Consider the following 284,457-nt stretch of genomic DNA (forward strand, 5'->3'; position numbering starts at 1 on the left):
AACAAAGATGTTGTGTCCGCCAAAAAACTAAAAAATAAATATTAAAAAAAAATTTTTTAAAAATCTGTTCAATGACTGCATTATTTTTTTATTTTTATTTTTTTTTAAAGAGAGAGAGAGAGAATATTTATTTCTTAGTTTTCGGCGGACACAACATCTTTGTTTGTATGTGGTGCTGAGGATCTAACCCGGGCCGCACGCATGCCAGGCGAGCACGCTACTGCTTGAGCCACATCCCCACCCCCAATGACTGCATTATTGATTATTGCCCTGGAACAAATTTTGTGGAAATGTAGGGACTTGAACCAGGCATAGTGGCACAGGAAGATCAAAAATTAAGGTCAGCCTCAGCAATTTAGCAAGACCCTGTCTCAAAATAAAAAACACAAAGGGCTGGGGAAGTAACACAATGGTAGAGTGCCCCCAGAGTTCAATCCCCAGCACCAAAAACAAACAAGACCAAAGTAGGGACTTTAAAAAATAAACATTTATTGGGGCCCTTTGGTGGCACAGGCCTTTAATCCCAGCAGCTAGGGAGGCTGAGATGGGAGGATCAGCATCACTAGTTTAAAGCCAGCCTCAACAAGGGCGAGGCACTAGGAGCCACTCAGTGAGACCCTATCTCTAAATAAAATATAAAATCGAGCTGGGGATGTGGCTCAGTGGTTGAGCGCCTCTGTCATTCGAGGACACCCTAAGCAATTTAGTGAGATCCTCTCTCAAAATAAAAATAAAAAGGGCTGGGGATGTGACTTAGTGATCAAGACTCCTGGGTTCCATCCCTGGTACCCAAACAAATAAAATAAATAAACATTTATTATGTCTTATAGTTTTTGTAGATCAGGAGTTCAGGAGCAACCTGGCTGGGCAGTTCTGGTTTAGGGTCTCTCATGAGGATTTAGTCAAGTGTCATCTGGGGCTGAGTTTATCCTTTGACTTGGGCTGACTGATCCCCTTCTTAGATGGCTCACACATGTCTGGCAAGTATTCATTGGCTTATTCTTTTTTTTTTTCTTGGTACTGGGGAATTCAACCTAGGGGCACTTTACCATTGAACCACATCCTTAGCCCTTTTAATTTTTTTATTTTGAGAAAGGGTCTTGCTGAATTGGTGAGGCTGACTTCAGACTTGCAATCCTCCTGCCTTGGCCTCTCTAGTGGATGGGATTACAGGCCTTTGATGACAATTTTGACCATAAGAACATGACAGAGAGACATTACTTAAATTCTGAGCTCAGTCATCAAAGTGGAAATTCACTTCCACCTGCTGTGGAAACTCTTGAGTTTGACCCTAAGTTGCCAGAGAAGCAGTCCAACTGCCCTGCTGCCATGGTGAAGGGAGAAGCCAGCCTGAACACAGATAGATGCCTACCCAGCCCCCAATTCTTCAACCATCCGCAATTTTTTTTCTAGACATGTGTTCTGCAACCCCATGAGATGTCCTATGCCAGAACCAGCCAGCTGAGCCCTTCCTGAATTTCTGGCCCACAGGTACTGTGAGGGATATTAAAATAATCGTTGTTATTCCAAGCCACTAGGTTTCAGGATAGTTTTCTTTTGAACACACATAAAATGTACCATCTTAATCATTTCTAAGTGCACAGTTGAGTACTGTTAAGGATATTCACATCCATCATTGTGCAACTAATCTCCAGAATCTTTTCATCTTGCTAAAAATGAAATTTTTTGAATTGCCAAAAGACAGAATAACAACAAATTTAATTTAAAGATCTAGCTCGGTGCAGTGATACACACCTATAATATCAGCAAATCAGAGAAGTGAGAGAAGGATTGCGAGTTCAAGGCCAGGCTCAGCAACTTAGGGAGACCCTGTCTCAAAATAAAACATAAAAAACATCCCTGGTAGTGCCCCACACACACACAAATAAATAAATAAATGAAACATAAAAAGGGCTGGGGCTTGGGCTGGGGTTGTAGCTCATTGGTAGAGCACTTGCCTAGCATGTGTGAGGTACTGGGTTCAATTCTCTGCACCACACACAAATGAATAAAAATAGAGTTTTTTAAATATTTATTTTTTAGGTGTAGATGGACACAATACAATGCTTTTTATTTTTTATGTGGTGCTGAGGATCAAACCTGGGTCCTGCCCGTGCTAGGCGAGCGCTCCACCACTGAGCCACAATCCCAGCCCTAGAGTTCTTTCAACAACTTAAAAAAAAAAAAAAAAAAGGATGGGGATGTGGCTCAGTGGTTAAACTTCCCTGGGTTCAATTACCAGTAATACACACACACACACACACACACACACACACACACACAAATTGGTTACCATTAGGTTATTTAGATTCCTATCCTTGTAAATAGTAAAGCAGAAGGATGTCTTTTAGTTTATTTTATTGGTACCAGGGATTGAACCCAGGGCTCTTAACCACAGAGTCTGGGATTACAGGCCTGCACCATAATGCCTAGCGCAGAGGATGTCTTTACCATGCCAGCCAAACTGCACTGGGAATTAAACACTTGGTTTCCATCTGGTGACATGAAACTTTAGCATGAGTAACTCCATTCTGGTTTGTTCTTTTAGGGTCTTAAGCAGGAACTTAGCTCAGATCAATGGACTTCTATACATTTTATTTAATACCCAACAAGTCCACATCTGTCCCTGCTCCCTGCCCAGGCTCTGGTGACCACAAAATTATTTTCTATTTTGAATTCAATTATTCTAAATATCTCATCTGAAGTGAAGTCAAACAGTATTTATCTTTGTGGGGGGGAGTGGGTACTGGGATTGTGCCCAAGGGTCCTTTATCACAGAGCTACATACCCAGCCCTTTTTATTTTTTATTTTAAGACAGACTCACCAAGTTTACTGAGGGTCTCACTATGTTGTTGAGGCTGGCTTTACATTTGCCACCCTCCTGCCTCAGGCTCCCGTCCTCTTGGTATTACAGGCATGTGTCACCATGCCCAGTGTCTTTCTTTTTTGTTGTTCTTGTTCTTGGTGATGCCAAGGGATTGAACCCAGGGCCTAGTGTCTGCAAGTATATACTGTACCACTGAACTATTCCCAGTCTTTGTCTTTTTCTGTTTGGTCTCCTTCATTTAGCATAATGTCCTAAAAATTCATCCCTATCTAGATGTAGACACCACATACTGTTATCCTAGCTACTCAGGAAGCTGAGGCTAGAGGATTGCAAGTTGGAGCCCAGCCTAGCTTTTTTTTTTTTTTAATAGTGTTGGTGATGAAACCTAGAGTGGACCTTGGGCATGTGTTGCACACCAACCCTTCCTTTTGAAGGCTAAATAACTAAATAATATCCCATTGTATTTACATAACATTTTGTATGTCCATTCACCCACTGATGGTGATTTAGGTTACTTCAATTTTTTTTTAAATGATCTTTTTTTTAAAAATTTTTTAATATTTATTTTTTAGTTTTCGGTGGACACAACATCTTTGTTTGTATGTGGTGCTGAGGATCGAACCCAGGCCGCACGCATGCCAGGCGAGCGCGCTACCACTTGAGCCACATCCCCAGCCCTCAATTTTTTTTTTAATTGGGAGTTTAACTCAGGGGTGTGTCAGCACTGAGCATATCCCCAGCCCTTTTTTTCATTTTGAGACTGGGTCTCCCTAAGTTGCTAAGGCTGGCTTTAAACTTGTGATCCTCCTGCTTCAGCCTTCCTAGACACTGGGATCACAGGCATGTACCACCGTGCCTGGCCCATCTTTTGACTATTGTGAATAAATAGTTATGAACTTGGTGCACAGATATTTTTTAAAAATATTTTTGTAGTTGTAGATGGACAGAATGCCTTTATTTTATTTGTTTATTTTTATGTGGTTTTGAGGATTGAACCCACGGCCTCACACATGCTAGGCAAGCGCTCTGCCACTGAGCTACAGCCTCAGCCCTGCGCAGATATTTTTGAGACCCCTTTTTCAGTTCTTTTGGATTGACACCCTTGGGACAGCTTGTTTTTTAGCAATAGCTAATCAGAATGGTTGTCAAGGGGTGGGGGTATAGCTCAGTTGGTAAAGTGCGTGCCTCACATGCACAAGGACCTGGGTTCAATCCCCAGCACCAAAAAAAAAAAGGAAGAAGAAGAACAGTTGTCAACTTCAGGTTCCAAAACTTGCAAAGGGTAGACAGCAGTTATCCAGCACTGCTGGATTCCTGGGTTTGAGGAGTACATAATTACCTCCACCCAGGTGACTGCTCACCACTAACCAAGGCAGGGACTCTCAGTCCCACCTGCACATTAGCATCACCTAGGGAGCTTTGCAGCAAATGCAGTGCCCAGAGCCTTCCTGCAGAGACTCGCTAATTGGTCTGGGGTGGAGCTGAGACATTGGGATTTTTGTAAAATGCTCCTCAGATGATTCTAAAATGCATTCAGGGTGAACCACGGAACAAGTCCCACATACTGCTTCATTCTGGTATAGATTCTTTTCTTCTTGTGAGAACCAAATTACACTTTGGGCTGGTAGAGTGCTTGCCCAAGCAAGGCCCTGGGTTAGGTCCCCAGCACCATAAAGTGAAAAACAAGAGAGCAGTAGTTTATTTACGTGTGGGTGAAACTGTTTTCTGCCTCCTGTCTTTTTTGTTGTTGTTGCTGTTAACTACATTGGCCAGACTGGTCCTGAATTCCTAGACTCAAAGAGACTCTCCTGACTCAGCCTCCCTGGTTATTGGGACTACATGTGTGCAGCACCATGTGCAACCACTTTTTCTTTTCTAAAAAATTTTCTCATGCTGGGGACCAAACCAATGGAATTGCACATGCTACTGACGTGCTCTATGACTGAGTTACACCCCCAAACCCAACTCTATTTCTAAATAAGTTCAAGTTCTAAGGTTCCAGTAGAGATGTGAGTTTGGGAAAAAATGCTAACCTAGTACAAGTATAAATGCATATTTTCAAACACATAATGGCATATGTAGAAATAACTGTAGCTGCATATATGTGGATATATATATACACACACAGATATATACATATTCATATATATATATATATATACGTATAAACATACATATATGATATTAAGTCTGGGATTTGATTAAATAATTCAGCAGGTTTGGAGGTGTTCTGAGGATGGGAGTAAAGAAAAAATGAGGGCTGGGGTGTAGCTCAGTGGCAGTCCCTGTTACGCGTTCAGCACCACAAACAAACAAACCCCCAAAACAAAGTGCCTTGGTGCGCACCTGTAATCCTCAGGAGACTGAGGGTGGAGGATCATAAGACCAGGCCAGCCTCAGCCATTTAGTGAGACTCTGACTCAAAATTAAAAAAAAGGCTGGGATGTGGTAGAGCATCCCTGGGTTCAATCCTCAGTACCAAAGGGGAAAGAAGAACTGGAGATATACCTCAGGTGGTAGAGTGCGTGCCTCACATGCACAAGGCTATGGATTCAATCTCCAGCACCATATAAAAGGGGGGAAAAAAAGCAAAGAGAAAAGAAAAAGTTGAAGGAAAGAAAAAAAAAAAGAAAAGGACTGTGGTTGTTTTGAGTTGAAGATTACTGAACTTGGGTAGTGTGTACATTATTTTATTTATTCTTAATTTTATTCATTTTATTTTATTCCTCCTACAATTTTTGTATATGTTTGAATTTCTCAATAAGAATAATCTCTTTTCTATCCTCCTCTTAAGCTTCTGACTCTAAAGCTCTTGCCCTTTGGTTTGTTTTTCCTTGAGATTGAAAAATTGCCAATTCCAAGATCAAATAACCTCTTCCTGCAGGAAAAGACATTTAGAAGTCACAGAATCACCAAGTAGCAGAGGGTTGTATCATGTGTCTTTTGGATAAGTCTCTGGAAATAAACATTTCCACTCATTACATTATTAAAGTGAAATGCACATGTATCATAAAAAGAAAAATAAAGGAAGTTAGAGCTATTTCAAGGAACAACAACAACAACAACAAAAATCCTTAGTTTTAAATGGTTTAGGAGTTAATATATCAACTTTGAAAATGATCCCAAAGATCCATGGCCTGTAGTTATTTGTAATTGGTCAGGGAGTGACTAACCTGAGCCATTCCATTGTGTATGCAGTAATTCTTATAAAATGATTACTCTGTGAAAAATAGTGCTGAAAATACAGCTAATTGCTCTCTATATTATTTTTTCTTGTATGTATAGACCTACTAAAGATTTTAAAGGATTCGCCTTTTTGCCTTTGCTCTCCTCCCTTACATTTTTTGAGTTTATGGGGAAAATGAAATAAAATGGTATAGCTTTTACTTTTTTTTTTTTTTTCCCTTTTTTTAATGTGGTTTTGAGGATCAAACCCAGGGCCTTGTACATTCATGGCAAGCACTCTACCAGCCAAGCTATATATATCCCTAGCCCTGAGGTAGAATGCTTGCCTAGCATGCATGAGGCACTGAATTCGATCCTCAGTACCACATAAAAATAAAATATATTGTGTCCATCTACAACAAAAATAAAAAATAAAAAAAGATATAAAAATTTGTATTGATTAAAAGAGAAATAATAAATAAAAATTTAAAAACTTTCATGTTAAGGTGATCTGATCATGGCCTGTAATCCCAGCAACTAAGGAGCCTGAGGCAGGAGGATCTGAAGTTCAAAGACAGCCTGGGCAAGTTAGCCAGACTCTGTGTCAAAATAAAATATTTTTAAAAAGGGCTGATCACAGTGGTACATGCCTGTAATATTAGCAGCTGGAGAGGATAAGGCAGGAGGATTATGAGTTCAAAGCCAGCTTCAGCAATTTAGCAAGACCCTGTCTCTAAATAAAATATAAAAAAGGGCTGGGGATGAGTCTTGGGGTTAAGTGCCCCTTCGTTCCCCATACCAAATAAAATAAAATGAAAAGGGATGGGAATGATGTAGTTCAGGGGTAGAGCGCTTGCCTAACATACTTAAGACCCTGGGTTTGATTTTTTTAAAGAGGGGCAGTAGTGGCTGAGAATATAGTTTAGTGGTAGAACATCAGTGGGTACAATCTTCAGTACAGAGGGAAAAAAAATTTGAGATGAAATTTGCATGATTTAAAATTAGCCCAAAGTGCACAATCTGATATTTCATTTCCCAAAAGTGATGATATGTATATCTCACAAACTGCCAAGAATCTATCATGACTTTGTTAGGAACAGGTGGTGTGAGGCCCTGGGATTCCCAGCACTTCAAAAAACAAAAAAAGATTTCAATGTAACATATTAATTTATTATTATTATTATTATTATTATTATTATTATTAGCAGTAGTAGTAGTAGTAGTAGTAGTAGTAGTACCAGGGATTGAATTCAGGGGTACTCAAATCCTGAGCCACATCCCCAGCCCTTTTTAGTTTTTTTTGTTTGTTTGTTTGTTTTTTTAATTTTGAGACAGGGTCTTGCCTAGTCGTTTAGGGCCTCTCTAAATTGCTGAGGCTGGCTTTGAACTTGTTATCCTCCTATCTCAGCCTCCTGATTTGCTGGGATCTCAGGCATGCCCCACTTTGACAAGTACCAGTCCTATTATTTTACGGGCTTTGTTCACTAGGTGAACATTCATTGTTAGACTGTGGAACTCTAACTATCCCTGGAAACAAATCCTTATCATTATCATTAATGCCCCCCCAAAGGGCAAATTTCCAAAATTTCCCAAGGGAGCAATACTTTCCCTTGCCAATCAGTTGACTACCTAAAACGACTCATTAATTTCCCTTAATAATTCCCAATGTGTCCTCGAGGGGGCGACATCATCCCCTTGAGAACCAGGTAGACCAATAATTTCTCTCCCAGACTAGATACCTCCCCCAATAAATCCAGGGTTGGATTCTCAAGGAAGAAAGGGAAATAACTATTGGTTGGTTGTCATTAGGGTCCAAAAGGATATAATGCCTCTCTTTTGACCAGTGGTTTCCTTTCTTCTGCAAGTGACTCCTGAGTTGATGGTGGTGTTTCTTCTACACTATGTTGGATATCTTCTCTGTAAAGAGCTTCCTTCCTTTCTTTTTTGCACTGAGGATTGAACCCAAGCCTCAAGCATTCTAGTAAGTGCTACACCACTAAACTACTTACCCAGCCCTTTTCCCCCAACTCTTGCCTCCCTTTCCTCACACTTTTTAATTATATTTTGAGACAGGTTCTCACTAAGTGGCTCAGGCTGATCTCCAATTTGCCATTCTCCTGCCTCAGGCTCCCAAGTCTGTAGGATCACAGGCGCTTGCTCTATACCCAGCTGAAGATCTTTTTATCTACAGTGCAAAGAACCCACCCTAAGGTTATTCCTGGAACTAGAAAGAAAAGTCATTCATCAGAATAATGTACCAAGAGTAGAAAGACATATGTCATAGAAATATTAGTTAGACTTACAGGAATTTGAGAAAATTCTATCATAAAATTCAAAAAATATATGCAGAGAAGTGTTGTCTCAGAGACATTTTGGAAGTATAGGGGAATAGGTATGTTGGAATTTTTGTTTTTCCTAAATGGAAAGTTGCTGAAATTTGATACCCCCTTCCCGTCTACACACGCGCACACAGGCACACACACGCACACTCAGAGAGAAAGAGAAAGAGAGAGAGAAAGGGAGAGAGAGAGAGAGAGAGAGAGAGAGAGAGAGAGAGAGAGATCTACCTTTGGCTCCTGGAGTTTTGGAGGCAACTTGGATCATGGTTGGGAGACCTTACTTATCAGCAAAGAGCTGTAAAGCTGGTGGGCCCCTGGGCAGAAGGAGGTTCTCTAGTTGTTCTGGGATATTGTGCAAATGATTTTGCCTTTTGGGTCTCATACCCAGCAGATCCAGTTCTCAAAAAATATATAGCAAATTGCTGAGAGCCATAGCCAAGTAGGAATGATGCATGGCAATTTCCTTGTCAGCCTACCCAATGTTGCTTAGAGGGAGGACTCTCCATTGTGGAAATGGGCTTGCCTTGGACCCAGGTCATTTGCAGCGACATTGCATGAAGTTTGAGAAAGGTGACGCTGCTCAAGGACCAGGGTGGATCCGGGTTTAGGGTGGATCTGGGTTTAGTGTGGATCCTGCTGGGAATAGGGCGTATCCTGCTGCCTCAGGCGCCCGCTCCTTGAGTTCCTGTTGAGTTCTCCTGGGATTCAGAGGGTATTTGGTATGCAGAGCCCAGTGGAGAGTGTGGATTTTCCCAGAACGTGCGTGTAGAGTGCCGGTGACAGTTCGGGAATAAAGAATTGCTGTTTGTATCTACAAGGCGGTGTGGTGGCTCGGTGATTTTGTGCCCAGCCAGACTGCGGCAGCAAATGAAGATAGTAAATACACTACAACACATTCATCTATTCTATGAATGGACACTTGGAAGTTTTCTGGGACTCTTTCAATTAGTGTGGTCATAAACCTTCTTGTTCATGCCTTTTGGTTGATTTTTGTTTTGTATGTATTTCTATTGCCATGTACTTTTTTTCTTTTTTGACCCAGGGGCACATTAATCACCATGCCACATCCCTAGCCCTTTTAAAATTATTTTTATTTTGAGACAGGGTCTCCCTAAGTTGCTTAGGTCCTTGCTAAGTTGCTGAGGCTGGCTTTGAACTTGCAATCCTCCTCAGCCTCTTGTGCTGTATTCTTTTGGGTGGAACTATTGAAGTATAGTATGGCAATACCTACTAACCCAATTTCCAAAGTGGTACAGTCCCACAAGCAATGTAGGAGCGTTTCAGTTGATTTGCATCATCATTAATATCTGATTTACTCACATTGGGTTTTGTTTGTTCAGTTTTGGTGCTGAGGATTGAACTCAAAGCCTCACACATGCTAAGCACATGCTCTAACACAGAGATCCACCCTAGCCCTACACTGAGGAATATTAGACAGAAATGAGCATGAGCTGATTATTACTGTATGCCACAAATATTCTGAAGCACGGGCTGGGGTTGTGGCTCAGTGGTAGAGCGCTTGCCTCACATGCATGGGGCACTGGATTTGATTCTCAGCCCACATAAATAAGTAAAATAAAGGTGTTGTGTTCATCTACAACTAAACATTAAAAAAAGGAAAAAACCTTGCATTAAAAAAAAAAAATGTTGCCACATGTTAAGCAAGTGCTCCACCATTGAGCTACGTCCCAGTCCTTTTCAAATTTTATTTTGAGACAGGTTCTTATTGTGTTACCCAGGCTGAACTAGAACTTGCAATCCTCCTGAGTTTCCCCAGTAGCTGGGATTATAGGAGTAGTTGGGATTACAGGTGTGTACTTCTGGACCCAGCTGGCTCCATAGTCAAAGTAAATTCAATATAAACAATTGATGAGGGGCTTGGGATGTGGCTCAGTGATAGAAGTACTTGCCTAGCATGTGTGAGGCTTTATGTTCAATCCCAAGCACTGTTGAAAAAAAGAAAAGAATTATGATTTCTTCTTCTTTTTGGTATTTGGGATTGAACCCAGGGGGACTTAATCACTGAGCCACATTCCCAGACATTTTTATTTCTTTTTTTTCAATATTTTTTAGTTGTAGGTGGACATAATACCTGTATTTTATTTGTTTATATGTGGTGCTAAGGATCAAACCCAGGACCTCTCATGGCTACAACCCCAGCCCACCTTTTTCTTTCTTATTTTGAGACAGGATCTTGCTAAGTTGTTTAGGGCCTCACTAAGTTGCTGAGGCTAGCTTTGAACTCAAGATCTTCCTGCCTCAGACTCTTAATCTGCTGGGATTACAGGAGTGCACCACTGTGCCCTGGAACAATTATGGTTTCTTTCTCCAAATTGTCATTATAAAAGTGTTATGGGGCTAGGGCTGGGGCTCAGTGGCAGAGCACCCGCCTTGCACATGTGAGGCACTGGGTTCAATCCTCAGCACCACACAAAAATAAATAAACAAAATAAAGATATTGCGTCCATCTATAACAAAAAAATATTTTTTAAAAAAGTGTTATGGGCACTTAACTCTGGCAGAAATTTTCAGCAGCTTTCTAGCCTTGATGCTGGCAGGTGCAGAACATAGAACTTGTCCCAGGAAATGGTCTTTTTTTAAATATTTTTTTTAGTTTTAGGTGGACATAATATCTTTATTTTCATGTGGTGCTGAGGATCGAACCCAGTGCCCCACGCATGCCAGGCGAGCGTGCTACCATTTGAGCCACATCTCCAGCCCCAGGAAATGGTCTTTTGGGGCTCAAGCATTTTGGTCAATCATGAGATTTGCTGACCTATTTGCATTTCCCATTACCTAAAAGACGATAGCCCTGGAAAGGTGTGGAATGGTCTGTTGAACTTCCATGATGACCTAGCTGGGTACCATACCTTGAAATATAGGTGTTGTCCTCTCAGATATGGTGTATGTTTTCAACTGGTGCTGTATTATCCATAAGTAGAATACAGGGCATCTATAAAAATTGAGGCACCTAGAGGGAAGAATGGCACCTTTCCCAATAACACATAATGACCCATTGCAGTATCCTCCTCCTCCTCCTTTTTTTTTTTTTCCCCCTCTCTCTGTACCGGGCATTGAACCCAAGGCCCCTCATGTGCCAGGCAAGCACGCTAATAATGAGCTACATCCCTGGCCCTGTATTCTTTCTTTTCACTCCCACAACCCTGCACTATTAGTTCTTGGCATTTTAACAGACTTTTTGGGAGAACTTATTTATGAGCAGGTGGCAAATTTCATTACAATCTTGAATTCAAGGAAAAGGTTCCCTTGTACCTTGTACAAAAAAAAATTAAAAGATTTGCTCTTGTAAGGACATTTTATAGGAGTAGGGAATAAAGATAACCATCATTAGATTAGGGACTGGATGCAGAAAAAACACTGTGGTTAGAGGTCAGAAGACTGGCTGGCTGTCAGCCATCGGGTGGTGGGCCATCAGTTTCTTAGAACAAGTATCATCCCTTAAAAGTTTAAGCATTTTATCAAGAATGCTACTTTTATCCCTGAAGGAGGTTGTAAATGACAGCTCCCAAAAGCTTGAGACCCAGAACAGATTTGGGAATTTTCTTTCTTTTATATCAGAATCTATATACCAGGGAGTCACATGGCGCCTCTGTCTTCATACTTATCAATCATGCCACAACGGTTTTCTCTGTTCCTGGAAGTTGATCCTTGCCTCCTCAAGGCCTGGAATAAGCAGTTTTCTTGGCCTGAAACCTTCTCCACTCTTTCATGTTCCAGCGTAAACAGTCATCCTGAGGGTTCCCTGACACCACTCCCTTTATTATTTGGTGACCAGTTCCTTCCCCTGGGACATTATCGGTTAGTTACTAAGTTCCATAAAGAAACCATTGCCCAGCACAGCGGCTGGCACTGTAGAAAGAGCTGATAGATACTGAACGAAAATCCCTGTATGGAAATAGGACTGAACACTTTTGCAGGAGGCAACGGAATCTAGCCCTGACTTGCTGTGTTCTTATGACATTGAGCCAATTTAGCCTTCATCTACAAAATGGGGATAATAGCAGTTCTCCTTACGACAGTTGGGAAGATCAAAAGATTGTGTTTATACATGGCTTATCTACTAGTTCAAGGTTTCAATTTTGAAGGCACTTCCAAGCATCGTCCCCACCCAAGGATGACGTCATCGATCGAGTTAGCCAGTGATGTCATCTCCGGGCCGGCTTTGCACCCGCCCTTTCTCCGGAAACCTCCGACTCCAGGGACAGGCCTCCAGCTTTCGGTTATTTTTTTTTCCTTCAATTTTTCTCACCTAAAAACTTTCGACTCTTCATGCCTTCCTTTAATCTAACAATTTTCGATTCTTCCCGCTTGCTCCGGGGCGAGTTCCTCAAAATCATTTACTCTCAATTAATCTCCTCTCCAGTCCTACTCCTGTCAATTCTCTTAACCCCATTACCCCGCTCGGTCTCTTTCGGCTATTTCCGTCTCCCATCGCCTATCCTTACACTGTCTTCGGCCCTTTCCGGATTCTCTCAGTTCCTGGCACTTCCCGAGTCTCGATCCTGTTCGGCAATTTCCGGTTCCCCGTTTTCTCTCAAGTCCCACCGCCATCCTCACATTCGGCTCTTTCCGTCTCGCCTCGATTTCACGTGCTTTGGTAGCAGAGACTACTTTCGGCTTTTTCTGGCTCATCACAGCCCCCTGTTTCTTTCTCATATGCTTTCGGCTTTTTCCGCCTCCCCTCGGCCTCGCCCTTTCCCTTCGACTCTTTCCGGCGGCCTTCGGGCCAGCAGTCTCTGCCCCCTACTCCGCGTGACGCGGCCTGGGCCTCCGCCTCTCAGTTCCCCCTCCCTCCTCGCCCTTCCTCCCGCCTCAGTCTCTGGGCTCGTCCCGGCCGTATCGCCATTTTGTGTGAATTCCTGACTGCGGCGGGGGCCGGGAAGCCGGGGAACCTAGGGCGGGCAGGCAGACAGTCGGCCGGTCTCCGCGGCCCGTTCCCTCTCTCCCTAAAATCCCCCCCTTTTTTTTAACCTCACCTCGCTCGCTCTCCTCTTCTCCCCTTCCCCCTCGCTTGCTCCATTGCGCGCGGCCTGCGCTAATTACACCCAACACCCACCAGTGTCCGTGTCTCCCGGGTCTCCCGCCCCCGGGCCCGCAAGCGTGTGTGTGGGGGCTCTCGCCCCGATGAGGGCCCCGCGCCCGTGAGCGAGTTACCGCAGGGCGGGCTGCAGAGAAAGCAGGCGGCGGGCGGACGCCCGGGCCTAGGCCGCGCGGCCTACGCGGAGGTCGGCGCAGAGGTGATTCCGAAACCGAAAAAATATATACCTAATTCCCATCAGGAGCCCAGAGAGCTGAAGTGTGCCCCTCCCGCCACGCCCAAGCAGTCCTTTTTCGTGCATTAACATCCCCTCCCCCCCAAAGGAACTATGGAGGCCGCGCCCGGGACCCCCCCGCCGCCGCCATCAGAGTCGCCGCCGCCGCCATCGCCACCACCGCCATCAACGCCTTCGTCTCCTCCGTGTTCCCCCGATGCCCGCCCGGCCACCCCGCACCTCCTCCACCACCGCCTCCCGCTCCCTGACGACAGGTCAGGCCCCCGGCCGGGCCGGGGCAGCGTCCCCGGGGGGAGGAAGAGGAGGAGGAGGAAGGGGGGCGGCCGCCATGTTGGGCCGGGCCGCGGAGGAGGAGGAGGAGGAGGAGGAAGGGCGGGGTCGGTGGGTGTCTCTCGCTCGCTCGCTCTTTCTCGCTTGCTTTCTCTCCCGGCCTCATGCGTTTCCCCCCCCTCGCGGCGCTCGCCCGCTCTCCCTCGCTCTCGCTCTGTCTTTTTTGGGCGCCATGCTGAGGGGAAGGTGAGGAGGCGCCCCCCGGGCCCCCCGCGCCCGCCCTGGGGAGGGGGCGCCGGGGGGCGCTGCGGAGGCCCACCGGGGTCTTGGCTGCACCAGCGCCGGGAGCTGGCAGCCAGCGGCCCGCCTGCCCGTCGCCTGGCTTCGGGAAAGGGGATGGGGGAGGGGCTCCCGTCCCTTTTTGGGGGGCTCTTGAGCAACAGCCCCCCTTTAGGTGTTTGGAGTTGGGGGTCTCCCAGCCCCTGGCAGTATCCTTTCTCCTGAGGGAGGTGTGCCTTGCTGTACTTGGATAGGTACCCGAGCTTTCTTAGGAGGCAGAAAGTGGGGGTTCGTGCAGTCTTGTCTCCATCCTAATGGGGGGTCATTTGGACGGGGCCTGTTTTGCACCTTGTAATTTTTTTTTTTTTTTTTGGCGGGAGGTGTTTTTTAGCTACTCCCCAGAAGACAGATTAGGGGGTGCATCCAGCCTTTTGACAAAAGCCCCCCTTGGGAAAAGCAACTTCCCCATATTTCTCCTTGGGGGGGGGGTCCTCGCTCTTCGTAGGTAGGTGACCTGGGGGAGGATTCTCAGTCTTATTTTGGGGGGTGAGGTTTGTTTTTTGGCCAGGGAGGGGAGAGGAAGTTGTTCCCCCACTTTCTTCTCACCCCTCTTTCCGAGTAAAACGGGGCGCCATCTCTTCCGGGAGAGAAATAGAGGATTCTTAGTGCTTTGGCAGGGGGTGGAAGGGGACGCCCCCTACCCTTTATTGAGTGCGAAATGGGATCCCCCACGCCCTTCTCTTCTCTAGCGATGATAATGGGGCCAGCCCCGCGCCTTTCTGGGCGAGGTGGGGGCCCGTTTCCCCCGCTCGAGCTGGAGGCTTTGGGGTGCAGGGTTCGCTCTTACCCATTCCTGGTGGGGAAGGGGAGAAGTGGCTGGATAGTGGGTTTGAAAATGGAAGGTGGGTTTCAGCCGGCAGGAAAGCGAGTCTTGGAGGGAGTGGGGGTGGGGAGGGAAAGAGAATGCGCTGGACAGATGGCTTCCCGGACGCAGCTCGGTCTCCGAGCCGCGCAGACCCTCTCTTAGATCGGTGTCTCAGCCAGGGCTTCCTTGCCAGGCTCCACGGCCCCTTCTCCCCACTCCCACCTCTCCTTTTTCCCTTTCTCCTTCACAGACCATACTTTGCCTTTTAAAAGAAATGCCACCCACATTCAGAGACACAAGTGCAGCAGTTTGGTGAGCTTTTACAAAAAAATTTTTTTTCTGTTTTGTTCTAATTAAATGTATCGTCCTGGGAATCGCAGCCATTCGCAGCCCGACTCCAGTTCAAGGAAATAAACAGATTAGCAAAGGTCTGTTGGCTAAGCCCATGTTGGGCTTCCGGGGGCCCCCTCTCCAGGGGCAGGTGCATTACTCAAAGGTGCTTACACGCTTTATTCGACCTCTAAGGAGTTCTCTTATGTCAGAAGTGTATGTCTTACAATGGGTTGGGATGGTAAGTAGCCTCTTTTATTGAGTAATTCAATTATCTCCCTCTTTTTGTCCCTTTCCTGCCTGCCTTCTCCTCACCTTTAGACCAAAGTGATGCTTGAGAGAATGAATTTATATGTTCAAATCAGGATTCTAACCCTGTTGAGCCCTTTTAGACTTGCACATCCTTTCAATGTTTAATTTTTAAAAATTGACGTACACAGTTTTCTCAAAAAAAAAAAAAAAGTATTACTGTAACATGACAAAAATCTATGTTAAGTTTTCAGACCCTTGGCATCTCTCTTTCCATATCAGCCCATTGTTTTGTCTCCAGCCTTCATCCTTGAGGAAAGTGGATACTTCAAGTCCATGTGTAGGAGACAAGCTTACTGAATTTGGTTTATGATATTTGAATTCAAGTTAAAGTCTCCCCCCCCTCAAAAAAAAAAAAAGATTGTGGTTCAAGTAGATCCAATTTCCTTGTTTTACTCCAATGTCTCTTACGGTGATGGACGTTTAAATTGAGCAAGTCATTTGTAAAGTACTGTTTAAGCACAAAATCTGTAAACTGTGTCAAGCCCCAGTCTCTGCCTGTCTCCACTGCTCTTTGTTCAGAAAGCACATGTCTGACCGTGAAAAGTTGATGCAAACGTGTTACACGCCCAGTCATGTTGGAGAGAACACCTCCAGCCCCCAGTTCCCCATCCTACACTTACAAGGAAAAAAACAACAAAAATGACTTGCAGAACCAAACACTGTACTTCTGATGTGTTTTACAAGCATAAGTTTTTCTGTTAAAAGACAAAACACGTTGAAGTTCCATCTTCCCTTGGCCCACTTTGATCCCCGACATTTTGCTAGAGAAATCTTTCTAACACACAGCCTATCACCTAATCCCCTCCAAGAGACTCAGTTTCCTTTTTTCCATTCTTAGGAGAAACAGTGTTCACTCATATTTAGTTGAGGAAACACAGTAAACTGCATTTTGCAGGCCACTTGTTTTGTTCTTCCTGGTAATATGTTGCCAACTTAACCCCCGTGCAGTGGTGGTCTTAGGTGTATAAAGTCAGTTATGGGAGGAAGAAGACTCTAAATGTACAGTGTCCTGAAAAAACGTCTGAAGCACGAATCGAACACACTATCCAGTGCACTGTGTCAGCCAAAAGGAAATTGCTCGAAGTTTCCCATGCTTTGTAAAGTTCCTCCTGCAGGGGCTAAGAAAAGAAACTGGATATTAACTGAGGACCCAAGTTTTAGAATTACTAAATTATGGAATAATGCTTACTTAGATTTACTTTTATAAGGAAATAAGAATTTCATTTGTAAGTGAAAGTTTTAGCAGTCATTAGCTGAATTTGAAAAACATTTAAAAAGCTCTCAGACATATCACAATGATTTATTGTTTTGTTTTTTCCCCCCTCAAAGGAATCTCATTCATCCAGTCCAAGAAGCCCCAGTTATTAAGTCAAACTGCATTTTGGTAATCCTTGTTTTTGAAATGTCACAGTACTACCTTTTTTTTTTTTTTAACTCCCCCAAACTGATGTACCAGTATTAGTGAAAATGATGAAATTAATGGATGTTGCAAAAGAAAAAGAAGGGTGTCACTCAGAATCCCTGATTTAACAGCAATTCTTAAACATTTGTAACTTTGAATTCTTTTGTTTTCTCTGGGTGAGAGATTTAATTTGAAAGCAAATCAAAATCCCAGTGGAAACAAACTAATTTGTGATCATGAAAATATGGAGATTCTGTACCTCAAACCCCTTTTTTATTCCTTTCCAGTTTGCTTTTCCAAAGAAAAGGATTCCCCAGAAGGGCTTTCCAATTCCCAGTCTGTCCTCTCTTCCTGTAGGGTTTCGATTTGCTCTGAAGGTTTAAATTTTTGATTCTTGACAAGCCAGAATTTTCTTTACATAGAGCTAGTTATTTTAGAAAGCCACTATTGTGGTTTTGCCTTAGTCAGGAAGGCTGATCCCAAAGGAAAGTTGTTTTGCACCTGTGACTTTCCTGGAGTGCGTCACGTGTCAGAGGTGAACATTTGACTCTTCAGTGTTTATTTTCTTGCAGTTGAACATATAACAATTTCATGTTGGCCCTCGTTAGCAATTCTTCACTTGATAATGCCTCTACCTCTGCTCCTTAGGATCTGAGATCTCTTACCTACCCTGATGGGAAAGAATGGCTGTCTCAGGGTTGCTTGAAGTCGTTCACTTTTGTAATATTTTTTGTGGCTATTGAGTCCTTAGAAACATCTCTCCATGTAGGCCAGATCCAGTTACAATAATACTTCTATGGCTAAAATTGCTTAATGATACTGTTTCCAAGTCTCTGGATAGCTTTAAATCAAACCTTATTCAGACAACCTAATTTTGGTCCCTTTGGATGCTATCTTCTAGTGCCATAGCAACTGGTTCTGACCTGCTTTTGGGAGTTTGAGTGACAGCAAGAGAGAATTGAAATAGTCTGGTTGAGCAAGGCATTTAACCTGTAGCTTGGCAGCATAGCTGTTGATGCAATAGGAGAAAAAGGGAAGGTTCCAGAGCTTTCTGGCAATTGGTATTTATTAAGCCAACCTAAGGACCTGTAGCAGCAGTCTGCTCATTGGTGGAGTGAATTCTGTCTGAATGAATGGTTTGAGGCCAGTTTCATAATTAAAACCTAATAGAATGGAAAAGCTGCCAGTTTGAGTGGCACATAAAGTTCACTGGGATGAGTTAAGATAAAAATGAGATTGTTGGGTCTGGGGTTATAGCTCACTGGCAGAACACTTGCCTCGCACGTGTGGGGCACTGGGTTCCATCCTCAGCACCACATAAAAATAAATAAAATAAAGATATTGTGCCCCCCCCCTCCCCAAATGAGATTGTTCCAGGGGAATCAGACTTTGTGAACTCGGCTTTCCAAATTTCTTGGCCTAGTCTTCGCTATGGAGTGTTTTTGCTTTTGGTAGTAATATAGATGAAGTCTTGATGACATTGTGCAGAGCTTATTTTGTTTTTAGTAGTGATGTGGGATGAGGTGGGCAGTTTTAAAATAGGTTACTGGTACATCACCATCTGGGGTGATTCTTTTTTTTAAATACCTTTAATTAATTAATTAATTTTTTAATGTGGTGCTGAAGATCAAACCCAGGGCCTCGCACATGCTAGGCGAACACTCTACCGCTGAGCCACAAACCAGCCACATGGGGTGATTCTTAATCAGTTGGCAAAAATGAAGACCTGGCTTATTGGTTTTTTTTTTTTTTTTTTTTTTTTTTAAGCAGAAACAGGATATTTATTAGGAGTGTGATTTATTTCTCTGGCCGAAAATGCTCTGAATAGAGGGTCTGTCTTGTAATTTTTTGCCATGTTGCATCTGGGTGAATCGGTGACTCAGCGCCCTGTTTTCAAGCAAGTGGTGACATCTTTTTGAACATTGGAGGTGGTGACAGGATGTGAAGGAAGAATGTGGTCTTTGGAGTCAGATAAAACCATTCAGGCCTGGTCCCTCCCCGGCAGTGTGCCATGGGCCCTGAGCATAATGCTCACTTCTCAGGGTCATTGTGGTCAAATGGATACTGCTAGACACCCACACAATACCCACATTCAGTGACTCCCTCCTAGGGGGAAATTCTAAATAGAACTTTTACAGTCTGGTGTGTAAACAGAAGTAAGACTAACATCTGTGTTTCTGAAGAAAGTCAGTTTATCTTTCACCTTGCAGGGTTCCTGTCACTTATTTAGTTGCAAGTTGCTGATTGGGGTTGAAAGAAAGTGGAAGCCATTTTAAGGCATTTCTTCTTAGGTGTGTCTTGAGCCAGAGCTCACCGTATCATTAGTGTTCATGTTTTGCGACTGGAATCTGAGTCAGTGTCGTACCCTGGTAGGCCTCTGAGATCTGGGAAGTCAGGGACCTAGAACCTGGCACCACTGGTAACTAGTCCTGTCGCCTTAGGCCAAGCCTTTACCCTTACAGAGTCTCTGAGAACAAGGTCTGTCCTAAATCCAGGATCCTGCAATCCCTGTGGAATTTGGCCAAGTCAGCCAAGGTTTTGTTCTTTTAGCATCCAGCTTGTCCTGTGCTTTTCTTAAATGTTTTGGAGTGTGCCAAGGATCCCTTTCCTGAGAATTTCATGGAGAGCTGGGCTAAGATTGTTCCTCCCTTTACCAGGCCTCCAGTTTCTTTCTTCTCTGTCTGTCGTACCTTCTGCAGTTTCTGGCATTCATGAAGGGTACTGTAGCTCCTGCTGCTGCAGCTCCTGCAGCCTGCTAATCCCCAACTGCGAAGTAGGTGTCTTGAAAATTAATAAGGTTAGGCTCAGTGGCCAGCTCACAGGCAGATTCCTCAGGAGACCCCTTGGCTTAACAGTTAGCTAAGTACCTGGCTTCCTTGTTCCAGTCGTGCCAGATTGGATAGCGTTTCCTCCTCAGCCATCAAGCTTGATGCAGCAGGGCCCCTTCCACATGGGGTTGACCCTCTGCTGGTGGAGAGTGATGGGCAGCTGGAAAATGGGCTTTGACTCCTACATTATTAAGCTCCTAAGTCAATTTCCTTTGTCTTCCCAAAGGGGCAACAGTAGCACTTCCACCTGTGCATTGTTGATGGGAAGGTCAAAGGCTGTCCGCTAGAGTCCTGCTGACTGCTTCTTGTATTAGCTCATTTAACCTCAGCATTAACTGAAAAGTTAACATCCCTTGTTCTGGGTACACGGAGTTAGTATGCTAGAGGCACCACTGGAATCTGGCAGCCTGTACCCTGACTCCACCGCTGTACTCACTCTGCTGTCCTAGACCTGCAGTGTAAGTCATCATTGGGATATGAAGTCCATTTATTGATTCGTCTCTGCATTTGAAAAACAAAGCAACTGAAGAGGATGGAAAAAGCAGAATGTAGTTAGTAGTTTTCTGAAACTTGAGAGGAATGTAGAGGAGGAGACTTGAGTCAGGTTCAGAAAGTTTGAAGCCACTGCATTTAGGATACTGGTAGGTGTTACCCACAGCCGTTTTTGTAGGTGAAGTTTGTGGTCACACAACTATACTCATTTGTGTCTTCAGTGGCAGATGGCAGAGTTGAGTAGTTGGGACAAAGACCACCCTATAGCTTGCATTGCTAACTGTTTACTCGTCAGTCCTTGAAAGTTTTCAGGCCCCTGCCCTTGTGTGGTGGGCATGGTGGCTGGTGTTCCTACACAGCAGCTGGCATCATTATTCTTTGGTGGGAGGGAATGGAAGGAATGAATACAGGTATTCCATTTAGAGTGGGCCCCAGAGGATGGGGGTGTGCTACACTCTCCTGTCCCCCAGTCTGCAGCAGCTCTATCATCCCTGTTTCCTGCTCATCCTGGCGAATGTAGAGGCACAAGCCCTGGCTTTGAACTCCTAAATGAAAGGGATTTTCATTCATTAGAAGTAACTGGAGACTTCTTGAGGCCCAGAGTGGATGGAGATCACTGCTAACACATCCCTGCTATGGCCTGACCCAAGGGAGCTGGGCCCAGACATTAGTGTCACTTGGCTGAATGACCATTGCAGGTGGCTTGGATTATTGCCCTCCTCATTTTCCTAACAGACACCAGGGCTTAGGTTTCCTTGGGATTCCAGGCAGGCCCTGCTGCAGCACGGGACAGGAGCAGTCACAGTAACCGAAGCCAATATGCAACACAGGAGGGCTGTGTTCCTGGGAACGCCACATTTGTCTTGATCCACACACCATCACACTCGGGCCAATTTGGAAGCCCTTGAAACACAGGGAGAATGAGTTTGTGACTAAAGACATAATGACTCCATCAGAGTTTTAAGTGGTTAGGTTGCTGAAGGAGGTTCCTGGGAAATTTTCTATCCTTTGTGTTAAAGGAACTGACAAAAAGGGTGTGAATGGCCGCCACGGAGGCCTCATGCGCCTGGACTACTGCGAGTGCCAGCCCAGGCTAGGTACCCCCGCCCCTGCTGAGTCCTTGGAAACCCAGGTACTGAGATGTTGCCCACAAGGAACCCACAGGTGACTGGAAGTTAATAATTGTATTTTGCAGCTCTTAATGAGAAATTCTTTTTTTGTAATATTTAGTTTTTGGTTGTAGTTGGACACAATACCTTTATTTTATTTCTTTATGTGTGCTGAGGATTGAACCCAGGGTCTCGCATGTGCTAGGTGAGTGCTCTACTGTTCAGCTACTGCCCCAGCCCTCATGAGAAGTGGTGTCTAAATAAGAAATTTCATGATTCCTTGGCCAAGAACTCTTTTTAGAGGAAGGTAGCAAAACTTTGTCTTGGTTGAATGTATGTCGAATGGAACCAGATGAATTCCCCTAAAAAGTTATAAACAAGGTCAAGCCTTCGTCCCCAAGTTAAATAATTTGACTTTACTCTCCGGAGTATAAAAAGTGGGCTGCTTGCATGTGACCCAGCGCCTGTGCGACTTTAAGCCATCTAAAATTGGGTTGGTGTGAAAGGTGGTTAGAAAACTTTCCTTTACTACTAAGAAGCAAATTCTGGAAGTTCATCTGCCAGGAGGAACTTGGATCTGAGAGTCACGCTGGTGAACAAGAGCATTTTCAGAGGTTGGGCCAGTGAAGAACGGCTAGTTGGGGAAGGAAATGGCAACTGTGTTTTGGCAGACAAGGCTGCTCTAGCAGGCTGGGTTTCTTGGTTGGACTGTTTGAGTTCTACATGGACTGTCCACTTGCGAGGATTGTGTGCTTGGTTGACCTCAGTGTGGCTGCTGTGCATTTGAGGGTGAGGTGTTCCATTTCCCATTACAGGACTTCGGAACCTCCCTCCCTTGGATTTGCATTGCTTTCTGTCTTGGGATGAGTCCTATTTGTTTTTTCACTAAGATTGTTTAGATCTTCCTGTCCTCTTAGCTCCTGAACTATTCAAGTGTTCTCAGATTTTTGAATGCCACCATTCCCTTCGTTCAATATTGGAGGGACTGTATTGGCCTCATGTGTTTGCATTTCTAAACATTTAACATAAGCTAGGGTTATACCCATTGCTTTATTTATGTGGGCTCATGGGATTCTCCCCAGACCCCATCCTGGAGGCTCCATTGTTGCCTTGGGATGCAGAGTGTTTAAGAAGGGCTGGGGTTCTGACTCAGTGGTAGAGCACTTGCCTAGCATGTGTGAGGCACTGGGTTCGGTTCTCAGCACCACATATAAATAAGTAAAATAAAGGTCCGTCAACAACTAATAAAAATATTAAAAGAAAGAAACTTGCACCCCGAGCATGGTAGCATACTCCTGGTGGCTACTCCTATAATCACAGCAACTCAGGAGGCTGAGATAGGAGGATTTCAGATTCCAGGCCAGCCTCAGCAATTTAGCAAAGCCCTAAGCAACTTAGTGAGACTCTGTCCTACAAGATTAGGAAGAAAAAAAAAAAAAAAAAAAAAAGAGGACTGGGGTTGTAACTCAGCAGCCCTGGGCTCAATCCCCAATACCAGGGAGGGAAAAAAAGAAACTTGCTCCTTTGGGCACAGTGGTGCACACCTGTAATCCCAGCAGCTCAGGAGGCTAAGACAGGAGGATTGCAAGTTCAAATCTAGCCTCAGCAAAAAGTGAGGCGTAAACAACTCAGTGAGACCCTGTCTCTAAATAAAATACAAAAAATAAGACTGGGGATGCGGCTTGGTGGTTGAGTGCCCCCGAATTCAATCCCTGGTCCCCCTCCAGAAAAAAAAAAAAAAAAAACTTGCTTCACAATGTCTTAGTGCCTCATTCTGCCATTTCTTGGAATATGGATTTAGTCTGTTTTCTGTTCATATGTCTTATTTTCTGTTATAAATTTTAGAGTGAGTTTTGTCAGTTGGCCTTTTTAAAATAAATTATTCTTTTACAGATAATTTCTGTTTAGAGCTGGGCATTGTTGCCGGTGATGGTGTTGCACGCCTGTAATCCCAGTGACTTGGGGGCCAACCTCAGCAAAAGCAAGGCACCAAGCAACTTAGTGAGACTCTGTCTCTAAATAAAATACAAAAAATAGGGCTAGGGATATGGCTCAGTAGTTTAGTGCCCCTGAGTTCAATCCCTGGTACAGGAAAAAAAAAAAAGACAGCACTGGGGTCAAATCTTTGTTCTAATCCTGCTGCTTCCTGCTGTGATCCTATGGGCAGATTTTTTTCCATCTGAGTCTTTTTGCTGGTCCTTTAAATGGGATGAAGTACTGCCTCGTGGGTTTGCTGATGTTTGCAGTCAGAGGAATACAAGCATGGTGCTGTAGAATATTAGCATTGACTTCTACCTGCTGCTTTGGGACTTCACAGCTCCCTTCAGGTACTCAGGCAGGCTTGGGAGTTCAGGAAAGCTGGGCAGATGGGGTGTGGTCTTGGTGAGTGACATGGAGATCCCACACCCTACACTTTGGTTCTTTGCTGGGAAATTAACATTGTCTTTCCCTCACAGTCTTCTCACATTGCTGAGGTGGTCCCACTCTAAGCTTTATTCATTCATTAAAAAAATATATATTATTTTAGTTGTGGATAGACACAGTGCCTTTATTTAAAATAACTTATCTATTTTTATGTGGTGCTGAGGATTGAAACCACTGCCTCATAAATGCTAGGCAAGCGCTCTGCCACTGAACCATAACCCCAGCCCCTAAGCTTTATTTTTTATTATGTATTTTCTGGTACCAGGGACTAAACACAGGGGTGCTGTACCACTGAGCTGTATCCCCAACCCTTTCAGGGTCTCACTAAGTTGCTGAGGGTCTCACTGAATTGCTGAGGCTGGCTTCAAACTTGAGATTCTCTTACCTCAGCCCCTCAAGTCACTGGGATTACAGGTGTATGCCACTGCACCTGGCCTACTTTGAGCTTTAACTTTTTTGGTATCAGGGCTTGTACCCAGGGGTGCTTAACCACTGAGCACATCCCCAGCCCTTTTTAAATATTTTATTTAGAGACAGGGTCTCACTAAGTTACTTAGGGTCTTATTAAATTGCTGAGGCTGGCTTTGAACTTGCAGTCCTCCTGCCTCAGCCTCCTGAGCCATTGGGATTACAGGCATGAGCCACTGCACCTAGCTTTAACTTTTTATCATGAAAATTTTTACCACACAAGTAAAGAAAAAATGGTATAATAAGCCACCATATACTCATCACCCAGTTTCAATAATTATCTGTATTTTGCCAATTTTGGCTTATTCCATTATCTTGTCCCCCCATATCTGGTGCCATATTATGGGCAGGTTTCCATGGAAATGTTGTGACATCACAGAGCAGGTTATGACTACACTTAAGAATTCTGAAGAGGGGAAGGGAAAGCGCCCATTTGCTCTTGGTTTCTGATTGATGAACTAGGTAGTAAGGATACTGAAAAACAAGTGCAAGACCCAGAGGTTTATTTCAAGAATTTCTTGGTTCTGAAACGCACTCAGTTTCCCCGCGGGGCTGCTCTACCACTTCCTAAATCAGGGAAGGTCGTGGGCGCAGCCCCTGAGCCAGTCTTCTCATGGAAAGGCCTGTGCCTTCGCTCTAGTGAGCGGCCGTCTGCAGGGTCAGATTGCGATCCTCGGCTCCTGCACTTAGGCTGGTCGTTAAACATTTGAAGAGGTGGAGCCTCCTTGTAATTTTTGTGATTTTGTCCCTAGTTAATGGGTCATTCAGAGCCTACCCAGGCAATTTGTTGAGAGTCTGGGCAGTTAATGGTCATAACCCTGACCTTCACATTAACCTAGCCGCCTCATGATCTTCAGGTAACAGCCACTGTTCCCATGAGCTTCCATCTTTCTGTGTTTGCCTCTTTTCTCCCTTGTAACCCAGGTAGAGCCGCAGGCCCCTGGCCCCTCCCAGCTTCTTCCAACCCTGTTGTTGCCATGTTGCAAGCTTTCTTCTCACAGGGGCCTTTGTCCCTTCTTCCTGGGTCTCAGCTCTCCCGTGTCTTGTCTTCTTGGGTAGTCACTAGGTTGCCTTCCAGTACTACATAGATTAGAGCTAAGGAAGGGGAGATGTTGATTTTTTTTCAGTTTGACCAGCAGGATTGGTTGGGAGAGAATGGTTGGGCACAGTTGGGCCAAGTGAGTGGGAGCTTGTTGGCTAGCAGGTAGCAGTGTCCCCTCAGAAAGGTGATGTGTGCTTCCCGGGCAGCATTCCAGCCATTGTAGGGTTGTCTACGTGAGGCATGCTGATTGTAACTGGGTTGCTTTTTTTTTTTTTTGATGCTGAGGATTGAACCCAGAAATGCTTAACCACTGGCCATATCTCCAGCCCCTTTTTTTATTTTTTATTTTGAGACAGGGTCTCTCTAAGTTGCTTGGGGCCTTGCTAAGTTGCTGAGGCTGACTTTGAACTTGAGATCCTCAGCCTCCTGGGCCGTTGGGATTATAGGTGTACACCATCTCGCCTGTGTACACCTACTGGTTCTTAAAACCAGTAAGTAACTAATATTTAACTTGTGTGTCTGCCCCATGACCAGGGCTTTATCCATATTATCTCATTTAGCCTTCACAGCCCTTGAGGTAGGTACTGCTGTTATCCCGTTCTTCAGACTAGAAAACCAAGGGTTGGGTCACATAGCAGGAGCACATGTTAGGGTAGAGGCCAAACTGGTGGAGCTTCTTGGGTCTGTAGGAAGAAACATGTGTGTCCCTTCCACCAGCCTGCTGTGGAAATGAGATCTCATTTCCAAGTACTGTTTTTGCCAAGTCTGTGGTATGTGATGAACCCTGCATGCTTCCGGGCCCTGTGGAGTTGGCTCAGTTGGTATTGGCCAGGCCAGGCGTCTAGATCTATTTTTTGACCCAAGAGGAGGAGCAGCCAGCTCTCAAAATGGAAACTTGGATGCCATGGAAGCTTTGTCCAGGAAGTTGGAGGCAGAGCTACCTCTTGGCCTCTTTTTATTTCTTCCTGGGGGCCAGTTCCAAGAGTTTCCCAGTGCAACTAATTTCTTGTCCCTGATGGCTCTGACAGTGGAGCCAGCTGTGGCCGTGTAGGGGCATTGCCAGTCTGGGCTGTGGGAATGAAGCGGTCTCTGTGCAGGCCGCCACTGCAGGCTTTCTCCCGTGTGCTTGTCTCAAGAGGGTTTGGCAGGTCTAGATTGAAATGATTAGCGCAGTGGGGCTTCTCCCACTTTTCTTGGGGGATTATGTCACAGTCTATTAAGCGTGCTCCCTTGGTATTTAATCCCACTCTGACATGGATTTTGCTGGCAGCCTGTTAAGTGGCACTGCTTAAACCTGGTTGCTGTTTTGTGAAGGCTGGCTTTGTGCAGTGGTGTGGATGGCCCTCAGGATTTCCCCAGCTCTCCCAGTGGGCTTGATTTCTTTTCTTTCTTTCTTTTTTTTTTTTTTTGTTGTTTCTGTTGAACAGAGTCTGAAGGAAATAACCAGACCTAATAACCTAATATTCATGCAGGGAGGGTGTCTCCTATGTAACTACCTGCAGAGGTTATCCTGGGACTCTGGGGGCTGAAGGCATGACAAGACTAGATGGCACTGGGAATGCCTAGCAGCCCATCCAATGTCACCATCCCAATGCCCCTTTATAAATCAGCAGTGATTTTTTTTTTTCTTTAATTCCTGTTTCTTTTTCAGCTTTTCTCAATTCTAGAAAAAAAAAAAAGTTCCAGGTTCTCCCTGCCTGCTTTGTGCAGAATGTGGTTGATTCGTGCCAAGCCTGGATGTGCCCATGACTGTTAGTTTAGGTAGGGCAAGGACTCTCTCCTTGGCTGAATGCTCCGTAGGCTGGAGCTGTGTGCTGTCCTCCCAGTCTTGATGAGGCCTTCGTAATGGACAGGCTTTCTTCTAGAATCATTCTGGATAGTGGTTAGGGCTTTTGAGTTCCACAGATTGTCTTTTGTCACGTCCCTCACCCTCCTATTCCTGTGTGTTAGATGTCGAGCAGCTGGCCCCTGCACCCTGGCATGTGGGCCTAGAGTGCAGGCCTCAGCGGACCCTAGGTAGGATCTTCCGCCTGTATCATGGAGACTGCTTTGTGGACGTCCCTCTCAGGCTGTCCCTTTCCACACTACAGTGAGGAGGGCCGTCTTCTCTTCAGCATTTTTGCATGGACTTGCAGCCTATGCAGTCTGTCCCCTGTTTCTCCAAGGTGTGGCTCTGGCCCGCCCACAGTATTCCCATCAGGGACACGCCAGTCAGTTGCTCTGCTCCAGGCGCCATCTCGCAGTGATTGCAGAGCAGGAAGTTTGCTGTGTCACTGAGTTTCTCTCTCAGGACCCAACCAGTTTCCCCAGTCAAGTGGGGTGTGTGTGGTGCTGGGGATGGAACCCAGGGTCTTGCACATGCAGACATACGCTGTGCCTCTGGCATGTGCTCATCCTCAGGTGGTGCTTTCAACGTGGGCGAGGCCACCCTGGCTGGTGTTGTGGGAAGCTGCCTCACTTGTCAGGAATGCTGCCCTCTGCCCCACCCTGATCCCACCTTTGATCAGCGTCTTCCTGTAGGGGCAGCTGGGGACAACATGGTGGTTCAGGAGGGAACAACATGAGCTGCACTTGGTCACTTCTCTTTGTTGTTTACTTTGAAATAGAAGAAAGAGCTTTGTGTCCTATAATCTGTTTCAGAAGTGGCCCTTGACCTCTGCCTCTGGGTATGTGCAGGGCTGGGCCACTTGGCATTGAAGCGAGACCTGTCCACTTTAAAATGGCTTGAGATTAACACAGAAGCCCCTCTTGAGGGCCTTCTTGGTGTTTGGGAGCATCCCTGAGGTGGGCCAAGGGAACAGTGCTGGTGAAAGGGCTGTGGAGAGTCCTCAGGAAGTGGCAGTTTGTTGCTTTTCCAGAGCTCACCTTAGAGCCTTTGGGGCTCCTGACTGGCTGATCTCCCTAAGCTACAGCCTCCCTACTGAGGTCCATTCCCCTTGGATTATCGCATTGGATCCTTGGCCCATTCCATTGCTCTTTTTTTTTTTTAATTGTAAATGGATCTTTATTTTTATTTATTTAGTATGTGGTGCTGAGTATCTAACCTAGGGCCTCATGCTGTGAGGCAAGCTCGCTCTGTCACTGAGCTATAATCCCAGCCCTCATTCTGTTACTCTTGACCTCACCTTCGTCTCTTTTTGTGCCCTAATCAATTGAGATGGAAGAGATTTTCATGCTCACAGTGGACCTTGCGGTGGTGGTCATTCATGAGGAATTTGGGGAGCTTTAAAAATTTTACTTTTTTTTTTCCTTTACCAACTTCTGTAGTTGTGAGAACTGTCTGTGGATTTGGCTTGAACGTTGGACTGCTTTTCTTCCTGCTCCCTCCTTAACCCTATTTCTCCCTCCCTCACCCCACCCATACATCCAGTGTCCTGCGGGTGGTGTCTTCATGTTTGGAGACCACTTTTACTTTTTAAAGTAGTGGGCCATCGGGGGATTGACAAAGCCAGGAACACTGTAGGAGGGGTCCAGAAGGGAAATGTGGAGGCCAGGCATGTCAGGAGGGAGAAGGCAGGGTCACCTACCAGGTGAGGACCTCATTAGGGGCTTGAGACATTTCCCCTCTGTGGTGTCCCTGTCCATCTGTGACCCCCAACCCCAGACCAGTAGTGGAGGCCAGAGCCTCTTCACCAGTGGTGATTGTGGGCCTTCTGTAGGCTGCATTGGTGTTCTGAGGCCTGTTTGTGGGCAACCAGAAAGCTGAGGGGTAGTCTTGGTTGAGAACCATGGCCCTCTCACCCTTGTTCAGAGGTAGAGCAGATGCTCAGCTGGCTGGGCGGCTCCCTGGGCCAGCAGGTCATTTTGCTGTGGGAGGATACAGTCGGGGTTCCCTGCGATCTGGAACTTCTGTGATCAGGGGAGTTTTGTAAATGCTCCAGAGCAGAGCTGAGTGGGTGCTGCATGGCAGGGCTTCTGGGAACCCTCTGACAGTACCCAGGGTGAGACTTTGAATTCACATGACCACAGAACCTGCCACTTTTCTTGTTTAAAACTCAACCTATGGAAAATCCCGGTGTGGGTTTGTCCCTGTTAGTGGCATAGCTTTCTCTTTGTGTCTCTCTCTGCTGGGAATGGAGCACCCACAAGGTCTCTGAGCTACGCTAGTGGTGGGGCCTTTAAATTCTAGGAGTTCTCTATGTGCACCCCTCCCAGCCAAGTTAGAATCCTAAGCACAGCCCTTCTAGAGAGGAAGGGTCTGTCTGGGGCTTGCAGCTCTTGTCCCATGGCTTTTGGGCCTCCTCCAGCCCAGAGTCCTTGGGTTCTGTCCCACCCACCGGTTCACGCTGACTTTGGGGTTGGTTTGTAGGGAAGATGGTGAGTTGGAGGAAGGTGAACTGGAAGATGATGGGGCTGAGGAGACCCAAGACACCCCCGGAGGGCCTGAGAGGAGTCGGAAAGAAAAGGGGGAAAAGCACCATAGTGACTCGGATGAGGAGAAGTCTCACCGGAGACTGAAGCGGAAACGGAAGAAAGAGCGGGAGAAGGAGAAGCGGAGGTCTAAGAAGAGGAGGAAATCCAAGCACAAAGTAGGTCCAGGAAGGCTCCTGCACCGGCCTGCCTGAGGGCACTCTCAATAATGATGTTTTTTTCCTGCCCTGAAGTGGGTAAAGACTTTTCTTTTAAAGAGCTTATGCTTCATTGCCACTGAGTGCCCCAGGTGAGGTCTTTTGGTTGGAGCACAGGGCCCTCTGGCACATTCCAGCCTTGCCTGTCCTGGGGCTGGCTGTGCCAGTGGCAGCCGGTAGCACATTGCTAACTCCACTTCCCTTGTCCTTGCAGCGCCATGCTTCTTCCAGTGATGATTTCTCTGACTTCTCAGATGACTCGGATTTCAGCCCCAGCGAGAAGGGGCACCGCAAGTACCGGGAATACAGCCCCCCATATGCTCCTGTGAGTGGCACTGCTCAGGGCCCCGCTGAGCTACCTCTGAGCTGCACCCCTAGTCCGCCTTTAAATTCTAGCAGTTCTGCCTATACTCCTCCCAGCCAAGATAGAAAAGACAGTGCTGGGGACTCTAAAAGAGGAAGAGGGGTGGCCTCCAGCCTCCCAGGGGTTATCCTGGGGCTCATAGCTCCAGTAGTCTACAGCTACCCACATTTATATGGATTTTAATTCTGTGATGTTAGGTATTGTTTCATCCTATGTTATAGATGAGGAAACTGAGTCTTTAGAAAATTTTAGGAAGGCTACCCAGTTGTCAGTAGAGGAGCTAGGATTTGAACCCAGGCAGTGGTTGATTTCCATAAGGCTCGCTCATGAGCCTTCTCGGCACATGACTCCCAGGGCTTCATCAGGATTCAGTGTGTTTCACTGCCTCAGGTCACAGCTGACTGCTTTTTGACATTCATAAGTGATCTTTTGTGAGAAGTTGGCAAGAGAATGAAATGGCCAGGAGAGTAAATTATCTCAAGGTTTGCGTAGTGGGAAGTTAAATACCCCATTACATCTCTGAGCTTAAGAACAAATTTGTGTTATTTGTTCAGAGTGTGTACATTTTTTCCACCAGAAAAACCCATAAGAAAGAAATCTATGTGAATTTTCAGATTCTGATAAGAAATGTTGAAAAGTTAGTAGCTCTTTTTAAAGCTGGAGAGACAGTATCATCCTATGACTCAGCGTCATCTATCATAGTGGAAGATTGTCCAATGGCATAGCTGAGAAGATTCAGATCTGAGAGAGGCCAGGAATGGAGGGCGTGGGCTTGAATTGTGAATGAGAGTTTTGAGGCCTTTTGAGATATGCTCAAGAATTTCTGAGCATGTCTATATATCTGTATTTTGAGTTTTACTATGACTATTGTAGATATTTTAGATCAATAGACTTTATTTTGTAGAATAGTTTCAGGTTTACAGAAAACTGAGCAAGCAGTGCAGGGTTCCCTTTGCTTGTCTTTCTCTTCAGTTTCCTGTTATTAACATATTGCATTGGTGTGATAAGTTGTTGTAATTCATGAACCTGCGTAGATACATTTGTATCCATCAGGGTCCAATCTGTTAGGGTCCTGTAGCTCTTTGGATTTTGTTACAGTTTCACAATAGTTTCACTGCCCAAAAAACTTTGCTGCAGACCACTGATCTTTTTACTGTCTCTATAGTTTTGGCTCTTTCAGAATGTCATAGCTGGAATCCTCTATAGCATTTTTGGAGTACCTTCTTTCCCTTAGCAATATGTTTGGGTTTTTGCTGTTGTTTTTGAAATGGGGTCTGCCTGTATTGCCAGCCTGGCCTCAAACCATCTTCTTGCCTCAACCTCCCAAGCAGCTGGAACTCTGCTTGTGCACCCTGTGCCTGGCCTTAGCACTATGCACTTACGGTTTCTGTGTTACTTCTCATTGCTCTGTAGTTCATTTCTTTTCATTGCTAAATGATGCACCATTGTCTGGGTAAACCACACTTTCTTAGTATAACTATTGAAGGACTTTTTTTTTAAGGATATCTTGGTTGCTTCCATTTGTATGTATGTTTGTTTGTTCTTCATCCAGCACTTTTTGGCACTAGGACACCTTTGTAAAACATCAATTGAAACAGCTGTCTAGTTTGACTAAAAAAAGCAGATCATTAAATTAAGTTCCCAGGCCATACAGGGAAAAACAAAATTTTTTTTGTACTAGGTATTGAACCTAGGGGCACTTTTAACACTGGGCTAGACCCCCAGCCCTTTTGACTTTTGTTTTGAGAGTGGGTCTCACTAGGTTGCTTCAGTTCTCACTGAGTTACACAGGCAGGCCTCAAACTTGAGGTCCTCCTGAATTGCTGGGATTGTAGGCTGTGTGCCATGGGCTCTAAAAAAAATTTTGACCGAGGAGCACTCTTCCTACCTATAGGCCCCTCCCCAAATGTTCTTGCTCTGCATTCTTGGAAAATACTGCCTCTTGCCCTTGGCTTTTCAGGGATCATGGGGTCTGAATCTCAGTTTTCTTTCAAGCGTTTTAGCTCTTTCTGAAAGACAGAAATATGTGGGCCCCCTGATAGATTGGTCTCCAGAGTGGTTGAGGCCCAGCAGTGGTCTCTACCCAGGGATAGTAGAGACTCTCAGATAAGTCAGTTCAGGAATCCTTGGGAACCTTGGTGGTTCTGACCCCAGTCCATGAGGGCTGACTCACCCTCTCTTCTTGATTCTCTCCTGGGCCCAGTCCCACCAGCAATACCCCCCATCGCACAACACGCCCCTGCCCAAAAAGGCCTACTCCAAGATGGACAGCAAGGGCTACGGCATGTATGAAGACTATGAGAATGAGCAGTATGGGGAGTATGAGGGGGATGAGGAGGAGGACATGGGCAAGGAAGACTACGACGACTTCACCAAAGAGCTGAACCAGTACCGGCGTGCCAAGGAGGGCAGCAGCCGGGGCCGAGGTGAGCCCTTCCAGCAGATTCTTCTCTAGGGCTAAGTGGTTGCTGGGCAGGGGCCACGAAGAGCCAGGCTGACCACAGGCCCTGCTCATGGAGCTCCTCATGTCCAGGAGGAGACGCAGGCAGCTGTTTAGGGGTGAGAGAAATAAATAAAGAAGTGCTGGGAACTACTCAGGGCACAGGGGCCAAGGTTAGCCACAGAGGAGTGTGGGAAGAGGATCCCCAGCTAGGCAGTGGCAGGGAGGAGGCGGGGAGGAGGCCAGCATGGCTGAGGGTGTTTTCTTTTTTAAATTCACTTTCTGGTCAGCTGTGAGGAAAGTGAGAAGGGACAGTTTAATGTCTCTGTCACCTGGACTACGGTAATAACAACTGGCTGTTGAAACCCTCAGTGGCACTGCCCATCCCCAGCCCTCCCTGCTCCCATTACCTGACAGTGCAGCTGCAGTCTGTGCAGCTGCCACCACCTCTGAACCTTGAACCTGTGGCCAGGAAGATAGGGAAGGGCTGAGCACTAAGACAGCAGCCCAGCCTAATCTCTTAGAACTGTCTCCTGCCAGAAGGGTAACCAGCCCAAGGGGCTTCCAGAATCTTACAGCTCAGAGGTTCTTAGCCTTGTGACCCTGCCTGAGGCCCAGCTTTTTGTTAGAGCGGCCTTCATTTGTGTCCCTGGGGCAGGCTCTGTGATTTGGGGAAATCCTCCGCTGGTGCTGTCCAGTGGCATTGGAATGTGAGCCACTCATCAGTTCTCATATTCTAGTGTCCACGTTGACAAAGTGACAGGAAACAGGTTAACAACCAGTTTGATCAACCTGTGTATTCAGAGTGTATTTCAGTATGAACTCAAAGCAGACACGTGGGATATTATACACTCTATCTCTTTTTCCCCCCACTAAGTCTTTGGAAACCAGTGTTTGGTTTGTGCTCTGTGCCTCTCTTAGCTTGGACTAGCCTGTTCCAGGTGCTTGTTGGCCATGTGTGGCTGGTGGCTGCTGTGTTGAACAGCTAAGTGGCCGGTACCCATGAAGTAGGGTTGTCAGTGCTGTAGTAGCTGTATGTCAGGAGTGCTGAGGAACCAGGGGACTTTTAATCTTCCCAGGGAAGCTGGGAGGATTCCTGAAGAAGCAGGAAGATGCAGTGATTGAGCGGCAGGAGATGAGTTATCTTCTTTCTTGCTGATGGGATCTGCTCTGATATCAGGCTCTCTATTCTAATCCCTGTGCAGGCAGCCGAGGCCGGGGCAGAGGCTACAGGGGCCGAGGAAGCCGTGGAGGATCCCGAGGCCGAGGCATGGGCAGGGGCAGCCGAGGCCGGGGAAGAGGCTCTGTGGGAGACCACCCTGAGGACGAAGAGGACTTCTACGAGGAGGAGATGGAAGTAAGGTTTTCTGTAGCCCTGGAGTGACAAGAATGTGGCTGGTGGGCTCTCTGGCTAAGGTGGAAGGACACAGGAACATTCTGAAGGAAAGGAAGGCCTTGAGTAGCTGGTTAATGTGGTTTAAAATGTTCACTTTGCATTAGATAAAACCTTCATATGGATAGAAATGGCAAAAGTATCTAATGGATACTTTTGAAGTATGAAGCAACCTTGTCCTTGGAGACAAGTTTCATTTATTCTTTCCTCTTTCTTTGTTTTTCTTTCTTTCCTGGGGCTTGAACCCAGGGCCTCACATATCTAGGCAAATGCTATATCATTGAGCTACATCCCTAGGCCCAGGAATATGTGTTTAGGCTCCTCGACCCTCAGAAGACATGCAGTGTTCTGTTCCTGCCTTCCAAGGTCACCATTCTGTGGCCTTTCTGAGCCAGGACACAATGAGCCGCCACTTTTTTTATAGCCAGACAGCTGTCCATAGTGTGCCTTACTGTTTCTGCCCAGTGGCTGGGAGGCAGGAGTCTCCCCAATGAGGGCTGCACAGGAAGGACCAGGACCACCCACTGTTGAGGCAGCCACACTCCAGTGCCTAGGAGGCAGGGTGTGTAGGGAATGTTCCTTGTTCCTCTGTGACACTCTTGCCATTTCTGTCTTTCTGGAATTCCAGTATGGAGAAAGCGAGGAGCCAATGGGCGATGATGACTATGATGAGTACTCCAAGGAGCTGAACCAGTACCGCAGGTCCAAGGACGGCCGAGGCCGAGGTGGGCAGGGGCCTCAGGTGCCCTGTGCTGCTGGGGGCTGGTAGCAGCTGCTGGACTCAGGCCCTGGGAAGGGGAGCAGGCTAACCCACTCTCATTCTGCAGGGTTGAGTCGAGGCCGGGGCCGGGGTTCCCGAGGCCGAGGGAAAGGCATGGGCCGGGGTCGTGGTCGAGGTGGAAGTCGTGGAGGGATGAATAAGAGCGGAATGAACGATGACGAGGACTTCTATGACGACGACATGGGCGTGAGTTGATCCTTGTTCTGAGCTGATGGTTTTGGCCAGAGCCCCTTCTGGGATTTCCGCGCTCCCTTTGATAGGGGTAATTGAACTCAAGAGATATTCTACCATCAAACCACATCCCCAGCCCCATTTATTTATTTTTTTATTTTGATATAGAGACTCACTAAATTGTTGAGGTGAGTCTGGCTTTGAATTTGTGATCCTCCTGTGCTAGCCTCTGGAGGTGCTGGGATTATAGGCATGCATCACCAGGCTCAGCCTTTTTTTTTTTTTAACCCCCTTTAATGAGTCATTCCTTGAGGCTGATCCTGCCCTCCTACTCCCATTGGCCCTCACCCCTGGGGCTGATGGTGTCTGTCCTGGGGACTCAGTGCTGGTAGACCCTTTGTATTTAAAACCATGTCTTCAGCTGGGAAAGTGGTACTGGCACAGACCTATAATCCCAGCAGTTTGTGAGGCCGAGTTCAAAACCAGCCTCAGCAATTTAGCAGTGCCCTCTAAGCAACTTAGCAAGACCCTGTCTCTAAATAAAACACAGAAAGGTGTAGGGATGTGGCTTAGTGGTTAAGAGCCCCTGGGTTCATTCCCTAGTACCTAGTACCAAAAAAAAAAAATGTCTTCAGCAGTATCTGCAGCGTCTCAGTGAGTCTGTGACGTTGGTGACCCATTCAGCTAGTCCACCAGGGTCTTAGAGGCTGGCCCATGCCTCCTCCTCTAGGAGTTGACATGTTCCCACACAGCTGTATAGAACTCAAGAGCCCAGCTGCCTGCAGCTCTGAATGCCAGAGCTTTCTCCTGTGTGCACCAGTACTCCCCACATGGGTTCAAACTCTGCACTCCCTTCAGGGTGGGTCAGAAGTGCTTGTCTGTGCTCTTGTGAACACCCTTCCCTTTGCATGCTCTTCCCATCTGCCCAGAGCTGCTCTTTTCACCCCCTTCACTTATTCTGCATTCTTCACAGGATGGTGGTGGGGGAAGCTACCGCAGAGGTGACCATGACAAGCCCCACCAGCAGTCTGATAAGAAAGGCAAAGTCATCTGCAAATACTTTGTGGAAGGGCGGTGCACATGGGTAAGAAGCAGGCTGTGTTGCCTCTGTGAATAACCTGGAGGTCATACTAACTGTTGTGGTGGGTGGACGAGATCGTGTGATGCTCTTTGTTCTTGGTGTTGATACCCAGAGACACCTGGGCAGGCCTGGAAGATTCGACTGACTTCTCAGAGTGAGGAGGACATAGAGCAGGGGAACATATTTTCAGTTTTAGGGATATTTTTTGGCCAAAGCTTTGATCCATCTGTATGGCTTCAGATGCATTTATAAGGGTCAGTGCTAATGTAAAGACGTGACGGGTCCTGATGGGCATTCAGGGATGCTGCTCCCATGCACGTGTCTTGGGAAGAAATAGGTACCTCAGAATAATGTGTAGCATATAAAACATTCTGTATTACAGTCACGGTTCATATTCTTTTTAGAAACTTGAATACATATATATATATACAAAGAAAATGGAGTAGCTATTCCTAAGTATAGAGGAAGCAGGTACAGAACAGCTTCTTTCTTTATTTTTTTATTTTATTTTTTTTCATGGGCACGATATCTTTGTTTATTTATTTTTATGTGGTGCTGAGGATTGAACCCAGTGCCTCACAGATGTGCGAGGCAAGCACTTTACCCCTGAGCCACAACTGCAGCCCCTCTTTATTTTTTTATTGGTGCATTATATTGTACATATGGTGGGATCTGTTGTTCCATGTTTGTACGTGCATACAGTATAACAACATAGGGGCTGGGGTTGTGGCTCAGTGGCAGAGCACTTGCCTAGCACAGGTAAGGCCCTGGGTTCAAAGCTTAGCACCACATAAAAATAAATAAGGTTAAGTTCTTAAAAAAAACCAACAACAACATAACAATATAATTTGGCCAATATCCCTCCCTAGCACCTCCCCACTCCCTGCTTTCATCTCAAACTCCTTGTCCCCTTCCTCTGTTCTACTGCTGTCCCTTTGTTTTTCATACAGTCACCTCTTTTTCCTCTGTAGTTTCCACATGAGAGAAAACGTACTACTCTTGACCTCCTGGGTTTGGCTTATTTTGCTTTACATAATGGTCTCAATTCCATCTGTTTTCCTGCAAATGACATGATTTCATCATTCTTCTTTATGTCTGAGTAAAGCTTCATTATGTATACATACCACATTTTCTTTATCCATTCACCTGTTGATGGACACCTAGGCTGGTTCCATAGTTTGGCTATTAACCTGGGTATGCATTTGTCACTGTAGTATGATGACTTTGTTTAGAATAATATTGAGGAATGGTATAGCTGGGTCACAGTGGTTCCATGCCTAATCTTTTGGGGACCCTCCATACTGGTGTCTATTGGTTGTAAGAACAGCTGCTTTCTTTATGTCAGTGATAGTAAGTGATTCCTGTAAGGGACTGAAGGCTGAGGAACAGAACAAGAACCTTGATTCCTTTTGTTTGAATTATGTTCAACGCCAAGTAAAGGAAAACCTAATTCTACTGGTTTCGACACAGTAGACATTTGTCTCTCAGAACAAGGAGTCTTGGGGGAATGGGCAGTAGAAGATGCTGTAGTGGTCATTGATATCCTGGGGACCTAGGTTCCTTCCTACTTTCTATTCTACCTTTTTAGAGCATGTGGCATTTATTCTCATGTTTGCATAATGGCTGCTGTGCCTCTGGGCATCGCATCCAAGGTCTAGGAGGAAGAAAGATGAGCGAAAGAAAAAATTTTTTTTTTTATTTAGGAAGTATTCTTTCTGGGAACTTTTGCCTATATTTTATTGCAAAGGAGGCTGGGAAATGAAGTATTTTTAGCTAGGCACATTTGTCCCCAAACAAAATTAGGGTTCTGTTAGGAAGGAAGAAGTGTGGTACTGGGTTGCAGGTAGGTGACTAGCCCTCATTGCCACGCAGCCAACAGTGAAAAATAGATGAAAACTGGGGGAAGACGGAGAAAAAGAAGAGAGTTGGAGAGAAGCAGCAGAGACAGTGGCATGGGGATGGGGCAAGGGCAGGTTTTAGCCTGCTGTTCCTTGGCTGTCCTTTCCAAGGGGCAAGCAAGGCCTTGCTGCCGCCACCTTACCTTTTTAGTGCTTCTCTTCCAGGGAGACCACTGTAATTTCAGCCACGACATTGAACTGCCAAAGAAGCGAGAACTGTGCAAGTTCTACATCACTGGATTCTGCGCCAGAGCCGAGAACTGCCCCTACATGCACGATATCCTTTGCCATCTGCGTCTGTTGCGTAGAGCAGCCGTGGCGCCCTTCATTATGCTTGGCCTTGTGCTGAGAGCTTTTTGGGGTCTTCATCTCACCTAACCCCACTTCTGCCCACGCCGGGTCAGCCAGGACACACGTGCCGTGTCCTCTCTCACATAAACTCGCAAGACCGGCCTGTGCCCAGTGCGTCTTTCTGAAAATTTTCCAACTGGCTTTGTAAACTTGAGCAAGTCATTTTACTTCCCACTCCCATTGAAGATCTGAGGACACAACTCCAAGGCCACCTTGGAGGGGCAGAAATTGCTCTGCAACAGGAGTCTGTAGAACCATGTCTTGTTTTGAGTAGCTGCCAACCACTGTGCAACCCTGAGCAAGTCACTTGACCTCTCTGGGTTTCTGTTTACTCATCTCCAAAACAAAGGGCATGGATTCTGTCTTTGGGTGGGTTTCATGAGTTGAAGTATTTGCCTTAATTTGTCATGAACGTGATTTTCCATGTAAGTTATACCACACCACTGGGAACTGCATCAATGGTGATGACTGCATGTTCTCCCATGACCCCCTCACTGAAGAGACGAGAGAGCTCCTGGATAAGGTAATGTCTGGGGGCCCAAAGCTAACAGGAACCAGGAAGCACCCCTTCCATTGCCTTGGCGCTGCAGCTTGCCCATCTGGCCTATGCAGGTCCAGAATTCCCAGTTGCATTGATGAGCTGCTGGGTCATTTTCAGAAGGCAACAGCGACTGCTTTCCTTTCTGCAGGGGAGTTGGCGTGGCCGTGTGTGGATATCTTGTTTCTGGCCACAGCAGGCTGTTGCTATATTCACTAGGGATAGCTGTGTAAAAGGAGTACCGCTTGGTGTATCTCCAGATACGGGTTGTGATCTCAGGATCACCTAGAGAGCAAGCCTACGATGTGCAGTAGCGCACGCCTTGGGTTCCAGCAACGGGAGAGACTCAGGCAGGAGAATCACAAGTTTGAGGCAGCGAAGTAAGGCCCTCAACAACTTAGATCCTGATGCAAAATGAAAAGAAAATTGAAAGGACTAGAGATGTGGCTCAGTGGTAAAGCACCTCTGCTTCAATCTCCGGTACTGGCAAGAAAAAAAGGAAAACAGCCCACGACACAAAGGAGGCAGTGGAAATGTCAGTGTTTGCTTGCAGCTTGTAGGGACCCTCATGCAGAGAGGGAGGGGGCAATGGGAGGTCTCTGGAGGAGGAAACTCCTCAGTCAGATGCCAGGATCCACAAGCCAAGTGACATCTGAAGCTGCTGGTGTCTGTAGTTTTCTGCCCGAGGAGTCAGTACTAGGGCCTGGGGTACTATGAACTCTTCTCTGACACACAGCATGTCCAGAGGGTGGAAGGAGATGGACCAGGATCCCTCGTCGCCTCCTAGTACACAACAGTCTTAGGAGATTGGCTGTTTTTGAAAAAGGGAAGGACTTAGACCATCAGTCCATGAGCCAGCTCAGGGAGCCCCTCCTTCTGCAGCTGCCTGACAAGCGGGCAGGTGCTTGGAGGCACTCATGCTGGTGGTCCTGTGTCCTGGGAACGCACGCACACACTCCTACATTTGCCTTCAGAGAGCCCCTTACCCTCGGGTTATGTGACAAATAATTACCTTAAGTCCAGTCATTTCACCACAGGAGGAGTGGGACCAGAAATGGTGGCGCCATTTCCCCTTTGAAAGGCTAAATGATGCCTGACTGAAGACTGCCCCCTGCAGGAGGCTCCAAGTTTGTACTCCAGCAGAAACAACCAAGCAGTATCTTGTTTTATTTTTTTTCTAGTAGTACATTTTTATTTGTAATTTTTATCCCCCAACGTTCCCCCCCGCCATACACAAAAGCCAGGCACCATGGCACAGGCCTGTAGTCCCAGCACTTCAAGAGGCTGAGGCAGGAGGATTGCAAGTTCAAGGCTAGCCTCAGCAACTTAGCAAGATTCTGTTTGAAAATAAAAAGGGCTGGGTTGTGGCTCACAAGTGGAGCACGCCTGGGTTCAAGCCCAATTCCAAAATAAAGAAAAAAATAAGCAAATGAGATTCATTTTAATAATATATCTTATTTAACCCCAGTACTGTTTGGCAAGTAACAGATTATAAGGAGAAAGTTGAGACTTTTGTTTTCTACTTACAGTCCTCTTGATTTGGAACAGCCCTGTTTCCTGCACTTGTTGGTCACGTATGGCCAGTGGTCACCGTATTGGACAGCTCTATGCTAGACACTCTAGTCAGAAACCAAAGGGGCATGTTTTAGCTTTTCTGTCCACAAACCTTCTAAAGCATCAGTATCAGTCCCTATTTCAAGTCAAGTATGTAGATTAAAAATGAGTGGCAACCCAGGAAAAACAATACTAGAGATGAGGTGGGATGGTTAAAAAGTAAAATGTAAATTGGGTGCAGTGGCACAGGCCTATAATCCCAGGGACTCAGGAGGCTGAGGTAGGAGGATCATGCAAGTTCAAGGCTGGCCTCAGCAACTTAATAAGTCCCTAAGCGACTTAGACTCTGTCTCAAAAAATACAAAGGGCTGCGAACTTAACTTAGTGGTAAAGCACCCCTTGGTTCATTCCCTCGTACCAAAAAGAGAAAAATGTGCACAGGCCAGAGCAATGCCAGAGTAAGATTGCAAGTTTGAGGCCAACCTGGGCAACTTAGATCCAGTCACCAAATAAAATGTAAAAAGGGCTGGGTTGTAGCTCAGTGACAGAGCTCTTCCCCAGCATGTTGGAGGCCTTGGATTCCAGCCCCATTCTGGGGGCAGGGGGCCTGTATAATAATTTTCAGAATTAGAGAAACAATCCATGTGAAGCCTGTGCAGACTCCGTGGACTGTGGGGACGGTAGCCGTTCTGCGCTCTCCTTCTCACTCCTGTGGAGGCATGTTGAGGTCTCTTGCTATTGGTGCTAACTCCCTCTCCGTTGCATGGATGGCTAAGTGGGTCCCATCAATAGCTGAAGGATGGTTTTATTTCCAGTTTGAGGAAGAAGCTTAGAGTTTTGGACAGACTGCCTTTAGCTCATTTACTTGGCCCAGTGAACTTGGTCCACATATCTTTTTTGTGGGGGTGGTGGTACTGGGGATTGAACTCAGGGGAATTCGACCACTGAGCCATATCCCCAGCCCTATTTTGTATTTTATTTAGCGTCAGGATCTCACTGAGTTGCTTGGCACCTCACTTTTGCTGAGGCTGGCTTTGAACTGGCAATCTTCTGCCTCAGCCTCCCAAGCCACTGGAATTACAGGTGTGCGCAACAGCACCCGACTTGGTCCATATATCTTTGCATTGTACAGATATGACTCCCATTTTTGTGCTGAAAAGGTGACTTTGACTTTTGGAATCCCTTTGGTTCGCTGAACATCAGTCTTGGTGTGAAAGGCTTTTCTGAGAGCAGGGTGTTTGGTGGTTGTGTCTGTTGAGGTGTGCCTGTGAGCACTGGTCCTGCTACTGGGAGTGTTCAGGGTTAGATGTACCTCAGCTCAGTGTCTGTGCTAGAAGGACTAATGGTTAGTTTGGGTCTGACCCTTCTGGTTGTGTTCTCTTGCGTCTTTTATAGTCTGTGTCTAGGCTTAAATGCAGAGCCTGTCTGTATCTTTTTATTTTTATCTGGTGGTGAGGATTGAACCCAGTGCCTTACACGTGCTAGGCCAGCGCTCCACCACTGAGCCACAGCCACAGCCCCTTACGTCTGTATCTTGAGCTGGCCTCTTTTCCCGATGTTAGGGGCCTGTGCGAGGTGAGGGAGGCCTTGTCTGGGGCCGAGTCCTGGAAGGCTCAATGTCAACAGCCTAGAGAGGAGGCAGAGGCCCTGAGTACTGGGCCCAGTCGAGACTCCTCTGTGTAGAGTGCAGCTGGGTCCCAAGGAGCAGGAGGCCTTTCTCTCTGGACACTGGGGACCCTCTCACAGAGGAAGTTGTTAGAGCCTCTGTCCGATTAGCCATCCAGGAGTGACACAGGTGCCTGCTGCGTGTGAGCATTGTGCTCACCCTTCCCAGAGGCTCTTGTCCCTGGAGCTGGCAACTTGTGGAGAAGGGGATGTCGCCCTGTTTTCACGCCTGCTCAGTGGTACAGAGATTGGCAGCATGTTCTGCAGATTCAGAAGAGCGAGCCTATTTTGTGGGTGTTGGGAGGCCTCTGGGAGAGCTGATGTCTGAAGAAACCTGGAAATGAGAGCAGGTGCCAGGTGTTGCCAGAGAAAATGGTGTTAACCAAGAGGGGATGAGCCGAGTGTGGTGGTGCACGGCTGTAATCCTGGTGGCTTGGGAGGCTGAAGAAGGAGGATCACAAGTTCAAAGCCAGCCTCAGCAACTTAGGGAGGCCCTAAGAAAGTTAGTAAGATCCTGTCTTAAAATAAAAAAAATAAAGGGGCCGAGGTTGTGGCTCAGTGGCGAACACTTGCCTAACGCGTGTGAGGCGCTGGGTTCGTCCCTCAGCATCACATAAAAATAAATGAATAAGAGAATAATGTCCATCTACAGCTAAAAGGAATACTTTAAGAAATCGGGGCTGGGGATGTGGCTCAAGCGGTAGCGCACTTGCCTGGTATGTGTGCGGCCCGGGTTCGATCCCCAGCACCACATACAAACAAAGATGTTGTGTCCGCCAAAAACTAAGAAAATAAATATTAAAATTAAAAAAAAAAAGAAAGAAATAAAAAACAGGCTGGGGCTGGGGCTCAGTGGTTTGGCACCCCTGGGTTCAATCCTTAGTACAAAAAGAAGAGCCGAAGAGGGAACAAGGCATCATGGTGGGAGCCAGGGAGGCAGACCAGACGGGGAAGGCCTGGGGGGGGCAGGGAGCGGAAGCAGAGGTCAGGTTTGTTCCTGTTTAATGAGGTAAAACCTTTACTTTTATCTTTTTCCTGAAGGCATTGTGCCCATGTTAGTAGCCCTGAAGTTTGTTCTGCCGGTACACAGAGGATGGTATAGGGTTGGTGGGTGGTGTTTTGAGGGTGTTCAGGCTACCATGTTTATTCTTCTGCACATAGTTGTTGAGATATTCTGGCCCAGTCCATATGTCCACAATTTTTTTTTTTTTTTTTTTTTTGGTTCTAGGGATTGAACTCAGGGGCAACTCGACCACTGAGCCCCATCCCCAGCCCTTTTTATATTTTATTTAGAGACAGGGTCTTGCTGAGTTGCTTAGCGCCTTGCTAAATTGCTGAGACTGGCTTGAAACTCTCGATCCTCTTGCCTCAGTCTCCTAAGCCCCTGGGATTACAGGCGATCGCCACCACGCCTGGCCAGATGTCCACATGTTTTGACACCTCACCTGCATCTCTCCTATATCAGGGCCAGTGGCATGCGCGGGTGGTGCAGCAGGGCAGGAGACGGTCTTGCCTTCATGGGGTTGGCAGGATGGGCACACCAGGAGTCAGCACAGGAATAGCTTGGCACCAGACCTTGTCGGGAGTGCACTGAGGGAACTCATGGTGCTGCAGTAGTAAACAGAGGAGCCCCGGGTGTTGAGGGTTAATAAGGCTCCCTCAGGGCTGGGTGGATACCTCTTCCTACTATGTATGAGGCCCTGGATTCAGTCCCAGCACTGCAAAAAATAAAGAAGAAGAAAGAGAGAAAGAAAGAACGCACTGATGTATGGTATCCATCCATCATAAGAATTAGGGCCTCAGCAGATTAGCAAGGCCCTGACAACTTAGTGCGACCTTGTCTCTAAACAAAAAATAAAAGGGGCTATGCCTCAGTGGTAGAGTGTCCCTGGGTTGAAAAAAAAGGAACCATAGTCACGGAACCCATGCTCTGCTTTAGATTTTCCTTTCAAAATTGAGCTCTCAAGGTGGGGAGGTCTGATCCGCCTGACTGCCCGAGCCTTCTCTGACCTTTACTCCCTGGTTCCCTCTCACCTACAGATGCTGGCTGACGACGCAGAAGCTGGTGCCGAGGATGAGAAAGAAGTGGAGGAGCTGAAGAAGCAGGGCATCAACCCGCTGCCTAAACCGCCCCCTGGGGTGGGCCTCCTGCCCACCCCGCCCCGGCCCCCTGGTCCCCAGGCCCCAACCTCTCCCAATGGCAGGCCCATGCAGGGTGGACCCCCTCCCCCTCCCCCACCTCCTCCACCCCCTCCCGGGCCCCCTCAGATGCCCATGCCAGTGCACGAGCCGCTGTCCCCGCAGCAGCTGCAGCAGCAGCAGGACATGTACAACAAGAAGATCCCTTCCTTATTTGAGATTGTGGTGCGGCCCACAGGACAGCTAGCTGAGAAGCTGGGCGTGAGGTGAGTGCCCGCCCACATCAGCCCACAGGAACCGGGTGCATGGGCAGGGTCTTGCCCTGGAACCTGTTGGGGTCCCCTGAGCCCTCCACATCTTTTGGGGGTAGGGTGCCACCTCCTTTCCTCAGCAGCTGCTTTCATAGTAACTGTTTTCTCTCCTAGGTTTCCTGGACCTGGAGGACCCCCAGGGCCAATGGGTCCTGGTCCCAACATGGGGCCCTCAGGGCCAATGGGGGGCCCCATGCATCCTGACATGCACCCCGACATGCACCCGGACATGCACCCCGACATGCACCCCGACATGCACCCGGATATGCCGATGGGCCCTGGCATGAACCCTGGCCCACCCATGGGTCCTGGAGGTCCCCCGATGATGCCATATGGTCCTGGAGACTCCCCTCATTCTGGAATGATGCCCCCCATCCCACCAGCCCAGAACTTCTATGAAAACTTCTACCAACAGCAGGAAGGCATGGAGATGGAGCCCGGGCTGCTCGGAGACACAGGTACGCACACTCCTGCAGGGATCCCTGGGGTGCTGGGCTGGCTGAATGGAGTCGGAAGGTGTGACTTTTTTCTTCCTTGGTCTGCATCTTTTTGAAATCAGGACTCCAACTCTTACCTCTGTTCCATCGATGGTTGAATATTTTCAGTGACAAGGGACTTATTATCTTATTGAGACCAAAAGGAATATTATGTTTATTATCAATGTGTCAGAAATAAGTCAGGTACCCTGGTTGGAGCTCCTCTCTCCAGGTAGTTCTGGGCTTGGAGCTGTCAGTGTCGACCCTGTGACTCCGTTTGTCCTGTCTCCATGACTGGCCATTTTCCTTCCTTCTGTCTTCTCTTTGTGTTGGTAACAACCCCAGTGTCTGACAGCCAGTCAGGACAAGATGATGTACTCTGCTGGCCGGGAGATGTGTGCTCAGCCCCCAGAAAAGGGAAGGAGATTGGCTCCTGGCCTCAGGGCCCCGAGCGGGTAGCTGCAGTCTTTGCCTAGCGCATTTCTCTGGAGGGAAGGAGATAGCTTATAAATAAGTGATTCAGCTCATTTCAGCCTTAGCCACTCTTAGAAGATAATATGGGCAGTGTTGGGGCAGGGCAAGGTGGGGACAGACATTAAAGGCCAATTCTCAGTCACTGAGAATTGAAGTGACTGAGACAGGAGTAAGGTCTGCATCGAAGCACAGCAGGTGCCGTGGCCACAGTGCACCTGCAGAGGAAGGGGGAAAGAGGCCTCCCAACATGTGGGACTGAGCCCTGGCAGGAGTGGACTTGCTGTGAAGGGTGGGGGCTAAACAAGGGTGATGGGTGGGAACGGGAAACCCGCCACACCACTGTGGAACAGGTGGTGGTGAGAGGTGGCCAAGAGCAGCAGGGTCAGGCTTCAGGGTTTAGACATGGTGCTTTAGGGCCAGGGTGACCCCTGTAAGCGTGGAGCAGGAGCAGTGTGGACGATGGGGAGCTGGGTCAGGGCCACCACCTGATGCGGCCAGGCCTCCTGGAGCTGAGGCGGGTGGCAGCAGCACCTTGTCTTGGCGGCAGAAAACAGTAGATGCCTGTTCATCAGCCACACAGTAGTTTTGAGGGAGTGGCTGGAGGGGCATCATGGCGGTTTCCAGTCTGGAGATGGAAATGTGAGCCTCGAGTGTGGGTGTTGGGCAAGGAGCAGGGCCTTCAGAAAGATGAGTGGGAAGCAGGCTTTGAGGTCATGGGGCTCGTGGTCCCTGAGAGCTTCGGTGCCCTGCTAGGAACTCTAAAGGCCTGTTGGCAGCAGGCCTCTCGCAGCATGCCTTTCTCCTACGCAGTCCAGGCCACAGACCACCTTGGCGAGCACACAGTGGGTGCTTTCTGCTGTACTCAGAGTTGCGCAGCCATCATTCACTCCCAGCTCTGGTCTGTGGCGGGGCCTCGACTATCTTGTTCCCTTGAGTGTCCCCAGCTCCTGGTGGGTGTGCACTAGAGCAGGCTCCCGTCATTCACACAGCCACGCTCAGGTCCCAGCAGCAGGCATGGCCTGTCATTTTTTGCTTCATATACTTTTGTGTATAAAATACTTACCAATTTCATAATCTGTAATCCTGTTAATTTAAGATAAACAATAGTTCCACTTTCTGGGTAGCACCGGCCATGTTTCCAATGCTCACTGGACCCATGAAGGTAGAGGTGGTCCTGTCCCATGTGGAGGGACAAGGTAGACAGTCCTGGGTCTTTGGTGCCCTCCTGCACCCCCACTGCTCGTGTGGACTGCCCACTCCCTCCCTGGGAGTGGCGAGTGGGCTGCAGCCTGCCCCTCTCTGCAGCTCTGGGCTCCACATGGTGAGGGAGGGAAGGCTGACACCCCAGCCTTGAGAGAAACCGCCCACCCTGCCCTTCTTGCAAGGCCAGGGGCCTGTGAGGAGAAGTGGGAGGAAGAAGCACCCCTAGACTTCCAGGCTGGCAGGTGGCACACTGGTGCAGTTCATTCTCTTCCTTTCCTGATTTCTCTGTTGGTGAACGTGATTGGGCTCATGCTGTGAGCTGTTTTCTTTATTATCACAAAGAACCAGAGACCAGTGCTCATTGCAGATAACTATGACTAGCCAGAGCACGTGGGAGGGCGCCCCGTCTCTCCTGGGGACTGCTGCTGTCTCTCTTTTCAAACCCCACCCACGTCTCACCAGCACACCTGCAGTGTCCATCCTGTTGTCATCCACCAGCATTTCCGCGCATGACCAGACCCCTTTTGTGAGCTTCATCCTTCCCAGCTGCCTTGCAGATGGGATGCCCCGCCAGGCTGCCCCGTAACCCACTGTTTGGCTCCCCGTGAGCACCAGGCCTGGGCCAGGCAGGAAAGGGATGGGCTGGACATCCTCACCCATCACCATCAGGAATTGGCTTTTCCAGTGAAGGGCAGGGGGTGGAGTTGGCACCTCCAGGACCTTCCCAACATGAACCCTCGGTTCTTCCCTGCCACAGAGGACTACGGGCACTACGAAGAGCTGCCGGGGCAGCCTGGGGAGCCCCTCTTCCCCGAGCACCCTCTGGAGCCTGACAGCTTCTCTGAGGGAGGGCCCCCAGGTCGGCCGAAGCCGGGCGCCGGTGTCCCCGACTTCCTGCCCTCGGCCCAGCGGGCCCTGTACCTGAGGATCCAGCAGAAGCAGCAGGAGGAGGAGGAGAGAGCAAGGAGGCTGGCTGAGAGCAGCAAGCAGGACCGGGAGAATGAGGAAGGCAGGTGTCCCCAGGGCAGGGGCTTGGCCCCCGGGCCACTGTGCAGGGGAGAGGTGGGGACCTCTAGGTCGGGTTTCCTGCCAGGAAGGAGACTGCAGCCAGGGAGGACCCTTGCCGAGGCTAAGAAGCCAGGCCGGGCTGGTGCATGTGCCTGAGCCAGCTGGAGGTCAGGGCAGCCCCACTGTGTCTTGGGGTTCCTGAGAGACTTGATCCCCAGGAGGGGGGAGGTGGGCTGGTCCCTGGCGAGGCAGTGGTGGCAGGGCTGACCACCTGCACCTCTCCAGATCAGGCTTTAGGAGGGCTCTCGCCTGTCCCCAGAGCAGGCTTCTGGGGAGCCTGTGGGACAGCAAGTTGTTGCAGTAAACTGATAACAATTACAGTCATGGGCGCTACGTGGGCGCCTGGTTGCATCCACCTCGGGGTGAGTGGACAAGTGGTGTCTGGGACCTGAAGCCAGAGGCCACAAGCCCCCAAGACAGGAGCCTGGGAACCACAGGGACGGCAGGAGGAGGGGAAGGGAGTGGCAGCTCCTGCCCTGGGGTGCAGGTGTCCCTGCCTAGGTTTTGCTTGCGCCAGTTTCAGTGGTTGGTTAGACCGCCCTCCCCTGGGTCAGGTCAGGTGTGAAGGGCCCGAGGGCAAGTGCCAGTGCCTCGGCCCAGAGTCAGTGATGGCTGCTGTCAGGGCCTCCAGAGATAGGTGCCCAGAGCCCGGTGACCACGATGCCGAACCAGCCTGGAGGATGGGGAGGAGGCAGCAGAGCCCTGGGCCAGGAGTCCCAGCTCAGTCCCATCCCTGACCCCAATTAAATGGCACCGAGCCTCCATGTTCTCGTCTGTCCAGTGGGCATGTCAGTCGACCTCCTGGGTGGTTGGTGAGTCATCTAAATGAGACAGGTCACTTAGAACGTGGTGGACGGGAGGACAGCTGCCCAGACGTGAGCACCAACCTACAGGCCTCTCGCTCTGCACCAGGCTCCCTAGGCTCCCTGGGTCTCCTTGGCAGCCACGCACGAGGTCTCGGGAGATGCTGAGGCGTTCCTGAGAGCCAAGAGCAGAGCGCCATTCACCCAGGGGGTGTCGGGGTCCATAGGGCTGGTGGTGGATGTGGTGGTCACTCACACCTCCCTGCTCCTCTGTTCTTTCTCAGGTGACACTGGAAACTGGTACTCGAGTGATGAGGACGAGGGTGGGAGCAGTGTCACCTCCATCCTCAAGACCCTGAGGCAGCAGACATCCAGCCGACCCCAGGCTTCAGTTGGGGAACTGAGCAGCAGTGGGCTGGGGGACCCCCGCCTCCAGAAGGGACACTCCTCAGGAGGCCGGTTGGCTGACCCCCGCCTTAGCCGGGACCCCAGACTCTCTCGCCATGCTGAGGCTTCTAGTGGGTCAGGCACAGGGGACTCGGGGCCCTCTGATCCTCGTCTGGCTCGCTCCCTGCCCACCTCCAAGCCCGAAGGCAGCCTTCATTCCAGCCCAGCCGGCCCCAGTAGCTCCAAGGGGTCCGGGCCAACTGCTACCGAAGAAGAGGAAGGGGAGCGAGCCCTGCGGGAGAAGGCTGTGAACATTCCCCTGGACCCCCTCCCCGGGCACCCACTGCGGGACCCACGATCGCAGCTGCAGCAGTTCAGCCACATCAAGAAGGACGTGACCCTGAGCAAGCCCAGCTTTGCCCGCACTGTGCTTTGGAACCCTGAGGACCTGATCCCTCTGCCCATCCCCAAGCAGGACGTGGTGCCCCCTGTGCCCGCTGCCCTGCAGTCCATGCCTGCCCTGGACCCCAGGCTGCACCGTTCTACCCCTGCAGGGCCCCCCAATGCCCGGCAGCGCTCAGGCACCTCCACGGACCCCAGCACGTCTGGCTCTAACCTGCCCGACTTTGAACTCCTCTCTCGAATTCTCAAGACTGTCAATGCTACTGGCCCTTCGACAGCCCCCAGCCCGAGTGACAAGCCCAGTGACCCCAGGGTGCGGAAGGCTCCCAGCGACCCCCGGCTGCAGAAAACAGCAGATTCTGCAGCCCCCTCCCGTGCTGCCAAGCTCAGCCCCACAGAAGCTCCCTCTCCGGCCGGCAGTCCCAGTGGGGAGTCCTCCCCACCTGCCACAGCTCCGTATGACCCCCGCGTACTGGCAGCTGGCGGGTTGGGCCAGGGCAGCAGCAGCGGCCAGAGCAGTGTGCTGAGTGGCATCAGCCTCTATGACCCGAGGACTCCCAACGCGGGTGGCAAACTCACAGAGCCGGCCACTGACGCAGGTGCCCAGCCCAAGGGCCCCGAGGGCAACGGCAAGAGTGCAGCCTCCAAGGCTAAGGAGCCCCCATTTGTCCGCAAGTCTGCCCTGGAGCAGCCGGAAATGGGGAAAGCTGGTGCAGATGGGGCTGCCGCAGCCACGGACAGATACAACAGCTACAACCGGCCCCGGCCCAAGGCCGCCTCGGCCCCCACCACCGCCACGGTCACCCCACCACCAGAGGGCACCCCACCTCAGCCCGGGGTGCACAACCTACCCGTGCCTACCCTCTTTGGGACTGTGAAGCCGGCCCCCAAGACAGGCTCGGGAAGTCCATTTGCTGGTAACAGCCCAGCCCGTGAGGGTGAGCAGGACGCAGGGTCCCTGAAAGATGTTTTTAAAGGCTTCGACCCCACTGCCTCCCCCTTCTGCCAGTAGTGTTAAGCTGGAGCCAGTGTTCCCTCCACTTCACCCTCCTTGGGGTGATATTTAAGGGCAGCAGCCGGAGTTGGGATGGGGGTGGGATCTGGGTGTTTTTTATTTTTTCTTTTTCCTTTTTTTTCTAATGTAGTACCTTCTTTGAGACATAAATTGTATATAACCATCTTCAGTTCTGGTCAGTGCTGCAGGGCTCCTGGGCTCCCCTAAGGACACTGGCTCACAAGGGGAGCAGCTGGCAGTGTGCCGGGCCTGTGCCCCACGGGGCTGGGTCTCGGAGGCAGGGGCTGTCTGCTGCAGGGGGGCCAGTGGGTCTCCTGGGGAAAGCTTGATGCTCCCCAGGACAGAGGGCACCGGAGGTGTCTAGAAGGCACTGAAAGCCACACACACCACACTCCTGGGCAAGAAGAGTGGAACCGGGCCTGTGAGCAGACAGGTCGGGGTGCCTCCAAAGTCCCAGCACTGGCTGCCGTGTCCCTCCAGCCTGCATCCCGAGACAGCCCGCCTCAGGAGAGGACGAAAAGCACCAAGGAGAGAAGGGGTCTCGGTGGCACCCTGAGTGTCCTGGCTGTGGCCCACTCCTGTCTCTCTGAATTCATACTCGGGGTCCCCTCTTCACCCTCCGTCCAAAATTCTGAAAATCTACACCCTCCAGTCTGTGCAGGAAACTCCAGGGGAAGAGACGGACCTGGAGGCAGCAGGGGCTGGTGGGGGGCAGTACCCACCGAAGAGCTGCCCCCAGGAGGAAGCCCCCCTTGGAGTGTCTTTTCTGTCAGTATTACCTGCCTGTCCCCCTAACCAGGGTCTGCCCTGATCCTCAGAAGCCACAGCACCCAGTGTGCCTGCACTGCCAGCCCTGCCCCTTGGAGACAGCTCAAGGATCCGTGGTATGGCCGCTCTGCCAGGCTCCCAGTGAGGGAGTCCTGGGGTGGCTCTTTGGCCAAGTGTTTGTGTCTCTGCTCTCTTCGCTCCTCCTCAAGCTGTGTTACCTGTAGGATGAGGTGCTGGTGTATTTGATTTTCCTCTCCCAAGCTGACAGAAGTGCTCATTCAGAGGCTGTCACACAGTGTTGGATTTATGGGCACTTCCCAAAGAGGGCCTGAGGGAAGGGCAGGAGGCTATAGCTGGGGTGGAAAGGGGTACGCTGGGCCCTGTCCATGAGAGGGACCAGGACCCCACTGTGGGGGGACCAAGGCATCCGGCTGAGCCGGGACAGCAAAGACGTCTGCACTGGCCTCTTCCCCCAGCTGCCCTGCCCTGGCCTGGCCTGTCCTCAGAACCCAGGGTGCCCACCCTGAGTTCTAGGAGGCTGGCTCAGGGAATGGCAGACCTGCAGGTCCTGCCTGTCAGGCTCACTCCGAGACTGCAGGAGGTCTGGTGGCTGTGGCTCCCGCTCATCTTTACTCCTGGTGCCACCACCACAGCTGCCCTGCTGTTAATGAGGCCCAGTCACCCAGCCCTAGAGCGGGAGGCAGGCAGGTCCCATCCCATACCACCACCCCAAAGGTGAAAAATGAATTGCTAATTTGGGGCCATTAGCCAGTGTGGGAGAGACCGTGGCCCTGTGGTCAGGTTGGTTGGTTCCATCCTTTTGTCTTTCTGTTTTGTTTTTTAAAACAATCATTAATGAGATTTGTCTTCAGCTACCAGTGTTGGCCACGAAGACAGGGCTGTGGCCAGGTGTGTGTGGGAGAAGTAAGGATGCAGACAGTGTGGCAGTATTTTTTGGTTTTTGTGGTTTTTTTTTCCTCCTTTGAGAATTTTCTTTTGTAAAGAAAAAGTAAATGCTTTTTAAAACCGAAATCTGTGGATGAAATAGAAGCTGGAACCCTCCTCTTGGAATATGCAGCCTAAGACCCTCCTGGGCTGTAAATTCACCCGGAACTTCCACTGGCCGACAGGCCGAGCTTTTAAAGAAAGATTGTTCTCTAACCAGGATTGTAACAAAAGTGTAAATACTATTTCAGAGTTGAAAGTCGATGGTGCAAATATGTATATAATGTACTGTATTTTTACAATGATCATCGCATGACTTTATCCTGCCCCCTTTTGTACTCCGTATCTGTCTTCCAGAAACCTCACCTGCCTTTTCTCCTGTGGTCTCTTAATCCAATAATTGTATTACTGCCATTAAAGGATGCAGTTATTTTAAAAAGCCTGTGGGTCTTGTCTCTGTGCTGCTCAGACTTTCCCTTTTCCTGGAAATGAAAAGAGGTGGGTGGAGGCTGCAGTGGAGCCTGCCTTTGGTTTACAATGTTGGGATCACACCCAGGACCTCAGGCTGTGCTCTGCCACTGAGCCACACCTAGCCCTGTTGTGTTGGTTTTGTTTGGGTGCTGGAGAGGGGACCCAGGCCTCCTGAGTGCCAGGCAAGCACTCCTACATATCCGCTGAATCAGTGAGGGTCTCCAGCGAGCCAGGATCAGGAGGAGGGAGATGGGTGTGATCTGTATCTGTGCTTCTACCCCACTTACAATGGTTCGACTTAGGATTCTTTGGTGTTACGATGGTCAGAACGGATATGCATTCAGTAGAACTGCACTTTGAGTCTGGATCTTTGGTCTCATCCCAGGCTAGTGACAGGTGCTGTGAAGACTCTTGGATTGTGAGGAAGCAGCAGCTGTAGCTCCCAATCAGCCCTGAGATGACTTGAGATGGTCAAGATCTTGTTATTTAAATAGGCTTTGAGTTAGCTGATGGGTGCTCAGCTGCAGGCTGATGTCAGTGTTCTGGGCACATTTAAAGGAGCTGGGCTGGAGGGTGTTGTTCAGTGGATGAGGTGTGTTAAATGCAAGTCAATGCACAGCAGGTTTATGGGGAGGTGACTCCACCGGAGAGAGGGAGGGGGAAAGGTTTGTGTTGCACTTTGGAGGCTGGTGAGTCAGGACTGGCAGGGTAGGCCATTCTTCCTACTAAGACCTTCAACTGATTGGATGAGGCTCACTCACATTCTGAAGGGTAACGTTTACAGAAAATCTGCTGACTACCTCATCTGTGCTGCCACAGGCTTGGGGTGTGGTTCTGTGGTAAAGTGCTTGCCTCAGAGGCACTGGGCCCTGGGTTTGATCCTCAGCCCCCAAACAACAAAACAACCAGAAGTTTAGCACAACTATCTGACACGTTTGGCCAGTCACCTGGGTTCCCGTGGCCGCGCCACACTGGCACAAACCACCACGGAGTGGGAGACCCCATGCGCTCCTTTGCTCGTGGAGTAGTCCACGGTCACTGCCAGGCCAGAGATGAAGTGCTGAGGCGCAAACTCCGGGCAGGCGCCCGCTCATGGAAGGGGCCTGTCCTTGCAGATGCCTTGCCACCCTGCCTGGTCCTGGCCTACACCGTGAAGCAGGTACACACACCCCGAGAGTTTCACTTGAGAGCACCTGGAGGCAGAGGAGGATTTGGGGATCAGGGAGTGAGGCTGCAAACAGAGGCTAGGCCTTTGCAAGAACCCCTGCCCTGGGGTGCTGTTCCACTGCAGCCCGGTGACAAATTGCCATGGCCTGGGTGGCTTAAACAACAGACACTAATTCTCTCAAAGTTCTAGGTGCTGGAAGTCCAATATGAAGGTGGATCTTTGCCCAGCTTGTAGATGGCCCCCTTCTGTGTTCTCAGCTGGCTTTGCCTAGGTGCATGCAGTGAGGGGACAGAGGCAGAGAGAAATCACTCTTTGGCCAGCGCAGTAGCACACACACCTGTAATCCCAGCAGCTCAGGAGGCTGAGACAGGATCCCAAGTTCAAAGCCAGCCTCAGCAACTTAGCGAGTCCCTCAACAACTTAAGTGAGATCCACTTTCAAAAAATAAAGGGGGGGGGGGGTTTCCCAGGCCCCGTGTCCTCTGTTATTTGTCAACTTTGAAGACAAGCAAAAGCTTTTTTTTTTTTTTTTGTCCGACATCTTGACGAGGCTCCAGTGGCTGTTGCTCTCCAAGCTTAGCGATGCCGCCCAAGGATGACAAGAAGAAGAAAGACGCCGGAAAGTCGGCTAAGAAAGACAAGGACCCAGTGAACAAATCTGGGGGCAAAGCCAAAAAGAAGAAGTGGTCCAAAGGCAAAGTTCAGGACAAGCTCAACAATCTAGTCTTGTTTGACAAAGCTACTTATGACAAACTCTAAGGAAGTTCCCAACTATAAGCTTATTACCCCAGCTGTGGTCTCTGAGAGACTGAAGATTCGAGGTTCCCTGGCCAGGGCAGCCCTTCAGGAGCTCCTCAGTAAAGGACTTATCAAACTGGTTTCAAAGCATAGAGCTCAAGTAATTTATACCAGAAATACCAAGGGTGGAGATGCCCCAGCTGCTGGTGAAGATGCATGAACAGGTCCAATCAACTGTACATTTGAAAAAATAAAACTTTATTAAAAAAAAAAAAAAAGACAAGCAAAGGCTCACACTGCTGAATTTTCTCTCTTTTTTTGTCCTGGGGATTTAATCTGGTGGTGCTCTACCACTGAGCCACATCCCCAGTCCTTTTTATTTTTTATTTGGATACAGGGACTTACTGAGTTTCTTAGGGTCTTACTAAGGTGCTGAGGGTGGCCTCAAACTTATGATCCTCCAGCCTCAGCCTCCCAAGTCTCTGGGACTACAGGTGTACACCACCACGTCTGACTGAAAAACCCTTTAAATGTGAAAAATATGGTAAATCATCCCATTTTCCCAGTTGTCTTCAAAGCCATTTCACTCACACTGGAAAACAAACCCCCTGAATGTTTGATGTTCCATTTTCCTTCTCATATACCAAAATACTCAGGAGAGAAGCTCTGGGAATGTGAGAAATGTGGGAAACGTTCCAGTTTATCCCATTTCTTCTATGGACTGGGAAGATTCTCTTTGAAAGATTTATGCCAAAATAAATCCTATGCAAGTAAGAAAATAAACAAATAAAAGGGTGACCAGGGTTATGGCTCAGTGGCAGAGCGCTTGCCTAGCATATGTGAGGCATCGGGTTCCATCCCTGGCACCACATATAAATAAGTAAAATAAAGGTATTGTGTCCATCTACAAGTAAGGAAAATTTAAAATAAATAAATAAAAGGGGATGGGGGTGTAGCTCAGTTTTAAGCACCCCAGGGTTCAATCCCTGGTACAAAAAAAAAAAAAAATCCAAATAACTTTTTGGCATGTGTTATAAAGACATCCTCGTGGATGGGGGTCTACCCCACATTACCTCCTGCAGCCTCTACCCACACACTGCCTGGGGGGTTAGGTTAGGGCTTCAATTTGTGAACAGGCAGGCAGGGTGGGGTGGCTGGTGCACAATTTAGTCGCAGCTCCCACTCAGCCCCGTTCCGCTGGGTCTCCAGTTATCCACTGAAGAGGCAAAAGCATTTCCACATTTTATAAATTTTCTTCTAGTGGTTGCTGCAGTAGTCTCGGAGCCTGTCATTTTTAGACAATCTGTCTCTGCCTGTTCACTTTCCCCTACTTACCAGCTAGCTGCCCATGTGATTTTAAAGACCTCATCCTCGGGGCTGGGGATGTGGCTCAAGTAGTAGCACACTCACCTGGCATGTGTGGGGCACTGGGTTCGATCCTCAGCACCACATAAAAATAAAATAAAGATATTGTGTCCACCTAAAGCTAAAAAAATAAATATTAAAAAAAAAAAAAACAACTCATCCTCTGTACTGCAGCCTCTCCACTGGTGCTGTCCACTGGAATGTCCCAAGGTGATGCAAGTGTCCTCTGTGTTGTCCCATGCAGTTGGCACCAGCCATGTGTGGCTATAGAGCACTTGCAGTGTGGCAGGTCGAGGAGGCGCTGAATTTTTGGGGGGGGTCAAGGGAGGCGGGTCTTGGAGATGGAACCCAGGGGTCTTGACCACCGAGCCACATCCCCAGACCTTTTGGGGTTTCTCTGGGTGTCTTGTCTTGTTTTTTTAGACCTGGTCTTGCTAAATTGCCCAGGCTGGCCTTGAACTTGCAATCCTGCCTCAGCCTCCTGAGTAACTGGGATTACAGGTGTGTGCCACTAGGCCGGGCTCTGGATTTCTATTCTGAATGAATTTGACCACCACACTGCAACACAGCTGTGACGCCCAGGACCCTTGACCTCCCGGTGGTCAGAACCATTACAACAGAACCGACATTGACTGTCCTCTCTAACCCTCCTCCCTCCTGGCAACTGTACTTATTGTCAAGCTTGCTAACTGCAATTGGGTCCTTGTATTGTTTGTTGTCGTTTCTAGATATACATAACAGTAGGGTGTATTTTGACATATTAAACATACATAGAATAAGTATAACTGGTTCCAATTAGGTTGTATGTGATGTAGAGTTACATTGGTCATGTATTCTTTCTCCCAAAATATTTTTTAGTTGTCAATGGACCTTTTATTTATTTATATGTGGTGCTGAGGATCGAACCCACGTGCTGGGCAAGTGCTCCACCATTAAGCCACAGCCCCCCGCCCCCCGCCCCATGTATTCTTTTTTTTTAAATATTTATTTTTCAATTGTAGATGGATATAATACCTTTATTTTATTTATTTATTTATTTTAGTGTGGTGCTGAGAGTCGAACCCAGGGCCTCGAACGTGCTGGGCGAGCGCTCTACCGCTGAGCCCCAGCCCCAGCCCCCAACCCCATTTATTCATTTCTTTTTAAATATTTTTTTTAGTTGTAGATAGACACAATCTTTTTCTTTTAATACTTTATTTAGTTGTTAGTGGACCTTTATTTATTTACTTGTGGTGCTGAGAATCGAACCCAGTGCCTCACACATGCTAGGCAAGCGCTCTACCACTGAGCTACAGCCCAGGCCCCATTTATTCTTATTTAATTTATTCTTATTTAATTACCATAAACTTAGTAGCTTAAAACAATGTACGCGTGTTCTACTATATTCCTAGAGATCCGAGGGTGTTCAGAAGACTGTGCTGGTTGAGTTCCTTCTGGGGGGCCAAGGGAAGCGTTTGTTCATTTGCCTTTTAGGGTCCATCTGCAGCGCTTGGCTTGTGGCCTCTTCCTTCCTTGTCGCATCTCCTGCCATTACCTCTAACCCTCTTCTTGTTTTCCCTGTTTTTCTTTTTTGTACCAGGGGTTGAATCCAGGGAACGTAGCCACTGAGCCACATTCCCAGCCCTTTTTATTTATCCTTTTTATTTGAGACAAGGCCTCACTAAGTTGCTGAGATGGCCTCAAACTCGCCGGCCTCCTACCTCAGCTTCTCGAGTTGCTGGGATCACAGGCCTGCGCCATGACGCCTGGCTCTACTTAGGTTTCTGTAGAAGATGTGACAGCAGATGTGCATCCCAGGATGGAGCGATACCATGAGGGGCCACCAGCCACAGGCTGCAGATGCCTCTGGAAGCTGACAAAGGCCAGGAATGGACTCTTCCTTAGAGCTCCCAGAAGGACCCCAATCCTGATGCCTGATTTTACACTTCTGACCTGTAGACCTCGGACCTCTGTAAAAGAATAGATATGTGTTAACAGAAGTCACTACGGGTGCTCATTCATTACCACGGCCACGGGAAGCTCATGCACAAGCAGAACTGTAGTATTAGAGGCCAAGGAGGGGCTCAAGCAGGCTCCAGGGGATCCCAGAGCACACCTCATGTTTGTTTCTCCATCTGGGGACTGGTGATGGGTGTGACCTTTTAAACATTCATCAAGCTCTATGCCATGATTGGTGCCCTTTCCTGAATTCATGTGGCTCTTAAAAGTTAAAGCTAGGTGCAGACTGGGGTTGTGGCTCAGTGGTAGAACATTTGCCTAGCATGTGTGAGGCATGGGTTTGATTCTCAGCACCACATACAAATAAATAAAGTCCATTGACAACTTAAAAAAAAAAAAAAGTCAAAGCTAGGTGCAATGGTGCATGACTGTAATCCCAGCTATTCAGGAGGCTGAGGCAGGAGGATCACAAGTTCAAGGCCAGCTTGAGCAATTTAGAGTGAAGCCCTAAGCCACTTAGTTGAGACCTGTGGGAGGCGGCCTCGCTGAATGATTCTCCTTCCCCTGAGCAGAGAGGCTCTGACCCTCACTCTCTAGTGACCTGGACATTGCCCCAGTCCTGGAGGTAGAGAACCCGTCTTCAGGCACAGGCATGCCGTCCGGCAGCCCTTGGGACACTCACCTGTCCCGGTAACCCTGCCCCTCCTGACCTTTTTTGAATGGAACTTTCTACGAGGAGAGTCCCCCAATAAAAGCCCACTTCGGAGCGTGCTGTCTCTCGCCAGCCTCTCGAGACTTTCTTTGCTCTCCCATTTGGAGATCTTGAGGCCGAGAGCAGAGGAGCCGTCCTGAAGCTTGGTTTAAAGGTAAAGTGTGTGTCTGTGTTTTATTTGGTGTCCCTGGAAATTCACACGAGCAACCTGAAGTTCAGCTGCCTGCGCTAGTCGGGGGTGGCAGAGACCCCATCTCAAAATCTTACAAAGATCTGGAGATGTGGCTCAGTGGATAAGTGACAGGACCCTACCCTCCCAAAAAAAGGAGGAAAAAAAAGCTAAATAAAGCTGGGCGTGGTGATGCCCACCTGTAATCCCAGCTGCCTTAGGAGGCTAAGACAGGAGGATCACAAGTTCAAGGCCAGCCTCAGCAACTCACTGAGACCTTGTCTCAAAAAATAAAAAGGGCTGGGGATGTGGCTTAGTGGGAAAGTGTCTCTGGACTCACCATCACCCCCAAAATATTAAATTCCAGCCCTCCCAGAGCCCCCCATTCTGGAAGGCCCCTGGGGGCTACAGGATGGGCCCCATCTCTAATATTCCTGTCTGGTCCTGGGACAGCCCCCCACGGATGCTGAGGGACAATGGTAGCAGTTTCAGTGAGTTTTATACGTCCTATAGAATCAGTGAACCTCACAGAGCTCTTGGGGACCTCCGACTGGCAGATGGTGTCAGTAAGGGTGATCCTGTGGTCTGGTCCCTCCAACTTGGCCTTTGTCTTCACTTTCACGCCCTCTGTAGGCCAGCCCCCAGTGACTTCCAGCTTGTGCCCACTGTCAGAGTCCCGAGACCGCCCTGTTTTGGTGTTGGGAATGGAGCCCTGTGTGGGCCAGGGAAGCGCTCCCCACCAAGCCACCTCTCCAGTCCTGACACCATGTACTTTCTCTTCTGCATAGAGATGGTAGTCAGCGATGACCTCCCCAAGACTATTTTTTCTTTGTTTCAAGATGATTTTTCTGACTCTTTTGGATGGTTTCATCTGTGACATCCGAATGGCCACTTTTTTTTTTAAAGTTGGTGTCCCCATTGTCCAGGCTGGTGCCAAATGCCTGGCTAGACCATCCTTCCTCCTGCCTCAGCCTCCCAAGCAGACAGGACTACTGGTGCCCCACCTCGTCTGCCCCAGACCCTCCACCTTTAGGGAACACGGTCAGAGCTGGTACACGGGGACCTGGGAGCCGTGAGCGCGGGATGGTGTGCTTGTGGGCCTTATCTCCCCCGACCCTCGGGTTCCAGACTTTCTGCTGCTGAGCGAGTTGGGAATTCTGGAAGCCCAAAGGAGGAGGCGGAGAAGCCAGCCCCGGGGAGGAGAAGGATGCTGAGAGGGTGCAGGGTTCCCTGCGGGAACGAGGGGCCCACCTGGGGCAGTGGGGGCTTCCTGGCACCATCAGCATCTGGACCAAAGGTGCTTCCGACACCTTCTTCAGGATGAAATAAAACAATAGAGTCCTCAGTTGAAGGAATGGAAATCTCTTAACAGAAGAGCAGATTATGAACACAGAAAGCTGTGGGAGAGTTCTCTCCTGCCCTTCTGGGTATATCACAGGCGAAAGGAGGAGACCAGAGAGGGAAATCACCTTTCCTGAGGCCACCCAGGAAGATCTGGGACAGGCAGCCAAAGCCATCTGAAGGCGTCACACACAGGATCACGAGGAGCATTAGCGGCAGCCCAGCGCGGAGGATGGTGCTTTGACTGGGCGTGATGTTCATGGTCCCATGACCCAGGGGCCAGCAGGTTCCCCATTTCACTGATGAAGGGATTGAGGCACAGGGAGTCTTAAGTAGCTCACTGTAGATCAGCAGCCTCTGAGTGGCTTCAAACACAGTCTGGCTCCAGGGTCATCTTACTGGGACAGGGACACCTTACCAAGGCCCTCCCTGCCTTCTCCCAGAGCTGCCGTGGCCCCAGGTCCCCGTTTTCCTCTTGGCTTAATCAGCATCTGACCAGGAAAACAGAAACTGCGAGGCCCAGAGGGAGTGGAGCGCAGCCACGGGACGCTGCGGGAGGTCAGGAGGGCTGTGAGAAGCTGCTAGAATCCCCAAGTCCTGGGGGACCTGAGACCCTGAGCTGTTGAAGGAGGAACCAGCCACAGGAGCCCTGCACAGGTGGCCATGGCTTCTGGGTCTTTATTACCTTCCAGTTGCCAAAACCCATTGAGAAACCAGCCGGGCTTCGAGCCTCAGCTGCAGAGAATGAAGTTTGGGGAGTCACCCTCACAGGAGACCCAAAAGTCACCCCTTAGTGTCCTCAGAGTCACAGTCCAGCAGACAGGAGGGCGCACAGGAAGAGGAGGGGGTGCCGCAGGTGGGGGGGAGGAGGGGAGGAGGGGAGGAGGGGAGGAGGGGCGGAGGGGCGGAGGGGCGGAGGGGCGGAGGGGAGGAGGGGAGGAGGGGAGGAGGGGAGGAGGGGAGGCAGCCTCCCCAGGGGCCCTGCTCCAGGGCATCCCAGGGGCGGGAAGAGCAGGGTCTGAGTCACCTCCTGAAGGGGATCTCCTCACCCCCTTGTCCCCCACAGGCCTCTTACCCAGCCTCTGACCACCCTTCTCCCAGCCAGGGCAGGAGAGCTAAGGGGTGTCCTGGGAAGCCTCTCAAGGGCTCCTCACCTAAGTGCCAAACCACTACCGAATCTCATGAGAGAGAAAAACGGATTCAAAGCCGATTATTTACCCCTCTTATCTTCTTTTTCACTTTCCACAGTTTTAGTTACTGCTGCTGCAACCACAGTCCAAAAGTATTAAATGAAAATAATAAAAATAGCTGGGCGCGGTGGTGCACGCCTGTAATCCCAGTGGCTCAGGAGGCTGACGCAGGAGGATGGCGAGTTCAAAGCCAGCCTCAGCAACTTAGCAAGGCCTTGTCTCAAAATAAAAAATAAAAATTGGGGCTGGGAATGTGTTCAGTGGTTAGGCACCCTGGGTTCAATTCGAGGTACCCCCCCAAAAATCTCTATCGGTCATAACCAACTAAGAAATACAACAGAATATCAGATTCCAATAAAAACTATAACATGCCTAGGATTTACCCTAGTGACGAATGCACAAGAACTTTATGGAAATGTCGAACATACATCTGTTCCCAGAAGAGGGGCACAGCTCAGGGGCCGAGCACCTGCCTGGCACACTCCAGGGCCTGGGCTGTATCCCCATCACTGCAAACAATAAAATAAAGATGCATATGACCTCAGTGTGGCTAGGGGGGGGCCTAAGGAGCAAGCCTTGAGTTTAAAGGAAAATCCTGGGAATAAAGAGAGAGAGAGAGAGAGAGAGAGAGAGAGAGACTTGTAATTCCCCTCCCCCTCTCAAATGTGGGACCAGGAAGCTGGTTATTTACCCCTTGGGTTAGCTGTTGTGACCACAATGCCTCCAAAGGAACTGCCACCTAGCCAGGTCTTTTTTTTTTTTAAACCAGGGATTGAACCCAGGATCTCTTAACCACTGAGCCACATCCCCAGCCCTTTTGTGAGACAGGGTCTTTCTAAATTGCTTAGGGCCTCAACTCTAAGTTGCTGAGGCTGGCTTTGAACTCATGATCCTCCTGCCTCAGCCTCCTGAGCTGCTGGGATTACAGGTGTGTGCCACAGTGCCTGGCTATTTTTTAAAATTTTGAAACAGGGTCTTACTAAGTTGCTTAGTCTCTCAGTAAGTTGCTGAGGCTGGTTTTGATCCTCCTGTCTCAGCCTTCCCAGCCACTGGGATTCCAGGTGTGTGCCATAGTGCCCAGCACCTAGCCAGCTCTTGACAAAAATATATTCATTGTAAAAACAAAAACCCCAACACCTACCACCCCCTCTACTCCGCAGATACTGGCCACGGTGCCGTGGAGCGGTGCTGGCACTTTGATGTATTTTCAAAGCTTTCCAGATAATTCCCCTGAGAACCACCATCTAATCACCGATGCGGATGCAGCCAGCCGTGTTAAGATCTCTTTATGGAGGGTTTGTTTTTCTGCCCTGACCCTTTCTGGCATTCAGCGTATTTCCCTCCCTCTTTTTTCTCATCAACAGAAACCATTTAACTAGCCAAGAATGTGAAAAATGAGTCTCAAATATTTTTAGTTCTCAACCCCATTGAATGTGTAGCATTCCACAAGTGCACATGCGCGGTCCATTCCCCGTCCATCCCCAGGTTTAACCCCACACCTCCCAACCTGCCCTCTCCACACAATCCTACTCTTTCTCAGCAGGAGATGAAGGAGCAGATTTCAAGAGCAGCCTGGCCCAGCAGGCCTTGTCACCAAGGTTCTGGGACAATGGAGGGCAATGGGAGGTCCCAGTTTGAAGTAGGGAGACACATAAGCAGATGCTCATTTAAAACGTCCTGTACCTGCTAAGTGAGGTCCACCCATCAGTCAGCACAAGCTTCTAGGGTGACTCCTCAACTCACAATGTCCCACTGGCTTCCATCACACATAAAACAGAAAGTCCCCATGAAGGTCCACAAGACCCTGGTAAGGTCATCTCCCCTCCCCATCCCCCTCTGGCTTCCTCTCTCCTTCCTCTCTCCTCATCACTCTCTATGCTGCAGTCACGGTGGCCTCTGTGCCATTTCTCTAACCAACCCCAGGACCTTTGCAGTTACTTGTCTCCTCTGCCTGGAGCTCTCCTCGAGTCATGGCTGATTCCTCCTTGCTACTCACATCACATCCTCAAAATTTAGCAGCTTAAACCAATTATAAGCACAGTTTCTGATGATTCCTTCAGTGGCCAAACAGGGTGGTTCTGGCTCAAACTCTCATATGTGTTCAGGCTGCAGTTATCCAGAACTCTGGCCGGGCCAGTGGATCCACACGAGGGAGGCTCACCTGTGGCTGGCAGGTGGGCGCTGGCCATTGGCTGGGGGACCTTGGTTCCTGGGGCCCCTCCACAAGGCTGCTGGAGGGTCTTTGCAGCACGGTGGCTAGATTTCCATAGAGAATGTGACCCAGGACAGGGAGGGGGATGCCATCTTTTAAGACCACGCCTCGGAAGCCACCCCAGTCCCTTGTGCTGTGTGGTAAGTGGGAGAAGACCTCGTCCCTGGGCCATGAGGGTCTCTGGGGCCATCTCGGTGGCTGACTGTCCTATTCTCTTATCATCCGTCCCCTCATCTGATTGATTTTCTTCAAGGGATCACATCCAGTTTTCCTTTTTACCTGCAGCTCTGAGGAGTGTCACTGCCACAGGGGCAGGGACGAGGATCATTTCCCCGCGTCCTTAGTGCTACAGCCTCAGTGCCTAGAACTAAATGTGAGACGTAGTGCATACAGATGGTCCCCAGCTTCAGATGGTCTGACATATGACTTTTTGTGAGCATGTCTCTGGTTCCACGGATTGAGCCCAGGGCCTTGCCCATAATAGGCAAGTGCTCCCCACTGAGTGCTCCCCATAACACCAGGTGACGATGGTGCTTTCAGCTCTGCGTGTGGAGGATGAGCACCCACACGGTCATCCTGTTTCTCCCTTATGGTACGCTACTCATCAGAGTACCTGAGACGTTCAGCTCTTCATTATTAAAACAGACTTTGTGCCAGCATGGTGGTGGGACACTCCTGTAATCCCGGGACTCGGCGGGGGCTGAGGCAGGAGGATTACAAATTCAAGGCCAGCCTCAGCAACTGTGCAAGGTTCTGTCTCAAAATCAAAAATAAAAAGGGCTGGAGATGTGGCTCCGTGGTAGAGCACCTGGATTCAGTCTCCGATACTGAAAAATGAATGGATGAATGAAGAAGGAATAAATAAATAGGCTTTATGTAAAATGGTTTTGCCCACCTGGGTGTTGATTTGTGTTCTGAGCATTTTTGAGGTACATGAGCCTGAGCTGTGGTGTTCACAGGCAAGATTAAACACATTTTTTTAATTAAATTTTTTTTTTAAATTTCTATGTGTTGCTGGGAATCGAACCCAGTGCCTCACACATGCTAGGCACTGAGCCCCAGCCCCAGCCCTTTAATCGCATTTTCAACTTCTGACAGGTTTGTTGGGATGGAATCCCATCATAAGTTCAGGATCATTTGTACTCAATAAATATTTGATGAAATAATAAATGAAGAGGCCACTGAGCAGGCAGGTTTCCATGTCCAGGTGAAAGATGATAAGGGTTTGGATAGGGAAAGAGTGGAGGGAAATGGATAGCTGCCGACAGGGTCACCAGCCCGCTCCTGTTTCTGGTCCCTCCCTCCCATAACCATCCTCCACAGGATGGCAGAGGACCTTCTCAACACATAAGTTCTCTGTTCTCCGCATGAATCCTCCATGGCTCCCCAGTGCACAGGATCAGGGGTTTAGAGGTAAACGAAACAGGGTGACCTGGGAAGGCCAAGATTACCCATTCCTCCCTCTGGGCAGGATTAGGAGTGGGAAGAGAGGAGTAGACACCATTCTAGCTTCAAAAGACCTCCATATACTCTAGGGCATCTCAGAAAAATGCTGTCACAGCTGCCTGTGTGTGTGTTATCCAAGAAACCATCTTGTGATGGTAAATAAGTGGAATTTATTTTATTGGTTATGTTCCTGTCTACACTCAGTTGTATTCCACAGATTCTTTCTGCAAGGCTCTGATCTCTCTCTACTTGGTCTGTGCCTACTAACACTTCAAATTTCATCTCAAATATCTCCTTGCCGATCCTACATCCAGGCTAGGTCAGATGCCCTCTCTGAAATTCTACAATTTACTTATTTGGCATGCTAATTGCTTATTTTCTGCCTACCCCTCGGGACTGTGAGTTTCATCAAGGAAAATAGTTTTCCCATCTATGAACATGGTACATCTCTCCATTGATTTAGACCTTCTTTAATGTGTCTACTATGTATTTTGTGGATTTTGGTATAGGAATCTTACCTTATTTATTAAAATTATTCCTAAGTATTTTTTTTTTTTTTTGTACTGAGGATTGAACTCAGGGGCACTCGACCCCTGAGCCACATCCCCAGCCCTATTTTGTATTTTATATAGAGACAGGGTCTCACTGAGTTGCTTAGCACCTCACTTTTGCTGAGTGATATACACTTTTTTGTATATCAACCTTGATTTCTGCAACCTAGCTGAATTCGCCTGTTAGTTTTAAATTTGTTTAGTTAATTTCTTAGGAATATCTAAATAATCACATCATGCATAAATAGAGACAGTTTTACTTTTTCCTGATTTTTACATCTTTTATTTATTTTTCTTGACTTGTTGCACTATTTATCACCTCCAATACAATGTTGATCAGAAGTGGAAATAATGGAATTCTTTTCTTTTTTAAATCTTAGGGCAAAGCAGTCAATATTTCACCATTATTGGCTGATGGACTGAGGAGGTGCTCAGTGGTACAGCACTTGCTAGCATGCACTGAGCTCTGGTTCACTTCACAGCTCTGGGGTGGGGTTGGGGAGGGGACTAGTACCTCCTTCCTTCATCCCTCCTTCCCTCCCTCCCTCCCTTCCTTCCTTCCTCTTTCTCCTTTTTCTTTTTCTTTTTATACCAGTAATTAGACCAAGGGGTGCCTAACCACGAGCAACAACCTTAGCCCTATTTATTATTATTTTTGGGGGGTGTAGTGGGGATTAAACCTAGAGTTGCTTTACCACTGAGCCACATCCCCAGCCCTTTTAATTTTGAGACAGGGTCTTGCTGGGATTTTACAGGTGTTCATCACCACACCCAGCTTGTTTTTTTTATTTTGAATCAGTGTCCCACTAAGTTGCTCAAGGCCTCCTCAAGTTCCTGGGGCTGGCTTTGAACTTGCCATCCTCCTGCTTCAGCCTCCAGAGTGCTGGATCACAGGCCAGCACACTGTGCCTGGCTTAGTTGTAGCTGTTTTGTAGATGCCTTTTATCAGAATGAGGAAATTCAGAGCAGAAAATTTTGTCTGTTTTGTTTACTGACTTATGCCACATGTGCTCAGTAAATACTTAAACATGTGTGTGTGTGTGTGCGGTATGTGTATGTTTGTGTGTGTGTTTATTTGTTGGTTGGTTGGTTTGATGCTGGTGATTTAGCCTAGGGGCACTTTACCAATGAGGTACATCCCCAGCCATTTTTATGTTTTTATTTTGAGACAGGGTCTCCCTAAGTGTCTGAGGCTGGCCTCAAACTTGTGGTCCTCCTATCTTAGTCTCCTGAGTCACTAGGATTATAGGCATGAGCTCCTATGTTCAGCTGCTCAGTAAATACTTGTTGAATGAATGAATGCATGAATGCATATAAGTGGTATGGCACAGTGGCTAGTAATTTGGCATTGAACATGTTTAATTAGCTATGTGATTAAGGGTAGTGATTAACCTCTATCTCCTCTGAAAAATGGGAATAATAATGGTATTACATGAAGCTATTTTGAAGATTTAACAGGGTCCTCTATACAAGGCAGTGGAACAGTGATTGACACATTGAGCTCAATTAACATTAGCTTCTATTATCCCAGTCCTCTGAGCTTTGCTGTTTCCCTCTGTAAAACCGGGAACATTCCAGTTTCTCTTAGGGTTGCAGTGAGGACTAAACAACCATTATATACATAATGTGCCTAGCACAATTGCTGGCACAGAGAAAGCCATCAGTACGTGTTTGCTATTATGGACTTAGTCCCTCCCCTGTGTTGGGTGGGGGACATGGAGATGGGTCAGTTAAGTACCCCATCCACTGGAAGCTCACAGCCAGAGAAGTATTAAGATAATGATGTCATGGTGTAGTGAGTGTACAAAAAGCCAAGAGAGCAACTAGTGGCAGAAGCACGATGCTAAAGTTTGCCAGTGGGATGTTTTTGAACGTTTTATCTGCCTCGTTCTTTTTTTCCTTTAAGTACATGGACCTGACATGGGCTGGGATGTAGCTCAGCAGCAAAGCGTTGGCCTAGCTGAGGAACCAACCCAGTGCCTCATACAAGCTAGTCAAGCGCTCCACTACAACCCGAGCCCCCCAGTGGAATCCTGTCCCTCCTAAAACCAGAGTCTTAGAACTTAAAGGAAACTACATAATGTCTATAGCAGGGAAAAAATGGAAACAACCTTGGTATCCAACAGTGGCGTCCGGATCAATCACTTCTGGTATGTTCTTATAATGTGTCCATAGGAACATTAAATATGATGGTGTTAAACAGGGTATGGAAACTGGTTAGGGGACTGGTTGGGGTTTACTTTTCATTGAACCCTGCATTTAGCACCATGTTCAAAAATAAACAATGTTTTTAAGATTATAAATTTAAATGTTATGGGAAAAAATTGTGATACCACAATTCAAAGTTCACAGTAAAGTTATCTGGAAAAAAAAATTGTCAAACAGCATCTTACTTTACATCTACATAAAAAGACTAGAGAGGAATACAAAATAGTAGTAGTATAATCGCTCGGTGGTCAGCTTACTGAGGAGTTTTACTCTACTCTCTGGACTCCCTAGTGTATTGCAAAGATTCTACATTAAGCTCCTGGATGTTTGTTTTCGCCTTTGTGATTATGTTTAAAACCACAAGTCCCAGCAGACACCGCGCCGCCGGCTTCTGGAGAGAGGCCCTCCCCCGACGCAATGATCGCTGGGATTCGTAGTCGAGTGGTAAAAGCAAGGTGGGACGCACACTACCGGCATAGATGACAGAGGAGGAATCATCACCATTCTGACCAATGGACAATGGTTACCGGACCTGAGTGGCGGGCGAAAACCTAATGGGAGGGCCGCTGCTCCTGAGTGACGTGCCTTGCAGCCTACAGGCGGCTCTTGGGGCGGGGCGGCGCGCGGCGGCTGTAGTGCGAACCATGGGAGGCGGCTGGTGGTGGGCTCGGGTCGCCCGCCTGGCCCGAGTCCGCTTCCGGGGGGCGCAGCTGCCGCCTCAGCGGCCCCGGAGTGGGGGCGCCCGAGGGTCCTTCGCCCCCGGCCACGGTCCCCGCGCCGGAGCTTCTCCGCCCCCAGTGTCCGAACTGGACCGCGCGGACGCCTGGCTCCTCCGAAAGGCTCACGAGACAGGTCTGTGGTAGGGAATGGGGTCAGCTCGGGTGAGAGACGGGGGTCCGTGTGGCTGAGCGGTGGGCGTCTGTGTGCGGGCGACGAGGGTGCGTGCGGTTCCTGCTGGAAACAGGGCCTGGGCTCGGCAGGGAGAAGGGCTTCCGTATAAGCGCAAAGAAACCCTGGTCGAGGAGCGCAGGAGGTCCGCATAGGGCAAGGACTTGCGGTAGGAGGAGTGCTCGGGTTAATGAGGTGCAGGAGGGATCGGAAGCGGTGGTCCGACGAGGAGAGGCAGCTTGATAGAATTGCGCCTTTCTGGATGAAAGAGGTTTGCAGAGGCAGCCTAAGAGTGAGGGAGTTATTTGCAAGAGGGGTCCATTCGAATTGCAGAGGCGACCACTCGGTATAAAGCGGGAGTGTGGCTCCCCGCAGAAGATGGGGAAGCTCCGGATTGGAGGAGGGCACAACCAATAGAAGAAAAGTTCTGGTCTGATTGGAGGGAGAGGTGATCTATGCTGCAGGGGGAGGGAACTCAACAAGGGGTGGGGGTGGCAGTTTGGAGATATAGTGGGATACTGTGGGGTCTTGTAATGGGACCAGCCTGCCAACACCACGCAGGAATTTGAGCGGGGGTGGTGGGGAGATGTGGATGCATTGAGGACGACCATACCCGGTAGGAGAGGGTGGCATTTGGAGGAAGGTGAAGAGGGAAGCTGGAGAAAGGCTTGGGTGGGAGGAGCCTATTCCAGGTGTCTGAGAAAGAAGTGAGAGGGAGGGTCATGGAGCTACCATGTGGGCAGGAGGGTGACCAGGACCACCTTTTGGGGTTTTCCTGCCTTCAGATGGAGATTCTTCACTTTGGGCTCTAAAGTGCCCTCCAGGTTCTGCAGGCTGTCTTGAATCTCGGGTGTTGCAGAATTTGGGGGAGAGGGGCTCAGTGATGGGGTGAGAGATTGAGGTGACAGGGTTTGGTGGGGGGCTGGATGGGGTGGAAGTGGGATGAGGGGAAGGCCCAGGGTTTGACTCTCTGGGTGGGGGTGGGGGTGGGGGTCAGGTTGGGCTGACATTGAGCTTCCATCTCCCCCTCTCTCCAGCCTTCCTCTCCTGGTTCCGCAATGGCCTTCTGGCATCTGGCATTGGGGTCATCTCCTTCATGCAGAGTGACATGGGTCGGGAAGCAGCCTATGGTGAGTGTAGACCCCTGCTCTCACTCTCAAGGGAGTGAGGGTGCTCCCTCTCAACATGGACTCCCTCCTGCCCCTCCTCCAATTATAAGTGTAGAGCCTCTCTTCCACGGATGCACTGGTGAGTGTGGGCCTCCCCCCCACCCCTATTCATGGGCACAGATCCCTCAAGTGGTGGCCCAGGGCATGGCTATGGGGCTTCCTCTTCCAATCTGATTTCTTAGAGATGAAGGGCCTTTGTCCAGCCCTCCTGCATGGCTTGCCTCTGCCCCTCCAGCATTCTCTTTGCTCCCAGACCAGCCCTCACTCTCCTGGACTCCACTTCCAACCATGGACACCCCGATCCCCGTTTATGCGCAGCCACCTTGGTCCTGGCCCTGAACTGCTCCAGCCCCCTAATCCACCCTTGGGTTTGCTCCAGTCCCTTCCTAGCCCAGCCTCTGTCCCTGATCTCCCCCAGCCCCTCAAGGGGGCAGCACCAGGCTGGTGCTCCAGGCCCTGCCCTCCATTGACCATGGTCTTGTCTTCCACAGGCTTCTTCCTGCTGGGCGGCCTGTGTGTAGTGTGGGGCGGCGCCTCCTATGCTGTGGGCCTGGCGTCGCTGCGGGGACCCATGCAGCTCTCTCTGGGGGGCGCGGCGGCGGGCGTTGGGGCCGTGCTGGCCGCTAGTCTGCTCTGGGCTTGTGCCGTGGGCCTCTACATGGGCCAGCTAGAGCTTGATGTGGAACTGGTACCCGAGGACGATGGGGCGGCCAGCGCCGAAGGCCCAGATGAAGCAGGCCGGCCACCGCCCGAGTAAGCAAGGCTGTGCCGACCGGCTGGTGCTGGGCGGCCGGGCCCCAGGACTGGGACATTAAAACCTGACCCTTCCCTCGCTCCAGAGTGGTGGTTCCTGTTGCTTGGGGAAGGCTGGGCCTGGAGGAGGTGGGGCCGAGGGAGGAGGGCAGTGGGGGCGGCGGGGCAGGCAGGTGGAGCTCATCCAGGAGACGAGATGGAGGTGGAGCCGGTGCCCAGCCCCGCCCGGCGGGCGTTTAATTCTCAAGAGGGCTGACAGCTTGGCCCCGCCACGCCCTCCCCAGGTCCACTGCCCCGCGGTCCTCAGTCCCCCTTCCGCGACACCCTGGTGCCCGGAGGCCCGGGGTAGGGCAGGCCCAGGCTGGGGTAGAAGGCCTCCGGGAGCGCGGGGCCGGGGCCCAGCCGCGGCAGGTGCGGGTACACGAGGCCCAGCTCAGCGGGGCCGTAGCGGATGGCGCCGGGCGTGCACAGGCTCCGCACCACGGGCGGCAGGAAGCCTGCGTGGAGCAGGGCGGGTGGGGGGTCCCCGGGCGGTGCCAGGCCCCACGGCCGCACGGGATCCTGCTTCAGCGCCCCGGCCCGGATGACAGACGTGAACTCCCGTCGCGGTGGGGCCGGCCGTTCCGAGGGCTCCTCGTCCCCACTGTCCTCGCGGGCTTGCCTTTCCCTGGGAGCCGGTTCCACCTTGATGCGTTTGCCGCGCGTCTGCGGGGCCTCGTCCTTGTCGGCGGCGGGGACGACCTGCTTCCTCTCCACCGGGGGCTCCCGCTCTGGAAGGGGCCGATTCTGAAGCCCTCAGCCTTCCCACGTGGGCTGGGGGCTCGCCCTGCCCTTCTCAGCTAGGGAACACTTGCTGAGGTTGTCACACTGGGAGGGGGGGCCACTGCATGTAGTGGGCAGAGGCCAGAAGTGCTGCTAAACATCCTCCAATGCAGAGGACAGCAAAGGACCGTCCAGCTCGAAAACAGCAGTAGAGCTGAGGTTGAGAAGTCCCAATCTAGACCTGTGCTGATCCATGGAACTTTCCAGAATACAACGTTCCACTTACTGGAAATGTTTTAGATCTGCACTGTCCCATGTGGTGAGTATGATCAAGATGTGGATTCCTTTTTCTTTCTTTTATTCTTTTTTGGTAGCAGGGATTGAACCCAGGGACTCTTAACCACTGAGCCCTGTCTCCAACCCTTTTTCTTTTGAGACAGGGCCTCCTTAGTTGCTTAGGGCATCGCTAAGTTGCTGAGGCTGGCTTCAAACTTGGGATCCTTCTGCCTGGTTAGTTGCTGGATTACAGGCATGTGCCAGTGGATTTTTAATTTTAATGTTAATAGCCACATGTGGCTTCCAGACTGGATACTGCAGGACTCAGCAATCCTGAGGGGCTTACCTGTGTGCTCTGGCCCTGGGCTGGATGTGTCCTCACAGGGCACACTGGCTGGAAGCTGGAAGGCATCCAGAGGTGTTTGGCCACACTCCGCTTGGCTGGGGACAAGAGGATGGCATTGGGAGCCAGGGGTCCCTGGCTGCCCAGCCTCTGGCAAGGGAAGGTGCCCTCCTGCCCCACACCACCTGCAGCAGTAAGTGAAGTCCCCCCCTACACTGTGAGTGCAGGTGACCGCACCAGGGAATATGGAGCCTCCACCCCAAAGTACTGAAAGGACTCTTCTCCAGACCCCCAAACTTCAAGTTGGCTTCTAGCCCAACCACACAGATCCATACAGCCATTGGCCAGCCTGCTGGTACTGTCAGGTGCCCCTGGGCACCCTGTGCTCCTGCTGTTACTGTCTGGGTATGCCCAGGTACCCTGTGCTCCTGCTGTTTCTGTCTGGGTGCCCCTGCTGTTTCTGTCTGGGTGCCCCTGGGCACCCTGTGCTCATGTGATCTCAGCATCTCCCTTCCAGACCTGCGGCTCCCCTCCAGAGCCCAAATCTGAGCAGAAGACTGATTTCTCTCCCTTCTCCAGCCTTAGAGTCTGGCATTTTCCAAACCTGCCCCAGCCTCCTTTGGTCCCCCAGCACCCGTTTTGTTTCTCAGACCCTCATCTTCACAGTAGCAAGAGTTTTTCCCCAAAAGCAGATTTGACTATGACCCTCCTCAGATCTAAAGCCTCCTATGGCTCCCCAGTGCCCAGAGGCAATTTCAGGCCCTCAAGCCTGAAATTGACCAGAAGCCACCATGAACCTGTCCCTCCCTCCCAACTCTTCTCTGTGTCCTGCCAGTGAGGCCGTCCCCTCCAGGCCCTCCCTCTCCTGGTCTCCTTTCCCCTTCAGGTTTTCAGACCCCTCAGGGCTTGTCCTGTTCCCGAGGCTCTCCCTGAAGACCCCCACCCGAGCTGCGGACAGGTGGCAGAATCCTTGGGAGGAGTTCTCAGGGGCTGGGCTCTGTGCCCACAGGAGGGGCAGCAGCTCTCACCTGAGCACATGGCTGACCCAGAGCACGTGATGCTCCCCAGGGCTCTTCCCGCTGCCAGCCACGGTGGCCACAGACTGCAGCCACACGAAGCCCCCAGCACGCTGCAGCCAACGGTAGTAACCGGTCATCACCTGGCCCTTGTCCAGCACTGGACCCAGCCCAGAGTCAGAAGAGACCCAAGGGACAGGGCAGGGTGGGGAGGGGGAGGGGGTCAGAAATGGTGGACAGGAGGAGGGGGCAGAGAGGGAAAGACCAGCAGAGAGAGGGAGACAGAGAGCCAGAGTCAGAGCCCCAGAGGTGGCCCAGTACGAAGCCTGCTGCGTTTCAAGGGTGGGTCAGAGACCCCACAGCCCCTTTAGCCCTCCGCCCACACCCTGAGTCCTTGCTGAGTCTCCTGCTGCCCTCTTCGTGTGACAAATTGAGCCCTTGGAACCACGGGTGCACCGTGGCCAGCCCTGAAGGAGGACTTCAGGGAACAGTGAGGGTACTCAGGTCTGGTTTGTGTTTGGGGGGGGGGGTGTCTGTGGTGTGTCTCACGGTCCAGGTGGCTTTGGCGGATCCTGGTTGCATCCTGTCCATGGACAAACTGGTAGCAGCTGCGGCCCACAAGCTCTGAGGGCCCCAGGTCCATATGGTCGCTGACTCTGGGATGACAGAAGAGGGGAGGAGTCCAAGACCATGGTGGGGGGGGAAACAGAGTTGGCTCCAGAGTGACCCGGGGTCCAAGCCCTTGCCCTGAGGGCTCCGGGCTTCTGTTCAGCTGTGAAGTGGGCATGATAATAACAGTGTCCCTCGCAGGGTGGCTGCGAGCATGTGGCAGAGCAGGGCTTTGATGGTGCTCTCAGCACGGGGACTGTTTCACTGTGAATCTTCCCCACCGCCCAGTGCAGGAGAGGAGGGAGGAGAGGCCCCAGAGGAAAGGGCTGGGGAGGGGCGGAGCTCCGTTGGCCCCGCCCTCCTCCAGCCCCAAGGGTCCCTCCCAGGCCGAAGGGGGAAGGGAGGGTCCCTTCTGCCTGTCACCCTGCCCCTCCGCTGCTCTTCCTCCTCCCGAGGTCCCCGATGCCCCAGTCCGCAGACCCAGCAGTCCCTTTGACTTCCACAGAACCCCAGTTCTCCTGTGCGCCCCATCCACGCGCCCCAGTCCCCGACCCCGGTACCTGCTCTCACAAGCAAGGATGGTGAGACCCAGGCTGAGGCGGAAGACGATCATGTGTCCATGCAGAGGCAGCTCAGCCAGTGGGGCTGGGGGCAAGGTGTGACCCAGAGCCACCAGGCCCAACGCCCGGGCCCGTAGGCGCCCTGTCACGTGGATGACCTGCTGGTGGTGGGTGTAGTTGGGGACAAGCAAGGCGGTACCAGTGGATAGTGGGCATGGTCGGGGCGGGGCAAGGCCAGTGGCAGGAAGACCATAACCAGGCCATCCCACCAGGTTCCACCTGTCACCCAGAGGCCCTGGGGCACGGAGGGAACGAAGGGGCCCCCAGATCCTAGACCTGGTTCCCTAAACCATCTATAGCTAGAGAAGCCTCCACCAGGGTTCCCTGGGTCACCCTCGCACCAGGGACATCGCTGGCAGGGATGCACAAGCTCTGCCCCAGACCACAGGATGTGCCTCAGAGGCTGGGACCAGATGCCCACACCCACCTTGTACCCCGAGGCCTTGACGTGCAGCCCCCGCTTGGTGAGGGTGGATTTCATGCGGATGAAGAAGGAGCGCTCCTGCACCCGGGGGGAGGCGGGCCCCTCCGCAGGGCTGGTCTCTGGGGAGGACAGCAGGGCAGTTAGGGGGTCCTCCAGAGGTCACACAGCCCCACCCACCGCAGAGCCAGCGAGACGCGGGACCCTGATAGGCTCAGAGTACACCTGATCATGCAGCTCGCTGCCACCTGCCCATCTCCCCTCTGCTGCAGCCAGGCGGGTCTTCAAGCTCCCATCAGACCCTGTCCCTCCTGCTCTAACCACCACAGCTCCCCAGGGTCCTGTAGCCTCTCCCTCCAGGTCTCGGCTCACACATCTCCTCCAGGAAGCCCCTCTCTGATCCCCAGGCTGGGCCAGCTGTTCCTTCTGGGGTCCCCTATCTGGGCTCTGTCCAGTTTCAACTGTCAGTCTGTCAGGACCAGGTCAGTCTTCCCCACTGGACTGTGAACTCCAGGAGGATGGAACTGTCCCTACTGTGTCCCCAGCATAGGACCTGGCACAGAGGGAGGCTCGGGAATAGAAACTAATGAAACTCACAAATCCAGATTATCCTGTGAGCCCTGATATGGTCTTACAAAAATGCTCACATAAAGTACTCTGTGCCTCAAGTTCAGGTGCAGACAGCCACACTTCATCCTCGTGTGTAATAGACGTCCCCCCAAGCTGGCAGTCCCTGCTGATGTACCAGGTGTTTTTGGTGTTAAGCAAACCCAATATAGGAAAATCCAATTTACGGGAGAGTTAACCTCATAGGCCCCCAACATTTTAGAGCTAAAAGTAGCTTTCAGGATCTAATCTCCAACACTTTCTCTCTGCACCACAAGAATGGAAATTTCCACTGGAGGAAAGCGAGACAAGCCTGGGCTAGAGTCCAATTCAATCACTTATAGCTGTGTGACCCGGGGCAATTAACTTAACCTCTCTGTGCTGTGTCTCCGTGTTCTGCTGTGTAATATGGAGATAATAGTTCCTGCTTTTAGTTAGAATCCAATGCAATTATGTACTTAAAGGCACAGCACAATGCGAATGTCCCCCTACGCGTGCCTGCCTGCCAGATTATTTTCCGAAGTCACTCCCACCTTTATTCAGCAGGCAGAGAGGTCTTTCTGAAACTCAAATCTTGGGGAGCCTGGCCATTCTAGGGAGTTTGGCAGTTTTAGCGAGCCGAGCCTCACCGCTCAGGCTGATTCGTTCTACAGACTTGCTTTGCGCAACTCGAGGGAGAGTGGGTTTCGTTTAAAGGAGACAGAGCAGAACAGGCGCCCCCTGGTTCACCTGGGCTTCCTTCTTTTGGGGGGTCCTTGGAATTACCGATCTCCGGGGCATCCGCCAGCGAGGAGGAAGAGGAGGAGGAGGAAGAGGACGAGACGGAGGGCGGGGTGGGGGGCCCGGGGGTCGGGGTCCGCAGCCCCAGTTGTTCCAGAACCTCCGAGTGGTCCCCGGGGTGGATGTAGTCGAAGACGCTGCTGCCAGTCAGCTCCACCTGCCGGCGGCCGAGGGGAGTGCAGGGGCGCGTCAGGTGCGCGCGCAGCCTCTCGCCCCAGGGCTGGGGCCCGCGCGCAAGTGTGCCCCGTGCCAATCCTGGGCTTTTTAGCAGAAATAACGTTCACCTGTTTAATGGAGGCCACAAACAGGTTCTTCCTGCGCCCTCCCAGGGGAGAGTCGTGCCCAGGGATTAATAAAGTTTTTCTAACTCTGACCACTCTAGGAAGAAGGGACCCTGGGCTGACACCGGGTTGTCACAGCCGCGGTTTTCTAGCTCCTCTCCGCTCCCACCCTACAGCAGGCAGCCTGCACCGGCGGGGATCGCAGGGAACTCGGAAGGCGAGCGCTGGGGTAGCTTCCCAGCCCTGGAAAGCGTGAGAGCCCTCAAGGCAGCTCCTCTACATTCACGTCGACCTCCAAAATCTCTCGCAGGGGTCCTTCTCTCCCCGCCGCCCCCAGCCCGGACCCCCATCTCTTCTCCACTGCACTCCTGCCCCGAGTCCTCAGGAACCTCTGGCCTTCAGTCCCCACTCAAGCCCCCTCCCCACATTGCTAATTGACCACAGCTCTCCATTCATCGCCCCTCTACCGGGGTCACGGGTCTCCCACTAGTCCTCATCCCTCTGGACTGCTGCTCCCCCTCATTGACTCTGATCTCACTTCTTTTTTTTGCACCTGAGATTGAACCCAGGAGCACTGAGTCACATCCCCAGTCCTTTTTTATATTTTGAGACCAAGTCTTGCTAAGTTGCTGAGGCTGGCTTTGAACTTGCAATCCTCTTGCCTCAGCCTACTGAGTCACAGGGGTTACAGGCGTGCACCACCTGGCTTTGAGTCCCCCTTTTTTGCGGGGGTACTGGGGAGTGAACTCAGGGGCACTCAACCACCGAGCCACATCCCCAGCCCTATTTTATTTAGAGACAGGGTCTCACTAAGTTGCTTAGCGCCTGCCTTGCTTTGGCTGAGCCTGGCTTTGACATCTCAATCCTTCTGCCTCAGCCTGCTGAGCCACTGGATTATAGGCTTGAACCATCCCCCCAGCTTTGACCCCCCCCTTTTTAAGCCTTTCTTCCACTCTTCCTGTGTGTCCCCTTCCTCTTGTCCAAATTCCTTTTCTTTCTCTTCCCACTCCAGGAATTTCTAACAACTTGATGACCAACTGAGCACAAAAACCAGCTAGCCAATGAACCGAAGTTCCCCAATTTCCCATTTGCCAACAGATTTGTAGAAATGATAAAAGTTGACAGCAATTTGCATTGAATGGACTGGCTAGGCCTAGAAGCTGCAAGAGGCCAGGGCTCCTGAGCCAGGGACTTCGAGTCTCCCTGCCCTCCTTTTATTTTGCAGGAGCTGGGGCAGAAACAGCAGGTTGAGTTAAGGACATAATGAGAGTCAATCAACTAAAACAGCAAGGTGGTGTACACCTGTGTAATCCTCGTGAGCCAGGAGGCTGAGGCAGGAGGGTCACACGTCCCAGGCCAGCCTCTTGGCCCTGTCCCAAAGAGGACTGAGAATGTAGCTTAGTGGTAAATTGCCCCACGGTTCAATCCCCAGTTCAGGAGTGGGGACATACTCATTCCCCAAGGCCGGGGAGCCTCAAACCCTTCCAACATGAATTGCTACAAACTGTAAAATGATTAAGAAGGAATGTGCTGGCAAACACTGTGCACCTGGCTAACCAGTTACTGACAAACGGATCTTTCAGCTCATTTGCTTTCCTCAAATTGACCTGTTATTTTAATGACTCTTCCCCCAACCACCACCATGAAGATGAGCTGGGGGGTGCCACGTGGGGTTCCAAGGAGCACACTTTGGGGACTGTGGATTCAGTCCACTTCTTTTATGGGTGGGGGTCTGGAGAGAGCAAAAGCAAGCACGGGCCAGGCGGTGGAGATGGTGGCCCCCTGGTGGTCCTTACCTGTGAGAGGCCCAGATAGATGGAAACTGTTTCTGAGATGTAGAGGAATTTTCCTTCCTGGTTCAAGGCGAACACAAAGCCGTCCAGGGACTAGAGTCGGGAGAAACGGAGGCAGGAGTAGGGGGGATTTCCAGCCAGCAAGCGGGAAGGCAAGCTCTGAAATCTGGGTCTCTGCCTGGGGGTGGTGGGCTTCGGTGACCCTCGAAAGGGGCAGGCAACAGCGAAGCCCGGCATTCACTCCCCAGGGGATGATGCGGCAGAAGGGGTGCTGTTCCCCGATGTGGCCACCAGGTGGCAGTGAGGAGCAACAGGCTAGGAAGGGGCCTCACCTGCAAGATGTGTCCTCCCAGGTGCTGCTCGAAGACCTCGGAGACCAGCGTCGCGGGGCCCCGGCGGCCTGAGGCTGGGCGGAGGGAAGGATGCGGCCAGGGCCTATTGGTCTGGCTGACCTTGGCCTGGGAAGGCCCCCAGGGAGCCAGGCTACAAATCCCCCACGATTCCCCCAAGTGACCAGGGCCCAGTAGAGAAGAGACCCGAGGTGGGGCGGGGGCAGAGTCACAAATACAGAGACTGAGACAGACAGATGGCGGGGCAGAGAGGGATTCGTTCGTTCCCACTCACTAACGCCCCCAAAACTCACTAAATACCTCTGCCACAGGTCCTGCAGTGGGCAGTGCTGGGGTGTGACCAGGTGACCGGGACAGCCCAGCCCGCCCTCACTGAGCTCCCAGGCCAGGTGCAGATGAAGAAAAGCAAGAAACTAACAGGCACAGAACTATAATTTGTGGCCATGTCATGGAGAATAGAATAGGTGGGGGACATCTGAACAGAGGACTGAAGGGTGAGGAGGCGGGTGGGAGACGGGCTGAGAGAGACCCCGGGAAACAGGAAGGAACGGGGGATTGCAACAGGACAGCCCAGTTCAAAAATGGGCAAAAGACTTGAATAGGCTTTTCTCCAGGGAAGATGTACAGATGGTTAACAAGCTCTGAAAAGGTGTTCAACGTCCTTAGTCGTCAGGGAAATGCAAATCACACCATGCCTGTAATCCCAGCGGCTCAGGAGGCTGAGGCAGGAGGATCCAGAGTTCAAAGCCAGCCTCAGCACTAAGCAACTCAGGGAGACCCTGTCTCTAAATAAAATACAAAATAGGGCTGGGGATGGGGCTCAGTGGTGAGTGTCCCTGAGCTCAATCCCTGGTACCAAAAACAAAACACCACAGTGACAGCTGGGTACGGGGGAGTGCAGGCCTGTAATTCCTGCAACTCAGGAGACTGAGGCAGGAGGACCGCAAGTTTTGAGGCCAGCCTTAGGAACTTAGCGAGACCCTGTTTCAAAATGAAAAAATAAAAATAAAAAGGGCTGGGGATGTGCTCAGTGGTAAAGCACCCCTGGTCCAAGGGGGGGACCCCCCAAATGTCCATGCATGAGGCGTGGACGGCATGGGTGTGAGCACACGATGCTACACGGTTCCGCAGCCAGAGCGAAACTGACAGGTGACGGGACGTGGCCGAACCTTGAGAAAAGTGCGAAGTGGAAGAAGGCACACACAGGGACGTGGGCAGGACTCCAGCCCGGGACGTCCAGAGTCAGCCTCTATGGAGGCTGAAGCGGTGAGTGGTTGCAGGACTGGGGGAAGGGGAGGGGCTTGATGGGGCTGGGATTGTTTTGGGGTGATGGAGACGGTTTGCAAACAGAGGTGACGACGGTGACCGCTGCAGAGCATCCTGACCACTGTACTCACGGCCACTGGGCTCTTCCCTTCACAATGGCTAATTTTATGGTAGGTAAATTTTACCTCAATAAACTTATTTTTTTTTAAATGAGATAAGGACAGAGACATTAAGAAGGAGATAAGGTAAGGGGCTGGGGCTCTAGCTCCGTTGGTAGAGAACTTGCCTCACGTGCACAAGGCCCCGGGTTCGATCCCCAGCACCACATTAAAAAAAAAAAAAAAAAGCTAAGGACAGGTCCTTAAATAAAGAGAGAAATCCAAAGAGAGAGGGAGACAGAGAGATGTAAAAAGATGAGAGAGAGAGAGAGAGAGAGAGAGAAATGGAGAGACAGAGCTGGCAAAGGAGCCAGGGGTGGTGACAGGGTCCCCGGTGTCATCCTCCCTTGGTCAGGAGCTGGGGCCCCAGTCCTTGTCTTGTGCTGGAGGTTGGCAGAGGCACCAGAGTCCCGGACACTGTCCCCACCCAGATTCCCAGGGTGACCCTGACCCTGCATAGCTGACCCCCTAAGGGAGAGGCAGGCACTCTGGGGAGGACTTAGTTCCTCAAGAGTCCCCAGGCTGGCTTCCAGTGCCATCCTGCCCTGACCAGCCCCTCCTCCTTTCTGAGCCCCAGTTTCCTGCTTTGCCAGGTGGGTTTGGGGGTGCGGGTCTCCCCCAGGGCCACAGCCCCAGCCGCCCGGCCCAGAGCGGGTGCATATTCATCGCATTAATCGTGTGATTACTGTTGTTACGACCAGGCCATCAAAACACCAGGCGAGGACAACCGCCCAGGCCGCCCTGGCCCCCAGTGTCTGGCCCAGCCTCCCCCCAGCGCCCCAATCCTACTGGCTGCTCCTCCCTCCTCCCCCTGCAGATCCAGGAACAATAACTGGGGAGGGGGGCGGCAGACCCTCCCCGAGACGCAGCTCCCACCATCCTGGTGACAGGCGGGAACAATGCGGGCCTGCTAATTGTCGCAATTTTCCCTGTCATTTTTGCTAATTCCTTCATTTTCCCTCTCCAGGATCAGCCCGGGTCAGACTGAGCTGCTGCAATTAACAGCATCGACGGGCAGGCGGGCTGGGGGCAGGGGCTCGGGACCTGCTGTCCCCATCCCCGGCCACCCCCTGCGACAGGGACCCCAGAGCCGGCTCTGATCACTGACTAATGCTCACGGTCACTCTGCCCCCACCCCCTCAGCCCAGCCACCTCCCGACTCCTCCCTCAAACGCCCCATTTCTCTGTCCCCAAATTCACCGGGTGGCTCTTCAAATCCAGACCTCCAACCTCACTCACTCTCTTTACAAGTATTAGCACAAGTTTCTCCTCAGGGACTGCCCCCAGGCGCCATCAAGACACACACAGAGGGGACAGAGGTGGGGACAGGGGAGCAGAAGTGCAGGAGGGACCCAGGGGTAGGCGAGGCGAGACCAAGGGCAGAGGGGAGCAGTGGAGGCCGGGCTTCGCAGGTGTCCCCTGCATGGCTAAGGCCCTGAGCTTCAGCTGCCCTGAGAAGGGCCGCCCGGGGTTGGCTTCCAGTGCCAACACTTTATCCTGGGACTCTTTACCCTGGGGAGCCTGGAGGAGGGACCCCCGCATCATCCAGGCTCCCGGCTCCCTGGAGCTGACCTCAGGGCACTGTGGGGAGGGACCCTGTTCTGCAGGAGTCCCCTCAGCTCCGTCTGTGACAGAGTGGATGTCTGTGCACCAGCCAGGCGCAGGCGCATTTTTTTTGGTACAGGGGACTGCACCCAGGGCTACTCCACCCCTGAGCCACATCCCCAGCCCTTTGCAAGTTTTGTTCTGAGACAGGATCTCACTGAGTGGCTGAGGCTGGCCTTGAACTTGGGGTCCTCCTACCTCAGCCTCTGGAGTCGCTGAGATTCCAGGTGTGCACCCCGTGCCTGCACTGCTGGATTCTTACCAGTGTCATGGCACATAACATGGGGTCCTCCCGACCCTCCTCTTCCTCACGCCCATGTGTGTCATCAGCAGGCCCCGTGGCCTGGACCTGAGGTTATCACCCACCCAAGGCCTCACCTTCCACCTGTCCCCTGCTTCTTTCCCTGGGCCCTGGGTTCCTTCCTGGCTCCTGTCTCACTGGGGTAGTGATCAAATCCTCACCATGACCAGGAGGCCCTGCATGACCATGACACGGCCCCACTGGCCACTATGTTCACCCTCACCTTACTTGCTCCTCTCCAGAACCCTAGGTCTCAAGGCTGTGACTGCTTTCCAAAAGGTCTGCCTCAGGACCTTTGCACTTGCTGTGTGTCCCCAGGCCTAGACCACTCTTCTTCCTTACAGCTTACTCCCTAACCTCCAGGAAGTCACTTCCTCAGAGAGGTGGTGCCTGACCTGTGATCTAAGACATCACCTCACCTGGGTCCACTGTTGCTCAGTGACAATGTATTGAGCCCTCACTGCAACCCAAGCACTATTCTAGCTCAGCAGACAAAGGGCACACAATAAACAAGATAAGCACATGCAGCCTGTGTCAGGTGACAATGAGCGCCAGGGAAAGGTGTAAAACCAGAAAGGAAGATGGGTGTGGGGGAACCGTGGGGTGCTAACATGGGCTGTGGGGGAAGGCTTTCCTGAAAAGCTGGCCTTCTGAGGGAAGGGGATCTGGGTAGAGGACCCTAGGCAGCCTCCTAGGTGCCAGATGGAAGTGAGACGGGGGTGGGGGGGTGGGGGGGGAGGTGGGGCAGGGCCCTGTGTGCAGGGTGTGGAGGTCAGGGACACAGGAAGGTGGTCAGTGGGTGTTTGTTGAAAGAGGAGGGCGTGTTGATGTGAGGCGGAGCCTTCTCCTTCCTAGACTGACCCTGGGGGCTGGACTTTAACATCCACCGGCCCATTTTACAGATGGCTGACCGAGGCCCTGAGTAACAGATACCCCCACCAGGAGATCTGCAAGGTAGGCGCCATCCCTATGTTGCAGTCCCTGCTGTGTGCCCTCTTTGTGACCTGGGGCCACTGGAGTACCACCCCCTATGGCTTCTGAGGGCTCAGCTTGTTGTCTGTGTGCAGCGCCTGGCTTAGCATCCGGCAGGCAGTCACCGGCCACTCTGACCACCGAGGACATGAGGCCCCTTCAGGGGCGACAGCAGGCTCCGCTGTCTGGTTTCAGCCGAGACATCCTCAGTTTCCCCACCTGAACTACAGGAGCAGGTGTTTAGCCCCCTGTTGGGGGACCCCTACAGCTGCAGGCATCTGTCCCTCATCTTCCAACTTGGGGGCTGCAGTCCAGGAGTACTGCGCCCACACACGCTGGCCCAACCCCAGCTGGCTCTGGCATACAGGTGGCCTGTCACCCCATGTTGTCACCTCGGGGAACCCCTGCGCCCTCTGAGCCTCGGAATGCCCATCCAGGTAGTGGGGGGACTGCAGGCCCACTCTCAGCCCCCCTTTTCCTCCCTGGAGCTCAGGGACAATAGACAAGATGTTTATCCCCCGCAGGCGCACATGTTGTTCGAGGTAATGACAGTAATCAGCGGCGCTAATGCCGCATTCTCTCAGCGCCAGTCAATTCGCCTAATTACCGCCTGGGAAGCCGGATTATTTAAATTTAAATGGTGATTTATTGCGAGCTTAATCAATGCTATTTTCTCTCCCCCCTCCTCCTCTGGGACCAGGGCAGGAGGGGAATTGGAGCCCCTGCAACCCCACCCTAAGAACACCCCCTTCTCCTGCGGCAGGGGTCAGGGGTAGCCTGGTGCATCCTGTGCCTTTTGCCTGCGACCTCAGATTAACACCTTTCACCGTCTTCTTTTAATAACAGTAAAGCAGAGATGCATCAAATATAAGTGGTAATGACAAGAACAGAACCCTTCTAGGCATCAATAGTCAAGTCTGAATGATAATAAAATTAGTTATACATCTGTATTTCACGTAGTCTAGGTTCTTACAGATTCTAGAAGGTAGTGGCTTATTTCTCTGTGTCTTGGCGGAGTGGCTCCAGGCCGGGAACTTTGCTCTACTTTGATGCTGGACCCTGAGTGCTGGGAACAGCAGAGCGCCGCAGCCTGACCTGCATCCTCCCACGCTGCCCCTCTGAGCCGGGCCTGCTGGGGGGCTTTGCCAAGACCCACCTGCCCGCTCCTCGGCCTTCTGGGGGAGGTTGGAGGGTTAGTCCCATTTCATGAACAAGGCACCAGGAGGGGAGGCCACCTGCCCAAGGCTACAGAGCTGCTGGGCGGCAGAGCCAGCCCAGAGACACACATCTCCCTGAACCGCCTCATGTCCCCCCTTGGCTGAGCTGTCTCCCTCACGCCCCCCAAACCCGGGATTCGGGCGCCAACGTCCTTGCATGCCCTCTGCGGCTCCGCAGGTCTGGGCGCGGTATCTCCCACGAGTGATGGGAACCCAAAGTGGGTTCTCTGCGGCTCATCCATCAGACGTGGGGATTCTTTGGGATAAGAATGATTCACCTCCCCTAATAAAAATAACAGCTGTTACTGGCGATGCCCGGTGTTGCCGCGTCCTGGCTTAGGCCAAAATTTACGAAGTCGCCACAATTTCTGTGTCCATTTCACAGATTAATAAACTGAGGCTTGGAGAGCAGGAGCCACGTGATAGGGCACACAAAGGGTTTGGCCAACTCCCCTGGAGCTGGACCAGGGCTCAATCTCCTGCGGCCGGGATCCCAGTTTCTGGGTCCCTAGAACCCTGGCGCCCCGCGCATGCGCACTCACCGAGGCCGGCCGGTGGTCCCACCGCCCGCAGGCCCCAGGGCGGCGCCCCCAGCGCCGCGAAGCGTCGCAGGCGGAGGTAGGTGACGCTGAGACGCACGATGGACGCCTTGTCCAGCTGGCTGGAGATGGCGCCGGGCAGCGGGAGTAGCTTGGCCAGCTCGAAGAACTCTAGGTTTTCCTTCCCGCGCCGCGAGCGCGCCGCATTACGGGACTTCTCCTTGCGCTGCGCCTGCAGGCTGGGTGGGCGGCCCGGAGGAGGCATCAGCTGGGCCCAGGGGCACGAGGGAAAGGGGCCGGGGGCAAGCCCGGCCTCCTGGGGCCCCGGGAACTGGAGGGACACTGGGAGTGGACTCAACCCTCAGGCGATGGGGGCAGACCTGAGTGCGAATTCTATACGTGGCCGGAGGTGGGGACAGACCTGGGTGTAAGCCCGTCCTCTAGGGGGAGGAGGAAGAAGGGAGGGATTAACAGTACTGGTTCTGAATCCTGGCCGAAGGACAGACAGGTACCAAACCACCGTTCAATCAGTCGGGGCGAGGAATCCCAGCCCAGGGGCGGGGCAGAAAGCTCGGGAGGAATCCTCCCCGGGACGCGAACCCAAAAGCGAGTGTGAATTCTCCCCGGGGCCCCTCCCCGAGGGCGGGGCCATGACCAAGGGGGCGGGGCTTAGCTCACCAGGGTCCAGGCGGGGCCTTGACCATCAGCCCAGGCAGAAAGTCCCACGGGACGCTGGCGCCACGGCCTCCCCCGCACTTGACCTCGCTTCCGCCGCCACTGCCGGGATAGGGGGCCGCCATCTCGCGGGGGCTGCTTCAGGCAGGCTCAGGGACCCGCGTCTCCTGCAGCGGGAAGGAGTCAGAGGCGGCGCTCAGTGCCCTGGGGAAACCTTTAGGGAAACTGAGGTCCCTGCGGGGTCCCTGAAGCTGGCCTGGATGGTGCCTCAGTTTCCCCTCCTTAGAGGCCCGGGGACCGAAGCCGCAGCTCCTACCCTGCCCTGCCCCTGGCTGGCGCTCTGGGTGAGGACGTGCCCCGCCGCCGCCTCCCCCGCGCCGCCCGCCAGCGCGCCCGCCTCACGCCCGCGCCGGGCCGGCTCCCGCATACCAATGGGCGCACGCGGCGCGCATACGGATCGGACCGGCCCGCGCGCTGCGTGCCAAGCATGCCCAAGCCGGGCTGGGGGCGGGCGCCTTGCGGGGCCCAGGCACGCAGGGCTCCAGCCCCCTGGCCCTAGGTCCCGGGGGTCCGCCCCCAAACCCATCCCCAACGTCGGCCTCCTCGGATCCGCGGTGCGCCTGTTTCCTGGGCTAGGCTAATGAGGTAGGGGGCAGAGGCCAAGGGCCCCACCCTATGTGCTGCCCAGGGATCCCTCAGTCCCTCGGGGGTGGCGCCATGTGTCTGAGCCGCCAAATTTCCGCAATTTCAACTTCCTCCCTGAAGACCCCAGCGTGCGAGAGCCAACCCCCGATGCGGTGACCATAGCCTCGGCCCCGGGACACCCCCAGATGGACCTATACTCAGGGCCCAGGTGTCTTGGTATCCGGATCCTCTAGAACCAGAAGGTTTTTCTTCCAGAACTGGGCTCCAGGACGCCCCTTTCCTGCAGGATCCAGGCCGCCCCAAAGCCTCCGCAGCCAGGTGTCCAGATGCCCCCAACCCTGGCGTCTAGGTTCCCTGATCTCCTATTTCCCCAGGACGCAAACAGCAGTGTACCCCTGTCCCCAGCCTGGGGATACAGTCGTCTTGATCCTCTAGCCCCCCACTAGAGTTGCGACCCCCATATTCCTCCAGGACCCAGGAGTTCCTCTTCCCTTCAGGTCAAGCCTCCAGGCGTCCCCAACTCAGAGGACACCAACCCGGTTACCTGGCCGCGGGGCAGACTCCAGGCGCGGCGTGAGGCCGGCCAGGCGGCGCAGAGGGGCCACTCCATAGACCCTGGGGCGACGGGGCTCCGCGGGCTGTGGCGCCTGGCTCTCGGCGCCCACCGCGGCCTCGCAGACTTGGAGACCGCGGACAGCGCCGCCGGGCGGGGGCGGGGTCTGTCGGGACCCCGCCCACCGCGTCTCCACCCCTCGGCCCAGCCCACCGCCAGCACTCGCGCCTTTGGTTGGTAGGGAGTCCTCACCTCGGTGTCCCGCAGCCCGGCCTCACCTCACAGCAACATCAGGGGTAAGAACCTCGGAGTCGGAGCGTCTCCAGCCCTGGAGAGGAACCCGGAGTCCCCGCACATTCACCACGCTCTGAAGGTGTCAAGTGCCCCAGCTCCTGAGAGATAATCCTGCCTTCCAACAGCCCCTCGGACAAGGACAGTACCCTGCGCCCAAGCCCCCCATAGGAGACTCAGACGTCCCCTCCAGGGACACAGATCCAGGCGTTTGAGACCCTCCCTTTCCAGTTGAGAATTTTGGGGTGCCAGCATACCCTTCCCCGATAAGCCTGGGACCTGGTACCGGAGCCCACACCCCTTACAAGGCCAGGATTTGGCGTCCAGACCTACCCCTTTCCATAGGTCTCTGGTACTGGCACTTGGGTGCCTGAGGAACTCCAGAGACCAGGAACCTGGGGTCTTACTTCCATGTCCCACTGCAGAGACATCCGAGCCAGTTAGGTGGTAAATGGGAACTGAGGGGTGGTAGCCGCTGGAACAGACGACAGGGACCCAGGTGTCCAAGCCAGGTCTTGCCAACTCTGATAGGGGATCCTACACTCATCCCAGACTTCCTCTCCTCCAGACCCAGGTCCCAGCGTGCTCGGCTGCCTGCTTGGAAGGCAGGTCTGCAGGTACTTAAGGCCTCTGGAGTGAGATCCCAACCTGGGGATGGAAAACAGGGGTCTCTAGGAGAGGGAGGCAGGCAGGTGTTCCCAGAAAGTGTGCGCAGAGGAACGCGTTTTCGCACTGGCTCAGAAGAGCACTCGAACACAGTCATAGTTAACGATTAGGGGGTGCCGATTTTTGGCGGTCCTTTATTCTATAGCAAGGTCTGCACTGGCCTAATAGGTCCATTTTACAGCTAGAGAAACTGAGGCACAGACAGGCTCAATAGCCTGGTTATGATGATCTCTCAACCAACAATATTCACAGGTGTCTGGGAGGGACTCAGGCCCAGGTCACTGGCTCCCGTCTCTCTCTCTTTTTCCCTATGGGGGGATTAAACTCAGGGGCACTCAACCATTGAGCCCCACCCCTGGCCCTATTTTGTATTTCATTTAGAGACAGGGTCTCACTGAGTTTCTTATGCCTCGATTTTGCTGAGGCTGGCTTTGAACTCCTGATCCTCCTGCCTCAGCCTCCCGAGCCTGTGGGATTTCAGGTGTGCACCGCCAGGCCTGGCTGGCTCCTGTCTCTTGACATTACTTTGGCTGTGAGGCCTGGGCAGGCACAAGGCCGCCTCAAGAGGTGCCCCGCGTACAGCGGTTTATGGCTCCCGACACACGCAGCTCTAGTGGAGGTTAGGGTCCTGCTGTTGGGGTTGCTGCTGCACTTCCTGCTGAGGGCTCCACCAGTCTGGGGCTCCCTTTTGTCCTTCGTAAAAGGAGGATGATTGAATTCTGGTTTTCCCCTCTTGCATCTGTGGGGTTATCATTTTCATCCAACAGTTCTCACTGTGACCTGGGGACAGAACCCCTCTCAGAGATCTGCCAGAGATACATACGAAGACATTTTCTGCTTCAGTGTCCCTCAAGCATCTGGTGGCTGCAAGTCCGTGAGACCCTGTCTCTAAATAAAATACAAAGTAGGGCAGGGATGTGGCTCAGTGGTCAAGTGCCCCTTCGTTCATTCCCCAGTATGCCCCCCCCCAAAAAAAATGAAATGTAAAATAATGCCCGGCACAGTGATGCACACTTGTAATTCCAGACACTCTGGAGGCTGAGGCAGGAGGATCACAAGTTCAAAGCCAGCCTCAGCAACTTAGGGAGGCTCTAAGCAACTTAGCAAGACCCTGTCTAAAAATAAAAAAACAGAAAGGGCAGGGATGTGGCTCAGTGGTCAAGCACCCTGGGGTTTCAATCACTAGTACAAAAAAAAATAATTAAAATAAAATAATATAGGGCTGGGGTTGTGGCTCTGTGGCAGAGCGCTTGCCTATCATGAGTGAGGCCCTGGGTTCGATCCTCAGCACCTCATCAACAACTAAAAGATATTAAAAATAAATGAATAAATACAATAATATGAAAAATAAAGAAGTCCTGAAAGCAAGGGCTGGGGCAGTAGCTCAGTGGTAAAGTTTGAGAAGCAACGACTAAGCCATTTAAGGCCGACCGGCATATTAAGTCTGCGCCACAGTGTGACATACACCCAGGGACGCCTGCGCCATCACACACCCAACACAAAGACGAGGCCCCGTCCCAGAATCACTGACGCCATCTCCAGGCTCCCTTCGTGGGCCTCAGTCTCCCACCTGTGAAATGGGTGGATGTTCATGGTCTCTGTGTCCTTGTCCTTCGGCAGCTCCGAGGACAACTTCTGGCCAGGGGGTGTCAGCCAGGCCCCCACACTGGGACCCAGGAAGTCCTCCAGAAGGGCTCCAGATAACCCTTCAGTGCCTGGGATGCAGGCAGGGGTGGGGGCTGGAGGCAGAGTGGGGGCTGGACTGGGCGGAGGGCCTGTGGGGACAGCCAGACCCCAGCAGCCCGGCCTCCACTCCTCTCAGCTGCCCTCGGCTCTCTTGGCTTCTCTCTGCTTTTCTTTGCGGTGCTGCCGGGGATTGGGCCTGGCCTTGTGCGCGTGGGGTCAGCACTGGGCCAGCTGAGCTGGGCGCATTAGCAGTGCGCGGCTCAGGGACGGGATCTGGGGGTAAAAGAAGAACCAGAGCTAGAGATGATTCCCCTGAGGACCAGGACGGGGTGGAGTGCCAGGCCAGAGGCAGGGGATGCTGGGGCGTGGGGTGCAGATGGAGGGTGCCCAGGTGCCACTTAATCTTCGTGATTGTTGTCGTTTAAACCAGGCAGACAGACATGGTATTTTTTTTTTTTTTTGGTACCAGGAATTGAACCCAGGGGTGCTAACCACTGAGCCCCAGCCCCAGCCCTTTTCTGTATTTTATTTAGAGAACAGGGTCTCGCTGAGTTGCGTAGGGCCTCCCTAAGTTGCTGAGGCTGCCTTTGAATTTGTGATCCTCCTGCCTCAGCCTCCTGAGCCACTGGGATTACAGTGTGGCCACTGTGCCCGGCCGTTGTTCGTGTAGTTTAGCTGGAATAACAGGAATGGGGGTCCTAGGGGCTGAATTAAACTCCCCCCAACCCCATGATGCCATCTTCAGCCCCAGGACCTCGGAATGTGACTATTTGGGACAGGGTTCACAGAGGTGATCAAGTTGACATAAGGTCATCAGGGTGCTTAGGGTGGGTCCCTGGACCGAGGGGAAGGACGAAGATCTCCAGCACAGTGCTGAAGCCAGCCGGGAGGCAGGGAGCAGGCCCCTGCAGCCCTGGGAGGAGCCGGCCCTTCACTTGTCCTCCCCAGCTGTGGGGCTGGGGGGCCGCCAAGTCCTGATTTTTTGTCAAGGCAGCTCTAGGAAAGCAAGGCAGAGGGGAGGGGAGTGGCCTCCGTGGGGACAGAGCTGCTTTTGGGTGGAAATATTGTAAAATCGACCATGGTTTCAGTTGCATGATTCACAAATGTGCGAGAACCCACCACACACGCAAAAACAGAACACAGGTGCGGGTGCAGGCCTGCGGCCCCAGAGGCCCCAGAGGCCCCAGAGGCTGAAGATTGCAAGTCCAAGGCCAGCCTCAGCAATTCAGTGTGACCCTGTCTCAAAAAATAAAAAGGGCTGGGCTGGGGCTGGGGCTCAGTGGCTAAGTGCCCTGGGTTCAATCCTCGCTCCCCCCAAAAATTTGCAATCCATACCTGGCTCCAGCAGTTCTGCCTTTAAAATAGCCACAGAACCTGAGCAACTTGTCTCCTGGTGGCGGTCCCACCACCTCCCGCATGTGCTCTTCCTGTCACCCCCTCAGCTGGGATTTTGCTCTCACTCCCCGCCAGCCACCCAATATGACATGCAGTTCCTTTTCTGTCCTGCAGCCATGGTTGTCTCCAGACATGGAAATTAAGCCATTACGTGTGTAATCTCAGTGACCTGGGAGGCTGAGGCAGGAGGATCTCGCCTTAGAAACTTAGTAAGGCTGGGGATGGCGCGGTGGTGGAGCGTCCTGGGTTCAATCCCTAGTAAGGGTGGGGGAGGGAAGTCAGGGCAGGGCCCGCGGGGCTGGCAACCAGACCCAAGTGTGGTGAAGGGGAGGGGCGAGGGGGCCTGATGGCCAGCTAGGGGGACTGGGGTGGGCAGGCGCAGGCTGGGCCGGGACATTGAATCCAGCTTCCTAGAGCTGATTCCTGTTCTTGGGGCCTCCAGGGGAGCTGGACAGGCCATCGGGTTTTGGGGTCAGAGGAGTGGGAGCAAACCTGGGTCCCCTAGTTTGTGTTGAACGAGTCACTTGGCCCCCTCTGTGCAGTTTCTCCATCCACTAAATGGGGATAATGTTAGACCCATGTCACAGAACTGTGAGCTGACAGATGAAAGGGTGAAGACAGGCCCTTGTAAGTGCCCTAACTGTGGTTTTGTAATATTATTTCATCGCTAGTGTGTGTGGTCCTCACTAGCAGGCTGGCCTGGGGCAGGCCTGTCTCTCCAGTCCCTTCTTTACTGCACCTCCTCTCAGCTCCTCTAAGCCTGGTTAAGTCTCTCCCTTGCTCAAGCCACATCCACGGACAAGCTTTAAGCTTATTATCTTGCCCTGCAAGGCCCCGTGTGGCCTGGCCTCTGACCTCCCGTGACTAGATGACAGTAAATGGGTGGCTGGCTGGATGAATGCATGAAATGACAGGAATCGGAGGTCATTCTCTGGTCTTGGCCAGCTCCTAGGACACTTCAGTTCCAACCTGTCTCCTCCCCAGTCTCCAAGGCTCCTAATCGTACAGTCTTCATGAGAAAAGCCTCCACCAGCCTCTAGCACTGGCCGCCCCACGGGGCTGCTGGGCAAGGCTGCGCTCTGCTGACCCCTGGTGGCCACAGGGAGGAATGCAGGAGCTGGTGTGTCCCTGGAGCCCCTGGGAGGCGTCTCTCACAGTCCAGGTTTTTAACAGTCTGTCTTCTGGACCCCAGGAGATCCAGAACCCCACCTCTCCTCTCCTCTTTCTATCTTGCTCTGGTCTGATCCATCGTCACCTCCTAACTGAGCTCCTGGATCCCAGGATCAAACTTCCATATTTCTCCTTTTGCCCCAGATTCCTGTAGGTTCCCTTCACACTGTTAACTGTCACATCTTTTTTTTTTTTTTTTTTTCTTTTTTCGTGCTGGGATTGAACCCAGAGGCACTTAACCACTGAGTCACATACCAGCCCTTTTATTTTACTTATTTATTTTTTTAAATATTTTTAAGTGGTAGTTGGACACAATAACTTTCTTTATTTTTATGTGGTGCTGAGGATCGAACCCAGAGCCTCACATGTGCTAGGGGAGCGCTCTACCGCTGAGCCACGACCCCAGCACCGCCCCCTAGCCCTTTTATTGTTTTTTATCTTCGGTCAGGGTCTTGATAATTTGCCCATGCTGGCCTTGAACTTGGTGTCGTCCTGTCTCAGCCTCAGAATTTCTGGGGATGACAGGTGTGTACTACTGTGCCCAGCTCTGCTTTAATTTAAAAGTTTTTTCTTAAGAGTAGTTTTAGGTTTATAGATAGTTTGGTTTTTCAGAACATCATACCGAATAAAAATGCTGAAGCGTTTTGATGCTGACTGCTGTTTCCTGTAGGTGCTGTACCAGGGGTGGGTGCCTCCCTGGCCCCTGCTCCCCAAGGCTCCTGTCTCCACAGCCCATTCTGCTTGCTAATGGGTGTCTCTCATTAGGGTCTCAGGTCCAGGCAGGGATCTTTGTTGTGTTCATGGCTGTGTCTTCTGGGGCCTGACAGAGAGCAGATGCTCAGGAAATCTATGTTAAATGGGGGTGGGGGGCACTGGGGATCTAGCTCAGTTGGTAGAGTGCATGTCTCGTATGCACAAGGCCCTGGTTTCAACCCCCGCCCCCCCCACATACACACACACAAATAGTTAAAAAAAGAGGGGGGGGGCTACAATCTGAAGGAGCAACTTAACCACTGAGCTATATCCCCAATCTTTTTTTTTTAATTTCTTTTTGTAGTTGTTGATGGACAGCATGACTTTATTTATTTTTATGCTTGCTAAGGACTGAACCCAGTGCCTCACACGTGCTAAGCAAGCACTCTGCCACTGAGCCACATCCCAGCCCTTTTTTATATTTTATTTAGAGACAGGGTCTCACTGAGTTGCTTAGGGCCTTGCTAGGTTGCTGAGGCTGGCTTTGAACTCATGATCCTCCTGCCTTAGCCTCCCGAGCAGCTGGGATTACAGGCGTGCACCACTGTGCCTGGCTCTTAGAGAACTTTTTCTATGAAAGCAAAGGAATCCATGTTGGTTTGAGAGTCAAGGAGAACCTTTGCTGTCCATGAAGCTAAAGAGGGAAATGTGTGTGTGTCATAAATAATTTATATAGGGGCTGGCGATATAGCTCAAGTTGAAAGAGTGCCTGCCTTGCATGCACAGGTCCTGGGTTCAATCACATCACACACATACAAAAATAAGTAAACAAATAAACAAATAATATATATAAATGATTCCATATAAGGTGGGGTGAAGGGGGAAGGGAACAGCATGGCTTGAGGTGGGTGGACCCTGGCTGGACCCGAGGGTACCAAAGGAGGAAGGCTCCCAAGAGGTTGGCAGGAGGCCTCATGGTCTGCTGAAGAATCTGGGCTTCCTCCAAGGGCACTGGGGAGCCCTGGAGGGTGCTGAGAGGGAGTGGCATGGCCTGATTCAAGTTTTGAAAAGCTCCTTTGGCTGCCACCTGGAAAGGCTGAGACTGGAGGCTGGGAGGAGGCAGGAAGGATGTCTTGGTGACATGGGTGGCAGGGAACCGGGAGGGAATTGAACCTGGGAACTGTACCAGGTTGACAGCAAAGGGAGCGGAACACCTTGGGGTCGCTGGCTCGTGAAATGTCCCGGGGACACACAGATTTGGAGAAGATGTCAGGGGTTTGGCTTGGGTGTGTGTCACACTAAGATCCTTGAGGGGAGCATCGCAGGCAGGTGGACACGAGTGAGGTGCTTGAGCAGAGACTGGCTGAGAGACTGGCTCCCAGGTCAAGGTCAGGGTGGGCCCGCTGCATTCCCAAGCTGAACAGAAGCAGCTGGTGGCCATCCTGGGCGGGCATCTGGGGGAACCACAGAAGCTGCCCCGGAGGCTCTCCACCTGGGTGGACAGTGGCTGAGAGACACAAGGACGAAAGTACACAAGAGGAGCATCAAGAGCACGCGGACTGAGACCAGCTGTATGCAGGGCCCTGAGAGAGGGGTTTTTGGGCTGGGGCTGGGGCTGAGTGGTAGAGCGCTCACCTGGCATGCTTCAGGCACTGGGTTCGATCCTTAGCACCATATAAAAATAAAACAATAAAATAAAAATATCGTGCCCACCTATAACTCAAAAATATTACTATTATTATTATTATTTTAAAGAAAGAGTGCTGAAGCATTCTTGGCTTCCATAGAGGCCCGTGGCAGGTGAGAGATGCTGGGCAGATCTGCGTAGGTAAGGGGCCAGGGGAGAATTTCTAGAGGAAGGCTGACTTTGGAGGCAGGCGGGAACCTGGGGAGAGCTGAGGTTGGACGGAGGGCACTGCAGCCACCTGCACTCGGGGTGACTCTGAGGAGTTGGATGGAAGCGGGGAAGAGCAGGCTGAGTGGGGCGCGGTCCCATGTGGATAGCAAAGTGCAGGGTCCAGTAAATAAGCAGCTCTATTTATTTGTCCGACTGCCCAGCTGAGAAGCCCAGAGCAGGCGGCACCATCTCCTGTGCTCGCTGCTGCTGCTGGCAGTGGCTGCCTGAAGAGGGGGGTGCACTGGGTCAACCTGCAGGGTCATGATCAACTCGTGTCTGCAATGGGCTTGGGCTGGGCTGGCCGTGGGGAAGGCACCTGTATGAAGTTCCTTCTCCTGCCCCAGGTTAGGGCAAAAGGGCAAGGTCAAGGACAGGGAGGGCAGTGAGAGGAGTTGTCTAGGTGAGCCTGGACGGGGGTCTGCACTGGGATGGAGCAGAGAGACTGGCAGGGCCGAGGCCAAGGCCTGCTTGGGTGGTGGGCGAGGGTAGGGAGGGAGCCGGGCTGAGTGGGCCAGGGAGGTGCTCTCCCAGGGGCTCCTCAAGCCCTCGGGCAGAAGTGGTTTGTGTTTGGTGCAGAGGTTTCTTTGGGAGGCAGCCGACTACCACCACTGAAGGCATTGTCCCCAATCATGGTGGTGACAATGTCGGACTGCAAGGATAGGCAGCCTGCTCTGGCAAGAGGAGGGGCTGGGACCCTCCTGATGTCTGCCTCCCAGCACCCCAGACTGGGGCGTGATGGACAGTGACAGTGGGAAGCTGCGCAGGCGACAAAGGCCAGGTGGGAGAGATGGCCGCACTTGCAGGACCCCAGGCTGCAGCCCACCCCTGGGCTAGGGGCGCCCTTCATGCTCTCAGGTTTGGTTTTTTACAAGATTGATTTATTAACTATGATACATATCACATAAGGCCTTTCAGTTTTTTACACCATTCCCATTGAGACAAGTACAATACTTTGTAGCAAATACATGATTTTAAAAAACAAAACCAAACAAAAACACCTCGGTCAGAGATGCCTCAGCCTTGTTGAGGGCTGGCCATGCACTAATCAGGCTGGAGCCTCACAGCCCACGACTGTTAAAAGAAAAGCCTGGAAATTAAGCAACACTCCTAACACCAACTAGAGCGGTCCTGGTTAAAGCCCCTAAAATACGAGAAATAATTGTTATACTTTCTTTACATACAGTTTCCACTTTGCTGCAAAACAGAATTTTGGGCACACGGCCAGACTACTAACACATTTCAATACCATTAATGTTTTTTTCTCAGGAAACTCAAAATATTTGTTAATTCAACATATATAAAGGTCATTTAACATGTGAAAATACAAGTACCAGAAAAATAAGCCGGCAGCAGCACTATTCCAAATTTTTCAAACAGTTTTATTCCCATACATTTCCAAGACATTTCCTTTTTTTAAAAAAAATGTACACAGGGAACATGATTTTTTTTAATGCAAACAATAACTTACGCCCTGTCTCAACTACATGGATAGCAAGTGGCATCGCTGCTGTCAGGAGGGGCACAGGGAAATGGGCTGCCAGGTGTTGGGACCGCCCCGCACCCATCCCCTGGGTCCTCGAGTGACAAGGTCACCTTCTCCCTAGGTGCAGATGCCCGGTCAAGCCCGCCTGGCGAGGAGCGCTGCTCCTGCTTCCCCTGCCACCCCGTGACCTGCACAGCCCACAGCCACAAGCAGGTCTACTCTTTGGGGGAGCAGACCTGGCCCCCCACCTGCACAGTAAGCGTTCTGCTCACAGGACAGGAAGCAGTACAGGCAGAAATCACATTTGGTGACAATATGCTGCAGCTAGCCCACTGCCATATTTTGGGGGTTGAGGCCAGGGTGCCTGGTGGCCTAGGACCATCTATCAAGGGGACACTGGCTTCCACAGAACCCAGTCCCACAGACAAGGAGCTGAAGCCTAGTCTGGGGAGGGCGGGCTCTGTCCCAACACCTTCCGGCCAGCAAGCTGCTCCTACAAGTGACGTCACCCTCAAATGCAGTGGCAAAGGCAAATTCTGCCAGAAGCCTCATAAGCAGGGAAAACCAAGGGGGGAGGGGCAGGCTCCCTTCACACTCCTCCTTAAAATGTTGAGGGATGGGAAGGGCAGGCGACGCAGAGCGTGTGCGACGCCCAACAGCGACACAAGTCAGGAATTCCAATGTTCCCAGGCCTCCACCTGCCTGGGTCTCTGTGCAGGGCAACCCTGGGGTACTGCCGAGTGGTGCTATCAGGCTATGCCCACCAAGAACAGCCAGGGGCAGCAGCTGGCCTGCTCTCCTGCTTTGGGCAAGACCACTGGCTGCCACCCGGATCTGAATGATGTGTGGCCCACCCGGGGACCAGGCGAGAATGTTCTAGAGCTTAAGGTCCTGGACAGGGAAGGGGTGGCAGGGTTCTGTGCAAGGCCAGCGTGTCCTAGTGAAGCCCTAGGTGCTCTCCCTTTCAGATCTGAATGCTGTCCTGACTGCCCAGGGCAGGACTGCCACCACTGCCACCACTGCCATGCCCGACGGAGTGTCCTTGATCCCCTGGGTCCTGGGAAGCAGGACTTGAAGGCTGAGGAGTCAGGGCAAGGGGAACCTGTAGCTCCCTGCACGTTCAGGCTCTCCTGGGACGCGGGCGTCAGTGCCCACTGCCCAACTCCGGTGCCCTGGGGGCAGTGGGCAGGAGGCCCCAGCCTGGCTTCTGGTACTTCTGCAAGGGTTAGGGTGCAAGGCAGCGACTCCCACAGCCACCCTCCTGTCCCCACAGAGCATAGCAGCAGAACTCGTGGAAACGGGTGGCCAGTGTGGGAATTGGTTGCCTTTACCCTTGGTACAAACAAGGGACTCCACCAACATGGTTTCCCTGCAGCCCCAACTCCTTGAAAAGCCAACTGGGAGAGCAAGATGTAGATAAAGTAGAGGGGTAAATGAAGCCTCTTCCCCATCTGCCTAGGGCTCAGGGCTGCGGGGACTGGAGGGCTAGAGGACAGACCACCAGCCTCAACCGAATCCAGCAGCACTACCCCTCCAGCCACCTAGACCTACGGCTCCAGGTGTAACAGACCCACTAGAGGGGAGGAAACCAGCACCCAGCATCCACACACAACGTGTCTGTACCTTGGGTTTGGTTTTATGTTCTTAGGTAATATAATGGGCTGGGGTGTAGCTCAGCGGCCTGACACAAGGCCCTGGGTTAACCCCCAGCACTGTTAAAAGAAAAAAAAAAAAGTGAAGTCACAAAACTCTTGGGGGTAATTTAGTGTTTCTAAGCACCTTATTTTGCCATCAAGAACTCGACAGCTGGTTTACCCAAAGGACCTAGTGGGCACAGTGCCCGCTTCTACCAGCAGGTGGCAGCATTGCTCACCTGGAGGCCTCTCCTGCAGTGCGGTGCGGGTCCGGTGCCCTGTGATGGGGAGGCCCTGGGAACCTACCATGCAAAAGCTGTTTCTAAAGTGCAATGACACGTGAGAGGCCTCTCTGCCCCTCCCCTACACCCAGGGCACCTCAGGGTCAGGCTTCTTGACTGCAGAGGCCGTGATGCCACCATGAAAATGAAAACTTGGGGGATAGGGTAGTGGCCCTTCCAGTAGAGGTAGGGGGTGGAAATGGCTCTTGGGGCGGGTGGAAAGACCTGGCAGGGCCAGGGTAGTGGTGACAGGAAGGCAAAATGCCTGTGTCTTGAGCTGTGTGCTCCTGTGAGGGCCCCAGCAGACAACCCTGCCTGCCCACATCCCAGACACGCCTGCTGGTGTCATTCCACTTTAACACCAAATGCACCAACCCAGGCCCCAGGTGCCCACCCCACCCCATGTGCACAAGTAGTGTTTCCTTAGCAGTGTAGTGTGTTGGCAGCTGGGCCAGGCTGGTCCCACCTGCAGCTCTCCCACCAGGGGCTGCAACCATCTTGGGGATAGGGGATCTGCTGAAGGGACCTAAGTGGGACCCAGAAGGCTCACAGGCCACTGCTCCAGACATCCTTATTTTGCTCTAAGCCTTCGGGGCCACCTCCATCTGTCCACCTGCCCGCAGAGGTGGAAGACAGTGGAATCTTGAGGTCGTCTTCTCCTGCAGTTGACTCGTGGGCGGGGCCTTCACCCTCTTCCAGTGTTCCTACAGGTGTGTCCAGAAGCCTGTGAAGCGGGGATCTGGGGATGGAGAAGTCACACTCTCTTCGGTCCAGGCACAAAGCTATCCTCCCCCGGTTCTCATCCTCCAGGCAGACGCCCCCATATGTACCTTGGGTTGGCAGAATTGTGACCTACATGTTCCCGAGGACCCCCAGGGCAGGTATGTGTGTGCAGACACAGAAGGTGGGAAGAGACTAAAGGGGTGCCAGCCCTGCCCGGGGCAGGCCTGCATTCAGAACGTCCTCCCCTGGCAGAGGCCAGGGTTCTGGCCCAGTACTGGGGTCTGCACAAGCAGGGAGACACCCTGAGGCTGGTGTGCACAGCTGGGCGAGGTGGTCCAGGCAGCAGCGGAGGAGCACTTGGGGCTGCTGCCTGACTAGGTCAGTATTCAAAGTGGTCCGAGTCGAAGGGCAGGGCCCCACTGCTGCTGCTGGGCTTGGGTGCCTGACAGCCTAGCTTGTGGAGGACACGAGCTGGTCCCCGCGCTGAGGTCTTGAGAATTGACAGGGAAGAGGGGCACTTGGCTTTGGCTCCTGCCCCAGTAGCTGTGGTTGTGTTCAAGGCTGAGTGCCACGCTGTTTAAGAGAAGACCAGTTCCCCGTTGCCCCAGGCCCTGATGGCTCACAACGTGTGTTCGGCTTGAAGCTGGGAGGGGAGCAGTGGCTGCATGGGGGACTGTGGGGTGGGTGGTGGTGACTGGGGGGGTGATGGCTGACTGGTGACAGGCGTGGAGGTGAGGAAGGGGACGGTGGCAGCCACGGCTGAGGGGGAGCTGGGCACGGCACCTGGGGGCTCGCTGATGGGGCGGTTGTAGAAGAAGAAGGGGCACTGCTGGATGAAGAGCTCGATGATTGTCTGGTAGGTGCGCGTGGCCGTGAGCGCATCCATGGTGCTGAAGTCGGGCCTCATCAAGGTGGGCCAGAAGCAGATGGAGAGGTTCTCACTGGTCATGAGGTTCACCTTGTTGTTGTGGCTGACTCTGCAGGCGACACCAAACCCACAGTCAGAGCTCCACAGTCAGAGTGACCCACTGTCACCTGGGCCCAACCACTGAGAACCTGGGACTGCCTTGGTGAGCAGCAAAGCCCACGCGTGGCTTTCCGTGCCTGTTCCCCTTGCTCCAGGGGCTCCTGTGGCGAGCGTGGAAGGCTGCCACAGGCGAGGAAGAGTGAAAGCCCTGGCCCACAGGCACCTTCCAAACCCTGGGGGATGGATGGAACCCTCAGGGACCTACTCACCAGACAACCAAGTGGGTGATGGTGCTCTGGCTGTGCAGAGAGATCTCTGTGGTCCCAAGCCAGAGCTCCATAACATACCAACAAACCTATTCTTGTGTGTGAACGCATCTGGGGACAGTTAGACAGCCTTCCTGACTGCAGCGGCCACACTCCCTCCACTGGGGTCTGCTCTTCTTATGGCGCAGCCCTTCTGAACAGCGTCCTGTCACACACCAGCTGGGAAATACGGAAGCTGGAGATGGACTCTGGGAGGTTTCTAGGGGCAGATCTCTCGGGGTACCAGTGTGTACCAGAGAACCTTCCCTTCTGCTAGTTAAGAGGAGGTGGATGCCCTCAAGTCCAGTCAAAGCCAAGGGCATAGTCTGGTGTGGGGCCCGACTCTGTCCAGGAGAAGCCCACATGCCATGCACCTGGTGGGAGGGGAAAGGACACTCAGGCCAGTGACTATCAAGGCCCTTCCCCTCCCACCAGCTGGGGCCATGTGGGCTTTTCCTGGACAGAGTCAGCTATTCCTGTGGGGGAGGCTGAACAGCATCATGGCAGGCTGGGGCCCAACCTTTCAGCCAGGATGAGGATGTAGTCCTTGTTCTACTGTTAACTAACCTGGCTGTCCGTCTCCCCAATTTTTTTTTTTTTTTTGGTACCAGGAATAGAAACCCAGGGGCACTTAACCACTGAGCCACATCCCCAGCCCTTTTTCATACTTTATCTAGATATAGGGTCTCACTGAGCTGCTTAGGGTCTTGCTAAGTTGCTGGGCTGACTCTGAACTCACAATCCTCCTGCCCAATCTCCGGAGCTGCTAGGATTACAGTCATGCACCTGGCTGTTTATTTTTTGAGATAGGGCTGGCCTAGAACTTGCTATCTATCCTCCTACCTCAGCCTTCCACTGGTGTGACAGGTGTGTGCCACGGGGCCTAGCTGGCTGTCAATTTTTCAGAGGGAGAAAAAAAGAATAGCCAGAAAGTCCTGCAACCTACTTGTTTAGGTGAGAGATGACGTATTTGAAGACTTCATGGTTTTCCTTTGGGAATTTCTTTAATACCTCCTTAAGGGCGTGTAATTTCTGCTCCCGGTCGTTGATCTCTGAGGAAAGAAAATCAAAGACTTTCATGGCCAAGGCTGGTGGGTGTTCAGTGGCTTAAGGCAGAGCTAGGGAAGTGATGGAAGTTGTGGGCTGGCGGCACATCAGGGCACACTGTGCATCGGGCCTTCTCTGAGGGCACCTGGGGCTGTCACAAGGCCTGCCTGAGCCCCAGGGCCAGGCCCACCTGTGTCCCAGCCCCCTGCTGAAGAGCAGTATTATGTGCCTGGGGCTTCCTGGCCCCCACCACCCAAGAAGCAACCATCCAGAGACTCCACCATAAAGAACACCATTCTTTTGCTCCTCTGGTTGCCCTTGGAGACAGGCACCCCAATGCAGAAAGGCTGCTCGCTTCCTGACCAGACGAGCGCTGCGACCCACCCACGCCAACAGGCTGTCTACGAAGGGAATCCGTCACAAGACCAGGTCTCTTTCCTCCCCTGGAGACACAGAATGCCTCTATCCACTGCCCTGCTGGAGGAGCGGATGGCAGCAGTGGGGAGCTTCATGCAGCTCAGAGCGACTCTGTACCTCCTCCCCCACTGCCACCACACTCTGCCCATTGTGGAGCCCTGGACAGGAAAAACAAGCAGCCCTAGAAGAAGCGCAGAGTTCACTTCAGGCCTGGTGCAGTTGGCCCCACAACCCTGAGGAGGGCACTGTTCTGCCCCATTTCAAGATGAGGAACCAGGAGCCCAGAGAGCTTACAGGACAGGGAATCAAAGCTTGACCAACTGGCTGCAGAGTCTGAGCTGTGACCACGGGGCTCCCTGGTGTCCTGGCTCTCCTCCCTGAAGGGGCCTGCTCCACCTTGGCTGATGAGGCTTCATTTCTCTGACTCTAACATTTATCTGAAGGTTCCCACCTCAATGGCAGACTCTACAGACTGAGATTTAAAATTCTTTACTGTTATGTTTCAATAAAGCCTGTAAAAAAACAAACAACTGCAGGGGGACGGAGACTGCAGGGACAGAGGAAGCACGTGCACAACTCCAGGTTTCATTTGATAAAATAATCACGCCCCCTCCAGATGCCAGTGCGCACAGGTCTCTCTGTAGGTGCCTGCACGACACAAACACAGCTGTGTTTGTTTTAATCAAGCACTTACGGCACCTTCACAGAAAAGCTGAGTCAGGAAGTGGGGCTGGCCAGGCCACCGTGGGGATGCCCCCTGTCCTTCCTCCCCAGGGAGCAGCAAGGATGGGTGTTTCCCTTCTTTCTTCCTTGGGGCGGGCAATTATGGAGCCTGCTCTGATAACTCTGGCGACCTGTGATGGTGGTGATGGAAGCCCAGCCCCCTGAGCAGCACTTCAGCCAGGAACCTGAGAAGGCCCCTGATAGTCACTAGCCTGCGTGTCCTTTCCCCTCCCACCAGCTGCATGGCAAGACCCTGGCAGAGGCTCTCAGGGAGTGGGATCACTCCAGGCTCAGACGAGCAGCCTCTTCACATAGAAAAGACACCAGTGGCCTCTCGCTTGGGACAGTGCGGGAACCTACTGCAGAATTCCCAGCAGCTCTCCCTGCAGCCCTCACCAATGCCTCAGTTGAAGGTGAAGCTGGGCTACACCCGTGGTGGCCCAGAAAACTGCCCAAGTGGTTATAAAAGCTACAACACTGGTGCCAGGGCAGCTGAGCATTGTACCAGGCTCCTCTCCCAGGTCAGCCATCTGTTCTGAGTTCCCTGTCGTGCCTCTGCTGTCATTAATTCCATCAAAAAGGAAAGTGATGGGGGCCCCACATGAGCAGGCCTCCTGTAGACAGCAAGAAAGCTCACTGTGGGGTCAGCTGAGCCAAGACAAGTCTGGGGCATAGAGTAGGCAACTGAAAGTAGCTGAGACTCCAAGAACTCATGAGGAAGAACAAAGGACAGGAGAGGCCACCAGGGACCTTAGAGACATCTCTCACAATAAAGAGAAACCAGCTCTCAAAATGATACAAAACTGGCAAGGTCTCTAAATTGGTGGCATGGATCCAATCTCAATGTCCCTGCTTGGCTGCTTGCCATGTTTGGTACCCTGGTCACCAACTGAGCTGTAAGCTTAGATCTGTTCCTGCTGACTCAGTACCTGGAGCTGATAGTCTCAGACCACCTTGTGCACTTGCATCAGGAGAAAAGGAAAAGGCCTGGATCAAGGTCACAGGCCTAGTGATACATATAACACAGGAGGTGTGCAACTCCCCTTCTGTCAGGTGGTAGACCCCAGGGCCAGGCTGTCCTGTGGGCATGATCTTATGACATGCTGTTCAGTGTCTCCTGCCCCTCCCCACTGAGGCAGGGACTGCATAATGTCTGTCCACTGCCACCTGTCCCTGTCCATACCCAGCCTGGTGCATATGTGTATCTGTGAAATTAATCAGCCTGTGCTCGGCAGTGAGGAGCACCATGCCCCTAAGCATCTATCTGGAGAGACAAGAGAAAGGTAAGGTCCCAGAATCAGCAGTGTCACAAGGCAGTACAGGAACGAGAGCCCCAAAGGTGGCAGGACCTGTCTGCTTGTGACCTTGACAGTGAGTGGTTTGTTATCTCTTGCCTCACCTGTCAAATAGGAAGGGTAAAGATAATAAGCCAGTACTCTGAGCCACTTCCCTTTGACAATCTGATGAAAGCTACTGGCCTTCCTCCTAGACTGAGACAGACTGATTTTATGAGCAGGTTTTGAGGGCTGAGGACCTTGGAGCTGCAGGTCCTTAGCTCAGACACTCTGGCCTGAGATGGAGCCAGCTCTAGGACCCCTGCCAACACAAATGCCCTAAGACAAGGTTTACTGGGACTGGATGGACTGGAGGGAGCCTGAACGAGGAAGGGGTGTTGTGAGGAGAAAAGGACAAGACTGAGGACACCTATGTTCTTGGGCAGGTCTCACATGGGAGGACAAGAGATGGCAATATAAAGCTGCCTTCTCTGCCTCTTGGAATCCCGTTCCTACCTGAAACCACAGTTCAGAAGACACCTCTGCCGTGTGCCCCCCCCCCCCCCCAGCACAGTGTTCGGCATACTCTATCGAGCTCAGCTCGCTTCATTCTGTCTTTAGGGACCTTCAGTGGGTCTCCAGGGAGAGCATGGATTAAAGAGCCTGCCAGTCAGTAGCAGTATGACTCTGAGCCTTAAGCCAAGGAGCATCACCTCTGATAGCATCAGTGTCCTCCTCAGTGAAATGGGAGATATAATACCATCTGCCTCAAATGCTAAGGGCACTCAGGCCTGGCAGCCAGGTCAGGCATACCGCAAGCACACCGCATCTTGTGTGAGCTCTGGCTGAAGTTCATTTCTAAATCTCCCACATCACCTTGACCATGGTAGAAGATAACTGGTGAATAATCACAAAAATCTGCACTTTGGGGCTGGGGATGTGGCTCAAGTGGTAGCACGCTCGCCTAGCATGCGTGGGACACTGGGTTCGATTCTCAGCACCACATACAAATAGAATAAAGATACTGTGTCCACCTAAAGCTAAATAAATAAATAAATATTAAAAAAAATCTGCACTTTGTGGGCACATTTTCAGCAATGTTCAAAAGTTCTGGCATTAACAGACCAATTGTACAGTGACCCTGATCTCTGTTGTGATGGGATCTGAAACCAGGTCCACACCTGAACACAGGCACAGCTGCTCTGAGGCATTAAGTGGAAAGAGCTGGTCAAGTTGATGTTGCCATGGAAACCCAGCCAGTCTGGAAATAGCTACTTTGGGGAAGGGCAATTTTGTTCCTTACTGTTCCTTGACACTAACTTTTGCTCTGCCTGATACCTCTGGCTCAGTAACAACTACCACCAACATACAGAGCCCCACTTTCTCTCAATTGCTTTGGCTGCGAGAGGGATCCACTCCCTCCCTACCCCTTCTTCCAGGTTCAAGACAACGGAGGAACCAGCTGACTGGTGTGGGGCACAGGAAACACACAATGGGAGAGGAAGCTGCGAGCCTCCACCCTTTTCCAGGCGGCTGCAGAAGCAGCAGTAGCCTCCTCCCGGCAGTAGCACTGGAGGTGCTTAGGAAGGGCCGGTGATTCCCTATCAACCCTCTCTTCTCCTGCCCCTCCCCAGACAAGAAGGTGCTATGCCAGCAGTTCACCAGGAAACAATAGCATTCTGTTGGGTGTCAGGATCTGATCCGCCTCTAGATGGCGCCAAGTCAAGACAAATGCAGAGAGGAATCCTGGCTTCCAGAAGGCTGTGTGCTCCTCCTCTAACTTCCGCTCAGAGATAAGCTTAGGTTGAAGGAGAGCTGGCTCTAGAGAGTTCTTAAAAAAAAATATTTTAATTATATATTTTTTGCAACAGGATCTGGCTGTTGCCCAGGTTGGCCTCAAACTTGCAATCCTCAGCCTCAGTCAGCCTCCCAAGTTACTAGAATGGCCACCTTGCTCAGCTCAGAGAGAGATTTCCTATACCTTTCACCCCTGGGCCAGCCCGGAACCTGCTGGAGAAGGACTGTGTGCGAGAGCCTCTTTCTATGGCTGTCAGGGTCAAGGGGGAAGGCCTAACTTCCCTGAGAAACCCTGTCTCCTGTCTTCACCAGGCAACCCTCTGAGAGCCCCACAAGAACTATGTGCTGCCTGCTCCCTGGTGGGCTGCAGGACAGTTAGGAGCTGTGACTACTCCAGAGGCTGGAGTGTGGGCAGAACAAGGCCAATGTGGCACCCAGGCTGTGGAAACAAACACTATAAGAAATGCAGGCCATGGAAAAGTGGCATGGCCGCAAAACGTAGCAGCCTCTGCAGGCTGGGAAGGGACTTTCTTAGCACCTGTTTTTTTTTTTGTACTGGGGATTTAACCCAAAGGCCCTTTACCACGGAGCTACCTCCCCAGCCCTTTTTTGTATTTTTGAGACAGGCTTTTGCTAAGTTGCTGAAGTTGGCCTTGAATTTTCAATTCTCTGACCTCAGCTTCCGGAATCATTGAGATTACAGGAGTTTGTCACTGTGCCTGGATCAGTACCTGCTTCCTTTAGAAGCCACTAAGTGTCCAGGACACAGGACTCAGAGCTACGTTATCTACAACCTCTAAGAGTTCTTTCTGCTCATGTCACCAGCCTTGTGAGTAAACTTGTTCAGAAGTCCCTCTTTTTGAGTCGGGCAGTGACAAGATTAGACTCCTGTCCAGACCCTGAGAAGCGTGCCTTTCCTCTTCCCACCCTGTCACTGGCAGGTGGAAAAGATACTGCACCTTCTGCAGCTGCCCAGCAATGCTGCTTCTGGGTCTTGGTCCGCTGAAGGGGCAAAGCAGGAAGGTTGCCTTTGGCTAAAAAAGAGAGTTAAGTGCCAGGTGGTGGGAAGCTCTGAGGTCAGGGCCCCTCCATGGCACTGCACAAAGCCCAGGCAAAGTGGGCTGGTGAGAAGTCCCCACCTTGTGGACAGAGAGTTCCACAGAAAGGCAGGCCAAGGCAGGAACAGATGACAGGGCAGGCAAGATGGTACCCAGAGACTGCTATGAAAACCAGAGGGGCTCTGGGCATAGTGGCACATGCCTGGAATCCCATAAACTCGGGAGGTTGAGGCAGGAAAACAGAAAATTCAAGTCCAGGCTTCACAACTCAATGAGACTCCGTCTCAAAAAATAAAGGGCTAGGGAGTGTAGCTCAGTGGTAGAGCACCCCCGAGTTCAATCCCCACATACCATGAAACACAAAGCCAACCAACCAAACAAAAACACAGGTGCTCGTGTGCTGCAGTGCCAAGTGAGGCTCTGGCCGGGGCCACTGAAGGTGACCCTTTTCCTCTAAAAGGGTCTTCCTAAGAGGCTGTATGGCTCCAGACCATGTTAACTTCGTGACCTGAGAGGCAGGAGAAGAGGAGCAAAGGGGAAAGGAAATCAAGACAGGGCTTTTCACATCCTTGCCTCCAGGCATCTCCACATCTCACTTCACCAGCCGTAGGGGCAGGAACAGCAGGACCAAACTAAGGCACAGGTAGGGTTAAGTCGGCCACAAGCAAAGGAGCAGGGATTCAGTCCAAGTCAAGTAACAAAACCATGCACTTAACAGTTTTGGGGGAATCTGCAGCTCTCTTGGTACAACACTCACATGAGCACCTATGGTTTACAGAGGAAGGGACCAATCTGAGGTCCCTCTAGTGGTATCTTTCCTTTCCTTCTGTCCTTCAAAACTCAGCTCCAAAAACCAGAGTGTCCATTCTGAAGGCAGGACCGCCCCTACAGCGCTGCTCCCTGCACTCTGCCCATAGGGTCTGCGTGCCCTAGCCCCAGGGCCACACGTGGTGCCGTACTCACTGTGCGCCTCCACCAAGTCGATCTGCATATTGTAGGGGACCAGGGGGTCTGGCAGTTCTGAGAAGAAGCTCTTCATGGCGCCCGCCACAGTGTTCACCGTGAAGTCTTTCTCTGCCAAGTCCAGGTTGTGGTCTGAAAGGAAGTCAGACAGTGAGGCTAGGCAGAAGCAACAGGGAGACTGAAGGATGCATTTTTCAGAAGCAATGGATGACTGTACCAGTGTGTCCTAGGTCTCGCCAAGAGCTAGTATGACTCTTGAGAGTTCTACTTTGGGAGTCTGGGCCTAAGGCTCAGCTCATCCTAAAACATCTCTGCATTCCCTCACACAGGGCCTTTGTGAAGGCAGCTGTGGTTGAGGCTCACAGCCTCATCTCCACCTGCCGTGATCACCCTGCCCAGCCAAGGGAGGCAAGGCTCTCTCTTCAGGAGAAACGAGCAACCTGAACAGTGTCTGTGGATGGTGATGAGGGTGGCTAGCCTGGCTCAGCTGGGCAGGGGTGTGCTTTGGTTTGCTGACAGGTCTGGTCCCCGTGGGGTCTTTTTCTCGGTCCCTGAGCCAGCACTTCTTGGCTGGCTTTGGGTAGATGGGTGGCAGGAGTGCCTGGAGGCCCAGGCCCCACTGGCAGTCCAGCTGTGACTTACCTTGATCGAACTGTCTCTGCAGACTCTCCATCTCTGACTTGTTCCCACTGACCCGGTAGATGCCTTCAGTGCTCAGACCTGAGGAGACATGAACAAGCAGGGGTCTATGAGCATGTCAGGAGGAACAGGGTGAAGCATGTTTTTTTTTTTCATTTGATTCTTCTTTTTTTTTTTTTTTTTTGTGGTGCTAGGGATTGAACCCAGGGCCTTGTGCATATGTGAGGCAAGCACTCTACCAACTGAGCTATATCCCCAGCCCTCATTTGATTTTCCTACATGCTTCAACCCACGTGCCCCACATTTTCTTTTTCAGTTTTATGCACACCTGTAATTTCAGACACTTGGAGGCTAAAGCAGGAAGATCATAAGTTAAGAACAGCCTGACCAACTTAGTGAGACTCTGTCTCAAAATAAGAAATAAAAAAAGCTGGGATAGAGCTCTGTGGTAAACAGCCCCTGGGTTCAATCCCCAATACTTTAATCAATTCATTAAGTAAAATATTTGTTTTTTTGGTAAAAACAGAATACAAGTATATTTAAAATAACAGAAGTAGCTGAAGGCAATTTTTATTTTGATGTATAGTCTTGAATTTTTCATTTTTAAAATGAATATTATAATATATTTTAATCCACTGTTTTCACTTACAAAGTATACTGTGAACTTTTATTTTTTCAGTACTGGGAATTGAACCCAGGGGTGTGCTACTCACTGCTCAGTTATCTCCCCAGCCCTTCTAAGTTTTTATATTGAGATGGCATCTTGCTATGTTACTAAAGGTCTCACTCAATTGCTCAAGGCTGGCCTCAAACTTTCAATCTTTCTGCCTCAGCCTCCTGAGTAGTTGGGATTACAGGTGTGTGACACTGCACCCTGTCTGTGAACTTACTTTTATCAATAAATGTTATACTTTTACAACAGGATCCTTAGGGGCTGGGAGTATGGCTCAGTGGTAGGGCACCTGCCTAGCATGCTCAAGGCCCTGGGTTTGAACCCTAACAATGCAAAAACAAAACACAAAACAAAAAGAATGCCATATAACATGATTCTGAAAATGCTGAAGTATAAGCTACACTCATGGCCCCCACAATTGTTTCTCGATGTGTAAGATTATAGAATCTTGGAAAGATGCATTCCTTACTATGTGAATTTGCTATTTATGTTCTTGTTAATTTTCCTAATGAAATGCTTCTTATTTTGTACCAGCAAAAACTCTTTGAATACCAAGTAACTGTTTTTTTTTTTTTTTTTTTAATTATTGTTATTTGGGTTCTGGGGATTGAACCCAGAGATGCCCTGACACTGAGTCAGAGCTGCCCCCACTTTTTTTTTTTTTTTTTTAAATAGAGAGAAGAGAGAGAAAGAGAGAGAATTTTTAATATTTATTTTTCAGTTTTTAGTGGACACAACATCTTTATTTTTATGTGGTGCTGAGGATCGAACTCAGTGCCCCACGCATGCCAGGCGAGCGTGTTACAGCTTGAGCCACATCCCCAGTCCAACCCCAACTTTTTTTTTTTTAATATTTGTTTTTTAGTTATAGTTGAACATAGTATCTTAATTTTATTTATATGTGGTACTAAGGATTCAACCCAGGGCCTCGCACGTGCTAGGAGAGTACTCTACCTCTGACCCTCAATTCCAGCCCGAGAGCTGGCCCTTTTTATTTTGAGACAGAGTCTTGCTAAATTGATGAGATTGAACTTGACTTGAACTCCTGAGTTGCTGGGATTACAGGTATGTGCTACTATGCCTGGCTCTAATTTTGTTAAATTTTAAGAAGTACATAATTAAAAAAAAATTTAAGTTTTTAAGATTAGTCTTTTTTGAGGGGGTTGGGTACTAGGGATTGAACCCAGGGGCACTCAACTATTGAGCCACATCCCCAGCCCTATTTTAAATTTTATTCAGAGACAGGGTCTCACTGAGTTGCTTAGCGCCTCACTAAATTGCTGAGACTGGCTTTGAACTTGTAATCTTCTTGCCTCTGCCTCCCGAGGTGCTGGGATTACAGGCATGCACACTGCGCCTGGCCAAAATTAGTTTTTTTTTTTTAAATTTTATTTTTGAGTTGTAGTTGGACACAATACATTTATTTTATTTTTATGTGGTGCTGAGGATCGAACCCAGGGCCTCACACGTTAGGCGAGCACTCTGCCACTGAGCCAAAACCCCAGCCCAAATTAGTCATTTTTTGATGGTGTTTTCCACTTAGGATGACTTTGCCTATTCTTATACCAGGCAGTCTGTTTTTTTCCTTCGTATATATATATATATATATTTTAATGTTTTAATTCTGTGTAACTGATCTGGTACACATTGTAAGGAAAAAGTCAATAGTAAAAATCAATTACTTAAATGACACTGAATATAAAAATATCAAGTGAAAGATTCATCCCTAACCCCACCCTGCCCCCAGAGGACACACTGTTCAGCCTGGAGTGGATTCTGAGCATTCTCTACTGAGTCCATTTTCCCTGTCCAAGGAAGTAAAGTCTGCTGTTCATACTAAGGTCACAAATCTAAAGAAGAGCAACATCACTGTGAAAAACAAGGAAGAAACTCTAGGTCCCTTGTGAAGACCATGCTGGCTTGCTGAAAGGACACCGATGGGAGGACCAGGTCCTGAAGTCAGTTTTAGGCTCCTGAGGGCCCAGTGTCTCGATGTCAGTTGCCACTATAATGATTGCCATCAGGTAAGATAAAAGTCTGGGTCCCAGACTGGCAGCAGGTGACCTCTGGAGGGCACTGGTGCAGAAGCTATTCTGGCTTTAACACTGCTAAGTGCAGACAGGCCTTTCACCTCAGAGAAAAGGGGGCTGATGGATGAGCTCCAAGGACACTCTGCCGTGTGAGTGCAGCACCCATCTACACAGGAGCAGCTGTGGCTGTGTTCTCCCAACCTGAGCAGGGCCCGTGCCGTGCTGTGTGCTGAGCAAAACACTCCTGTACCCGCCATTCACTTGTTTACTCGTGTCATGACGCCACTTAGTCCTCCACACCTCCTGGGAGGAGATACTTGTTGGGGAGAGAATACAGCTTGAGAACAGCCCAAATTCTGAAAGAAGGGTGAAATCCTGGCCCCCAGGGAGGCTGACAGAGACCAGGGCTTCTGCCACACTCCTGTCTTCACACTGCTCCAGAAGCCAACTGGCTGAGGCGCATGCTGCTGAGGCGCATGCTGCCTCACTACACCCCACCAGGCTAGGGTCCAGGCCATAGTCTCCCCAAAAGTACCATACTTGAGCAAAAAAGCCCAGGGGCCCTGAGCATTCTGCATGGCTCTTGAGACAGTATGTTTCCTACTGTCAGCAGGCCCCCATTTCCCATCCCTTGAATCTGTTATTTTACCATAGACTATTTCCTCAGTGGCTTTTTAAAACTACCCGCAGACGCATTTTAAACTTCCTCCCCATTTCACATCTTAGGTTTACACAGAATTACCACATTCTGGGCCAGCCCCATCAGTAGCAGTAGTAGTTTTCACTCCTGCATTTGAAAACAAACAAAAACTATGTTCTAAGTTCTCTTCCCTTTCCCTGAATATCAACCCTCCCTAATTTGGGGGACAGGAAAAAAAGGCACAAATGGCAGGAGCTTAAAATGTCTCTGATGGTGTAGCAATGTCACCATTCCCAAATCCCAGTGGAAGGGCACTCCCTGCACTACAGATCTGACAGTCTTGGGCCACTCACGTCTTTGGGCAACCTCGACCCTTCACATGGACAGGAATCCCTCTGCAAGTTCTCCTAACGCCACCTACTTCAGCATCAGAAGGCAGAAGACAAACAGCAAATTAGCTATCTGGCAATGATCAGAGGTGTGGGCCTGCTGACATCTCAGTAGATGGATCTCACAAAAATGCAAGCATTTAAAAGCACAAGAGCAGCAGCCCCATTGCATTAATCATCAACTTAGTATTTCCTGTAATCTGGGTGTTTGTTTATTTTATAAAATCTCATTTTAAAATAGCAATTCTGCTACTATCACATTCAACACTACAGCATAATTTAGGAAAGGTATCATTAGCTTGGCTAGTATAATATATCACAACTACTAATTAGACATCAATTAAAACAAAAACAAAACAAAACTGCGAGTAGAACGTGAATACCATGAAGGCTCAAGTGTGTACAGGGCAGGCACACAGGTGAGAACCAGGATGCTGGACAGAGCAGGGCAGTGTGCCAAGGGGCCCGAGACCAGAGCAGGAGAAGAACAAGAGGCTTGGAGCAGATTTCTTACTAATAGTGACATGCACACACGACGCCTAGTCCAGACTCTCAATCCATCCGAGAAAGCATCAACCTTAATTTCAGAGGCATCCCTCCCCACGAGGACTCACCACAGACGCACTCCTCATTTCACTAAAGTGCAGCCCCATCTACAGGCCTTTTTCCTTTCTTTATTTTATTTTTTAACTTTTAAAAACATTTTATTTTTTAACTGTAGATGGACACAATATATTTTTTATGTGGTGCTAAGGATCGAACCCAGTGACTCATGTGCTAGGCAAGCAAGCGCTCTACCACTGAGCCACAAACCCAGCCCTCTTTTCTGTTTTTAAAAAACTTTTTTTTACTGGTTTCCAGTGTCTTCTATGTTTAAGTTAATCTTCGGGACTAGAACAAGAAAAAGTTCAGAATGGGCAAGGTCACTATTTTCAAATATCTGGGCTGGGGATGTGGCTCAAACGGTAGCGCGCTCGCCTGACATGCGTGCGGCCCAGGTTCGATCCTCAGCACCACATACAAACAAAGATGTTGTGTCCCCCCAAAACTGAAAAATAAATATTAAAAAATTCTCTCTCTTTCTATTTTCAAATATCTGAATGACTGCCATGTAGAATAGTCTTGTTTCAGTGGCTCAACGGAACAGAGTTAACGAGTAGAATAGAAATTACAGAATGACAAATATTCTCCCAATATAAAGATAACTATTAATAGCTACAGATGTCATTTATTAGAATAAGCCAGAGCTTTTGACCCGCTGCACTGCATAACCATCTGACCGGGATGCTGGTGTCTAGCTCAGAAGACAGCTGCTAACAAGACTCGCCATCAGAAACCATGCACTGAATGCATACTATGCCAACTTTCACCATGCCCTATAAGAGAGGTTCCAACTACTCCCATGGTGAGATGGGAATGCTGAGGCTAAGAGTGAATGAAGTACCATGCACAAGGTCAGACAAGATATGATCTGAACTTTATAGAGCCTGCAGTCTTCTATTTCATTTTATGTCACTAGGTCTCAAAATTAAGCATGCATCAGAAGCAGCTGGGGGCCTGTTACAGTAAGGCTCTAGAGTCCCAGATTCCATCAGTTTCGAGTGAAGCCCAAACATCTGCATTTTTAACACTATCCTTGGTGTTGTTGCAGCTGCTGGCCAGTCGGGACCTGCCACTCTAGAAGGTAGCCAGGTTTCTAAGGTCTCTCTGACTCCTAAATTCCATGAGTCAATAAAACCCAGGGGCAATACAAATGGATATCAGATACTTTAGGACATTTCTAAGAAGTATTAAAGCTGCTGCTTTTTACATCTAAGCAAGTTTCTTAGGTATCACTTAATCTTTTAACCACAGTCACGTATGACTTTCATAAAAAATTTAAAAAGTAGTAGATAAAAGCAAAAAGGTCTATTCTGTCTTTCAATAAATATCTGCAACATCTGTCACTCCACTGATTGCCAGGGTTCATTCGGCCAATCTGGCTGGCTAGGCGTGTGTCCATTTCCTCCCTCACCACTCCATGTGTATCCCTCCCAAAGCTGCGAGCTCTGAAGACGGCAACCTTCTCTGACAGAGGTCTTCAGTCAAGGGTATTCAAGTAGCTGTGCTCCCCTGCTAGAATCTCCAAACAAGCTCTCAATAAATACACGCTTAGCAACACACAAGTCAGATAAGTCTTTTACAGAGCTATCAGACTTGGTCTTAAAATTACTTCGGTGACCTCACAAAAGGCTTAGATGGCCGGGTGCAGTGGTGCACGCCTGTAATCCCAGCAGCTCAGGAGGCCGAGACAGGAGGATTGCCAGTTCAAAGCTAGCCGCAGCAATGGCCAGGTGCTAAGCAACTCAGTAAGACCCTGTCTCTAAAGAAAATACAAAAAAAGGGCTGGGGATGTGACTCAGTGGTTGAGTACCCCTGAGCTCAATCCCTGGTACCCACCCCCTAAAACAACAACAACAACAACAAAACCCAACCAAAAGCAACAGCAACAACAACAAAAAGGCTTCGATGGATGCCCAGTTCCAGCACTGAGGCCCTCCCCATGGCATATTTTTTTTAAATACTTTTTTAGTTGCAGATGGACACAATACCTTTATTTTATTTATTTTTATGTGGTTCTGAGGACTGACCCAGTGCCTCACATGTGCCAGTGAAATGCTCTACCCCTGAGCTATAGCCCTAGCCACAGAATTGGTGTGTTTTGGCCTTTGGCTGCCCTGGCTCCTGAGAGAGGCCAGCAGCACTTGGCAGGATGGGTGCCTCACAGGAGCCTGGAAACCAAGGGGGGAGCATCACCTCCTTGGCCCCGGATGGGCCTGACTTTCTGAAATATCTGAATGAGTTTTTACTCCTGGATCCCATGCCAGTCTTTGTGGCCAGAGGTCCTTCTGCAGTTGACTGCGACAGGCCTCACTGATGCTCCTTTACACCAGGACTTGGTTCTGCTGAAGTGTCCTTTCTAGCAGCAAATCAATACTTCCTCCAAGACAAACTCTTCTAGCACCCCAGGACTGACTGAAGGCAACACTAATGGACTTTTCTGGAGGCTGAGTCTGAAATAAACCATTCTTTTTTCTTAGCCGCTAAGGCTAAGGCCAGCAGATCCTCAAGGCCTGAGGGTGCTGAGAGCTCAGGAAGAGGCAGAAACTCACTCCCCTAGCAGCACTTCAGACTGTCTTTCAGAGGACTGGCCTCTGGGAGCACCAATAAGCCTTTCTTTAGGTCCTTCTGAGGACCTTGCTGCAGCACTGCCCCCTCACCTCAATGTAAGATGAAAGGGTAAGGGGGCAGGTGAGGTCAAAAGCAGGTGTGCCTGCATTTCCCTTTCTGTACACAAGCAGTAACAGTTGCCAGTCCAGGGGCTGGTATGTACTTAATGAGATCTTGGCTCCTTGCTCACAGAGCAGCTATTGGCCTAATGATCTAGTGACAGCAGGTGGGCAAGGGCATGAACAGTTTTCTTTTTCTTAATATGTATTTTTTTTAGTTGTAGGTGGACACAATATCTTTATCTTATTTTTATGTGATGCTGAGGATAGAGAAACCCAGTGCCTCATGCGTGCCAGGCGAGCACTCTACCGCTGAGCTCTAGCCCTTATGTTTTCTTTTGGGGGCTGGGGATTGAACCCCGGGGCGCTTAACCAAGGAACCACACACCCAACCCTTTTTATATTGATTTTTTAAAATCGTGAGACAGAGTCTCACTAAATTGCTGAGGCTGGTCTTGAACTTGTGATCCTCCTTCCTCAGTCTCCCAAATTGCTGGGATTATAGGTGTGTGCCATTACGCCTGGCTCAAGGCCTGAATTCAAATTCTGAGTCTGATTTTCACTCAGCTGACCATTTGATGGAAGAAATAAGATGACCAATACAAAGTCCACAGCACAAAGCCTGCCATTATTTGTCTTTTTTGCCTATACTCATAGAAAGCCTCAACAGTAGTGCTCCCTGTAGGCATGGTCTAGGTTCTGAAACCTCGGCCCAAATAAGCCAGTCTGCAGAAATATATTTAAAAACATGCATGGGTTTTGACGCCAAGGTGACTTCAGTTCAGATCCTGGCTCTGCCTTATAGCTAACCTGGGTGGCTGAGAATAAACTACTTCACCTCTCCAAAGCTTGGGATCCTCACCAAAAATCAGGTAAAGGTATCATTATTGAGTTTGTTGAGAAGCTATAAACTGTGAGATTACACAAATCAAAGCAATCAGTATCACAAATGGCTGATACACTGAAAAGATAACTGAGAATACTAAAATAGCAAATTAACAAGAGTTCACTTTTGGATGTGGCCTTACTATGCAGTGTACTAAGCTCTTCACTAGAATTGCACAGTGAATCCTCCCAATAATTCCTTGAGGTGAATATTTTTATTCTCAACAGCAAAAGGAGGTTCAGAAAGGCCAAGCCTTTTGCCCAAGGTCACAGTTGGGTCAACGGTAGTGCTAATGCAAGCCAGGGTCTCAGTGCTATACTGCTCCCTCCAACACCTGCTCCCCCCTGCCTTAACCCTTAAAAAGTCCAGGCAGGAGGCAGCCCCTAAAGGCCAGATCCGCTACTTTCCAGTCCTCCTGCCTTATCCAGTGGGAGGCCTGCACCTGCTCACCCACACTCTGTTCTTTCTGCTCATCTGTGAGCTGTGAGGTGAGCAAATGAAGCCGGGAAAGACCAAGGTCTTCTCGCCGGCAGGTTCCTGCTTTTTTCCTCCGACGAAGGCCTGCTGGAGGTCCTACTCTAACAGTCCCCAACAGGTCTCCCTGCTGCCTTCCTGCTCTGATGTGCCTGGAATGTCTCTCTGGCTTTTCTCTTGCTGGAACACTAAGGCCCCTCGGCCCCTCCCATGATGGATTGTCAGCTGTCTTCCCCTCATGCTATAAGACCTGCTTCTGCCAGGGCCAGGCCTTCTCCCCATGACAGGTTGCCATTAATATGCTATTATGACTGCTTGATTGGGTGCTAGCCCCACAAGCAGGCACTGTGGCTTTATGCATTCCTAATGTCATTGTACGTCTATACAACCATGTCAGAATCTCAGGGCTGAGAAGGAAAGGAAGAAAGATCTGGAGGGGAAGCAACGAAAACCTCGCACCAGGTCTGGGGCATCATATGGCTCTGGCATCTGCTTGATCCTGGCATTAACTGCAAAGCAGGGCTTCTGGACCCTGTTCTGAGCCAAACACCAGGGCTCTATGTTTCCTTGACTTTCAAGAGAACATACACCTCAGCATGGTGTTTAAGAAACCACACTGCATCTGGGCGAGCGGCATACACCTTAACCCAAGCTATTTGGAAGGTTGAGGCAGGACAATAGCAAGTTTGAGGCCAGACTCAGCAACTTGGTGAGACCCTGTTTCAATATAAAATTTAAAAAGGGCTGAGCCTGTTCTTAGTGGTAGAGTGATTAGCTAGCAAGCGTGAGGCCACAGGTCTGATTTCCCAAAATTGTTGAAAGAAAAAGAAGGAGACTAGATTGGCAAAGTGAAATTCAGGCCAGCCTGGAGATGACACTCTGCCCAATCTGGAAGGGAGAGGAGTGTGACTCAAAACTGAGGTAAGCAGCCTACACTCTGTAGAACAGGAATGACTGCTCCTAGCCAGGATAGCCAGGAAGCCCCTCCTGCCCGAACACAAGGAGTCCTCTGGGTTCTGAAGTGTGACTTTGCCAGCACACCCACACAAGGCCAGTGGCCCAGTGATGCCGGTATGAATGACAGGAGCTGGTACCACCACGCTGAGAGCTACCAACAAAAAGCCTGCTGGCACATCTGCTGGGCCAATACCCCAGAGCAGCCCAAGCAGACAAGTTTCGTGAGGGCACAGGAGACTTCTCCAGGCCTTAAGGAGGGCAGAGGTTAACTTCATTCAGATTCCTGATTCCCAGTGGTCCGTGAAAGGAAGCAAACATGACACCAATGCCAGTCCTGGTCTCTCATTTCTAAGAAGGAGCACTTTTCACAGTCAGAAACACAGAAGCCTTTGGCAGCAAAGTTGACTTCGGTCTCTACAATCTAAGAGAGATATACACTTTTCTTTTTTTTAATATTTATTTTTTAGTTCTTGTCGGACACAATACGTTTCTTTCTTTTTATTTATTTTTATGTGGTGCTGAGGACTGAATCCAGGGCCTCGCACTTACTAGGCCAGCGCTCTAGGCTGAGCCACAACCCCAGTCCAGAAATATACGCTTTTCAAAGGTGACCTTGGGGGTTCCCCTCACCAGGCTCAAGCCAGCTAATACACACCCTGCCTTCACTCCAACGCCCATAGCTTCAAAGCACTCACTGTTTCCTGCCTCAGGACCTTCCTCCAGGTCATCTCTTCACCTTTACCTTTGTGCTTGGGCTGGCTCACCATGGCTCCCAGACCTAAGCGCAGTTTCCTGTTTCAATAACACTGCTTCCATTTATGCAGAATGTACCCTTTAGGGCAGGCTCAGCCACAGGCATTCTACACACACCAGCTTGCCAGACGCCCACAGCCTCCCTAGGAGTTATATAATACCATCACTCACTCAATTATTGTGGTACCAAGGATTTAACTGAGGGGACGCTCTACCACTGAGCTACACTCCCAGCCCTTTAAAAAAAAAAAAATGTTTGTGACAATGTCTTGCTAAACTGACCAGGCTGGCTTTGAACTTGTGGTCCTCCTTTCTCTGCCTGCCAAGTCACAGGGATTATAGGTGTGTACCACCATGCCCAGGAATATGCTGGGGGTTTTAAGGGGTCAGCCTATGTGGCTCAACCTTTTCTTCCCCTACAAAGCTGGTTTATTAACAAGTTGCTTTTCCAGTTTAAAACAAAGCCCTCCACTTTTTTTGCTACCTCCCAGGAACTCTTCCACGGTGCCTTATTTTTCTGCTTGCTTATAAGTGAAGCATAAGTCACTTGCATTCCAAAAATTCCCCACTGCCATGCAGGCAGGCAGTCAGCTCGCCAGCTCTTGCTTGTTCCAGATAAGCAGAGTTCACTTAGCTTGTGACTCGGCCTTGCTAGCGGATTTCCTCAGGACCCAGTGCCCTGCCTGATCAGAACAGCATGCCCTGGCAAGCTGCCTGTAGAGCCCAGAGCCAAAGCCAAGTCGAGCTTGTCTCAGAAAGTGATCCTGCCTTCCATCCAAGATAGAAATAGTCTGGGTGGCAGCCCAAGTCCCTGCACAGTTCTGACGGGCCTGCTTTGCCTGGTTGTCCCAGCTGCGCCTGCCCTCCTGTGTATCGGGGAACTCAGCTGGATAGGCTGCTCTGCCCCAAGCCAGCCAAGAGGACTGTTTGCCACACAGAACAAGCAAGAAGGGACAAAAGGACAGCAGGCTGTCCTGTGAAAGTGATTCAGAGGAGCAGAATCCTCAGACCACTGCAGGTTCTTGTCTGGGCCCTTCGTGGAGCTGCTTGCCCGTGCCATCCAATGAAGACCTGGGGACATACCTTTTGCCCTTGCTCTTGCCCTGTGCGTGTCTACTTGTCCGTCTCCCTCTCTCACACTTTGTTCTGCATTTATGCTGGGGTTCTGCACACTAACCCTCCCTCCAGGTCTGAGAAATGAGAAGGTGTGAGTCCTGCAGGCCCTGAGGTGATCTGGTGGCAGCAGATGCTCTGGTGAAAAACACTGAGTGCTCACCATGAGCTAGGTACAACTCTGTAGACAGGACAGACATACACAACAGTTCCCATTTTTTCAGATGAGGACAATCGGGAAGGCTGCGTGCATAGTAGAGTGGCCAGGAAGTCCAGCGCTGGAATTCAGCTCATCTATGCTAGAACCCGAGCCCCTGCACGCGCCTGGGCAAGTGTACTCAGCTTCTGGGATCTCTTCTCCTGATTATTTCACCAAAGCCAGCGAACCCTATACGAAACAGTGTCTGCTCCTCCATGTCCCACTGGCTTAAAAGGTGTGAAGACCCACTCATAAAAGGGCTCATTAACAAGAATTTGGGCAACTCTATGAACAGTGCCACTCTCTCTGGGGTATCCAAGCCACAGCAATCACTGCAGTGGCGCTAAGAGTGAGTCAACGGACCAGACTGGAGATAAGACTTAGTGCATGATCCGCTGAAGTGAACTGAAGAAGTCACTGGGCAGACGGGGTGGAAGGCTTCCTGGAAAGCAGCACCTCCATACAGGTGCTACTCCTGTCCACACAGGCGAGAGGACGAGTGCTCTACCGTGGGAGGAGCTCCTCCACGCTGGCCACCTCCAGGCTTCCAAGCCTAGAGCTGGCAGAACAAACAACTTCAGTCCTCTTTACCTCAAAACTCTGTACCTTTTCTCCCTCCTGTAGACAATCAGTGAGCTCTTCTCTAGATGCTAGAGACTGTGCTGGATCCAGCTGCAAGAAGGGCCACGAGGAAGCACCCATGGTAGTGGTGCAGACCTGTAACCCCAGTGTCTTGGGAGGTTGAGGCAGGAAGACCACAAGTCTGAGGCCAGCCTTGGCAACTTAGCAGACAGTCTTAAAATAAAAAGTTAAAAAAAGGGCTGAGGGGGCTGGGGATGTGGCTCAAGCAGTAAGTAGCATGCTTGCCTGGCATGCGCGGGGTGCTAGGTTCGATCCTCAGCACCACATAAAAATAAAATAAAGATGTTGTGTCCACCGAAAACTAAACAATAAATATTATATATAAAAAAAGGGGCTGAGGATGTAGCTCAGTAGTAGAGCACCCGGGCTCAATCCCTAGTACCAAAAACCTGAAAATGACAAAAACCCATGGTTTTCTCAATATGTATATTTTAGCACTTTGTCACCAATTCACAGAAGCACAAATACAGCAAATGCTCAGACAGCCTGGTTCATGTGACCAATCATAGCTGCACCTAACTAAATGGCTTCGGCCAACAGACAGAAGCATCTACACTGAAGTGGCTGCCTGGTCAGATAATTTCAGAGAGCTGGAACTTCTGAGTGCAGGGTAATAACTGACTGGATTTAACAGCTCTGGTTCACCAGTCTCCTCCATGATAGCTCTACAAAGTGACTATGCTGAATACAGGTGGAAATCAGGAGGCTTTTGTAGGAAGCTGCTTCCCAAGTCTAAAGGAATTTGGTAAAATGCTGGATCTGCCTAGTCCGAGGCTACAAAGCCCTTGGCCCCAGCAGCCTAAATTAAGCACAGAAGAAAGAGCTAGACAGTAGGCCCTTCATCCAGTGGGCTGTGCAGCCTGTACTCAAAGGACTCTGGGATTTCAGTTTCCTCTTGTAAAAGGGATTAGTGTTACTTTGAGATTAATACCATCCTCCAGTTCATGGAAGATTAGTCAATAGTTGTAAAGGTGCTCTGTGAAGAAAAAGCCCCCATGAACAAGGTTTTCACTGTGCTGCCAAGAGGCACATGGGCCACTGTGCCACCAGGCCTAGGCGGGGGCACCCTCTCCCACCTTTCAATTGCAGCCTCCTCACCTGGGTGCTCTCAGGAGGGCAGAGGGAGGCCTGTCTTGAGATCTTAAATTTAGAAGCACTAGGGCGAAGGGATGGTGCAGTGTGGTATGGCAGGAAAGATGTGTTTGGTATTTGTCTTTGGCCGCTGACACACAGCTTGTAGAACCCTTGAAACATCCTGAGTTGATAGGAAGGTCTTTGGTTACTCACGGATAATGACTTAATCAATCATGCCTATGTGATGGAGGCTCCACAAAAACCTGCAACAGGGTTTAGAGAACTTTGGGGTTGGTGAGCACATCTAAGCATTTTTGGGAGGGTGGCATGTTTCAGGGGTTATGGAAACTCCATGTACCTCCCCTATATCTGGCTGTCTCTGAGCTGCACCCTCTACAACAAACTGGTAATCGTAAGTACAGTGCTCTCCTGAGCTCTGTGAGCTATTCTAACAATAACCTGCTCCTGCTGAGAGGAGGCCATGCCAGCCCTTGACTTTGCAGGCAGGACCCTAACTTGACTTCTGGTCATTCACCCAATCCTTGCCTGGCATCTGGAGTGAGGGCAGTCTTGTGGGATTGAGCTTTGAACCTGTGGGGTATGATGCTAACTCGGGGGGTTAGTGCCACAGTTGAAGTGACCTGGAGAAGTGGCACTGGAAAGAACCCCACACATTTGCTTTCAGGAGGAAAAAACCTCCCAGGCAGTTAGAAAAGTTTTTGGTGCAGGGGAGCAGAGTCCAGTACCACCTGTTCTGATTCTGTGAGTTGTCGGGGTGCTGATTTGTCTTCTTTGGGCTTCATATTACCCCAGTGACGAGATGCAATGTGGGTAGTGGGACAATGGCTCTGGGTTTGAATTCTAGACCCTGACTTCATCCTTGTGAACATAATTTTCCGCATCAGAACACTGGAGGTTCCAGCTGCCTCACGGGGTTGCTAGGAGGGTTAAATGAGACTAGTGGAAACCTTAGCTCAGGGACCCGCAGGGGAGCTCTGAGCTGGCACTTGGGACATATCACCTCTTTTAATGTGCACAACCACTCTGTAAGGAAGCTATTTTCATCTTCACGTTACAGTCAAGAAAATGTAGACTCAGAGAAGTGAAGGAAGTTGCTCAGGGCCACGCCGCCTGCAGATGCTGTGCTGGCACCTCTCATGAAAGGCTCTATGCTGCAAGTAGGTCTAAATAAAGAGCATTTCTCAACTGGATTAAGCAATCTGGGAGTTCACCAACAGCTGCAGGGAATCAGGTCAAGCGATAGTGGGCCTTTTGTCCTGCTGTCTCCCATCAGGGCAACACTGTAATTTGCTCTCAGTTAGTTATAAAGCTGGGAATATTTGCATATTGCTTACACCAAATACTTAACAGCCATTTTCCATTTAATAATTTGGCGGAATTTTTTGGAAGGTAGTTCCAGGAATAATCAGCACCACATTAAAAAAAATGAATAAAATAACATTTAAAAAAATACACTGGCTTACACAGTCCTTCAAGTTATAGGTTGTACAGGTCTGAGAATCTGCTTTCTCCCAAGTTTCCTGCTATACTATACACTGCGGCCCTTACACAAATATTTAAGCAAACTCCTTTGGCATTTACTGTGGTACCCATATCCTACAACATTCAAAGGTGAAGTAAACCTTGTATGTAATATATTGCTGATGGAAAAAGTGTTCATTTAGGTGAGGAAAAAGGAAGGTGCCAGCACACTCCAGCCGACCAGAGAGCTCCAAGAGATTAATCCCCAAGAATTCACTGTACATCTTGTGCTTTCAGCTCTTTATTTGTCCTAATGTAGCTAATTAGTGCCTGGGAAGAACAGCCTACTATTCCTTCAACAGACACCAGAGTGCTGACTGCTGGCAGAAGTGGTGGTGGGTGATGGAACACTGCTTGCCTGAGTCCCTCACAGCCTGGCACAGGGAGTGGAACAGTGAAGGGCAGGGCCACAGCAGAGAAGACAGGCCATGACAGCGCATACTGGTCTATCGCTTCTCTCAGGGATGACACTGTACCTTGCATTTGGCAGGCAGGAGGGTGGGTATTCAGGAAAGGATTACTGAAAGTGAAGAGGGCAACAGAAGAGCTAAGAAGAATCCAGACCAGGATGCTCAGAGGAGATGGAGCACAAGGAGCTAGAGAGGGTACTGCTTACCTCAGGCTGCTCACACCCAGGTGATAATACGCCTGGCAGTCTGAAGGAAGCAAGTGCTCCCTGATGGCTTGTGTGCTGCTGCTCACACTAGCCCAATGCAGACAGTATCACTAAGACTCCAACACTGGCTGCGTCCCCTGAGAGCTGAACAATTTGCCTAGAACAGTCCTAGAGTGGCAGGGGAGACAGACATCACCAGGTGACAAGAAGTCCTCTAAAAAAAACCACCTGAGATTGTGGCTCAGCAGTAGAGTGCTTGCTGCAAACCCAGGGCATGACAGACTCTTGGTTTGATCCTCAGCACCCATAAAAATTAAGATAAAGGTATAAAAAATTAAAAAAAAAAAAAAAAAAAACCAAAAAACACCTGAATTAATATAGGCCAGTATGGACCCAGTGAAACACTGACCAAACTTGGAATGAGAAATCTATTTGCCAATCCTCCATTTACTATTATTATTGTACAATAGTTTCACTGAGGTACAACTCACAGGCACACAACTCAATGGTTTTTAAAAACATATTCACAAAGTGTACAACTACCACAAATGGTTTTCCAAAACTTCCATCAACCCATAAAGAAACTGTACTCATGAGCAGTCACTCCAAATTCGTCCCTTCTTGCAACTCCTGGCAACCACTAACTTACTTTCTGAATTTATGGATTTACCTATTCTGAACATTTTATTTAAATGGGATCATACAGCATGCCTGTAATCCCAGTGACTCAGAAGGTTGAGATAGGAAGATTACAAGTTCGAGGCCAGGCTCAGCAACTTAGCGAGACCCTGTCTAAAAAAAAAAAGGGAGGGGGGGAGAGGGTTGAGGGGCTGAGGATGTGGCCCAGTGGTAAGTGTCCCAGGGTTCAATCCCTGGTACCACAAACAAACAAATGGGATCATATAATATGTGGTCTTTAGTAACTGGTTTATTTCATGTACCACAATATTTTCGAAGTTCCCATTATTTTATTCCTGTCCATGGTTGAACAATACTATCCTGTATGGATATACTACATTTTATTAGCCCCTTATTGGTTTGATATATGGACTGCTACCACTTTGGGCTACTATGAATAATGTACTCTCTGTATCTTTTTTCCAAACTTGGGGAAGATGCCTGGAATCTTCAGAGCCAGCTCCTACCAAGTTTTCCTTCAGCCCTACCAGGCTGATCTCCGTACTCTCTCCCCTTCTGTTCCACTGACCCACTGCTCCCTCCTTTCAAGCCCATCTATTTAGACATCCTACCTAGAAGTTTCACACATGCCCCCTGTTAGCAATGCACCCTCTACCCCCGACACGGAACACACAGAGCATTTGTTCCCACTCAGATGTTGCAACTCTGCTCAAGACTTATGCATTATACACATCTTCTTCCTTCTCCTTTTCTATATACACGTCTTCACATTTCCACTGCTGAATGGAGCTTTTGAGGGATGAGGTCTTTTGAGTGTCTCTATACCATTAAGTCATTCATAATCATTTACTAGAGCCTTGTTTACTTAGTTTGGAGGGGACAATGATGAAGATCCAGTCCCTTCCCTCAAGGAACTTAGGGTCCATTGAGGCAGACAAACAATTGAAGTCCAGTGCACAGAGTGCTCTCAGAGAAAGACACAGGGCATGACAGACCACGGGGTAGGGGCCCTGGCTCAGAGAACAGGTCAAAGAAGGACTCTGGGAGGGACTCGGGATGAACAGCAAAGGTCTCAGCGAGTAAGAAATATGATGGAAGCTTAAGAAACTGTGTAGTTCTGGTCTGTGGCCTAAAGTTTAGAGTGGATGAAGTAAACTTCAAGAGGCAAGGGTAGACGATGAACAGGGACCAGATCCTATCAGTAACAGCATTCACCTTTGTCTGCAAAGTGATGGAGAGTGATAGAGCCACTGAAGAACTGTCAACAGGGGAAACTGATGTGAACCCCATCTGCTTTAGAAAGATATTTGCAGCAGTGCGGATAAGGGACTGAAAGGACACAAGACCAGAACCAGAAAGACCAATTATAAGAGGCTATGACAGCGAACCAAGAAGAGAGTGAAACTACATGCAGTGGCAGGGGCCAGATTCAAGATTCCTGAAGGTAGTCAACACTAGGAGTGACTGATTAGGTGGACTGCTGAGGAAGGTAACAGGGAAGGCCTGGGGTCTCTGACACAGGTCACCAATTCTCTAGGATAAAAATCTTTTTTTTTTTTTTAAGAGAGAGAGAGAGAGAGAGAGAATATTTTAATATTTATTTTTTAGTTTTCAGCGGACACAACATCTTTGTTTGTATGTGGTGCTGAGGATCAAACCCGGGCTGCGCGCATGCCAGGCGACCGTGCTACCGCTTGAGCCATATCCCCAGCCCTGGGATAAAAATCTTTAAAACCTAATTTCCCACTGATGATAGCGATGATTGACAAGTTTTCTCTTTCTTAGAGCAACAAAATCCTTTTTTTCCAAACAAAATCTTAAACTGAACTTGAAGAGTGCAGGCCCCACTTAGAATCCTAGGGATCCAAGGAAAAGTGTTAAAATCCCTGGCCAAGACCAGATGCTGGAGGCTTACCTTCAAGGGACATGAGAGCAAAGCAGCTAGCCGCGCTGCCCCCACCTTTACACTTAGTCAACCCTCCCACCCATTCTCTCTCAGACCAGCCTCTATCCGAGACATTTCTTTCTTCTTGATTTCTAGGACACCCAAGCCCTATAGCCTCACGCTGGGTGAACTTACTACCACGAGCTAGTATAGCTAGTATTTTTCTCTCCGATATAGTCATCTTTCCAGAGAGTTCTGGCCTTAGACTTCCTTGGGATCTTCTTAGCCCGAAAATGCTTTCACTCAACAGGCTCAGAAATATTTACAGACTAACTCATTACACTCATTCCATCAGATCACCTCTCTAAAGTAAGACAAACAGTTGTAATGACTATATGACAAAGAGAAAAGGGAAAAAAGAACAAAGAAATCAGGGTTTTGGATTGGGAGACCATGATCATACAGATGTCCAATTGCATTGTAAGTATAAACCAAATGAAAATCTCAATGAAATGGGTAAAATGGACTAAACAAAGTAATTGCAGAAATCACACAGATATTTTGTTTAAAAAGAAAAGAAGAATATCTTGAAGAGCTACGCAGAGTGGTGCAAACCTGTAATCATGGCTACTCAGGATTAGCAGGAAGAGCATAAGTTCAGAGAAAACTTAAAAAAGGGCTGGGGAGGTGGTTCAGTGGTAGAGTTTGCATAGCATATTCAATAATCTGGTTCAATCCCCAACACTTGCAAACAAATAAATAAATAAACCACAACTAACAAAACAACAACCAAAAAAAAAAAAAAACCTTTAAAAGATCCAATAAAAATATAACATAGGGAAAGTTGAAAGTCCCTGAGATCCACTTTGGGACTGGATGTATAAATAAATGAAACAGGTGCAGAGGCTGGACAGACACAGGTTTCCATGTAATACCTCTTTACTGATTTGGTCTTGACCAGATTCTTTGCTGGACTAAGTTCTTCACAGTTTAGGAAACATGATTTTGGTATAAAAACAAGAAAATGAAATCAGTAAAATCTTAGACTCTGGCTGGACATGGTGGTGCATCCCTACAATCTCAAGAGATTTAGGAGGCTGAGGCAGGAAGATCACAATTTCAAGGACAGCCTTACCAGGCACAGTGGCACACACCTATAATCCCAGTAGCTTGGAAGCCAAGGCAGGAGGATCATAAGTTCAAAACCAGCCTCAGCAACTTAGTGAGGCCCTGAGCTATTTAGCAAGACCCTGTCTCTAAGTAAAATATAAAAAAGGTATGGGAATGTGGCTCAGTGTTAGTTGCCCCTGGATTCAATTCCCAGTACCAAGGGAAAAAAAAAAGAAAGAAAGAAAAAAAAGGACAGCACCTTTGAGTTCAGTCGTCAGCACTACAAAAACTGAAACAACAACAAAATACTCAATTTTAAGAATTAAAAAAAAAACTGTTTGATAAAACAAATGTGACAAAATATAAGGGAAGGATATCAAGAGTTAGTATTGTGATAACTGGGTGTGGTGGCACACACCTGTAATCCCAGCAGCTGAGGAGCACCAGTTCAAAGCCAGCTTCAGCAAAAGCAAGGCTCCAAGAAACTCAGTGAGACCCTATCTCTAGATAAAATACAAAATAAGGCTGGGGATGTGGCTCAGTGGTGGTCTAGTGCCCCTTAGTTCTATCCCCAGTACAAAAAAACAAAAAACAAACAAAAAAAAAAAAAACAGAAAAAGTATCATGGTAAATGGATAAACATATAAAGGGAAAATAAATAACTTTTGATCCATGCTTTATATTTTGAGACGCTACCCAAAATTTGCCAAGACTATTCATTTTGGCAAGTTTTTGAACCATTGGTCCATGTTGGCTTCTGCCTATTTCTAACTTCTCAAGGGATTCACAGACTTATCTCTTCCAAAGTAGGCAGTGAAAAATCTTTAAATCCGAGCCAATAATTTCAATGAAAAAGATACAATAATCTAAAACACACTGGCCTGAAATTAGGTAGAAGCAGCAAAATAGTGGAGATTTAAGGTGCAGAGAGAAGGATAAAGAAAGAGATCTCATGAATGAGAGGTAGGCTGGAGTAGCAGACATTAGCCTCTGCAGTGAGCCTTCAGAGCTGTCTGTCGCCGGGGTGTGGGAACTTGTGCTGGGATTTCTTCCCCACAAAGTAACAGCTCAAGCTCTACACCCAGAAACTCTACTTGACACATCAGCTGGCTCTCAGACTCTCCATTCTTCTTCAAGGCCTGAAGGTGAGAGACACCATCATATATTCACAGACTTTTTCAGTGCCAAAGCATCAGTAGGCCAATCTTGGCAAGGCAGGCCTGGGCTCTGGCTTCCAGCGTCAGCCTCTCAGGAAACTTCCGCTGCATACTGTGAGAGGGAGGAATTCCTTCAACCTTGGGGTTTTATCTTTAAAATGAAAGAGTTGTTGCTGGGTCTGGTGGCACCTGCATTTAATCCCAGTGACCTGGGAAGCTGAGGTAGAAGGATTACAAATTTAAAGCCAGCCTAGGTAACTTAGTGAGATCCTGTCCCCTCAAAATAAGGACTGAGGATGTTAGCTCAGTGGTAGAGCACCCCTGAGTTCTATACCCAGCAGCACCACCATCACCACTACTAGCAACAAGTTTATTTTTATTAATTGAAATGAAAGTGTTGGGCTAGGTACTTAAAAAAAAATTGCTGGACATGATGGTGTACACCTGTGATCCCAGGGACTTGGGAGGCTGAAGCAAGAGGATCCCAAGATCAAAATTAGCCTTAGCAACTTAGCAAGACCCATGTCTTAAAAAATAAAAGAGGCAGCTGCAGTGGTTCATACTTGTAAATCCCAGCAACCTGGGAGGCTGAGGCAGAAGGATCTCCAAGTTCAAAGTCAGCCTTAGCAAATTAGTGAGACTCTGTCTCAAAATAAAAAATAAAAAAGGGCTGAAGATGTGGCTAAGTGGTAGAGCATCCCTGGGTTCAATTCCCAGTATCCCCTCAAAAAAATTCAATGGACTACAACACCCATTCAGAAGTATATAGACCGGTGTATGGTTATAGATTTTCACATGATCACCCACGGATCAAGATGCAGAAGGTCTTGAGCATTCTAGAAGCTCCTTGGTGCCTATTCCCAGTTTCTACTCCCTCCCAAGGATACCCATTAAACAACATAGTTTTTTTTTTTTTCATATTGCATAATTAGAGTCTGACGGTATGCACTCTTCACATGATCATTTTTTAATAATGTTTTTTTAAAGGGCTGGGGTTGTGGCTCAGTGGTAGAGAGCTCACCTCGCGCGTGCGAGACCCTGGGTTTGATCCTCAGCACATAAAAATAAATAAATAAAAATAAAGGTATTGTGTCCAAATATAACTAAAAATAAATATTTAAAAAAATGTTTTTTAAAAATATTTTTAGTTATAGGTGAACACAATGTCTTTATATTACTTTATGTGGTGTTGAGGATCGAACCCAGTGCCTCACGCTTGCTAGGCGAGTGCTCTACCTCTGAGCCACAACCCCAGCCCCATCACGTGATCATTTTATTGCTACCCTTACATACTGTTAAGGGAAGTGGTATACTGGAGAGCATTTGACAATATTCTCCAAGAAATAAAAATGCACATACCCTTCCATCACATTCTGAATTTATTCTACAGACACTGGCACACAAATGCATGTGTGCATATGTGCATATCCACACATACACAGGGATCTACTGCAGCATTATAAAGGGATGAGGATGTAGCTCATGGTGGTTCCCCTGGTTTCAATTCCTAGTACTAACCCCAACCCCAGCAAACAAAGAAGAAAAATCCCACAAAACCAAGAAACACTTATGCAGATGACTTTAAAAAAGTAGTTTACCACTATGGGAAAATATTCACAATATATTTTTAGGTGACAAAAAAAAGCATAGAGAGGTTGGGGTGGTGGCTCAGTGGTAGAGTCCTCACCTAGCACATTCGAAGCCCTGGATTGGATCCTCAGCACCACATAAAAGTAAATAAATAAGTATCATGTCCAACTACAATTGAAAAATAAATATTAAAAAAAAGCATAGAATAATACATTTATATTGCTGTTTGTGTAAAAACAAGTACGTGGCTATCTGTTTGTACATATACACATACAAAAGAAATCCCTGGGGCTGGGGTTGTAGTTCAGTGGTCAAGTGTTTGCCTAGCATGTGTGAGGCACTAAGTCCAATCCTCAGCACTATATAAAAATAAATAAACTAAATAAAGGTACTGTGCCCATCTACAATATACATATACATACACACACACACACACAAAAAAAAAAAAAAAAACAAAGAAAGAAAGAAAAACTCCTAGAAGAGTACCATTCAAATTCTTAACAGCAGATAACTTTGAGGTATGAGAAAATAACTTTTTCTTTTGTGGTATGGGTGATCAAACCTAGGACTGTGCACAGGCTAGGTTAGTGCTCTGTCACAGAGCTACACCTCAGTCATTTTTATTTTTTATTTTAAAACAGGGACTTAGGGGCTGGGGATGTGGCTCAAGCAGTAGCGCCTCGCCTGGCATGCGTGTGACCCGGGTTCGATCCTCAGCACCACATACAAACAAAGATGTTGTGTCCGCCGAAAACTAAAAAATAAATATTTAAAAAAAAAATTCTCTCTCTCAAAAAAAAAAAAAAACACCAACCACAAGTCCAAGGTCGTAAAAAATAAATAATACAGGGACTTATAAATTGCCAAAGCTGATCTGAAACTTGCAATTCTCCTGCTTCAGACTCCCAATTCGCTGAAAGGTAGAGGAGATGGAGAATTGATTCAGACTGCAGCCTGGTTCTGCATTTGTGGGAAGTGGTTTAGGAGTTAGGGTGAGTTAGAGTGAAAATCATAACAAACTGTAGCTAGAAGATAATTTAAAGGTATTGGACTGTTTGACAGATTGTATTTATTTTGTAAGGTTTCTATTGGCATAGCGGAAGCATTTATTAGGAATTTGTTTGATAAAGCAAAGTAGTTTGTACTTCAGATGATATTGAAAGGTAGAAGGAGTGCCCCACTGCACCTGGCTTTAATTTCTTTTAATACAACACATAAATTGTAAAAAGATTTACTTTTCTACTAATTTGTTCTCCAAAAGGAATTCCCTTCTCTTTAAGAATAAAAGCCTCCAAAATTCTCTATACTACATAGCCTAAGGAAGCCACAGGGATCTGGGGGGGGGGGTGTGTGTGTGTGTACTAGCTACAAGCTCCCATGCAGCTTCCTGCCTTAACGGGCTACCCAGGAGACGTGACTCGTTCAAGATTCTCACCAGAGAATCTATATATACACAAGAAGATAGGGGCAGCCAAATACAAAGATCACATGAAGAGAGAAACTACCAGGACTAATAGAGAGAAGGCAGAAAGGCATTAGACACCATTCTCGCCAAACCCTCTAGCCACACCCGCACAAGATCAGATTATCTTTAAATGACACAAAAGCAGCAGTCTCCCAGCCAATGGTAGTTAGAAAATTATTCTCAGAAGGCAAATGTAAAGCCTTTTAAAAAGGCCATTTTTCAGATGCTAAATTCATTTGATTTAAAGGGCTGTACTTAGTTTTAAAATGGCAGAAAGAAGAAGACCTTCCCCTCTAGGGAATTCCATAAGAGCAACCAGGAGAGAAAGAGAAACATCACAAAACTGGAGACATGTGAGATCCTGAGCCACAGTACATGAATAACTAAGCATAACCAAATGCTGTAAAGGTGAAAGAAGGGTGTGGGAAAGCAATGGAAGAGATGCCTGTTGGTACAGATATCGGACAAAGCATGCCCTTCCACTTCTCCAACGCAAATGCTTCAGAACCAGGAGCAAAACCAGCAATTCATTATTCTAGACAGCAGGGATAGTTCAGAGACTGGTGACTGAGGCTTCCTCAGATCCAGGCTGAAATGAACAATCCTACATGCAAGTCACATGTACAGGAAGCAGTCTGTCAATGAGCAGGGTGACAGAGGGCAAGAAGGATGAGCAGTACCACTCAAATGTAAAACATTTAAGGAAAACCCCTGCTGGGTGAGGCCTCTCCCATGAATTGTGTACAAACTGTTAGACTAGGAAGGAATGGCCTCTAAAGATGAATGGTAATTTTATTGACTGACTGACTATGGTACTGAGGCTTGAAACCAGGGTGCTTTACCTCAGCAACACCCCAAGTTCTTTTTATTTTTTATTTTGAGACAGCCTAAGTTGCTGAGGATCTTGCCTGGCATGAATGATTTTAAAAGGATCCAACATATACTGAATTGTATACCACACACCTGGAATTCTAGCTACTCAGGAGGATGAGGCAGGAGGATCACAAGTTCAAGGCTGGTCTTGACAACTTTGTGAGATGGTATCTCAAAATGAAATTTTTAAAAAAGGGCTGGAGGGCTAGGATTGTGGCTCAGTGCTACAGTGCTCGCCTAGCATGCATGAGGCACTGAGTTCGATCCTCAGCACCATATAAAAATAAAAAATAAAGATACTGTGTCCACCTAAAAACTAAAAAATAAATATTAAAAGGGGGGGGGCTGGAGATGTAGCTCAGAGGCAGAGTGCTCCTGGGTTCAATCTCCAGTACTGAGGGAGGGAAAAAAAGCCCACTTTGGATTCACTGCAGTGGAGGTCACCATTAAATTGGCCACTTTTTTTTGGTTTCTTTCTTTCTTTTTTTAGTTGAGGATGGACACAACACCTTTGTTTTATTTACTTATTTTCACGTGGTGCTGAAGATCGAACTCAGTGCCTCACACATGCTAGGCAAGCACTTTACCACTGAGCCACAACCCCAGCTCAAACTGGCTACTTCTTAATTGATCTATCAGAAATAAGACAAAGTTGTCTTATTATTTGGAAAGTAAGGCTGACAATCACCTTTAATCTTCTTTTTGTTTGTATTTTTAGTGCTGGGTATCAAACCCAGGGCCTCAAGCATGCTGAGCATAGGCTCTACTCTCGAGCTGCACCCCTGGCTGATACCTTTAATCTTTTGAATCTTTGTGGCATTATTACAATGTAAGCCTCACAGGATTGTTGTAAAGATTAGAGGAGACACAGCACCTAGCATGCCCTCTTCAAATACCAAATAAGTAGAAGGTTCTTCCAGCTTTGAGACTAACATACCCCAGACAAGAATAGTTGCAAAGGGCTGGGGATGTGGCTCAAGAGGTAGCGCGCTCGCCTGGCATGCGTGCGACCCGGGTTCGATCCTCAGCACCACATACAAACAAAGATGTTGTATCCGCTGAAAACTAAAAAATAAATACTGAAAAATCCTCTCTCTCTCCCCTCTCTCTCTTTAGGGAAAAAAAAAAAAATGTTTGATGACTCAATTAAAAAAAAAAAAAGAATAGTTGCAAAGTTTCATAATTTCCACAACATTTTCATGCATACATTTCTCTTTTGGTATTCAACGTCATCCTTCAGGAGGAAACCTAGGCAAGGGAGAAAGGATCACCTGGTTTCATAGAAGAAATTAAGGACGATGGAAATAACTCCATTACCTTGGGGTTCTCACTTTTTTTTTTCTTCTTTTATCCTAGTGCTGGCGTTTGAACCTGCAAAGCATAATATGCTCTACCACTGAGTATATTCCCAGTCCCTCACAGTCTTTTTTTTTTTTTTTAACATAGGAAATCTCCCTCTTCCTATAAATTTTTGTTTTGAGTCAGGGTTGATCCTGGGGATGGAACCCAGGGTCTTGTGGTGCTGGACACATGCTGTACCATTGAGCTACATGCCTTGCCCTCCCACCTCCTAAACCTATTCCCCATTTGCATTCTCAAACTCCTAGGAAAAGGGACCATGTCCTATTAACTGTCCTTGGTCTGCTGAAGAGGCTCACTAAATATGTTCATTGCAAGAATGAAAGAATGACAGATCTAGAGTGAACACTGAGTGTGTACTGACACTGGTACCAAATACCTCATCACTACGCCACAGTGGTCACCACACCAATCTCACAGAATAGGCTTACTGAGGAAGCCTATTTAGATGAATAAATCATCCTAGCCACACCCCAAATCTCACCTATTTTTTTTAAAAATGAAAGACAGTACAATTTGAGTAGTAGTGCTAGAGGGTCTACTGTAAGAAGCTGAATATCACTGGGTGTAGTGGCACACACCACTCGGGAACCTGAGGCATATGCATCATCCCCATTCAGAGGAGAAGAAAACAGGAGCTTGGATTGCAAGTTCAAAGCCAGCCTCCATGATTTAGTGAGACCCTGTCTCAAAAAAAAAAAAAAAAAAAAAAAAAATCTATAAGGGTGTGAATACAGCTCAGTGGTTAAGTGCCACTGGGTTCAATACCCTGTACCTGACCTCGCACCTCCTCACCCCCATCTAAAAATCATCAGTAATTGGAGTGCTGAGACTTACCCACAAGTCTTTCTCAAATGTTTTGAAAAAGTGGGTTAAATCTAGGGTAAGCTGCACACAGTGAAGACACCTATAGTCTCATCTACTCTGGAGGCTGAGGTGGGAGGGTCACTTGAGCCCAGGAGCCTGGGCAACATAGTGAGACACCTTCTCAAAAAATAAAATATTGTTGTTTTTATCATCATCCCCACTCAGTAGAGAAGAAAACGGAAGCTTGAGTAGGGTAAGGCACTTGGCCTGGCTCTGGCCCAAAGACTCCAGCTGGTGGCTCTAGGTGGCCTTGCTGTACTCCTCCTCTTGGGAAATGAAGGTTATAACAGAGTGGTAGCATTAAGGCTCATTTTCACTTTTTTCTTTGTATCTTTCAAGAGGAACAGTATGACAATAACATAGCAATTTCTATTTTCTAAAAAAAGAAAACAATTTTTCCCCTTAAGTGATCTGAGGGGGTCCCCTGAAATCTTGCTTCTATTATTTAAATTCTGAGTAAGTCCTTTTCTTCAAAGATCACTCTGAAGATAAAGCTTCCCTGTCCAAAATACAGGAAATATGAAACAGTGCTGTTCAGATTAGAAAGATACTGTCAGCTTTACATAGTTGCTAGAAGGAGGCTGTGGAGCACGGGCAAGAGACAGCTCCTCTGAGGCTCCATTCCTCACTGGGGAGTTAAAAAACAATAACTCTTGACAAAGAGCCTAGGCTGGGTCCTCCTGAATGTTCATTATCCTCTTGTTATTAAAATAGCCACTACCACATCCTTGCCATCTGATGCTCCTCTCTGCCCATTTTAATCTTTTCAACTAGACTGACTTCTCATCACCAGCATGTGCAAGGCTCCCCGCCTCCCCAGCCAGGAGCAACAGGGGCTACACCGGGATGGTCAGGGTTGGGCTTGGTTTAGTCCAGGCTTAGAACTCCCATCTTACTTTTCCTCATCTAGTCTTAGTGATATTTACTAACATTACCAACAAATACACAACCTGTTTTTCAAGTCAGACTTGTCAGAAGTATGCTAAAGACTGTTCAAGGCTCCGAAGAACTGTAAATTCACCCAGAGTCAGGGTCCTTTACTGTGGTCCAGGGCTCCGTAGAGAGCCCAGCCCAGAAAGAGAAACACCTCCTTACGGAGTGAGCTTCTAACAAAAACACCCTCTTTCTGTCACAGTACAAATGCTGACTCCTGATATCCACATAGAATAAAGTGTTCACTGTTTTGGCTTTTGAAACACACAAACTCCATCACTAAACACAAACACTGATTGTAGTTCTAGTTATCAGGTATTGAATGACAAGATGAACTAGAAAGGTCTCCTTTCAACCAAATTTCAGCTGATGTGAAAAGATAAGAAGTGTCAGTTTTTTTGTTTTAAACTGTTGGGAGGCGACCAGATTTAAATAGTTGAAGGAGTCCAGCCAGAAGTCAAAGAACCTGAACTGCAGTGAAATCATAAGATCTTGCACCATCTCTGTTTGAAAAAAATGGGATTCAACTGTCTGATACCCAAGTCATCTTACATTTCAAACCAACGGAGCACTTGAGAGCCAGGCCTCACAAAAGGGTAGCTTATCCTTTCCAACCAGGTTCTCAAGTGGTACTCTTCCACATCTCCACCCACCTGCCCAGTCCTTCTCACTGTGTAGATTCAATTCCCATTCCTGCTGACCCAATTCTCTGCTCTGATCATGTGGACACAAAGGTCCTCAACTGAGGCCCATGGGGACACATGAATGAAGAAAAGCCTGCCCCTGCGTTCATGATCTCAGTGTTCCAATGCCTGAAATCACCTCACTGCTGGTCTGAGCTGCTTGGACCCACTACAACAAGATTACAGGGCTGGGGTGGGGGCTTGACCAACAGACATTTATGTTCTCACAGTTCTGGAGGCTGGAAGATCGAGATCATGGAAACTGCCAATTTAGTTTCCGGTGAGAGCCTTCTTTCTGGCCTGTAGATGGCCACATTCTTGCCATGCCCTCACATGGTACAGAGAAAAGGGGTGTTGGGGTAAGCTCTTTCATGTCTTTTTTTATAAAGGGGTGACAGATTAACAAATAACCCTACTCCAAAGAGAAAATATGCTACAGAATAGAGGCCCGTCTGGAGTAAAGGCTTCAGAAAGAGTGGAGATCTGTTGAGGGGCATGTTGCAGGCAGTAGGAAGTGATGAACCATGACATGGAAGCATGCCACTGCCTGACACGTGATAAGGAATCCTGTGTGAAGGGAGACAAAGTCAGACGGAAGAGAAGACTAGACGGGACCCTCCTGCTCACTGTCCTGTGTTCTCCCAGTGTTGGGCTCCAGCCTAGGTAGGCTACCTCCACACTGAGCTGTAATGTGAGGGATGGGACCTCTGTTCCTTCTCTTAAATAGGAGGAGGAGCAGAGAGCAGAAAGGCCATGAGAGAAAGAGCACTGGGTCCTTAAGGGCCAAGGCTGCTTGAATAGCGGTTACTTTGTAGGAGGCCAGATCCTGGCCCTCCACTCACAACCCTCCAATGGCTTCTTACTTCATGCAGAGTGAATCCCAAAACTTTTGCCAGGAGTGTTCCAGCCTCAGGACTTCTGCACTTCTGTCTGAAGATTCTTCCCCAGGAAAGGGCATGGCTCCCTCTTCACCTTCTTCTTCTTCTTTTTTTTTTTTTAATAATTTTTTTAGTTATTTATTTAATGTGGCGCTGAGGATCGAACCCAGGGCCTTGCACGTGCTAGGCAAGTGCTCTATACCACTGAGCCACAACTCCTGCCCCTCCTTCAAAGCCCCAAAGCCATTCTCCTCAACCTTCAACTGTTATGCTCTCTTAGACACTTCACATCCCTGGGTGATGCTTCATTTTTTCCCTTCTGAGCACTAAACACTAAGATTCTTATTTTTCTTTTTTTAAAAATTTGTGCATTGTATCTATACAAAATACTGGAATTCATTATGAAATATTCATATATGCATATAACATAATTTGGTCAATTTGTTACAGGGAGAAAAACTCAGAAACATCCCCTGGGTTTAGAAGCTCCATTATGTCACTTTGTTTCTCTAGGATTGGATTTCTTCATTTGCAAAATGTTGATGTCAGAATAAAGCTATGACTTCCAAGCTGCGGAGCTGTGCAGAGCCCCAGGGCTCTTTGTTACCTAGGGTTGGGGAAAAGGCAGATTCTCAGGATTCTGAGCTTCCTGCCCTGGCTTCAATCATTCAGTAATTTATATACTGGAATCCCATTTGAAGCAACAATTTTTAAAGAGAGAGAGAATTTTAATATTTATTTTTTAGTTATTGGCGGACACAACATCTTTGTTTTTTGTATGTGGTGCTGAGGATTGAACCCGGGCCGCACGCATGCCAGGCAAGCGCGCTACCGCTTGAGCCACATCCCCAGCCCTGAAGCAATAATTTTAAATACACATATTTATCAGTCTTTAGATACTGTGAAACTAGTACATAGTTTTTCAGCTGACAACTATTTAGTAGCCTTTAAAAGACCACATTTTTTAACTGTACAGAGTAGGCTCCGTGTCATACCACCTAAGACTATGCTATTAAGAGGTTTTACTTCAATAAAAAGATAAGATTTATCTCTGTTTCTAAGGAGGTGATTACTTTTTAAAAAATGTTTTATTGGTGCATAGTAATTATACACAATAGTGAGATTCATTGTGACTGATTTGTACATGCATACAACATAATTTGATCAATTTAATTCTCCTGTACCTTCTCTTCCCTTCCTCTCCTCCCTCACCCTGATTTCTTTCCTCTACCCAACTGGTCCCCCTCCTATTTTCATAGGTCACCTTTTTTTGTTTCCTCTCTCTCTCTTTCTTGCTTCCACATATAAGAGAAAACCTACAACCCTTGACAAAGTATGGCTTATTTCACTTAACATGATGCTCTCCAAATCCATCTATTTTCCTGAAAATGATTTATTTTTTCTTCTTTATAGCTGACTTAAGATCCTTATTATTATTTTTTTTTCATTTTTATTTTTTGGCAGTGACGGGGGCCAGGAGGTGGGGGAGATTACTAGAAACAGAACCTGGGAACACTTTACCACTGAGCTACATCCTCAGCCCTTTTTTATCTTGAGTCAGGGTCTCACTAAATTGTCTAGAACCTCGCCAAGTTGCTGAGGCTGTCCTCGAACTTGCAATCCTCCTGCCTCAGCCTCCTGAGCTACTAAGATTACAGGATGCACACTGCTCAGCAACAAGGACTTCTGTCTGTTTTGGCCAACAGTGAAATGTCCAACATCTTGAACACACACGGCACATGGCGTGAGGTGCATGGTTTGTACTCACTGAACTCATGACTGAAGCAGTGTCTTCGCTGCCGAAGCCTGTTAAGGGCTCTGGCTTTCTGGAGCCCAGCAGAGAAATAACACCCAAAGAACTACATAAAGAGTGGGGTAAAATGAGCCAGGCATGGTGGTACATGCCTATAATCCCAGCAACTCAGGAGTTTGAGTCAGGAGGATCATAAGTTTGAGGCCAGCCTCAGCAAGTCAGTGAGATTCTGACTCAAAATGAAAACAATAAATTAAAAAAAGGGCTGGGGGTGCTGGGATGGTGGCTCAACAGTAGAGCACTGGCCCAGCATGAGCGAGGCACTGGGTTCGATCCTCAATACTACATAAAATTAAATAAATAAAATAAAGGTAATGTGTCCAACTACAACTAAAAAAAGGGGAGGGGGCTGAGTATGTAGCTCAGTGGTAGAGCACCCCTGGGTTCAATTCCCAGTACTGGGCAAAAACAACAACAAAAAACCAACCAGCCAAACCAAAACAACATAACACAACAAACAAGAGTGAGGTAAAATGGAGGTGCAGAGAGCTCTGGGGAGACAAAAGATCCTGAAGTCTGTGCCAGAGTTCTAGTGAGTAGAAAAAAGGTCCAAAAGAATATGGACAAAGGAACCCTAAATACAAGGAGCAAGCATCTCAATGAGGAGTTAACATGAACCTGGGACATAATTAGAGGTCATGCAAGAAGTTCAACCTGAAATTTCACCACTGAGTTCCGACGGCTCCCATATTCTGAGATTTACTATGAGCCAAGCTAAGTATCTCCTATGCCTGACCTCACTCAAGCTCACAGTCCCTCAAAAACTCACAGTTCCTCAAAAGGCAGGCAATGTCATTAGCTGCACTTTACAGAGGAATAACAGGCTCAGAGATGAGAAGCAGTTTAGCCAAGGAACGTGGCAGAGCTCGGATTATTTATTTACTCAGGGCTTCACACATGCTACATCCCTAGCTCTTTTAATTTTGAGACAGGGTCTGGGTAAATTGCCTAGGCTGGCCTCTAACTTGCAATCCTCCTGCTTTAGCCCTCCAAGTAGCCGGAATTACAGGTGTACACTACTGTCTGGCAAAGCTGGAATTTTAAAGCAATTGTATGGATCCCATAGTCCTGCCCTGCCACGGCCCTGAAGAACTCAGAAAGAAGAACCTGTCATGGGGGTCTACTCTCCCTGAGGAAGAGCCTGCCCTAGGTATCAATGGCCACGAGTCTCTGCATAGGGGGGCTTGGCAAATAAGAGTCTGCACAGAGGCCCTACCAGAGTGGAAGAGGCATCCTGGATACCTTCAACAGCAACAGCTCTGCAGCAGTAGCCACTGATTACTTATAACCTGCCAGCAGGTGTTACAAGGCATGTGACACACTGAATCATTTCAATGACTCAAAGGACTAGCATCAGGGCCCATTTTATAGTCAAGAAAACAAAGGCAGGGAGAGGTGAAATATTTGTTCATAAACAAAAGAGCCAAGCCATGCATGGCAGGAAACGCCTGTTTTCCCAGTGGCTCCGGAGGCTGAGACAGGAGGATCACCATTTCAAAGCCAGCCTCAGCAACAGCAAGGTGCTAAGCAACTCAGTGAGACCCTGTCTCTAAATTAAAAAAATACAAAACAAGGCTGGAGATGTGGCTCAGTGGTTGAGTGCCCCCAGTAACCTCCCTCTGCCCGCCCCCCCAAAGAAAGAGCCAAGACTTGGATCTGGGTGGCTGGCTCCAGATTCATCCTGAATGGTCTCTTCACTAGCACAAAATAAAAGGCCACTAAAATATGCCTAACTTGTCCGGGTACTAGGGCAGGTGGCAACAGTCGTGTCCCCCCCCCCCCCCCCCCCGCCCCCGGCTTTTCTGTGGTGTATCCATAGTTGCATTCTGTACCCGCCCCCACACTCCCCCACAACCACTGTTCTAAGCCTGCCCTGGACATGTTTGTTGCAAGGCTGTCTCCCAAAGGTCTCTGATTTAATGGCAAGCCTTTTTCCCTAAAGATGCTCCCATCAATTGGTGGTGAAATTTAAATCTGCCACTCAGAAAGCACTCTACACATTTACCCAAGCAAATGAGCTGCACGAGGAGGAAGGTCACACTCCAAGTATTCTGTCAAAAGCCATTTTTTCTAGAGGGTTTCCATTTGCAGCTAAGGAGCTGATGTCACCTCTGACCTGCAAACCACACAGACAAGCTGATAGGAAGCAAGCGCCCACAAGTCCTAGCTGCAGAGCCTCATCCTGGCTCTTCACTTCTAGACTCACTCCTCCTTCCTTTCCTCACAAACTGCTCTGAGGGCTGACAATTTTTCATTTTGGAGTTTTGGTGAATGTCTGTCTCATTGTGAGGTATCTCTAAGCTACTTATCTTTGTCACAAATGACCAACATTTAAACAAAGAGCAATTCCTACAATGGCTGCCAAGTAAGAGTCCAAGGTTACCAGATGTGCCCAAACCAGTCTAAGCTCAAGGCCACAAAGAGCTCCCGCAGAGAAAGGAGCCACACCTCCTGGTGTACAGATAGAGCTGGAGCCCTCTGCAGGTGGGAGGATCCCATTGCTTAACAAGTGTGTGGGCCTCTTTGGTGTAGCTATCCATTGCCTTGCCAGAACTACAGGTCAGTCCTAAAGATACAAAACCACAAAGCCACAGCTAGGACCACAACTGCTTTAGCTCTTGGCCTCACAAATTATTCCTTCATGGACTGATATGCGTCTAAAGACATAAACCATTAAGTTCAACACATTAAAATTAATCATTCGAGACTGCTTCTCTTCTAGGTATACATCAACGCATATATATATACATGGTCACCAAAATTTATGTACCAGAGTACTCATAGCAGCACTATTCATAACTAAAAACTCAAATATCCCTGTAAGACAGAGGAATAAATAAATTGTGGGGGGCTGGGGATGTGGCTCAAGAGGTAGCACACCCGCCTGGCATGCATTCGGCCCGGGTTCGATCCTCAGCACCACACACAAACAAAGATGTTGTGTCCGCCAAAAACTTAAAAATAAATACTAAAAATTCTTTCTCTCTCTAAATAATAATAATAATAATAATAATAATAATAATAATAATAATAATAAATTGTGGAATATTCACACAGGATTGTATACAGCAATGAGAATCTAAAATGATACAACCATGGACGAATTTATGGATTCAACTACAGATGAGTCTCACAATGTTAAGTGAAAGAAGACAGACACAAAAAAATGTACATTTGGTATATTCCACTTTTAAAGGATGAAAGCAGACACAATTTCTCTATACTGTTACAAGCCAAGATACTGATCATCCTTGTTGAGGAAAGAAACCACAAGGGGGCATTAAGGGGTCAGCCATCTTCTTCTCTTATCTGGAACCTGGCCACACAGGTGTGTTCAGGTTGTGCATACACATTGATTGTACTTATGATGGGTGCCCTTTCTAAAATGCACATTATCCTTTTATAAGAAATGTCTGAAACTGCCTACAGAGTTGGGTGTGGCAGCACAGGCCTATAATCCCAGTGACTCAGGAGGCTGAGGCAGGAGAACTGCAAATTAGGTCACCGTGGGTAACTTAGCCAGACCCTGTCTCAAAATAAAATGAGCTGGAAATGTAGCTCAGAGGTAGAGCATCCCTGGGTTGTATGTGTGTGTGTATAAATTTTTAAGCATCTCTGGTGCTATTTATAATTATAGTAATAAAAATTGATTTTTAAAAATTTTTAAAAATTGTAGATGAATAATACCTTTTTTTAAAATTTAGTTATTTATTTTTATGTGATGCTGGGGATTGAACCTAGTACCTCACACATGCCAGATGAATGCACTACCATGAGCCCCAACCCCAGCCCCAATAAATACCGATTTAAGGTAATACATAAATCAAGCAATCAATCCTAAACACGTATTGGTCTAGAAATTTCCCATATCTCAGGAAGCAGTTTGTCCAAAGTTCACAATTTGATAATTTTGAAACATATACATGAGAGAAATCATCACTACAATCAAGACAGGGACTACAACCACCCTCAAAGTTTCCTCAGGCCCCTTCCTTTCCAATCAGTTTGTGTAGCCCCAGCTTCCAGACCACCACTGGTCTGCTTCTAGACACTACGGATAGTTTTCATTTTATAGAAATGAAATAATTTCTGTCATAGGATTCTGTTGCTCTATAAGAATGACTGAGGCCCGCCACGTTGCTGGTGGCAGTACTTAACTCCTCTGGATTTCTGGGTAGTAGCACTCCACTGGAGGGATGAACCACAATCTGTTCATTCACCTAGACATTGGCTGGTTTCCAGTTTGGGGCTCTTGGAAACAAAACAGTTAGAAACAGCTGTGTATAGTTAGTCTGTGTGAATGTAAGTTTTAATTTCTCTCAGGCAAACACCTAGAAGAGGAGGGCAAGTATATGCTTAACTTTTTTTGATACCAGGGACTGAACCCATGGGTGCTTAATCACTGAGCCCAGTCCTTTTATTATATATTTTATTTTGAGACAGGGCCTCGCTAAGTTACTTAGGGCCTGTCAAGTAGCCAAGGCTGGCTTTGAACTTGTGATCCTCCTACCTCAGTCTCTCAAGGCACTGGGATTAGAGGTGTGCACCACAGCACCCAGCTGCTTAACTTTTTAATAAACTGCCAAAAAGTTTTCTAAAGTTCCTATTTTTTTTTTATAGTTCCCTCAGCAGTGTCTGTGAGGATGCTAATTTGCTTCATTTCTTTACTAATACTTGGTCCTGTCAGTCACATTACTCCCCCAATGATTTTTAAAATCCAATAATGCTCCCCGCCTGATTAATTATGCATTTGTGATTATGCCCATCTCCCCCACCCCACACATCATGAGGGCAACATAAGCTCAATGCAGCACCCAGCAGGCACTCTTCAACAAAAACATTCAATAAATACTCGTTGAATGAAAGAAATATGCCATCCCCCTACACACAAAAAGATAGTAAGCTCATTATTTTTAGAGTGTTAATGAAATGTTGGGAAGTTTGCCTTCCTATAGCCACCTGCTCCTGTATCTGGGACTTCCACACTCAACTGGGGATGAGAAGTCAAGCGTGACCTGATTATCAAGGGGCAGTGCCCCTGGAAAGTGAATCAAAAAAGTGCCATTGAATTGCAGCCTGTTAAGTGCTGACACTAACACTCAAAGGCAGGGTTACCTGACTCAGTTCTAGGTCCTAGCAAAGGGCTTTTGAAAACAAATATGCTTCAGCTTTAATGCTGTGCCCAAGCAGGTACTGCCCTGAGAGGCAGAGTTCTGGTCCTGCCACCAGGTTTTGTGGAAGATTCCTCACAATAGAGTGCGGTGGGTGAAGAGGGTTGGTAATAAATGCCGCCACCTCCTTTCAAGTGAGTCTAACCCTGCCCTTTACTGACATTGGGGTCCTCCTTGCAGTGACCAAAAAAAAAAAAAAAAGAGATATTCCCTTATCCCCTTCCCAAGAGCCAGCTTCCCACCACACCTGGGTTCTTAAAGAAACAGAACAATCTCTTATGAAATGAGATCACATACACCAAGTGCCTAAAACAATGTTAGGTTATAGCAACACTCCACAAATGTTTAAGAACTGGGGTGAGTGCATGTGCTGGCAAACCATCTTTGGCATTATTATCTTCAACAGCTGCCAAACTCCCTTGACTTACATTCCATAGAGACTAATTGAAATTAAAATGCCATAACTAAACTGGCCTACCAGTTAGACATAGAGAATGGTCTGAACACATGATAATTTAAAATATCAAACAAGTGCCTTTTGCCCAAAGAAACCGCTTCTCTGTAGAACAGCGCCCCTTCTGAGACCCCGGGCACTCACTAGAAGGGTAGGTAATGGTTGTCTCTCAGTAAGTAAAGAAACTAAGAAAGGACTAGCTGCACAAGAAATCATTTTTGTCACTGTCGACCAGTCCCAAAGAAAAAAGATAAAAAGTTATTCAAAGTGTCAGGAAGAGGTTTGGTCTCCCACATCATTCAAAGAAACCAAGCCTAGACAATGTGATTTTTAAAAAGCTACAAAGTGAGGCTGAGGAGAAGCTAAGGTGTCAGGTCAAGTGTAACAAGGCCAGGACAATCAGTGCACCAAGTGCTCGGCCTCCAGGATGCTGAGACTTGTGCAGTGGAACAATTGCAGACTCCCTCAGGGGATTTCTGAGCTGCAGGAAACCTTGACTCAGATTTAATTCTATACCTCAGCTTTATGGATTTATTTTGTGGTACTGGAAATTGAACCTAGGGATGCTCTACCACTAAGCCATATCCCCAGCCCTGTTTATTTTGAGACAGGGTCTAGGTTGCCAAGACTGACCTTGAACTCGTGATCCTCCTGCCTCAGTCTCCCTAGTAGCTAGGATTATGTAAAGGTGTGTGCCACTGCACCTGGCTGAGGCCTAGGCTTTAAGACCTTAGTGGGTGGCCACCAGAAGGTGTAAAGTCAGTGAACTTTATCCTGAGCAAGTGTTCTCAGGAGAATGGTGAACAGGCTCTAGAAGTAACCCTTCACCACAAGCCAGTGAAACGGACTGCATAGAACCCAATATTCCTACTTCCTGACACGCATCAGAGAGCTCACATTAGCTTGGCCAATGTTCTGTTACTTAGAAGTCATACTTCTCTAAAAGGACTCAACGATTCTATGGCTTCAACCAATTTTCCCATATAGATGGAAATGGAAAGAAAAGGGAAAAAAGATTTTTTTCTGAGAGAAAAAAATAAAAAGTCTTCTTACTCCCAGGCTTCCCCTACCCTGACACTGCTCTCATGGAGGTCCTGGAGCAGCTGTGGTAGTGACATGCCCTCTTCTAACCTTTCCATGTAACCGGAGCTGAGAGAGTGAAAATCTAATACCCTATATCCTATTAGCACAGCAAGCACAGAGGCTGTCCCCAGACCTGGGCTGGCCTAAAACCATCTGCAGATCAATCTGAAAGCTATTCTACCTAGTGGAGATTGCTCAAACATATTCCTATTTCAGGAAATATGAAACAGGGGCAAATGAATTTGTCACAAAGCTCAAGGAAAAAGACAGGTGCAAGCCAGAACCAATCTATACCCACAATGTTATGAACTAACTTGAGAAGGAAAAAAGTAAAGGGGAAGAGCCTCAACTAGGCCCTGGGTTAAAAATACCAGGAGTGGCAAAAAAAAAAAAAAAAGAGAGAGAGAGAGAAAATTTTCTTCAGTACTGGGGATTGGTGTTAAACAACTGAGCTATATCCCATCCCTATCCCTTTTTATTTTGAGATAGGGTCTCCCTAAGTTGCTGAATTCTCCTGCCTTGGCCTCCCAAGTTGCTGGGACTATGGGTGTGCATTACCATACCCAGCAGGAGCGGCATATTTTAAAATGAGAAAGCCAAGATCTTTTTTCTTGTGCTTTCCTTTTAGTGTGAGTGGGAGGGGCATGGAAGTTGCAGGAATCTGCTACATAACCCCTCTGCAAACAAAGCTTCTTTCCCTACACTCCCAAGACTTCCTTCTGATACTAACTCCTGCTGCCTTCTTTAATCAAAACACAGCACAGGGTTCAGAGTGTGGCTCAGTGATAGAGCATGTGCTTGGGTTTGATACCAATACCTGCCTGCGTCCCTTCCCTCCCAATCTACAACTCAGTTTACCTGGAGATAGAGTTAAGAAGATGCTGTTCAAGGTATATAATATTAAGTTAAAACAAACAGCTGGGCACATGCCTGTAATCCCGGAGACCAGGGAGGCTGAGGCAGGAAGATCTCAAGTTTAAGGCCAGCATGGGCAACTTAGTGAGACCCTGCCTAAAAACAGATAAACAAACAACAAACTACAGAATGGTATGGACATGATCTCATCCTTTCAAACCTTCTGGAGGACTAGTAATGGCTGAAAGCATAATCCAATTATTAATGGAGATCACATCTGGAGACTGGAATTCTAAGCCATGCTCACTTTCTGTTATACATACCTATAATGGTTAATTTGCTTTATAATGAGTATATTAGTCTTGTAATTAGAAACTAATGTATGTCAAATGTATGAATTGTCAAGATCATTGTACTGTCATGTGAACTAATAAAAAAATGTAAAAACCTGTACAATCAGAATAAGAAATTATACCCCATTTGATTCAAATGTATGAATTGTCAAGATCATTGTTCTGTCATGTGTAGCTAATAAAAAAAATTAAAAACCTGTACAATCAGAAACTAATGTTTATAAAGTGATGGTATGGCTCAAGTCATCCTAATTTGTAAATGGTTAAGCCACCTTCCTCTCCACTGTGAGACTTCTTTCTCCAGTTTCCTATACTTCCACTGGCTGTGCTGAGAGGTGGATGGCAACATCTGAGGCCCTGAGATTTCAGTGTTCTTCCCACTGCTAATGGTAGGAGTGTAATCTCCTACTCCTGCCCTCAAAAAGGCTGATGCAATGCTATATTTGCCAGGACAAGTGTTCAAGTGCCAAGGTGTAGGAGACAGACACAAAAACAGGGACATGATAACTTCTGACTCTGGACTGCTTGGACAAGGCCTGATAAACAAGGTTCACTGGGAATGTCATCTCCAATTGGGCAGACGTGCCTGCCTGAACTCTCAATGTGAAACTGTGCAGTCAAATGGCAATTCTACCAGCAGTGAGAGGGGAAAGATGAACAAGAGGTCTGCTTTCCCTAAGAAAAGTCAAGTATAAGTCAGTTAGCACTGAGGAAAGCACCAGCACACAATTCATTAAATCGTCAAACACCATCTACAGAGTCCCCTGTGCCCAAATCACACAGGCATCCTGTCCGGAGAGGAAGACAGTAGCCCTGTGTCCACTGTACCTTGGGGGTCAACTGGGGCACATTCTGAGGTAGCCATGGGTGGTGTTAGAGGGGTCTGAGGATGATAGACAGATTCAGACAACACACTACAATAAAGGAAGATCATACTCTACAAGACAACTTGTCTAGACTCTTCAGAAAAGGTCTTCATAATTTAAAAAAAAAAAAAAAAGATTTTTTTTTTAAGTTTTAGATGGACACAATACCTTTATTATTTATTTATTTATTTATTTATTTATTTATTTATTTTGTGGTGCTGAGGATCGAACCCAGTGCCTCACACGTACGTGCAAGGCAAGTCCTCTGCCACTGAGCTACAATCATTCATATATATATATATATATATATATTTTTTTTTTTTTAAGGCAGAGAGGACTATTCTAGACTGAAAGGACACAAGATATATTATGAATATTGATTAGATCCTGAAGTGAACAACTTGGCCATGCCAGACAGATTTAAGTCAAATGAGCAAATTTAAGCATGGATTACATATATGCAATGAACTACTAAATCAAGGCGTATTCACACATACACACAAACACATATATATGTGAGTACACACTTTTTTTTTGGAGGGGGGGGAGTGCTATGGATAGAACCAGGGCATTGTGTATACTAGGCAAGTTCTTGACCACTCAGCCACACCCCAAGTCCAGGGATAACAATCTTAAAAGTGTTAATGTTAGGGCTGGGGTTATGGCTCAGCTTGCCTAGCATGCATGATGCACTGGGTTCGATTCTTATAAGAGTCTATCAACAAACTTAAAAAAATTTTTTTTAAGTGATAATGTTAGAGAGGAGGGTCTTTTAAGCTTAGGGACACATGCTGAGGATTTTGATAGTGAGGTGACACAGCATCTGCATTTTGCTTTAAGGTTTTTTATTTTAATTGTAGTTGGACACAATACATTTTATTTTCACGTGGTGCTGAGGATTGAACCCAGGGCCTTGCACGTGCTAGATGAGCGCTCTACTGCTGAGCCACAACTCCAGCCCTTAAAGGTTTAACAACAATAAAAATTAGAGGGAGAAAAGGACAGACGTGGAGAAATGTTAACCACCTGAATACCAGATGATCCTTGTACAACTCTTAACAACTTTTTAGTAGGAGCTACCTTGAATTGAAAAGTTTGGGGAAAAAGAAAACAGTCATGAGTGTTCACACTTAAAGGTAATGTCAGATGTTCAAATGAAGGGAAGGGAGACCAAGAATACAGCTGGTGAAGCTAACAGTGATAACCAGCTCTCTAAGAGCACTTCTGTGGACCAAGTACCATGACATGTGTCCTGTGTATGGGTCTCTCCAAGCCCTCATGGCCCGCTAAGATGCAAGGCCTGTTGTCACCTTGTTCCACAGATGAACAGATGACAGAGCAAAGATTCTAACCCAGCTGGACTGTAAATCGGACACTGTTACTACTTCAAAAGGCCTCTTAGCTATTCTGCTTCTTAATTTTAAGCACATCAGGAGAAAATGCTACATGGTTAAACAATCTGTGCAATTGTCATTCTTGTTGGGGCAGTAATGGCAATGGAACCCAAGGCCTCCTGCGTGCTAGGCAAGCACTCTACCACTTAGTTACACCCCAGTCCTTGTGCTGTGGTCACTTATGCAACCTTACACAGCAATGCACAAGGCAGTCAGGTTTTCCATATTTTCAAAGAAGCTGTAGGAGATGAACATATTTAATTTTTGTTTGCCACTTACAGTAAATAATTTTGTTCAAAAAAGTCATGCTTGGGCTGGGGCTGTGGCTCAGTGGCACTGGGTTCACTGTGAGGCACTGGGTTTGATCCTCAGCACCACATAAAAAATGAATAAACAAAGATATTGTACCATCTATAACTAAAAAATATTTAAAAAAAAAAAAAGTCATGCTTGCCTGGGAGCAGTGGTACACACACGTACTTCTAGTTACTTGGGAGGCTAAGGCAGGAGGATGGCAAGTTCAAGGACAGCCTGGGCAACTGCAAGACCCTGTCTCAACATAAAAAAAATAAGAAGGACTGGCAGAGTGCCTCTGGGTTCAAGTGGAGGAGAATATGTTTTCACAAAGTATTTAACATCTGAGGAATATGACCACAAAACAATGTCTCATGTAAAATGCAGGCATAATAGTTATGGAGTGGGCTGGAGGGGTCAGGAGCATGATATGCACCTGGCAGACAACCAGGGAACATGAAGCAGTTTTCCAGAAGAGAATGGACTGAGGGAGTAATGATAGGACAGCAGAAATAAAGTAGAGGGGAAAAGTCAAGAGATGAAAAGTAAATGTGACATACTTGGGGCTTGATCAGATGAATCTGAGATGACCTTGATGCTCCTAGCATTCTGGGGCAGTGAAACAATCCAGCTGGGCTTTTTTTTTGTACCGGGGATTGAACCAAGGGTCACTTAACCACTAAGCCACATCCCCAGTCCTTTTTTATTTTGAGACACTACGTTGCTTAGAGCCTCAATAAGTTGCTGAGGCTGGCCTTAAACTTACAATCCCCCTGCCTTAGCCTCCTAAGTTGCTGTACCACCACACCCAGCCTAGTTGGGCTTTAAGAGGAATAGCTTGGTGGGTGGCTGGAGGAGGGGGAGGGCAGGGTGAACAGGTCTTTAGAGCTAAAAGGATTCACAACTAGAATAGCAGGGAGAGGTGTCACCTCATCAGAGGATGCACAGATCTAATCATGCTGAGTTGAAAGTTGGAGAAGCAGGACAGGCAAGGCAGGTCAACCCACCAGTACACTCAGCTAGAGGGCAAGTGGGGAGCACAGCACCCCATGCCACTGCCACAAGCTACTTAAGGAGGCTCAGAGGCTCCCAGTGAGAAGTATGAGCTCTTGACAGAATACTACTAATCAATGCAGGAATTTAGAAAACTCTAGCGATCACTGTACCAGGCAAGTCATGGCTGGATGCTCAAAATAGTGGGTCAGGGCTGGGGGTGTAGCTTAGTAGCAGAGTGCTTGCCTAGCATGTGGGAGGCCCTGGGATCCATTCCCAGCACCTCCTGTCCCCTCAAAAAAGAGCAAATCAAACTAGTGGGTGAAAGTATTAGGAGAGACCTACTACTTATACAGTCTCTAAGCAGCTCCCTACTAATTACTCTTTGGGTCAAAGGGGAAATGAGCAGCTATCCAGTATAGCAGCCTGGCAGACACCACCTTCCTCAACTGATCAAAGTGAACAGCTTCAGGGATAGGAAAAACAACATCACATACCTCCTGATGTGATGCACTGAGAAGGACCCAGCACCGCTACCTGCTGTTCCTGCCCAAAGCACAAAACCAAATTTAATCATGAGAAAACACCCAAAGGAAAGAAAACAAAAGCCAAGTTGAAGGACATATACCAAAAAAATTGACCAGAATTCTTTAAAATGAACAAACTGCTCCAGATCAGAGACTAAAGAGATTTAAAAACTACATGTAACATGAGGGTCAGGATTAGGTCTTGAAGCAAAATAATTTTTGTATGCTGCTATGAAAGACATTACTAATGAAATGAAAATATCTAAAGATCACAAACAAGATTAGTGCTGAATTAACTTCCTAATTTTGATAATTGCTTGGTAATTGTATAAGAGAATATTTTCAGGAATAATCACTCAAGTATTTAGAAAACAAGGTGCATCATATCTGTGACTTTCAAACATTTTATAGAGAGAACCATAAAAAAAAAAAAAAAAAAGAGATACATAGAAAGGATGACATAGCAAATGTGATCAAATTAACATTTAGTCAAGTTGGGAGTTATAACTTACAATCTGTACAGTTATCAAGTATTTCAAAATAAAAAAGTTAAGGGGAAAAAGGTGTCTCACCTCCCGCCATGAAAATGACCCAATCTCTGAAGTGCAGCTCAACAGGAGTGGCTTCAACCACTCAAATTTGCTTTCTGAAGATTTTCTCCTTGACTGAGTGGAAGGTGCCAGGAAAAAACTGATATGAAACCAGCGTCAAGGGATGGACACTGAGAAGGTTTTGGGTACAGAATGGACTAAGCAAGGCCACAGATCTGCTTGTTAACCTAGCATGCTTATCAACCCTAGGTGCCTGTCACATAGAAAATCCAGGAAACAACCACAAAGTCTTTGGTGAACTTCAACTTGAAAACTATCTTCCCTGATTTAGCACTTCCTAAGCATATATTAACACTGTCACTTCAGCTTCACAGGTTGCTGCTGAAGAGATTGGCAGAGGCTGGTGGGCTATCTATACCACATGGTACTTTATATCATTACAGAAAACACTGGCATTAAAAAGAACATTGAAAGAAAAGTACTTACCCGTTTCAAATTAATATAAACTTGTATTTTTTGAGTTTAAACTTTTGAACCTAGGATTACTTAACCACTGAGCCACATCCCAGCCCTTTTCATCTTTTATTTTAAGACAGGGCCTTACAAGTTGCTGAGGCTGGCTTTGAACTTGCAATCCTCCTGCCTCAGCCTCCTAAGTCACTGGTATTATAAGCATGTGCCACCACTAAAGCTCAAATATTGATGCTCAGGAACCCACACCAGCAAAAGGAGCCAGCAGAAAATCAGGGAACAAGTGGTGTGAAAAATCGAGGTCAAAGAGACATGGGCGCTCTAAACAAATTGTTTTAACACAAGTAAAATCTAATCATTTCAAGGACATTGAAGAAAATTTTAAGACAGTCTGCATTTGTGATAACTCCAAGTTGTCAATGTGGCTGAAATTCAGCAGCATGAGCACAAGTTATCCAAGCATTCTGTTTTCTTCTATTGATACACGATTTTCAGATACTTATTCAACAATGCCAAAGGTTGTAATATTTACAATGATGCATGAACCAAATGTATGATGTGTCCAGTATAACACGGAGAATATGATGATAAATATGACCCTTTCCTTGCCCTGAAGGAGCTTTCAGATCTACAGGGGACACAGGCAGGCAAGTGACAGCAGTGCTATATACTCTGGCTGGGTGCAAAGTTGGCCAGAGGAGAGACCTACCCCATCACATTGCAGTCCTGAAGACAAAACAGCTGCCAAACACTGAGCACACAACAGCTTCGCAGCTGCATGAAAACGGAAGACCCACAGTCTGACAGCTGTCAGAATGCTGGGCTCTTTCTCTTGAAGCATTTCACACAAAATTTTATCACAGCTTCCAGAAACTCCAGAAGGCCCAGCTCTCAGAAAATTTCCTATAGACAGTGAAAGGTCTTGTATGCTGCAAGGTCAGACTCACCTGTAGCTTCAATGTACTCAATGCACCTTTCAATAAAAATGGGGATCGGCTTCTCTGGAGTTACGACAGTTGTTAAGGGCACCCCAAAATAGTTACTCTCCCAGGTTGCCTTTGTGATGGACGGTCGAGGTTTGGGCTTTGGTTTCTGTCAAAGAAAAAGGAAGCACAAAAATAAAGTGAGTATTGTCACATATCAGTAAGGCTTCTAGAGAGGAATGCACAGTGGGGTAGAAACTGATGGAAAGATTGCAAGTAAGATAAAAAGACCCACTTGCTCACCTCACTAATACCAGACAAGGTGCCAGAAAGTTGCCATATAATCACACCTTGAGTGTTGAGACCACTTTATTAGAACAAAGATGTTTATAAGAAGCAGGCCAAGTTTATTTAATAAAATAACAAAAGATGACTATCCACATCCTTTATCAGGGATGCACTGGAGTAAACAGGAAGTTTTCCAAATAGTCCACATGGATAAAGTTGTTATGTACTCAGAGATGGCTAAAACCTTCAAAAGATAAAAGCTAGATCAGAGAACTAATAATTTCTTCTTTTCAGAAAAGACACATAGCGTACACTCTGCTAGGGCTTACACCCCCAAATAAGAATTCTTTGAGAATTACACCCCAAAATAATATTCTTTGAGAATATCCTGGTCAAATATCCTATCCTTTGAGTACCAAGTACCAAAAAAAAAAAAAAAAAAGGAAGACAAAAGGACAAAATGCACACTAATACTTTAGACCCTTTAGATTAGGGTGAATTCCCAGTGGTTTCCACATAAGAAAATGGTAAAGCCAACTAATAGAATTACTTTACTTTGTCGTGTTTTTTTTTTTGTCTGTTCTTTCCCAAAGTCATCTTCCTTATGAAGTAGTAACAGTAGCAGCAGCAACACCAACTATTTGAGAACTTACTATGTACCACCCAAGTTCCAAATTTTATTTTTAAACTTCACAAGATTCTGTTTTACAAAGGAAATGTTTCAGGTGTCTAAATAACATAAAGAGTAAGTGGCAGTGCTTGGGACTCAAACCCAGAAAGATTTGTTCAAGTTAATACTGAAATATTCTGCTCCAAAAATTATTCAACCCTTTCATTTTAAAGCTCACATGAGGATGGGACCCTGCTATACACAAATGGTAACTTTCCTAAAGCCATAGAAATGTACTTGACCTATTGTTAAAATATCTACTAAAAAGAGGAGAGTAACCAAATAGGATCAAGATAAACACATCCAGGTGTGTCTTCAGCAATTTGGTTTCATTTCCAAGTTTATGAGATCAATATAGAAGGGCAGATTTACTTAGAAATGTACACAGGCTATAAACCTAGTTGGGGATTTTACATAAAACCCCCTGGAGGAGACAACTAACTGCCAGGTCATCAGCTGACCTTTCCTTTTCCTTCTCCTGCCCATTCTCATTCCTTTTAGTACCCTTTATAAGGGAACAAGTCACTTCCTGTTTAGTCTGAGATTCTTCCCCATCACCACTGGCCCCTGCCAAGTACTGGGCATTAAACCCAGAGGTGCTTTACCACTGAGTATAAGGTGGATTTTTTTAAAATTTAATTTTAAAAATTATTTTTCCCCAGTGTTGGGCATCAAACCCAGGGACTCATGTATGCTAGGGAAGTACTCTCCACTAAGCCACATTCCTAACCCAAGTTTTAAAAAATTTGAGACAGGCAATTTGCAATCCTTCTGCCTCGGTTTCCTGAGTATCTTGGATTACAGGCGTGCATCACCATGCCCAACTTAGTCTGAGATTCTTTGAGAATATCCTGTGCAAATGAGTAGCAAAGAGGAGAACACACCAGGCGTGATGGTGCACACTACAATCCCAGTGACTCAGTGGCCACGGCAGGAGGATTGCCAAGTTCAAGCCAGTCTCAGCAACTTAGTGAGACCCTGACTCAAAATAAAAAAGAAAATGGGCTGGGGACATAGCTCAGTGGTAAAAATGTCCCTGGATTCAATCCCCAGTACAAAAAAAAAAAAAAAAAAAAAGCCCATTCTGGCCTGCTGGTTGGTAACAGTTCAGAGAATAAACTAAAGGCAAAGAGAAGCCCATCTTCCCACGCTCTGCTGAGTGGTTCAACATAGAGGACACTGGAGTCCTGGAGAACTACACTAGCCACAAGGTCTGGCCCTTCCCATTATGATATGTGCACTGCTGGCCCAAAATTGTGATGTGGTGCCTAAATCAAACAGGCTCTGATTTTTACCGAAGAATTAAGCAAAAGAAAGTTAGTGATATATGATCTATCTTTACAGAAGATAATTTATCCAATCTAGACTGTCTAGCATATTCTACTTGTATAAAACACAACATAAAGAATTTAAGCTTTGGGGGCTGGGGTTGTGGCTCAAAAGCCCTGGGTTTGATCCTCAGCACCATAAATGAATGAATGAATGAATGAATGAATGGATCTTAAAAAAAGAATTTAAGCTTTGATTCGGGTTTGGTGGTGCACACCAATAATCCCAGCCACTTGGGAGGCTGAGGCTGGAAGATCACAAGTTCAAGGCCAGCCTCAGCAACTCAGCAACTTACAAAAAGGTATTACAAACAAACAAACAAACAAGCAAGCAAGCAAGCAAATAGATAGAAAGACAGATATGAAAATGAAAAACTTAAGCTTTGAAGTCTAACAGACCTGAGTAAGAATTCTGACAAGTTCTATGAACTGGGTCAAATAATGTGCCATATCCACCTTTGTGAAGTGAGGCTTGGTCACAGGGCAGTCATGAGGGTTAAATGATATGAGGTATGGAAGTGGCTAAGCACCTTGTACACAGTGATCATCCAATAAACAAGAGTTCTTATAAAGAACTGAGTCCTTCTGTTGTTACACATTATTGCAACCAGATGCATCAAGTAATCCTCTCACTGAAAAACGTCCTCTAACATTTAAAAGGTTAGCTCTAGAGCACGAATAACCAAAGGCAACCATCTGTGTTTAAAGAGTGTTCTTCCATTAATCCTGCCAAATTTCCCTGTCAAAACTAAACCAAACAGCATTGTTCTTTGGTAAAACTGACTTCCAAGTAAACTGATATAAAGGGGGGGAAAAAATGGAACTAAAGGGAATCTGTGAGGAAGAGCCTCCTAATCAGAAAGCCTCCTAGACAGTACTAGTAGCCAGCCAAGTTTTCTCATATTTTTTCACCTTCTCAGGACCAAACAAGATGATGCAGGTATGTTGTATTAATGAGAGTTGGCTAAAAAATTCAGCTCCATGTCAATTAAATACTTTTATGCAGCAGACCTAAAGTTCTTTTACATGCATTTCTTCACTCAGGTTCACAACTGATCTGTGGGTGTGGATGTTAAGAACCCCACTGAACTTTCCTAGGAAATCCAGTAACTTTTCGATCAAGTCAGTATGACTGTAAAAGCCATGCTTTCAGTCACTGCAGTGTACAGCCTTCTGGTGGAAGTTCTTGGGATAACTGAACACTTGAGTATCTGGAGAACTTCTCATGGCAATAATATCCTCCATACCAAAGTCCTATAAGCTAGAAAAGGAAAGAATGGACAGGCACTATGACAAATATGTCCAAATGGCTTCCAAAGAGTTTTGTTGAGAGAGATAAGAGAGATAGAAGGCTAAATTAGATAGCTGCTCTGATCTCTTTCACCTCAAAAAGTCCAACAGCTAGTTCAATCCTCCATTCGTGCATGTGGAAATGGAGACCAAGCTCTGAAACAGCATCAACCTCCTTCTGCTGAAGGACATGGATTTTTTCCACCCCTGACCTTTTAAGAAAGAGTTAAACAAACTATGGTTTATCAAATGTGAAATACATCCTTAAGATAACTGCAGACTCTTTAGGGAGTCCCAAAATTAAGTAATGAGTTCTTGTCAATTCTAAACCTGCCTAGTAAGGAAATCAGGAGTTTGTGGTGTGCCGAGCCAAACTGCAGATACAGCAACTGACACTTCAGGCATCTGAAGGATTACTGGGCACACTTCAGCTGGAAATGCCATTCTTGAGTGGTCTGCCAGAAGTCTCCTGCTCCCAGTCAGACACGTGTCCCTCGTTAAAGAGTCATGGGAAGCACTCTCAGCAGCAGGTGCTTAGAGAAGATAAAGTGACACCACTCAACATTCATCTTCTTTGGGGGACACTCAATAGGTTAAACTGAAAAAGATTCTAGGAAGCCAACCTCTGAGACCCATCTACACATCTGTGCCTCAAAGTGTAGAACACAAGTGGGTCAAAAATGGAAGTGACCCAGATGAGTACTGAGTGCCCTGCACAGTCATGTCAACCTCACCATCACCCTGAAAGGTAAGGGGAGATGCACAGTTCAGAAGGGAGGCCGGGAGAGATTCCAGCCCAGTGTGCAGGGTGCTGTCATCGATGACTGAAGGCCCATGCTCCTCCCTCCACAATGAAATGCCACTGCAGATGGGGGCTGGATCAGCCTGACTCACTTTCATCTTGACTTCTCAGCACCACATATAAATAAATAAAATAAAGTCCACTGACAATTAAAAAATATTTTTTGAAAATTTAAAAGCCTACTTCTAAGTCTTGAAACTAATCTTGTGTCAAAGTTTATAAATAATGGTTTATGCCAGTGCTGCATTTGGAGGAAGAGATGATTGGAATCAGCCAGTGGCCTCCTGGCTTTAAACAGGGCAAAAAGGCAAAACTCAAAGACTGTGGCAGAGTAGGAAGCTACATTTGTCACCTGCCTCTGTTCCCTATGGGGTGTAAATCTACCCCACAGCCCCTCCAAACACACCAGGGCATGATAAAAGGGTAGAATGCCAGCCATGGAATAAGGAAGAGCCTGGAGAAGGAGTGCTTCCTTGAGCATGGAAGATGATTCGGATTTAGGGCTTGATGTGCAGTGGGATCTCAACAAACATGCTAAACAGTTCCCAATAATGCACCCGATCAATATTCCTTCCCTGTTTCCACATTCGGGTGAGGACTGCCTGAGTGCAGATCTCTTCTCCTTGTGTGATCTGCTCTCACTAACACAAGGCTAAGGGCCTTTGTTCACACATGGACAGTACTGTTTATCAAAACCCCTTTTTAAAAACCAGATGAAATGGTTAATTCCATCTGTCATTCTAGAGGCACTGAATAAGGTACAGTCACTTAAGTACACACAACTATTTTTCTACTGGTCTAAGTTCCTAGAGGATAAGAATCTTGGTATTTTTCTTTTTTAATAAATTATTCAAGCTCACATAGCGAAGTGGCAGCAGAGCTAATACCAGGACCAAAGTTGCCTCCCACCCTTGATGAACTTACACTCTGACTGGTTAAAAAAAAAAAATGCAGCCCCAACAACAACTGACCTGGACATCCATAGGTAAGAACTGAGTGACAAAGCCAAAAGGCCGGGAGGACTGTCAACAACATAGGCAGTTTCAGGGCTCCAGTAGAGAAGCCAGCCACCCTCTCTGGATAAGAATAGTCTATCTTCTGTGGGAACAGCAGGCATAGCTCCTCAATGATCCCAAATTGTCAGCTTCAAATATTTTCTTCTGCTCTCCATAAATACTCTTATACATGTCTACACACCTATCCAGACTTTTGGGTCAGATAATATGAGTTGTATACCAACTAGCATAGGCTACCAGGCATTAAACCCAGCTGCACTTAACCACTGAGCCACATTCCCAGCTGTTTTTATTTATTATTTTGAGATAGGACTTGCTAAGTTGCTTAGGGTCTTGCTAAATTGCTGAGGCTGGCTTTGAACTTGTGATCCTCCTGCCTCAGCCTCCCCAGCTGCTGAAATTACAGGTGCTGCTGGGATTACAAGCATGCATCACCATGTCTGTCCTTAGCATAGCCTTTTAAATGCTGGTTACAAAACAATAAAAAGGGGCTGGAGTTGCGGCTCAGAGGTAAAGTGCTTGCATGGCATGTGTGAGGCACTGGGTTCAATCTTCAGCACCACATAAAAATAAATAAAGATCCAGTGTCCACCTACAACTGAAGGAAAAAAAAAAAGACAACAAAAAAACAGAATCCAGGGTCTGGGGTTGTGGCTCAGAGGGAGAGTGCTTGCCTTGCATGCGTGAGGCACTGGGTTCGATCCTCAGCACCACATAAAAATAAAGCAAAGATATTGTGTCCACCTATAACTAAAAAAAAAAAAAAAAAAAAAAATTAAAAACAAACAAACAAAAAGAATCCAGCCAGGCACAGTGGTGCACACCAGCCATCCCAGCTCCTCATGGGGATGCTGAGGCAGGAAGACTGTAAGTTCAAGGCCAGCCTCAGATACTTCGCAAGTCCTTGCCTCAAAATAAAAAATAAAAAGGGCTGAGAATGTAGCTCAGTGGTAAAATGCCCCTGCATTCACTCCCTAATACCAAGAATGCAGGCTTTTTTTTTTTTTTTTTTTTTAAAGGCAGAATACAACATACAGAACACAGTGTGGAAAAGGCATGGTATCATCTGAAAGGGAGAAAGAGGAAAACCAACAGAAGTAGAGTGCCAGAGGGTCACACACATGGTCAGGTTGGTGGTGATACACTCTGGACTAACTGTAAAGGCAGGAGTCTTAGAAAAACTGAAAGATTCCGTAAGTGATATTACTCAAGCTTCCTTCACATTCTATAATCAACACTGCATCTCTGATCAGCAATTATCTTTTTTTTTTTTAATTTTTATTTTAATTTTTTAGTTGTTGATAGACCTCCTCCTTCTTCTTCCTTTTTTTTTTTTTAATTTACAAGTGTTGCTGAGAATCGAACCCAGTCCCAGTCCCTCACACATACTAGACAAGTGCGATACCACTGAGCCCCAGCCCCTATCTCTCTTTTTCAAAAGGAAATTCTTATTACTCACTTATGCCCCAAATGTCCTCCAACTTCTGGCTCAGAATAAATCCAAGCTCAAGATAAAACCTGTGGGCAGACTAATTCTTGCTGGTGAAGTCTATTCTTTAAGGACAAATGTTCAGATTTGATCTCCTTTAAGCTGGCAGTTAGTAGCTGAGAGCATTTTCAGGAATGAACAGGAAGGAGCATAAAGTCCTGGCCTTCCTACCATTCAGCCTTCCTGAATGATGGGGAAAAAAAGGAAGGCCAGTCATCCATCACAGACCCCAAATAGAGATCATAGCTTTCTGCTCTAGAAAGGCACGAAGTCTGGCAAACCTGGTCCATTCCTGTTGCTCTCAGTGACTCACTCAATTCATAGCCAGTGCAATGAGGGACTAAGCAGGGAGGAGGGCCTGCAAGATCCGGACATGTTCAATGCCCTGCCTGGAATTCTATGCACGTTGATGCTGCACTTCCCAGTGCTGTGGCCCCTTCTTTATCTGCTTGCCTCTTCCTGAACACTGGATGGATTCATGTGCAAGTCCTTCCTTTTGGAAACAGGTGATTTCTGACTAAAGTTGAAATTATCTGGGTTGCTGCAAAGGTATTTCAGCATCACCAGGTCTAGAGAACAAGTTAGCTCAGAGAAGCAGCACAGCAATACTCTGTTCTTTGAAAAACAGATTTGGGTAGCCTATTTTATTGATTTACTTATTTTAAGCACAGGTGTGCTGAAACCTAAGGCAGATAGTTAAAAGACAGTCTATTTTTATCACCAAAACACAATACAGAAATTCTTCAAGCTTAAAATAAACTGAGAACCCAGTGACCCCAGTTTGAAATAATTTCTCAAAGTTCCAGTGGCTATTTCAGGGTCTCCTTGCCATTATTGTTTTCTAATCAACTAGACTCTAATACCAGAAACAAACATAGCATCATGACATTCTTAGGGAACAGTGTGGGGAAATGGACTTTGTTTATAGATAACCAAGGTCCTTTGTTTGAATGAACAAACTGAATGGACTGATTGAGTGGTCTACATATGTGCACCCGACCATCGAATATCAGTAGCTTGTGGATTCAACTCTAAAAACCCAATGGGAGTAGAAATCAGAAGACTGGGTTCAAATACCTCAGCTCTGATGGCCAGGCATGGTGGCACACACCTGTAATCCCAGCCACCTGGGAGGTTGAGGCAAGAGGATTACAAATTCAAGGCCAGCCTGGGCAACATAGGGAGACCCTGTTCCAAAATAAAATTGAAAAAAGACTGGAAATGAAGCTCAGTGGTAGAGCTCCCTCAGTTCAATCCCCAGTACCACCAAAAAAACCCCAAGCAGAACCACCACCATCTCACTGAGTAGGGCTAGCCTTTTCTGAAGCACACGCTGAGTCTTTCCTGAGCAGGTTACAAAGAACTCAGCATTCAACTTGTCTGTCAAATCAACATCCCTCCCAGGGGAGCAAGCGGTCCACTTCTCCAGCTGGTTTTTATTCACACTAGAAACTTTAACTCTGCTCTAGGCCTCACAGAATGAGAGCTATGTCCACACAAAGCCACAACAACCAGCCAATTCACTGAATCCAATGAAATAAGCCAATTCACTGGGGGGGGGGGGGGGCACAAACTGTCAAACTGGTTACTTGGTGCCTTATAGACCAAACAATGCGTGATTGAATTGGTTAGCTTTTCAATAGGTTGTCTTGTCATGTGGCAGCTACAGTGAGTGAAAGATTTTCTTTATCATTCTTTTTTGTCTTTTTTTCTTTTTACACAAAAATAAGAACACATCAGATAAAAGAGTAAACAGCCAATAACGTCCTCTCTTTATATCGTGGTCAAACACATCAAATTCAGGACATTTGTGGAGCAAGGCTCCCCAGCTTATTTCTTGGCTTTAAAATAAGAGCCGCTGATCCCAATCTCGTCTTTGCAAACGCACGGTACTGGGAGACAGAGACCATGTGCAGCACCAAAGCTTTAGACAAAGCTCTATTCACGAACCTCGCTGAAGTGCAATCACAGAGTTTCAATTTCATTCAGCGGAGTGCGGAAGGCTCCCACTGAGGGTGGGTTGCTGAATGGTTCCTCTGGGAAAAGGACCCAGAAGGAGAGTCAGCTTTACAGTCTGCACTTTCATTAGGAGAGATGAAAGCTCGTCCCTCACTCTGACTCCAGTTTCACAGCGAAGAACTAATCTAGCAAATTAGCCAAGGGCACTGGGTAATTTTTCTTTCTCCCCCATTGGTGCACTGGCACCCAGGACAGAGTTTTTTTCACTAGGGCAGTTGCCAGGGGAAGCAGCAAGAAAGCAGACAAGTAACACAAGGGTTAAAATTTACACAGAGAGGAGGCATGGTGTTGGTCAGCTAGGCCAGACCAGCTGTCTCCTTTTTCTGAGTATGACATGCCTATTTCACTTTCAGGTCTCCACTCAACCCATGCCAACGCTTCAGTCTCGTTATACACCAGCCGCTAAGGCTTCCCTGGTCTGCCCAGTGTCCATTCCTCCCAACCTAAGAGGAAGGTGCTCCCTCTATTACAGCAGGGTATGGAGAAGTGACTCATGTGTTCAAAGCCCAAGGGAGGAAGCAGGGGAGCTGAGATCTGACCAGAGGCCCCCTGATTCCCAGAGCCTCAGCTGCTAATCACTATACCCCATTCTACCTGAACATCCCCAAGCCCTACTGTGGGCTCTCTGCCCACACCCAGCATTTCCTGGGCAGAAGACCCATTTTCAGTAATTGTGTGAATTTTGCTACCCCAACTGGGTGCTGATACCTGGGCAAGAAGGAGCTGGGCCATTCCGCACGAGTATTTGGCATGGAGGAGGGACTGAGGTGTTTTCCACGACCAACTAAAGTTTGAGTGCCTGGCTTTCCCCTCACTTCAAATAAATGTCATACTGCTTTGTCATGCCAATAAAAATCAAAGGCCAAATCCCCAACAGAGGGGCTGGCTTGGCATTCTTTGACTTGATGGTATTTTGCTTTTCCAGTAAAACAAGTATCAATCTGCATTTTTTTAAAAATATTTTTTTAGTTGTTGATGGACCTTTTTTTATTTATGGTCAGCATATGTGGTAATGAGAATCGAACCCAGTGCCTCACACATGCTAGGCAAGCACTCTACCACTGCGCTACAAGCCCAACCCATCAATCTGCATTATTATTATTTTTTTTAAATGTGGTGCTAGAGGGGCTAGGGCTGTAGCTCAGCAGCAGAGCACTTGCCTAGCATGTGTGAGGAACTGGGCTTGAAAAAAATTAAACAAGATAAAGGCATTCTGTCTATCTACAACTACGAAAAAAAAATTAAAAAAAAAAATCAATTAAATAAATGTGGTGCTAGAGATTGAACCCAGTGTCTAACATGTGCTAGGCAAGTACTCTACCACTGAGCCACAACCCCAGTCCTCAGTTTGCATTCTTAATGGCAGCAATTTTGATAGGAGATTTGCTCTGGTAGAAAAGGCTTTCTTCCTCTCTGCACTAGGCTGACAAAACAGCCATGCTCAGTCCAAAAGATCATTTCTCCACTGCAGGAAAAGACAATTTCACCTTTCATTTACTCTTTCCAAAGGATATTCCTAAACTGACTTCTGGCATGCAATTACTCTTCAGCCAGAGGAACTGTTTTTATTTGACTCAAAGAGACATGGTCCACATCACTAAAGATGGGCCAGCAATCTTGGCTCCTTGCATGGGGACCTGGCAGCCCTGAGTGAGGTGGTTCCAGGTGAAGAGCTTGGTCAGCAGCAAGAACACAGCCATCTCTGCAGCTCTGAGGCCAGCTGTTCCTGCTGAACCTGCAGCAGAGTGAGAGCTCTTGAAAGCACAGCTTGTTTCAGAATGCATTTTAAAAGCATCATTTGCAGTATTAAAAATGTTGCCAGAAGTCAGAAAAAAATCATAATTCAGTACGCTATTATGCTACCTTCCTAATTCCCAGGTGTGCAAACACCCCCACAAATTTAGAAGAATGTCACGTTCAGATAGGCTCTCCTGGCAACAGGCTTCACCGGGAGTGGAGGAGGAAAAGAAAGCCAAAATGTTTGGATTCCAGATCATTAAACGGGAGCTTTGGGAAATATTGGCAGGCTGTTTTTCTGGCTTCCCGAGTAAGGACGCTTTTAATGTGTCTGCCTCCTACCAACCTTTGGAGAATAAAATAGGAAAGGCAGATCAAATGAAGGACTCCACATGGAGGAAAAACAGAAGAATGTATTGATATCTATTATCATTTAGTGGTGGATGAGGGAGGCAGAACACATCACACTGCCCCCTGCCCTTTCTGACACTGCACAGGTAAGAAAATTCTGGAAGATCCTGGTTAATGGTGACTGAAGAACATTGTGCACACAATGAAGGAACATGAGGTGGATGCAATTTCCTCAGCAGGCAACGGAAACACATCCCTCCATCTCTGAAGGCACAAACTGCTGCTGAACTAGCCTCCATGTTATATGTTACAAGATAACTGTCAGCTCTCGAGACAGCCTGGACTCTAGAGCCTTCTGATTTGGTATGTCTTGTAACAGCACAAAAGTTTCTGGCAATTTTGCTTTCCACAGGTCCCTGTAATACCTCCAGACCAGTGACTTTGTTCTCTACTGTTTCACGGGAAGGAGAACAGCAAAAACTTTTGATGTAGAGAAACCATTCTGTGTATCAAGAGTTGTTGTATTTCTGTTGTGGTCTCTCATCAAGATGTCTTTCTCTGGAAAGACAGGGTATGTCCTGCTACTCTAAAAAGACTAAGTTGGGGACAGGGTACCACTTACAGATTTTTGCCCTGCAAACTACAATTCTGTGCAAAAAATTCTACTTCATCTGCTGCTGTACCGGGGTCACTGCCTCTACATCTGGCAGAGCAGGCCTGGCATACATGATGCATACTGTTATCTGTTTAATCCCTTCCTATTTCCCTCCCTGCCCCACTGTGGTCCCTATGTGAAATATGAAGTTCTCTTGCTAGGCATGGTGGCACACACCTGTAATCCTAGCAGCCGGGGAGGCTGAGGCATGAGGATCCTGAGTTGAAAACCAGCCTCAACAACTTAGCAAGGCACTAAGTAACTCAGTGAGAGTTGAGTTGCATACGTAGATATTTATGGCAAACATCAAAAGTGATGAGTATAAATAAAATGTAATATATAGAAAAGGGCTGGGGATGTGATTCAATAGTAAAGTGCTCCTGGGTTCAATCCATGATACCAAAAAAAGAAAAAAAAGAGGCTCTCACTGATGGCAGCAACTTGCTGAAGGAGACAATAAATAGAGCTAGACAGCATTTCAATTTCACAAATATGAGACTACTTTCTAACTCTCAGTGGCAAGACTCTTTTCCATTTATGTACTGAAAGCCATTCACTGCTTTATGAGTACAAATAAGCATCTAATTTCTCATTAATCTAAAATATAGCAACTTTTGTGGATCAGCAAGGGAAAGAGCATTTAAGAAATGTATGAATAATATTTATATTTAGCAGTAAGAGACTGAGGCATGTTAAGTCTACAATCTGATGCTGAAGTGACAAAGAGCAAGTATATCTTCACTGGCTTGACCACTTGGCAGGACACAAATGAGTTCTGCACCATTTGCTCATTTTGGTAATTACTGTTTTACACAAAGACAACTCAGGCTACCTATTTAAGGTCCTAACTACTTGCAAGCAGCCCGTAGTAGTGATCTGAAATACTGTTAACTCTTCAAAGCAAGGTCAAAGATAAAAATCTCTTTCTCTCTCACACACAAGAAATTTTTTTTTTTTTTTTTAACCAGAATAAGTTGTCCTTGAAAAGTCATCATTATCAATCAACTCTCCCTGAGCCAGCGCACAAATCAACCTCTATGATTCACTCTAAACTGACATCTTACCTTAGTGTTCCTCCTTAGACTGCGAAGGATATTCCTCCTCCTCGGGTCTTCATCGGTTTCATATGGAATGACAGCATTGTCCCCTTTATAGCCCTGGGATGCCTGATCCTCCTCTTTCTTCCGAATGGGTCCCAGCTCATCATCACTCCCCACACTGAAACTGGTTCGGTAACTAGCAAACCGCCCCAGCCGGGTGCATCTCGTCCTGTACAGCACAGGCTTGCTCACGATGGATACCTTGCGGCCTCGCTCTAGAGAACTGGTGTCCATTTCACTGTCGGAACCATTGCCGCTGCCATTGGATTGGGCTTTGTTGATGTTCCGAATGGTGATGATTTTGCCTTGGGTGCTGTCATGGGGCACAGAGTATATATTTTCTTCTTCATTCCTCGGCTTCACCACAGCATCCATGGGTTCAGCATAGTCAGAAGGATCAAAGCCATCCTGAGGCAGCCAGGGACTAGAGGACACAGACTTCCTCTGTCCATCCCTATGGCCTTGGTCTAAATAAGACAGATCTCCCTTCGTGATTTCAAAATGGACAGGGGGCTTTGGTTTGACTGGTGGAGGTACTTTGTTGTTCAGTTTACTCTCAAAATTGCTCATGATGAAAGACAGCCCGTCATTTCCCTCCAGTTCCATAGAAAGTTTGGAATGGTCTTTGGACAGAGAGGGCAGTGGTGTATCTTCTCGGAACAGGGTGTAAGATGGGGGCTCGATATCCTCTTCTGAATCCTGCAGGTTTGAGTTGCAGAGTGGTGAGCCGGCCCGGGGGGAGTTAAAGACCTCCTCAGTGGTGCTACAGGCCTCAGCAGCATTATCGTACATATGAGTGGCCTCAATTATGTTCTTTTTCTCCACCACATCTTTAAAAAATGGGTGAAAGATCTCAAGTTTGTGCTGGGGTTGGCTACAGGGGATACTTGTGAACCTTCCATCAATCTCTTGAGCAATCTCCTCCCCCTCTGTCAGCTGTTCCCGACTTAAGTCATTGTCCAGGACGTCTATGGCGCCATCAGTGAGTGCTACAAGCTGGATAGGGATAATATCCTGCACTTCACAAAGAAAGGCACATAACATAGCCAAGGAGGCCTTGCGTTTGGCTGAATAAAAAACAATGTACCCATGAACCAACCGGCTCTTTCTGATGCTAAACGAGGAATGGTATGAGAGAATAGACAGTTCAATGCGCTTTTTGTGTAGTCCAATTGGAAGTTCAAGTAAAACAGAGTTGTTGCTCCCACAATGGGAAGACTTACAGGTTTGGGACTGAAGGACAGGAAAGAGTATATCGTCCGCACTAAAAGGATCCCCACACATCAGACACATAACAATTCGCAGATCGACATCGGCCAAATCTTTGATGCTAGCAGTAGAACTGACCAGGTTTAAGTTTCGCTTTGAGTCTAGCAGTCCCTTTAAAACTTGACTGATTTGCTTCTCGTTAATGTTCCGTCCATAACCAATGCCAGCAGAAGCTGGGTCTAGAAAGACACACTGAAGTTTGCTAGCAATTTGCTGACCTTGTTGTATTAAGCTATGCAGGGTCTCTCCACTGGTATCTCCTCTCTTGTTAACCAAAATTAATGTCAGGGGGAGGTGGACTAAATGATTATCCCGCCGGCCCAGTGTGGACTCTCTGCTTTTTTCTATACTCTCTACTACGTAGGATAGTGATTCCTTTGAATTGTAAAGGCAGAGACAGCCGTGGGGCTGAAAGGTTGGTGTCTGGAAAGAGTTCACAGGAAGCCTGACATTCCCCTCTATTGGCCTCAGGGAAAGTTCATACATTTTACCATCTATCACATACTTGTCATCATTAGTACAAAGAGCTCGAATCTCATTGGCCAACTCTCGGGCGAGGCCATCTTTGCCCAAGATAACCAAGTTGATCCTATCAATGTTGGGGTCAGAAAGTGAATTTTTCTGATTCCGGTCAGATGGTCGGATAAACCGAGAACTAATCAAGTGCTCAATCTTAGCATCCACACATGCTGGGCAGCTGGGGCAGGTCTCTTTTGTTGGGTGGTACACAAAGTGAATGTGCTTCAGAATGAGGGCATCCCGCTCTGCCTGGAGCTTTTGTAGTGCTTTAAATCGCTGTTCTTCCCCCAGGACATCCTGAATGACACCCATCTTTTCCTTGCTGGGCTTAGCATCCAGCTCCAGCTCATAAAACAATTCTGAATATTCCAAAAGTAACTCCTGAAATTCTTCCTTTGCTTTGTCTATAATCTGCTTTTGATGTTTGCCATAAATATCCATGTATACAGATTCTTCCAGCCACTGGTAGAAATCTTCATTCATAATAAAACTACGGGCCTCTTCCCAAGGTTTTCCGGGAGTTATGAAAGGCGAGGTCTCCAGGTTTTCCTTGAATGCCCTTCTCATCTCAGCTCTCCTCCTCTCATTCCTCAGCTTCTCCAAGTGGGCCTCGTAGAGCTGCTCAGCAGGGACAGTATCCATTAAGTCAAAGGGAATCCGTTCATTTTCCATGTTGTCAATGTGGCTGGTGGCATCCCATGGTGTCTCTTCAAGCACAACAAACCACTTCAAGAATTCTGGCTTAGTCTCTAATAGTTTTTTGGCTTTTATGCAGCTTAGATGGTCTATTTCATCTAGATTAGGAACAAGAGCTTCAAAAGCTAATGGCAGGGCAGCTAGGTACAGCTTTCTCCTGCGCTCAATGTGCTCATGCTTGAGGCGGTGGATGTGCTGTAGAAACAGCTTCTTGGCCTTCTGAGTCCCTTCCAGGTAGACATAGTCCTGGTACTCTGGGGAGGCCTGCATCTTTCGGCTGACACTCAACCAATTCTCATTGTGATTTTTCACAATGCGACTCACCAGCCACTCATATTTGTCTTTTGCTGTAGCTATCTGCTGGCTTTGTTGTTTGAGAGCTTCAAAATAAGGAATAATTTTTGTTTTCCCCCGACTTTTATCAATGAGTTGCACTAAGGTGCTGAAAGCCAAATCCACATTTACATTGGATCTTGCTGAGGTCTCTACAACCTGAAGGTTCTTTTTGCTTAAGGCAAAAGTATGTGCATCTCTAATGTACCGCTCTACACCCTCGTCACACTTGGTCAGGACCACCACGATGGGCTTTTTTGTTTTTGCAAGCTGATTGTAGAGATTAGAGACAAACTTGAGCTGGTCATCAAAGTTCCTATTCATGCCCCTGCTAACATCAATACCAAGAAGAAAACCATCCACCAGCAGCTTTCCATCTGGCATTTGTTTCTGCTCAAAGTCCTGTTCCAGCCCCAGCTGGTCAGTGCAAAAGTACATGAGTTTTTCAGCTGATGCAAGCTTGGTTGCAGCAGCTCTCTTGATATAGGGCTGCAGGGCCGTGCTTCGATGAGGTTGAAAAGTCTGATCATCAATAAATTCAGTCTGCTCCACAATGTGCATCTTACATTCCACACAATCCTCCAGGGAGCGGCCAACTTCTCCCCAGTAGAGAAAGTGGTCATTATTGACCACTCGCCCGCCAAAGTCACTGGTGCTGAGGACAGAGGTATGGTCCAAGTGAAACTCATCAGCACTTGGGCGCACAAAGCGGTTACACAGACAAGACTTCCCAATGCCACACTGGCCTTTCTCCTTCTCGGTCCCAGACAATCCCACCACACTGATGTTGTAGGTGGGAATGCGGACATCTTGCTTTCTTGCCATCATCATCGTCGATACATCCTGCCACAACCAGCCACTTCCAAGATCAGATTAGTGTTTTCCAGTAGAGTGGAGGGCTTCTCAACATTACCAGTGGAGAATGGCTGCCCAATAAGCACGAGTGCCAGGTCCCATAGTGCTAGTGTACCAATATGAGGTCAGTTTTCACAACTTCTCATCGCCAAATAGCCAACATTTCTTCCTAGATGAAGGAAAACAAAGAAAAGCCATCAGCATCATTTTGAAATATTTTTTTAGTTGTACATGGACACAATATCTTTATTTTATTAATTTATTTTTACGTGGTGCTAAGGATCGAACCCAGTGTCTCATGCTTGCAAGGCAAGCACTCCACCACTGAGCTACAGCCCAGCCCCATAACATTTTTTAACTCAATAAATGTTTAGTCAATGCCTAATGTGCTAGGCCTTATGCCAAGTGAAGATATTGGCGAATAAGACTGACATCTATGCACTCTCAAAGAAGTAGAATCTAGACTAAGACAGGAAAATATAAATATTTTTTATATTATATAAAAATAATATAAATGTTGAAGAAAGATTGTACTAAATGCTGAAGAAAGATTGTGAGGGCTCCTTGAGAGAATGACTGCTTCCAGGGCTAGAACAGGGTGGGTACAAGATCAGCCAGAAATATCTTGTCCAAAAAAAACTGACGGGGCATCTTGCAAGGACATGGGTGTCAGAGTGGCTCCCAATGGCCAGGTCTGGGACAATTTGAATGTCAAATAATAGCATACTGCTAAAGAAGCCAAGTTCCATACTTCAGTAGAAACAATGGAGCATTCAAGGAAAAAAGAGATAAACCTTCCCCATCCCTCCACTTCCCTAGGTGACTGCTTACATGAACAAAATCATAAGATGTTTGTGACTGTCTAATGCATGTTTATATACATCTCTGAAGTAGGTAAATATATATATTTCCTGAACAGGAAAGATCTGTACAAAATCAAAGTGCTTCTCCAATTACCCTATAATGTAAGTGTACAATTCTGCTTCAACCTATAATGACACTTAAGTTTGACAGAATCTTGAGTAGGAGGATTCAACAGAGCCCATCTCTATCAATTCCTCACCCCAGGGTCTGGCAGGCCTCAAAGACCACCTGGTTGGCCATTCTTGAAATACAATTTGGCAATACCAGTCTAACTGAAGTGACTGCTGCATGCGGCTAGCAAATCATCCTTTGTCTTATGACTCAATTATTCTCTGTAAAGTAGGTCTAATAGTTTATTCCTTCCAACAAAAATATTGGCTTGATTTTGATATGAACCAAAATGCATTATTCAACATCTTGTTTAGTTATAATTTTTTTAATGGCATGATAATCTCAATTATCTGAAAGATGCTAAAGAAAAGAAAGCAACAGTTAACTCTAGACAATGCAGCAGAGAATTACAAAGACAACTAACCCCCACCCCACCCCAATGAGAATTAGCTGGCGGGGCTGGGGATGTGGCTCAAGCGGTAGCACGCTCGCCTGGCATGCGTGCGGCCTGGGTTCCATCCTCAGCACCACATACCAACAAAGACGTTGTGCCCACCAAAAAATAAAAAAAATAAATATTAAAATTCTCTCTCTCTCTCCCCCTCTCTCTAAAAAAAAGAGAGAGAGAATTAGCTGGCATGGAAGTGGTTAATTTTTGGACCTCTGGTAACTTTCCACTTGTTAGAAACCTAGTAAGTTTCTTGGTATAATAAGTACACTCATCTTAGCTTTGATGTCTGGATAATGCAGTTTTACTAGTTCCTCAACAGGACTGAATTACACTGTAAACAAAGGCTGCTATAAATCTAAAGACATCTCAAACACTTGGTTTAAAGGAAATAACTGTAAGTACCTGGTCACATACAATTTTCTAAGAGGTGGGTAAAAAAAAAAAAAAAAAAAAAAAAATTAGCCGAGTCACTAAATTTAATGATGTGAAAGCCACAAAGAGAAAAAAGAAAGTGCATGCCCAAGACTTCACCATGTCTTAAGAGTTTAAAACTGATGGGAACTGGTATTCACAGTGAGTAACTGAGATACTGCATTAGCAAAATTTAAATATGCATTCTAATAATTTTCCGTTACTAATCCTTTTTAACTGAAGAGTTACAACAGAGAAGAAAGGAATTCTTTAAAACAGTAACTCCCTCTATTTTTGAGTTTTACAGAGCTACTTAGATTAGAAAAAAACAAAGATCCTAAACCGTTTCAAATTTGATGCCACAAGTTAACTACTTCAGAGAGGAATATATCTCAGGCATATTTTCTATTCTTTGTCAAGAAAATATGCTGTCATAAAACATAGTGCAAACATCCATGTGCTTTTTAGAACTTGTCACCAGTCATCTAGAACTGTTTGTGATTTGTTTAACCAAGACACTGGCTCCCTACCAGAGTGCCTCTGCTGGAAGGTAAGAGGCTGTTTTCTTTTTTAACACCTCTACAAAACACCCAGGGTGAGAAGTGGTAACATTCCGAAGATAGCACACATTTCCTAGGACCCAAAAATGCCTCCATGATCCCAGGATTAGTGGGTGCTGAAGTTCATACTGTAAACAGCTCCATCAGGATATATGCCTAGTGCATTACTCTCCCCTCCCAGCAGCCCACCGGCCTCCCTATAGCAGGAAAGGTTCCTGGGCTATGTGAGCTGGACGGCTCTGTGAGACACAGACCTTCCACCATTATCCACAACCAAACCACCATCTCCAGCTATGAGAAAATGCAACCACTTCCAGAAACACCATCAACTAATACTATAAGGAAATCATTTCACAGGGAACTATTGAAGGAAGCTACATGTTGTTATGGTAATTTCCCCTAACCCGAATGGAGCAGAAAAGGAATGGAAATACACATTGTAACTAACAGTGCAAAAAGCATTTCCTAACCCTCCTTACTACCTCAACATCTTAAATTTCTGAGTAGTTTTCAAAGCTGTTGAGTTACGTGGGTAGTTAAACAGGTACTGGGCAAAACTGAGCTAGGGGAGGGAGTAAAAGGAAAGATCTACACAAAAAACACTTTCACTGCGAGACTCACGCCTCAGTTTTCCAGAGGAGTTTACCTTCTAAATGGGCCAGGAAGGATGGGATAAAAAAGCTCCAATAAAAGAACACTATTTTCTGGTCTATGAAAGCACTGACTTTTTAAACAAAATATATTTTTAAAAGCTCAATGCTCCCATTTTCATATTTATAAACACTAAAATAATTTTCTGGTTTGTTTTTTTTTCTTTTGAATACAAATTAGAGAAGATGGAAATATAGAGTTCAAGGTCCTTATTCATCCAATGTATTCATCCATGAAATCTAGATGCGACTTAAAGTTAGCAATATGAAAAAATAACGTATCAGGGCATTTAGCTGTAAACAGGAATTATAGTCTTGCTTTCGAACCTGATTGAGATATAACAGGTATCTTCATTTTCTGTTAATCAAATTTCTGTTGGAATCTGAAGCAATACCATTATTCTACCCATCTGTTTATAAATGAAAAATGTCTTATTATGGAATGACTACATTAGCTCTCTGTTTCCTGATCATCATGTGAGCTGGTGCCCTCTGTCACACTCTTCTGCCAGGATGTTCAGCCTCACCTTGGTCCCTGAGTAATGGAGTCTGCTGTCTATGGATGAAGACCTTTGAAACCATAATTCCCCAAATAAACTTTCCCTCCTTTACAATTGTTTGTCAGTTCTTTTAGTCTCAGCAGCAAAAAACCTGACTAAAACAGAAATTGGTACCAGCAGTGGGGACCTGGCTGTGACTAACCTGACTATGTGGTTCAGAAGCTTTTGGAGCTTTCTGCAATTGGTAGGAGGAATTTTCAGATGCTTAGCAATGCAAGCTGGAAATGCTTTAGATTACTGTAAGTGCAGCTTAATGGCCGATTCTGGTGGGATCTCAGAAGACCAGAACGCCAGTAGGACCGTGGACAGTGAAAACAGGGCTCAAGAGAGGTTAGAGGAAAAGGAGGACATACTGCAACTGGACTAGAGGCCCTCTGTGTTATGTTCTGGCTGAGAAGTTGTCTGCATTTTGCCCATGTTCTGAGACTTTCTGTGAGCCTGATTTTAAAAGTGAAGGACTTCTTAATCTGGCAGAAGAGATTTCTAGACAGCATAGCATTCAAGAAGTGGAACGGGTATTGATGGTGGCTTTTGGTCACGTTTTTTCGTGATATTTAAGAGTACAAGACAGAGCAAAATGATTTGAAAAACTTAGACATGAAAGGCTAAGTAAAACAGGGGCTAAGGAAGTTACAGTCCTTAAATTACTGCCACTTAAGACTTTGCCCAGAAACATTTGAGAAAGATGCCTTGAGGACATCTCAAGATCTGGCAAGACAACATCCATCTCAGACTCTAGGGAGTAAAAATGAAAATTCTTCTGAGAAAAGACCAGTGGGGAACCCTTGCTTAAGGGGGCCTAAGAAGTTTTTTCAATGTTTTCAGTCACCCAGACACTCAGAGGCGCCGGCAGCCAGGGTTCACTGGAGACTTTACTACTGCTCTAGATGGTGACAGAACTTGGCCTCAACCACATGGTGCTGGTTCTGCAAGATTGCCAGAAGCTGAAGTTTGAAATCTTCCACCAAGATTTCAAAGGAAGGCCTGAGAGGCCAGGCAAAGTGCAATAGAATTGAAGTCCCTGCAGGCAGCCCCTGAAAGGGCAAAGGGTGAAGATGTGAGAAGGAAACTGAAGCTGCAGTGGAGACCTCTGAGATTAAGAAATCTAGTAACGTGGGACATTGTCCTAGGAAAGCTGCAGGATTGAGCAGAGACACTAACCAACAGATAGGCCACTTGGGCTGCAACCAACAAGGCCACAGGGGCAGAGCTACACAAGCCCTTTGGACAGAACATTACCATGCCATCTACCCCAGATGCTGAATGTGAAACTATAGGACTTGTTTACCCAGCTGGATTTCAGTCTTGCTTTGGTCCTATCCCTTATTTCTATGCCCTTATTTTTCTGAATGAAAATGTTTTCTCTGTACCTTTATATACCGGATGCTTGTAATTTACTTTTGATTTTTACAGGGGCTCATTATGTAAGCTTGTCCTGAATCTCAGAAGAGACTCTGGGCTTGAACTTTTGGGCAATCTTGAACTGTTGATACTATGGGGAATCTTGGAAATGAAGAAAATACATTTTGCATTGTGAGATGAATGTGAGTTTATGGGGGGTGGGCAGAGGTGAAATGTAATTGTTTGAATGTGAGGTGTTCCCCAAAAGCTCACGTATGAGACAATGCGAGAAGGTTTGGAGGAGAAATGATTTAATTATGAGAGTCCTGACCCAATCAGTGAATCAACCCCCTGATGGGATTAACTAAGTAGAAACTAGAGGCAGGTGGGTTACGACTGAAGGTGGTGAGCAATGGGGGCATGGCTTTGGGATGGGGGGAGGGGATATATATATATATATTTAGTAAGTAAGTGGAGATCTCTCTCTTTCGGGATTTCTGATCTGTTAGCAGCTTCCCTCCGCCATACTCCTCTGCCATGATGTTCAGCCTCACCTCAGGCCCCAAGGAATGGAGTCTGCTGTCTATGGACTGAGACCTCTGAAATCGTGAGCCCCCAAATAAACTTTCTTTTCTCTAGCCCCCCGCAAAAGAAATGACTACATTAAACTCAACAAGCAAAAAAATACAACCTCCAAGGTCAGATAACAAAAGGTCCCCACTTGATGGCACCAGTTTCACAGGAGCAAACTTCCCTCATGGTTCAGAGGGATGACCATTTTTGTATTACTCTCATCTTTCCAACTGAAGACTATCAACCTAATCCAATACATACCAAAGAGAGAGAGAGAGAGAGAGAGAGAGAGGGGGGGGGGAGGGAGGGAGGGAGGGAAGAAAGGAAGGGCACTGTCCTTGCTGACAAGGATCTTTTTTCCTTACAGTATCAAAGAATGAACTCAGAGCCTCATGCACTCTACACTGAGCTATATACCCAGCCCTTTTTATTTTGAAACAGGTTCTCACTAAGTTGCCAAGGCTGGCCTCCTTGAGCCTGCAGCCTCAGCCTCCTAGCAGTAGCTGGGATTACAGGCATTCCCTTGTACCTGGAGCTGGTGAGGATCTTATATTTTACCTGAGAAACAAGTTATACTTAATAAAAAAAAAAAAGGACTAGGCTTGTGATTCAGTGGTAAAAGCACCTCTGGGTTCAATCCCTGATATCCATCCCCCACACCCAGAATGTGAAGGACAGTTGGGCTTGAACTATGAACAGGTATTTTACCTTTGACAGTCTTATATGAATAAGATTTTTTTACCCCACTGATGTTATTTATTGTTGGTAATACTGTTACCTCAACTCCTCACCCAAAAAATTACCATAACTCCTTAGAAGAGAGTCTAAGTAGCATCAATCATTTCACATAAAAGAAAACACTATTAGAATTTCTTTGCAATTATATTTCTGCCTTTTGATCCAACAAAATCAAAATGGTAACATTGGGGGTGTGTTTCATGTATAGAAAATCATGGATTTACAAAGAAAAGAGCAAATGACACTTTCCTAAACAGTACTGGTAGCTGCACACATGAACCCCCCCCCCCCAATAACTAACTCCCATCTAAAGTGGGAAGATTTCTTCCTAGCCACAGAACATAACTATATCCCTTTAAGCTCTTTACACAGGAAATTTCCAAAATAGGTCATCTGGATCTTTGGAAAGACTGATTCAAGTGCTTACCCATCTGGTCTTGAACTTGTGATCTCATCCAACTGATGGGCCATTCTTAGACACTAGGTTTGAGCACTCAGCTTACCTATGCCCTCTGCAGAGTACATGTACAGTACCCTCCAGAAAGCCCAAACAGGAAAACTCCAGGGGTCAGAAGATTAGGACTAGTAACTCACATGTCTATTTTGAAATAATCTGGCCTAAAGTTAATTTTTTAAAGAGCAGCTATGAGTCTCTGCCATTTCATTTATAATTTCTGCAAATGTCCCTTCCTGCCCCTCTTGACTCATTTTTTTTCTCCCAAGCCCTGGTAAAGGGACCTCTGAATCCCAGGGCAGAAAAACAGAATCATGCTGCAATTTTACCATGGTAGCTGGGCTACTCTAAATACAGAAAGCCCATTTTACACCCTGATACAATTTTCATGCTTTGGGATGTGGAGAACTCTATAAACCAGTCCTAAAGAATCAACATTTCTAGCCAGGTTATTCACAGGATGGAAACAGATTCCTATGATGAATAAGGAGACTGCTTTTAGTAAAAGCACTTCCTTAAATTTTATCCTTAGCAGCTTTCTACAAGGTAGCTACAGAATTCTAATCAAGCTATCTGACTGAAATTTAAGGCAAATATAAACAAACACAAAATAAAAAACTGAGTAATCATTCTCCATGATGTAGTAAAATTTCCTGGGTTACTTATTATGATATTGTGACATATATATTTGGTCTTTGTCCCATTTTCTTGGCAGAGAATTACTAATATTTGGAATCTTCAAAGTAGTGTCTTTTTGTGCTAATGATTGACAGAGCACCGGAAGACCCTCTGCAGCTTCAGAAGGGGACTGCACACAGGGAAAACCAAGGCAGAATTAGAAGGCTGGCACTTTCAGCTCTACCTTCCCAGAGAGGAGAGGAGAGGAGGGTTGAAGGTAAACTGATCACCAAGAGCCAATTATTTAATCAACCATACGTATGTAGCAAAGTCCCCACAAAACTCCAAAGACAGGGTCTGGCAAGCTTCTGGATAGCTGCACACACAGAGGCTCTAAGAGAACAGAGGACAGGACATCCCTTCCCAAATTCCTCGCCCTACGAACAGGGAAACATGTTTTCCTGAGTTCTGTAGGTCACTCTGGAAAATTAATCTGACCAAAGAAAAGGGTCATGGGAACCTTGACTGATAACCAGTCAAATGCAAGGTTAACAACTTGGCACTTGCATTGGAATTTGGGGACAGGCTAGTAGGACTGAGCCCTCAACTGATGGGATCTGACACTTATCCAGGTGTGTGGTTTCAGAACTAAAATGAATCTGAGAACATTTCAGAGGCTGCTACAGAACTGATGGCTTCTTTGATATGGGGATGGGGGAGAACTCTATACTTCTGGTGTCAGAAACACATATTGTGCGAGTATAGTGGGAAAAACTTGAGTTTGTCTATTACTATATTCTCAGAAACGATGTCAGAATTGGGATTTGCTAGGATGGCCCAGGCTTGCAGAAATGTGGTTTGAGAAGAAAAAAGGAAAAAACGTAGAGGGTGAGGATTGACTTCTGGGAGGCCCATAGTATGGGTGGCCAATTACTAAAAGCAAAATTTGCCTGTGTTATTTAAAGATGGATCCAACTCCTAGGGAGCTGGTTCACTGGATACTAAAGAATATGAAAACTACTCAGAAAAAAGCTAAATGCTCCATCCCTTGGTTATCACTATTTGAAACATAGTATGAAAGCAGAGAGAGCACTGGGTCAGATTTGGTTCAAGACCAGTCTCAGATCTAAGCCAGCCTGAGCTTTGGCCACCAGCCTTAAGCAGTAGTCCCAAGGGAAAAAATTATGCAAGAACAAGAAAAAGCTGAGACTTTTGATCACCAAGAAAGCAGTGACGTGGAGACAGGGAAGCAAAGCAGGGTACAGCCAGCAGATCTGTAGAATCACCTTTCTGGAGAGCTGGCACTGAGGTGGACACTGAGAGTGACTAAGTAGGGGGCAGTGTCCTTGGTTCTAAATGCTATAGAGAGGAAGAGCATGGTGTGGTTGGTGCAAGACCCACAGCTTATTATGAAATGATCACAGATAGTTCTACCTGACAAGCCACACACAGGTTATTCTCCAAGAATGGACAATCAATCTGATGGACAGGACAGAAGACATTGTAAGGTCTTCTCACACTGAGAAGTGGGTGCTGGGACCTCCATCTATCAATGCCAAGTGAAAGAACATTGAAACTAAAGCAACTGATGTCCCCCTATGCAAGGCACTTAGGACAGGCTTTATGGTGGATAAAATATTCACCTGTTGACACATCCCATTACCCAGGTTGTTGAAAATGCCGTGATGAAGTCGGGTGAGTCCTTGAATGTGGACACCCCCAAGTCACCTTACTGCAACAAAACCAAAAACTAGTTTAGAGAGCTTTCCCACATTTGCTGACTCAAGTTCCCCTTATGGGTCTTACAGAAGAGCATTAAATGAATTAACAAGAAAGATGAGAGGCAGAGGGAAGAGTCAAAGGACCCATTCTAGGAAGGCAGAAAATTTTAAGTGAATTTAAAAATAAATTAAATAAAGAAAATTTTGAGTTGGGTGCAATGGTACATGCCTATAATTCCAGCTACTCGACAGGCTACAGCAGTAGTATCACAAGTTCAAGGCCAGCCTGGGTAATTTATCAAGACCCTGTGTCAAATTAGGAAAGGAAAAGTGACAGAATTATTAGCTGAGCTGTAGAGCACTTGCCTAGTACACGCGAGGCCCTGGGTTCAATCCCCAGTATAGCACCCCCACCCCCGCAAAAAAGGAGTTATGTCTCCATTGTCACGTATATCTAAAAAGAACAACAACAAAAACAAAAGGTATGTCTACTTTTCCTGAATGTTTTATGGAACTAGGCTTATTTCTACTTGGGGAATTCTTCCCCTTCCTCATATTATAAAACCAAAACTTGTTGATTAGATTCTAATGGAGGCTACAGTTTGAAAAGGGTTGACAGAATTAAGATAAGATATGCAGCTAAGAGCAGTGGATCACAAATTGGAGGCCAGCCTGGACAACTAGTGAGACCCTATCTCAAAACAAAAAATAAAAAAGGATGAAGATGTAGCTCAGTGAGCAAGGCCCTAGGTTCAATCCCCAGTACCACAAAAAAAAAAAAAAAAGGATAAAATTTTATAGGTCAGTTGGGGTATTTGTGTACATATATACATACACAACACATATTTAAAAAGTTTTTTTTTTTTTAGTTGCAGATGGACACAATTCCTTTATTTATTTATAAGTGGTGCAGAGGATCGAACCCAGTGCCTCACCCGTGGCAGGCAAGCGCTCTACCACTGAGCCACAACCCCAGCCCTAATTTTTTTTATTTTTATTGTTTATTTTTTTGCCATGCTGGGGACTGCATCTGGGATCTCAAGCATATCAGGCAAATGCTCTACTGCTAAACTACATCAGCTTACAAGTTGGAGATGTATTCAAAGATGCTTCATGTAAACTGGCTGTGCCTCTTCTACCTGATTATATTTTGGGATGAACGCTGTATCTCACTGGAAATGTTTCCTCTACCTAGTACTATAAAAGAGAGGCATCAAAATCTACCCTGCTAGCAATATTAATTGCACACGCTAAATAGGAACCAGTCAGACTGCCCAAGCCCACACATTGGAGCAGGATTGGAGGGCTGGTCAGGACACATTTCTATGCAACAGACCTATGTGGAGCCCAGGCTAGGGCTTATGGCAAAAGCCTGGAGTGCTTCCCAGTGACAACTTCTGGGACTTTGGACTAGACAATTCCATTCAGGGGGCACTTACTACCTTGGTATGGGGCATTTATCAAAACTATCCCTATGACTACAGAACATACAATGACCTTGAAATCTGAGGGATCCATGATGTCTTGTGTTTGGTGTCTTGAGTGAAACACTCACTTATATATTACTAGAAGAATATAGTAATAGACAAACTCAAGTTTTTCCCACTATACTCGCACAATATGTGTTCCTGACACCATGAAAGAATGGAACTGGTCTCCTGGGTCACACTATCTGAGGATCCCAAAGAGGAGGTTGTCAGAGAAGGAAGCTGCTTCTCTCCTAAGACCAACTCTGAGGAACTGCTAGGTCTTATCAACCCATGGACAATGCCCTACATACAGCTTCCATCAGACCCAGGAGTTGCTAGGTGTGGTGTATGGCTGGCAATTTCAAGGTGAATGGACAACATCTTATTTGGAGCGATGCTACTCTAATCAAAGAAGGGAAATAAACTAGCTCAGTGGGTGAAGTGCATGCTGAAAATATGGACAGTGTTTTTTTTTTGTTGTTGTTGTTTGTTTTGTTTTTAGAGAGAGAGAGAGAGAAAATTTTTTTAATTTTTTTTTTTTTTTTTAGTTTTCGGTGGACACAACATCTTTATTTTATTTTTATGTGGTGCTGAGGATCGAACCCAGCGCCCTGCACATGCCAGGCGAGCACACTAGTGCTTGAGCCACATCCCCAGCCCTGGATAGTGTTTTTTGTTGTCATTTTTTTTGTACTGGAATTGAACCCAGAAGCTCTCTACCACTGAGCTATATCCCCAACCCTACTTTTTATTTTGAGGCAGGGTCTTGCCCAGGCTGGCCTCAAACTTGCAATCCTCTTGCTTCAGCATCTGAGTCTCTGGGATTACAGGTATAGCCACCACACCTGGCTGGACAGTATTCATATTTGTTTGTTTGTTGATACTATGGACTGAACCCATGGGCACTCAATCACTGAGCAATATCCCCCATCACTTTTTATTTTGAGATAGGGTCTCCTAAGTTGCTTAGGGGCTCACAAAGTTGCTGAGGCTGACTTTGAACCTGTAACCCTACTGCCTCGCTGGATGTTAAAAAATACCTGACTGGATGTTTTTTTAAAAAAGCCCATGTTTGGGGTTTTTACTGACTCATGGGCAGTGGCAAAGTAAACTTGTTTACTCCTATATTCTCAGACCTATGTTGAGAAAAACAACAACAAAACTCAGGATTTATAAGCTCTAAAAGTATAGCACACAAAAGGTAATGCAAAGCCAAGGCAAATCCAAACTTGGAAGCACTACATAAACCAGATATCAAAGCAAGGTGAGCCAAATTCTTTACCAAACCAGGATCCTAAAAACAGTCAGGTGTTAGCTTCAAATTTCCTAGTATTAAGACCAATTTTACAGTTTTCTGAAATGGCAAATAAAATCCATAAAATTATTTCAGCCTTTGCTTGAGAACTTATGTCTACTCGGGTTTTTTTTTTTTTTTTTAAATCTCAGTAGGAAAAAAGTTCTTTTTAAAAGAATATTCTTCATAAAAATGCTTCTGAATATGCAAAAGAATGGAGGTACCTTCAGCCAACAGGACAGTATCGAAGAAATAGGCATTTCTGTCAATTGGAGAAAAATTGGTCAACCCAGTTTCAAGTCTAACTATTAAGCCTATTACCCCAATAGCATTTTAAGATGACATGAAGATTTCAGTCCATTATTGCAAATTATTCTTCACTACTCATGTGCATTATTCTATAAATTGCCAATTCTAAAACAGGTTACTGCAAGTAATAAAAGATACACTACATATATAACTTAAAAAAATAATTAGCTTCTATTTTATTTAATGCACATGAACAGATAGTAAGAACAATGTCAGAAAGAAACAGAATAGAATCAACTTCTAAATCCAGTAAATTTTAATAGAAACAATCTGAATTTCCAGATTAAAGAAATCATTTAAGTTTACACTAGCAAAACCATACTCATATTCTCCCCACCTCCCCCATTTCTGGTGTCAAGTTTTACTTACATGCCTGATTTGTTTCAAATGAAGTTAAAACCAGAGGCCTGAGAGAGAGAGGAATAAATGAACAGTTTCAAGATACGGGAGAAGGACCTAGAATCAGCACAAAATTGTGCCCCTGGCCCGATCATCTAAAATCTGCTAAATTAAGCCTGTTTTCCCCTATGTTCTTCTATAGGAGATGAAAATGTGAGTTAATATGCTCAACCTAAAAGATTTTCTGAATTAAAAGATGTCACATGTAGGCACTATTAACAAAAAGTTATAGCAAAAAGTACTATTATTTCTCATTCAAATACCATCTCAATATTTGAAAAGGACATTTCAAATTAAAAAATAAAAATAAAAACCAACAAAATCATGAAAAGTACATTTCAGTTTCCTCATCTGAGGCTAGAGAGGAGAGACTACAAGAAAGCACACAGTGGAGCTTCAGTCCTGGGTCTTGAGTGGTAGGTGGTAATGTGGGCGAGTCTAACTGTTCACACTTACTTCACACACTCTCCTGTGCAATTTTTTAAAAGGATACAATTCAGAAAAGTGAAAAGCCTGAGTTCACACAGCTAAAAAGCAGAGCTGGCATGTGAATGGATCACTACAGTACACACTCCCCCTTCTACATTAGGCACCTGCCTGGGGGTCATGTCAAACAGGTGACTCTAATGCTCACTACAGCATTAGAGAGAAATGTGGAGAAGCAGCACTCTGGGGAGCCCAGGATGTAACTGGCAGTTATTCAGGATACTAAGAATGCTCAATAGGCGGCATGCCCAACTTTTCTGCCTTAAGAAAGCAACTCTAATTGGTCTGTTTTATGTGCTGGGGTGCCACATTAAAATAATAACAATAACAATAATAATATAGCTTTTTCAAAAAGTTCAAAAAACCATTTAATGCTCAGACACTTGTTGGTCTAATTTCCAAGCTTTTGCTAAGAGACAAGAATCACAGAGATTTGTCTCTGTTCCAAACCCTTTTTTTCCCTCCTCTTATTGGAGAAGCCTATCCAGATTAGTGATACTGAAGACAGAGAAAGGAAATAGCAAGTTAGTCAAGGATCACAGTCCAGAAGTCAGGTCTCCAACACCACCCCAGCAGGGAGGGGCTGTAAATCTGTGAAGGGCCCTTGTACAGGATAGTTTGGACTTTGCCCCGAGGAGGCAGAGGCTTCTGAACAAGAATGCACAGCCAGGTCTGTGGGAAAAGGTAGTTCCGAAAGCTATCTGCACACATACTCTATCTTGGTCCTGCTATTTTACTCTCACCGGAAAGTGCTTCCATGCAAAGGCCAATTCCAAACTGGTCACAACAAGCACCACAAAAAACAAGTGCCTAGACGAATGGAAACGCTGACACGGTGGTGGTGTGAGAAGCTCCTCTGAAAAGCATCATCAGGCCTAGTCTTCGTAATTTAGTGGTGGCTCACAGGAAGTGCCTGGGAGCCAGATTCTTTCTGACTGTGCTCAAGGCCATAATTTCCTTCCCATACTTAAACAGATGACCCTGTGGCTCACTGTCAAGGGAGTAGGCCAAGGGAAAAGGGCAGATAAATAAGAAGCAAAATCTGAAGAAAACTGACTAATCTGAAAAAAAAAAAAAATCCTAGAATTCTTTTTGAGATTAACTAAATCTGTAATGAAAGCCCCTGGAAGGCAGGCAGAGCTGGGTGGGGCAGGCAGCCAGCTCCCATGTCATCAGATGCCGATGCTGAAGTGGAGAAGGAAAGGCAGCCCCAGAAGCCACTTACAGACCTGTGCTCTCAGCACCCCTGAAGCTTCTTCCCACCCTCATGCTGTCCTGTGCCAGTGTGGGGAGAAGTGTCTAAGATCCTAGAACCAAAACAATTGAGAAGGGGACAGGAAGAGTGACGTTCAGCCAGCACCATTTATTATAGCAACAGGCTCCCCCCACTGCCCTAGGTATGTTTTTATGACATTCTGTTTATATGTTCTATCTAGCACCTGCCTGTTTCTCAACACTTCAAGATCAATTGCAAACTACAAAAAAAAAAAAAAAAAAAAAAGTCCTGTTAGGAAGTCCAAAAGTATCTAAGAATACACATGAGCTCACAAAAGGAATTTTATAAGCAGCTTTTTCTATAAAATGCTAGCTTCATGATTTCCCTTAAGATAAGAGACCAGAATAGTAACTAGTTCCTTATCAGCCACCATTCCTTAGAAAGTGCTTGGCCAGTCATTTCTTGAAGATCAATGAGTCATCCCTTATCATTGCTTTCGCTCTCAGACTTAAGGAAAACAGGTTCAGCCTACTCTTTCCACAACAGCTGTCCTACCTGCTGGAGGAAATCACCTTGACCTCATATGTTTGGCTATCATTCAAAACACCTTGTCTCTTGGTCCAAATTATCAAGAATAAACATACCCTTCTGAGCTGCACATGCACAGAATGCCTGTACTGCTCATTCCAAACATAAACCCACTGCATGTGTGTCTCCTGTGGGGACCTCATCTCGCTCCACACTTTACACGTGGCCCTGGGAAGCATACTGAGTAGCTACTTTCTCTTGAATAGTCTTAAAATAAATGTACAACAAACAGCTACTGCTGGCTACTAACTTACACCAGAAAGGATAAAAAGGAAAAGCACATCATCATTATAAAAGCCTTGTCACCAGTCTGATGGCCAAAAAACCTGTGGCATGGCTAATGTGACTACTATAGTCAACGGAATAAAAGAGGGATTCTGAGATAGGCAGCTATCTAAATCCAGCTCTTTTACTTCTACATGCATCCCCTCCCAGCCTCAGACCACTGCCCTGCCCCTAAATCCATCTGGTAATTTCTACTTTCTGCTCAGGAAACCTTCCAGGTAAAAGACTGACAGGAACTCAATCTTAATGTCTATAACATGACAGTCCCTTCCAGCTACTAACTCTCCTCAAGAGCACAGGTGTGGGCATGTAAAGTTATATAACTTGTTTATACCAAGATACCGTTCAAACTCACCAACCCTGGCGTCTTTGTCATCAAGAACATCACAGGTCACACTCAAGACAAAGAGAACACACATTTTACAGAGCCCTTTCCCCCAGTGAGGACTCACAGACAACAGAATAAAGTAAGGGTTTTTTCTCATATTATACATTCAAGAGAGCTGTTCTGGGGCTGAGGCTGTAGCTCAGTAGCAGAGAACTTGCCTAGCACGTGTAAGGGCACTGGGTTTGATCCTCAGCACCACATAAAAAAAGAAAATGAAACAATTAAAATAAAGGCATGCTGACCATCTACAACTACCAAAAAAAAAAGAGCTGTTGTGTAATAATCTGTCCTTAAGCTTACATATTCCTCCTCTGTATTCAAAGCATTACAGTGAGCCACTTCCAAAATGGTGAGTAAAATATGTATGTCACAGCTTGTCAATTTTCATTAATACATGAGCTCAGAAAACTTGGGCAATATGATCATGTTGTTATAGGCATGCACAAATACTTCACAATGAAGCCCACTATCCTATACAATTATTATGCATCAATAAAAATATTTTAAAAAAAGAAACTTGGGCTGGGGTTGTGGCTCAATGGTAAAGTGCTTGCCTCACATGTGTGAGGCACTGGGTTCGATTCTCAGCACCAAATATAAATAAATGAATAAAATAAAGGTCCATCAACAACTAAAAAAAAAAAAAAAAATTAAAAAGAAAAGAAACTTGGAAAACAAACTCCATTTTACTGACTATTTACCAGAAAGCCAAATTCAACCAGTTGGATCATAAGCACTAACAGCCAAATCAGGTGCACACAAAAGTCAACTGAGCTGAAAAGTTGTATGTCCACATTCCACACCAGCAAGGATGCAATGAGCAGCTGGCAGCAGTAGCAGCAGCGACAGTGACAGAGCCAGCCTGCATTCAACCTGGACTTCTTACACTCCTCCATGCCCCCAACCCAAACGAATGCTCCTACAAGCACACACCCAACTCTATCATCTAAGACAGTGAGGCCGGTATTGTCTGAAGTCACAAAGTTTTATATGTGCTTGCTTCTAATTAAAGGTCATTTGATTTTAAGAACTTGATAAAAAGGCCATAAACCTGTATCACTCCACAAGAATGCCACGAATGCCAAGGACCCAACTTCCAGAGTGACCTTTATTAAGCTCTGCCTCTACTACTTTGCCAACTAACATGTCAGGGGACAGAACATTCCTACCTGTCACAGGCTACTCAGCTTAAAAAAGTGAAGGCAAGTGAAAAGGCTTTCCAGTGACCAAAGTAGGTCAAATTCCCCCAGCAAAAACTACTAGGTACAAACAGTCTTAAAAATGAAAAAGTCTAAACATAAAAAGCCACTTATGGTGCCAGCAAATGAGAAAGGTAATATTCACATTCTGGTAGAAGAACACTTGGAGAGCAGCCAACTGGCCTAAACTTTCTCCCTAACTAGATCATCAAATCATGCCAGGGGAGGACGGCCCATGCAGATAAAAACTAGTTAAATGACACCTCACACTCAAACTATCTTGACAGCTCTTAACCGTCAGCAAGATCACGGGACAATGATGTTCTTCAAGGAGACAGGTAAGGCTCACAGGAATAATGATAACCCAAGTGTATGCAATTATAATCAGACTTATAACAATCAGTCTCTGTCCTTAGAATGGACACTCAAGTTCAACAGCTGAGAAAGATGACATATTGCTCCCAGGGAAGCTGGATGGCCTGGATCCCCACAGACTCACATGTTCCTTCCCATGTCCATTCCATCTGCTCTTGCTCTCTGCAAGCTACACTCCACAGAGCAGCAAGTTTGTACAAAGAACAGATCTGATTTTGTCAATCCCCTGATTACAGCTTGTCTGAGCCTCCTTCTGCTCTTATAGTACAATCCAAAAATACTTCATATGGCCTTTAAATGACCTCATCTCCACCATTCTACCTTTTTCTCACTAGACTCCAGCCACTGTGGCCTTCCTTTGGTTCCTGGGCTGCCTTCATTTATTTGTTTTCATCCATCCAACCAACTACCCAACAAAAAATTACTATATGGGCAGAGCACAGGTACTAGCAGTAGAAGAGGATGTCTACCCTCCTGGAGGGAAACAGACAATTAGGGAATGAGTTTAGGTTAGGTGAAGCAGCTGAGAGCTTAGGTGCGTGTGAGGGGGCAGTACAGTGCTAGGAAGAATGGTCCTATGGAGAAGCAGGGCCTACTGAGGAGGAGGCTGAGAGTGGCCACAAAGCGGAAAAGAGGGCTAACAAGGAGGGGAGAGTATCCAGGCAAATAGCAACCATAAAGGCCTTACTTAGAGCTGAGTAATATTTTTTGCTTTAATGCCTATTTCTCATTAAATTGTTAACTCCACAAAGAGGCAGCCTAACATCTTATCTATTCTGTTTCCCTTTGATCTAAGCATCACACCTAGCGCTGGACTCAATAAATACCTGCTAAATGGAAGACGTGTCTAAAGAAAAAAATCAAAGTTATTCCCAAGTAATAAAAGTGCTACCTCAAGTTATCAGGTTTCAAGTTTAGCTACCCCCTCCCCACCACAGTGATGGGAATCAAAATCAAACTCAAGGCATCTACACACACGCAGGACTCTGTCACTATACAGGAAGGCAAGTGACCACACACACCACCTTGGGCCCCAGCAGCATCAGGGGAGCACTGGCTGACAGGTTCTGCATCACTGTAGCAGTAGCTTCCCAGAGCAGCAAGCCAGCGGCCCTGCACGCACCCTGGGCTCCAGCCCATAGCAGCTTACTGAGGCTGACAGCCCTCTCCTCCTTCCTTTTGCTCCTCCAGCTTGAATGGTGGTTTCTACTTTCCTGATTGGAAACGATGAAGATAAGAGCAGAGAATTGAGAAATAAAAAGAGCAATATTAACTAAGCTGAAAAATGAAGTATAAAAATGGCAAAAAAAATGAAGACTTCATTTTAAAAAAATGTTCCAAAAAAACAAAATCCCCAAAATTTCTCCCTACGTATATCCTAATGTAACTCTAGAGTTCTAAAAATTAAATAGTTCAGTTATACATTTAGCTGGGTTTTTGTTGTTGTTGTTTTGGTACTGGGGATGCTCTACCACTGAACTACAACCACAGCCCCTTTTATTTTTTAGGACAGAGTCTTGTTAAGTTGCTCAGATTGGCCTCAAACTAGTGATCCTCCTACCTCAGTCTCAAATTATTGGGATTAAAGGTGAGCACCTCCACTCCCAGCAGTTGTAAGTTTGTTGTTGTTGGAAGACTGTAAGTGCATCTTTGCGGCTAAATCAAGTTTCTGTAGAATCAGAAGAATCTTTCTATGTGTTTCCTGGAGTGCTTCCCTACAGTACGCATTTCATTGGCATCTGGTTTCTGCCTGATAACTATTAAAAAGCTTTGAATTGATAGATTGGAGAAGAGAAAACGAAACAATCATTCTAAAGAGCAACCTGAAAATAAATCTCATCCAAAGCACTCAGCCAAGGATTCCAAAGCTCCTTCACTCCCACTGGTTGGGGAGGGAGCAGGGATCAAGCGGCACACTGGGGTAGGAGTGGGGGATTTCCACCTCTCCCTTGCCAAAGACACCCCTGAACTTTAGGCTATCTACATTTCTTTGGGCCTCTGTTTTTTGGTAAAAGAAGAATCCATTACAATCAACTGCAGAGAAAAGTTTACCTTTCTGAAAAGGATGAAAAACCGGAGTCAATCTGGAGCAGATTCAAACCTCCAATTCCCAAAAATCTGTGTGTTTTCAACCTGCTTACACATCACACAGACATCTCTAAGTCTTTTATCAAATTCACTTTCAGGTATTATATGCAATACAAAGATAAGAAGTGTTAGAGATTGTTAAGAAAAAAAGGCTAAATAAAAACCACCAATTTCAAGGGTTAAAAACTACTAGAACCACAACAAAAGCCATTTATCATATCATCCACTAACCCCATTTTCCATTAACAAAAAATGCTCATGAAATGGACACCTCGGGGAAAACATAAACCGCAGTGAGCACACAGAGCTGACTTGCCGACTTTGAGGCTGACTGATGAAAGTGGTCATCAGCTGTTGTCATTTTCATACTTCCTTTGACAACATACCTAACGGAGCACGGCTGGTTCACCATTATTTCTAACAAACTAACCACAGGAAACCAGGCCCAACAACCAAATATGAGCAGTTCTCTAGTATTAGGTACTGTACATTCCTTTGCAAGAAAGTAATGTTATGCTGAAATGGGATTTATTGAATGGTTCATGGATAATAATGTTTCACAGATAATCAACTGTCCACACATAAACTCTCAATAATTAAACTAGCACTTCATAATGAAGGGGCTTCAAATTCACCACTTACTTAACATTTACTAAGAGCCTTCTTGGGGCCAGGTGAGAAGCAAAAGGACAACCAGAGCAGGGGTCCAATGCCAATGTGAAGTCTCCCTGCACAGTAAGTGGGCTAAGAGAAGAAATCAAAAATGACCAGACTGGCTTTAAACATAATCGCTCTCTCCAGCTGTTTCTCAATTCGTTATCTCTCTTTTATGTAACAGCAAATATTCCTTGATAAGCCAGGCATAGTGTCAAGTAAACAGAATGAATATGTGATTTATATAATTCTTCACAATAACCAGTAAGGCAGATACTATTATAATCCCCATTTTACAGAGGAAAAAATAGGCCAGAGGTTCAGAATCACTGGTCATAGTTCAGGATCACTGCTATGGGTCTCTGAAACCCAAATCGTGGCTTAACCCCAACACTGCTCTGCCAAAAAGATGAAACAGAAGTAGTCATGCAGCTTGAGCATGCTGAAGAAAAGAGAAGGCACTGTCAGCAAAGTTTTCCACTGTGAGGAGAACAGTGTCCTACCTACCTAGATAAAAAAAAAAAAAAAAAAAAATTTGGTGGGGGGAGGTACTGGAGATTGAACTCAGGGGCACTTGACCACTGAGCCACATCCCCAGCCCTATTTTGTATTTTACTTAGAGACAGGGTCTCACTGAGTCGCTCAATGCCTTGCTTTTTGCTGAGACTGGCTTTGAACTTGCGATCCTCCTGCCTCAGCCTCCTGAGCCGCTGGAATTACAGGCGTGCACCATGCCCAGCGCAAAACTTTAATAATGTGCTTCCCAGAATATTTTCTTTATGTATTTTATGTTGCTCAAAATACTATTGCATACATTGCCTTACTACTTCTTAAACCCCCTAAAAAGGGTAGACAGTCTCCTCATTCCACAAAGAAGAACACAGGGACCCGGAGACAGAGGGATCCACCTAAGGCCAGAAGGATTCAACATACTGTCTCATCAATGGGAATACTGAACACTCAAGTCTCATGGAAGAAACAGAATTTCTGCTAGTTACCACAAAGACCGTTTCCAAAGTGAGGACATAAGGGAAATGGCTTTTAACTTCAGTAACAATAATTAATATCATTTCAGCTGAGTATTAAATTGTGAGAAAGTCATAACTTGCATGGTTCTTCATTTCTCAAGCCATGGAAAGAGTAAGATACTGTTAAGTTTTTGCCCTTAACTTTAACTTCATTTTTTTCTCATTCCACTGTAAAAATTCGCTTATACTCACACAAAAAGAATTCCTTAAAAAAACAAAATCACCAAAAAGTCAATTATGTAACTTCACTATTCCGGAAACACTCTTTTAAGACTCTAGAAAAAGCTGGGTACGTTGGTACATGCCTGTAATGGGAGGCCGAGGCAAGCAGATCACATGTTCAAGGCCAGCCTCAGCAATTTAGCAAGGCCCTAAGAAACTGAGCGAGACCCTGTCTCAAAATAAAAATAAAAAGGGATGGGAATGTAGCACTTACCTAGCATGTGCAAGGCCCTGGGCTCAACCCTTAGTACCACCAACAAACAAACAAAAACAACAAAAAGTTACTCAAAAAAACAGCAGAGTAAGACAAAACACAGCAGCTAGCAGTAAAAGATCTACATCCTTCATTAAAAGCAAAAAATAACAGGACAGAGTGTAAACAAAGTCATTTCATTTAAAGTTTCAAAGGGGGCTGGGGATGTGGCTCAAGCGGTAGCGCGCTTGCCTGGCATGCGTGCGGCCCGGGTTCGATCCTCAGCACCACATACAAACAAAGATGTTGTGCCCGCCGATAACTAAAAAATAAATAAATAAATATTAAAAAATAAATAAATAAATAAAGTTTCAAAGGAAAAAATAAAATTTGCTCAGATAACAAATCATAAGCAACATTTTATTCGTAAATTGAGGCTACCTTGGAAATTTCACATCACTGCCAGGCACAGTTGGTGCACAGTTGTTAATCTTAGCCATGAGTTGCAGGAGGATCACAAATTTAAGGCCAGCCAGGGCAATTTAGCAAGACCCTGTCTCAAAAATATAAAAAGGGTAAGGGATGAAGCTCAGTGGTAGAACTCCTCTGAGTTCAGTCCCTAGAACTGCAAAAAAGAAACGTCACATCATTGAACCATGTTTAAAAACTCAAACCTCAGCAGGACACATTGGCACACACTTGTAATCCCAGCTGCTCAGGAGGCTAAAACAGGAATATTGTGAGTTCAAAGCCAGCCTCAGCAATATTGAGGTGCTAAGCAACTCAGTAAGACCCTATCTCTAAATAAAATACAAAATAGGGCTGGGGATGTGGCTTAGGGTTTGAGTGCCCCTAAGTTCAATCCCCAGTACCAAAAAAAAAAAAAAAAAAAAAACCAACACTCAAACCTCAAAGAAAGAATCTCACTTTATCATTTATGATGAATTCATGAGATCTGAAGAAAGCTTGACCAAAATTATCCACGAGCTTTCAAGTTATTAGGAAAATAAATTTCCTTGAAATACACAGGGAATGGATTGCAACCCAATTGCATCATTGGCTCTTTGTTTCAAGTGCTATGAGGGACAATCCTAAGGACAAGGGAGTGGTGCTGAAAACCCTTCAGCCTTGGCTTGGAGTAGCTCACGCTCTTACTGAGCATGCACAAAACAGTCCTGGATTCCATCCCCAAAACCACAGAAATAAACAAATAATTTTTTGAAAAATTCAATTTTTAAAAATCCAGCCTAATCAGAAAATGAAATCACTTACAGAACAACTTGAATTTATGGTCAAAAAAGCCCCAATTCAGTAAAGAGGTTTTGGTTTTTCCCTAATGTGCAGTCTTCACTAACTTGAAATTGTATTTAACCATAACGCCAATCAGGTGCCAGGGTTGTGACTCAGTGTTAGAGCACTTGCCTAGCATGCGTGAAGCACTGGGTTTGATCCAGGAACCACATAAAAACAAATAAAAATAAAGGTATTGTGTCCATATGAATACACACACACACACACACACACACACAAATGTCAATCTGAAATCTTAAAAAAAAAAAAAAAAAGATTAATTCATGGAAAGGCAAAAAACAAACCCAACTGTAGAAATATTCATAAGTGAAGATACCCTCCTCATATAAATTTTTCACTGCTGAAGTTGGCATTACAATTCAACACCCCAATTAAGTTTTAAGAATTTACTTCTTATAGACGGGCATGGTGGCACATGCCTGTAATCCCAGCAACTCAGGAGGCTAAGACAAGAGGATTGCAAGATGGAGGCCAGCCTTAGCAATTTAGTGAGGCCCTATCTCAAAAAAAAAAAAATGGTGGAGGTTGGCAGGGAGAGCTGAAGATGTGGCTCAGTGGTTAAGCACCTAGGTTCAATGCCCAGTACCAAAAGAAAAAAGAATTTTTTTTTCACTTATTGAAAGATTTAAGTCCTCAGATCTGCCTAAGCCCTGAGATGGTTAGCTCATACTTCTATTTGTACAGAAAGTTTCTATCCAATTTTAAACCTGCTTAAATTATGGGCCAAAGATAAGAGGAGAGGGCTGGGGTGCAGCTCAGTGGTACAGCGTTTATCTAGCATTCATAAGCTTGACAAAATTATCTATTGATCCCCAATACCCACCCCCAAAAAGACAAGAGGGGAGAAAAGTATTCATAATTAATAAGAGAATTACACTTTATAATCTTTAAAGTGCTTTCTCATTTCACCCTCACAACAATCCCAAGCAGAGGCTGGCACCCATTCTCCAAATCACTGAGTCACACAGCTGAAAAGGACTAACTTTCATCCAACGCACTCCACTGTAACAGAAGAAGGGCATCTTGTCTGGTTGTTTCCTACGTATTCTCAGGACCTAACACAGCACCTGGCACAAGGGGAATGCTCAGCAACAGAACCTCTACTTAATGTTCAAAAGGTTCAAACCAGGCAATTTTTTTTCTTTTTCTGGTGGTACTGGGGATTGAACCCAGGGGCATTTTACCACTGAACTACATCCCCAGTTCTTTTTTTGTTTTGTTTTTAGGCACTGTCTTACTAAAGTGCTCAGGTCTTGCCAAGCTGGTAAAGCTGAACTTGCAATCCTCCTGCCTCAGCTTCTCACGTCACTGGGATTACAAGTGTGCAACACTAGAGCAGCCCAAACATATCACTTCAGGACTTGGAGTGATCCTAGCCAAGGCCATGCTATTGAATACTGGTTCCTCTCACTCCAGCTTCCTTAATTAAAGGCAGGTTCTACCCCCTCCCCGCTGTCACTGAGACTTTAACTTCCCAAATACTTGCTCAGATTTCACACAGGCATTTGATTTTTAAAAATATTTTCAATTATTTGAACTTACATCCTTCTCCACTCATAAGCAGGTATTCGGTTCCTTCACATGCTGGGCTGAGGATGTGGCTCAGTGGTAGAGCACTTACCTAGCATTCACAAGGCCCCTGGTTCAATCCCCAGCTACCGCCACCACAACAAAGTGTTTCTTTCATATGCATCACTCTTTATCACAGTTCCATAACCCCTTATTTAGCACCTACTCTATCTGCTAGAAGAATACACCTCTAGGCAGAGAGGCCTCGTGAGCTAACAAAGTCTCTGCACATGTTCAGGAGAAAGCACTTGGTCTAGTCTAACTGGACAGCACAATGCCAGGAAGTCCCAGCTGAAGAAGAGTGTGGGATCAACCCACAGACAGAACTACGAAGGCAAGACAGTGACGTTTATTTTTTTAGGCAGTTTCTTTTTCTTTCTTGGTACTAGGGAATGAATCCAGGGGTGCTTTATCATTGAGCTACACCCCCAGCCCTTTCTAATTTTGTAATTTGAGATAGGGCCTTGCATTTGCTTAGGGCCTCAGTAAATTGCTGAGGCTGGCTTCAAACATGCGATCCTTCTGCCTCAGCCTCCAGAGCTGCTAGGATTACAGGTGGGTATCATCGCATCCAGCTAGGCAGTTTTTTTACTTTGTCCTGATACCTCTGTTTCTCTTCCTATTTATTCTACCTTTTTCTTGCAAAACACACACACACACACACAATCTTTTGAATGTTCATAATTTTCACTCTGTATCTTCATTATGTTCTTTTTTAATTTGGAAAAGTTCTCTTTAGTAATATTATAATGGGCAATTTTAGGATCAAAGGTACCAACTATGGTTCCATATCCACGCAAAAGGTTAATTAACCAACTCTAATCTTTTGGCAGCTAAGGATCCCTAATAATATTTGGACTCTTTCTCCCAGAAAAAAAAAATGCACTTATACAAAAAAAAAATTCAGAACCCCAGATTAAGAACATTTGCCCTAGCCAAATAATGTAAGCAAAAACATCAAAGAGACTTAGCCACTATTTCTACCCCAAGAATACCCATTTCCCCATTTACACCAGTAGAATACTCTTACTTCTGAATCATGGAGCAATTATTTTTAATGAGTAAATAAAATAAGTGAATGCCTCCAAGATTTATAATCCTCACCCAATAGTAATGATACAGCTTCCATTTATTGGTTCCTAGTATGTGGATGTGGTAGGCCCTTGGAAAAGCAGTTGACATGCAATCTTTCATATAATGCAAAGGTCCTGTAGAGCAGGCAGAGTTATATTCTCATTTTACACATAAGAAAACCAAGGCCTGATCCAGACTAACCAGTTGGAAAGTGAGCACTGGTATTTTGATTTCCAAAGCCCATCTATCTACATTACCTCCCACCAGAGGAAACCTTATCACCATATTGATTTCTGGGAGATCAAAAGATATTGCCAAACAGACGCCACCCAATCATTTTCATCTGTTCCTGGAGCAAGTAAATAGTGCAGTCCAAGGGTCCAGTCCAGTGTCACACACCCTTAGGTGTGTGAATACCTATACAGTGGCTAAGAGCAAAGAGACCCTCACACTCTTGCCCACAGAAAGCAGGGAAATCGAGTCAGCAGTCTTTATAACAGTTCCACGTGAATAGGTGTCACAGTTAGTGCTTTAGTCACTGTATTTCCAAATGGACTTCTTGAGTTGGGCAATGGCCCCAGCTACCTAAACTGTTACATCCTAGCACACAAACATTTGCAACATATCAATGAGGTAATAAGTCAACAGTGAAATTCCAATAAAACACGAATAAGTCTAAATAACCTTTCCCCTGGGTTCTCATCCTACCTTACACATCCCCCATGACTTTAGCCACGACACTGTATGTTAGCTGTACCTATGAAACTAACACTACTTCTGAGCACCTACACTATTGATGCTGACAGCCCCAAGGGCCAGCACTCTGTCACTTCAGCTCTATAATGAGTACTGCTTGGCATATAAACGAATGATGTTGGTGAACAAATACTTGAACCTGGGAAAGCTGTAATCATTACTTCAAATAGACATGTTTACTAAACAATGAGAGATGATACGAAGGTTTGAGAGCTAGAATACCAACCTTCCAAAAAGAACAACTTACATACTCCTCTTTTAGACGTTCAACAGCAGAGTTCTTTGCACCAAGGACACCTCCAAATTAGTGTCAGGGAAAAACAAAACACAATGCCCAATCTAAAACGGTAAAGTCAAAGAGACAAAATGAGGCCGTGGGGCTCAATGTTATTCTAAACCAGTGGTTCTAATCTTTTTTGGGTCATGGATTCCTTTGAGAATTTGATGAAAGGTACAGATCTTCTCTCCAAAGAAAGTCAACAAAACCAAACTTTAGCTTATAACCGAGCCCATCATAGACACCAGTTAAGGCTCCACAGACCTTTAAATTCATAATCTTTGTTTATAATCTGCATTTCTAGCCATGCTGAACTCAACCATTTAGTTTTTTAGAAGCTACACCAACATTAAGGGAATTTGAACATGGAGGTGATGGCCTTAGTATTTTGTAACAACTCGCCACCCACAGCAATGGCCCCTATTCCTGTTGCTACCTCACTCACCTTAAGTCACAGTACCAAACTCTGGGGTGAAGACATTTTATCTTTCCCAACTGAAACATAAGAAATTCAAAAGCAGGAGCCACACCTGATAGTAGAATATATTTCACCCAGGACTATATACATTTTAGATTATTTAGCAGTCACTGACTTGCTAACTAAATAATAGGTTTAAAATAACCTATGTGCTGGGTGTGGCAGTCACACCTATAATCCCAGTGGCTCAGGAAGCTGAGGCAGGAGCATCCAAGCTCAAAGCAGCCTCAGAAAATCAGTGAGGCCCTCAGCAACTTAGCAACTGAGACCCTGTCTCAAAAAACACAAAGGGCTGGGGATGTGGCTCAGTAGTTAAATGCCCCTGAGTTAAATCCCCAGTACAAAAAACAAAACAAAACAAAACAAAAAAAGGCCAAAATAATCTATACATTATCTTTTTTAAACACCTTTATTTTATTTATTCCATGTGGTACTGAGAATCGACTCAGTGCTTCACACATGCTAGGCAAGCGCTCTACCACTAAGCTACAACCTTAGCCCCAAGTTATCTTTTATGGTAAAATGAGATGTAAATTCAAGCAATATAGGAAAAGATAATGCTACATAACTAAGCAGAGATTTTTAAAAAACAAAACATTTTCCTAAATTGAACACCTAGGAGCCTGAAATATGAGAATAAGCTGGTCCACAGGTCCTTTCTCATCTCCACATTGCCAAGTTTCTCCCCCTGATAGGAGAGTGGCTACTATGAAAGGTATGCTGGTATACAGCAAGCCACACCCACCCCAAAGGACATAAAGGAAATTGCAAGTGGAGCCTATGGAGACATGAACAGGAACCCTGCCTCTTGTTCTGTAAGTGTTTCTTGTATATCAACAATACTCACACTCCAGGGTTATATGCTTAATAAAATGATGACATAGACCCTGCCCTCAAGGAGCTTAAGATGTAGCTGGAGAAAGAGACAAGAAATAGACCAGTGAAGCTGGGCATGGTGACACACACCTGTAATCCTCAAGAAGCTGAGGCAGGAAGATCGCAAGTTCGAGATCAGGCTAGGCCATTTAGTGAGACTCAAAAACCAAACCAAACCAAAGGGGGGAAAATAGGGAACTGGGGGTGTAACTTGATGGCACAACACCCTTGGGTTCAATACCCAGGACCAAAAAAGACAGAAAAAAAAATCAAACAGGTCATTGGAACACATTAATAAGTACTATGACAGGGGTAAACTTGGCAGAAAGCTCAGATACAGGGGCTGACTAGTGGATTAGGGAAGGCTTTCCCAAAAAAACTAATTTGTAGCTCAATTTCAAGAAGTAAAAGAAGTTGGGCTGGGGATGTGGCTCAAGTGGTAGCACGCTCGCCTAGCATGCGTGAGGTACTGGGTTCGATTCTCAGCACCACATAAAAATAAAATAAAGATAAAAAAAAGCCTATTTAAAAAATATGCCTCTTTAACAAAAGTACATACAAGAGGAAGTGAGGGGAAAGGGAAAAATAATACAAGGGGGAGAAATGAATGACAGTAGAGGGGGTAGAGAGAGAAGAGGGGTGGGGAGGGGAGGGGAGGGGGGAGGGGGGAGGGGGGAGGGGGGAGGGGGGGAGGGGAGGGGAGGGGAGGGGAGGGGAGGGGAGGGGAGGGGGGAGGGGAGGGGGGATAGTAGAGGATAGGAAAGGCAGCAGAACACAACAGACACTAGTATGGCAATATGTAAATCAATGGATGTGTAACTGATGTAATTCTGCAATCTGTATACGGGGTAAAAATGGGAGTTCATAACCCACTTGAATCAAAGTGTGAAATATGATATATCAAGAAATTTGCAATGTTTTGAACAACCAACAATAAAAAATTAAAAAAAAAATATGCCTCTTTAAAAAAAAAAAGAAGTAAAAGAAGTTAATCAAGCTGTGTGTTTGTTTTTCAAGTGATCTTTTTGGGGGTTTTGCAGTTTGGCTGGTGGGGTGACTACCCCAGATAAACAGCACATGAGAAGGATCAGGAGGACTCTTCGAGAGCCACAAGTACCACATGCTGCCGCACTGAGTTCAAGGGGAGAAGGGGACAATAGGCAGCGCTTCTGGAAGGCCCTGTACAAGCTTTCTCTCTACATGCATATTTCCTTGGTGAAGTCACAGCCCTTAGATGCTCTTGCTATTAAGTTCTTATTTCAAAGTAATTTTAGATTTATAGAAAAATTGCAGATATTACACATTTCCCATACATCCTTCATTCAGCTTCCCCTGTTCACATAACCACAGAGAACGTGTCAAAACAAAGAAACTAGGCAGGCATGATGGTGAACATTTGTAATGCCAGTGGCTTACGAGGCTGAGGCAGGAGGATTCCAAGTTCAAGGCCAGCTCAGCCATTTAGAGAAATTTAAAATTTTTTTCCACTAATTCCCTTATCTGTTCCAGCATTCAATCCAAGATCCCACATCCCATTCTACTTAATTCAAGGCTTTGAAAAATTCCTGCCTCTACTCTTGCGCACCAGTTTTATCATTTATCATCATTCTCCATCTATGCCTCCCCCAACTTCACAAGCCCAATCAGAAAGTATATGTCCTGAGTATATAGTGACAATGAGGAAACCAGAGGATCTGGAGTAGAGATTACTATTATCTCTACTATTAGGGATTCAAGAAAATCTAGTAAAAAGAGAAACCCATGGCATCTTCACAAGGAAAGATATGCACACATACCCACCACCTACAAATGAACTTGGCCTAAAATGCTGCTTCCAGTATAGAAGAACAAATTCAAAATTAGACCTGTTTCTGTTGCTTTAGTTTTCCCAGCAAGTAAGTCCTCTTTAATCTCTCTCTTAAACACCCCAGGCATACAAAGAAGGAGCTGGGACCCCTCAACCCATCCTCAAAACAAAATGCTGGGATCTGGGAAGGGAGAGAAGGATGACTCATCTTCTCTTTCCTAGATTTTCATGAAGGTCTCTAATTGGCAGGACAGAATTCCATCATATCACAGCCATCTTTATAAAGGGAGTTCACCAGTATTAGTCATACTTCTATATGACCTGCACACTAAGCCTCCAGCTCCTAAAACTCCCACACCCACAACCTTGAGTAATGTCCATCTTCTAGAATCACGAATAAACCCTGTGCAGAAATCACTGCAATGCTCATACAAACTAACAACTTTTTCTACCATTTTTAAAACATAACTGTTAAAAAAAAAGTGCAACTGTTAACAGTGGTTATTCCCTGGGAGTTAGAACTTAAAGAAAGAATATTTTATGTATTTCAGGTATCAGAAGCTACTTATGGAGCATTCATCAAATACACAAGGGGCAGAACCCTACACCACCCCAAAGTAGGGAGGAAAAGGAGTGAAAAGAGGACAGAAAGGAAGGAAGCAAGCTCTCTAGATGTGCACTACTCTCTCCCATACTTCAGCCACTTAAATCAAGCAGGGTATAACAGCGCAGGTCTGTAATCCCAACTACCAGGGAGGCTGAAGCAGGAGGATCACAAACTCAAGGCCAGCCTCAGCAACTTAGCAAGACTCTGTCTTAAAATATAAAAATACAAAGGGGGATATAGCTCAGTGACAATGGATTCAATCCCCAGTGGTACAGGAGGTTGGAGAAGTTAAACCAATTAAGATTAAAAACGAGTACAACTAAGTAGAACAAATAATAATAATAATAAGATCAAAACGATAGTTTCTCAGTCCCACGAACTACATTTCAGGTAGGGACATGTAGCTAGTTCAGAAAGTACTATTAGACAGGGACGATACAAAAGAAGCCCTGATCCTAACTCATTAGACTTTGTGAATAAGAGCGGGTATTTGAAATAGGCAAGCATTCCAGGATAGCTTATGACCACACCACTGGGTTTCCAGAAACATCATGTAATACCAAAATTTCCAGGGCTCCTTCCCAAACTGAAAAGGCAAAATTCTTCATGGAGGCTTTAAAAAAATAAGTAGGTGATTGGCTTTGCTTCTACTTTGCTAAGATAAGCTTGTTGAAAATACCCTAAAACTACAATGTTAAGTCCAATTAGGACCTCACTAAAAGGTCCTGAGTAGAAGGGGAAAATGGAACTGGAATTTTCAACACATCATTCTGGAAATCTTAACAAGTAATCTAAACTAGGGATCAAGGAAACAAACTAAAGAATGCACTATGCCCATCTAAGTAACATTCAGTAGGAGAAACATTTCTTAATAATTAAGGCCAGTATGAAAATCACTAGCAATTAACCTACACAAAGGGGCTTGCTCTCCTTTCTCTGAATTCTTCCCCTACACCACCCAGTATGTGCTGCCTCAGCTTCCTCTGGATGCAAAGACAATACCTATCTCATAAGTCTGATATGTTGATTTCTGAGCTACTACAGGTCAAGTGCATAAAACAATGTCTAGTAGACAGCAAGACTAAGGAGGTACTGGCTATTATTACGTGAAGAGGACCTACAGGTCTCTGAGATATAGTTTGGACTGTGTGATTAGAGTGAGCTCCTGGGAGAGAGGGATGTTATAATGAATGCCCTTTTAAGGGGTTTTGGAAAGCCCGATCCATCCCAACAGAGACACCCTCCAACCTTGTCCTATGAGCTATTGTTCATAATGCTTCAAGAAGTAGGAGACAACTATTCTACTCCTAGGAATTTTACTACAAGTATAATCTTACACACGCAAAATTTTGTCCAAGTTTTCTCTACAACACCAACTACAAACAAATCAAATGTCCATCCACAGAAGACTGGCAAAATCACTGGAAGCATGTCTGTCTACTAGAATACTATAAAGCTATAATAAAGACCAAAGAAGTTCCCTCTGTGCTAATAAAGAGCAATCTCCCATGACATTAAGTGACAAAAGAAGTTACAAAACAGTAATTAGGACATGCTACTACTCATGTAAGGGGAAGGGAAGTCATATGTACTCTTATTTACTTGCTTGTGCATTAAAATATCTCTGGTAAAACACTGATGGCTCTGAAAAAGATAGCAGGTGGTTAAGGGACAGGGGAAAGGGAACACATCCTGGGTATTTAATGACTACTGATACAGAACTATATGAACACATCACTACACAAAAACAAGTGATATCACACCACCACCAAACTGCAAATGGAACACAGCTGAGAAAATCCTGGTAAGCAATGTATCAAACATTATAGACCCCAGAGATGCTGAAAGGCGAGCAGAGAAGTAACCAATTGGAGAAAGGTTGGTAAGCGCTCTCTGGAAAGAGGAGCCAGCTTCATCACAAGCAGAGGCAAAAAAAAAAAAAAAAAAAAGCACAGCATGCTCTGGGTCCTGAAGAGCCACCCATGGATAGAGGATGGCTATCTAAATGGGAGAAGCCCAAGGCCAGGAAGGAAGAATGAGCCAAATTATAAAGGGTTTCTCAGGACACTTATTAAGTGTGGATTTTGTCTTAAAGGAAATATAGGAACCCTGAAGGTTTCTTTCTTTCTTTTATAAAATACTTTTTAGTTGTCAATGGACCTTTATTTTATTTATTCATATGTGGAGCTGAGAATGGAACCCAGTGCCTCACACATGCTAGGTAAGTGCTCTACCACTTAGCCACAACCCAGCCCAACCCTGAAGGTTTCTAAGCAGGGAAGTGTACCAAGGTTTTGTTTTATTCTGTGTGACCCACCAGGGGCTTGTAGAGAGAATGAATTGAGAGAGGAAAGAACAATTGAAAATTTTTGCAAGCAAGCACAACACCCTACTTCTTGGAATCCCTTTTAGCACAGAGCATGCTGAATTTTACTTAAAGGTTTGACCCAGTATCACATGCCTGTAATTCCAGTGACTTAGGAGGCCCCAGGCAGGAGGATTGCAACTTTAAGGCCAGCCTTGTAAACTTAGAAAGTTTTCAAAATAAATAAATAAATAAGGGCTGGGGCTCAGTAGTAAAGCATCTGAGTTCAATCTCTAATACAAAAAAACAAAAAAAAATTACTTAAAGGCATTCAACGAATACTTATTTTAGAATAATAATATCTATTAAAACATTTACTATGTCAAACACTTTTTTTTTTTGAGAGAGAGAATTTTAATATTTATTTTTTAGTTTTCGGCGGACACAACATCTTTGTTTGTATGTGGTGCTGAGGATCGAACCCGGGCCGCACGCATGCCAGGCGAGCACGCTACCAGTTGAGCCACATCCCCAGCCCTCACTTTTTTAAATTTATTTTTTATTTATTTATTTTTTTAGTTGTAGTTGGACACAATACCTTTATTTTATTTATTTTTATGTGGTGCTGAGGATTGAACCCAGGGCCTCTCACATGCTAGGCGAGTGCTCTACACTGAACCATACCCCAGCCCTGTCAAACACTTTTTAATATGCTGATTTTATAAATGAGAAAACTAAGGCTCAGAGAAGCTAAATAGTTTGTTGAGGGTGACAGAACAAATGGAGGTACATGGGACACAAATCTGTCTAAATATTTCTGTTGTTGTTGGCCTATGGCAAAGTTTTCCACAATCTATGTAAAATGAGAATTAGGAATATATAGCTACATATGTCCATGTAAGACAGTCAACTTTCTTGGGAAGGACCTTTCACTCTAATACTGGATCTTACTTTTTATGAAATAAAGGAGTACAATTTTTTTTTCCTTTTTAAAAATGCCCTCCTTGGTAAAACTAAAAAAAAAAAAAAGGCTGTTTAATAAACTTGCATTTGCTTTCCTACTATGATATTCTCTAAAACTATAAAAGTCAAGTCCAGGTACTACAAAACTAATGATGACACTCACTTGGTATTTAGGAGGACTCATGCATTATTTTAAGCTTCTTAAACCATTTTAATTTACACAGTGACCCTTTTATAGAGGAGGTGCCTTGAGGCGCCTTATGTTTGAGTATCTTGTCAAGGGTGCAAAATGGGTAAGAGGAGTGATAAGGTTATGTGTCCTAAAGAGAGAAAGAGAGAAAAAGCAACTGAGGCCTGACTTAAAACCAAGAATGCCAAACAAATCTCAAACCACTGCATCTGGCCTATAATGTGAGTTTTTTGTTGTTGTTGTTGTTTGTTTGTTTGTTTGTTTTTAGAGAGAGAGCGAGAGAATTTTTTAATATTTATTTAGTTTTCGGTGACACAACATCTTTATTTTTTTTATTTTTATGTGGTGCTGAGGATCGAACCCAGTACCCAGCTCATGCCAGGCGAGCACGCTTGAGCCACATCCCCAGCTCTATAATGTGAATTTTGGTGTTTAGATGTGTGACACTAACCCTGATAAGACCCCAAAACTGGTTGTTCCTGGGGGCAAGTTACAAGCTGTATAAAGACCAAGAAATAACAAAGTAATGGCAAGTGTTGCTCCACTAAGTGATCCAAAATGTCATCATGTTGCCTACACAGCACCTAACACACGGCCTCACCTAAACATTTTCATTAATCAAAGTTTCATTCTTCTAACAAATTCAAAAGGTTTTCCAACTTCAAAGAACTTTTATGTTTTCACTCTTAGCATTTAGTTTTCCTTTTCTTTTTTTGGCACCAGAAATTGAGCCCAGCAATGCTTACCCACAAAGCCACATCCCCACATCTACAACCCTTTTTTAATTGTATTTAGAGACATGGTCCAAGTTGCTGAGGCTGGCTTTGAACTTGCAATCCTCCTGCCTCAGCCTCCCAAGCCACTGTGATGATAGGTGTGCACAACTGTACCTGGCAGCATTTAATTTTCAAAAAAAGCAAAAATAAAAGACTTCAGTCAGGCAGGGTAGTATTTAAAAGTCCATTTTATAGACAAGATAACTCAAAAATAATTATCCCAGGTCACAAAGTTGATATGAAGCAAAATGAAAACTAACAAAAGATAGGGTGTTTTTTTCCTCTACATCACTTGCAGGATTCTAAGGACCAAAACACTCCAAACTTCATCTTCTCCATTCAAAACCTCACACCTTTATTCAACAAATACTGTGTTCCAATTGACCTATCAGCCCTGTTCTAGGAATAAAAATAAAAGGTGGGGTTGTGCTCAGTTGTAGAGTGCTTGTCTTGCATGCTTGGGGCACTGGGTTCAATTCTCGGCATCACATAAATAAATAAAGGTATTGTGCCCATCTACAACTAAAAAAAGAAAAAAAAAAAAGTCTTAATAAATAAAGGGACAGGGCTAGGGATGTAGCTCAATGGTAGAGTATTTACCTAGCAAATATGAGGCACTAGGTTCAAACTCAGCACAAAAATAAAACAAAAAGAGGATCAAAAAGATGAAAATTATCTGTAAGAGTCTCCAAAACTATTTTACTTTGCAATCCCCCACCTGAACTTAAACAGTTCACACTGTAACTGGCCTTCTAGTACTCTCTTGGACAAGAGAAAGAATAGCCAGTAAATAAATGGGTATGAGCGTCCTGAAAAATAACAATAAAAGCAAACAGAGTAAACTTGAAAATCTCCAAATTACTTCTTATTCAAGAGAAAACATGAATTTGGACAGGTTTCTTAAAAAATTCTTTCTCATAAGAAGATGAAATCTGACTTCCTAGTCAATGCATTCTTGCACTGAAATGTTCAGTCACACTTACTTCTTTAAGATAAGATCAGGGGAGAAAAAAAAATAGGCCATTGGCCTTCTAAAATTTTTACCTTCTGGTGCAGAAACAGGGTGATCCTTGTGCTACCTGTAATGGTAGAATTGCCTTTATTTTAGAAGAGGGATATAAATTCTCCAGAAAAGGAGGCACAGTCTGTGTGACTGATATACTCAATGGGGTGGACATACAAACACTGGCTCAATAAGCCAGAAAAGGAGAAATAAAACTTATGTCTCCCTATCCTCTAGAGCTACAAAGAACTGGTTTGTTCCCTCTTCTACTTAGTAATCCTTAGGTTTTAAAATTATTTTAATAAAAACAATTAAATAGATTAGATATTAAATAAAATTATTTAAATCCTTTCAAAATATTCAGGGCCCATAAAAAAGAAGACATAACTAACTGACTTTGACTAATCACTCCTTCCTCCTAAAAAAAGAACCAGTGGGAGGGCTGGGGATGTGGCTTAAGCGGTAGCGCACTCGCCTGGCATGCGTGTGGCCCGGGTTCGATCCTCAGCACCACATACAAACAAAGATGTTGTGTGCGCCGAAAACTAAAAAATAAATAAATATTAAAATTCTCTCTCTCTTTCTCTTTAAAAAAAAAAAAAAAAAAAAGAACCAGTGGGGCACCGTAGCACACACCCGTAATGGCTCAGGGCGCCATTACAGGCAGGAGGATCGAAAGTTCAAAGTAGCCTTAGCAATTTAGTGATGCCCTAAGCAACCAACCAAGACCCTGTCTCCAAATAAAATATAAAAAAGGCTGGAGAAGTGGCTCAGTAGTTGAGTGCCCCTGGATTCAATCCCCAATACCAATCAAAAACAAACAAACAAACTTGGGGGGTTGGGGAAACTTGCCTAACAGAGAACTGAGCTCCAGCTCTCACCCATGCAGTACACTCCAGTTCCCTTCATCTCTGGGGTAAAACTGCCATGTGTGGAAGCATTCTGGAAAGTGACAAGCCTATCAGAGAAGACCACTGACAGCAGAGGCTCAGCCAGAATTGTGCTGGGACCTCACAGCCCTGAAGACTTCACAAGTCCCCTTATCTTATCAATGTTCCAGTTCCCCATCCAAAAACTGAGAATACCAACTACCATAGAGGAGAAGGAGGCAGCACTCAGTAGTGTTCTAGTACAAAATAAGCAATGATTGCTATTAATCGTTAATATTGCTAATAATTAATTTGATTATTCTCTAAGAAAGGGTGACTGCCCTAGAGGGACTTGAGTCCAGCATTTAGATTTACTTCTAAATCCTTGCTTTTCAGCTCAATTTTTGCTTTATATGTTTATAAATAAAACTATAAGGAGGCCAAGACAAGAGCCTCCCAAGTTTGAGGCCAGTCTGGGCAACTTAGGAAGACCCTGCCTCAAAATTAGAAAAAGAAAAAAAAAAATGAAATAAAGGACTAGGGATGAAGCTCAGTAAAGCATTCCTGGGTTCAATCCCCAGTACCCGCCCCCAATAAAAGGAAGGAAGGGAAATGTAAAAGCACATTTCACACACACACACACACACACACACACAAAAGCTTGTTTAACCTTTTTTCTTAAATCAATAGTAAATATCTTGAAGAAAATTGGGCAAGCCACCCAAACTACTATAACACAAAGGTAACTACTAATAGCACTCCAGTATATTTCTTCCACATTTTCCCATATATATTCTAAATAACTGGACTCACACTGTTTATAGTTCTATATCCTGTATTTTCCCATACTTAATTTATTTTGTGTGCACTTTCCCATGTCAAGTATTTTCCAAAAATCATACTATTTTAGTAACTCCATACTTTTCCATAAGGCAACTGTTCCTCCAAGGTTAAGATACAGATTCTTTTTATTAATTTGTAAATGTCACTATAGTTAACATTTTTGGGGAGTGGGGCAGGGACAGTAGGGGAGATACCAAGGATTGAACTAAGGGGCACTACACCACTGAGCCACATCCCCAGCCCTATCTTTTTGTATTTTATTTAGAGACAGGGTCTCACTGAGTTGCTTAGTGCCTCACTTTTGCTGAAGCTGGCTTTCCACTCCTCCTGCCTCAGCTTCCCAAACTGCTGGGATTACAGGCATGTGCCACGACACCCAGCATAGTTAACAACTTTATATAAAAATCTTTGTTTGCATCACTATTTGGTCCACAGAGACTAATGTAAATAGTTAAGGACTGTTATGTCTCTTAAAACATTGCCAACTGCTTTCTAGAAAGTTCACATGATTTGCAAGCCCGACAGCAGTTTGAGTATTAGTCACATCATATTCTCACTACACACAGTGGCACACACCTCTAATCCCAGCCACTTGGGAGACTGAGGCAGGAGGATAAAATAAAGGACTAGGGATGAAGCTCAGTAGTAAAAGTTTAAGGCCAGCTTCAGCAACTTAGCAAGGTCCTAAGAAACTTAGTGAGAACCTATCTCAAAATAAAAAAATAAAAAGGGCTGGGGATGTGGCTCTGTGGTTGAGCGCCCCTGGGTTCAATCCCTAGCACAACAAACAAAAAACCCCAGTTATCTATAAAAGTATGCCCCATTATATGAAAAAAGAATCTGCACAACATAAAAATTTCACAAACGTACATTTAAGACTTAAATACTTTTCTACAAGTAAACTGCACCTTTTTAAAAAATATTTATTTTTTAGTTGTAGTTGGACACAACACCTTTATTTCACTTATTTATTTTTATGTGGTGTTGAGGATCAAACCCAGGGTCCCGCATATTCGAGGTGAGCGCTCTACCGCTGAGCCACAACCCTAGCCCCTGCACCTTAACTTTTTAAAAAAGTAAACTAGAAGACTAAAAAGAAGATCTTACACAGTAAACACGCATTCCCTGTATACACATGTCGAATCCCAATTACATAACAGAATGCTGCCATTTTTCAGAGCTCTTGTGTTTACTGATGGACTAATATTGGACACATGTTGACAGCTAGGACCCACTCCCTCACCAAGTCAGAGCCTTTTTTTCCCCTCTTCTCATTCATCAAAGGTTTTATCTACATTCTTCGACTGACCATTTGCAGGAAGAAATTTCTTCTGGGTCAGCAGCATTTTAAAAGTACATAATCCTGTAATATCAGTGACTAGAAGGCGGAGGAAGGAAGATCACAAGTTCAAGGCCAGCCTACTCAATTTAGGAAGACTGTCTCAAATTAAAAAATAAGCAAGGTGTAGTGGCAAATGCCTATAATCCCATTAGCTTAGGAGGCTGAGGCAGGAGGATTGAAGGTTCAAGGCTAGCCTCAGCAACTTACTTATCAAAATAAAAAAACACCCTTAGGTTCAATCTCTTATACTAAACAGCAACTTACTTATCAAAATAAAAAAACACCCTTAGGTTCAATCTCTTATACTAAAAATTTAAAAAAATTAAAATGGGCTGGGGATATAGCTCAGTGATAGAGCACCCCTGGATCCAATCCCCAGTATCAAAAAAATAAAAAGATATACAATAATTTCAGGCCATTAAAGGTAATCACAAAAGCAGCATCAACCAGTCTTCCACCTACAAACTTAAGAAGCATTTTTTGAAAAATGAAGACCTAGTAGTACTTTTTATAACCAAGCGTTTTAGGTATACTTTTCCCAGTGAAATAATTCTCTCAAAGTGAAAACCACTCTAGCTGAAGATGCAGATTTCAAGAATCTAATAATCTAGTATTAATGCAGTGCTGACTTTCATTTGTACACAATCAATTTGTTACTGAACAAAGAACCCTTTTTAATTGCCTGTGGCAATTAATGGTGATCATTTTCCTTTGTCTCATTCTTAAGCAGCAGAGGCTGCCAAAGACAGAAGCCAGTTTTGACCTTTCTTTTAAATGGAGATGGGATAATATGCAATGCAACTGTATCATATTTTTAAATTCTCTTTTTTATACGTCAGGAGGCTAATATCTGTAGCTGGCTAACATACTTTCACCCCAACATTTTTTTTGAACTGCAACTTAAAAAGTTACTAAACAAGGGGCTGGGGATATAGCTCAGTTGGTAGAGTGCTGCCTTGCATAAACAAGGCCCTGGGTTCAATTCCCATCACCACACACACACAAAAAAAAGTTACTAAATAGGGGCTATAGCTCAGTGGCAAAGTGCTTGCCTAGCATGTGTGAGGCACTGGATTCAATCTCAGCATCACATAAAAATAAATAAATAAATAAGGCATTCTGTCCACCAACAATTTAAAAAAAAAGTTACTAAATAATTAGAGTGAGTTTTACACAGTATTTTTAATCCATATATCTATATGTTTCTATCTATACAATTAAAAATTTTTTATTATTCATTTAAATTTTATTTATCATTTCCTAGGGTGGTGGGGTGCTATGATTGAACTCAGAGCCTTGTGCATATTAGGCAAGTGCTCTACCACAGAGATATATCCCCCGTCCCAAACTTCTAATTGCAAATTGACAAATTACAGTTGTACATATTCTGTACATTTCTAGTTACCTGAAGAATATTCTGAAAGAAAGAAAATATTGGCTAGGGGTATAGATCAGTGAGCATGCTTATCAAATGCAAGGTCCTGGGTTAGATCCCTAGCACCAAAAAAGGAAGAAAAAGATCTCAATTAGGAGCTACCCAAATATTTTCCTGTCAAAGATAATAATTTTTAAGGAGTTCCTGACCAAACATTTCTACCTTCTTTATGTATACTTACAGTTTTGTTATACTTTGATTTGAATCCAGGTCAGAAATAAAACATCCAACTTTTCCAATATGCTGGCTAGAAAAATAAGCTGATACTTGTGGCTGTAGATTCTCTTCAAAATACTGTGATATGGATAAGTGTGGTGGCCCACACCTGTAATCCAGCAACTTAGGAGGCTGAGGCAGGAGGATCACAAATTCCACAATCCCTGCAACTTACTGAGACCCTGAAATAAAAAAGGGCTGGGCACACAGCTCAATGGTAGAGCCCCAGTAGGTTCAATCCCTGGTACCACCAAAAGACAAGACAAAACAAAAATCCCTGTGATATGGAACAGGTTTGGATATTGTGTGAGCTATCTCTGAATATGAAAATCTTTTAATACTATTAATATAGGACTGCCTCCTAAGAAGCCAGACATTAACCACAATAGTTTAACAATTATTTTCCTTCACCCTATGTTATAATTGTTTACAACTGACTGTAAATTCCTTACAGGGGTGAACTATAGTGTATTTTTATATCCCAGAGTAGCAAGGAAGCCTAGTAAGTATAAATTTTGAAATCAGACACACCTGGATTCATAACAGTCTTAATAAGTGGTAACTTATTAACCTTTTCACCAAGGTCATGACACTAATGATGCAGAAAGCATGTGGATTAAATACTAAGCATGCTCTCTAAAAAGTTTATAGCCAGAGGATGGTCTTAATAATTGGTGCACAATCTCAAAAAGAAAAAAATAAAGGTTTTGGCATCTGTTCAGATTTGATCAACATGTCTGTAGAGGGGGCCTATCAAGTAAATGGTATTATGCATATGAATCCCAGCCTTAAAGAGTCTATTCTCTAAAGAGATAAGACAATCAAATAGTATCAGCTCTTAAATCAGGCAGAATGAGAACCAACTAATCTAATCCCTTCATTTTTCAATTAAAGAAAATACAGTCTAGAGAAGTGAAAAATTATTTGGCCAAAGTTACACAGCTAGTAAATGGCAGAGCCAGGGCTAAGGAGTTTAAATGTTCTTTACACCTTGGTAAGCTACTTTTTTTTTTTTTTTTGGGAGGGGGGAGGTAGTTGTAGATGGAGAGCATGCCTTTATTTTATTTGTTTACTTTTATGTGGTGCTAAGGATCAAACCCAGTGCCTCACACTTGCTAGGCAACCCACTCTGCCACTGAGCCACAGCCCCAGCCAGTAAGCTACCTCTTAATTGTTCAAATTCAACTACCAAATGACTACAGTGACTAGGAAGATGACATCTTCCAAGTAAGAATGCAGAGATACTAAGAGAGCAACAGGGTATGAAATACCTGCAGACATAATGCAACAGTCACAAGTACTACAAATGTCATAAAATGGCAATATTCCTTTCAATAAGGGATGATGAAGGAAATAGTTAAGTCTATTTTCAGCAAAAATAAATATTGCCTTCCTGTGATAATGCTCCATGTCTTTAAGTTCCTGGTTCTCTGCTAATATATCAAGTTAATGATGCTTCTCAATATCAGAGAAGCAAATAAATGAAAATCAGATTGACAGATGCCAAAAGTTATTTTCAAGAATTCTTTAAAATGAAGCCTGATAAAGCATTCTATCAAATGTTAAACAGAAAAAAACTTTCGGGAAGATGAACATGAATGATTTGTTTGCATTTCTTAATACCAGCAATTCAAGTACTATTCAGACCACTGCTATTTGAGAGCCTAGGTCAACAATGACTCAGCTCGAAAAATTCCATATCGTTTTTTTAAAAGAGGTATGTGGTGTTAGTTACACAGCTAAAATAATCTGGATGGCCCCCCACCCCCTCCTTCAAAATTACAAACTAATTTCCATGTGAACAGCTAAGGGGTAGTGTTTATGTAATGTTAGAAAAAGTATATGGCTAAGGTAATCCAGTTAATCCCCTATCAAAGAGCCCCATCCCAATTCCAGTTTACTAACCCAAGGAGAGGTAAGAAGGGGTCCCAAGAGCAGCACTGGGAACCCAGTCCTAGTCCCTAGTTCTAACTGTTCTTGTGATGCATCTAGACTGGACAGCCCACCACCACACTTCAGACTAGGAGTGGGAAGTCCAGAGAGGAAAGGATTTGTCCAAGGTCCTAACTAAGCAGGACAAGGCTTAGACCAGAAGGCAGGCCCCTGGCCTTATGTCCAATACTCTTTTATGGCAGAAGCCTGCCACAATGCTCCAAGAAAGTCTTCCATTTTCCCACCTGTAAATAAGGAGGTTAAGACTAGGCACTGATTTCCAAATTGAGAGACCACCAAACCCAAGGGGTTAGAGGAGCCATTTCTGCTAGTTACCTTTCCTCTTCATGCAAAGAATCTCAATTTTACCTATCTTACATATTGTAAAAACTAGAAATTTTAAACATGATGATGATTAAACACAATTAATCAAGTCACACTTGGTAAATTAAGACACTATTTAGACTACTATGTGGTGAATGATAGCAGTCATAGCAGATCACAGGAAAGCCCTGCAAAAGGCCTTAGAAAAAAGACTGCAGCCAAAGGCAAGAAAGCTGATCAGAGTAGACAAGGCACAGAGCCACTCAGCCACCCCCACCTTCTCCACCTGCAGCTGTACTGACATGACTGACATGCTTCCTCATCACCCACTGACACACTCCTAGAGAAGGCTCTAGTGCATCTGATAAGTTATCTATGCAACCCTCACCTCTCTCAGATTGACTTTTGTCAGAAGTCAACATCAGGCCTAGAGATCTGCAACCCGACAACTTCTTCCATTTGTCTGGTTTCGAGGAATGACCATTTTCTGATCTAATTATCCTATAGCCTGCACCATGCCAAGAAAAAAAGGAAATGGGTACTAGAAAATGGGAATAGTTTTTAAATAAGAGGATAATTTAAACAATGAAGGTTAGTTTAAAAAAAAAAAAAAAAGAAGAAAGAAAGAAATGAAGGCAGGTTTGGCAAATTTTTAAAAGTCTGGACAGGGCAAAAGACCCTGAAGTCACATTAAATAGGCTGAAAATAGTTGTCTACTTCCACCTCTTCTCATACTTCACCCCATATGCACAGTGTCCATTCCAGAAGGCCAAGGCTATTGCCCCAGATTTTCGGTAGCACTCAATTCCATCATGAAAGCAGATGTCAATGATGGGTTTGGAGCCTCTGCTACCATCAGAGAAATCTGTCACTGGAACATCAGTTACCAGCTTAGGAAGAAAAATCAGCTCTTTGTTCTGTCTCCTCACTTACAATTATGTAAACATAAGCTTTGAGCATGCAGAAACTTTTTATGCTGCCAATGATATTAAAACTCTGGAACACAAATTTAAGTATACTGCATAAACAGTTGTTTTTATTCTTAATTAGCTGTCACCTCCATATTAAGAATAAAAACAACTACCAAACTAATGTGAGGAACACAAACTAAATTCAGCAAATTAATCGTGACACACAAGGCCAAAGATTCAACACTGGAAATGAACCAAAATTCTTTAAGTCAATAACGATGAAAATACATGCCATAGTTAGATCATTAAAATTACGAGACTCTGCTTGTCAGAAAATTTAAGTCCTAAAAAGTTAGTTGAAAGAGTGCTACAGATTTATTATCTCATATACAAATGCCAACATTTAATAGGTAAGCACTCAAATTGTGTAGATGACAATGCATGTTCTTTATTTCAAATGTGTTCACACAGAACTATTTCTAAATAAGTGCTGAAATAAACATAGTCTGAACATAGCTCAGTTAAGAAAGCCCTTCCAGTAAATGTTCCTTCACAGCTGGATAGCTGCTTTAATATGCAATTGCCCTAGGCCACAGGAAAAAAAAAAATCAGGCTCTTGATTTACTTAAGAAATAAAATAAATAAACGTAGGCCAAGCCAAAGGTCCTCTCTCCCAAGTTAAAGGAGGGAAATGTTTGGATGGCTTTTTTGTAAAAGCCATCTCTACCTCCAAATGGATTTCCTAAGGCCCACACCCACTGCAAGATTACAGAAAAAAACAGCCCAGGAAAGGTAGAGAAGGCACAATTCCCAGATAATAAGACCAAAGCTGACTCATGTTGGCTAGTTCCTAACCCCCCTCTCTAACTCTACCCAGTGAGGTCCCCAGAAGGCCTGGGGAATGTGAGGGCTCACCCACACAACCCTTGAACGCCAACCAGCTCCTGAACTCACTGTGGATCTGCCCAGAGGCACTCAGCTCCTGTGGCTGGGAGTGCCTGCAATACCAGAGGGCAGAAATCTGAGTGACACTTGGCACTCTCTCTTTCAACAAACAACCGCAAAGTGCTTTCCAAACCCAGGCCCTCACTATTTTGAAGACAAGGAAGCTGGAATCTACCCTGGGCAGAGGTGAAAAAGAAATAAACCCACCCTGCCCAGCCCTTCCCCCAAGGTCACAGGGCAAACCAAAGGCCATTAAAAAAGGCAAGACACACTGCAGCTTCTGTAGGCCCTGAGCAGTAAACACCAAGAATGACCATATCGCCCCCTGGGATCCAGGAGCACTTGAGAACTGGCATTTCCCTGGCTGGGGTAAAACAAGAATATGAATTGTCAGCTGGAAAAAACAAAAAACAAAAAACACACTCCTAAGTTCTCCCATGGGGCACTGACTTGGAGGTAGAAGGCGGAAGAGGGTACAACCATCTCTCTGCAACAGCTCAGAGAAGGAGAGAGGGTAAGTGAGAAAGAGAATAAAGACCTGTGAGCAGCTGCAGTCCCCTTTTCCTAAGGACACAAAGCTGCAAAGCCCAGAGATCTGAAGGGGGGGGGGGGGGCGCGGGGGCAGAGCACAGGAAAGAAAATGGGGTAATGGAATGAGATCTACTCCCCCCAGTAAGCTAAATAGAAGTGGGAGAAATGGGGGAGACACTCTTAGGCTCCCAAGAGCAGTAACTAACCAACCCTCACCTATTTACCAGATTTCACAGGATGGGGGGGGGGGAATAAATCCTCAGGCTCAGGGCTCGGAGAGAGTCTGAAGCCACTGAAGTTCCCAGTGCCTAGAAAACTCCCTGTTTCACCAGTGAGAGTGAAGAATGAAAATCAGGAGAGGCAGACATGCCTGAAATGGGGAAGTCCTCAATGGGGAATGGGTGGGCCACAGTGGGGACCCAGCAAAAGCAGGTCTGATGCAAGAGGAGCCTGACAGACTATGAGGGAAAAGGGGGGAAATGTTGAAAAGGGAAAAGGAAGCCAAAAAGGAAGGGGCCTGGGAGAATCATCAAAAGGGAGTGAGCATCTATCAAAGAACTGGGGCAGCTCTGAGAAGGGATGGGAGGAATAAGAAGGAAAAATTAAGAAAACACCTTAATGTCAGAATTGGGGGAAAGAGGACTCAAAAAGAAGGTAAGTGCAGGGGAGGAAGGACAAATACACAAAGAGTGGACAATGACAGCTGAATCAAAATTAAAGGGAGAGAATGTCAGGGGAAAAACTTAGAATTGAGAGAGACCCAGGTGGAATGCCCTTACAACAAGACCATGTTAAAGGGGACCACTTCAAGAGGGACAGTGTTGGAAAGTTAAAAATGAGTCAAAAAATATACAGGCTAGTGGACAGCTCCAAAAAGGGCCAGATGAGGTGGGTGGGTACTAAATAAGAGGATGGGGCAGAGCTGAACAAACCAGAGGAGAGAGCAGGTGGAAAGGTTCTGCAGGCAGGTCTTGAACATGCAGAATGGGAAGGGGCTGGGAGATGGGTCAGAGTTGAGAGGTAAAGGCAAGCCTAAGAAAGGCCACAATGGGGAGGAGAGGCCTGGGGGAGGCAAAGAGGAGGCAGGAAGCAGGTATCAGGCATAAAGGAACTGAAGGGGGGTCAGGCCAAAGAAGGGAGAGCAAATGAATGGAGCAGCTCACGGGAGTGCCAAAATGAAGGTGGGGAGGAGCCAAGGATGACAGCCACTGAGCCAGGGAAAGAGGTCAGGTAAGTAAATGGCAGAAATGAGAAATCTGCAGGGTCAGAGAATGAGGATGAGGCTGCTTCGGGGGAAGGCAAAGGCAGAAATCAAGCAGCCAGGGAAGGACTGCAAATTCTGAGCTCAGGCAAGGGGCAGAGGTGGGAGGTGAAAAGATCTGGAAGGGAGGAAAGGGTCTGAATAGCAAACAGAAGCAAGAACTGGTAAAAGGAGGCAGCAAATATAGTGCATCCAAGTCAGAGAAGGGTCAAGAGAGACAGTCAAGGGGTTTCTCGGGGGTGCAGCAGGTTCTGTGTGGGCCAGAACAGAAATGCGGGTAGGGGATAGTTGGGCCTGAAAGAGATGAAATTAAGTTCAAGGGACAGAACCGGAGGCAGCAGTGTCTAAATCAACAGGACTCAGAGGGATCACCAAGGCGGCAGATCGCAGGTCCTAAAGGGACAGCTCCTAGGAGTGCAAGACATTCTACGACAGGAATAATAGTGGATAGGTCAAAGAAGGGGCCAGGGACAGAACCGGAGGGTAGTGATAGCAAAATAAAAGAGAATGCAGAAGAGTCATGGATCTTCGAGTGGGAGCCAGAATCAAGGGATGCAGAAGGGTCACTGAGGAGGAGGTGGGTCCCATAAGCACTGCAGAGTCCAGGAGGGGCTAAGGGTATTACCAGGCACGGAAGAAGGAAAACGAGGGGCGCAGAATCGAGAGTAGGGTGGCTGCCGGCAAGGTGGGGCGGGGGGAACACGAGACAGACACCGAGATCCCAACGGATCGCGGGCGGGGGCACCCGCAAGGACAGCAAGGCTGGGGCGGGCAGGGGCAAGTCCGAAGGACAGGCGGGCCTCGCGGGCCGGGCCCAAGCGCGAAGCGGCGGGGACCGCGGGGCCAGGGGCGCTGGGGGGCCGTTCCTTCCCCTCCCCCTCCGTCTCCTCCATTGTTCCCGGGCTCGGAGCCCCGCCGTCCCCGCCTCCCCCAGACCCCGCAGCGGGGCGGCGCCCGGCTTCGCCGCCCGGAGCCCACGAGCTCGCGCACTCACCAGCTGGGAGCCCTCAGCGCGGCCCCGGCCTTCGCGATCCCAGCCGCGGCGACGGCGGCCCCGGCGCCATGTTCCTCTGCTCTTCGTCCTGCAGCGGCTGAGGCGGCGGCGGCGGCAGCGACGGCTCCGGCTCCGGCGGCGGGGGGCCGAGCGGACCCTCCCTCGCGGACTGCCTCCTCCGCCTCCTCCACCTCCTCCCGCCGCTCCGCGGCTCTCCCTCGGGGCGGGGGGCGGGGAGGGGAAGGGGGGAGGGGCGGGAACCAGAGGGAGGGCGGACCAGCCTTGCTCGCTCCCTCCCTCCCTCGCGCGCAATGGCGCCGGCACCTCCTTCCTGCGGCCGCCGCTCCCGCGCGCACACACCTCGCTATTGCGCGTGCGTGGCGCGGGGACCGTTGCAGGGGGATAACGGCCCAAGGGGGCGCGCCACGAGGGAATGACCAGCACCGGGCAGCGGGAAGCGGCGAAGCACTCGCTCGCCTGAGGAGCTCTCTGCTACCGTTGCAGCCGGGTACTGGGAATGGGTGCAAAGAGCGCAAAGCGCGTGCGCCCCAAGAAAATGCCGCTTCTGCGGCGCGAGACTGAACGCCACAACACCCGCGAACTGGCAGAGGGAGCTGGGTGGTCTAGTGCGCGTGCGCAGTATGGGCTTCCAGCCGGCTCTGCTACTGGCGTTAGGCAGAGGGAGTGGCTGTCGGGAGGCGCGCGCCTCCTTGCGCGCGCCAGAAACAGCAGATCCCCTGCCTCGCGCAGCTTCTTGGAGAAAGCTGCAGCGAAGACTCACGACCCGGCTTTGGAGGCGGAGACCAAGGGCACGATCCTGCTCGCGCGGGACCTGGCCAGCCAATGAAATGCAATGAGAGGTGGGTTTGCCGCGAGAGCCGCAACCCCCGAGATAACGGAGGAGGAGAGAAAGAAAACGTAACGTGGGGCGGTGGGGCAGGGCTAGGAAGGAGGGAGCGTACCCATCGGGGGAGTTGATTGGAGAGCACGAGGAGGCGTGGCCCGCCTCAACCCAATCCGGGCCTCATAATTCCTCGTTCCGGAAGAAGGGGCGGAGCTAGAAAGCGCGTGCTCTTACCCTAGGCAGTGAGGAAAATCTGAAGGCAAGGCGCGCGTTGGTGCAAGTTGTTGAGTGATTCAGTGGTTACTGGATCCCGGGCAGAGGAAAGACGACCCAGTCCTGCATGCAGTCCTGGCTTTCAAGTTATCATTGTGCAAATGACTGGAAATCAAATGTCAGTTTGGGAGGGGGAGTTGTGATTGGAGTGGGCACCGCTGTAAACCTGGATTCCTCAGAATCGAGGAGGGGGTTCCTCTGGGACTCCTCCGGAAGTACGCATTATGGAAGATGAGCTCTCTGGGCACAAAGTCTGTTTGAGGAATGCGTGAGGAAAGGCTATGTTTCCTATTACATTTTGCATTTCTTTCCTCAGTCTCTTCATCTATTTGTAAAATGGGAAAGCAGGAAAATAATCGTACCTCCCTCAGAATTAAACTGTAATAGTCTCTATGGTCCAAAACTCAAAACCACTCAAGCCGTGTGTCTGTGTGTATGTCTGTGTACACACTTATATATATTCTTTTTGACTACATATACATACCTATGATAAAGTTTAATTTGAGTGAGGCACAATAACAGATTAACAACAATTATAAATATGCTGGTCTGTAATAAAAATAATGTGAATGCCAATACTAATATCTTCCTCCGGCTGACCACGGATAACTGAAACTTGGGAAAGCAAAACTACGGGTAAAGTTAGTATTGCTACACATTTGTAAAGCGCTAAAAAATTCATCCCTTGCACAAAGTGTGTTCTCTAAGCATTAAAAAATAAAATTATGTGGGCTCAAGTTTTAAAACATACCATTTCTGGCTAAAAATCTTTTTCATCTATCATTTTCTTATTTACCATTCTTAAAATATAGCATTTTTAGCTGGGTATGGTGTTTCATACCTCTAATCCCAACTAAAACAGGAGGATCAAAAATTTGATGGGCTGGGCTCAGTGGTGCACACCTGTAATCCTGCCACTCAAGAAGTTGAGACAGGAGGATTGCAAGTTCAGAGCCAGCCTCAGCAACTTAGAGAGAGGCCCTAAGCAACTTAGCAAGATCTTGTCTCAAAATAAAAGGGGATGTGATTTAGCAGTTAAGCGGCCCTGGGTTCGATCCCTGGTATCAAAAAAAAAAAAGGGGGGGGGGGGGGCTGGACATGTGGCTCAGTGGTAAACTGCCTCTGGGTTCAACCCTCAGTTCCAAAAAAGAGATGTTGTTCCAGGTCACCCTGAGCAACTTAGAGAGACTCTATTTCAAAATTTTAAAAGGCTGAAAATGTAGCTCAGCAATAGAGGGCTTCCCCAACATGTAGCCATGCCTGAGTTCAATTCCCAGTACCACAAAAATAAAATTAATTTAGCCCCAAAACTTTTTTAAGCACTATGGCTGCCAGATCAAGTGTGTGAGCTATCATTGCAAAACCTCCTTTGTAAGTGATGTTAAGATCACTTTCATTTGTAATCCCAGTGATTTAGGAGGCTGAGGCAATTTAGAAATTAGAATTTAGCCTCAGCAATTTAGAAATAAAAAAGTTTGCAAGTATAGCTGTGGTAGAGGGTTCTAGGTTCAATCCCCAGTACTAACCTGTTGCTGGGGAAAAAAAAAAAAAAAACTGGAAAGCTGGTGGATGGCAGTACTAGATACTAGATACTCCCACCTCAAATTAATGTCTTTATAACACTTGTGAAGTGTTCCAGGTCCTCCCTGTCATTTGAATTTGTGAACTGACAGTGCCTCTCTCTGGACCTAGTTTCTCCCCTTTTGGAGCCTGTGAACACCAACCTAATTTTCAAGTTTTATCCTTGAAATCACTTCCTGAGAGTGGCCTCAGATTTGGCCTGATCCCTCAGCCTTTAATAAAAGTGAACACTTTGGAGTTGTGGCTCAGCAGTAGAGTGCTTGCCTAGCATGTGTGAGGCACTAGATTCAATCCTCAGCACCATATAAAAATAAAATAAAAGTATTGTGTCCACCCACAACTAAAATATAAATAAATAAGTGAACACTTTGTACTAATCAATATTCCAAAGCACTTCAGACATATTCACTCCATTCTCATAGCTCAATTATGGATAAATTGGGGCTGGGGATGTGGCTCAAGCGGTAGCGCGCTTTCCTGGCATGCGTGCGGCCCGGGGTTCGATCCTCAGCACCACATACAAACAAAGATGTTGTGTCCGCCGAAAACTAAAAAATAAATATTAAAATTCTCTCTCTCTCTTTCTTAAAAAAATTATGGATAAATTATAATTCATAGAGAAGTTATACAGCCAGAAAGTGGCATAATTGATCCGACTACAGACCTATATAGCACTTCACAAGGGAACAAAGTTCTGTGTTGGTGTCACCAGTATGTGTTACTCCTATGGAGCTAGGGACTCTGGTTGTTTTTTTAAGTCTGGCAAATGGTGATGAGTCCCATGCCAACAAAAGGAATGGGAGGCACCGTGGGCATGGTAGCCAAAAAGCCTGTCCACTGACTAACTCCTACCCTTCTTTCAGTTGCTAGCACAGATGCTCCTCTTCCAGGAGACTCTCCCTTACCCAATAGACTGGGTCAGATGTCTCCTCCAGGATCCCACAGACCATGTAAGTCGCCTACCCAAACCCTGTCCACCCTGGGTCATCCTTGTCTTGTAATAGGTCTTTTCCATTTTGTGAAGGCAAGCCCAGGCTGTCTCAGTCATGGTAGTTGTCTCTAACGCAGATCCAAAAACAAGGCAGGCAGAGGCTTAGGCAAAGCGTTTTGTTGGATGAACGGAACCACCTAGGAGGGCCTTCCCAGCTCTGCGATTCTTCCCAGTGAGCAAGAAGGCGAATGGCAGCTGAGCAAGCCAACGACAGGAAGCAGGCTTCCCTGGGGGCAGCCACCCCCGCGCACCCGGCTAGCCTCCACTCCAGGATAAATAAACAATCGAGTAAACAATTAGCCGACCCAGAGAAGTGCCGGCTGCTGGCTTGGGCCGGTATCAAGATTTCCCAAGCTTTGCCCTGGGGGCCCGAATGGCTGGAGGTCACACCAGCTAGAGAGCCAGAGGAGGCACCAGGCGGGGCGTGGGGCTCTGAAACCGCCTGGGAAAGATGCACAGGCAGAAAAAGCCACTGAGGAATTGTGCAGAGAGGGTGAAGGTGCTGGGAGACATTCTGTATCCATTCCTGAGAGTCTGAAAGAATCAGAGAGGGTGGGGACAAGGTCTGTGCGTGACTCAGTAGTTGGTGAACCCACAGCGCCGCCTACAAGCCAAACTGGGGAAGCGGCTTCTAGCTGAAGCTGCCTGAGGTGTCCGCGAGCCGAGAACTGTTTCGCCATTGGCTCGAAGAGCAGCCAATCACGAGGAAGAAAGCGGAGGTGGGGATGCTCCGATCCACAGCTGCAACAGCTGCCAGGCCCCGCGCTTGACACTTGGTGGGCACGCGCTGAGTATTTGACCGAATATAATGAACCTCTCTATTTTTATAAACTTAAAAATTGAAGTGTGCCGGGCGCAGCAGCCCACGCCTGTAATCCCTGCGGCTCGGGAGGCTGAGGCAGGAGGACGGCAGGTTCCAAGCCAGCCTCAGCAATTGAGGTTGTAAGGAATCTACTGAGACCCTGTCTCAAAATTAAAAATAGAAAGGGCTGGGGATGTGACTCAATGGTTAAGTGCCCTTAAGTAGAGACCTATTTAAGGGAGAATGGGAGCAATCTCAAGAGAGAAGCCTTTGGGAAAGCAGTCTGAATGCAGACTATCTCTGGAGGGAGAGACAGCTCCCTTTTGTATTTTTAATTAAACAATAATACATGAATTTCTTGGCCTGTCAAAAAATTTTATTTAAATTTTAATACTGCAGTATTTAAAAAAGATGCTGTCCCAGGGCTGGGGTCCTGGCTCAGCGGTGGAGCGCTTGCCTAGCACGTGCAAGGCGCTGGGTTCGATCTTCAGCACCACATAAAAATAAAATAAAGGCATTGTGTCCAACTACTACAACTAGAACACGATATTCTTTTTTTAAATTAGATTCTGTCCTCTTGAACATCTCAGGCCCACCTTACTTGCCTCTCTGGAATTGCCTTGTATTCCAGACCTCTCTACACACTTACAGTGTAGAATATGAGGGACAGGCATAGACTCTGGAGTCAGAATGCCTGGGCTTGAATATCAGCTCCACAACTTTTTTTTTTCGTTGTAAATGGACACAATATCTTTATTTTATTTTATTTATTTTTATGTGGTGCTGAGGATTAACCCAGTGCCTCCTGTGTGAGGCAAGCGCTCGGCCGCTGAGCTACAACCCCAGCCCCTCAGCTCCACAACTTACTGGCAAGTTCCTCAACTTCTCTGTTCCACAGTTTCCTCATCTGTAAAATGGTGTTGATAGTATTAGTACCTACCTTACAGAGTTGTTTGGAAATTTTCATTTATAAAAAGCTTAGAAAAAACCTGAAATTTGTCAGGATTTTTTGGTGAACGCCTGATACCTGACCAGCATGGGCAACTTAGCGAGACCTTGTCTCAAAATTAAAAAAATAAGCTGGGTGCAGTGGTGCACACCTGTTAATCCCAGCAGCTCAGGAGGCTGAGACAGGAGAATCACCTATTCAAAGCCACTCTCAGCAAAAGTGAGGCGCTAAGCAACTCAGTGAGACCCTGTCTCTAAATAAAATACAAAAACAGGTCCGGTGATGTGGCTCAGTGCCAGCGTTCCTGAGTTCAATCCCTGGTACCATAATAATAATAATAATAGAATGGGGGATGTAGCTCAGTGGCACAGTGTCCCTGGGTTCAATTCCTAGTACAAGAAGGAAGAGGAGGAAAGAAAGGAAGGAAGGAAGGGAGGAAGGAAGAAAAGAAAAGAAAAAGTCTGGAATTTAGTAAGCATTCTATTAGTAATAGTTACTACTAAGTGGTGAATTTTTTAAAAAATAAATTATACCCAGTTGTGGTGATGCATGCTCATAATCCCAGTGACTCAAAAGGCTAAGGCAGGATGATCACAAGTTCAAAGCCAGCGTCAGCAACTTGGTGAGGTCCTCATCAACTTAGTGAGATACTGTTTCAAAATAAAAAATAAAAAGGACTGGGGATGTAGATCAGTGGTAAATTGTCCCTGGTTAAATCCCTAGTACCAAAAACAAAAAACTTAAATAAAAATAAAAAGTAAATCATATAATGTTTTTTTCTAGGAGATAATATAAATAACAAATTTTATCACTATAACCACTTTTTTTAAAAAAGTAATTTTTTAGTTGTAGATGGACACTCAATATCTTTATTTATTTTTATGAGATGCTGATGATCAAACCCAGTGCCTCACACATGCAAGGCAAGCACTTTACCACTGAGCTACAGCCCCAGCCCCCATTGTAACCACTTTTGACTGTACGACTCAGTGGCATTAAGTATATTCACAATGTTTTGTGATCTGCACTGGTATCCTTTCACAGAACTTTTTCATTATCCCAAACAGAAACTCTAGACTCATTAAACAGTAACATCCATTCTCCTTCTCTGCCGGCAGTCCCTGGTAACTAACATTTACTCTACTTTCTGTCTTTGAATTTGCTTATTCTAGGTCCTTCACATAGGATCTAGAATAGGCAATATTTGTCCTTTTGTGTCTGGGTGGTTCACTTACTTCAAGGATCATATATGTAGTATGTATCAGAACTTCATTCCATTTTTAAGGCTGCATAATATTCCACAGTGTGTACAAACCATGTTTTGTTTATCTACTCATGTGTTGAGCATTTGGGATTTAGGCTATTGTGATATGAACATAGGTGTATAATTATCTGTGAGAATCCCTGGTTTTGATGGTTACACCTAAAAATCTAATTACTAAATTGTATGGTAACTCTCTTTATTCTGTTTAACTTTTTTTTTTCTCTTTTTTTGCAGTGCTAGGGACAAACCTGGGCTTCATGTATGTTAGGCAAGTGCTCTACACTGAGCCATGTCCCTAGCCCCATGTTTAACTTTTTAAGGAACCACTAAACTGTTTTCCACAGCTGCCGTGCTATGTTACATTCTTACCAGAAATGCATCAGGGTTCCAGTTTCTCCACATCTTTGCCAACACTTGGTATTTTCACATTTTGGGTTTGTTTTATTTTTATAATAGGCACACTCCTAATGGGTGGGAAGTGGTATCTTGTGGTTTTGATTTGCATTTTCCTCATGCCTAATAATGTTGGGCATCTTTTCATGTGCTGATTGAACATTTGTATTTCTTCTTTAGAGAAAGATCTTTTCATGTTGGTTGCCCATTTTTACACTTGATCTTAGCCAAAAGGCCGAGAAGCGATCGTTGCCCATTTTTAGGTCAAGCAGATTTTCACTTTTTCTTTTCTTTCTTTTATTTGTGTGTGGGGGGGGCAGTACTAGAGCTGGAACTGAGGGGCTCTCTACCACAAAGATACACTCCCAAGTCTTTTTACTTTTTTATTTTACTTTTTAAAAATATATATATATTTTAGGGCTGGGGTTGTGGCCCTAAAAAATGGTAGAGCACTAACCTAGCACATATGAGGACCTGGGTTCGATCCTCAGCACCACGTAAAAATAAATAAATAAAATAAAGGTATTATATCCAACTACAACTAATATATATATATATATATATATATATATATATATATATATATATATATATTTTTTTTTTTAATTGATGGGCCTTTATTTATTTATTTATTTATATGTGGTGCTGAGAATTGAACCCAGTGCCTCATACATGCTAGGCGAGCACTCTACCACTGAGGCACAATGCCAGGTCTTTTTACATTTTATTTTTTTAATTTTTATTTATTTATTTTGTTACTGGGGATTGAGCCCAGGGGTACTCAACCACTGAGCCACATCCCCAGCCCTTTTTACTTTTTATTTGAAAGAGGATCTTGCTGTGTAGCCCAGACTGGCCTAAAACTTGCAATTCTCCTACCTCAGCCTCTCAAGTACCTGGGATTATAGACCTATGCCACTCCACCTGGTGAGTTCTTTATATATACTGGATATTAATCCCACATGAGAGATGTGCTTGCAAATATTTTTTTTCCATTCCGTGGATTTTGTTTTTACTATCTTGACATTTGTCCTTTTTAAAAAAAAAAATTTTAGTTGTAGTTGGACACAATACCTTTATTTTATTTATTTACTTTTATGTGGTGCTGAGGATCGAACCCAGGGCCTTGTTTACACTAGGCCAGCGCTCTACTGCTGAGCCACAACCCCAGCCTCCTTGGCAGCTGTCCTTTAATACACAAAAGGTTTTTACTGTGTGTCTGTGGTGTAGTGCCTCAATCAAGTCCAGGGCCTCATACTGGGGAGGCTCTCTGCCATGGCTGAGGTACACCCCAGCCCCCAGTTTTTAATTTTAATAAAGTTTAATCCATATCTTCTTCTCCTGTTGTTTATACTTTGGATATCATATAAATTGTATAATTTTGAAAAGAAAAGTGTCACAGATATTACCTTAGCCAAGTGATTGAGTTTAATGTCACCAAGGATGAGATCCATCAACATCACATGCCCCTGAGGGGATGCTCTGGGAGGAAAACAGTGTCACTTGGTGATATTCTTGACAAAAAAGGTTAAACCTAGATCGATCTATCTATCTATCTATCTATCTATCTATCTATCTATCTATCTATCTATCTATATGTCTATGATGAAACATCAAACAAATCCAAATTAAGGGACATTCTGCAAAATAACTGATTGGGAATCATCAAAAATGGCCAGTGTGTTGAAATACAGAAAAGAATGAGAAGAGATTATTCCAGATAAAAGGAGGTAAGGGACATGATTTCCCCCCTCCTTTGCTACTGGGGATTGAACCCAGGGGTGTGCAACCACTGAGATACACCCTCAGCCCTTTTTATTTTATTTGTTTGTTTGTTTATGTGTTTTGGTACCAGGATTAAACCCAGAGTTGCTTAACTACTGAGCCACATCCCCAGCCCTTTTTGATATTTTATTTAGACACAAGGTCTCACTGAGCTGCTTAGCGCCTTGATAAATTGCCGAGACTGGTTTGAACTGGTGATCCTCCTGCCTTAGCCTTCAGAGCTACTGGGATTACAGGCATGCATCACCATGCCCGGCTTACTTTTTATTTTGAGACATGGTCTCCCTAAATTGCAGAGGCTGTCCTTGAAATTGTGATCCTCCTGCCTCAGCCACGAGAGTCCCTGGGATTCCACCTGGTGGAACACTACATCTAAATGCAATCTGTGATCCTGGATGGGTTTCTGGTGCAGAATATATATATATATATATGGAATATGACTGAGATACTTTTCCCCCCGGTACTGGGAAATGAACCCAGAGGTACTTTGACACAGAATTACATCCCCAACCCTTTTATTTTTTATCTTGAGATAAGATCTCACTATATTGCCCAGACTGGCTTTGAAGTTGTGATCTTCCTGCCTCAGCCTCCTGAGCTGCTGGGATTACAGGTGTGTTGCCACTACACCCAGAAATATATTTTTTAATTGGTGGATTATAATCATACATAATAGTATGATTCATTATGTCATATTCGTACATGTACATAATATAATCTGATCAATCTCATTCTCCATATCAAAGATATTTTTATATGAACTGTATATTAAACAATAGTATAGTATTAATATTAAGTTTTCTAAGTGTGATAATTGCATTGTGGTTATGGAGGAGAAAGTCCTTTCTTAGGAGTGATAAATATTTAGATTTTGGGAGGAAGTGTTAGCATGCTGTCTGCAAGGAACCAAAGAAAAAAAAATTCAAGTAAATACATGCAGAGAGTAAATGTATCAAATGCCAACAATTGGTACATCGAGGTGAATGATATATTGGAGTTCTCTGTACTACTATTACATTTTCAAGTAGATATGATCATTTTCTAATTAGAAAGTTTGAGAAAGCAAACCGGGTACCGTGGCACACATCTGTAATCCCAGCTACACAGGAGGACTGCAAGTTCAATTTAACTCAACCCTCAGCAACTTAGTGAGACCCTGTCTCAAAATAAAAAATTTAGAAAGTCTGAGGCCTTAGCTCAGTAGTAAAGTACCCGTAGGTTTAATCCCTAGTCCTCATCCCACCCCTGCCCCCCCAAAAGTTGGAGAGAAGAAAAGTTAGGAGCTGGGGTGTGGCTCAGTGATAGATGACTTGCCTATGGAGCACAAGGCCCTCAGTCAATCCCCAGCCTTGGGAAAGACAGAGGAAGAGAGGAAGGACAGAATTCATTGCTAGCTGTCCCTAACTCTTCATTAAAACAGGCAGCCCTGCTCTAGATAATGATGAAAGCCAGTTTCTAAGATGGACCCCAGTGATTCTCACGGGTACTCCTGTTTCCTTTGGCATCCGACAGGGCTGATCTGTACTTCAGAAAGGATAGGGCATGACATCTGAGGCAAGGTCATAGAGGACACTGCAGTTTCCCCCTTGCCCTCTCTTGATCACTCCCCCCGACCCCTGCCCGGAAAGCAGTGCTACATGAGGACACTCCTGTGTCCTGTGGGGAGGCCAACCGAGGTCCTGTTATTGAGGAAAAGCCTAAATAAACTGTCTCATTTCACCTGCATTAATTTACTTTAAAAAATCACTACTTTTGGAGGTCACATGGGCAATCCACCATCAGTCTGCCACTGGCTTGGCCCAAGATCACACCTCTGACTTGGGGGTCATGACGCTAATGGTTGTCTAGGTTACTCTTCAGGGACCTGGAGGTCACTTTTTCTGAAAACACTGACTCCTCGCTGGGGCCTGCTGATGTCTGTTGAGGTCAAGATGAAGGCTTGACATCTCTGTCTTCATTTTGTGTTGATCTCCTTTGTCGCCTTGACGTTTGGGCCAGAGTCTACTCAGCTCTGCAGAGAGACCTGTTGAACATTTGAGAAATGTTTTGTCCGAAACTATAATAACCTTGGAGACTCACCTCATTCCACCCCCCCCTTCAGGCTGAAGACACCTACCAGCCGCCATGACCGGAAACACCAAACCATGGAAGGAGTGAGGAGTGGTGGCACCTGAGTTCCCAGGAGATCGCAGACAAGACGCGAATATTCCTCCCCTTTATAGACTCTCTCTCCCTCATTATTCCTGTCTGCATCTGTGAGTTGAGCTGATGTGGGAGCACAGCTCCATTCTTTGGCCACCAAATAGCCTCTCCTTCTCCCCAATGCTCCTCTCTAGGGTGTGGGTTTTTCCATGGGATGAGCCTCCAAACCTGGGTTTCCTGAGAGTAAGGAACTGAGATGTCCTCCAACAGTCAGCATCAATGTGGCCCCACGGGAGCAGCGGGGACACTGCTCTGACAGCCCCTTCAAGCCTTCTACTAACTGCAATCCTGCCAGAGACTTCAAGCCGAAAACCGCCCTGCGATGCTGTTCCCCATTACTGACCCACAGAAACTATGAGATTTATGATTATTATTTTAAGCTGCTAAGTTTGGGGATGGTTCATTAGAAAGTAGAAGATCACTAATTCAGGGGCTGGGGTGGTGGCTCAGTGGTAGAGCGCTTGCCTAGTATTGTGAGGCACTGGGTTCAATCCTCAGCACCGCATATAAATAAATAAAAATAAAGGTCCATTGACAACTAAAAAATATTTTTTAAAAATCACTAATTCAGCATTAAAGTATCCTACAACTTTTAAATCACAGGACTTGTTAAAATGATTTTTTTTTTTTGTACTGGGGATTGAACCTCGGGGCACTCGACCACTGAGCCCCATTCCCAGCCCTATTTTGTATTTTATTTAAAGACAGGACCTCACTGAGTTGCTTAGCGCCTCACTAAATTGCTGAGGCTGGCTTTGAACTCAAGATCCTCCTGCTCCAGCCTCCCAAGCTGTTGGGATTACAGGCCTATGCCACTGCACCTGGCTTCATTAAAATAATCTTTTAACTTTTTTGTGTAATGTCATTTATGTCCATTTTCCCTGGTGGGTGGCGAATGTTTCCAGGACAGGGACAGGGCCCGTTTTCTTGCTGCTGGTTCATTTATCATCTAACATGTAGATTGAACACTTGTGCCAAGTGCTGTGCTGAGCACTGGAGATCAGAGTCAGGACTAAGGTGACACAAACAAGGTCCCCAGAGCATAAAATGAAAGGAGGCACTCAGGCTCAGGCTCATGCCAGGGCTGGGTTGGCATCTGAATAAGTGTCTTTTTCAGCTTTGCTCCTTGGGCATCTTGCTCATCCTACTCCAACCTTGTTGGAGAAGGAGACGTGTACAGGAGAGTAATCCATCTCTGGCCTCTTTTTACCCTTGCAATATTCAATAGGGATTTTTTGTGGGGGGGAATGTACTGAGGATTGAACTCAAGGACACTTGACTACTGAGCCACACCCCAGCCCTATTTTATATTTTATTTAGAGACAGGGTCTCACTGAGTTGCTTAGTGCCTCACCTTTGCTGAGGCTGGCTTTGAACTCACGATCCTCCTGCCACCCACGCACCACCATGCCGGGCCAACATTCAGTAGTTTTGTACTGGTTCTTCTGTCGGGAGCACACGTCTAATTGACAGGTTCTGTAATATGCTCTGTTGTTGTCAGGGCAAATCTCCCGTCAGTACCCATAGGCATGCCTTTACTGAGTGCTTACTATGTGCCCCTGTTCTAGATGATGAAGCACAGTTTACAGATAAAGTGCCTGCCCCCAAAGACACACCACCTAATGGAGGATCTCCACAACCCCCCCCCCCCCAGGAAACCATTAAAAGTTGGAATAAAGGCTATAAAAATGCCCTAATTAACTTCTAGGGAATTATGGGGATTTTGTATCTAGGATGTCTCTGTAGATCTGCACAGGTGGTGTTTAAGCTAAAAGAAGAAGAGGCCAAACATGGAATGGAGGTGGGGAAGGTCTTCAAGGGACTAGTAAGGCCATGGAAAGTCCCTGAGGGGAATGCAGTTGGCATATTAGAGTAACTGAGAGAAGACAAGTGGACCTCTGGACAGGAAATATTAACAATGGGCATTTGTGATGTGAACTAAGTCAGACAGGATGGTACATACCTGTAATCTCAGCGATTAAAGAGGCTGAGGCAGGAGAATTACAAGTCAGCCTCAACAACTTAGAGAGACCCTGTATCAAAATTTTAAAAATGGCTTGGAATGTAGCTCAGTTAGACCATCCTTCCGTTCAATCCCCTGTACTGCCCCCCCAAAAAAGTGAACTGATATTTATTGAGCATTTACTATGTGCAGAGTACTGTGCTAAGAACTTTGAAAACTTAATACTTTAAAACCACCCTACTGAGTTGACTCCCTGATCTTTCTTATTTGGCAGATGAAGAAGTTAAGAGGTGAAATCACTGGTCCAAAGTCACACAGCCTAGACAAGCAATGACCAGGTTTGCACAATTCTGACTTTCAAAATCAGCCACCCCCCCTCCCCCGGTATTTGGTATTGAATTCAGGCCCCACACCTGTCAAATTCAAGCTTTAGAGTCAGGGAAATTGTGCTTACCTGTCTCCCACAAGGAAACAACGTTGGTTGCATTTTATTTTTTCAGTGTGGGGACGAACCCAGTGCCTCCCGCATGCTAAGCACAGGCTCCGCTGCAGGGCTACACCCCCAGGCTCACTGTATTTGAAACAGCGCAGTGGGTGAGCATGAAAAGACAGTTACACGTCTAGGTCACCCAGGCGGTCTCCTCTTCCCAACCCGCTGACTTCCCCTGGGTGAGGGTTTGGGAAGGAGGAGACCAGAACTACATTTCCCTGAACTCCCTTTGCGGGCTGTCAAGCATCTCGGGAATTGTAGTCCTTCAAAGACACCTTCGTCCACAACTCCCGGCATGCATTTGGAGTCCGGATTCTTTGGTAGGAAAGGGGCAGTCGCTGAGCATGCTGGGAAGCGGGCCCGAGCCTCTTCCCGTGGTTAGCCGCCCGGAGGAGCCAGGTCATTCGTGAAACTACAACTCCCAGCGGGCTGTGCGCGAGAGGGCAGGCGGGTTCTTTCTGCCGGAAGTCCGCTCCAGCTGTGGGCCCCGTAACTGCAGCTAGAGCCGTAGCCCCCCAGTTGCCGCGGGACCAGGGCCGCTGGGGTCCGGACAGGGGTCGCCATGGTAACGGGGGCGCGCCTCGCCGGGGGCGGACGGAGGGAGGGTCCACGTGCACACAGCCGAGGCTTGGATCGGCGCTGACAAGTGCCACCCTGCCGCGGATGGTCTGGATCCGACGTGGGCTCTGGGGCTGGGAAGGAGGGAACAGGGCCTTGGTTCGCGCTCGGGTGTGCGATGGGGTCTCCAGGCAAGGGACATTGAGGAAGGGGTGTCCAGAGAGCAGACTTGCGCATACGGGAGACACTGAAAGTTGTTGGGCGCTTTTGAAACTGGAGAGGCAGCTGGCGAGGCACGGTCTCGGGAGTGGGGAGGAGGCGTTGACGGAGGACTGGAGACTCCGGACCGGGAGGCACACCTGCCCGACGGTGGGGCAGGCGGGGTCTCCGGAGGTTGGAACAGGAGCAGGACACTCTGAGGAGAGAGAAGCTCAAGGGGAAGAGAGTGGGCACTGGAGGCCGGAAGTGGGCACCTGTAGGGAGTCAGGAAAGTGTGCTGCGAAGGGAGGGGGTGGAGGTAGGGAGTGGATGCTAGAAACGAATGGGGAGGGCTGCAGAGGTCTTGGGGTAAGGAGGAGGCTTGGAAGAGGCGGCTCTTGGGGCAAGGACTGAGCACTGGATTTAGCGGGTACTTCTGTCCCACAGGTTGGGGCTTGGGAATTCAGGTTTCTTTGGTCAGGGAGTCAGGAAGGGAGATTGGATGGAGGAGAATGTCAGGACAGTGGGTGAGTTTTCCAAAGACAGGGCCTTGGAAACAAGATGTGCCTTTGGAACAAGGGATGAGGCTCTGGAGTTGGAGAAGGGCTATCTCCAATGAAAGAGTCACTGAGACTTGAGAGAGGGGACTGAAAGTGAAAAACTGGAGGTCAAGAGGGAACAATCCAGGGGACAGGGACTGGAGACAGGGGAAGGTTGGGAGGCATCAGAGAGGACAACAACAGATGAGGATGGATGAGGGTCCTGGAGGGAATGGCCCTCGTGGGGTGGATTCCTGGACGTGGAGAGAATCTCACTGGAAGGTGAAACAGGAAGTATTCGGGGACTTGGGAATAAGAGGCAGAGCTCTCAATTCTAGGCTTGCTTCTAGCTCCCCTTCCCATGTGACCCTTCTGTCCCTGGCTTTGCCCCAGGCTGTGGCTCCTGCTATGCCCAAGCATGTCACTTCCTTTCCTGCACTGGACCCCCGCCCTATTAGGAAGTGGGTTTCCCTGGCTCAGCAGAAGGAGTTCTTGGAAGGAGAGTGTAATATCCTCTTCCTGTCCAGCCTGGTGGGCTGGAGGTGGGGTAGAGTGTGTGAAGGCCTAGGAAGGGTTAGGGGCTCCTACAAGTTGGGATAAGGAGGTTCAGAGCAAGGTCTTTGAACTCCAGATCGGCTTTCTGGCTGTGAGACTTACTTTCTCTGAACCTGTTTTCTCATCTGAAAAATGGGCAAGAGCATGCCAATCTCAGACAGAACTTGGTCCAAAGCCAGCCTTCCTAGATAGGTGAGTTTGGGTCAGGGTTTTCTCAAAGTCAAATAACAGCACAGTATAATGCTACTAAGCCATAGTGTTTATATGACACTTAGTATATGTTATGCGCTCTACTCTATGTTTACCTTTATGTTTACCCTTTATGTTTACCCATGTGTTGGTCTTTGGAGGAGGTACTCTCATTAAGTTCATTATACAGAAAGGGAAACTGAGGGTCAGAGAGGTTAACTGATCTGCCATGGACACACAGCCAGTAATTGATAGTGCCAGGCATTAAAGCCTGAACTCTTTTTATTTTTTTAGTTGTTGATAAAGCTTTATTTATTTATATGTAGTGCTGAGAATCGAAGCCAGTGCCTTATACGTGCCAGGCAAGTGTGCTACCGCTGAGCCCCAGCTCCAAAGCCTGAACTCTTGATCGAATACTTCAGTCATAATGATAACTAATTTGTGTGTGTGTGTGTGTGTGTGCATGTGTATGTGTGTGTGTGAGCTCAGCATGTAAAGGCTGAGCCCTTCTGACTTTAACTGTGGTTTTCACAGCAGCCCGAGATGATTCACCTGTCTTTTCAGAATCTTAATAGCAAACTTCCTAGAACCCATGACAGCTAACATGGAGCACGGAACTCGAGACGCTGCTCTGGTGCTTCTCGTGTATTGTTTACTGATCACATTAACCGAGGCACTGAGCAGTTAAGCCACTTCAGAAGTGACTTTGCAGGACTGGACTTGTAGCTCAGTGGAGAGCACTTGCCTGCATGTGCAAGGGCCTGGGCACTATCCTCAGCACTGCAGAAGGGAGGGAGGGAGGGAAACAGAGCACTGGTGCATGCTACGACCTGGACAGACATGAAGACATGACTCTAAGTGAAGGAAGCCAGTTAAAAAGGCCACATCTAAGTGATCCTACTACTGTGAAATGTCTAGAATAGGCAAATCCACAGGGGAAGAGGTAGACTGGTTGCCAGGGGCTGAGGGGAGGAAGAGTGGAGGCTAATGAGTAGGAGGTTTTTTGGGGATGGTAAGAATATTCTGGAATTAGTGGTGATATTTGTGCAACTGTGACTATTCTAAGAGAATATCCTAAAAACCACTGAAGTGTCTACTGTACAAGAGAGGGAATTTGCTGGGCGTGGTGGCCGTGCCTGTAATCCCAGCGGCTCAGGAGGCCAAGTCAGGAGGATTGCAAGTTCAAATCCAGACTCAGCAACTTAGTGAGGCCCTAACCTCTGTCTCTAAATAAAATATAAAAGACGGCTGGTGGGCTCGGGTTGTAACTCAGTGGTAGAGCGCTCACCTTGCATGTGGAAGGCACTGGGTTCGATCCTCAGCACCACATAAAAACAAAATAAAGGTATTGTGTCCATCTACAACTAAAAAAATATTAAAAAAAAAAAAAAGAGGGCTGGGGATGTAGCTCAGTGGTTAAGTGCTCCTGAGTTCAATGCCCAGTATCCTGCCCCACTCCCCAAAAAAGAGGATGAATTTCATGATATGTGAATAATAATTCACATCACAATTTTAAAAAGTCATCCAAAAGAAAAAGAAGTGGGGGATGGGGTCATGGCTCAGTGGTAGAACACTCGCCTAGCACGTGTGAGGCCCTGAGTTCGATCCTCAGCACCACGTAAAAATAAATATATAAAATAAAGATATTATGTCCATCTGCAACTAAAAAATGTTAAAAAAAGAAAAGGAAAAAAAAAAAAAAAAAGAAGTGGAAAGCCAGGCCTCAGGCTGAAGAATTGAGATGCAAGCCTTCATTGAGGGCCTCCTGCTTACCAGCCTCCAAACTAGGTTTATAAGCTTATGAAACCTCCAGAAACCTGATGAAACACCCTCTTCTTGGCACTTGTTTTGCCGGCAGGGAAATAGACTGTGAGAGGCAGACAAGAAGCCATGGAGCCTGGGACTCGGGGCCCTGGGGCTGGCTCAGAGTTGGCCACTGCTGGAAGGCGGGCTGGAGGGACCTGGGACAGAGCGCAGGGACAGCGAGGCCTGTGTGGGCTCTAGGGAGCAGCTGGGGCCCTGCACCCTATCTCCCTGCAGGGACAGGTGGGGCTGTGGGGCAGTGGCCTCTAGCCTAGGCCACCTCCCTGCCTCTCTCACTTCCTCCTCTTTCTCCCGCTGCCCCCAGATCCGATTCATCCTCATCCAGAACCGCGCAGGCAAGACGCGCCTGGCCAAGTGGTACATGCAGTTTGATGACGATGAGAAGCAGAAGCTGATTGAGGAGGTGCACGCCGTGGTCACCGTCCGAGACGCCAAACACACCAACTTTGTGGAGGTGACAGATGCCCCTCCGTGCCTCCCACACCCCCTGCTTCCTTATGACCTCCTCTGGCCTCCTGCCCAACTTCTAGCTCGAATACCCTTTGACTGACCCACCTTCTCCTGTCTTCCCTCAGCTGACTTTACCTTCCTTCCTGTATTTGGTATTTTTTCTTTCTTTCTGTATTTTTTGTTTTTTGGGTACCAAGAATTGATCCCAGGGTCGCTGAACCACTGAGCCACATCCCCAGCCCTTTTTTATACTTTATTTAGAGACAGGGTCTTGCTGAGTTGCTTAGGGCCTCTCTCAGTTGCTGAGGCTGGCCTCCAACTTGTGAACCTCCTGCCTCAGACTCCTGAGCCACTGGGATTACAGGCATGTGCTACCACACTGGGCTTTGGTACCTTTCAAAATTACAAAGATGGAGATTACCAGAGTGAAAGAGAGGAGTAGATTGAAGATCCATAAACCTACTCCTAGATCTTATCAGCATTTACATTTTTGTCTTTCCTTTTACCTTACTTATTTACTTTATTGTCAAAGAGGTTAGTTTCTGTTCTTTGCTGCTGCTAAGACTGGAACCCAGCGTCTCAGGCATGCTAGGCAAGTGCTCGGCCACTAAGCTACCCTTCAGCCCTTCATTTCCCTTTGTAAAACTCACTATAGAAATGTTCATTCACACGGAAATAGAGAGGATAGGATAAAGAGTGTCGTTTGCTGTAGTGTTTTATATTAAATTACAGATGTCATCATACTTCTCCAAATATTTTTGGGATGTAGCTTAGAAAATAAAAACATTTCCCTACATCATCACAATACTGTTATGAGACCCGACCAAATCAAATTGGTAATACTGCCTTTTTCTTTTCTTTTTTTTTTTTTTATGTGGTATGGAAGATTAAACCCAGGAGTGCTCTCCCATTGAACCTCATCCCCAGCCCTATTTTGTATTTTATTTAGAGACAGGGTCTCCCCAAGTTGCTTAGCGCCTCATCATTGCTGAGGCTGGCTTTGAACTCGAAATTCTCCTATTTTAGCCTCCTGAGCCTCTGGGATTACAGGTGTGCATCACTGTGCTGAGCCTTTTTATTTTTTATTTTGAGACAAAGTCTTGCTAAGTTGTTTCGGGCCTTGCTAAGTTGCTGAGGCTGACTTCAAACTTACAATCCTCCTGCCTCTGCCTCCCAAGTCACTGAGATTACAGGCATGTGCCACTACACCTGGCTTTTGGTCTGTTGTAAAAAGTCTTCACCTTTTATTCCCATGACCTTCACCTGCTCAAGACAGCAGCCTGGGGCTGGCCTGTAGCTTAGTGGTGGACACTTGCCTAGTGTGAAGAGGCCCTGGAGTCACTCCCAGCACTGCACAGAAAAAGAGGTGGGACCCATTGTCCTGAAGAATCCAACAGACATTTACCACAGGCCTGCTGTGTGCCAGGCACTGTTCTTGGTCCTAGGGTCCCACAGAGACTGTCGCAAATACCCATCTCTACCTTGGAGAACCCTGTGCGGGTTGGTGGGAGCCGGTCTTGGCTATGGTGGTCAGGTGACCGTGAATGGCAGTAGGAACAATTAGCAGCTGACTTGAGGGCAGAGTGCTAGGTGACACTGGAGGGGAGACTGCAGTTCTCTGTGTTTTTTTCTGGAAAGCATAGTGAAAGGTGACATTAGATCCAAGACCCGAAGGAGTCGAAAAAGTCCAGGCAGTGGAAGAAGATGGCTATCTGAGAGAGGAACATTCCAGGCTGAGGGAACAGCAAGTACTAAGGCCCTGAGGCAGGAATACATGGAGGGTGTTCCAGGGCCCGGCAGGGAGGAGGGCAGAGCCGATGAGGATAAAGGTAGCCCAGGTGCTGGGCCTCAGGGGCCTCCTGGGAGACTCAGAAAAATGGAGCACAGGAGCATTTTGAGCCCAGGAGGGACATGGATCCGCCTTAGGCCTCTGGGATCCGCTGTAGGGAGCAAGAGCAGAAGCAGGGGCCTGCTCCGGGGGTGACCGCAGTGGTCCAGGGACATGTACTGGTGACAGAGCCACCATGGAAGTGATGGGGTGGCCAGGCATGGGCGTGCAGTGCAGGGGAGAGACCAGGCTGAGGGCTGGGGTCTGGGCCTGAGCCCCAGGCAGGTGGCCTGCCGTTTTCTGAGATGTGCTGAGTCTGGCTGAGCAGGTGGAGGTGTTGGGAAGGTCAGTCCAAGGTGTCTGCCCCTGGCCCCAGGGAGGCCGTGGGGGAGGGAAAGGTGCAGGTCACGGAGCAGCGGCGCCCTGGGAAATGTGGGGAACCAAGCCAAGGACTCGGAGTGGCCGTGAGAAGAGAGAACAAGGGGGCGCGGGGCCACTGCTGGAGGCGGAAGGCGGAGGAAAGCCGCTGTGTTCTGGAGCCTGGCAGCCGGGGGCGGAAGAGTGTGCAGGAGGAGGGTGGGACTGGCCTCTGAGGGTGGCCAGCCAAAGTCACGGGTGGCCTCGCCCAGAGCTGGCCATTGGGATCCTAGGTGACAGGAGGAAAGGGGAGCTGGGGGTGCCAGGGGTGCCAGTACAGTGCCCGGCCTGCCCTGAGCGCTGGCTTGATACACACGTGCGGGTCCGGAAGTGGGTCCATGGGGCCTGGGGAGACGGGGCAGCAGTAGGTCAGCGGGGAGTGAGATGGCCCGGCCGCAGGTCTTGTGTCCCCTGGACCCAGGCTCACCGTGCAGTCCTCACTCGCAGCACTGCTGTGTCCCACCTGGGGCTGGCCAGCGCCCGCCACCTTCGCAGCAGTAACTGACAGCCTTGTGCTGCTTCCTGGGTCTCAGGCCTGTCTCCAGGCGGTGGCCGTCCGAGTGGGCAGGGCTGGCTGGGGGGACCTGGCTGGGGTGCCTGGCCAGCTGGAGGAGGCAGGGCTTTCTGGAGGAAGGGGCGCAGTGGGGACAGAGGTCGTTCATTGGTCCAATGCTGACACACAGGAGTATCAGGCAGAATGAATGTCACATGAAGCGTCCCTTATGATATAGCAGCCACCAGGCCTGGGATCTGGGAGGGAGAAACAGGGAGGGGAAACGGGAGACCCAGGCAGCTTCCCTGGCCACGGTCACAAATCGCCTCAAACACAGTAGCGTGAACCTCTGGGGCCAAGAGGGGAATCCATTTCCTTGGCTTTTCTAGCGCCAGCAGCCGCCTGCCAGCCCGCCAGCCCAGGGTTCTGGCAGCTTCCGTCTCTCTGGCTCTCACTGCCCCCCCCATTTCCTATGTAAGGACCCCTGCAATGACATCGTCCCATCCAAATAGTTCAGGACCATCTCCCCATTTCTTTCTTTTTTGTTTTGGTACCGGGGAGTGAACCCAGGGACACTCAACCACTGAGCCACATCCCCAGGCCCCCCCACCTTTTTGCCATTGTAGATGGACAGTGTGCCTTTATTTAGCTTAGTTATTTTTTTAATGTGGTGATGAGAATCGAACCCAGGGCCCCACCTGCTAGGCAAGCGCTCTGCCACTGAGCCCCAGCCCAGCCCTCAAACTTCTTAATCACATCTGCCAAGTCCCTCTCACCACGCAGGGCCACACAGTCACAGGCTCCAGGGGTCAGGAGATGAGTGTCTTCAGCGGCCATCATTCAGTTTGCTGTAGCATCAGTGCGGTGGTGTCAGCCCTGGGTGGGGACACAGAGCGACATGCTCAGCTTCCCGCATAGGCTCACAGTGCCATCTGGGGACAGACCCACCCTAGACAGAGAAGACCCGGAGCAGGGCAGGGTGGGTGTGGGTAGTGCCAACATTGTTCAGAGGGGACTCCTGCCCCCGCCTTCAGAAAGAGGTTCCTGGGGAAGAGAGTGAGGGTGTGGGGTAGCCCTGGGAAGAGCAGGCAGAGCAGCCGTGGGCCCGGGGCCAGGAGGGGGAGAGCGCGGACAGTAGCGGAGTGCTGATCGGTGCCGGATAATGTGTCCCTGGGCGTCCCTGGGTTATGTGTGGCAACACTGCGATCACGCAAAACAGAGTCAGCTCATAGAAATTAACAAAGGGTGAGCCAAAGTGAAAACCTTAGGGGCTAATATTGGCACCTACAGTGGCCACCAGAGGGCGCCACACACACATCCTAGAGAGCTGGAACTTCAGATTTTGGCTAATCCCTATTTAGTACCCCAGAGGGTGTGTCCATATCTAAATGTCAATTTGTTAGTGTCCCCCTGCCTTTTTTTTTTTTTTTTTTTTTGTGTGTGTGTGTGTGTGTGTGCGCGCGCGCGCGTGCTGGGGATGAAATGCAGGCCCATGCTAGGCACTCACTACCACCAGCCCCAGCTCCAGCCCAGCCTGTCAATCTCTTTACCTGTGCATGTAAAATTAGTCTCCTTCCCTGGTCCAGCAGGTATTCACGGGTGGTGTGGATGTGTTTATTGTGTTATTATTCTCAAGTTTACATATTTCAATTGAGCATCCCTTATCCAAAAATCCAAAATGTGAAAAAAAAACGTTTTTTTTCTTTGAGAGAGTCTTACTGTCTCACAGTCCTGCTGTCTTCCTGCTGCCCCGGGTGGACTTGGACTCCTGGGCACAAGCCGTACTCCTGCCTCAGCCTCCCGAGGGGCTGGCACTGAAGCCATGTGCTACCCCACCGGGCTCAAATCTGAAACTTTTTGGGTGCTGACCCCACTTTTCAGAGTTTGGAGCATTTGGGGCTTTCAGATGAGGTATATCGAACCAGTAAAGTCTGTGCAAATATTCCAAAATCTGAACAACTCTGAAGTCTGAAACCCTTGTGGTCCCAAGCATATGGGCTCAGTTCAGTGAGCACAGGGCCCAGGTTGTCCTGGTTACCATGGTGACCTCTGCACTGCCCACCGTAAGCCTGGCACACAGTAGGCCCAGGAATTATTTGTAGAATGACTGATGGAATTAATCCATCTATGGACTTCGACCTCCAGAGGTGACGGCGGTGAGGCTGAGGCTGGGTGGATTCCACTGGACAGTCCAGGCTCCCTCTCAGCCCTGGGCCCCCTCTGCCTGCAGTGCCTCTGCCCATCCCGCAGGTCTCAAATTTGATGCCCTCCTTCAGGAAGCCTCGCTGGCTCCCAGGCTCTATAAGGGGTTAGGTCCCCACTGGGGCTGCCTGACCTGCTGCCAGGGTGTGAGTCTCCCTCCCCGGACCGTGAGCCCTGGGAGGGCAGAGCTGGGGTATCCCTCTCACCGCTGAGCCCCCAGCATAGGCCAGGCACAGAGCTGGGCCTCAGAGACCACAGAGTGGCGGCTCATGGTCCTAGGCCTGCCCCATTGCTGACAGCCCCTCTGTCCACAGTTCCGGAACTTTAAGATCATCTACCGACGCTACGCTGGCCTGTACTTCTGCATCTGTGTGGACGTCAATGACAACAACCTGGCCTATCTGGAGGCCATCCACAACTTCGTGGAGGTGAGTGGAGCGGGGCCTAGGGGCCGGGCTGGTCCTCCCCTGCCCACCTCTGCTGCTTCTCGACTCTGCCTCCCGCACGCACCTGCTCCGCCCACCGCGTCTGTCGCCCTCTGCCTTTCCCACTGCCCTCTGCCTTTCCCACCACCCTCTGCCTTTCCCACCATCCAGCTCTGTCTCTTTCTTCCTGTGCCTCAGGCTAGCCCTTCTGCCACCTTTTTCTGTAATCACCCGGGATTCTTGTTCTTGTCACTCTTCCTCATCCTCAGTCTCTACCTTAACATCCCCGTCTCTATCTCCCTCCCTGAATTTTTGTATCTTTCTCCCTCCCTTTTCCTCAGTGTCTCTCTTGCTTTTGTGCCATTTATTTTTATTTTTCTGATCCTGGGGATTGAACCCAGTTGCTTTACCTACGTCCCCAGTTCTTCTTTATGTATTGAGCAGGGTCTGGCTAAGTTGTTGAGACTGGCCTTGACTTGCGATCCTCCTGCCTCAGCCTCCCAGTGGCTGGGATGACAGGCGTGTGCCACTGTGCCTGGCTTTTCTGTCTCTTTCTGATGCCTTTTCTCCTGTCTCTGCGTGTCCCCCTCCCTGCCCGTCAGTTACCACCTTTCTTCTCGCCCAGGTCTTGAACGAGTACTTCCACAATGTCTGTGAACTGGACCTGGTGTTCAACTTCTACAAGGTAAGCTCCTGGCACAGGCGGGGAGGGGCGTGTGTGGCCTGGAGCCCTCAGCCACCAGGGCCCCTGATGCCCACTTCCTCTGCCCCGGGCCCTCCTTCACACAGGTCTACACGGTCGTGGACGAGATGTTCCTGGCCGGCGAAATCCGCGAGACCAGCCAGACGAAGGTGCTGAAGCAGCTGCTGATGCTGCAGTCCCTGGAGTGAGGCCACCTGCCACCACCTCGGACTCACCCGCTCGCCCCCCCAGGCCTGCGGCCACCCGCAGCCCCCTCCCTCAGCCGCCCTGGAGGAAGGGACCCAGCTGGGTCTGGGCCACAAGGGAGGAGACTGCACCCCGCTGCCTCTGGGCCCGGCTGTGGGCGGAGGCCACCTTCAGTGTCCCGAGTAACCTTGCTGTTGTCGTGTGACGCCATGAGTGTGCGTGTGGAGCCCCCAATAAACCCGTGGTCCTGCCTGGCCTCGCATCCTCGAGCCCCTGCCTTATCCCAGGGACCCTCAGGACACCTGCCCTCCATCCATCAATGAGTCAGTCAGCAAGCACCCCTACTGTGCTGAAGGAGGTGGGGGTCAAAGCGCATCAGCTCTGCGGCCACCAACAAAGGGTTCCCAAGACACGGGCGGGATGGGTTTAGACAGTGAGACTCCGAGGCCCCTGAGTGCACCAAGCATCTGGGCACTGATCCACTCGCCTTCCTCATCCTCACAGGATTCAGAGGAAACAGCTGCAGGGCGCAGTGGTGCCCACCTGTAATCCCAGCAGCTGGGGAGGCTGAGGCAGGAGGATTGCAAGTTCAAAGCCAGCCTCAGCAACAGCGAGGCCCTAAGCAACTGTAAATAAAATACAAAACAGGGTTGGGGATGTGGCCGAGTGCCCCTGAGTTCAATCCCCGTTACCAAAAACACAAACAAAAAAAACACAAGAAGAAGCGACTCTTGTCCCCATTTTTCAGGTGAGATCACTGAGCCCTGAAAAGTTAAAATCCTTGGCCACGTTCACGTAGCTCATCACAGCTGAGCGGGGTGGAGCTGTGGAGTCTGGTTCCCAGACGCTGGTTCACCGAGGCCCTGGGGTTGCCGGAGATGCACACACTCCGCTTAGGACTTTGCGTTTCTCAGCAGCAGCCCTGTTGGCATTTGAGCCAGGACAGTCCTTCACTGTGAAATGGCCCCAGGTCTGGCTTCCACCCACCTGCCCAAAGTGGCCCTCTGGCCAGTGTGACAACAGAAAACAACCTGCACGTTTCCAGTGCCCTCTGGGGTTGTGGGGCGCCCTGCGTGGCCTCGGAGCGGAGTGTGAGGGAGGCTGGCAGCACCTGTGATGGAGCCGCGGGGCAAGGCGAGGACAGCCCTGGGCGCGTCTGCTCTCCTCGCATGTCCCACTGCAGAGGACAGGGCTCCCAGCAGTACCACTCTGCAGCTGTGTGGCCTTTAGGTGGGTCACTTAGCTTCTCTCGCCTCAGTTTCTTCATCTGGAAAGTGAATTGGAGATGGTTTTTTATCTCACCCTCGGGTTTAAGGAGTTCATAAACTCACCTATGGGAGAGTTTACAGTTGGGCCAGGGGATAGTAAGCACACACTCCTTCCATAGACATTAATTTAATTCCTGCTGTATGCAAGGCACCATCAGAGACACCAGAGGAATCTCCAGGAGTGGACAGTAAACACCATAATTGTTGATATGCGCAGGGAAAAATCCGGAGAATTCCTTTTGCTTTACACTGGGCAGTGTGTGAGTGTGTGAGTGTGGTGCTGGGGATTGAACCCAGGGCCTTGTGCATGTGAGGCAAGCACCCTACCAACTGAGCTATAGCCCCAGCCCATCCCTGGCCCTTGTTGTGTTTTATTTTGAGGCAGGGTCTCGCTAAGGTGCTTAGGGCCTCACTAGATGGCTGAGGGCAGCCTTGAACCTATGATCCTCCTGCCTCAGTCTCCCTCATAAATAGGATTGTGGGCATGCACCATGTGCCTGGCTGTGGCACATTCAAGGTGGAAGCCGTGAGATTTTGTACCAGTTGGGTCTAAGGGAGAGGAGGATTAGAGCTCCCCCTCAGTTTTGCACCTGAGTGTCTCACAGTCTGAAATCTTCCTTGGCAGAAGTGAGAAGCTGGTGGAAGTGATCTGTCCGGTTTTGTGTGTGTGTGTGTCTTAGCACTGGGCCTGGACCCAGGGTTTTGAAGGTGCTGGGCAAGCGCCTGACCTCTGAGCTGCACCCCCGCCCTTTCCAGTTTGAGCTTCTGTGAGTCCCATGAAGATGTGGCCCTGGAGCTGGGAGGGAAGCCTCCTGGGAAACAGACCCAGAAGTCACCAGGACACTGAGGGATCAGATCGACATCCCGGGGTCCACTGAAGTCACCACGGGAACAGGGGCGGAGAGAGAAGCCATTTGACGACAGCTGTCGGTTCTCTGGCTATCAGAGTTTAGAGAAAAGACTGGAAAATGAAGCGAAAAAGGAACAGCCAGCGTGGGGCTGGGGGTGCAGCTCACTGGGGGAACATGTGCTCAGCATGTTTGAGGCTTTGGGTTTGAGGCCTGGATTGGCCTTCAGGAAAGAAAGGAAGGAAGGACAGACAGCTAGTGAGTACAGTATCCTGGAATCTGGTGGAAAAAGAGTACATTGAGGAGAGAACAGCTGGGCACAAGGGCACACGCCTATGATTCCAGTGGCTCTGGAGGAGGCCGAGGCAGGAGGAAGCAACTCAGTGAGACCCTTCTCTAAAATCTAAAAAAGGGCTGGGGGTGTGCTCAGTGACTAAGCATGCTGGGGTTCAATCCTCAGTACCCCCCCCCCCAAAAAAAAAAGGAAAAGGAGAGAATATTCACATGTCTAACACTGTTGAGATGGAGCTGGGCACAGGGCACATACCCGTAATCCCAGGGACTTTGGGAGTCTGAGGCAGGAGGATTGCAAGTTTGAGGCCAGCTTCAACAATTAGTGACACTCCATCTCAAAGTAAAAAAAAAAAAAAAAAAAAAAAATCTTAGTTGTAGATGGACACACTGTCTTTATTTTATTTATTTTATTTTGTGTGGTGCTGAGGATCGAACCCAGTGCCTCACACGTGCCAAGTAAATGCTCTACCACTGAGCCACAACCCCAGCCCCTCAGACTAAAATTTACAAAGGGCTGGGGATGTGGCTCAGCTGGAGAGCACTTGCCTAGTACATGTTAGGCCCTGGGTTCAATCCCAGTACCACAAAAAAAAAAAAAAAATCTTGAGGTCACTGCAAACCCATTCAAATGGTTAATCACAGAAATACCTAGTGCTGGCCCACGGCACCCTGGCAAGGGGCAGAGCCAGCGAGCTCTCAGGCATTGCTGATGAGATTGCCGATGGGAACCTCCCAAAGGTGCAGCCTCTGGCACTTTCTTATAAAGATCGACTACGCTTCCCCTGACTCCGCAGTCACACTCCTGCTTGTTCACCCAAGAGAATCAGACGTCTGTCTGCACAAGTCGGTGCACGCACATCCTTGGCATTGTCCTCAGTGCCAAAAGGTGAAGGCAGCCTGGTGGTCGTGCCCCGATCTGTGGATCAACCACGCTGTTTCCAGACAGTGGAGCATTACTTGGCCACAAAATGAAATGAAGCAGAGGTCGCAGTGGCAACACCTGTCAGCCCAGCTACCCGGGAGCCGAGGCAAGAGGATCACGAGCCCTAGGCCAGCCTGGGTAACTTAGTGATTACCTTGTCTCAAGATAGAGGGAAAAAGGACTGGGAGGTGGCTCAGTGGTAGAGCACCCTTGGGTTCAACTCCCAGTACCAGGAAAAAGAAAAAAAGAAGAAGAAAGAAAAGAAGCAAAAGGTACAAAGCTCCAAAACAGACTCACCCAGCTGTGGAGACTCAGTGTGAGTGTGTCTCTGTGTGGTCCTGGGGTCAAACCTAGGGTCTGTGCATGATAAGCAAATGCTCTACTACTGAGCTACACCCAGCCCTCTATGCAGAGCTGATAGTGATAGAGGCCACCTTTCATGTCACTGGGGAAGCATGAGGGAAGCACACACAAAATTTCTTATTCCTTATTATGGCTGTATTGTAGAGAAACATTTGTTAGGACACGCACACACACCTGTGTACGCGCACACACAAACACAACAGCATGAAAGAAAAGCCTGATCAGTTCTGCCTTGGAAGTAAAACAGCCAGCCATCAAAAGCACCACTTTAAGAAACAAAGAAAGCCGGGCGAGGTGGTGCACACCTGTGATCCCAGGGCTCTGGAGGCTGAAGCAGGAGGATTGCAAGTTCAAAGCCAGCCTCCGCTATGGCGGGGTGCTAAGCAACTCAGTGAGACCCTGTCTCTAAATAAAATACAAAATTGGGATAGGGATGTGGCTCAGTGGTTAAGTGCCCATGGGTTTAATTTCCCGTTCCAAAACAAAAAAACAAAATCCAGGGGGTTAAACCCTCCCAGAAGCCTGGGAGATGGGGAAAGACTGCAGAAGGCGCACACACGTGGGACAGGAGACGGGCTTCTTTTTCCCCCTGCAGTCCTGGGAAGGAGCCCAAGGCACATGCACGCCAGGCAAGCAAGCACTCTACCTCCAAGTCACATCCCCAAGACACTGATGTCCACCTGGACCCTGCAGAAATGAGCTGAGACGTTGCCTCTTAGTAGTTATCAGAGACCTGGGTGACAGAGACCCGGCAGGATGCTGCGGGAGCCTCTGTAACCTGGGTGAAAGTGAATTCCAGGTGGAGATGGGAGAGATTACTTTGGTCTGGCCCCAGGGGAGGGAGAGGCAGACGCAGCCTGGAGAGAGCAGGAGGTGGAAGACAGTTGGGTGGAAGACAGTTGGCTCGCAGCCCCGCCACCTGCCTGAGCCTTGTGGAAGTTAATCAGAGGCAGCCTGGCCTTTGCTCCCCGTGGTGCAATCCCAAACGGGGCCCACGACATCCACTTTAACTGACAGCACAGGAGTGGCATTTCCTGGGCACCTACTTCCTGGAGCTGCAGAAAAACCACTGTCCTTCCAGCTGCCCCAGCAGCGATCCTGGAGGAGATTCACACTCCCCTCAGCCTCTCCCCCCACATCTCATTCAGCAGGAAATCCTGTTGACTTGACCTTCAAAATGTGTCCAAAGTCCAGCCCCCGCAGCTACTCCAGCTGCCTGGGCTACTGCAGGCACCTCCTTGCGGTTTCCATCCCTGCCCCCCCCCATCCCTGCTGCCAACAGAAAGTTCCCTCGCGGCAGCAGAATCCTGGACAGGCACAAGGACATCAGTCCCCTGCTTCAAATCCCTCCTGCCTCACTCAGAATAAAAGCCAAAGTCCTCAGCACAACCACAAGTTCCCTGGTCCCTCTCGAACCCACTCCCACCCACTTCCCCTCACTCACCCCATCTGTGCACACTGGCTTCCTTGACTTTCCCCAGCACAGTGCTGCCTCAGGACCTTTGTATGTGCTCTGCCCTTTCCCTGGAATGCTCTTGCCCTGTATATCTGTACTTCCTCAGGTCTCTGCTCATCCATCACCTCCTCAGCTGGGCCTTCCTGACCTTGCCATTAAGGTCCTTCTCTCTCGTATCATGTCACCATATACCTTATAACCTATATTTAAAATTTCTTCTTTACCTTTTTTCCCTACCAGTGAGCTACACCCCGAGTCCTATTTATTTATTTATTTTGAGACAGGGTCTCACTAAGTTACTAAGGCTAGCCTCCAACTTGAAATCCTCCTACTTCAGCCTCCCAAACTGCTGGGATTACAAGCCTGCACCTCCGTGCCTGACAACTACTTTTTAAATGTCTTTTGATCATATTTATCACCACATATTGCTTACATATTATATATATACAAAATATAAAATAAGGGTTGAGAGTGGGGCTGTGGATCAGTGGTGGAGCACTTGACAGATATATATATATATATATATATATATATATATATATATATATATATGGCAAGGATTTCTGTCTTCACTCTGTACTTCATGTCCAAAAGAGCTCCAGACCCCCAACAAATATTAAGTAATGTGCTTCTAGAAGCTGTCCACACTCTTGGCCTAAGACCGCCCCAACCATTTGAACCTCTACTTCCTCTGCTTCCTGCCCGGCCTCTCTGCCTCTGTCTTTCTCCTGTCCCCAGTCTACTCTCTCCCTGACAAGTCCCCTGTGATGACATGGAGCCCCTCAAGAGCATGCAGGCTTATCTCCCACCTAGGTCCTAGTCACACCTGCTGAGTCCCTCTGCTGTGGTCTTGGGAATTAGAACGTTATTCTGGGTACCAAAGTTGGGTTATATAAAATGCTTTATCAAATTAATTCCACATCTTTCTCTTTGGTTTTTGAATGTGGCTACCAGAAAATTAAGAATTACCTATGTAAAGGGTTGGGGTGTGGCTCAATGGTAGAAAGCACGCTGAGTGTGTGGTTTCCATCGCAGGACCACACAACACACACACACACACACACACACACATCATGACATCATGTCTGGAGTTTGTGTTATATTTCTGCAGACATACTGCCCCATATGTTTTCCTGGTCTAATGATTCTCCATTTCCCTCCTATTAATAGAATGTAAGCTCCACAAAGCCTGAGTTTTGTATCATCTATCACTAAATCCCTGTAGCTAGCATATTCCTGGCATGTGGTAGGCCCTCTATATATATATATATATATATATATATATATATATATATTTTATATACATATATATTTTATATATATATATATAAATATTATTATATTATATATATATATATATATATATATATATATATATATATATATATATATTTTTTTTTTTTTTTTTTTTTCGGGCTGGACACTGTGATGCACACCTGTAATCCCAGCGACTTGGGAGGCTGAGGCAGGAAGATTGCAAGTTCGAAACCAGCCTCAGCAACTGAATGAGACCCTGTCTCAAAATAAAAAAATAAATAATAAAAGGAGAGGATGTGGCTCAGTGGTTAAGTACCCCTGGGTTCAATCCCCAGTACTAAAAAAATAAAAATTGTTCAGTCCTGAAGTTTGGAGCTGTTACCGCCTGGCGGGTGCTCTACCCCTGAGCCACATCCCCAGCCCCTGGATAAACATTGGTTGAATGAATAAATATTTAAAATGCTTTTCCTGGTGACCTATCTCAGATACCCCTACTCCCACCCAACACCCTAGGCTTCTTTCTCCCTCCCAGGATCAAGGATTCAGGGTAGAAGCCAGAGTGAGTGGGGCAGAGGGATTTGGAACAATTCTGGAGGCCTTCCGAGAGGAGGGGTGAGGCTGGTGGGAGAGGGGTTCCCAGCGGGGGAAGGTCTTCCGGAGGATGATCTCTCCACTACACAGGCCTGGCTGTTTCCATGGAGACGGATGCCAGACCCTACCCCTGTGCAAAGTGCTAAGGATGCGGTTGCCATGACAACACCACATCCTCAGGGTAGTGAGGGCTGTACCAGCCGGAAGCCCTTGGGTGGAATTAGAGTGATGTGAGATAAAAATAGTGCGGGAGGAGCTACCCTCCAGCTTGGAGGCTCTTGGATCCCTTCCTACCACCTGCTGGGCTGGCTTCTTGCCATCAGGGGCAGACTCCCACTGTCCCCCTGTCTTCCAGCTACTGTCCCTCTTTCCTGTCTATATTTGTTTTTGTGGTCCTGGGGATGGAACCCAGGGTGCTCTACCAATGAGATACATCCTGAGCCTTTTGTATTATTTATTTATTTATTTGTTTGTTTGTTTTTTGAGACAGGTTCTTGCTAAGTTGCTGAGGTTGGCTTTGAACTCAAGATCCTCCTGCCTCAGCCTCCCAAGGTGCTGGGATGACAGGTGTGTGCCACCACACCCAGTCTTTTCACTTTTAATGGGAGCCCTGGTTCCTACTTCACTGAGAAAAGCACCCAGTGGGGGCAAAAAAAAAAAAAGCTTCCTGAGACTCCAACCACCCATCTACCTGCCTCCCTGACATCCTCCCTATCCCTTGGTCTTCCAGTTAAAACCAAAAAAAAAACAAAGGAAGAAAACAGTGGTGTGAAACCACCTTGTGTTCCATCCACCAGCTGGGCAGGTTAGGGACCTGAACAGGGTGCAGGAAGCACAGCTGGTCTCTGCTCCCCAATGTCTTAAGTGGCAGCTGGCAGCACTGGCCGATTGGGGGTGATTCTGGGGCAGGAATCACTGGAAGTATCTCGCTCATGTCCAGGGTTGATGCTGGCCGTTCTCAGCCACGCTGGTGGCCAGGGCTCCTACCTGGGACCTCTCTGTTCTGTGTGAGTGAGGTCCCTCCAGCATGGCAGATGGGTTGGTTCCAGAGTGAGTGGCCCATGAGAGCAGGTGGGCAGAGCCCGGTGATGGGGGACGGAGCCCATCATGTGTTGCTGGTTGACAGAACTTTTTCCCATGTTCAGGGGGAGGAGTGTCAAGATCATGCCCTGAGAATGCAGGATGGAGAGATGGTTCTGGCTGTCTTTGGAAAACATGGAAATGCATATTCCCCACCAATGATGAGAGACACTCTCCTCAGTCCTCCTCCTCTTGCCTGCTCAGGGACAACGTTCCATCCATTCTCCCGTCTCTTTACTTTTCTTCTAGAATCATCTAGAGTCCAGATCATTCCCATAAATCCTGAAACATGAGGTTCGATCAAAAATACTCCCAGCCCCTCTCTCTCCCATGCTTGATTTTCTCCGTGGGACTTCTCAGCACCTGAGGCTGTCCACATTCTCTCTGGATTGTCAGCCCTCAGGCACTGGGACTTTGGCCTGTTGTGTCCTCAGCCTTAGAGCAGTACCTGGTGGTGTTATAGGTTAAATATTTTTCAAACAAATTTTGGGCCAAGCTGGTAATAATATCTGCCTCCAGGAAGAGGAGCGGGGTGGGCAGAGTACCTTGTGAGGACGCTTGAGTTACCCCCCACCAAGGTGACAGGTGCTTTTAAAACAGGTGCATCAAGGATTGAACCCAGGGGTGTTCAACCACTGAGCCCCATCCCCAGCCCTTTTAAAAAATATTTTATTTAGAGACAGGGTCTTGCTGAGTTGTTTAGGGCCTTGCTAAGTTGCTGAGGCTGGCCTGGAACTCACGATCCTCCTGCCTCAGCCTCGGGAGCCTCTGGGATTATAGGTGTGTGGCACTGCACCTGGGTGACATACTTCCTCTTTATCATCAACCTCTTGGGTCTTTTGGATTTTGCACCCTGACCCTATCTTACCCATTCCATAGCCATTTTCGATAATAAAATACATTATTTAAAAAAATTAGCCCAGCCCCCAGGATGGAATGAGTGGGGGATTCTGTGTTCGGATGATGGTGGGTCAACACCTGAGCCTCGTGGGTCTCATCCCAGAGCCAGGTCTCCCCCTCCCCCACCCTGCACACTCCTGCTTCGGGCTCCTCTCAGCCTTCCCCACGGAGGCCCAGCCCATGGCCAGCTCTCCAGGCCTCTGATCTGGCCACTTCAGAGCCTTCCCCTCGGGCCTGCAGCCCATCAAAGGTGGCTGGAGCGTGCGCCCTCCCCAGATGGGCCTTTGAGGATGGGATGAAAGAGGCTGGACCGAAGCCCATGTGCGCGTCTGGGTGGGGCGCTCCAGAATCCTTGGAGGCCAAGACGTAGAGAAAGGGAGGCTTCCAGGGCCTCCCAGCAGCGTCAGGATGGCCTGAGCATTTACTGATCACCTACTGTATGCCCAGACCCAAGCCAGGTGGGGCTAGGGACACAGTGGTCAGTGTCTGGCTTGGCCCTCACTAGGCTCATGGGAGTGCCCAGAGAGTTGACAACCTGAGAGGATTGGAACGGGGGACCCAATGGATTCCACTGAGAAGAGCTTCCCGGAAGACGGGATGTAAGTTCCTCCAAGAGTTGATAACAACCCCCCAAATAATGCCAGAGATCCGCCTCTCGGGCCAGTCAGTCCCCTTATCCCCCTCTCAGCCCCTCAGGCGGGTCCTGCCTCAGCCACGTCCCTGGGGTTCCTGATGCCTGCTCAGGAGGGAGGCCTGTTCTCCAGCAGGGAAGGCTGCAACGATTCCCCTGTGGCCAGTTTCTTTCCTGCGTCACCCCAGGCCGCGGCCTCTCCTCACCCTCTGCTCCCAGCCCTGGCAGAGGGCCTGACAGAGCTGATGTCTGGCAAATATTTGTCCCGAGAAGGAAGGAAGCCAAGATCTCCTCTAAGTGACGGGGTGGGGGAGGGAGTTCCAGGCGGGGTGGGAGGACAGCCCTGGCCAAGGTGTGGAGCCCCGGGCAGGTGAGGCAGGGGTCCTGGGGGAGGCTGGGGCTGGCGGGGAGGCGGGAGGAGGAGCAGAGGGGAGGGAGGGCGGGAGGTGAGGAGGAGGAGGAGGTGAAATAGGGGAGAAGGCCAGTAGAGAGGACAGAGAGAAGAGAGGGGACCGAGGCCGGGAAGGGAGTGGTTACTGGGGCCCTTTTTGCGTGGCCAGAGGGGTGGGTGTTTTTCTGGGAGACCCTGGAAGCCGCTAGGAGAGGCCGCGTCGAGGGTCAGGCCGGCCTCCCAGAGCCTTCCAAGGGATTTGTACAGAACATTCCACGCAGGGCCCTCTGGGACAGGCCTGGAAGCTTGGCAGCCCGACGCTCTGTCTCTGTCCCTGCTGCCTGCTAGGCCACTGTCCCAGCCTTGGCCTCCTGGAGGGACGCCTGGGCTCACTCTCCCTCAGCCCTGCTCCCCGCGACAGCCCAGCGGGTACTTATTATAAACACTTGAAAAAATGTTAATAGGTGACAGAAGGCACATGGTGGACTCCTGAGGCCCAGGAGGGGACGTGGAAAGCCTGCCTCCTCCCCTCTCCCCTCCTGCCTCCCCTCAGGGCTGCTGTGGGAGGCCCTGGACCTTGGGACCTCCCTTGGGCCTCTTTCATCCTGTCCTCAAAGGCCCATCTGGGGGGTCGCCCGGCTCCAGCCACCTCTGATGGGCTGCAGGCCCGAGGTGAAGGCTCTGAAGTGGCCAGATCAGAGGCCGGCAGAGCTGGCCAGGGGCTGGGTCCCCGTGGGGGAGGCTGAGAGGAGCCTCGGGTTCCCAGCACCAGGAAGCAGCAAGGCCAAGCTTCTGGTCTCCTCTGAGAGGCACACGCAGAGGGACGGTGTGGTCTTCCACAGGCTCTGCCTACTTGATTATTAGACTTAAGGGTTTATTTGTTTGTTTGTTTATGTATTCATGTATTTTTGGCTCCGGGGATTCATCCCAGGGCCTTGTGCACACTCGGCACGCACTCTGCCACTCAGCTACACTCTCAACCTGTTTTAAAAATTTTTGCAACAAGAGCTGGGGTTGTGGCTCAGCGGTAGAGCGCTCACCTGGCACGTGTGGGACCCTGGGTTCGATCCTCAGCACCATATAAAAATAAATAAGTGGAATAAAGGTGTTGTATCCAACTACAACTAAAATAAAAAAAAAATCTTTTTGCAACAGGACGCCAGGTGCAGTGGCACAGCTGTAATACCAGTGACTCAGTTGTACATTCTGTGTCGAAGGAACCACTGAGCTAGAGCCAGTGACTCGGGAGGCTGAGGCACGAGGACTGAAGTTCATAGCCAACCTGGGCAACTTAGTGAGACCCTATTTCAGAATAAGAAATAAAAAGGGCGGAGCGTGTAGCTTATTGGTAGAGTAGTCCTGGTAGAGTAGTAGGTTCTCTCCCTAGTGCTAAGAAGAAATATTTTTTTGAGATAGGGTCTTGGTAAGTTGTTGAGGCTGTCTTTGAACTTGTGATCCTCCTGCTCAGCCTCTGGAGTTGATAGGAGTACAGGGCACCACCGTGCCTGGCTCAACACCATGTTTCTAAGCACCTACTGTATGCCAGGCACTGTTCGAGGCAGGGGGATATGGTAAAAGCCAATACAGATGCAAATCTCCTGCTCTGAAGGAGGTGACATCTTAGTGAGGGAGGGAGACAGTAGATAAATAAAATGACAAGTACATCTGATTACTCAGTAGGTCAGGTGGCCCAAACAGTATCAGGTCACTGCTATGGATAGATGCACAAGAGCAGAAGTTGGAACGTAGGGAGACAGGTTCCATTTTCTGTTTTTTACAGGGTGGTCAGAGAAGGCCTTGATCAGAGGGGACTGTGGGAGGCCACCATGTCATGTGACCAGCATTTTTCTCTCCTGATTGGTTTGAGGCACTGTCGGTCACTTCCTGTGATCTGGCCACTTTCAAGTGCCTATAGGTGGTAGCCCCAATCTTGACAGTAGTAAAAATGTAGCAAATGTGTCTTCCTGCATAGGCACGCCTTCCTGCAGCCCCAGGGGTCAAGCTATGCTCACCTGTTCCTTTGTGATATTACCCCTTTGCCCTGTGTGGGATAGAATGTTCCATGGAAACGCCCTTTGTGTGTCCCCTTGTCTTTCTCTGCCCTTGGGTGTGGCCTCCCTAGATGCCAGTCAATCTGCTGACAGTGGACATCAGGAAGCTAGACTCAGACCCCTAAATCTGACCCCTTGCCTCATTTGAATGGCTTCTCTTCAATAAAAGGGGTCAGCACGTTCTCTCTCTCTCTCTCTCTCTCTCTCTCTCTCTCTCTCTCTCTCTGCAGACCCTTAAGGTCAGAGGAGCCATCACAGGACCCCAAAGAAAAAGGTATCTGTGTCTCTTGTGTGGTTATTTCCTGCAGCCCAGTTCCCTGGAGTGACCCTGAGTGTTTTAGTTGCGAGGAATGCAACAGATGACATTTGAGCAAAGTCCTGAAGAAGCAAGTCGTGGAGTTATGTGGTAAGGGTGGCAATAGCAGTGGGAGCAGCAAATGCAAAGGCCCTGAGGTAGGAGTGAGTCCGGTGTGTCCCAGGACTAGGAAGGAGGCCAAGGTGGCTGGAGGGGACTGAGTGAGGAGGACTATAAGAGGCAATAGAGCTTTTAGGCTACCGTCCAGAATTTGGATTTTGGGGCTGGGGATATTGTACAGTCCTAGAGTGCTTGTTTAGCCTATGCGAGGCCCTGGGTTCTTTTCCCAGCACCCCGTCCACAAAAATTGGCTTCTACTTTTTCATCTGGAGAGCCAGCTGTGTCTTAGTGTGTTCTGGGGCCGGTTCTCAAGAGAAGATTGCTCAACTTTGGGGAATTGTGCAAGCCAGTTGTTAAACACAGCTAGTATTAAAAACCAGATTGTCAATTGTTCAGCCAGGTACAGTGATGTTCCCAGCCAGCCTCACAGCTTAGCAAGACCGTGTCAAAATTAAAAAATAAATAAATAAAAGAAAGAATGGGGATGGCTCAGCAGTAAAGTGCCCTTGGGTTCAATCCCCAGTACCAGAAAAAAGTGGCAGGGAAGGGAAGGGATCATATATAGATACCAAACTTACAGGTAAAAAAAAAAAAAAAAAAAAAAAAAATATATATATATATATATATATATATATATATATATATATATATATATATATAAAATAAAAGGTAATAACTGGCCAAACTTTATTTCATTCTATGTCTTTTACTATATGCTCTTGAGGTTATTTATGTCTGTTGTATCTGCACGTGGAAATATCACATGGGGGTATTTGTTTTTCTTTTCTTTTTTTTCACATTATTTTATAAAAAATTTATTCTAATTTGTTATATATGACAGCAGAATGTATTACAGTTCATATTACACATATAGAGCACAATTTTCCATGTCTCTGGTTGTACACAAAGTAGAGTCACACCATTCGTGTCTTCATACATGTACCTAGAGTCATGATGTCCATCTCATTCCACTGTCTTTCCTACCCCCATGCCCCCTCCCTTCCCCTCCCACCCCTTTGCCCTATCTAGTGTTGGTCTAATCCTCCCATGCTCCCCCCTCAACCCCATCAGGAGTCAACATCCTTACATTAGAGAAAACATTTGGCATTTAGTTTTTTTGGGATTGGCTAACTTCACTTAGCATGATATTCTCCAGCTCCATCCATTTACCTGCAAATACCATTATTTTATTCTCTTGTATTGCTGAATAATATTCCATTGTGTATATATGACACACTTTTTTTTTACCCATTCATCCACTGAGGGTCATCTAGGTTGGTTCCACAGTTTATTGTGAATTGTGCTGCTATAAACATTGATGTGGCTGTCCCTGTAGTATGCGAGGAGTGGGATAGCTGGGTCAAATGATGGATCCATTCCCAGTTTTCCAAGGAATCTCCATACTGCTTTCCATATTGGCTGCACCAATTTGCAGTCCCACCAGCAATGTAAGAGTGTGCCTTTTTCCCCACATCCTCGCCAGCACTTGTTGTTGTTTGTATTCTTAATAGCTGCCATTCTGACCGGAGTAAGATGATATCTTAGAGTAGTTTTGGTACCGGGGATTGAACTCAGGGGCCCTCGACCACAGAGCCACATCCCCAGCCTGTTTTGTATTTTCTTTAGAGACGGGGTCTCACTGAGGTGCTTAGTGCCTCACTTTTACTGAGGCTGGCTTTGAACTTGCGCTGCTCCTGCCTCAGCCTCCCAAGCTGCTGGGATCGCAGGCAGGTGCCACTGCGCCCAGCACACGGTGGTATTTCTGAACTTCGCTTTTGATGGTGTCTCTTCAGTAACTTAAAAACCAGTCTCGGTGGGCTGGGGGTGTGGCTCAGCGGTACAGCACTTGCCTGGCATGTGTGAGGCTCTGGGTTCCATGCCCAACACCAATCAATCAATCAACCAATCAATCAATCAATGATGAATAGAAGTATTTCTGAATCCGACGTGGTGGGGGTGTTTACACTGCAGAAATTGGCCCTCGCTGGGCATCAGGGCTGCTTCCTCCCCAGGAGCTGGGGTTAAGCCTGCCCAGCATGCCAACGCTGGCCCATAGACCCCGCAGAGATTTCTGTAAAGCGCACAGCGCTCAACTTCAGGGATGGGCCACGCGGGTTTGGCGGGTTCCTCCCTGGTGCACTGTCTGTGGACAGACTTCAGCTGGTGCCAACAGGGCGCCAGGATGCCCGCGCTTCAGACTCCAGCTGGGGCATAAATCCCTCAAGGAGTTGCTGTGTCCAGGGGCGTGGGAGGTTCCAAAGTGAATGGCCGCTGCCCCGTGGCTTTTCGAGGAGGCTGTGCCCATTTCCACCCCCACCAGCAGAACGATGCCAACTTGGCCGCCTGAACCCTTTGATGGTTCTGGCTACTTCTAGGATGTAATCTTTGGATTTTCTTTCATAGGAAGGCCTTGTCCCTTCCTCTTGTAAGGTGGAAGGTTCTTTGGTGGCCGCACCATGACCCCTTATAAACTCCACATGGCAGTCACTTTAAGGATTTGCTCTCTACCCCCTAACAGGAACCTTGACCCACCACTCTTTTTTTTTTTTTTTTTGGTACCAGGGATTGAACCCAGAGCTGCTTAACCACTGAGCCACATTCCCTGCCTTTTTTATTTTTTATTTTGAGACAGGGTCTCACTAAGTTGCCTAGGGCCTCACTAAATTGCTGAGGCTGGCCTCGAACTTTCAATCCTCCTGCCTCAGCCTCCTGAGCCACCAGGGTTACTGTGCCTAACCCACCATCTTGTTTGCTTATACTTTTTCCCCTTGGGAACTTACCTCTTCTGGCCTGTCACCAGGTTAAACCCTCTTGTCTGTTCCCTGTATCCGTCTGTCTTGTTTCTATTCTACTGAAAACCCAACTGGAACTGTATTCGGCAAACTCTGGAGTTGACTGCTCACTTGAAAGAAAAGTCATCATCCCTTTGGCTTCAGGCATAGCTAGTTTCAGGAGCTGGAACGACACATCGCGACCTGTCTCGGACCGATGGCTCCATTGTCTTCCATATTGGCACCCTTTGGCAGCTCTGGGCCATGTTTATTCTACCACAATTTAAAAAAATGAGGAGGCTTAAGATGCTTAGAATCTAAAATAGCCAGGTGTGGTGGCATGTGCCTGTTACTCCAACTGCACAGGAGGCTGAGGCAGGAGGATCACTTGAGCCCAGGAACGTGAGGCCAGCCTGGGCAAGGGTGGGGGGACCTCAAGAAAAACAAAGAAAAGAGCAAAGGGCAGGCAGACCGTGTGCTGCTGAGCTACCCAGGCTGTGTGGCTCTTCTGTGGTTCTGAATGGCCTGTGTCCCTCCAGCTCTCCTACCCACCAGGCTTGGTGTTGGGAGCAGGCAGCCTTCTGCTTGCCCCTGGGCTCTTTCATTGTCTGCTGTGGGACTCGGGGACAGTTTGCTTGTCTGTACTGAGACAGATTGTGCCTGCCGGTTTCTAATGTGCCTTCAAATGTCCCACTCCTAGGCCTCTGGATCCTGAGGTGGAAATGTCCCCTTGCCTTCCCCTTCCCTCCCCAAAGTGCCACCTAGGGGGCGAGGAGGCAGAGAGGACTTTACCCAGGGCCCTCCGGCTCCCTACCCCCAGTTGAAGTGCAGATTCCAGCACCTCTCAAATTGAGGCCCAGGGCCTCGGGGAGGCCAGGATTTGGGGACTCTCCCCTGGAGTCTAGAGGGCCTCTCAAGGCCAGAGGCGGCTCCTTCAGGCCTCTCTAGCCCCAGGCAGTCTGCAGCTGCGAGGGCTCCCAGACGCAAAATGTCCTGTTTCTTGGGGCCAGTCACCTGTGGCGGGCAGGGACACCCACGTAGTCACTGGGAACGGGCTGTCTACTCAGAATGGGCTCCTAACACGGCCAGGTCCCCTCTGTCCCCTCGAACCTCTAGAGCAGAGCCATGACCTTTGAGAAACTTCAGGGTGGGCTCCTGGCCCCCCTTACTCCTCCCAGAGCCTCAAACCTCAGCCCCACCCCCCTACCCCTACCCCCCTACCCCTACCCCCCCAGAGCCAGGTCCTGTCTGGGCCTCTAGAGGGTGGCCTGGCTCACTTCTGACTGGGCTCCCAGAGAATAAAATCCCTCCCCCACCATCTCCTCTGGCCGGGTCAAGGCTAGGTCAAGGCCTATATTTGTTCTTCTACTTCCTTCCGTGCACCCAGACAGATATTGCCTTCCTTCTGCAGTAGACCAGAGGGGACCTGAGGCTCAGAATGGATCCCTCCCCCAGGGTCAGCTGAGAAGTGGACGCACCCCCCCCCCCATTTCACCACTGTCTTATCCCGCCTCCTGGGAAGCATCGAATGTCTTTCTATCCAGGTCACCTGAGCCCCAAGACCCTGTGGGGTCCTAGGCCAGGGTGCGGAGGGGTGGCAGGGGCAGTTACCCTGGGAGACTTCCCCCAGCCTTGGCTGGATCTGGGGGAGCTGAGGAGGGCAGCACCCAACACCCCAGCTCTGGGCCCAGAAACCCGAGTGTCCACAGGTACCGCCAACCACTGGGACCTGACCGAGAAGGAGCCAGCTCTTAAATAAATGATCAGAAGGTGGGAGGCAGGCCTTCTCCAGTTCCCAGGCTGCAGCTCCCAGCAGGGCCCGGGCAGGAAGCGCCTCTGCCTCTAAGCTCAGCTGCGCCCAAGGGTCTCCCACAGCCTCCTTCCTTCCTGCTTGAGTCACCCACATTCCCCGAACCCCTGCTGCTTGCCTGGCCCAAACGGGGCATGGTGGGGGCACAGCAGAGGCAGAGACAGCCCCTACGCCTGGTCCAATGGAGGGGGCAGACCTGTCCCCAGACAGTGACCGCCCAGGGTGAACAGGGCTGAGACGGAGGGCCCTGGGCCCTAGGAGGCCTTGAAGGTCAGCCTTGGGGTTCACAGGACTCACAGTGTCCCTGAGACCCTGATGAAAATCTAAAGAGGTTGGTCAAACGAAGGGGAAGATATATATAAACACCCCCTCTCACACACATACACATTTAAATGCTTGGTTGAGATTCACTAATTTATTTTATAAATTAATATGAACTAGGTTGACACCTGAGGTTTAAAAATGTCATAGGACAAAAATTACAAAAAGTAACGTATTTTTGGCCGGGCACAGTGGCGCACATCTGTAATCCCAGCAGTTTGGGAGGCTGAGGCAGGAGGATCAAAGCCAGACTCAGTAATTTAGTGAGGCCTTAAACAACTCAGTGAGACCCTGTCTGTAAATAAAATACAAAATAGGGCTGAGGATGTGGCTCAGATCAAGTGCCCCTGAGTTCAATCCCTGGTAGCCAAAACAAAAAAGAAAAAAAAAAAATTAAGGATTATTTTTCATGTGCATGGTACTGAGGATTAAACCCAGGGTAGCTGTACTACTGAGCTAATCCCCAGCCTCTTTTTTATTTTTATTTTTTTAAAATTTGAGACAGACTCATTCTAAGTTGCTGAGGTTGGCCTCAAACTTGCAATCCTCCTGACTCAGGCTGGGATTGCATGCTGCACCACTGCATCTGGCTTGGGCTCTACTTTTAGGCAAAACTATAAACAGTGAACATCCCAGAAGTGAGTGGGGTGACGTCATCCTGGAGAGTTCAATGCTCCTAATCCTGGAGCATGAGGCAGACCGCAGCGCTCTGGTTCCCTTCAGGATCCCTGTTGATGTCATCCATTCACATAGTTTGGAATATTTCCACAGCATAAGTCTCTAACAATATTTTCCCTTCGTTTTCTTTAGTCTGAAAAAATATGTTGGGTAAACTAGCGATGTATGTAGGCATTACTCACCTAGACTTGCCATACTCTAAGAGTCAAAGGCTTTTCTTTCTTTTTTTAGCTTTCTGGCTTGGAGGAAAACAGGACTGGAGAGTAAAGGTGAGGTTTAAAGTTATGTTTTGTTTTGTTTTTTCCTTTCCTTATTACTCTCCTTTGTACTTACCCTTATTTCTTCTATCCTACCTCAATTTCTCAGAAGGTCAGAAAACAACTTCATTTCAATCTGGTGACGGAGAACTTCAGCACAGTGACTGCATTTTGATCTTTAGTCAGGTCTGTGAGGGACGTGCACAGGAGCCTCATCGCAAGCAGTAGCCGCCTATCATTTTTATTTAACAAAAATATAGATATATAGTAGCACGCTCGCCTGGCATGCGTGCGGCCTGGGTTCCATCCTCAGCACCACATACAAACAAAGATGTTGTGTCCGCCGAAAACTAAAAAATAAATATCAAAAATTCTCTCTCTCTCTCTCTCACCTCTCTTTAAAAAAAAAAAAATATATATATATATATATATATATATATATATATAGCTATAGCTATAGCTATATAGACCATACTAATGCCTAGGGTAGAAAGACCAAGATGGTGGCTGGGGCTGGGGCTCAGTGGTAGAGCACTTGCCTGGCATGTGTGAGGCACTGGGTTTGATACTCAGCACCACATAAAAGTAAATAAATTAAAGGTCTATCAACAACTAAAATAAAATATTTAAAAAAAAATATTGTGGGTGAACACAATACCTTTATTTTATTTTTATGTGGGGCTGAGGATTGAACCCAGCGCCCCACACGTGCTAGATGAGTGCTCTACCACTGAGCCACAACCTCAGCCCTAAAATAAAATTTAAAAAACCAGATAAATAAAAAAATAAAGGTTAAATTCTTAAGAAAACAAACAAAACAACAAACAAACAAAAAACCAAGCATTGGTTCAGGGCACTTAAAATGGAGTCAGGAGGCCATTGATAACAAGTCTCAGCCTCATCCAAAGCTGGACCTTTGCAGTGGGTTGCAGACATGCCCCCCCACCCCCCACCCCCATGTGAATTGACTTTTGAAACATTGTTAATCTCTGTCAACCTTCTGTATTAGAAACCACCCCAAACTGCCCATAGACTGAGATTACACCCAATCCCTTTCTTACAATTTAACTTTTGTCAGCACCAACCATAATTTCTGACTAACAAATAATGTCATTCCCAACCCTCTTGTAGTTTAAAGCTACAAAGCTATAAATGTAGCTGCCATTTTGTAGAAGCTTGGAATACATTTTCAAGACTGCTTGAGTCTGTGTTTTCTCAGATTGCAAATCCCAACTAGCCCCAAACCAATGCAGTTCCTTTTGTTCTTTTTTTTTTTTTTAATTTTATTGTGTGTTTTTAACATTGTAGGAAATTAGAGGGTTTTTTTTTTTTTTAAAGAGAGAGAGAGAGAGAGAGAGAGAATTTTTTAATATTTATTTTTTAGTTCTCGGCAGACACATCTTTGTATTGGTGCTGAGGACCGAACCCGGGCCGCAAGCATGCCAGCAGGAGCACGCTACCGCTTGAGCCACAACCCCAGCCCTCCTTTTGTTCTTGACTAAGTTTATTTCTTTCTTGTTCAACACTGAGAAATCCTGGAGTCCAGTTGGAGGAGTGGAATTCTAGAATCAGCATATAATATTGAACCCAGGGGCACTTAATCACGAAGCCACATCCCCAGCGCTCTTTGTTTTTTATTTTGAGACAGGGACCAATGTTAGATAGTAGCAAGCAATGAGCAGTGAAATACAGGCAAGGTCACAGCTGTTTTTTTTTTTTTTTTGGTTTTGTTTTTGTTTTGGCTCTCAACCACTGAGCCACATCCTCAGCCCTATTTTATATTTTATTTAGAGACAGGGTCTCACTGAGTTGCTAAGTGCCTTGCCATGGCTGAAGCTGGCTTTGAACTTATGATCCTCCGGCCTCAGCCTCCCGAGCCTCCGGGATTACAGGCGTGTGCCACCGTGCCCAGCTCACAGGCATTCTTTAAATTACTTTAGGGTCTTCTTTGAACTTCTTCCAAAGTAAACAAGAAAGCAAAACATGGTAGTTTGTATAAAAGAAAAAGAAGCAAAAGGAGCTAATGGGGAAATATGTCAAGAGAAGAAGATTCATGGGACTGACTCGGACGTGGGGCTAGGAATCATGGCTAAAGGTGTCTCCATTTGTCTGGGGAGGAAGAGTCCTTTGGTAGCACAGGTGCACTAAGGTAACTTCTGACCAGCTTCTGACCCCAGTGCCCACGTTAACATGGGATTGACCTGTAGATGAAGCCCCCTAAGTAGGATGGCCACCATGACTGTTCCAGAGAGGACCAACGATGGTCAAAAACTCCACCATCCATGAAGGAGGGGTTGAACACCGATTGGTGAAGAGGGCAGAGGTGGTCCCCAGCCCTTCTGGCAAACACCAGACTGTAATAAAAGTGGGGACAGCAGGGTCTCCTTTGTCATTCTCTGCTCGGAGACGGCCCACCCACTCCCTTGAGAGTCCTTTTTGCTTAAGCAAAGTTCTCTTGCATGATTTTGGTGTCTGACTCTAAATCTTCTTCCGTTGGAATACAAGAACCAAGGTTTGGAGTTTCAGCTCCCTGCTTTCCTGTAACACCACTAAGTTGCTTAGGGCCTTATTAGGTTGCCAAGGCTGGCCTTGAACTCACAATCCTCCTATCTCGACCTCCCAAGCCACCGGGATTACGGGCATGCACCACTGTGCCAGCTAGGCTCTAATATTCTTTAGGGTTGTTCGGCAATATTCCCATTCTTCTTTCCTGAACATACAGTAGGATTTCATGTCTCTTCTCTGAATTAGGCTTGACAGGATAACTTGCTTTGGCCAGTGACATGTCAGAGAAATAACATGTTACTCCAGGTAGAAACTTTTAAGAGCTAGTGTGTAGGACTGGGGATGTGGTTCAAGCTCGCCTGGCATGCTCGGGGCGCTGGGTTTGATCCTCAGCACCACATACAAATAAAATAAAGATGTTGTGTCCACCAAAAACTGAAAAATAAATATTAAAAAAAAAGAGCTAGTGTGTAGTATTGCATGTCACATTGCCAGATTTCCGATGGAGGCTGTTCTGTCACCCCAGTAGATCAATCACAGATGGACATGTTTCTCACGAGTGAGAAATAAACCTTGGTCATAATAAGCCAGTGGGAGGTTGGAACTGTTTGTTACTCCTGCAGAGCCTAGCTCATCCTAACTGAAACATGTAGTCAAGAGAAACTCAAATAGAATCAATACACACCAACAGGCTAATGAGCATGATTTATCCTATTAAGTCAAACAGGACCAGTTTTCTCATCAGAATGTAAACATATTTATCTTCAGTCAAGCAAAAATGAAGTTGTGAGAATTCTTGAGTTTGAGAATAATGTTGTTAGAAAAATATGTACCTTTAAACACTAGATTCACATTCAGAGAAGTGAGGCACCTGTGAGAAGAACTGAGAAACCCTGAGTTTTTCCATGATGACAAACTCATATTTCCTTTCCAGCTCCACAGGGGAATCAAATTGGGGGAAATGTTCATCCTTTAGATTTTTTTTTTTGTGTGTGTGTGGTGCTGGGGATCAAACCCAGGACCTTATGCGTGTTAAGCGCGTGCTCTACCTCTGAGCTCTACCTCTGAGCTCCACCGCCAGACTCCCTCACTGTTTAAATCCTCTTTCTTCCCCCTCTCCCTTCCTTCCTTCCTTTTTCCCCAGTTGAATTCCTAAAAGTTAAATATGCATGAAAATGGATCTCCTTTGATCCCACAACCTCTTCTCACTGCTTCTCTGCTTCTCTTTATAGCTAATCTCAAAGTCACTGTCTTTTTGTGTGTGTGTGTATCAGGGATTCAACCCAGGGGTGCTTAACCACTGAGCTACATCCCCAGCCTCCTCCGCCCCCCGCTTTTTTATATTTTATTTAGAGACAGGGTCTCACAGAGTTGCTGAGGCTGGCTTTGAACTCGCGATCCTCCTGCTTCAGCCTCCCGAGCTGCTGGGATCACAGGCGTGTGCCACCATGCCTGGCTATCAAAGGAAGGGCCCCACAGGTCTCCAGGGACCCCTGTGGCTACCTTCATGGTGGATGCTCAAGTCTCTTCCTGGTTTCTCTCCAGTATCATTTGACATGTTTGATTTCCCCTCCTCCTGATAACACAGGAATGAAGGGCTAGCAGGAAATGTACAGTTTATGCAACTAACTCACTCTTACTACACCACTGGAAGCTAAATTTTGATCCGTGTTGTTAGGGGAATGAATCTTATTTAACTAATTGTGACAACAGAAATTCGTGCATTTCAGGATCCTGCAAAATAAGGGCTGCCTGTCTTCCAAAGCTATGGAAATAAAGCTGCAGAAATAAATCCCAGAATCAATCTCCTGAGGACCAAAATCAGAGGAGACACAAGTCCCTTATATAAAGTGTCCTAGTATTTGCATAGAATCCACTTATATCCTCTCCTATATTTTAATTTATCTCTAAATGACTAATAACACAATGTAGCTGGGTACAGTGGCACACAGCTGTAATCCCAGTGGCTTGGGAGGCTAAGACAGGAGAATCGTGAGTTCAAAGCCAGCCTCAGCAAATTTGAGGTGCTAAGCAACTCAGAGAGACCCTATCTCTAAATAAAATCCAATAGGTCTGGGAATGTGGCTCAGTGGTGGAGTACCTCTGAGTTTAATCCCCAGTACAAAAAGCAAAAAACAATCTATAATGTAAATGCTATGTAAATAATTGTCATATTGGGTAGAATGACAAGGTAAAAAAGCCTGTACATGTTTAGTACAGATGTAATTTTCCCCCCTAAATATTTAAATGATGTGGAACCTGTGAACATGGGGGGCCGCCAGACCTTGCGGCACTTTGCTTCCAGAACATTCCACCTGTCCCTTGAGTTCCTCCGCCTGCCCTCCTCAGTCTCCATTGCTTCTCCCCTTTAGTCTTACAGATTTGCACACACTTTCTCCACCCAGGGCTCCTGTGCTTGACTGAATGATGGTGCCCAAAGACATCAGGTGCCTAGAGTCTGTTCACAGAACAACAGAGCAGGTGTGACTTCTGTGTCACAGGTGTGATTCAGGTAAGGTTTGTGAGATGGGAAGATCATCCTGGATTATCCATGTGGCCCGAAGGAGGTAAGGGAACGTCTGAGCAAGCTGGCAGACGCTGAACTGAGCGTGTTGAAGATGGAGACTGTGGCCAAGGAATGCAGGGGATCTTTGGAAACTGAAGAAACCAGTGAAACACGGAAGAAACAGACCCAGATTTTCTCAGGTGGGCATGGCCCTGTGGGTACCTTGGCTGTGGTCCAGTGAAACCACTGGGACTTTTTTTTTTCTTCTTCTTCTTCTTTTTCTTTTTTGTAGTACTGGGGATTGAAGGCAGGGCCTGGTATTTGCTCAGCAAGCATACATTGAGCTCCATCCCCAGCCCTTTTTATTTTGAGAGAGAGTCTTGTTAAATTGCCAAGGCTGACCTCAAACTTGTGATCCTGTCTCAGCTTCCTGAATAGCTGGGATTATAGGCATGAACTCCCACCCTGGGCTAGAACAGTGGTGTCTTGATGAGCTGGGAGCCTTCTTAGCCCAGCATGACCCAGGACAGGGCCAGGGCTGGGACGGACACTCAGGTAGTATGTGTTACTTTATTCTTATTTTGGGTGCTGGGTGTGGAAGCCAGGGCCTGATGCATACAAAGCAAATGCTGTACCTGAGCCCCCTATCTTCAGCCTCTTCAGTGATTTCTGTCCATTTGGTTGGGCTCCTGTCCACCAAATGTCCTGACTCATTTCTTGTGAGTTTTCCCTTTGAATTTTCTTTTCTTTTTCTCCCCCTACCCTTTACCCATTTTGTACTTGTGATTGAACACAGGGGCACTTTACAACTTAGCTACATCCCCAGACCTTTCTTTTCTTTTCTTTCTTTTTTTTTTTTAGAGAGGGGGGGGGAATTTTTTTTTAAATCTACTTTTTTTTTTTTTTTTGTAGTTTTAGGTGGACACAACATCTTTATTTGTATGTGGTGCTGAGGATCGAACCCAGTGCCCCGGGTATGCCAGGCGAGCGCGCTACCGCTTGAGCCACATCCCCAGCCTCCCAGACCTTTCTTATATTTTATTAGAGTCAGGGTCTCGCTAAGTCTCTGAGGCTCTCTTTGAACTTGTTATGCTCCTGCCTCAGCCTCTTGAGCTGCTGGGATTACAGGTGTGTGCCACTGTCCCAGCAGAGACAGAGTCTTGCTAAATTGCTTGAGGTTCTCTCTGAGTTTTGCCTGGGCTGATCTCAAACTTTGATCCTCCTGCCTCAGCTTCCAAGTCGCTGGAATTACAGGTGTAAGCCACTACACCCAGCTTCCCTTTGAATTTTCTATATCAATCAAATCAAACTATTCTTTCTTTTCTTTTCTTTTTTTTTTTTTTGCACTGGGGATTGAACTCTGAGCCACTCAACCACTAAGCCCCATCTCCAGCCCTATTTTGTATTTTATTTAGAGACAGGGACTCACCGAGTTGCTTAGCGCCTCCCTGTTGATGAGGCTGGCTTTGAACTCACGATCCTCCTGTCTCAGCCTCCCCAGCAGCTGTGATTACAGGCGAGTGCCTCGGGGTCGGCCCAAACTATTCTTGGCTCTACAAATTATCCAAACCTTTCTTGCCTCCAGGACTTTGCCCTGTCCACTGCCTGTACTCCTCCATTGCTGACAGTCTTCAAAATCTCCCCTAGATGCCCCCTCCTTCAGGACTGTCCCCTCTGAGCTCTCTCATCCCTATCCCCATCCTGTCTACTCTGGGTCATCCTTATCTGGCAATGGATCTGTCTTCTCCACTGGACTGAGTCCAGGAAGCCAGGAGTCAGGGCTGTCTCAGTTACTGTGGGGTCCCCAGAGCCACCCAGCCCCAGGCTGGACACATACGAGGTGCTCAGAAAAGTTTAACTGGGTGCATGGATACAGATCAGAGGGAGGAGCATTCTCGGTGACATTCTGACCACAGGCAGATACCTAGGTCCCGGGTGGCCAAGCAGGGCCAGGAAGGGCCTCTCTGCCGTGTGGAGTCCAGATTCCTTAGCGCTGGCCCTGCCTCCTCCGGCCCCTCTCACCCCCTTCCCAGAAACACAGGCCTTTCTTTACAGTGTTGAAATCGGAATCTGGGTAGGAGGTTTGGGGGGGCGGGGAAGGGGATCTGAAACCGGCTAGCACGTTTTCTTCGGGTCAGAGGCGGGGAAGGGGGCTGGTGCACCACCGGCCAATCCTGAACCCGATCCTAATCCGCTTCCTGGCTTGGCCCCGCCTCCCCGCCCCTCCCCTCCCCAGGGGCCGAGGTTTGGGAGTCTCCTCCCTCCACCTTGCTGCCCAGCCTGGCACTCCCACCCTGAAGGCTGAGCACGGACTTTGCCCTATGCCCACGTTGCCCAAGTGGCCTGGCCATTTCTTCATATCCCTCCCTGGGCTCAGATTCCCAGGAGGGTTGCCAGAAACTTCAGCTGCGGCTGCACCTGAAGCCCAACTGCTGGCTCCTTACAGGCCTCCCTTTGCCCCGTGGTCCTGGGATCCTCAAAGCTCCTGGAGGGAGCAACCCGCCTATGGCCCCGAACCTGCCTGGGGGAACACACTGCAAAAAAGTGTTTTCTCCTTAGAATCGTGTATTTTTTTTTTTTTTTTTTTGAGCTGGGGTCTGGTTTTTTGTTGTCCATACCATACTGGTCTCGAACCCCTGAGATCAGGTGATCCTCTTGCCTAAACCTCCCAAGTAACTGGGACTACAGGCAGAACTTTCTTAGAGTCCTTACCTGTAAAAGGTCATTGTAGTTTATAATTCCTGAGGGTCTGAGCTTTGCCAGCACCAGCTAAGGGGTTTATGCACTACTTCTCAGTCCTCTCCACCATCTCTGAGGCAGAAACTACAACTGTACCCATTTCCCTGCTGAGAAAAATCAGGCTGGAGGAATGAGTGATTTACCCAGTCATTGAGCAATTCCATGATGCCTGCAAACTACCGCAAAGCCACAGCTTTCCTTCCTGAATGCAACCACTATAGCAGTTTCTGGGAATTTTTGCAGATAAGCAATGCATTTGTAATGGATGCTGGCGTATGGTCACTTGCTTTTGCTCACAAGTGACATGGTGCCTTATTTTGTACACGTCCTCCTGCAACCTGCTTTTTTCCTTCTTAAAAATTGATAAATGTGCTGGGCACCGAGGCACACCTGTAATCCCAGCAACTGGGGAGGTTTAGGCAGGAGGATCACAAGGATGCCCAGCCTGGACAACTCCGGGAGAGCCCATCTAAAACAAAAAGCTGGGAATGTTGCTTAGTGTTAAAGTGCCCTGGGTTCAATCCCTAGTACAACACACACACACACACACACACACACACACACGTGGGATCTGTCTCATTGAATTATGTAGAAGGCCGGCTGGCTGCAAAATAACCGGGGGGTGACGAATAACTTGTGTACTTGATACAGCAGGAGTAGGAGCCGTTTATTGCAGGACAGGAGCAGTATTTATACATTCCACACAGCTTATCTAATTAGCATAAACTAGATACATCAGTCAACCAATAAGGAATCTCCACACTTAATGGCTTGTTTTTGTTACTTCTCAAACCACTCCCTCTGGCATTTTGCCAGGCACCATCCAGACTTGTTTACGAACTCTAACATTCCCCTGGCAAAATGCCAGGTGTTATTTTGACTTGTTTACAGACTCTAACATTTCCCCCTTTTGTTTAATTTAAATAATGACCATAGTGGTTTTTCCACAAACACCATAAATAACCTGCTACAAACAGAAAGGGAGGATACAAAATGCCACAATACCAAGCCACTTGATGGCTCCATGCAAGAAGCCCTTGGAAAAATTATACCAGCAATGACACCATTAGCAAAGATACCGAGTTACAATTTGTTGTAGATTACAGTTTGTTATCTCAGTCCAGGTAAAGCAGTGTCTCAATAGATTAACTCACAGTCTAGGTAAATCACAGTCCAGGTAAGTTCTGCAGGCAGCTAGCTTAAATCACAGTCCAGGTCTGCAGGCAGCTAGCCTAAGCTGTAGTAGCAGAAACAGCAACAGCTCCGAAGTATCGTCCGTTTCTCAGCCGTAGTTTCGTCTGGTTCTCAGCAACACTGGAAATTCTTCCACCTTTGTTTTCACCGGCACTGGGATGAAGGCAGGAACTCCGAATGGCTAAAGAAAATCCTGTAGAATTCTACTAAGAAAACAACCTTCTGAACAATTTAGTACATTATCTCAAGGTTTTTTTGCATTTGAAATAAGCATTAATAGTGCTCATTACTCATCAGCTTCCAGGTGTGGGAGAACCATTGTAGCTTAGTTATTGGCATTGAAAATGACCAAACATCAGGGACACCAGTAGCGTCTTCTGCTGGCTGTAGTGCCTGGGCAGCCCCAGATGGCCCTGGGGAGTGTCCCGGACTCAAACTGCTACTGGGCACAGGGAGCAAGAGCCTGCGAGACTGTGCCTCCAGGTCAGGTCTAGATTTGGGCTCGCGGCAGTGGAAGAGCCAGCTCCCCGGTCAGGAGGCGGGGAAGGGCCAGTCGCCGCAGCCTCTTGGAAAATCCTTGCTGCGCTGTGACCAGCTTGCACACTCGGCAGCCGCCTCTCCGCTTCACGCACCCTCCGGTAACAAAAAGTATTTAGTAATAGCCTTTTGCTGCAACTTTTTTCCTGATAATCCTTCTTCTTCTGAACTTTCTTTTTCTTTCTGACTAGAGTTCCTGGGCTCTTATCAACACATGCCCTAACTATTCTTGGTTCCACTGGGGTGCCTTCTTCCCTTAGTAATTTACTTCTCACCCCTTCCATATTTTCATCATAAAGACAATACAATACACTGAGACAAAACAAGACACAAACATACTGTATCAATCTTCTCCATTTTCTTGAAATGGCCATTTTTCCTCTCGCCCTATCTGCCTAGGGACAAGCAGATTTGCTCCCGTCCTATCTATGGACGGGCAGCTTTTTTTCGTCACTTACCCCCCCCGAGTGTCCCGGGGCTCCCCGTAACGGGCCACCATCTGTAGAAGGCCGGCTGGCTGCAAAATAACCGGGGGGTGACGAATAACTTGTGTACTTGATACAGCAGGAGTAGGAGCCGTTTATTGCAGGACAGGAGCAGTATTTATACATTCCACACAGCTTATCTAATTAGCATAAACTAGATACATCAGTCAACCAATAAGGAATCTCCACACTTAATGGCTTGTTTTTGTTACTTCTCAAACCACTCCCTCTGGCATTTTGCCAGGCACCATCCAGACTTGTTTACGAACTCTAACATTCCCCTGGCAAAATGCCAGGTGTTATTTTGACTTGTTTACAGACTCTAACAGAATTAGATGCCTCTCAGTGTTCTGCGGCTGTGGTTTGTCGAATGACTGAAGGAATGAACTACTGAATGGACAGATGCCCAGAGGAAGAGTCTGACGCTAATTCTGTGGGATCTAAATACCATCATTGGATTAAGTCTCCCCTCTCTTAATACCATTAACATAAGACTTTGGGGATTAAACTTCAGCAGCCCAGCTCCTTCCTGTCTCAGCTCAATGATGCCTCCTCCTCTAGGAAGCCCTCTCTGATTCGCCAGGCTGTGTCAAGCATCCTTTCTGGAATCTTCAATCCCATCCTTTTACACTCTGGGGATGTGTCTGTATCTCCCATTGGACTGTTTGGGTCCCAGGAAGATAGATCCAGACTATCTTGGTCACTTCTGAGTCCTTAGCACAGCCCAACCAGGGCTGAACACTGTGCTAAGAATAAACGACAATTCCTTGAAGAAATGTCCCTGCTTGGAGAGGAGCTAAGCCCAGGGGTAGCCATGGTGGCTCATGAAAGATAAAGGTGTAGACCCAGGTCAGAGACACCTGAGTTCAAATCACCTGCTCAGGCAGTGGGTTTGGGCCACTATGAACTTCATTATTCTCAACTGCTTCCAAGTCAGGAAAATGGGAGAGTGAGACTGTGTCAGGTATTGGTAGAGATAAGATAATGTCTGATGACATTAGCTTTTTTTTTTTTTTTTTTTAGCCAAGGTCTGGCTTTGTTACCCAGGCTGGCCCTGAACTCCTAGGCTCCATAATCCTGCCTCAACCACCCAAGGGGGGGTTGAGACATAGGGTATGCCAGCATGCACAGCTGGGAACATTTATTGATTTTAAAAACTATAAACATTATTCAATCAATTACTCCATCTCATTTAAATTTTACAGCAATCATGTTGTCCCCAGGACAGGGTCCTGAGGAGGTCCCCAAAGGGAGATTGGCCTCAATCCAGACTGTGAGGGTTCTTGACATCATTGCAGAAAGGAATTTAAGGATGGGTCAAAGCGAGGCACAGATGGATTTTATTAAGAGGAATCCAGAATTATATGGGCTGAGGTTGTGGCTCAGTGGCAGTGAGGCACTGGGTCGGATCCTCGGCATCACATAAAGATGAATAAATAAAATATATTGTGCCCATGTATTACTAAAAATATTTTTTTTAAAAAAGGAAGTACATTCTGAGAGGCAGGGAGAGTGCAAGCTTGGTTACTTGATGTGTTGATCATTACCTGCTGGGGTTGTTTTCTTTTGTTATTGATGAAAAATCATTATTATTATTATTACTATTATTATAATACTGGGGATTGAACTCAGGGGCATTCAACCACTGATCCACATCCCCAGCTCTATTTTATATTTCATTTAGGGACAGGGTCTTAATGAGTTGCTAAGCACCTCACTATTGCTGAGGCTGGCTTTGAATTTGCAATCCTCCTACCTCAGCCTCCTGAGCCGCTGGGATTACAGGCAGGCACCTCTGCGCCTGGCAAAAAATCTTTTTAAATTTTCCATGAGGGAGTTTTACCCCTCTGCTTTGTGAATTTGAACATTACTACATTGGTGTAACATTGGGGGATTGACAGAAGGTGTGACATATAGCTCAAGTTACCAGATCCTAAAAATATGAATCTCAGAAATATCTATTTGTTGAGCAGAAAGTATTCTCAGACCTTTTTTTTTTTTTTTTTTTAAGTACAGATGAGTAGTGTATGCAGGGCATGGTGTCTCACACCTGTAATTCCCAGAAGCTCAGGAAGCTGAGGTGGGAAGATTGAGTTCAAAGCCAGCCTCAGTAACTTAGTGAGGCCCTAAGCTACTTAGCGAGACCATCTCTAGATAAAATATAAAAAGCGATGGGGATGTGGCCCCTGGGTTCAATCCCTAATACCAAAAAAAAAAAAAAAAAAAAAAAAAAAAATAGTGTTGTTTGTGATCAAAGTATGTGGAAGTGAAATTCAAATCTGGGCTTTAAGTTTGCACTTTAAATCAAGGTTCCTCTTGTTTTGTCCCACGTTTTCCTTGTTACCTCTCCTTGTCTTCTGGCCTACCTCAATAAGAAGGATGAACTTTGATCAGCTGCATTTTAAATGTGAGAAATAAATTCTGAGAGACGACCAAAAAAAAAAAAAAAAAAAGAACTGGTGTTAAGATGTTTCGAACTGGGAGGATTTGCAAATAAGTCATTTAGGATTTACCTGTATGTCCCAGAGACGCTGGAGCCGGGTTGCTGCTGTGTAAGGACTCCAACCTGCAAGTCCAATGCCTTTGACGCAAAAAAGCATCCTTCCAAAGCCCCGCCGCCCCCGGGCAGCGCCCCGCCCCCTCTGGGCAGCGCCCCGCCCCCTCTGGGCAGCGCCCCGCCCTCGGATGCCATCCCCCTAGAGGCCCCTTCCCCGGGCCTCCGCGGTGTGGTAGTCTTTGTTGTTTTTCCCTCCACCCGTTACTGCGGGGTTGCTCTACTTCTGAGTTAGAGTTACACCCCCAGAATCCCCCCTCCACTTTTTTAAAAAAATAATGATAATTTTTTGAGAAGGGAATCTCGCTAAATGCTGAGGCTGGCCTTGAACTTCTGGTCATCCTGCCTTAGGGCGTGCGATGCAGCCTTCTTTGGGCGACCGGCCCCTCTCGGTCTCAGCCCCGCCCCTCGCTCTCAGAGTGCGCCCAACAAGCCGCAGCCAATCGCCGCGCGCGGGCCGGTCCCACCTTCTTAGACTCCGCTCCCCACCTTTAAGCCTGGTAGCTTCCACCAACCCTGCTCAGAGCCTCGCTGCGCGCCTAGGAAACTTCTCGCTCTGTTGGTAGCTGCCACCTCGGGCACCCAGGGGCCTGGATTTCTCCTCTCTCACTCAGGAGTCCTACGTTTCGTCCTCCTGGAGTTTCGCTTCGTGGCCTCCAGACTCGGGTCCCCTAACTCTCAGTTTCCAGGACCCAGAGACGCGGGATCTGCGACTCCGGACCAGGCGTCCCGGATCTACGCCACCTGGACTTAGTTTCCTGCAGCTCTCTGCCACCTGGGCACTCTCCCAACCTCCCGGAGCCACGGACCCCACGTTCCAGGCTGAGAAACTCCTGTATTCCAAGGCGCAGAGCCAGGAACCCCAGGCGCTTTCATCCAGCTTTCGGGCATCTGACACCACGGGGAAGAGCAGAGGAGCCCCAGAGCCCAGCCCAAGGAACTTAGGCACACCGGCTTCCCAGAGCCAAGGAACCTCGGCTCTGTAAACTCACAACTCCAAGAAGCCCTCCAAAGTTCCAGCTTCCAGGAGCAGAGGACTCTCGGTCCCAAGGTCGGCGTCCTGGGAAGGAGCCCCAAGCGCTCCCAGCTTCCAGGCACAAAGGAACCCCTGTGCGTCCCACCATGGTGGCAGATCCTCCTAAGACCGAACCCAAGGGGTTCACGGAGCCCGCCGCGAATGATGGAGAGGCGCTGGGTCCCAGAGAGGACCAAGTCGTGACCTCAGGTGGCTCCTGCGGTTCTTGGAACCAGGTGCGCCGTTGCCTTCGCGCCAATCTGCTGGTGCTGCTGACTGTGGTGGCCGTGGCGATTGGCGTGGTGCTGGGGCTGGGGGTTTCGAGGGCAGGCGCGCTGAGCCCACAGTTCTGGACCGTCTTCAACTTCCCTGGCGAGCTATTACTGCGCCTGCTGAAGATGATCATTTTGCCGCTGGTAGTGTGCAGCCTGATCAGTGGCGCTGCCAGCCTGGACCCGAGCGCGCTTGGCCGCCTGGGCGCCTGGGCGCTGCTCTTTTTCCTGGTCACCACCCTGCTCGCGTCTGCTCTCGGCGTGGGCTTGGCTTTGACGCTGCAACCCGGCGCCGCTTTTGCGGCCATCAACTCCTCTTTCGAAGGGGTCACCGGCTCTGGGGAAGAGATCCCCAGCAAGGAGGTGCTGGATTCGTTCCTGGATCTTGCGAGGTCAGGTTCCGCCCGCGGTGGTAGGCATGGTGGAAGTGGCCACGTGGGCAGAAGAGGGCTTTGGGCCCTCTAGAGCGAGACATCCTCTCTAGAGCCTTGGGAAAATGGGATGGGATGGTGGAGGGAGCTCTGGTCCCTTGGGAAAGTGAGGACTGACTACCGGGGAAGGGGTTTTCTAAATTTAGGAACTTGGGCTCAGAGGGACTCCATAAGAGGGAGATAGGCAAAAAAAGTCTTAAAGAGGGAAGAGGAAGAGAAATGCTCAGGGGCTTGGACATAGGGTCTGCCCAGAGGGAAAGGGACCCCGTGAGGAAAAGGGACCCTGAGGACATCCCCAATTGGATATGGAATCTTGACCAGAAGCACCATCTTAGGGCCCCCTTGGCTGCCCGAGATTCCCTCCCAATGACCTGGATGTGCAGCCCGTTGGTGTGAATCATATACGACTTTTCAAGCTTCCTTATTAAAAAAAAAAAAAAAAAAAATTGGAAGCCGGGGCAGCAGCCTTGGGATTCCTGTGTAATGAACCCCTGGAGAACTTGAGGGAATCCAAGGAATTTTACTTTCCAGCCCCATAGCTGCCCACACCATGGGTCACCTGGACACTGCCGCATTTCTTTTCTCAGCCCCTTCCCTTCCCAGTTTAGCTGGGGCCTGGCCACTTCCTCTTTCTGTCTTCCACATCAGCCCTGGCCACCCTCCCACCTGCCACCCCCACCTTTCCCTCCCACTGACTCCTCTGTCTGCCCCCCTCTTCCTGCAGTGGGCCTCCCCAAAGTGGATCCATTTAGAAAGGGGAACAGATTCTTTTCCTCTGCCCTCCACTGTTATGGCTTCTGAAGGGTGCAGACTGGGGGCCACATGGTCCTGGCCTTTATGGCCTCTGATTCAGTGTCTCCAGATTGGGGACTTCCTGGAAGTGTGAGTGTGTGTGTGTGGGGGGCGGGGTGTGGAAACACTGAGTCATAGGGTATCCCTCCACCTCTGAGACATCTGTGCTGGCTGAAGTGGGACACTTGCCAGGCTTGGTGTCCCCGTAGGGGTGGGTAACAGCTCCTGGCTGAGTGAGATTAGCTGGGCCCTGGCCCAGCCCTGAGCTGCAGGCAGGCACACCCACCCCCAGGCTGTTTATGAACTCCCCATAACAGTTTCAAAACAGCTGTAATTCCCACTTGGTCTTCAGTTCCAAGACTTAACTGGAACATTTCAGTTACGTGGCCTGTAACCAGCCAGCTGACCCACACAGCTGGACATAGACACTCGGAAACAGACACATGGCCTTCCACCAGCTTAACACACATGCCTTTAATGGTCCCATTCAGTTACTCCAGTGAGCACACTAATGAACGCCTGCACCCATGCTCAAGAGGACAGTACACACATACAGACCTCTGTGACTGCACATGCATATTCATATTCCACTGTGGCACACAGCCTGGCCATCCACTGACACGCCCATCCAGCCGGTCTTAACCTGCACCCCCCTCCTGGGTACGTGGCCATACCGGAACGCCTGTCCATCCGGGTCAGTTTGTGTAAAGTGCTAACTGCGGTGCTGGGCATATGGGAGGTGACGTGGGTGGATTGGCTGCTCTTTCCACCTCATGGCAGACATACATGAGTGGCCGTCCCTTGTCACACTCTCTGGGCCTCTCTGCTGCTTTCCAATCTGCTCAGATCCTTCCCACCTCCTCCCACCCCCCAGCTGACCCCTCCCCCTAGGAACCAGTCCTTTTCTCATCCCTCCAGGAAGTAGCTGATGCAAGACATAGAGGGTATGAGGTCTGCTGCCTGGGGTGGGGCTAAGGCTCAGGGTGACCCTGCCCTGGCTTGCCTGGGGAGCCCAGCGTTCTTTATTTCCAACCCACAATCCCTTGGGCTTGGAATGACAGGGGGCCAGCTCAGAATCCCACACCCTGTAAAGGTGTACAGGCCAGGTCCCACTGCCCAGCCAAAACCTAACTGAAGGAGGGAGGGTCCTAATGGGGCCTAATTTGCCCTCACCCCTCGAAGAGGCCCAGCCAGCTCCCCTGATACTCCCTCTCCTCCCCATGACAGTATCTAATAACCCCCTGTTTGTCTATTTCTGCAGAAATATCTTTCCCTCCAACCTGGTGTCTGCGACCTTTCGCTCTGTGAGTTCTCAGGGTGTCTGGAGGGATGGGGTGGGCAGGGAGGGAGGCAGCTAGTCAGAGCCCATTCCATCTGATTTTGGGCCATCCCTGGGAAAACACAAGTGGCCACATGTGACATGTGATGTCAGAGGGTTCTTGGGTAGCCACTGAAGCTCATCTGTGCCCTTCCCAATTAAAAAAAAAAAAGATTATGGACCAGGTGTGGTGGCAAATGCCTATAATCCCAGCTGCTTGGGAGGCTGAATCAGGAGGATCACAAGTTGAGGCCAGCCTGGGCAACTTAGTGAGTTCCTGTCTCAAAAAGGAGTAGGGATGTGGTTCAATGGTAAAGCACCCCGGGTTCAATCCCCAGGAACCAACCCCCCAAAAAAGAAGTCCTTCCTCAGTAGGGTGGCTGGGGTTGCTGGCAGGTGGTGCTTAGCGCAGATTTTGAGCTTTGTTGGTCCCAGCACGGGATGGGGGCCTCCATGACAGTGGACACTGATTCTTCCCATCCCCACTGCAGTACTCTACCTCCTACCAACTGATCGAGATCAACGGAACCCTGGTGAAGGTGAGAGAGCAGGGCTGGGTGGGCTCTGGCAGGCCACTTGGGCTTCTGCCAGTCTTTGTTGACCCTCTGGGTCTTCTAGCAGTTTGGTGTGGGATTAGATTTAAATTCTGCAATCCTTTCCCAGTTTCCATTTTCTCTGCCTTCTAGATGTCTCCACTTTGTCCTTTCTTCCCGCCCCCTGTGACCCTGCCCTAGTCCAGGCTCCCCCCCAATCCCACCTGTCCCTCTCACCCATCCTCCAACTTGCAGCCAAAGGGGTCTTTCCACAGTGCAGGTCTGACCCTCCTTTTCCACTGCCCCAAGCCCCCCCCAAGCCCTCAGAAGAGAGCCCCGACTTCTTGCCACAGGGCAGGGGTCCCCATCAGACAGGACCCCTGCTGTGTTGGGTGCAGAGCAGGCTGAACTGTGTTGTCTGCAGGGCAGGCTGAACAGATGTTGGCTGCAAGATAGCCCATGCACTCAAAACCCCCTCTATCTGGTCCTTTATCACCTGTTTGCCTCAAGTCTGAACATTCAACCCTGCTCAAGGCTGAACACTTAACCCCCCCTTGGGCCAACAAGGCAGCTTGCAGACCCAGAGGCCCCATTAGATTTGGGCTATAAAAACTCCCTCCTGCCAGGCCCCCCTCTCTCTTGCTGTCTCTCTCTCTTGCTCCCTCTCTCTTGCTATCTCTCTTGCTTTCTCTGTCTCTCTCCTGCGTGCGCTTCCTCTCTCTCTCTCTCCTTTCTTTTCTCTTTGTTGCACTGCTGCAATAAAGATCTTTTGGTTGCTCCGAGTGTTGTGGTCACTTTCCTTTCATTGGTGCCGAAACCCGGGAGAGGGTTAAACCCCACTTTTGGGTCCCTCTTCCTTCGGAAGTGCCACTCACTGGATGGCTTGAACCCATTTTCTCGACTGCCAGAACTCCATCCACCACCGACCTTCAATTGGTGAGTTTCCCCTTCCTGGAGTCCTAAACCCAATGGTGGTGTCAGGAGGATTTGGCCGTTGATGGTCCGGCAAACCTCTTTGCCCACCTGCGGGGAGGAAAACACCCCACCACAGCCTTTAAGGCTACAGTGGCCCTCAGGGACTCCTTCCTTGGGCAGAATAGACTCCTGGGTTCAAAATTATTCCCTTCCCTTCCCAGCTGGTAGTTTCCCAGCATAGGCTTTATAGGTCTCCCTGGAAGGACTCTGTAACCTCCAGGGACACATAACAGAGAACTGAACATCACAGTCCACCCAGACCTTCACCATCTTGGTGGCTCTCCTAAAGTCCTAGTCCTCAGACGCTTACCCTCCCCTTCCTCTCTCTTCCCCTGTCTCTCTCTTTCCCCTCTTTCCAGCCCTGGGAGTATCCGGCCTCTCCAGGAGGGGTCCCGAAAAGCCTTGGCCAAGGTTTCCCCCGGCTCCGGCTCTGTCCAGGACGAGAGCTTCGACTGTCAGGATTCGGTGACGACCAATCTCTGTAGCTCGAACCTGCCACTAAGGCACTCCTGATTTTTGGCTCTAGCGGGGACGCCCCTTTTGCCAATAAATCAGTTTCCTCCTTTTCTCTTATACTACGGTTGCGTCCCCTTCCTTCTCCTCTAAACTGTTTGCGTCCCCTTCCCTCCTCCTTATACTACTTTGCAACATGGGTAATGTGTCCTCTCTGCCGGTCGACTCTCCCCTACAATGCCTCTTGGATAACCTCAAAGTCCTCTCCTTGACACCAGACATCAAACCCCCAAAATTGATCAAATATAGCACCCAGGCCTGGCCCACTTATCCCTTAGACAACCAAAGCAGATGGCCCTCCTTTTGGGTCCCTGGATCCCTCCATTCTAAGGGATCTCTACAATTACTGTGGGCATTCGAAAAAATGGGTAAAAAGCTGCTATATCAAAGCTTTCTTCTTGCTTGTGCTCTCTGCACCTTTTGCAGACCTCTGCAAATTCTTCTAGCTTGCAAACCAACACCCACAACCACTGATCCCCAATCTTCTCCTCCTCCGGACTCATCCACTACTTTTGACCCTACTGATGAATTTCCACCCTATCGCCCGGCTCAAATAGGTCCTCACCCTCAACCTTCTGCCCCAGCCCCTCCACTGTCTCCCCCACCTGAACAACCTGACTTCTCCTCTCCACTCACTAGATCAAAAACTAAACAACTGCCTTTCCTCAAACCATTGCCTCTTTCTTGAGGTAGCAGGTACTGAAGGAATCCCTCTACCCACTCACTCCTCTCTTCTTCTGTCAGCGCCCACACCAGGTGCCACCAGGTCCTCTTACCAACTAACCCAAAGCTCAAACAAGCTGAGGAGAGCCCTTGGACCCCTATCAGAGATCTGGTGAAAATGGCCTTTAAAGTTGCTTTGTCATCACTGAAAACAGGTTACTAAGAATTGTCCCTTACAGCCTTTTTGGGATATTCACTCCCATCCTCCCCTCTGCTCTACCTGTTCTGCTGCTCAAGTGTTCCTTGCTAGGGAAAATCCTATTCTTTTACATCACTCCTTCCTCATTCTCAGATCCACAGCTGCTCTCAGCCCCGCCTTCCCGTCTTCCCCTCCTTACCCAGGCCCACAGAAAAGGCTTAACTGACCTTCTCCAGAAATCTTCACCATGGCTGACTTTAGGACTTTCAGCAAAAGAATCTGTACAAAAAGTTCAATGTAGATAAACTTCCTATTTTCCTGTTGCCCTGTTTTACTTGGTCACTGGCTGGAAAAATCAGCACTCGAAAAGCTGGACACCCCCTTACTAGTTTTTCACAAAATATGTAAAACAAGGCCTCTGGCCTTGAGCTGGGGCTTCACAGAGAAGGCTACATGTCTAAGATAAGGAAGTTACCAACTGGGCTCCATGGTAACAGCTGGCAAGGGTGGGGAGGGTGGGGGGAAGAGGAGAGAAAGGGAAGAAAAAGCTCTCCCCCTCCCAAGTGTCCTTGAAGGGTTAACTTGCCGGGGGGGGGGGGGGGGGGGGGGGGGGGGGGGGGGGGGGGGGGGGGGGACTGCTTTTTGTGAACTTCTGCAGACTGTGAACTTCTGAGGCCCTTCCCTTACATGTTGGGTACAAAATTCTGAAACAACCTAAACTTGGGGTTCAGGGGATTAATTGATTACAACAGAAGCAGTGCCCTCTGAATCCGGTTGCAACCAAATAAAACTGTTTCCCTATCTTTAGTACTATCTTAGGTGCCTTGCCTTGTCCGTCCCTACAACAGTATAATTCTATATACTTAAACATTGTTCATGTTTTCATGAAATGGTCAACAGATGTGATTAATTGTGTGCTGCAAATAACAAAATATCTCTTATTAAAATGGAATAATTTGCCTAAATTCAGAAATTTACAAGGATTATTTAAAAATGTAAAAAAAGAAAGAGTTAATGTAAATTAACTTAAAATGTAAAAAAAAAAAGATAGGAAAGAGAAATTAGAAGGTTCTAGGTATGGATTTAATAGAAGGAAAATGTGTTTCTGGATAAGAGAGTCTATTAAGTAAATAAGAGGGTTTAAGTAAGTGCTAAAGAAGGTCTGTATATACAACTATGGTTAAACAACAACTATTATTTTGCAATATTGTAATACGTTATTTCTTTAAAAGCTAAACTTGATTAATATAAAAACATCAATAATAATTGTGGTACTATTACTCTTCTTTGTATATTAAATGTGTTCATATTTTTCGGGTATATGTCATTAAGATAGAAGCTTTAAAAAAAAATTATATCAAGCTGTTGTTCTCCAAAAGGTTGCATGGTTATTTTAGGCTTATAAAAATAACATATTGGAGATTTATTTATATCATTTAATGTTTTATAACTGGACCTGTTATCAGTAAGATTAATATAAAGTTCTATACACTGGGTACAATTTAAATGTAATATACTGTATTACCTAGTATTCATGTGACATCAAGCAACAACATATATAAACTTTATAAAATGATATTTAAAAACAAAGATCAGTTCTATAGTAGAACACTTTACCTAAGATTTATAAATCTTAGCCTTACCTGAGATAAGGCTGTGCTTCCCATCTTACTACATGTCAGAATGACTCCAAAGTAGGCCAGACTTTAGCTAAAGCCCAATACTCTTAATTTAGGGTGAAACTGACTTTGCTGGATGTTTATGATCAAGACTTAAAGTTAAATTAAAATGGCCAAGAAAACCAATATTTGGCTCTGGCCCTCTGAGTCAGTCTGAATCCAGGGAACAGGAAATTTCTCTAAAGAGCTTTGCAACTCTGGGCCACATAACCTCCTGATCAGGGAGATTAATGAGACCACTGGAGAATGAAAAGCCAATCAGTGCATTTGCTGTGAATAGGAGGGTCATTGGAGACAGGAGACATCCCTGATGCTTCCAAGGGAAGCCACATGGTCAAGCAAGACCTGGACCCATCCTAGCGCAAGTGGCACTAGCAGAACTAAGAAGCTGCTCTCAAGTTCCCCCATGAGCGACCCCTATGGGAACTCGGCTGACTCTTAACAATAGATAGAAACAAAGTCAATTTTGACCAACTTGATCTTAAACACCTACCAAAAACAGTTAAGCCAAAACACAGTCATTCCTGGGAGTAATAAAGGACAGGAACAGCTAGAAAAGAGGAGACAGCAACTAAGCCAACAGGCTCCATGGGGAATGTTCAGTTAAGTATGGCCTTGGCTCCTCCCCCTCACAGGACCCCTATTAGTCCTCTCTATGTTTCTCCTAATAGGACCATGTCTATTAAATTGCCTACAGAAGTTCATGCAAGATCAGATACACAAATTCACCAACAAGGTGGTCAATCAACTACTTCTTTAAGACTACCAGCCCTGATGCCCAAGATGGACACCTACGACTCATGACCAACTCCTCTGGCTCCAGAGACTCTGTGCCCATCTAAAACCCTCTCTAACCCTTTTTCCAATTTTCACAACCCCTCTTTCACTTCCTAGGAATGAGAACTACTCTCCAGCACATCCACTCTGCTTATTCTGTCTGCTCTACAGTATCCCCACAAGGAAGCATCAAACCTAAACTCCCCCTGGTACCACCATGTCTCCCACCTTAAAAAGGCACTTGTTCCAAATGTCCAGTCCTGGACTTCCACCATGCCCACCAAACTCAAAATTTCTCGTCAACCCTCTTCTTCTTTTACTAATCATTATTCTCTCTCAAGTTTTTATCTCAAACCACAGATACTGCTTCTACATCAATGTGACATGACACCACCCACTCTCAGTTTATGGGTCAAGGCAATTGCCCTTCCACTGGCTGTAATCGGTCTGTCACCCTTAACATTACTGGATTCAACAAAGCCACCTCCAATACTTCCTAGAGTCCCTGCTACAGGACCAGTGGCTGATACCAAGAATCTCCTCCATCCAGGACTGGTTTGATGCCATCGAGGACTTGTGGCTTCAAGGAACTTTTATGGACTTTACCCCTACCACAGTAGTTGTCTGTAGCCACTGAGTGTTATTTCTGGCTGCCCTGGTGTTCTCAGACCTGTCCCCTGAACATTCCTCCACTTCCCCTTCTAGGTCTAACGCCGCCCACCATTAAGCAGGAAGTAGCCTGTCACTTAGAAAAACAAAAAGGGAGGAATGTTGGGTGCAGAGCAGGCTGAACTGTGTTGTCTGCAGGGCAGGCTGAACAGATGTTGGCTGCAAGATAGCCCACGCACTCAAAACCCCCTCTATCTGGTCCTTTATCACCTGTTTGCCTCAAGTCTGAACATTCAACCCTGCTCAAGGCTGAACACTTAACCCCCACTTGGGCCAACAAGGCAGCTTGCAGACCCAGAGGCCCCATTAGATTTGGGCTATAAAAACTCCCTCCTGCCAGGCCCCCCCCCCCTCTCTCTCGCTCCCCCTCCCTTGCTATTTCTCTTGCTTTCTCTCTCTCCTGCATACGCTTCCTCTCTCTCTCTCTCTCTTTCCTTCTTTCTTTTCTCTTTGTTGCACTGCTGCAATAAAGATCTTTTAGTTGCTCCGAGTGTTGTGGTCACTTTCCTTTCATGCTGACCCTCCCTCAGCCCCATCTTGTGACTCCCTCTGTCCAGCTCATTCTCCTCCAGCCGCCAGCTTTCATTTCAAGGCTATTGCACATTATTTCCTTTCTCTAGAATATTCTACAGCCCCTCTACCTGGTGCACCCCTCCTCCCCTCCAGTCTCAGCTCAGATCCCCCTTCCCCTGGGCAGCTCTCCCTGATGCTGGTCATTCTCCAAGCTGCACCCCCTTCTCTAGGCTCTCCCCTGGGCTCCCCCATTCCAACCCTGTTCACTCTGGGTGACCCCTGGGGACAGGTCTCTTTCCCCTGGGCCTGTACTTGCCTCTGCTGGGTTTCAGGAGGGCCCAGAGCAGCCTCTGGTGACCCGGCAGGTGGCTGAGTTCCCGCCCCCCATCTCTTCCTTTTGAAGGAGCCTAATGGGAAGGAGATCGAGGGCATGAACATCCTGGGCCTGGTGGTGTTTTCCATCATCTTTGGTGGAGTCCTGCGGAAGCTAGGCCCTGAGGGGGAGCTGCTCATCCACTTCTTCAACTCCTTCAATGATGCCACCATGGTGCTGGTCTCCTGGATCATGTGGTAAGTGGAAGGAGAAGGGCCAAGCACCACCATGTGTGTGGTGGGGGACCCTCTGCACCCTCCCTGGAGACGAGACGGCTTGCATTCGAATCCAGCATCGATCATTCATTCCCTGGCTGTGAGACTTCAGGCAAATAGCTTTCTAGAAAATAGCTTTCTGAGCCTCAGATTCCTCATGTATAGAATGGCAACCATGGTGTATTCCATAAGTCCTAAGACTCTGATGCTGGCACTTTCTCCATTTTTGTGGAAGGTGACAAAGGACAACAAAGCTGAGGCTGCCACTTAGCTAATGCACCTCAATTTCAGAAATTGCAATTATATGATTCCCCACCAAAGATGATGGCAAACATCACCAGGCCCAGGATGTTCATGCCCTCGACCTCCTTCCCATTAGGCTCCTTCAATTCCTTTGAATTAATAAGCTACTTCCTAGGGTGCTCATAAAGATTCAGTGAGTCACTCAGGTAAAGAGCTTGCTTTAGGGTGGGGGTGTGGTTCAGCAGTGCAGTGTTTGCCAGCCATGTGCCAGGTCCTCCCTGGGTTTGATCCCCAGCATTGCAAAAAAGAAAAAAAAAATGTTTTTAAAAAGTGTGCTTTAAGGGGCTGGGGATATAGCTCAGTTGGTAGAGTGCTCGCCTTGCATGCACAATACCCTGGGTTCAATCCCCACTACCCAAAAAAAAAAAAAAAAAAAAAAGAAAAGAAAGAAAGAAAAAATGCTTTAAGCACCTGCTACTTAGTGAACATTCATTTAATGTTTTTTTCTTTTTAATTTTTTTTAAGTTGTTGATGGATCCTTATTTTATTCTTTTTTTTTTTTTTTAATATATGCAGTGCTGGGAATGGAACCCAGTGCCTTTCACATGAATGCGAAACAAGTGCTGTACCACTGAGCCACAACCCCAGCCCCCACTTAATGTTAACTGTGGTTATTGTCATTATGATTTGTTAAATGACCCCAGACAATGAGCAAAACAACCACGTGCAGAGGCCTGTGGCTCCCCACTTCTCTCGGTGGTGTTATTATGGGGCAGACTGCTCAGAAAACATACCAAGTCTATTTTGTCCGAATTGGAGAGTCTTTATTTAGCCAGCCGCAACTGCTCTTTGCAGGACCCATAACTGTCTCTGCACGGAACAGCCTCCAGCCAGAGCATTTCAGGGTCTTTAAAGGCAAAAACTGCAGAAACCACATCCGTCTTGAGGTAGCTGCAAGCAAGAGGGGTACAGAGCTGAACTGAGCAGTTGGCGAGACAATGCAATGGGTACCTTGGTATTTCCCATGGGACTTTCCAGGTTGGCATAGCAGCAAGCCAGCATAAGGGAAGTGGGTCAAAATGACTTTAGTTGAGTACAAGTTAGAGAATGGTTACTAATGTCCAGACAATCAATCTCTAACAGGATACATTGTCCAAAAAACATTGGAACCAAGGAGAAAACAATTTTACATTGTATAAGAATTGCTTTTGTGTTGCCAAACATGCTATGCTAAGCAACTATTGACAGGTACAGAGCTGGGTGTTCCCATGGGAGAAGCATTTCTTACATGACATGGAGTATCAGGGTAAAATGGAGTCTATTTGTTCGTTGCTCTTATATAGTCTGGCCCATAACAGTCTCACACTGATTCTTAGAATCTTCTCTGGATCTAAAAGATCAGGATTAGGAGGGGGACAGGATCTTTGCTTTTTTTTTTTTTTTAAACAACCCCCCCCCTCCCATTCCAATACCTTCCCTGTATCCCTTGCCTGCCATGTGCTCACAACATGGATTAAATGTGTCTTGATTGACTCAAGAACTATGCTGGGAGGCTAGGTGGTGGTATGGCCAAGAGCAGGGCTCTGCTGTTTCAGCTGCAAGTCCTACCCTAAGTTACTTAGCCCCTCGGTGCCTCGGTTTCCTCATTGGGGTGATAGGGCAAATGATACCAGCCTCCAAGGGCACAAATGAGCTCCTACACATAAAGTTCATGGGACGAGGGCTGGAGTTGTGGCTTAGTGGCAGAGTGCTTGCCTCGCACATGTGAGGCACTGGGTTCGATCCTGAGCACCACATAAAAATAAATAAACAAGGGCTGGGGTGGTGGCTCAGTGGTAGAGCGCTTGCCTAACGTGAGTGAAGCACTGGGTTTGATTCTCAGCACCGCATACAAATAACTTAAAATAAAGGTCCAAAGTATAATTTAAAACAAAAAGATATTGTGTCCATCTATGAATAAAAACCTGCATTGTAAATGGCAACAGCAAACATTTTATTTCGCACTGTGTTGTTTAACTGCCGGGCATGTGCCACTGGCTGGACTCGGGCACCTGGCCACACCTAGCTGCACAGGTGGCTGGGATGAAGAGGAGGCTGGGGAGACAACTAACACAAGCCACAGCAGTCAGACCGTCAGGGAGGTGACCTCGGGAGGCCTGCAGGAGGCACACACCCTTTGGGATATTTCCTGCAGGAGAGGGTGACAGCAGTCCCATCAGAAGTATGTCAGTGACTTGAAAGCCTTCAGCTCCTTTCAGTTGGCATCTCATTTCACCCAGCAGTTCCATTGGTAGCATTTGGGGACCAGTTTTATAGAGCTGGTCAGTGTTTGATTCTCTAATAGCTGTAAGAGACTCATTTATAATAGGAGCTCTTGTGTGGGCTATGGTGAAGATTCGGTCATGATCAAGGGCTCAGTGCATCGTAAACGCCTCATACCCTGGAGTTACTAAGACCTGAACCATGACCTTTTGGTTTTTCATGATGTGCTGAGAATATTGATTCAAGGTTTGCCAGCTGCTGTAATAAGCAAGCCTAGAAAACAAATGAGTCAGGCATGATAGATGTTTTTTTTTTTTTTTTTCCCCACTCATGTGTTAAGTTCAAATCTGGGGATACTCCTCCAAGCAGTGATGGAACAGGAAGGCTTTTATCTCCTGGCTTACCTGCCTTCAAGGAAAAGTGCCTGGAGGAGGCAACAGAAGCTTCCAGGGGCCAGGCCTGGGAGTGGTGTCCAAACCTCAGTGCACATTGCTGTGGGCTCCTCCTGACCTTGGGGGAAGCTGGGAAATGGGGTCAGGCAGGGTGCTGACCACCATGCCTGGCCCTTGTGAACATGTGAGCAGCAGTGATCTATCTCTTGGGTGTTAGGTATGCTCCTGTGGGCATCCTGTTCCTTGTGGCCAGCCAGATTGCGAAGATGCAGGATGTGGGGAAGTTCTTCATCAGCCTCGGCAAGTACATCCTGTGCTGCCTGCTGGGTCACGCCATTCATGGAATCCTGGTGTTGCCCCTCATCTACTTCCTCTTCACCCGAAAAAACCCCTACCGCTTCCTGTGGGGCATCATGGCACCGTTAGCCACGGCTTTTGGGACCTCCTCCAGGTGAGGGATTTTATGTAGTGGGGCATGGGGTGGGCATACATTTTGGAATTGTGGCATTTTGTGGGATCCCTAGCGCCTTGTGGGAT

At 47.4% G+C, this 284,457-nt stretch overlaps 6 protein-coding genes, 3 long non-coding RNA genes and 1 pseudogene across 23 annotated transcripts in view; 6 read left to right on the forward strand and 4 right to left on the reverse strand.

Moving 5' to 3' along the window:
* Positions 1–12,540: 12,540 nt before the first annotated feature.
* Positions 12,541–52,681, forward strand: Zc3h4 (zinc finger CCCH-type containing 4). Of its 6 annotated transcripts, none has more exons than XM_027945798.2 (15): positions 12,541–12,572; positions 13,715–13,880; positions 29,757–29,976; positions 30,230–30,340; positions 32,583–32,805; positions 34,025–34,176; positions 34,841–34,937; positions 35,040–35,179; positions 36,138–36,248; positions 38,309–38,420; positions 38,908–39,017; positions 44,292–44,656; positions 44,816–45,159; positions 47,612–47,863; positions 49,010–52,681. In XM_027945798.2, exons 2-15 carry the CDS (start codon positions 13,720–13,722, stop codon positions 50,524–50,526), a joined length of 3,915 nt encoding a protein of 1,304 aa, XP_027801599.2. In that variant the 5' UTR covers positions 12,541–12,572; positions 13,715–13,719; the 3' UTR covers positions 50,527–52,681. The 6 variants fall into 6 exon arrangements, with proteins under 6 accessions (XP_027801599.2, XP_071461162.1, XP_071461161.1 ...); XM_071605060.1 differs by lacking the exon at positions 12,541–12,572 and adding an exon at positions 12,882–13,590; XM_027945800.2 differs by lacking the exon at positions 12,541–12,572 and adding an exon at positions 15,291–15,352 and having other exon boundaries at positions 13,790–13,880.
* On the reverse strand, positions 42,063–45,615 carry LOC114100958 (uncharacterized). Its single transcript, XR_003584178.2, has 3 exons — positions 45,386–45,615; positions 43,697–43,859; positions 42,063–42,585 (listed from the first exon to the last, which is right to left on the reverse strand). It is a non-coding gene; the product is annotated as an uncharacterized lncRNA (long non-coding RNA).
* A 1,750-nt stretch (positions 52,682–54,431) lies between the features above and the next one.
* Positions 54,432–54,891, forward strand: LOC114101045 (small ribosomal subunit protein eS25 pseudogene; annotated as a pseudogene).
* Positions 54,892–68,350: 13,459 nt separating this feature from the next.
* On the forward strand, positions 68,351–70,641 carry Tmem160 (transmembrane protein 160). The gene is made up of 3 exons (XM_027945878.2): positions 68,351–68,602; positions 69,676–69,768; positions 70,299–70,641. The coding sequence occupies exons 1-3, from the start codon at positions 68,395–68,397 to the stop codon at positions 70,562–70,564; spliced, it is 567 nt and encodes a 188-aa protein (XP_027801679.1). The 5' UTR covers positions 68,351–68,394; the 3' UTR covers positions 70,565–70,641.
* A 171-nt stretch (positions 70,642–70,812) lies between these two features.
* Positions 70,813–85,275, reverse strand: Npas1 (neuronal PAS domain protein 1). The gene is made up of 11 exons (XM_071604152.1): positions 85,154–85,275; positions 84,452–84,714; positions 78,400–78,467; positions 78,071–78,160; positions 75,979–76,150; positions 74,614–74,729; positions 74,127–74,284; positions 73,507–73,613; positions 72,970–73,117; positions 71,945–72,039; positions 70,813–71,330 (listed from the first exon to the last, which is right to left on the reverse strand). Exons 1-11 carry the CDS (start codon positions 85,273–85,275, stop codon positions 70,864–70,866), a joined length of 1,806 nt encoding a protein of 601 aa, XP_071460253.1. The 3' UTR covers positions 70,813–70,863.
* A 10,229-nt stretch (positions 85,276–95,504) lies between these two features.
* On the reverse strand, positions 95,505–215,475 carry Arhgap35 (Rho GTPase activating protein 35). Of its 2 annotated transcripts, XM_071605092.1 has the most exons (8): positions 215,159–215,475; positions 164,611–168,487; positions 151,926–152,070; positions 107,461–107,538; positions 106,819–106,950; positions 100,486–100,591; positions 99,590–99,719; positions 99,171–99,244 (listed from the first exon to the last, which is right to left on the reverse strand). In XM_071605092.1, exons 2-7 carry the CDS (start codon positions 168,292–168,294, stop codon positions 99,590–99,592), a joined length of 4,275 nt encoding a protein of 1,424 aa, XP_071461193.1. In that variant the 5' UTR covers positions 168,295–168,487; positions 215,159–215,475; the 3' UTR covers positions 99,171–99,244. The 2 variants fall into 2 exon arrangements, with proteins under 2 accessions (XP_071461192.1, XP_071461193.1); XM_071605091.1 differs by lacking the exon at positions 99,590–99,719 and having other exon boundaries at positions 95,505–99,244.
* Positions 215,476–223,660: 8,185 nt separating this feature from the next.
* On the reverse strand, positions 223,661–228,922 carry LOC139702796 (uncharacterized). Its single transcript, XR_011705376.1, has 2 exons — positions 228,660–228,922; positions 223,661–226,063 (listed from the first exon to the last, which is right to left on the reverse strand). It is a non-coding gene; the product is annotated as an uncharacterized lncRNA (long non-coding RNA).
* Positions 228,923–229,132: 210 nt separating this feature from the next.
* On the forward strand, positions 229,133–239,524 carry Ap2s1 (adaptor related protein complex 2 subunit sigma 1). The gene is made up of 5 exons (XM_027945938.3): positions 229,133–229,260; positions 232,863–233,012; positions 238,263–238,376; positions 238,999–239,058; positions 239,163–239,524. The coding sequence occupies exons 1-5, from the start codon at positions 229,258–229,260 to the stop codon at positions 239,262–239,264; spliced, it is 429 nt and encodes a 142-aa protein (XP_027801739.1). The 5' UTR covers positions 229,133–229,257; the 3' UTR covers positions 239,265–239,524.
* Positions 239,525–249,202: 9,678 nt separating this feature from the next.
* LOC139702724 (uncharacterized) lies at positions 249,203–262,771 on the forward strand. Its single transcript, XR_011705303.1, has 3 exons — positions 249,203–249,242; positions 257,541–257,578; positions 262,477–262,771. It is a non-coding gene; the product is annotated as an uncharacterized lncRNA (long non-coding RNA).
* A 7,841-nt stretch (positions 262,772–270,612) lies between these two features.
* Positions 270,613–284,457, forward strand: part of Slc1a5 (solute carrier family 1 member 5) — a 16,812-nt gene continuing 2,967 nt past the window's right edge. For 2 of the 9 annotated variants that reach the window (XM_027945723.3, XM_027945724.3), the window contains exons 1-5: positions 270,613–271,765; positions 273,858–273,900; positions 274,406–274,453; positions 280,839–281,005; positions 284,138–284,371. In XM_027945723.3, coding sequence (XP_027801524.1) covers positions 271,209–271,765; positions 273,858–273,900; positions 274,406–274,453; positions 280,839–281,005; positions 284,138–284,371 — 1,049 coding nt within the window. In that variant the 5' untranslated portion in view covers positions 270,613–271,208. Of the gene's footprint in view, positions 271,766–273,234; positions 273,257–273,857; positions 273,901–274,157; positions 274,184–274,405; positions 274,454–274,995; positions 275,384–275,781; positions 275,926–276,727; positions 276,814–280,838; positions 281,006–284,137; positions 284,372–284,457 lie in introns of those variants that run through there. The other 7 variants (XM_027945726.2, XM_071604604.1, XM_027945728.2 and 4 more) reach the window with 7 other exon arrangements.

Source organism: Marmota flaviventris, chromosome 18 (genome assembly GCF_047511675.1).
Source record: "Marmota flaviventris isolate mMarFla1 chromosome 18, mMarFla1.hap1, whole genome shotgun sequence".
In the NCBI taxonomy this organism is placed as follows: Eukaryota; Metazoa; Chordata; class Mammalia; order Rodentia; family Sciuridae; genus Marmota; species Marmota flaviventris.

What these genes read in the sequence shown, in the direction of transcription:
- Zc3h4 (XM_027945798.2), top strand. Translation starts at nt 13,720, where the DNA reads ATGGAGGCCGCGCCCGGGACCCCCCCGCCGCCGCCATCAGAGTCGCCG. An exon ending in CTCCCGCTCCCTGACGACAG is followed by an intron (nt 13,881 to 29,756) that starts GTCAGGCCCCCG and finishes GTTGGTTTGTAG; the next exon opens with GGAAGATGGTGAGTTGGAGG. An exon ending in CGAGAGAGCTCCTGGATAAG is followed by an intron (nt 39,018 to 44,291) that starts GTAATGTCTGGG and finishes TCTCACCTACAG; the next exon opens with ATGCTGGCTGACGACGCAGA.
- Tmem160 (XM_027945878.2), top strand. Translation starts at nt 68,395, where the DNA reads ATGGGAGGCGGCTGGTGGTGGGCTCGGGTCGCCCGCCTGGCCCGAGTC. An exon ending in CCGAAAGGCTCACGAGACAG is followed by an intron (nt 68,603 to 69,675) that starts GTCTGTGGTAGG and finishes CCCTCTCTCCAG; the next exon opens with CCTTCCTCTCCTGGTTCCGC. An exon ending in GGGTCGGGAAGCAGCCTATG is followed by an intron (nt 69,769 to 70,298) that starts GTGAGTGTAGAC and finishes TGTCTTCCACAG; the next exon opens with GCTTCTTCCTGCTGGGCGGC.
- Npas1 (XM_071604152.1), bottom strand. Translation starts at nt 85,275, where the DNA reads ATGGCGGCCCCCTATCCCGGCAGTGGCGGCGGAAGCGAGGTCAAGTGC. An exon ending in AAGGCCCCGCCTGGACCCTG is followed by an intron (nt 84,715 to 85,153) that starts GTGAGCTAAGCC and finishes CCGCCCACCCAG; the next exon opens with CCTGCAGGCGCAGCGCAAGG. An exon ending in TCTATCTGGGCCTCTCACAG is followed by an intron (nt 76,151 to 78,070) that starts GTAAGGACCACC and finishes GGCCGCCGGCAG; the next exon opens with GTGGAGCTGACTGGCAGCAG.
- Arhgap35 (XM_071605091.1), bottom strand. Translation starts at nt 168,294, where the DNA reads ATGATGATGGCAAGAAAGCAAGATGTCCGCATTCCCACCTACAACATC. An exon ending in GCAGAGACAGTTCGATCAAG is followed by an intron (nt 106,951 to 107,460) that starts GTAAGTCACAGC and finishes ACTTCCTTTCAG; the next exon opens with ACCACAACCTGGACTTGGCA. An exon ending in CGACTTGGTGGAGGCGCACA is followed by an intron (nt 100,592 to 106,818) that starts GTGAGTACGGCA and finishes TTCTTTCCTCAG; the next exon opens with AGATCAACGACCGGGAGCAG.
- Ap2s1 (XM_027945938.3), top strand. An exon ending in AACACACCAACTTTGTGGAG is followed by an intron (nt 233,013 to 238,262) that starts GTGACAGATGCC and finishes CTCTGTCCACAG; the next exon opens with TTCCGGAACTTTAAGATCAT. An exon ending in CCATCCACAACTTCGTGGAG is followed by an intron (nt 238,377 to 238,998) that starts GTGAGTGGAGCG and finishes CTTCTCGCCCAG; the next exon opens with GTCTTGAACGAGTACTTCCA.